This window comes from Pogona vitticeps, chromosome 1 (genome assembly GCF_051106095.1).
Source record: "Pogona vitticeps strain Pit_001003342236 chromosome 1, PviZW2.1, whole genome shotgun sequence".
Lineage (NCBI taxonomy): Eukaryota > Metazoa > Chordata > Lepidosauria > Squamata > Agamidae > Pogona > Pogona vitticeps.
The window spans coordinates 18,712,376-19,000,733 of NC_135783.1; the positions used below are offsets into that span (position 1 = coordinate 18,712,376).

Below are 288,358 nucleotides of genomic sequence, written 5' to 3' on the forward strand. Positions count from 1 at the left end.
TCTAGGAGTGTCCTCTCCAGAGCATGAAGCCTGGGTAAAGTAATATGGAGGATAGGCTGTTACCCAAGCAACAGATCCCCCCCTCTCTATGTTGCTGAAATGGTCCAATGGAAAGGCAACAGCCAATACAACTGGTTCCAGCAACATCGCAGGAGTTGGCAGAATGACACGAACTGCCTTCGGGGCTCCAGCTCCGGATTTTTGCCTCTAGGTTAACTCCTGAAGCCTTTAGTGATTTACACATTACCAAAAAGGAGGATAAAAGGTGGTGCTGATCTGCATACAATTTAAGAAATGTTCTTGACCCAAGCCATGTACCAGAGAAAAATCTAACCTCTAGGAATACTCCCGTACAATCGTTCCCATTCTTGGGTCCCCAGATGTTCTTGGACTGGAATCCCCATAAGCCTTCGCCACTAGCTGTGCTGGCCAAGGTTCCTGGCTGTACCGTATTCCAAGAATATCTGGGGACTGAAGGTTGGGAAGCACAGCTCTAGTAAGAGTGGGAGTGAAATCGGAAAGACTGGAGCCAACAGAAATGTGTAATTTACAAGCAAATTGCCCAAAGAGTAGCCACAAAGCAATAAAAATTAGGTGGTAATACAGGTATTCCTGCATAAATAAGCTGATTTTCCTATGAAGTCAGATAAAAAAAAACTTTGTCCCAGTTCAAGCTATGCAGGACTATTAGATAAATCCTATACCCTATGATTCTGATCACACAGGCTACAATCCATGTAAGACTGTCTTTTTTTGATGCAAAATAATAGGCTTTATACATGGTGAGCTTATAGTCATCAAACATACACTAATCCAGCTTTCCCCAATGCGGCACATGGTGTACTACAACTCTTATCACCCCCTCACCCAGCCATTGGCTTTGTGACTCAGAGGACAAAACCTGTAATCCAGTATCTCAATGGACACCACATTGGTCAAGACCGTGTCATTAATTTTCGACAAAGCACTTGCCTGAGGGATGCGCTCTGCTTGGCCCAATCAGGCCTGTGGATGATGGTCTTTCGGCAAACAGCCAGGAGTAAGAATTTCTTGGATCAGGGAGATGGACAATCCTGATCCAAAAAATAAGAAGGTGAATAAATAAAAACCAAGAAATCATGAAACAGAAAATTCAGAATTTTTGAATACTTCAGGAACGTGGTGGCGCTGCGGCCTAAACCACAGAAGCCTGTGCTGCAGGGTCAGAAGACCAAGCAGTCGTAAGATCGAATCCATGCGACGGAGTGAGCTACCATCGCTTGTCCCAGCTCCCGCCAACCTAGCGGTTCGAAAGCATGCAAATACAAGTAGATAAATAGGGACCACCTTGGTGGGAAGGTAATAGTGTTCCGTGTCTAAGTCGCACTGGCCATGTGACCACGGAAGATTGTCTTCGGACAAAACGCTGGCTCTATGGCTTGGAAACGGGGATGAGCACCGCCCCCAAGAGTCGAACACGACTGGACAAAAATTGTCAAGGGGAACCTTTACCTTTACCTCAGTCACATGAGCGCTTACAAAATCTGCAAAGGAAAGTTCATTAACTGTAAAATAAACCCAGTCTCCTCAGTATAATTAACATTCATGTTATTCCACCATTGTTATTCCATGTCAGAGGTTCTCACGTTCCTTACAGCACAAGCTTCAATGAAATATCTGCATATCAAAGGCGCTCTTACCCTGATGTTAAACACCCACTGACTTTCTTACTAACCTACCATGATCTCTGTGTTTTGATCTGTGTGTTATGATGCCATGTGTAAATATTTGCCATGTTATATCTCTTTCTCTTATGTCTGAGGAAATGGACTTGTCCAGGGACGCTCACGTTAAAATACAACAGTCATTCAGGTGCCACCATATTTTTGGTTTTTTTTTAATGTGCTCTTTTAATGTGCTCTTTTATTTTTTATTTCTATTTTTTTTTACTGATCATGAGAAATGGAAAGCACAAATTCTTACAACCAATTGCTTGAAGCAAATTCCATTAGAAAGGAAAGGCAGGATAAAAAAAATAACTTATCGGCTGAAAGATGTTCGAAATCGGTTTGGATGCAACACAACATCAGTTTTTAGAGGTGCCACATTCAAAATCAAAATAGTCCTGCTAATATCTAACCTAAATTAGGAGAGGAACAACGAAAACGAGGACAACCAACCTTAGGGTTTGCTGTTTGGTCGTTTTGATTGCCAAAAGGATTCCTAAGCCCACCAGTTACTGTCCTGCATATATCTTCCAGGAGCGCTATCCTTATTGAAGATGAGGGACATCTGTTTCAAAATACAGCCCCAGACATGCAAAACCCAGGATGTTATGCAAAGCAGGGGAAGCCCCAGATATTGCAACAGCTTTGACCTCTCCACCTGGCCCTGAAGAACAGCATTTCTTCACTATTTTCCATAGCTCTCTTTGCATTGTCCCTGAGAGGATCCCCATGTAGGGAAGAGGAAGAGGAAGAGGAAGAGGAAGAGTGGCTGACCTGGTCAAGCAGAATGTGATGACATTCTGACAGGTGAGGGAGTGATGGAAAAAAAGGATGCAGGTAATAGGCACCAAGGCAAGAGCAGGTCACCAGGGAGCTCTTATCAACATAGGTCTTAAGACACAGGACAGGGAGTTAGAGAAGGTCACAGATTTTTAGCAGTCTCTCTTTGCAACACTGTTCAGTTCCTATCAGGCCACTCATGCATCACCAAAAGGAAAGACAAAAGAGGACTCTGGTTATCATTAAACTGGATTTGCTAAATTTTGTGTACAGATTTTTAAAAAATCTAATTATCTTTATAATGTAAATAGTTCAGGGCCCAAACCAGAGACTGAGGAGGGGACCCTTGTGATACCATACGCATGAGAACTGGACAGGCAGAGAGCGAGAGGAAAGCTAACAAGGATCCTTGGCCAGATAATTGCAGAATTAGGCACAAGGATAATAGAGATAAATAGTCTCAGAATCTGGGTAAAACAGAGTTCACCAAATAATATGGCAACACAGAGCCTGTACTGGGGTTGGGGGAGAACTATTTTCTGGCATCAGGCAATTGGGAGAACAGCCCTAGCAGCTGCAATTGTTCCTTTCTTGCTAGTCCTCAAACTCAGGATGGTCGTACCCCCAGAAATCCTGGCCAGCACAAATAGTGGTGAAGGCTTCTAGGAACCCAAAACTGGCAACCACAACCCAACACTGTTGTTGGGAGGCGTAGAAGGCTTGTTGTTGTTTAGTTGTTAAGTCGTGTCCGACTCTTCATGACCCCATGGACCAGAGCACACCAGGCCCTCCTGTCTTCCACTGCCTCCCAGAGTTGGGTCAAATTCATGTTGGTCGCTTCAATGATACTGTCCAATCATCTCATCTCTGTCGTCCCCTTCTCCTCTTGCCCTCATACCTTCCCAACAGCAGGGTCTTGGGTTGGCCTCCTGGCAGATGGCATTGTGGGTCACCTTCTTGGATCTGTTTCTAGATAAGAGAGACATACTCTGCTTCAGAAAGGAGCCATGTTATTTCCCTACCTGTTTGGCTGCCCTGATGACAGCTTGTCCCATGTTCCAGATGTGGCTTGTAAAAGACTCTGCATCCAACTGGACTTGCTGAATAACACACCTCTTAAGGTCCCCCATGTTGGGGAAATTAACAAGTCGCACCAAAAAAGAGAACAAAGCGTGAACAACCATCCACAGAGGCCATGTCATCGAAATGATGGCCACCTCATTCCAGTGTCCTGACCACTGTGGGTGCCATGGAGATAGCCTGAGCTAAGTTTAAACATGGACATTATGATGTCGTAGAAGATGTCACAAGCAGGACCAGGTTGAGAGTCTTGGCCAGCTGGGAAACAGTTAATTGTCAGACCAAGCCTAAACACTGGCAAGATGTTATGACAGGTTAAGGGAGTTATTCACTTGGAGCTATAGCAACACTGGGTAAGATGGCTTAGAGGACCAACAATATGGGGCCTGAACACACTGGCATATAGATTGGTACATGGATCACAGGTAGTACAGTTGAATGTGAACCAAATGGCATTGTCCACACATGTTTTTACCTGGATCAATCCATCCTGCCTCTTTAAGAGGTTTGTGCACCTTTCTGGCACATCACTAGGGCATGTGTTCTTTTTGGAACAATTCAGCGTGGTCCTAGTTAGTTCACTGTGTAGCCTGTATGGATGGTTAGCTCATACCCAAATGGAGCTGTGGGTTATGTTCTCTGAAATGACAACTCTGTGATGTAATAGGAGATTATTTGGTTGAAACGAACAGCTCTTGTGCAAGATAAAGCTGGGATGGTTTGCATGCTCTGTTAAAATGGAGGCTGGGACAACTCTCCCCTCTCTTTTCATCTTCCTTTTTATTGTAACGTTTCCCTAACTGATGCAGCAAAATTCTCATACTATGCTAGGTTGATGCATTGCTCATTACTTACTTTAACTGACCAAGCAAAAACAAAAGGAAAGCCGCTGAAGCTGGCTGAATGAGAGCTTGAAGAAAAGGCAGGAAAGGCAGCTATATGATTTCCATGGGCTCTACCCCTACAAAGCAGTTCAGCCCCAAAACAGCCACTGATGAGAAGAAAGGCGGGGTTCTTGCCATTCCTTCTCCCTTCTTTCGCGTCATCTGCAAACTTGGCCACCTCACTATTTAGCCCTATCCCAGGACAGATCCCAGGAGCACGCTGCTCTTCACCTCTCTCCATCAAGAAAACTGCCCCTTGACACCTACTCTCTGTTTCCTGGTCCTCAACTAATTCTCAGTCCATCAGACGACCTGCCCTCTTATCCCTTGACTGTGGAGTTTTCTCAGCAGGGGCTGTGTCAAACGCCTTCTGAAAATCCAAATAGACAATATTCACTGGTTCACCCGCATCCACATAATTCTAAAAGGTTTGTGAGGCAAGTCTTACCCTTACAGAAGCCATACTGATTTTCCCTCAGCAAAGCAGTACCTTATAAGATGCTAATTTCTTCCCTTTTCTAATACTTTTAGTTAATCCAGTTCTAAGGAGGCTTCTACCATCTGCATGGCTGAGCTGGTTTTATGTCTCAAGATTCCTGGTTTTTAAAATCCTTCTTTCTTGAGAATTAGACCTCTGTTAAATAGGAACAGTCAGGGACCACCTTAACAACAAGTTGCCTTGCCTTTTTGTAGATTAAGTCAAGCGCACACCTGCATTTTTATTGTATAAAATTCAGCTCTGAAAGTGGGTAAACATGAATTATGCCAGCTTATCCCTGCCAGTGGCAACTGTCCACTGAAGGAGGGGATGAAGGGGGAAGACTTGGCATGTTAGGAGGGTGCTTAGCTCTCAGCTGTGTTTGAAGTAACTCCATTACATTGTGAAAACAAACACTTCTCTCTGTGTACACTTGGTTTGGTGTCTTGTTTTTAGTTTTCCCTCCCTTTGTGCTCCCTCAGATGGCCTGTTTTTTTCAATCTCTTTAAATGAAGTGCCTAAGCAAGGACACAGGGGTCTATATTAGTTCCATTAATTAGCTAAAACAAACAGGCATTTATTGCCTCAATCCTATTGATACTAAAGATCTGTTTAAATGTCCCAGACTATTAACAATTCTATTGGAATGTAGGATTGCCACCTCCTTTTTCCAGCAGGGTTCGATGCATGTTGCTGAGGAAAACCTCAGGTTCGAATGACTGATGAAAAAAATGATTTCAGTAGGCGCTCTCCTGCCCTGGTAGGACACACCTAGTTTACTTGGTTGATGGCAGCCATCTCAAGCAGCAACAACTACAGTAGGTGGCCAGAAGCAGCTAATTAAATTTCCCACAGCCCTCTGCTGCAACCTTAGGCCACCAACATTCAAAGAAATGGCTGCTTTGAGTTGCCCTACTCAAGGGAAGACTTTACCAATGGTCCACATGGGTAATTTTAGATTTAGGGTTGAATGGTTTTACAGAGGGGCTGTTTCAAGATATTTTATTATTTGATGATTTAATTACATTTCTCTACAGGCCAATAGTTGATGGTAATGGTGGTACTGCTATCAGTGCTATATGTCTTCACTCTTAATACATGGCAATGTTACTTAATTCAGGTTACTAGGTCTCAGGGAGCCAGATGAAGTCTTGGGAAATTGGCATGCGTCAGTAGTACTTCAGTGAGGGTGAGCAGAGATGGTGGAGGAGAAACTATGATTTCAATCTGTGTTAAGTGGTTTTAAAGCCCGGGAGCCCATCACCACTTTTTCTCAGCTGGCATGTGTGCTCCCCAGCTCAACACAAAGGCAGTTGCATGTGTTTGTTGTACTTATTTTTTTGGCATGCCCCACTCGAAAAAACAACAAGAAGAAGAGCAAGGGGACCAAGGAGAGCACAGATGGGTGCATGCCAGAACCACAATGTGTGAGGTTGGCTATTGCACACTCTAGCACCACACAGGAAAGAACCTGTTGGTTGAAGGTAAGTCTTCTACACTGCAGATGGTGACAGCAGCCACGAAATTAAAAGACGCCTGCTCCTTCGGAGGAAAACGATGACAAACCTAGACAGCATCTTAAAAAGCAGAGACATCACCTTGCTGACAAAGGTCCGTATAGTCAAAGTAATGGTTTTTCCAGCAGCAATGTATGGAAGTGAGAGCTGGATAGGTTTGATCTCCTTGCTGTCCAGGGGACTCTCAAGAGCCTCCTCCAGCACCACAATTCAAAAGCATCAATTCTTCAGTGGTCAGCCTTCTTTATGGTCCAGCTCTCAGTTCCACTATACACAGTAGAAATTTTCAGACTGTGTGAAGTTGAAACTGCAGATACCGATGCTGCATATACTGGGGTTCTAATGTATAGGAAATTACCTTCTAGTTAGCAATAGTTAGGGGTGTGGATCTCAAAGCATCTTATACTTAAAAAGAATAGGGGAAATTTTCTTTTCTCCTCTGTTTTCCCCATTCTCAACAAAATGTAAGATCCCTTCTGGAATAGAATAAAGCAGCATACCAGCATCATAGTAACCACTGATAGCCTTATCTTTCATAAAATTGCCTAATCCTCTTTTAACTCCAAATTGGTGATCACCATTGCAACTTAAGGAAGCAAATCTAATTGTTTAATTATACACTGATGTCTCTGAGATCTTTGTTCGAGTGTCATACACTTGACCTTCACATTTTTTTGTGAGCATGGCAGAACAGTCAGATAAATGGAAGGTAAGATGTTGCAAGAAGGTAAGATGTTGCATTAAGTCTGTTTGACCTAGAACTCTGAAAAGTCCCATAAAAGGAAACTGAGCTCAATTAGAAAAGGAAAAAAAAGTCTGCTTCTGTCAAATGAATTTAAACAGCTACTAAAGAAAATTCTGGGAGGAAACTGATGTTACATAATTGTGACATTAATGATTTTTAACTCTCATCCTGATGATATGGAAGAAGCCCATTAAGTCCTCTAAGACAGTGGTCCCCAACCTTGGGGCTCCAGATGTTCTTGGACTTCAACTCCCAGAAATCCTGGCCAGCAGAGGTGGTGGTGAAGGTTTCTGGGAGTTGTAGTCCAAGAACATCTGGAGGCCCAAGGTTGGGGACCACTGCTCTAAGAGAAAGAGGTTGGGTGCAACATACAAAAGTGTTTAGAAAGATCATAGCAATGAACTTCTCATCCCAGCAAGTACAGAGAAATTTTCAGTTTTCCAAGTGAACAGTCTAAAGACCTTCATCAATAAAAGAGGCTTGGATGAAAGAAGGAAAGAGGATTCCTGAAGACAAGCTGACTTTTTCTACAAGGACCATTTGTATTATTAAATGATTTGTGTGTGCTTTGTGCCATCAAGCTGGAACCAACTTATAAAGAGCCTAATAGGGCTTTCAAGGTAAGTGAGATCCTTAATGAGTGGTTTTATCAGTTCTACTCCTCCAGACAGTTTCCATGCCAAGTAGGGATTTGAACCCTGATCTCCAGAGTCCTAGGCTGTCACTCGATCCACTACACCACACCAGGAATACATTAAATGGTGGTACAACTTAAGTTCATAGTTATAGAATGCTAATGCAATGAATTGTGAAAACATATAAGCAGACAGACCTCAATTAAATTCGTATTTAGCACACCAGACATTCAGTATGTATTGTTTGCCTTCTTTCTCAAAATAAGAGAGAAGATGCCTGGGTATCAACACTTGACTTAAAGGACAAACTTGAAGTCCAAGGAAAACTTTTTCAGAGACAAATGAACTGGGTACAGATAGAAACTCTCAAGAGCTTTAATCTACACTTCGTATTAATGAAGACTTAATTTTATTTATTTGTTTTATAAGAGTTCTATCCCGCCCATCTAGACCAAAGGTCTATTCTGGGTGGCAAATGGCTATGTCTTTATGAAGATTATCAAGCAACTGTTAACTTTGGACCTTTCAAAACTTACAGGACATTTTTATGTCAGAACAAGTGGGAAAATATCCTTCTCCTCAGCAAGATGTTTTAAAGAAATATTTTATTGCAACAAACTCCTTTTGCATTTTTACATTTTTGAACATTTGAATTTTTTAATTCTTGAATTTTGAAATTAACCTAAGCAGAGAAAAATATAAGCTGCAATAGACCCCACACCGACACAAACTACCAAAGATTGTTTGACAGATCATATAGTGCTCTGAGGACTTTGTCCAGGTGTCATACACTTGACCTGACACTGATTTTGCCTGTCCTGCATCTGTGACCATTCAGCAAAATATTAAAATGACCGCAAGCTAGTCTTATGAAAAAAGTAGGGGGTTAGGAAAATCATTGACAGCATCTGCTTTCTCCACCCGTGAACAATTTTAAAAACTTGGGTCATGTCCCCTTCAGTTATCTTTGTGGTAGTGACCCGTTTTGTTATGTTTTTTTCCTAAATGCCATAACTTTTCCTCATAAGGCATCTGATTATTTTCATTGACCTTTTCTCCAGCTTTTGCACAGGCATCATCCTTTTTGAGGTTTGGCAACCAGAACTTTAACACAGTATTCCAAACCTCAGTCGCTCATAATTAAAACAGGAGGATACATTCTCTCCTCTATTTGACAATGAGCTATACTTCTCTGCACAGTCTACAGGCACTCTGATTCCAAATACATAGTCGATTGACAGTGGATACAACGAATACCCTGTTTTCCTGAAAATAAGACCTAACCTGAAAATAAGCCCTAGTATGGTTTTTCAGGATGCTCGTAATATAGGCCCTACCCCAAAAATAAGCCCCGGTTAAGTGAAACCCCGCCTTCCACCATTGTGCATCAACCAGAAGACGATGACATGACTGTAATATAAGACATCCCCTGAAAATAAGCCCTAATGCATTTTTGGAGCAAAAATTAATATAAGACCCTGTCTTATTTTCGGGGAAACACGGTATGTATGAATACATTGTCAGCTTGATGGCTTCATTTTTGCTTCCTCTCCTAAAATAGAATTTCCCCTTTTTTCATGACTTCTACACATTGAGTTGATGTTTTCATTGACCTGCTTGTCCCAAGGTCTCTTTTCCTGGTAAGTCATAAAATCTATGACTGCCTGGATGTAAATACGCAGTTTGGATGTGATTTTTTCAGTGCAATTCATACCACTTTACACTTGCTGACATTGAACCACATTTGCCATTTTTTTGCTGGATGACTCCTACCATATGACGTAACTCACTGAGTCCTAGAAAACACCTGGATTTCAGAACACCACTGCACAGATTCAATAAAGAGCACATCTTGGATTTTGTTTCTGAACGTTATGCATTTTTATTAAGATGTAACCAGTCGGCCATTTTATAATATTACTATAGAGATGTGTTGACTAATCAGACATCCGATATGAGAAATGCAGCTTATCACACAATTGAACAAAACAATATTCCATCTAATTTAGTTATTGGCTTTTACCATTCTTAAATCTCCATAACTATGGAAATCTTAGTCTTGATCTCAGTCTTAGTCTTGATGACAATATCTAACCAGGAAGCTAAAGATGCTCTTTTTCTCTCAAACAATCTTGTCTACAAAGAACTCCTCATACAATCTGACATCCAAGATTCTACTCAACTAGGTAACTTGTAAGTAACTACATTAGACAGACTCCGTTGCTTTGATTTGGAATTCTGTTTATGTGATGCTTGGTGCTGCCTTCATCCTGCCACTACAATAACATTTATATATTTTATCTGCTGGCTGCTGCTTTAAGAAGCAATTTCTCAACAAAAAATAACTTTCTCAAGTAAAGGACAACATAGACAGTAGGCTAGTTCTTGTGGTCTAAGATCTTAGTAGAATGTTTCACAAGATTTTATTAAGTTTTGAGGATTCTGGCCATTGGGGAAGAATGACTCGAGCCCCTTCTTATCCATTCATTCATTTATTTTTCTCTAGAGCTTCCTGAACAGGAGGAAGAGCACGAGGGCAGAAAGGGTTAGAAGAGGAATCACCAAAGTGCACCCCTTCAATTTTGTTGAAATGCACGAGCTCTGTCTTGCAAAGCCGATGGTGCTGGAAGCTATCAAACCACAACATGATAGGGGAACAAGGCTGATCTTGAGGAGGGCAACAAGGATGGCCAGGGGACTAGAAACCAAGCCGTATAAGGAAAGACTATAAGAACTGGGCATGTTTAGCCTTAAGAAAAGACTGGAAGGAGAAATGACAGCACTCTTCAAATACCTGAAAGCCTCTCACACAGAGGATGGTCAGGATCTGTTCTTGTTCATTTCAGAGTGCAGGACATATTATGATGGGCTCAAGCTACAGAAAGCCAAATTTCAGGTGAATATCAGGAAAAACATCCTGTTAGAGCAGTATGACAATGGAACCAATTACCCCTGCAATGCCTGAGGCATTCAAGAGGAAGTTAGACAACCATGTGTCAGATATACTTTGATTTGGATTCCTGCATTCAGCAGGGGGTTGGACTCTATGGCCTTAATAGATCTATTTCAACTCTATTCTTTTATGAGTCTATGAACATCTGGAGGAACAGACTACCCACATCTTAGAATTGCCTCATGAAGCTGAAGAGTGTTGAGGAAAGGACTGGTTTGTGTTGGTAACATGCCCAAAATTTGGAGAAAGCCTTCTGCCTGGTTTGGTTTCAGGGTCCCCCATCAGGAAGAATCATCCCACCTCCCTTAACTGTAACCAATAACCCACCAATTGGAGAACAACATGTGGAGCGTTACACAATTTTCTTCTTTTGTTTACCATTGTGAACAGTTTATTATGGTACACACAGAAACTCTAACAAATATGAATGTTTAGTAAGTCTCAGTAACCAATCGTATTGGGAGCTTTTATTGTACAAACGTGAACCCCATTTACATAAAAAGCATTTTTATACATTTAAGAAAGAGTCACTCCACTAGCTATCTGATGATGACCCAGAATACTACGAAGGGGGAAGTTGCAGGAAGGATTAAGCTAAAATAGTCAAGAATTTTCTTGTTAAAATACAATAAAGTACACATTTATGCATACAATCTCCAAAGAAAGATAGTCCTTGAGCTGCACAGAGAGCAACAGGCCACATACATGACTGTAAAAATCCACTTCAAAAGGTCAATCAAAGGTTTTAAGAGGATTTCCATCTCAGTAGGGAGAATATCATATGGATCACATAGGTCAGTGTGACTGCATAGGCAAAAACCTAGGAGAGAAGCAAAGAGGGGTTAGCAAGCAGATTTGGCAATTGTACTTCAACTACCATTGCACTGCCATTTCCTCTCCATAGGATCATTCTCCTGTTTAAACCTGGCTTCTGGTTGTTTGTGAACTTCTGTCCAGAAGAGCATTGGGATGAATTATTCTCTTTCAAACTTTCAATTTACCTTCAGTTGAGCCCTCAGCCCCCCAAAAATAGCATTTGCTCCTATGCTGTCCCATGCTTTCCTCTCTGCTCCACAAAAGGTAGCTCCGCTTCTTGGGCCACAAGTTCATCTGTAGCTCAGTTCCTCTTCCATGTTGCATGGACACCAGTGATACAGTAGGAGTAGGTTAATTTCACTTGGCCTCAAGAATGCCAAGTTTGTTCACTGGTACTGCTAACACAAAGCATGAGCAAACTTTTTGGCCTTAGAGTATGCTCTTCCTTGTATTTAAGTACTGTAGCATTCCCTGTAACTTGGAAGATTTATCAGTTTAGGACTTACCTATGAAAGTTGTTTCATGATGTTTTCAGCATACATACAAAGGCTAAAATTGTTCCAGTTTTTCCACTGGATAGCTCAGTGGTTTGGGCATCTGACTGCAGAACCAGAGGTTGGGACTTTGATTCCCCACTATGCCTCTTTAACAGGAGCTGGACTTGATAATCCATAGGGTTCCTTTCAGCTCCATTCATTCATTCATTCATTCATGCATTCATTCATTCATTCATTCATTCATTCATTCATTCAGTGCAACAAGAGAACCAAGCATGCTCAGTTGCCCTACTCAATGAATGGCACCTTATCTAACCTCCAGCTGGACACTGCCAGCTTTGTTTTCTACCTGTCCTTATTCTTGCTGACTACCTGCAGAGAACCTACACAGCCAGAACATCTGGGACCCTCTGGGATTCTAAGAGTTGTGGGAGTTGTAGTTCTGGGCAGATGCTTCTTTAAGGTGGCACCTGTATTATTATTATTATTATTATTATTATTATTATTATTATTATTATTATTATTATTATTATTATTATTATTATTATTATTATTATTATTATTATTATTGTCGTTGCCGTTGCCGTTGCCGTTGCTGTTGCTGTTGCTGTTGTTGCTGCTGTTGCTGTTGCTGTTGCTGCTGCTGCTGTTGTTGTTGTTGTTGTTGTGTTTATGTTTATGGTTATGGTTATGGTTATGTTTGTTTATGTTTATGTAAGAATTTCCTTAACATATAATAATCTGTCACCTGATTAATCAAGGAAATTTTGATGCCAACGTGTTTGTTAAAAAATCAAAAATCAAAACTCACCAGTAGGCAGTGTGTTTATAAAAGGTTATAGCTGATATATTAAGTTTAACATTAAAATAATTACCTCTATGCTAAAGGAAGAACACATCAAACCCTTTAAAAATAAAATTACATTAAAATGTCAAACATTACTTTCCAAATATTATTCTTTACATGTGTCAATTGCCATGTCCTCCTGTGAATGAAGAAGTAGCAATTGTAATGTTAACATGTTAAACCTAATACATTGGCCAGAGCCCTGATGTTTATTTACACATGTGTAAGTTAATTTGTGTAACTCACTATGGTTAATTCCTTCTAACTAATGAGACCATGATCATATAACTAGATTTGTGCCTGTTGCAGCATTAGGCACTTTCCTGATTGTACAGGTGGCTCCTTGATGCTTAGCAGTAATTCACCACAGTGAGTTACACATTTTAGCTTATGCACATATTAATCACCGGCAGGATTCTGGCCATTACTTCTAGGCTCTGATTAAGGTCAACTACAATTTATCAGCATCTGCAAGCTTTTACATTCTCAAGAGCTCTTCAGCAATTGAAAAGGCTTTTAAAACCCATCTAAAATCATGAAGGATTATGGAAAAATTGCAGACTTGCAGGTTTTGTGAGTGTTTCAGCCTCCTCCATTCCTGCCTTTAAGAGGATGCTAAAAACTAGGCTTTTCCAAGAAGCCTTAAGGCAGTGATCCCCAACCTTTTAAGCTCCTTTTTAGGCTGGGGAAGGCAGGGCACCCCCCTGCGTGCGTACACATGCGCAAAGGGCAGTGCAGCGCTCGCACGGGTGCATGTGCTTGTGTGCATGTGCACAGGTCAGTGTAGCGCTCGTGTGGGCACGCAGGTGCTTGCGCGCAGGTGCAAACCGGCTCTCCGGGCGGGTCAGGCCGCAGACCAGGGTTTGGGGACCTCTGCCTTAAGGAATATCCTTGGCTAATGGTTTTTGGATTTTACCACCATCTAGCTATTGGTTTACTCAATCTCATTTATAGTTGCAATGCCTTTTGTCCAATTGTTTAAATTTTTTACTTTGTCTCTTGTTGATGATTTAATGTCTTGTTTGTTATACTATATGTCATTGATTGCCCTGCAATGTAAACTTCCCAGAGTATTTTTTTTGCACTAATTGGCTGGTACAGAAGTTTTTAGATAGATAGATAGATAGATAGATAGATAGATAGATAGATGATAGATAGATAGATAGATAGATAGATAGATAGATAGATAGATAGATAGATAGATAGATAGATAGATAGATAGATAGATAGATAGATAGATAGATAGATAGATAGATAGATAGATAGATAGATAGATAGATAGATAGATGAGAGACAGACAGACAGACAGACAGACAGACAGACAGACAGACAGACAGACAGACCCTAATAAAGGCCTATGGATTTGTTTAATTCTTATGAATCAAAACAATATCTTTCTTATTAGGATGTGGGTTTTTTTGGGGGTGGGGAAACTGCATGGTTGAATATTATAGCACTACATGATACACATGCTGTATACTCACCACTGCTGAGATATCTATTTGGTAGTATTTAAAAAACGGTGTATTTTTCATATAATAGGTAGTATAGGCCTGCAGAACTGCTGCACTCAAGTAGAAGAGAGAAGCAATGACCTGGTAGAAAGCATCCTGGAAAAGAGACAGTGACAAACGGTCAGACGATGATTGCTAGAGGAGGCACGTGTTCTACGTCTGGTACACACAATCCCATCTTTATGAACATCGTACATCAATGAGAAGCCTCTTTTGCATTATTTTCCAGCAAATGTCAGCTTTACGCAATACTCTCTGGTGTAAACATCAAGAAGCGTACAAGTTTAAAAGAATACATTCGAATTTGAGGTCATTTTGTAGACTCATCATTGAGCACACCATTGAAATTTTCTCTTGTTCCAGCACATTGATGACACTCCTGCCTTCACAATCATTACGGGTTAGAGATGGGCACCAACTGCCAGTTCGCCAGTTCATGTCGGTCTCTTTTTCATCCAAACAGGCATTTGACACTTCCCAGCCCCGCCTTCTCCAGCAGACGATTGTACCGTATCATCCTATACTTTGAACAAGGCAGGGATTTTCACTGTCTTTAAACTCTCCACTTACCAGTGCAACCCACGAGGCATTCCCACCGTGCGCTCCGCACATATATAGGAGCATAAGGAATGTTGAAATGACAAAGCAGAACACTGAGACGAACATCACCCAGCCTTGAGACATCGGATCATGGACTCTGGTAGATGCCACTAGGATCCAGACGAGGCCTCCAAAAATCTATAAGAAGGCATGAAAGGAAGCTATTACTTGGAAAGCATCAACAAGACTAAAGCAATGGGACACAGAACTCCTTTAAAAGGGAAGGAAGTTTTAAATAACAATGATTAAGAATCCATTCTCCCTCAGTCATACGTTCTCCTGCAAGGTTCCCTCTGCTGATTAATTTACCATAAATAATCACTGTCATTCCCAAATGCCTAGAATATAGGAATGTCCTCTCTCTTTTTTAAAAAAGTAGAGGGTTTGGAGGTGTGGAGGGTCTGTCATGCCGGAAATTGCTTCTTTTTAAGAGGATGAGAAAGCACGATATCAAAGGTTGAAAACCACTGTCATTATAGGACTTAATCAGATCTAGTCTGGAAGACTACAGTTCGTATTTGGTTTTTTTAGTTTTATTTTCTGCATTTTTATGTATTTATATTTAAATATATATGCCATCCTTTGTTAGTAAACTTTCAGGATGGTACACAAAATTAATTCAAACAGCTATTAAAACAATAGCACAAAATCCATAGTAAAAGTAAAGAAAGAAACGAACAGACAAAACTCTTCATTAATCTAGGTGTTAAAACCAGCAAAGAGTTGGGCAAATAGATATGTTTTTCTGTGATGCTGCCAAAATACCATCTACCCTGGCATGTCATATTGGAGAAAGGGAGGAACTCCAGAGGCAGGAAAGCACAATGGAAGAGGTATACAGTATTTCATTTCCCTTCTACAGCAATATATTCAGTTCCTATTCCCCTTTTTTGCACAGCATCCCTGTGAAGTGGTTCAGGCGAAGAAAAAGCCACTGGCCTAAGATCATCCAACTGTTTCATGGCTGACTGGGGATTTAAACCTTGGTCTATGTGAGATGCACATATCTAACATGGGGCAGGGGAAAACATCTGGTCCTCTAGATCAGTGGTCCTCAACCTTGGGCCTCCAGATGTTCTTGGACTTCAACTCTCAGAAATCCTGGCCAGAAGAGGTGGTGGTGTAGGCTTCTGGCAGTTGTAGTCCAAGAACATCTGGAGGCCCAAGGTTGGGGACCACTGCTCTAGATACAATGATCTTAAGAATCTTAGAACTGCCACACTGGAAGGGACCCTATGGATCATTGGTTTGAAACACCCTTCAGCCCTAACCAGCACAATGGTAAAGACTGCTGAGATGTATACTATCTGAAGGGCACAGTTGTTCCTACTCTAAAGCAAGACCATTCCATCAACAAGGCAGTACAGTACAGAAGGATCTTTCCCTTGTTCTCACATATACTGAAAATACTCAGAATGGCTCCTCGGCAGTACTGAAAGCATGGGAACGCTTCTTCAGATAGGTGGGCTACCAAACAGTTAGTATTTTGAAAAGTAAGCATCAACCTCCAGAACTGGTTTTAAGAACAAACAGGTAATCAGGGCAGCTCTTTCAGAAATAGTGTGATGCAGTTCTCACTTGCCTACCTCAATTAATGGTCTTGTACTTGCAGGCACTTAAGTTCATTATTATCTTCAAGGGCAGCCTCACACTGCAGTAATCCAGTTTCAAGAGATTTCAAGAGTTTGAACCACTACATTAGAATGTGCACAATGGCTAAGTATAGTAAAACACACTAGAGTAGGAATCAGTGGGGATTTAGTGAATCAGCTCCTCTGTAAATTCTACTGATTCAAATTAGCTTACTGTAACTGCAACCTCCTGAGCTGAAGTAAGTCACAATGACGGGAGGCCCATTGAAATCGATGGAACATATGGAATCACTAAATCCCAAATTACAGTGGACCCTCAACTTACAGACGGCTCGACTTACAGACTTTTCGAGTTACAGACTCCTCTGGCTGCAAAATGTAGATTCGACTTGCAGCCGGAGAATCGACTTACAGACCAGAAAAAAACCAAAATGGAACAAAAATAGAATAAAAACCGCTGGTTATGGGATTAATCGGTTTTCAATGCATTGTAGGTCAATGGAGATTCAACCTATAGACTTTTCAACTTGCAGCCACCATTCCAATACGGATTAATTCCTTAAGTAGAGGGTCCACTGTACTCAATGGGCCTGCTCTAGTTCAATTTACTACACTAAGCAACAGGATTTGGGCCATTAACACATTTTTCTGCTAGGCATTAAAACAGCATGTCAACTTTAAACTTATATTTGTGTAACAACTTCATTTAGTTGTTGATTTAGAGGCATTTTATAATGTTTTTGGTTTTGGAAGTTGGATTACAAATTTTCCATCGAAGGAAAGATAAGAAGGTGCTTTTAAAATATTATTAAAAAACAAACCTCAAATCTTTTTTTAAAAATAATGTAACTTGACATGGGGCAAATGCACTTTTATAAAGTAAAACAGTGTGGGATAAGAGGAAGTTCATATCCAAAGCCAATGAAGATAGCTGTGAAATTGAGCTTAAACCTAGACTAACATAATTTTATTTCTATTTATTTATTCAACAACTTATCCCCTATCCTTCTAATGTGTTTTCATGAACCACATTGCATGCAATAATAAAAAATACCATGATCTACAATAATACAACTGTATTTTAGGCGAGTCTGCAATGTCACAACACCACCCATACAGAAACATTTTCCTCCTGTAGCTGATAGCTGATGGAACAGTGAGGGGTGGGTGGGGAATATAGCAAGAGATTCTTAATGGAATTCATTTTACCATACTGGTTTATAATAATCACACGTTGCCACATCATCCAAACTTGAGAAGATGTAAATATTCACTTTGACTTCCTTGGAACAAGCTAACTTCAAACTATAGGTTTTGAAACTAGCCTCTTTAAACAAACCATCTTTAGCATCTAGAGAATTTTAGAGATAGATTCCAACATGAAACAACTGAACCAAAAAAAATCCATCAAGAAGTTCAGTTCTATTTCTTGCAGCTTGAACACAGACAAAAGCTTTCATTACGCTATAGCTGGTTTCCTTTTACTGTGACTAGAGCAGAAGCTGTGAAAGCAGCTGTAGTTATTTGGCAAGGTGCAATCTGCACGGCCAGACTGGCACATGTTTGGCACCTCATTAATATCCATGGCTGCTTTTACAACTTCTTTTCTGCGCCCAGACTGTCCAACAAGATTGGCTTAAATGTATCAGTCAGCTCACCAATGCATGAATGACTGCTTACTATAGTCCATTAAAGCCTAGACCATAATAAATGGGTTAGTGCTTGAAGCACGACATGGCTCTGTTACAACAGTCTCAAACACCTACACAATGGTCTTTAAATGGCTACAGAAGCACACAGACACACCACATATTTTTCTGGTGTAATTTCATATGTAATTCTGTTCTCGATTCTTCATGAAGAAAGATCTCTCAACCCATTTAATCCATGAAGTATCTAAGATATGTTCAGGTCCTTATTTTTTAAAATTAAAAAAGCAATAAAATGCTAAGTTACACATTTATTCAGCAGACTGACATGTAAAAACCACACTGGGTTGTAAACATATTGATTTTCGGCTTAGCAGAATCAGATTTCTGGGAAACAATGTTTGCCAACTTCCTGTTCTCTCGTTGCACATACATCTGCCATGGGATAAAGTGTGCATGCACATTTTCCAGGGTGGAAAGGACCACGTGACAAGAATGAAGCCAATATCAAACCATTCTTTGATCTGCAGCAGTCATTTCACACAGGAGGATCAGCTGACAATGTGCATCTAGAATTGCCAGTTTAAATGCTACATCGGCCATAAACTTGCCTTTAGGCAAGAGATTATGTCAAACTCCGTCCCTCCCCTGCCTGCAAGGTAAGAATGCTGAACTATTTTCCAGGGATGTTGTAAGAATCAGTCAGGATTCCTTACAGAATGCACTGAACATTGAAAAGCTCTGTGTGCATGTGTGCACATCCATGCATCCATGTGTACATATACTGTATATGCTAGTGAGGGTTGCCAGCTGAGCATCATTCCATTCTCAAATATTTCAAGGGAGGCTCAAAGCCTGAGTCTTGGAGGCAAGCATCTGTGATGTGAACAGACATGGGGCAGGCAAATGGCTTCTGGGTTGGCAGATTCTAGAAATGGACACAAGATGGCCCATTCCTGGACGTGCTCTGAACAGCATGATGGGACCCCCTCACATATATAGCCTTCCTCTCTCTTCCTCTGGTCTCCTGTCCTCAGACCTGCCTTTTTAATGTGCCATTGTTGCGCAGGCACCACACTCCTACAGCACTTTCTCACCAAGCTAGTAAGGTCTGGGGACAGCTGGGAAACAAGTGGAGCTGGCTGGGTAGCTCAGTGGTTGAGGGATCTGGCTGCAGAGCCAGAGGCTGGGAGTTCAATTCCCCACTGTGCCTCGTGCAAGTACAGCCAGCCTGGGTGGCCTTGGGCAAGCTGCACAGTCCCAAGGCAGCCCTCGGAGGAAGGGAATGGTAAACCACTTCTAAGTATTCTCTACCTGAAAAACCCTGGAAAGTGTCGCCAGAATTGACTTGATGACACCTGATTATTATTATAAATGTCCCAACGTCAAACCACTTCCCACCAAAAACATTAAAAAACCTTCTCCTGCTGCTTACCCTGAGTTTGGGCTCCTTGCTTGAAGATGCATATCAATTTGTCTCCCCCCTCTGAATGGGAAGCACTTCCATTGACCTAAAATACGGCAAGGTCAAGGATGCTGTATACACGCAAGCACACTCATGTTCATGCATGCACACATGTGTTTTAATGGAATGCCGGGTTTTCTTATTCAGCAAACGCTTGCACCTTTTGAAACCTATTCTGCATGCTTACAACATGTCAAACCTGTATAAAAGTCATGCTCAAGAGCAGACATTCCACTGTGGAAGTTGGTACTTATAGCCCCCCTTCAAGCATTCAGTCTGAAAGCAGGTAGAGTTCAAAGGGTGGTGGCAACATTGGGGGCCCTTCCCTTCCCATACGTCCACTCCATTTGGGATTTCTGCAGATGTTCTTGTGTTCCTATGAGTGTGAGGGTCTTCATAAGCAATGTAAGTGCAGTCGTGTACGTACACTTATGACACTTTTGAGGATCAGCAGTCCTTCCTTACCAGGCCTGCCCATCCTGAAAATGGCAGAAGTGTGTTCTTCAGTGCCTATGCAGCTCTTCATGCTGAATGTGAAAAAATCTGCGGCTACTTTCAGGTATGGTGTTGATGTGGGAAACAAGGCGTACATGCAAACCTTTATCCTTCCTAATTTTTTTTTAACCTAACATGCTTTAAGGCTGAATGCCTGAAGAGCCTTGTGGTGCAGTGGTTAAATTGCCATACTGCAGTGAAGACAGGGTTCACAACCTGAGTTCAATCCCAATGGGTTCAGGTAGCTGGCTCGGGGTTGACCCAGTCTTCCATTCTTTTGAGGTTGGTAAATTGAGTACCTGGGTCAGGGGGAGGGCAATGTGTAGCCTGCATAATTAAATTGTAAACTACTCAGAGAGTGCTCTAAGCATTATGGGGTGGTATTTAAGCAGAACACTTTGCTTTGCTTTGAACAGACCTGTAGTTTTTGTGAGATCAGTGGTGGTTCCACTGAAGAAACAAGTTTGAATCTAGATCATCCACAATGTACAATCAGAAACCACCACCCCATTAGCAGAGCCAGTACCTGCCATTTCAGTTGTTCACAGCTGCCATTGTTGCAACCCAGCCCACAGTGTGGTGTATACTTACCACTTCCTCTCGTTCTCTCCCCCACCCCATAAATAGCACTGAATAGGTTTGCTACTATCCGTGGTTTCAGGCATCCACGGGGCTGCAGCTTGGAACCTATCTGACGCAGATAGAAAGGATCCTGCTGTACCACTCTAACCACTCTTCCATGCAGCCTCTTTCCATTTTGACTACGGGCTGCTGCTTGCTAGTTGATATGTGCTTGTATCTCTGAGTTAACATGGAATTCTCGAGTCTTTGCAATTCCCTCGCATACAAGGCTTAGTTCAGTCCTCTTACAGTCCCTTCACTGGCAGGTGAAAATCTTCCTTTTTACACTGGCTTTTAATCTGTGAATGTCTTGAATTTTTCAGTAGGGCAGGAAACATTTTTATCATTTTTTAAATCTGTTTCAATTTTTTCAAATGAGTTGTATTTTAAATATTAAGTTCAATTGTATTTTAATTTTAATATCTTCATTTATTGTGATTTTAAATGCATGTATTTTTATTAGATGTTCTTGCCACCTTGAGTCCCTTCATTGGAAGAAAGGCAGGACATAAATAAAGTAAACAAACTGCAATAAATAAATGAGAGAGCTGGACCATAAAGAAGTGAGAGCTGGACCATAAAGAAAGCTGACTGCTGAAGAATGGATGCTTTTGAATTGTGGTGCTGGAGGAGACTTTTGAGATTCCCCTGGACTGCAAGGAGAACAAAACTATCCCTCTGAAGGAAATCAACCCTGAGTGCTCCCTGGAAGGACAGATCCTGATGCTGAGGCTCCAATACTTTGGCCATCTCATGAGAAGAGAAGACTCCTTGGAAAAAGCCATGATGTTGGGAAAGTGTGAAGGCAGGAGGAGAAGAGGACGACAGAGGATGAGATGGTTGGACAGTGTCATTGAAGTGACCAACATGAATTTGACCCAACTCTGGGAGGCAGTGGAAGACAGGAGGGCCTGGCGTGCTCTGGTCCATGGGGTCACGAAGAGTCGGACACGACTAAACGACTAAACAACGACAACATACTTCAACACTGAGTAAGATGGTTTTCATGACCAACAATATAGGGCCTGACCACACTGGCATATAGATTAGTACAGTACATGGATCACAGGTAGTACAATTGGGTGTGAACCAAATGGCATTATCCACACATGTTTCTGCCTGTATCAATCCATCCTGCCTCTTTAAGAGCTTTGTGCACCTTTCTGGCACATCACTAGGGCATGTGTTCTTTTTGGTACAATTCAGCAGTGTCCTAGTTAGCTCACTGTGTAGCCTGGTATGGATGGTTAGCTCATACCCAAATAGAGCTGTGGGTTGTCGTATCTGAAATGACAACTCTGTGATGTGATAGGAGGATTATTATTTGGTTGAAACTGACAGCCCTTGTGCAAGATAAAGCTGGGATGATTTGCATGCTCTATTAAAATGGAGGCTGGGACAACTCTCCCCTCTCTTTTCATCTTCCTTTTCATTGTAATGTTTCCCTAACTGATGCAGCAAAATTCTGGTATTATGCTAGGTTGATGCATTGCTCATTACGACAGAGGACGAGATGGTTGGACAGTGTCATCAAAGCTACCAGTATGAATTTGACCCAACTCCGGGAGGCAGTGGAAGACATGAGGGCCTGGCGTGCTCTGGTCCATTGGGGTCATGAAGAGTCGGACATGACTTAATGACTAAAGAACAACAAATAAATAAATAGTGAACATGATCTTGTATAGACAGTGTTGTCACTTTTATCTCTCACTTGCCCTCCAGGGAACTTGGAGCAGATTTATATCTGGACGATGTCTGTGCCAGTTCCTCCTTATAAACACACATACTCACACAGTGAGAGTATTTGGGTCTCCATGGGAATACAAACACTACGTAGTGTTGAACCATGTTCTTAGTTGGCACACAGCTTACCTCTCCCTTATATGGCACTATTAAAATATTTGTTCTCCAGTATTTGTTCTCAGTGACATTCCTTTGAAACATAGGTTTGCTGCAACATTTTCCTGCCTTCGCTATTGGGCTGCAACTAATTAAAAGTACTTTGTCGTTGTTGTTTTAATTGTGGATTCATTGTCAATGAAAGATCTACATTTCTCAAGAGCACTCAGGCCCACATTTTCTGTCACAAAGATGGGGGAAACTATATATTTAGACAACATTATTGCTATCAAGTCCAATGTATAGCAAACTCAATAATGTTTGCAAGGTATGTGTTACATTTAAACAGTGGTTTTACCGTTACCACCACCACTCTATATGTTTCCATGGCCTAGCGAGAATTTGAAGCCATTTCTCCAGAGTACTAATCTATCCACTACACCACACTAAAAATAGTTCTTAGAATACCCAGACCAGCATGCCGGTGGCCACAGTGGTCTAACAGCATAGCAATGTGCTTTTGTGTCCTTTTTAGACACAATCTCCTTATTAGACCAAATATTTTTGCCCAGTCCTACATGGCTACAGTCTTTAATTAATCTTGAATCCTGCACTGATTCTAAAGCAGAGCGGGGTTAGGGCAAGGACATAGGAAGAATGAACTATAACACTGATGTGTTAGATGCAAAATTCTTAAGTAATCTGGTAGCACTTACTGTGGAAACATTACAATGCCAAACATATCCAGCAGTTTTTGCTTTTCGGACAGGTAATGATGCAGGGGAGGAGGGAGGAGCAGTAAAAATAGTACTCTAGCTACCATTTGGTGTTTAGACAAGGCCTTTATTGTGCAATTGCCCTGCCTAACCCATGAATAGTTACCAGAGCCCCTGAACACATTCATCTCATCTGATTCTGGAAATTAGCAGGGTTGGGCCTGGTTAGGAATTTCCAGTCAGAGGTGATAGGACTGAGCGAAATGAACCAAAGGTCTGACCCAGCAAGAGACAGTTTTCTATGTTCCTATTTGCCAGGTTCCCTGGCTGCCACTCCCCATAACTTAATAAATATCTAACAGAAGTTAATAAGTATTTAACTGAAGTTAATAAATATCTAAATATCTAAGTTATTCTAGCGACCCAGTATGGTGGAACATGAAGTACAGAGTAATGGATAAAGTGTGGGACTAAGACTCAAAAGACAGGGGTTTGAATTCTCTGTTTGGCCCTGAAAACTCACAGAACAGGGGTGGACATTGGTAAAAGCCACTTCTCAAATATCTCGATTACCTTGAAAATCCTGTTATGCGTCACTGTAAAGTTGGATATGACTTGATGGCACATAACAGGTTATTCTAGATGCTTTAAAAATTTGAAGGCTTCTCCTGAAACCCAGTTACTCAGACCCAGAGTGTTCAGAGAGTCCTCCAATCTCTAATGGCTCAATTTACAACTTTCCTCTTTGAAAACTATTCCAGCATTGGCTAATGACCCTTTCTGACATCAGCGATACTACTACCATGACCAGCACTAAAGACTGGCTCCTTGGGAACACCAAGCACAACAGGAAGGCAGTAGAGGAGGAAGGAAGATGACAGAGGATAACATAAGCCAGCACCCACCAAGCAAGAAGAAGGGCTGAGGTGTAAGGGAGAAATGAGAAGGCAGAGGAGGCCAAACAGGCTCAACCAGCAAGCAAACAAGAGAGGGGACATGGAAGGGAGAAGACAGCTGAGATTCCTTTTATAAGGCACAAAGATTTTCTCGAGGAACCCAAAGCCTTATTTTAATCATGAGCCTAAGGGGGAAAATAGGTTCAAATTATAACGGCTCGTTTTACACTCATCATCAGGAAACCAATCCGATTGTAAGTATAAGCATCTGCTGTATCTAAATTTGCTATTCATCCTTTCATCAGTGGTAATAAGCAAACAATCACGACACACGGAATTCATCAGTGCTATTGAAAGAGCCACAATGCATCACATGCCTAGCATGTGCCCCAAATAGGAGCACAGCCTTAACGCTGCAAATTAAAAAAAAGATATGTGCTATGTGTTCCGTTTTGTATCACAAAACTGCCACTGTATTGACAGCAGCCGTTCTGATCCAGCATTGGGGCCACCATTTGCGATTTTTTAATATTAAAGATGCCCCCCTCCATTCCAAGGTACCCAAAAGCTTCTCCAGGAAGGAGTGTGGGAAGTTTTAAATTAAATTAAAATAAAGATTAATGTTGCTGGGTGATGGCATAATCACCATTTACAGTCACTGGAGTTGCACCAACTGGATTTCAGCCAGTATTTAACTCATTATTGTGGTTATGTGCCTTCAAGTTGGAACTGACTTATAGCAATCCTAATAGGGCTTTCAAGGTAAGTGAGATAGTTAAGGAGCAGTTCTATGAGTCCCCCTACTCACAGTGAGTTTCCACGGCTGAGTAAGGATTCAAACCCAGGCCTTCTGAGTCCTAGTCCATCACTCTATCCTGTACACCACAATGGGCTTCGTCTATCTTATTCAGAAAGCTATTCTATAAGATCAGTTTTAAAAGTCAATAAAATCAGGGCTAAGATTACACACACATATACATACATACACATATATACTATACACTATATCCTTATATACATCCTTGCTGCACGGAGGGAGGTGGAATCGTGTGTGCCCGCACGTGTGCCTGGCTTAGAGGGAAGCCTGGTGCCAGCTGAAGTAGAGATTTATAGCATAATTCATATTTACTCAAAAGTTTTACTGAGATGAATTGTAGTTCCTCCCAGGTATGTAGACTGCAGTACGAGCTAACGTTTTCCTAGTTAACTTGAGTCTTGGAGGAGGGTTACTCATAATCTTCACCTGATCTGCATTGCAGAGATACTACAAAAATAAATACAACTGTATTTCAATACAGCTGTAATTTAACTCAGCCCTTGACCATGAAAGAAGCCAATTCTTAACACAGAAGTATTATGTTAACACCTAGGATAGATAATTCTTGTGTATTCAACCATATTAGTAGTGATGAACTGTATAAGCTTCTCTTTTCCACCCCTACCTCCATGTCTCCTCTTCTGTAACACCTGTCTGGCAAGTACACAATAGTTCTCTTCAGGACAGCAGCCTGAAACTTGTGGAATCTGATCGGTGGGAAATGGGGAAGAATTTTATTTTGAATCATTTTTGAAGAATTTCCTAAAGTTCTCCCCTTTCTTCATATTCAGGACAGAAAGAATTGGAAGTTTTTAAAGAACTGAATGCAGAAGAAAGCAAAACTGAGGGGTCAGTTACACAAGGGAGGGGGAATTATTTTTGAATCAGGATTAGCATGTTTCAAATGGAAAAATTCCAACTACACGACACACAGAGAAGCATGGATATTTTTTATCAGAAAGTTTCTAGAATTGTAGGTGGTTCCAGCTTGACACTGCCACGAGACAGCAGGATGAGGATGGAGCTCTCTCTCCTGGGCTGAATTCCGACCTGTTTGGGACCCCCCAGGAAGTTAAACCACCCCAAAGAGGTGGTGGATTGGGGGAGAAGCCGATCACGGGGATAGGTAGCGATTACCACCATCTTGATCCAGGAAACTCCCCAACAACCAGTGGGCGGAAACTAGCAGCTGAATAGCTTGCTTGCAAGTCATCATCAGCTGCCAAAAAGAGAAGTGATAACCAGCTAATTATCACTATCATTACCACTGGGTGAGACATAATTTATAAATACACTGCTTAATGACAATCCATGGACGAGAAAACCCTATAACATAAATAAGCGTCTCTTACCACACCACTTATAGAGCTTGGATAATCTGGAGAGAGGGCAAGAGACGCAAAGAGACACAAAGAAAATTAATAGGACACTAATTAGACATTTAATTATACTTCAAGGAAGGAAGTTCGGTGTTACTTATTGGGCATTAGAAACTTAAGAAATCCTCCTCTTAAATTTGGGAGTTAAATTTGTTTATGTTATGGCTATCTAAGCATTGCCAAAAAGCCCAGAACAATGACATTGGACACTCTATGGCAGGGAATCTGTTTTGACGCTTCTTCTTTTTCTGAGAACTGACTGAAACATTGACAATTAACCCTGGAACGGCTAACAAAGACAACTCATATTGGAATATATATTTGGCTAATGTAGACCTATATGGACCAATAAAACATTTGGATGTATCCTGGACCGCTTCCAGGACTGGATTGTAAAAGACATCACACCATGAATATAAACATTGAATGAACTGGACTGTTACGTCACATCTGAGCCTGGATTCAAACTTAACCCTAAAGATGATCAACCTATTAAAGTGGACTTATTGAAGCAATTATTGATGGTTCTGGACTGATTATCTTAAGCAACTGGACATCTTCCACTTGGAATACAATTAATTGACATTCTGGGACATAATGCTACAACAAGGAAACTTTTGGGAGGAAACAAAATCTACCCTTCAAGCAATCCTAGAAATCCCACAACGAAGAGGCGAAATTATTGAATGAACAGTTAAGGAAGGACTATATTCAACAGGAGACAGGGAATAATGAGCTAGGAAATGTGAGGGTGGCAGATGAAGTATACCAACCAAAGGAGGAGCTGGAGGAAATCAGAGGAGAGAATTTAGAAGAGCTAATTCTAACCCTGGAGATGACCAAAGTTTTAGGTATGCTAAGGGAAGATAAGGGAAGAGAAACAGCAGATTTAAATAAAAAATAGCCTGAAAGAGTTAGTTCAGGTGCATAAAATGAGTCAGATGATACAAGGTACAGCAAGATTTTTAGAGAGATAGGAATAAGAATTGAGAAAAGACAAACAAGAGAAGGAGTTACATAGAAGTTGTAAAGGGAAAATATTAAGGTGGTCCTCTATGTTGACACCTAACTTCTGGAATTGTAAGGAAACATATCTTACATATTAGAAAAGGGGAATCAAACTGAAATAGTAAAGGTAAAAGTTCCCCTCGACATTTAGTCCGGTCCTGTGCAACTCTAGGGGGTGGTGCTCATCCCTGTTTCCAAGCCATAGAGCCAGCGTTTGTCCTTACAGTTTCCATGGTCACGTGGCCAGTGCAACTAGACATGGAATGCCGTTACCTTACCACTGTGGTGGTACCTATTTACTCGCATTTTTACATGCTTCCAAACTGCTAGGTTGGCAGGAGCTAGGACAAGCAACGGGAGCTCACTCTGTCGCATGGATTCGATCTTACAGCTGCTGGTCTTCTGACTCTGCAGCACAGAGGCTTCTGTGGTTTAACACGCAGCACCACCACATCCCTCTAAACTGAAATAAGGGATCACTAATCAGGGTAAAGGCATTAACACAGTGGTTCTTATGGTGAAGTGAAGATAGATAATAGTCTGCTAGAGAAGATAGATAATAGCCGCCTAGAGTGGTCAGGATGACCAGGTAGGCGGGGTATAAATGAATGAATGAATGAATGAATGAATGAATGAATGAATGAATGAATGAATGAATGAATAGTCCTTAATTAACATACATTAGATATGATATTGATATAGATATGACAGAAATCAGGGGACAGAAATGGCTAAACAATTATATAAAGAAAAATATATAAAGAAAATTATTGATATAGAATACAAAGTTGATTGGTCAAATTGCCTCAAAATTATATAGATTTGAAACCAGAATTGCTCTTATTAGGTATTTTACTAGAAGATTTAGAGAACATTGTATACTATGAGAGCAATATTATGATAGCAGCCAATATTGTACACTAAAATGCACATATGATTGTTTCAATGCTTTAAAAATGTATAGATTCTGAAGGGACAACTAAGAAGATACCAAGATGCAAAAACAAATAATTATAAGCAATGCAACCCATGAAACATGATGTTTAACAAGTACGAATCAAATGTAGATAAATTGAAAATTAATAAAATGTTATTTTAAAAAAAGAAAGCTTTTAGAATTGTTGTATTTGAGGCTTTGTCCTGTGCCTGGCCAGTACAGACTGTATAGCCCTCTTGCCTGATTTACAGCATAGTTTAAAAACAGTTTAAACATTTTCCAAGAAGACACACACGCGGATCCAAAATCACATGACTACCATGTGGCTTTAAGCCAATTTCAAAAACTCTGATACCTCTTCAGATTCATTTTCATAATGAAATCATGCCCTGAGTTTGTACCATCTCTTAGTTGCAGCTACATCACTATGAGGAAACCTATTATAGTTTGGAAACTAAAGAATTCTGTGAGCTCCGACATCAGAACTAGGAAACATGACTTTTCTCGACCATGAATCCCAGAATCCCCCAGTTAGTGGGGGATAGGGTAGCCCACTTTGGATAGGGTAGCCCAAAAAAGTGATATTTCTCAGCTCTGTCTTATACTTTGAGTGAAGTTAGCAATGTTGAGTTTGTCAGAGAACGCCAATGAGTTTGTTACAAAAAATATTGCTTTGTAATGTCCCACTACAGTGGGGTCTCTACTTAAGAACTTAATCCGTATTGGAAGATGGTTCTCAAGTTGAAAAGTTCTTATGTTGAATCTGCATTTCCCATAGGAATGCATTGAAAACCACTTAATCCGTATCTGCTCTTTTCCGTCCATAGAAACTACAGTGGAACCTCTACTTAAGAACTTAATCCGTTTTGGAATGGTGTTCTTAAGTTGAAACGTTCTTAAGTTGAAGCAAAATTTCCCATAGGAATGGACTGAAAACCAATTAATCCGTTCTGGCTGTTTTTTTGTTATGTAGAGGTGCGTTCGTACATTGAAGCATTAGTTCCCATAGGAACTAATGCAAAGCTGGTTAATACATACTCTACCACTAGGGGGAGAATTTTTTTTAACCTAAGATGACCTAAGGTTAAAAAAAGAGCAGGAAAGGTTTTTTTCCTGTTCTTATCTTGGATTTCTGTTCTCAAGTAGGAGCAAAATTTAGCAAATGGAGCTGTTCTTAAGTTGGATTGTTCTTAAGTAGGGACGTTCTTAAGTAGAGACCCCACTGTAACTCCAGAACTGTTTCTATTGAATATTATATCATACAATACAGATAAGACAAAGAAATACTTAGTTATATACATAGTCACTGCAACCTGAATTCTTTATGCCAAGAATTGGAAGAAATCGGTGATACCGAAACAAGAGGAACTTATTGAAAAGATACAGGAAGCAGCAGAAATGGATATCAGAAGTGCTGAAGAACTGTCCAGTACAAAAGGCAACTTAATGATGGGATTTATTATATAAATGACTCGAATCACCAGATAGTACTTGAATAATATAGATTAAAACTAGGATGTAAATGTAAATTATAACCTGGAGGACAATCATATAGTAGAAAAGTGGAAAGTCAAGTTGATATGGCAATATGAATAGATTGGATGGCAGTACATTTTGTCTTCTCCCCCCTACTTTCCCCCCTCATATCCCCCCTTTACCTTTTGTATCCCCTACCTTATCCTAAATTGTTAATTTTAAAAAGAGAGAGAGCACCAGTGAGAATAAAAAGGAAGTCAACCATTTTGCATGAGACCCAACCCCAGATCTCATTTAGGTACCAGATTTTTTTTTTAATGGAGAACTCAGGAATCCTTGGGTCAAAATGTAAGCAGCTTGCTTATTTGTATGAAAACTGGAAAAGTCAGCTCATTAGTACTCCAGGGAGGTCAGACACAGCAGCCCCGGGCAACACAGGTTTTAAGTTTCTTCCCGGTGAAGACATTTGTTTTAAAGCAACACGACAGCAACACTTCATTTGTACTGTTAACATGTAACTTCATGAGCTCCCAACATTAGCAGAAATTGGAAAAATTCAGAGTACTTGGGAAAAGCTCACAGCCCCTTGCCCAAAACTATTCCTACTAGGTACCATTGCCAAGCCTTGAGGTTCCGAATTCAATGATTGAGGAGTGTTGGTATGGATTTGCTTGTCAGCAGGTAACAAAGCTATGTGGAACATCATCCTCTATTTTTCCCTTCCCATGTTCTTAATACTGTTGTGCTCATCCCACTTCTCCAAGTGGCAAGTAGTACCAGGGGTGCAACACTTACCTAGGCTTGATTTCTTTTGTAAGGAAGCCATTGGAAAGTTGGTTGTTGTAGGCAGTGGTTCTTAACCTTTGTTACTCGGATGCTTTTGAACTGCAACTCCCAGAAACCCCAGTCAGGATAGCTGGTGGTGAAGGCTTCTGGGAGTTGCAGTCCAAAACTCCTGAGTAACCCAAGGTTAAGAACCAGTGGTTGTGGGGTTTTCAGGCTCTTTGGCTGTGTTCTGAAGGTTGTTCTTCCTAACGTTTCGCCATTCTCTGTGGCCAGCATCTTCAGAGGACAGCACTCTGTGCTCTGGTGTAGTTTGCTTGGGAGTGGATTATTTATGGCTGTGAGATCAGCTTTTGTCCTTTTCAGGAGATGGTGTGTCCTCTGAAGATGCTGGCCACAGAGACTGGCGAAACATTAGGAAGAACAACCTTCAGAACACGGCCAAAGAGCCCGAAAAACCAACAACAACCATTAGATCCCGGCTGTGAAAGCCTTCGAGAATACATTGGAAAGTTGTTGATATTTTGTAATATTTGCATTTCTCTACAAATATACAGATCTAAGCCCAGATGGTAGGCATGGCTTAAGTGCTCCAGCAACTAGCCAAGGTCTGATGTGTCTTCGTCAAACCTCTAAGGAGAATCAGCCTCCTGAGATACTTACTGACCTCAAATTGATCTCCTCCACACAGAGACATACTATAAAAACCTTGTTTGGAAAGAATCACCTTGCCTAATTCATGGAGCTTTAAGGAGCCACACATTATTGTTACAGTTTGGAACAGTAGACTACAACGCCCATAATCTCCAGAGCACCACTGTTTGACATGTGAGGAAGCACCTTTTAACTAAACCTGCAGTTTGGCTTAACACAGTGACATCTGGATTGCTGCCCTTGCGTGAGATGTCAGATCAGCTTTTGCAAGACTCTTGGCACACTAGGCCTAAAGGTAGGGTCTCCCCTGTGACAATGAACGTTTCTTCTGCCTGTATTAGCTGGCTGCTACTTGCAAGGAAACCATCTTCTGCAAGGAAAACAGAGGGCTGTTAGGTGTTATTTTAAGAATTTCTGTTCCTCCCTACCTCAGCAATACAGCTGCAGATGACTTCTGTGGGAAGATTGTGTCAGTTTTAGAGTATTGGAAAATCATGCAGAAAAAATCACTCCTGTCTCAAAACGATGGCCATATTTTATGACCAAGAAGATAAAATTGTGACAAGATGGAGGGGGATATGTTTTTAAAAGACTTTTAAGATGCAAGGTGTAGGATGGACATGTCTTCCGGAGGGTTGTTTTGCATCTGAAACAGTTCACAAAACCTTTGTAGATTTTCATGGACTAATCATGAGCCAAACTGAGTCTGTAAACTCAGAGACTAGAGTCCTAAGGATAGCAAAAAAAAAAAAAAAAAAAGCTACCACCCTCAATTACTCTCTGCTGCCTGCGTTGTCACCACCACTGGCAACCACTTTCTAGCTGCTGTCCACCTCCACAAGATGGACTGTATGAATAAAGCTTTAGTCCCAAGCATGTCTGGGGTCAAGGCATGATTCACAAAGGCCATTTATGTAGGCAGGCAGGTAGTTAGGAAGTAAGGAATAACGATGAAGAAAAAGAGTACAGTGGGGTCTCTACTTAAGAACTTAATCCGTATTGGAAGGTGGTTCTCAAGTGGAAAAGTTCTTATGTAGAATCTGCATTTCCCATAGGAATGCATTGAAAACCATTTAATCCGTATCTGCTCTTTTCCGTCCATAGAAACTAATGGGAAGCTGCTATTCCGCCTTCTACCACTAGAGGGGGATTTTTTTCTTTTTTTTCCCTTAGGTCAGGGAACAGTGTTAAAAGCACTTCTGACGAAGCTAATTTTGAAGCAATGGACTGAAAACCAATTAATCCGTTCTGGCTGTTTTTTTTTTTTTATGTAGAGGTGCGTTCGTACATTGAAGCATTAGTTCCCATAGGAACTAATGCAAAGCTGGTTAATACGTACTCTACCACTAGGGGGAGAACTTTTTTTAACCTAAGATGACCTAAGGTTAAAAAAAGAGGAAAGGTTTTTTTTTTCCTGTTCTTATCTTGGATTTCTGTTCTCAAGTAGAAGCAAAATTTAGCAAATGGAGCTGTTCTTAAGTTGGATTGTTCTTAAGTAGGGACGTTCTTAAGTAGAGACCCCACTGTATCACTGATGCTCTCTCTTTCCTCTGACTTGGAAAGTACTGATTGGAGGCAGTGCATGGCATTGCTTCTTTTTCCACCTATGGTGCCTGGAAACTTGTGCCGGCACTGCCCCTGGGGTAGCCCATCGCATTGCCACACAAGTCTTCTAGTCGGGAGTTTCTTCCTAATATACAGTCAACGTCTCCTTTCTTGGAATTTGAATCAACTCCACCTTTTGGAACTGCAGAAAAGGAGCTTTCTCCATCTTTCATATGATGGGCCTTCAAATATTCGAAGATAGCTAGCATAGCACCTCTGTTGGCTTTTCCTTGCGGAAATCACGGAATTAGCAGAGTGTAAGGTGGCTCAGGCAGTCCAGTAATAAAACACACGCAGTCCGGCAGCATTTCATGCAGCATAGTGTATTTACAGCAGTTCACAGCAACATGGCAGGCATATGTGATCTTCAACCAGGTGAAGATAATATTGATTGTACAAGTCTACATATATACATTTGTACAGCCAATCAGGTTACAGATTACCTCATACCAATACATCATACCAATACCTTGCTGAGTCACCCTGACTCATTCTCAACACACCTGACAGTTATGGTTGCTCATTACAGCACTTTATTCTGGTCAGGCCTATAATTTATCCTTGACAACCTCTCACTTTCCAAACTTTTTATCACCTTGACCACCCTACTCTACACATTCTCTAGTCTCCTGATATCCTTCTTCAACGGAGGGGGGGCCCTGAATGGGACACAGTCCTCCAGCTGACGCCTGACCAAAGCAGAACAAAGCAAGTTCTCTTATTTCCATTGATTTGGATGCTGTATTTCTGTACTGTTGACATTTTTCTATTACACCCTCTTTGCCTACATTCTGCTGCAAATCATTGGGATGGAGTTTTTAATCTTCCCTCCGTTCAAATGATACTGAGTAGTATCACTGGAACTGGGGTGAGGTCAAGGTCCCCTCGCCAGCCCTGAAACTAGTGATTTTTGTGAGTGGGCTTTTGCTACCCAATGGGTTGAACGTGGGTCACGTGAGAATGGGAGATAAGGGGAGAGGCTGGAGGAATGGGGAACACCAGGGGCTGTGTGTGCAATGGCAGCATTGTTTCTACACCAAGATGGATTGTTGTTGTGCTTCCTTATGCCTCAGGAGAAGCAGGACAGAGAAGCAGCGCATGTACTTTGGGTGGGTGGGTTCACAGCCTCCCAGCAGCATATTTTGTCCCTCTAAATTTCAGTGTCTTGGGTCAAAGTCCTAGTTGCCCTGCCCTACTCTTCTCCCCCCACCACCACCTCAGCAACACATCCATAGAAGTCTCCTGTGTGGGGCAGGCATCCAGCTCACCTCCATTACAACCACATTGTGCTGGATCTAGGCAGCTCTGTGTTGAAGGCCTTAAATCATAACAAATGTCTCAAATGTCTTGAGGATGTTACATATATGCTGTATCACGGATGGTGTCTGTTATGTGTTTTAGCCGGAGTTTGTGCCTCATGTCAAAATGCAACTACAGTCAGCCCTTCTTCTTCAGCAAGATTTAAGACATAAACTGGTCTGGACTGCTTTGCTCCAGCCACCGATTGCCTTGCGAAAGCTCTAGGCGATACGGTGTGACCAGAACAAATGCTGCTCAGTGCAAGGCTGGCTTTCTGAGAAACAGGGAAAACATTTCAAAATATCAGTGGCAGGGGGCATTTGCAAGAATATATTTAAACATATTCAAGAATATATTCAAACATACTCTGTTTGCTATTCCGGAATCTCCTGTGACCCCTCTGTGGCCTCATGGCCTTGTGTGGACACATGAAAACGAGGATGCAGTCCCTGCACCTCAAATAGTTGTACAAAAGGGGTTAATTACAAGTTACACCGCTGAAATTCCCTCTTCCACACAAGTTTTAAAGGAAGAGCAGTCCTGTCTTCTTTTCACAGAGCCAGCTAATGCCATGGCGTACAATCCCTACGCTCGCCTGCTGCCTTCAGGAACAGGAGTTGACACCATTTCATAACCAGATCTGCAGCCTTTCTGCATCTGGAGGCTTTCCCTCCAGATAACTATTTTTTGTTATATTGCCATCTTGAAAAATATGTCTATTGTTTATTGTTGGCTGCCTAGTGTTATTGTTTAGTATATTGGTTTTTTTTTTTTTTGTTCTATGTACATTTTACTGTGTTTTATATGTCTGGAAGCCACCTAGAGTGGTCATTTTGAACAGACAGGCGGGGTATAAATAAAATAAATAAATAAATCTTGACCGCCACCTTGGATAAGAAAAGAATTTGGTCAGGCTGTGTTGGGAGAAAGTCCTTGAGCTTACTCCACCCTTGCTCTCCAGGCCATTTTGTCACCCACCTCCCCCTCATCTAGACTCTTACGCTTCTCAAGCCATTTTTTTTTTCCTCAGTGGCAGTTGTCCTTATCCTCTTCTATAGTTCCACTCTCGGATCTGTGTGAGTGACATTACAAATGTTAAAAAGAGCCCTGCTGGATTCTTTTGATACTTTTGTCTCCCATGTGGCCATCACTATTCTGGTAGCGAATTCCACCGTTTTGTTGTTTATTGTGTGTAAAGCTTTATTACAGTCACTGACCAGCAGATTTATCCAAATATGACTATAACGCAAAAATGCAATGCGAAGTAGCATAAGGTAGCAATATAATATCATATGTATACAACCTGTTACAATGTAACTAAATTAGATGGAGCCTCCTTAGTTTAACTGGACTGAGGAGTTCAGTAAATAAATTCAGTAAACTCTGTACCTCCTCCAGTCTCATCATCTTAAATACTGTAGCATATAGAATATAGGGTGGCCAGTACACATTATTACTAAAGTATTACTAAACTTCTCTGTGTACAACAATGTCCATTTTTCTGTCTTGAAGCTCCCACTATTCATCTTCACTAGACTAAATTCCAGTTTAGTGAGGCAGGGGGGAAATTATTTCAATCCACTTCTTTCCCTTCATGCATAGTTTTTCAAACCTCTATTATGTCTCCTCTTCCTTGCTTACTTCTCCCCAAAGAGGCCCGAACATAACTTCTGTTTGTCTGCATGTTATATTACCTTTCCTCAGAGGAACTTAAGACGGCATATTTCACTCTCTATCTTCTTTATCTTTACAACAAGTGTGTTAGGTCAGGACAAGAGGGTGTCAGGAGCTGGAGATTATCCAATAGGCTTCATGGCCAAGCCAGAATTTGAACTCAAAGCTCCTGAGTCACTCTAAACCCTATAGAAACCAGCCCTCCTAAGGCTCCAATGTGGACTTCTAGAGATGGCCAAGCTTTCTTTGCCATGATAGCATCCTTTTTTGTGATTTTCTACATTTCCTGCAGTTGTCTTTTTTTTTTAAAAAAAGTTTCTCCTAAGGCTTATGGTACTGGAAGTAACACCTTTAAGCTAACTCCTGCTCACTACTAAAATGACCCACCTCCAAAATCTATCTGAAACTGATTTCAGAAGAAAGGGTCTCAAAATCAGAGGCGTTGTTTCCTTTAAATGCAGGCACGGCCAATCCCTGTTATTTTGCAGCTCGAAGCAGAGAAGCAAATGGTGTCACTTTTGCTCAGGTTATATGGCACAATATTTACAGTGCTGTTATTTATTTATTTTTTTGCTCACAAGACGGACAATCCCAGAAGGATCTCTCCTTGTGCTCAGCAGTGAAAATACAGCAACACCAGAAGATATAATAATATCTGTCGGCTGCCCCCGACATCCAAAATGTGCAGCCAACAGAGCCAGCTCCACCCTGTATATGGAAGATCTCTACAAAGCAAGACCAAAAACCTTTTTATCCATACGGTTAAGACGGACAAGAGCCCTCCCTCATACCATCCCAAGCTCCAGTCCTACATATGTTCATTACAAAGAAGATACAAACACCCGAGGCTTTGCCAGGGGAACAATAGACAAACTCAGGTGAATAGATTTTAATAAGGGCACAGGACAACAATCCTGGAAACTCTATACAGGTAGATAATCTAGGGGCAAATCTCCATGCCTGCCACCCTATGACGTCTCTCCAACAGTTCTCCATAGAGCCTGTACGGTTTTCCTCTCCTTCCCCCAACGTCTTTTTAACAAGCTGCAGAGGGGCGCCGTGCGGTCATCTTCAGTCTTAGGTGAGCAGCCTGGTTTAACTGGTTCCCCCAGCATCAGCAGGCAACCAAGACTGAATGGGCCATTAATCCTTCTTCCTTGTCCCCTCCCTCTAGCTCTGGAGCTGCCGGTTTCTCCCCTTTCTTTGGTCTTGCCACCACCCAGAGCTCAAGCTTTGCCCTTATCAAATACTCTGCTATTGTCTCTCTTGGGTGGAAAGTTGATTTTAAGCTGTCAAACTCTACACCCGTTCACTAATCTTTCCTTTGGTGGGCACCACCTCTACCAGCTTTAGTTCTTGCTATCTCCAGGACGGGCCCCTCCACATATTATCAGTTTGTTTAATAGATGGGGCGGGGCAGAAACCTGGGGCTGTGGCAAGAGGTACATAGCTTGGTCATCCCTTTGCTTTCACTGCTCTCAAGCTGGTCTCTGAAAAAGGTGTTCATTTGATTTCTTCAGGTCCCTTTTCTGTCCGTTTGGCTGACTGCTACAATAGTGTTTTTTTTTGGGGGGGGGAAATACAGACTAGACTTGGCTATGAGGACATGCAGGGAATTGTGGTCCAAAGAAATAACTTTCCCAAGTTCTGATGCCCCCATATTAATTTGTGACAAAACCACTTACCTCTGACTTTGCATTCAATTCCCTGTATGGTAAGAAAGTGGAGCCATGTCTGCCACTATGTTCTTTCCCCCCCACTTAAAGCCAATTTCATCATATTCCATTTCTTAAGCAGCAATGAAGTGAATATTTTTTTAAACCCATTTTAAACACACACACACAGATACACATTTTAATCTGCACAAGATATGTGGCTATTTTTGTGTCAAATTGCCGTAACATAGATTTTTATATATATATATGCACTTTTTCCTACTACAGTATATTATCGTAATTGGCTGGATAGCTCAATGAGTTAGGTAATTGGCTGCAGAGCCAGAGGTTGGGAGTTTGATTCCCCACTTATGACTCCAGGAAGAAAAACCAGCCTGTGTGGCCTTGGGCAAGCTGCATAGTCACAGAAGAAAGGAATTCTGGGTACTCTCTACCTGACAAACCCTGGAAAAGGTCACCAAGTCAAAGTTGACTTAAAAGCATGTAGCAGTTATCATTAGGTAATTCTGTCTACTGATCCAGTTTCCATATTAATTTAAAACTAGGCCAGTTCATATTAAAATGAGAACCAAAGGAAGGTCAACCCTTTCCCTAGCTAATGGGTTCTTTTATCTTGGGTACCAAGTGGCTGAGAAAAGGAGATTTACCTGGTTTTGTACAATTGTTCAACATTCTCTAATCACTTCATTAATTTCTATTGGACTTGTTAGGGTCTCACCCTTTACAGTCCATGTACGGTTGAGGCAGATGCCTAGGATGGGGTGTGTGTGGAATTAAGTTGCCATTGTTCACAAACCAGGCCAGACTCAATTAAAATTGGAATGGTTATTAAATCTACCTGAAGACAAGCAGAAAGGAACCCATCCCATCTAGGACCATCATGTGTTGGAACATACCTACTGCTGTGTCTCACTTGGCTTTCCACTTTTCCCTAGTTCAGTTGCCATAAAAATACTGGTAAATAGGACTTAGGACTCTGCCCAAGACTTGATGGCCAATCAACCTTTCCCTTTGGCCCACTCACTGTCTTGGCTTATAATGCTGAATGAGGTGGCTGTGTGTCCCCTTTTTCAGAAGACAATCCTTTATTTGATGGACTATCCAGGTCAAGTACAGTTTAAAGACACCTCACACACAGAATTAAAAAAATTATAAACGAAATGAAAAAGACTTGAATCTAACTATTGGAAATTAAATTAGCATCCCAGCAGCAGACTGAACAAGCATTCAAGTCATCTGGTCACATCCTTCCCTAAACTGGTGAGATTTTTGGATTTCCAGAGCAGCCATTCTCGATAGAAGCCATATGCCCCCTGGCACCTTTGAAGGGACCCACAGACTAGAAACAGTTCTTCATCCACATCTTTATAAGGTTCATTATGGAACTCATATAATCCTGATTCAGCCTATATTTCTTTCATATTGTGTTTATGGCTGTGCCCCCACCCCAAAAAGGTTGAAAATGGCTGCACTAGAGTCATTATTTCTAAATCGAACTACATTTTCATAGCAACAGCCCACCTGCATCTGGTGAACGTTGTTACCATCAAAATATAGTCATTTAAACTTGCTCACAGGTGTTTCAAATTCACAAAGGTATATTTTATGTAAAGCTGTGTCCTTGTTATTTGGATGATGTATTTCCATTTTCCCCATGTGCCCATTCTTTAAGTCAGTGGTCCCCAACCTTGGGCCTCCAGATGTTCTTGGACTACAACTCCCAGAGGCCTTCACCACCACCTCTGCTGATCAGGATTTCTGGGAGCTGAAGTCCAAGAACATCTGGAGGCCCAAGGTTGGGGACCACTGCTCTAAGTGATCCACCCACTGCCACAATCCACTGTGGGTCAGGGTAGAGGGGAGCTTGGCTCATCAGGTCCCATTCCATTTTTAAATGGTGATCAACACTGTAATACAGAGATAATCCCATGGTTGTGTTTGCCAGGTCTGTAGCCTCCCCTTCCCTCAGATTTCAGAGCCAAAACCTGGGACCAGAGAGGCTGGTCTTGTGATATCACACAGGAGAGGCCTTCTGCTAATCACAAAGGTAGTTCCTCTGTGATGTCACAGAGGCAGAGCAGGCGGGCAAGGATTGGGCAGGGAGGAAGCTCAACAGACATGCCAATTGCTGGGCACTGGCCCCCATGCACCCTGGCACCAAGAGGAAATGGGCAGAGATGGGCAAGTTGTCTTTGAAGGCACCTCACACACAGAATCAAACTTTCTCCTCCTGTGGTCATACCCTGAGATTTGTGTCTCCAACTGGACATCAGGAGACACATAAGAATTCTTTGAGGCTTCAGCCAACCTGACAACCCCACCCACAGTACAGCATAGATGAACGAACGAACGAGCGCATGGGTGCGCGCACACACGCACACACACACGCACACACGCACACACATGCACACACTTTGCTCTTTTAAAAGGCTGCATTGCATACACCCTTTTCCCTCTCAGGAAAGGCTAGTTTGTTTGGTTATCGTGCTCATAGTATCCCATAATATCCTATAAAGAAATCCCAGTCTCCTTTTCACTTTGTTTTCTTTTCTCCTTGTACGATGAACTTGTGCCATAAAACAATTTGGTTTGTTTTTACCATCGGAACTATGGCATGATCTTTACGTTCAGTTCCTATCCCCTTCAGCATAGCAGAAGCCATCAAATCTGAAGATTTTTGGACTACAACTCCCAGTTTCCATATCATGTGGAAGCATTCTGGGAGTTTTAGTCGTGGAAAGTGCATTTTCCAAGTTCCGACCCTGTGTGGACCACCAGCCAGTCCTCCCCGGTTTCTTCTGATGAATCAAAAGGCTGTCATTCTTCCCACTGACCTCTTTCTTCCCTAATGCTATCAGAGGAAAGCAAGGAGAGTATTAGATGGCATTCTCCTGCATTTTTTTTAGGGTGGCTTTCAACGGAGGACACGCCTTTGTTTGAAGGGCTGTCACAGGGCAGCCACTCTTTCGAAAGTGTGCTCCATTTGGAGGGCGGTTCAGTCCACCCCTGATTCAAAGACGAAGAACTATAATGCAGAAGGGGATACGCAGCCTTGAAGCTGCCTATTTAGCAGTACCTGGACAGGGTGGATAACACAATCAGTGATTTTTCTGAAATAAAAATGATTTAAATCATGATTTAAATTTTAAAAATTGATTATTTTTTTACTTATATCAACCCTCCAAAAAAATCCTATTTTTAAAATTTAAATTGTGATTTAAACCTATTCCGCCCCATATTTGGACAACAGACTCAACAGGCATGTAGGCTACAATCTCGTCCATTCTGATTAAAGGTACAGTGATTCTGTTTCAGTGACAACTATTGTGTCTAATTCTGCATCTGCAGCTACAAATTAGCACATGCGGTTTTATGCAAATCAGTGACCTCCTTTTTTGGCAATGCATGCTGTGTGTGTTCACTGGAAAGAAAGCAGATTTAAAGCTTTTCCATCCTCAAAGCAGTCTGGCTGGGGATGTTGAGCACTGTAATCCAGCAGATCTGGAGGATACAAGGTAGGAAAAGCTTATCTAAAAATCACCTAATTGCACTGCTTAAGTGGCTACTTACGCTGGCAAGCATGGAAACTCTTTTTGTTAGGTAAAAGATTCCCCATCACATTTAGTCCAGTCATGTCTGACTCTAGGGTGCAGTGCTCGCCCTGTCTCTAAGCCATAGTGCCAGCGTTTGTCCAAAGACAGTTTCCGTGGTCACATGGCCAGCGTGACTAGACATGGAACGCCGTTACCTTCCCACCGTGGTGGTACCTATTTATCTACTTGGATTTACATGCTTTTGAACTCCTAGGTTGGCAGGAGTTGGGACAAGCGACAGGAGCTCACTCCATTGCATGGATTCGATCTTACGACAGCTGGTCTTCTGGCCTTGCAGCACAGAGGCTTCTGTGGTTTAACCCACAGCACCACCACGTCTCCCTTTTTTGTTAGACCAGACCACAATGGGTCATACAGGTTTTTGTTTTAAACAGCAAACCATAATCTAAAGCCATTTCTAACGGCTGAATAAAACATTTCAAGCTGAAGATTGGAGTGGGGTGTTTTTTCTCCTGTTTTTTAATAAATGAAAAGAAACCATTTATCAACAATGGCTTTAACAACTGTGTAATGCAAATAAAAAATTTGTGGCGTTCACTTAACATGATATGGCTTGCTCTATTTGGAAAAGTCATGACTCAGTTTCCACGTATTAACCAATGCTTAAGATTAATGGGCCACTGTAATAAGCTGTCCCAACACTTCACAATGCAAGAAGCAGTACTAGCAAAAGTCTTGGAATTTCCCCAAAGTTTATCCTGTTGTAACAATGACCAGGCAGGTCCATGTTGGCTGCTAAAGACTCCCTGAATGAAAGGAACAGGCAAATACATTTGGAGTGGTGGGGATATTTGAGTTTCCAGGATAAATTCTACATTACATATAAAATCATCACTAGAAAAGGAATTTCCTTAACTGTTGAAACATCGGGTTATCTCAACGTAGAAGCTCTTCATACCACCCAAAGTTTGCAAATTAGTTTGCTTTATTTTGTGATTTGTTTTTTGGGAAGTAAACATGGACCCATTCAGCCAGTTCAATTTTTCAGACCTGTAGGTTTCCTGGAATCATGCCTCTGGAACACCGACATGATTTGAGCTAGAACAACAGGTTACTTATAATGCATAGTTTGGCCCTAGGTAGCAACGTTTAGACCACAAATTCAGCAGGTACACAAGTTACCTGTTCACAGTCTTTTCTGATGGAGTGAGATGCATTCCAATTCTTTTGACATTATAAAAATCACATCTCATTTTGCATCCGCATATATAAATTGACACATACAGTTTTATGCAAATCGGTGTTCTCTTTTGACCACCTTTTCATTGACCTATGTTCTCTTTTTGGTGACATACAAGGGCGGTCATTCTGTTGTGCAATCTAGCTTTAGCTCTCAACTGGGGCATCAGCATGAGAGCAAAAGGTCATTCCATGGCCCCAGTTCAAACCACTGGTATCCCTATAGCTGCTGCAGAGAAAAAAGGAGATATATATATATATTGTTGATCGTTGCTGGATATCAAATTATATATTGCATTATAGGTAACCTGTCATTCTAGCTCAGATCTTGTCAGGGTTCCAGGAAACGTACAGATGTGATTCCAGGAAAACGTACAGGTCTGAAAAACCAAACTGGCTGACATGCAGCTCTCTGAGCTTCTTGAAAGAAGTGGATAAAAGGTAATAAATAATTTCCTAGCATGGAAATGATATGATCGGGTGAAAGCATCATCCACTAAGTTAGATCAGGCCGACTACTGGGGAATCCAGACTAACCTTTCAAGCGCGGAGTCTCTAAAAAGAATTGCCGATCCGACTGACCACATACAATCTCTTAGGTTTTTAGCAGCTTCTCTCGCTGCACATTTCTCAGTTTTCACCAGAGACATCGCTATACATTAAAGGAGTCATGAACCTGCCGGCACGTTGTATCACAGAGCAACGAGCCCTGCTTATCCAGGGTGCAGCATGCTCAGCCGAGCTTGAAGGTTTTATTCTAGTTTTATATAGGCCACCAGTTCAGCCAGGTAATTAGCTGCTCCAATGCTGTGCACACCTCCATGAGGTGCACCTGCTCCGTGCATAGATTAACAGCAGCAAAGGAGAACCTTGAGGGTCAACTCACTTAACATGCTTTGAGAATTAAAACTGACTAAGCAAGAGCATCAAAAGCAGAGCTTAATACACCCCAAATCCCCACCACAGTACAACAGGGGAGGGGACGCACTTTTCTTAGGTTTCTAAGACGGCTTGCAACCCACCCTCATGGGCTGATTTTTTTTTTTCTCCAAAGAGAAATCTCTGCAGGAGTCAGAAATTTGGATGGTTACTTTTAGGGCTATAACACCCAAACCAGCTTAGCCTGTGGTGAGTTATGAGGAGTCGTTGTACAAAAAGCATATTTTGTAAATTGTGGTGGGATTTTAGTGAAGGAGTCGGAGCGGCAGCAGGGAGATTGGAAGAGAATGTAGGAAATCTAGACCGGCTGCTAAGAGAGGGTGTTGCCGGGCAGAAGGTTCTAAGTGCTCCCAGTTAAAAGGCACTAAAAGCCAGCAGTTCCATTTGAATTTTCTATGGTATGGAAAAAGTGGCTGGGGAAACATAGGGAAGACTTAGAAACTAAAGATGAAATAGTCTGGACACCCAATAAAATTCCATGAATGCAGCTGGGCAACTGCACAATTCATTTATTATAATCCCACCTCATGCTGAAATATATCTGCTAGTCTTACAGGTTCATCAAGACTGCTCTTTGCCTATTTAGTTGGACTAACACAAACTAACACAGTTCCATTTTTGAAAACTGCACAACAAAATGCACTTCTGAAGAAATCCATAGTCCTGTTTAAAAAAAACACCCCAAAACCTGAGGCTTTGAATCCTAAGGCATGCTAACCAAGGAATCTGCCTTATTGGATTCAACATGACCTTCTTCTGAATAGACAAGCAGAAGCTTCTGCTGGAGCATCCCTCAACAACGGATGTCTTTTTTAAAAAGAGGGAAAGGTGTACTTACAAATTCAGGGATGACAAGGACATCAGGGAAGGAAGCCAGGACCCTGATGCCACTGGGCAAGGTAGCACCGGTGGTTGCTGAAGACATCTTGCTAGTTCCACTCCAAAGAGACCACGCACAAAAAGTCCTCCAGCTACAGAGACTCGTCCTTCTTCTTGGGCAAGGGAGTTCTTAACTGTTCAGCTATGTGAATCTTGCCCGCCCTCCAGGGAACTCCTGAACTGAGGTGTGGCCAACCAGCTGGAGGTACCGGCCTCTTGTGTTTATATGCCCTGAGAGAAGCAAAGGGACTGCTGCGGGTGGGGTGGGGGGGCTTCATGCCATTGCCTCACATTTTTGCTGTTACGGTTTTAACATTCTTGCCCACACCTTGTGACTGTATCTGGCGAACAGGTAGTGCAAATGTAATTTAAAGCCTGGGTGTAACTGTGCTAGACAGTGTATTGCAAGGGAAAAAAAACTGCCACAAAAATATTGCAACAAAGACAACAAAGAGTTATATACACTTGATATATAGACAATCAGGTCTATCAATCCACAAAAGATTATGCTATGCTTAGTTTTGTCAGTCTTGATAGGACTTTTTGTTTTCTTAAAATCCTGCACTCTTGCTGACTCACTGAAGATGTAAGGACTGATTAATTCAGAAGAGTTCTGCTCATTATTTAATATTGTGTATGTCAGTGAGGGCTTTATTTTGTATGGGTCATCTTTCAGATTTGTAGAGTTTAATCCCATAAACAACCTTTAGGGAAAAAAACTTGAGTTTATATAGCCTCTAAGCACTATGCCAGGTGTATCATTACACCATAGCTCCTGATTAGACTCAGAGAGTTCTGGGATCTAATATTATTCCTAAATATTATTCAAACAACTCATTAATAATGAGTTGTGATTTTAAGCATACAGTAGTTTTTAGCTGTTGTATGACACCTTGAATCCTTTCATTGGGAGAAAGGCAAGATATAAATAAAGTAAATAAATAAATAAAATTATCATTTAGTTATGAAGTTTACTGAGAGACCTCATGACAATACAACAGCAATTCTAGAAACATTTATTTTAGGAGAAACTTTATTGGAAACATACCTTTGAGTAAAGACACACAGGATTGCCCTTCTTAGTTACAGTCCATCACTGTAGTTCTCACACCATCCCATGACAACAAATCATGTGTATCTTTCATTGCAGCTGGAAGACGTGTGAGACAAAAATTGGTGGGAGAGCAGCAAGCAGGTGGCAGAAATGGGTGGCCCTCCTGGCAGATGGCATAATGGGTCACCTTCTTGGATCTGTTTCTTGATAAGAGAGACATATTCTGCTTCAGAAAGGAGCCAAGTTATTTCCTCATCTGTTTGGCTGCCTTGATGACACTTATCCCATGCTCCAGATGTGCCTTGCAAATATGCGATGCCATGCATCCAACTGGCCTTGCTGAATAACACACCTCTGAAGCTCCCCCGTGTTGGTGAAATTTACAAGCCCCACCAAAAGAGAGAACAAAGCATGAACAACAATCCACAGAGGCCATGTCATCGAAATGATGGCCACCTCATTCCAGTGTCCTGACCACTATGGCTGCCATGGAGATAGCCTGAGCTAAGTTTAAACATGGACATTATGATGTCATAGATGATGTCACAAGCAGGACCAGGTTGAGAGTCTTGGCCAGCTGGGAAACAGTTAATTGTCAGACTAAAGCTAAACACTGGCAGGATGTTATGACAGGTAAGGGAGTTATTCATTTGGAGCTACATACTTCAACACTGGATATGATGGCTTTCTGGGCCAACAATATAGGGCCTGACCACACTGGCATATAGATTGGTACATGGAACACAGGTAGTACAGTTTGTTGTGAACCAAATGGCATTGTCCACATGTGTTTCTACTGGTATCACTCCATCCTGCCTCTTTAAGAGCTTTGCGCACCTTTCTGACACATCACTAGGGCATGTATTCTTTTTGGTACAATTCAGCGTGGTCCTAGTTAGCTCACTGTGTAGCCTGTATGGATGGTTAGCTCATACCCAAATGGAGCTGTGGGTTATGTTATCTGAAATGACAACTCTGTGATGTAATAGGAGGATTATTATTTGGTTGAAACGAACAGCCCTTGTGCAAGATAAAGCTGGGATGGTTTGCATGCTCTGTTAAAATGGAGAATGGAACAACTCTCCCCTCTCTTTGCATTTTCCTCTTAATTGTAATGTTTCCCTAACTGATGCAGCAAAATTCTGGTACTATGCTAGGTCGATGCATTGCTCATTACTTGCTTTAATCGACCAAACAACAACAAAAGGAAAGCCAATGAAGCTGGCTGAATGAGAGCTACAAGAAAAGGGAGGAAAGGGGGCTATGTGGCTTCCATGGGCTCTACCCCTACAAAGCAGTTCAGCCCCAAAAGAGCCACTGATGAGAAGAAAGGCAGGAAAGGTGGGGTTCTCTCCCTTCCTCCTCCCTCACCTTCACCCTAATCTTTTCCCCTTATTATAACACCACCACAAGAGCTTGCCCCACCACTGCTGCCTCCTTACTTGTCAATAAACTGGTTAAACTGTTGTTGTTGTTGTTTACTTCTTCAGTCATGTCCGACTCGTCGTGACCATATGGACCACAGCACGCCAGGCTCTCCTGTCTTCCACTGCCTCCTGGAGTTGGGTCAAATTCATGTTCGTAGCTTCAATGACACTGTCCAACCATCTTGTCCTCTGTCCTCCCCTTTTCCTCTTGCCTTCATACTTTCCCAACATTAGGGGCTTTTCCAATCTTCTCTTCTCATCAGATGGCCAAAGTATTGGAGCCTCAGCTTCAGGACCTGTCCTTCCAGTGAGCACTCAGGGTTGATTTCCTTCAGAATGGATAGATTTATTCTCCTTGCAGTCCAGGGGACTCTCAAGTGTCTCCTCCAGCACCACAATTCAAAGGCATCAATTCTTCAGCAGTCAGCCTTCTTTATGGTCCAGATCTCCCTTCCATACATCACTACTGGAAAAACCATAGCTTTGACTATGTGGACCTTTGTCAGCAAGGTGATGTTTCTGCTTTTTAAGATGCTGTCTAGGTTTGTCATCACTTTCCTCCCAAGAAGCAAGCGTCTTTTAATTTTGTGGCTGCTGTCCCTATCTGCAGTGATCATGGAACCCAAGAAGGTCAAATTTGTCACTTCCCCTTCTGTTTGCCAGGAGGTGTTGGGACCAGTGGCCATGATATTCAGACCATTTTTTGCGCTCTCCTCTTTCACCCTCATTAAGAGGTTCTTTATGTCCTCCTCATTTTCTGCCATCAGAGTGGTATCATCTGCATATCGGAGGTTGTTGATATTTCTTCCGGCAATCTTAATTCTGGCTTGGGATTCATCTAGTCCAGCCTTTCAGATGATGTATTCTGCATATAATAAGCAGGGGGACAATATACAGCCTTGTCATACTCCTTTCCCAATTTTGAACCAATCAGTTGTTCCATATCCAGTCCTAACTGTTGCTTCCTGTCCCACATATACATTTCTCAGGAGACAGATAAGGTGATCAGGCACTCCCATTTCTTTGAGAACTTACCATAGTTTGCTGTGGTCCACACAGTCAAAGGCTTTTGCACAGTCAATGAAGCAGAAGCAGATGTTTTTCTGGAACTCTCTGTCTTTCTCCATAATCCAGCACAGGTTAGCAATTTGGTCTCTAGTTCCTCTGCCCCTTCGAAATCCAACTTGTACTTCTGGGAGTTCTCGGTCCACATACTGCTGAAGCCTACCTTGGAGCAATTTGGCCATAACCTTGCTAGCGTGTGAAATGAGTGCAATTGTACAGTAGTTGGAGCATTCCTTGGCACTGCCCTTCTTTGGGATTGGGATGTAGACTGATCTTTTCCAATCCTCTGGCCACTGCTGAGTTTTGCATTGATGATGATTAAGAAAAACAGCACACTGGTCCTTTAATGTTGGGCTATGGCACCAGGGTGGGTGAGATGACCTTTGTCCTGGTTTGTTCCTTTTTGCACACCACACACAGAATGATTAAAGTGATAGGAAACACCCCACCAACACTTCCTTGGCTTTCTCTAGCAAGCACATATTTGCTAGCACCACTCTGGCAGCCATTGATGATGATTAAATCCTCTGCAAGCTAGCAAAATTTTAATGCAACTTGCTAGGCATGTTGGACACCTTATTACTGCCTATTCCACCCCATGGTTGGTGTGCAATAAGTTCCAGCAAAAATAGTGCACATCTTTATTACATTTGCTGCATCCTGCTAGTTCGGTACACAGCCTGTGTAGATTCAATAAGATTTTGAATTCAAATAATGTAAGATTTTCTTCATTTCAAATCAAGGGGGTAATGTCAGCATATATACATTTTTTGGGGGTAAAAGGTAAAAAAAGTTCCCTTACCCCTGTACTAGCCACTGCTAATATAGACATTGTGATGTCTTTGTGACATCACAAGCTAGATAAGCTCAAAAGTCCTGGCAGAGTGGGAAACTGTTAACAAACCAGACTCTTTCTCTTTCTGACCACTGGTAAGATGGGAATCTGAGTAGCAGATAACAAAGGCAGAGACCTACAGTTGCTTTTATCACAAAGTAAGAGTGCAGGATTTGTCTCATCATAAAGTTTTCAAGGTAAGAAATATTTAGAGGTGGTTTACCATTGCCGCCTTCTCACAATACTAACAAAAGTACAGACAGGTATTACTGCTATTGACTGTGAAAAACCATCCTCCAAACTCACTGGAAAAGACAATTATAGAATCATCAAGTTGGAAGGGGCCTGTGAGGCCATCAAGTCCAACCCCCTGCTCAATGCAGGAATACAAATCAAAGGATATTGGCCAGGCGATTGTCTAAATTTCTCTTGAACGCCTTCAATGTTGGAGCACTACCTCTTGAGATAATTGATTCAATTGCTCTAAGAGTTAGGAAAGTTTTCCTGATATGCAGCTGAAATCTGGCTTCCTATAATTTGAGCCCATTCTTGCATGACCTGCACTCTGGGCTGATCGAGAATCAATCCTGACCCTCCTCTGTATGAAAGCCTTTCAAGTCTTTGAAAAGTGCATTCATATATTCCTTCAGTTCTCTTTTCACAAAGTTAAACTTGTCCAATTCTTTCAGTCTTTCCCCACAGAGCTTGGTTTCCAGCCCCCTAATCACCCTTGTTGCTCTCTTCTGAACTTGTTCCAATCCTTCTTGTAATGCAGAACTGGACACAGTACTCAAGATGAGGCCTAACCAGTGCCAAATAGAGGGGATCTAGTACCTTGCAGAATTTGGATGTCAACAGGAAAGGTTAGAAGAAAACATTATCAAACAATGGGGATTCTTCTCTATAATGTTTGCATAAACAAATTAAAGGCTTCAAGTTCTATGAAGTATACAAAAGCCAATCTGGTTAGCATCATATTTGATGTTGATGTCAGGTACCCAGGATTTTGAATCTAAACACTGTCATGGAATTCATTTGAGAAAATCCACCCTTCATTCCACAAACACACTCCAGAATATTTCTATAATTTCAGCAACATTCTTTTATAACCACATCAGTTGTCATTCTTCTCATCTTTCATTTCCTAATTCTATTCCTCCTCCTTCTTTCTCTGCCTTTGGAAGGCCTTTAAGGGCGAGAACGGGCAGCAATGGGACAGATCAGAAAGTAGATGGGGCTTGTAATGATAATTATTATGTGCATTCAGGTTAACTCTGATTGATTGATTGATTGGTTGGTTGGTTGGTTGGTTGGTTGGTTGGTTGGTTGGTTGGTTGGTTGGTTGGTTGGTTGGTTGGTTGGTTGGTTGGTTGGGTTTGGTTTGGGTTGGGTTGGGTTGGGTTGGGTTTGGGTTGGGTTGGGTTGGGTTGGGTTGGGTTGGGTTGGGTTGGGTTGGTTGGTTGGTTCGTTGGTTCGTTCATTGGTTCGTTCGTTCATTAGATTTATATCCCGCACCATCTGGCACCCAGGCCACTCAGGGTGGCTAACAACAACAAAACAAACAACACAGTATTAAAACACAATAAGAATAATACAAAGGTTCAACAAATACAATAACTAGTAGGATAAATTAAAACAGATGTCTATAAGGTGGTAGAAAGGATGATGAAAGGATGGCAAAAAAGGATGATAAAGGGGAAGCAGAAATATCAGCAATTTAATGTTCAGGGAAAGCCTGATGGAAGAGCCAAGTTTTCAGTGCTCATTTCAACCCTTCCAATAGGGTGCCAGGCGTATTTCTAAGGGCAGATTGTTCCACAGGCAGGGGAAGACCGGCAAGAAGGCCCAGTTTCTTGTTCTTTCCCTCCGAGCCTCCTTTGGGGTCAAGGCCCTTAAGGCCTTATGATGAACCTTTCCAGAGTTTCTCAAGTAGAGAGTACTCAGAAGTGATTTACCAGTCCCTTCTTTTTGGGGCATCCTGGGAGTGTGCAGCTTGCCCAAGGCTACATGGGCTGGCTCTTTTCCTAGGAGATACACTGGAGGATCATTCTCCCAACCTCTGGGTCCATGACCAGGTATGCAACATACTGAGCTATTCAGCAAGCGTCCTTCCACATTTAGATTGCAACTCCCATCAGCCTTGGCAGAGTAGGCAGCGCCAAGAGATGATGAGAGCTGCACTCCAAAAACATCCAGAGTGTTGTAATTTGCCCACCTAGATCTAACGAATTGCCCTAGCAAAGAGTATAGACATGGAAATGAGCCTAGCAACTAGTCTTTAACTGCATGGAATTCAGTCTTTAACTGCATGGGATTCCTATTTAATGTAGAAGGTGAGGTATTATATATCCAGAGCTCACGTTATGACATAAGCCAAGCCTTGCAAGTCAAATGCTATCCTGTAAACCAGTGGTCCTCAACCTTGGGCCTCCAGATGCTCTCGGACGTCAACTCCCAGAAATCCTAGCCAGCAGAGGTGGTGGCGAAGGCTTCTTGGAGTTGTAGTCCAAGAACATCTGGAGGCCCAAGGTTGAGGACCACTGCTGTAAACCACTGGTTTGAGCCACTACAAGTCCTAGAAATCCTGGCCAGCACAGCTAGTGGTGAAGACTTTTGAGAGTTTTAGTCCAAAAATATCTGGGGAATCAAGGTTGCGAGCCACTTCTCTGAACCCAGATAAAAAGAGCAGAAATCATCCAGTTAAACTCTGAATTGTGTCATATAAAAGCTTTTGGACCATAGTATAAAACTGGTAAAAGAATCCACTGTGCGTTTTGTTTATTGACTGTCCCATTCACAAACAAAACACTATGCCTTCCCCTGAGTCCATCACAATGAAATAGGGATACTGAAATAAAACAGTATCCTGGACATGTTGCTGTACTTAAGAGTCACTCAAATTCTCCACTCCATATTCTGAGTATTACATCCAGAAGGGGCAAGATTCATGCCATCAGTAACACTGGAGAAGGAAAGCAATCAGCATGTGTGCTCAACAGCCCCACCCAAGATGAACAAGAAGGATACCAAACAAACTCAGATAGAGAACAATGTTGGGTGGAAGCATGCTGGGTGTATGGGAGCACTTAAGCCCATCATATTATTTGAACAAAGGCAAGAACTGGAACACCGGTGTCATAACTTAAAGGTTTTATTGATGCACAAGTTTGAGCAGCAGCAGCACAAGAAAAAAAATTATGTGGGCTGGCAGACAGCCTTCCGTCAGCTCCAGCAACAGTGCAGGTCCTAGGAAAACATGAACAAGGCCCTGCAAACCTTAGCAGGGTTGGTAGGAACCACTACAACTGTTGGGTGCATTTTGCAATCCACCCAGTCAACAACAGCAACAGCAGCAGCAGCAGCAATAACAACAACAACAAATGCTTTTCCCCGGGACTGGTTTGCCATACAATCTGGTTATCTGAATTTTATCCAGATTTTGGGCATATTTACCCATATGTAAATCACTAGAAAGAGAGAGACCAACTCTTCCTCCTCCTTGTGAAGCGAAACAGACAAGAATTGTCAGATGTTCTCAATCCTGTTCTCACAGTAGCAGGGACACTGAATTGCTTCTTTGTTTTGTTCAAACTTAACAGTCTGAAGCACAGGATGGGTTGTTTGTGTCTTTTTAAAAAAACACGAATAGCCAGTTCTGTGCTTGCACTGGGTATGTGCACTTTGCTTCTCTGGTGGAAAGGATTCTGTTTTTTGCACAAAGTATGGGAACTTTGAAGGCTGACTGCCGAAGAATTGCTGCTTTTGAATTGTGGTGCTGGAGGAGACTCTTGAGAGTCCTTTGGACTGCAAGGAGATCACATGTATCCACTCTGAAGCAAATCAACCCTGAGTGCTCACTGGAAGGACAGATCCTAAAGCTGAGGCTCCAATACTTTGGCCATCTCATGAGAAGAGAAGACTCCCTGGAAAAGCCCCTAATGTTGGGAAAGTGTGAGGGCAAGAGGAGAAGGGGATGACAGAGGAGGAGATGGTTGGACAGTGTTATCGAAGCTACCAACATGAATTTGACCCAACTCCGGGAGGCAGTGGAAGACAGGAGGGCCTGGCGTGCTCTGGTCCATGGGGTCATGAAGAATCGGTCATGATTTAACGACTAAACAACAACAAGAAATGGGAACTTTAAGGGAAGCAACATAGGGGCAAAGAGTCGTGTATACCATTCAACTTCTTCATTGGGTTCCCTCATCAAATCAATACAACTAAAGCTGAGGAAATCATGCCTCTTCCTACAATCAACTAGTCCAGAAGTGGCTGTTTCTACTCCCCCATCCTTGCCTGCCCAGCCTCCCCTCCCGTTGACACCTAGTGTTAGTGCATGCAAGATTGCTGTTATCCCAACAATGACATCAAAAGGGGCCATTCTTGTGTAAGGCTGTAAATCTTCAGTTACCTTATCCTTACACATAAGGGATTGCTCTACCCTCTGAGAGGGTAGTGTGTTTTCCTGAAATCTCAGTAAGGAAAAAAAAAGAACAGTTTTCTCTAAATAATGCAAACAATGCTTCAATGCAAATAAAGCCAGCTGTGCACAATGATGAAAGGCAGGATATTAATTAATGGATTTATTAATGCATAAATAAGAATGAATCCTCATTCCTAGATGACCTTTTTTTTACCTACTAAAAGCACAGATTTACTGCTCAGTTCGACCAGTAAAGAGAAAACACTCTTGATGTTTTAGTAATAATATGGAAATAAACTATAAAGCACTGACTGGATCATTTTTAAAAAATATGTATTCTATAAAGCATGTTCCCATAAATAACAAGTAGTCTGTTTTTCAAATAAGAACCCAGTGAAAAAGATGTGCCATTTATCTTTGAGGCAAAATCTGTTACTTTTGTTTCTGTGCCTTCAAGAATCTCAATGAGACATTTTAATAGACTGTACAGACCGCCATTTCTAACAAATCTAATTTTCCAGCAACCAGTGAAATAAACATGAGCAATCTCTTTGAAAAATAGATTTGTTTATTGAGATGGTCCAGTAAAGATGGTCCAAGAGTCTAGCCTGAGCTTAATTTTAATAATTTGGCATATCACCCCATCAGTCTGGATCCAGAAGGACTTGGGTTAGACTGTAGCGCCACCATATCTGGAGAACAGGAGCATTAATTACAGTGCATTTCCAGCACGTTGGTACAAAGGCACTTTCAACAGTACACAGATTTATTTTACAAACATATTAAGCAAGATTATTATGAGCATAGTGGATCTTTAGGCATACTGAAGCAATGGCAGAATGTATCTCCTTAGTTAGAAGAAGGTCATTTGATAGTAAAAATCCAAATACATTTTAGCACAAATATTATAAAATGTATTTGGGCTTTTATTACCAAATGACCTTCTTCTAACTAAGGAGATAGATTCTGCCATTGCTTCAGCATACTGTACCTAAAGATCCACTATGCTCATAATAATCTTGCTTAACATGTTTGTAAAATAAATCTGTGTACCGTTGAAAGTGCCTTTGTGTGCCAGCTTTGCATTAGGTTCCTCTCTTCCCTTGTTGGCTAATAAGCATAAATTTTAACCAATTACCTGAATTTTCATATACAAGATGCCCTCTTGCTTTATGGGAACAAGATCTACCACCATATTGTGAGGGTTCACCAGTTATCTCCTCCCCCACTCCAAATAAACCAGGAGACATTTTTTAACCAAAAGACTCGTCTGGATTTATTAAACTTGGTAACGGCACAGAAACATTCCCCAAATTTGGGTTGAACTTCTCCGGTAGGAGCAACGGCTCCGACAGGGGTAACCAGGCTTCTGTTTCAAACAGGTTAGTTGACTTCGGTGCCCAGGGATCAGACAGAACTCTTTCAGATTCTTCGGGCACGACATCTTCTGGGTCAGGGATTAATAGAGGGGTGGTCTCCTCATCCCCGCTCCATCCCCATAATGGGGATCCTTCTCCCAGGTGGGTGTCCCAGGGCCCAGGAAGCACCCCGTCTTTCTCAACTCCTCCATGTGCCATGCTGTCTTGGCTTCTCGCTCCCTCTCAGCAGCCTCCTTTTCCTCTCTTAACTTGCGCCGCCACTCTTGAGTCTCTGACTCACCCCAATAAGACGAGCGCTGGGGTAGTCCTTTCTTTCCACGACTCTCAGCCTCCTGCTTAGGCACTCTTACTTGCTCCCACTTCCCAGTCCATGGGTCCTGCATCCACAGCAATGCCCAGCCACCCGGGATACTGTCCCGGTCCCCTTTTATTTCCCCATTCCCACCTCCGCTATGACCCGCCTCCCCTCTTCCTTTCCCGCCAAATCCTGTGGGGCTTGGGTAGCTACAGATAACCCTTTCATCCCCTTCTCCAAGTCCGAGGTGTTGACGGCTTGATGTATCAGCTTGGGAGGGAAGGATAAAACAGCAATATACTGTAGATTGTTGTTTCCAATAGTCTACAAAATTAAAATGTGAATTAGATATAATGTATTGTAAAGAGGAAAGGATGTCAAGGGACTAATTTTACTGCATTTATTACATGCATTTATTATCATTTGTCGATACTGTATTGATTGTTTTATATTATTGTTTTGTCATTATATTGTTTTATCTTGATTTTTTGTATATTGTACTATGTAAACTGCCCGAGTGTCCTGGGTTGCCAAGTGGGTGGCATAGATATTAAATAAACAAACAAACAAACAAACAAACAAATGATTGGAATGTTGTTGTTGTTTAGTCATTAAGTCGTGTCCGACTCTTTCTGACCCCATGGACCAGAGCATGCCAGGCCCTCCTGTCTTCCACTGCCTCCCGGAGTTGGGTCAAATTCATGTTGGTAGCTCAGTGACACTATCCAACCATCTCGTCCTCTGTCATCCCCTTCTCCTCTTGCCTTCACTCTTTCCCAACATCAGGGTCTTTTCCAGGGAGTCTTCTCTTCTCATGAGATGGCCAAAGTATTGGAGCCTCAGCTTCAGAATCTGTCCTTCTGGTGAGCACTCCGGGTTGATTTCCTTTAAATTGGATAGGTTTGTTCTCTTTGCAGTCCAGGGGACTCTCAAGAGTCTCCTCCAGCACCACAATTCAAAAGCATCCATTCTTTGGCGGTCAGCCTTCTTTATGGTCCAGCTCTCACTTCCATACATCACTACAGGAAAAACCATAGCTTTAACTATGCGGACCTTTGTCGGCAATGTGATGTCTCTGCTTTTTAAGCAGGAAATCAACCCTGTCTAGGTTTGTCATCGCTTTCCTCCCAAGAAGCAGGCATGTTTTAATTTCTTGGCTGCTGTCACCATCTGCAGTGATCATGGAGCCCAAGAAAGTAAAATCTGTCACTGCCTCCAGATCTTCCCCTTCTATTTGCCAGGAGGTGATGGGACCAATTGCCTCTTTTCTAGCAGATGTGTCTGAGTAAAGGATATCATTCAAATGTGTCTGTAGGGTCAAAACATGGGCTTTGTTCTAATTTATAGTTTAGATGTTCTTCATCCAGTGTAAACTGCTATGTTAGCCTTTTCAGGATACAGATTTATTTGGGGTACTATTGTTTTATTTTGGCTCCTGGATTCTTTTTCCTCCCAGTTCTTTTGTAAACTCTTAAGTAGGCCCTGTGCACTGGTCTTGATTTGATTTAGAGACCAATTCCAGGCTTTGGAATGTATTCCAATTTGGTGCAGAGCAATTCATGCCACATACAATTTGGATCTGTGCCCGGATTGATTAGTCAGCTACCCAGTGGAAACAGATTAAGCTACAACTCTTCTGCTTTTCCACTGACGCACATGAGATTTGGAAACCTGAGAGACCCCAAGGATAGAGTTTGTCAAATTTTAGGCAGCTAGCTTCAGAGGTTTCCATACTAGGCACTTGTAAGATTTGCTTTTTTTCCCAAATAAAAAAAGGCAGAAGTGATTTGGGCCCAAACCCATTCTATTTTTTATTGCAGAAACAAAAAGATTTATAAATTCAATTTGCTCCACTTTAGAACTGAATTTGTATGTTTGGCTTCAATCCAGACCTCATATAAATGGGTCCAAATCAAGATCCCATTTAGTGATTCAGGAGATGTCCAAGTCCAGTGCATAACACTACTCTTGAGCAACACTGTTAGATTAAAGCAAAAATTTTGTCCTAGACCTACTTCCTGCATCCTCAGATTGGTTCAGCAGAGCTTGTTATAAGCCATTCTGCTTCATAGTGGCTCTTATTAGACCTTCAGTCAGGAGTGAAATAATATCCTATCCAGAGCCCGCAAAAACCATTTTTAAAAAGTGCAATAATCAAAATCTCCAGCTAGAATGGCGGCATGCTGGCTGCAGGGCAGGGCAGGGCGGGGCGTGTGTGTGTGTGTGTGTGTGTGTGTGTGTGTGTGTGTGTGTGTGTGTTGGCAGCTGTAGTGCATAAAATTTTTAACTTTGTCCTATGCCACTCCCAACCATCATTTGAGCCTCTAAGACAGTGTTGGAGTTTTTGCAACCTTGCCTGTAGAAGATGGGCCTGGGAGGGACCTTTCTGGGCAGGAGTGACAGTCAGTCTATCCAGCACTAACCGATTGTTTCGTCATGCTTCTGAGTTCAAAGAGAGCCCCGCCTCTCTGCTGAGAGATCCTTTCCCTCTAATTAGCCCGTTGAAGTCTGTTGTTAGTTTCTTATTTATCTGTTTACAACTGTAAGTAATGAAACACTTTTATTCTTTCTCCTGCAAATGTCTCAGAGTGAGCTATTGAGTCCTTAAATGCCTGTTAATAAGAAAGGGTGGATTCTGGGGAACATGTAACTAGTCTCCTCTATGGATCTCTGTATTTCTACTGCATAGCCAAAAAATGGAATTTTACCAGAAATTCAAAACTCTGCAACACTAAGATCCCACTTCCAAATGAGCTTGACTCGCAGCCCACCTACCAGTCTAATTTTGTCTAATTTGTTCTTTTTGCCGTCCAGTCCAGTCCAGAAATCCAGTTATTTTGCCCAAATGTCTTTGTGGCTGCCACCTTGGCTCTAGCAATGGAGAAAAGAGGGAAATGTCCCTCCATGCTCTTATTGCATCTGGTGCTGCTGCATCAACAGGCCATGCTTTTGAGCTTTGAAAAACACATAGTTAACCCTTTTAAAACTACATTTCCTGATATTGGATTTGCTGCTTTAGCAGCGCTGCTCACTCTGGAGGAATGGAAAGCTGCTTGATAGGAGAGAAGGTTAATAAGATGTAAGAGGAAGGATTGGGGTCTTGGAAGTTGTGATGGGTAGGATTAAAGACTCAAGAATGGTTCAATTCCTACTCTGACCCAGGAAATAAAGGGAATCAACAATATTAGTATTCTGAGCTAAGTAGGGCACTGGGGCTATTCAGTGAAAACTTTAGCACAGGAGTTGGCAAATGTAGCCTTCCTGATGTTCTTAGGCTCCAACTCACACCAGACTTAGCCGGCATAAACAATGGTGACTGATGATGGGTGTAGAAATCTAAAGGCATTTGTTGGGTCATCATCACTGCAGCTCCTGCTTAATCTGTCCATCCTCATCCTCAAAGGGAATGAAGCCAAAGGAGGAAACCAATGGCTTGACAGTATCCCATGGAATTTAAGTCAACACTTATGTAAGTCCTATTGATTCAATGGGTTTGCTCTCAGTTGGACTAATAATTTTATTTAGTTATAAGATAGCAGTCCGCAGACTGGGGGTTGGACAACCCCGCACTAGAGCAGAATAAAATATACTGTTTTGCTCTGAAAAGTCTAATTATGGATCATGCACATCAGGATGAAGAATCCTAAACTTAAATAATCTTGGCTTCTATATATGCAGCTGTTTTGGCAACCATTTATTTAACTATGGAGGAAAAAACAGGAAGTAAGCTCAGGGAAGAATAAAGCAAGCCCAAAAGAGAGCCTTAGAAAAGACAAGAGGAAGGGAAACATACCTGTCCGTAAAAACACACACACAACTCAGACCACTTGGAATTTCCATTTGTGCTTTATTCCAGTAGTTCCCAAACTTGGGTAACCCAGGTGTTCTTAGGCTGCAAATTCCAGAAACCCCAGCCAGCGCAGCTGGTAGTGAAGGCTTCTGGGAACTGTAGTCCAAGGACACCTGGGTTACTCATGGTTGGGAACCACTGCTTTATTCCAAAGAGGGAGAAATGTTAGATCTTTCTTCCTATCGTTCTTGTCACTGCATTCCCTCTGTGGCTGTTTTTTACACCCAATTTTATTATTATTATTATTCTTTTTTTAAAAAAAAAAAACACCATTTTAAAAAGAGCAGGTCAAATGGTCTGTAGCAATGATTACAGCGTTTTGCATTTTTAGCACATTAAGCCTGTGTTAATAGAAATTTTCCCCCTGGCTGGGGACAATTGCAAAGACAAATTTAAATTTGCAGGCTGTACACCTCTAATCAAGGATGAAGAGGAGAGCGTAGAGATGTACCCTCCCTCCTCTTTCTTTAGATTAAGTGTACAATGTGCTTCGTTGAAGCTTAAAATGGTGTTCCTTCTTCAAGCTCATTTCTTTACTCTTCAGTCATTATGACTCAGGTCTTGCCTTCCTCCGTTAAAGTTACACTGATTTTAATGTTCAGTAAACAACTTCCCATTTCCTTGTTGCTTTGGTCCGTATCGCTTTCATCTCTCTCATAGCTTAAGTATTTTTACTTGTTCTACTGGGTCAACCACATTCTCTAGGATAGCAGGGGAAAGGTTCTGTCTCTGGCCACATCCCAAATGGTGCACCTGCCAAGGGGAGACCTATCCTGTTCCTGATATGATCATACTTAAACTGTTATAGACCGAAATGCTGTTAAGGCTCAGCTATAAGAAGCAGTTCAGAAATCACCACCCTTGGCATATCCAAACAGATTGTCCTTTTCTTTTTCCTCAGTCTTGGATCCTGCCTCTCAACCAACCTGTTAACTAACTAGGAAACAAAATGAGTTTCTCTCCTTCCTAAACTGCAGATTAGCCATGAGAAAGCAAGCTGTTGTTGTAGAGGAATAGAGCTACCCTTCTACCCTGTGTTCTTTTTCTAACTGAATCACAGCTGGTGACTCAGGTTCTGAGTTTTAGTGTTCAGTTTACAGAAGCTATCAAGAGTACTTAGAATTTTAGCCCCCAAATAATTTCAGCACCTTGGATAACTCCTGTAAAGAGCAGAGTAAAATCTGGAGCGGATTCACCTCTGAAACTGGAGTCACCAACCACCTCTGATTGAAATCACAGAGCTCATCCAAACAGAATACTTGTACCTCCCCCTTTTGGGTCAGCTGGTACTGCTTGGTACTGAAAAGATATGGGTCGTACCAGGGATTCTGTCCACACTTATTCATAAAACTCCACCTCTATTCTCTTTAAGATATCAAAACCTTTTGAACAAAGGGTTTAAAAATATTTCAGAAAGGTTGAGGACATACTTTTAAGTACTCTTCTGTATTGGTGCTTTTCTTTTAAAAGTAGATTAGGTCTAATATCAAAAACTATTGATCTGAGCGCTTTGCACTGCTAACCCCCTTTCGAAATCAGCCACGTTCACAGCAAATTTTCAAAACTGTTCAGGAAATCCTCTGAAAGCTAACTTATTTGAATTGTTGTTGCAGCTGTTATAATAGATCAGTAGTATATCAAAAGCTTCCAACCCAAGCAGCTCTTAGTGCCTGAACTTGTCTCAGGTGGAACAAGCAAAGGAAGGGAAATAAGCAAATAGAAAACACCTACAGGAAGTGGAAAGCCAGAGGTTACTATTACTGTTGGTCACTGCTGGTACCAGTTTAAGCCTCACATCATTTGGATGATGAGAAACATTTTGATATGATCAGGGCACAATCAAGAATTGATGTGGAAAATGAATGCTCAGTCTGGGTTAGCCGTTACAGACCACTGTTAGTAGCCTCACTGGAGGAAAGGCAGGTATAATATCACTGGTACAACACAGCTCTTCCCATTTTATTCTTGGAAGCAGTGCTGCTATTATACCTTGAGGGGGCAGAGATACCACAGCTCAGTTGTGCAGGGAAGCACAGGGCAGTCTGCATGGCTCACACAACAACTGGCCATGCTAACTTGTGGATTCTGGAATTTGTCATCCAAAGCATCGTTTTTTAAAAAAATGTTTGACCCTTTGAAGCATTTGTATACTCAATGTATACTCAATGTATACCACATATATTGTCAATGCAATTGCATAATTCTGTAAATAGTCTGTAACATTTGATTTTTTTTTCATATGATTTTGCTGTTGTTCTAAAAGTCTCCGGCCCCTTTGTTCCTCCCCAAGAGATGGATAAATTTAATGTTTTGGACTACAGTTCTTGGAATATCCGTGACTTTATCCATTTTTGATCCCTATCGTTACAACATTTCTGGCGATGAACCTGCTAGACATCTGTGCTCCAGGTAGGTTCTATGGTGAGAACTCGTTCTCGAGGGTGATTTAATAAAAGCCATGGCTTCACATTTCTGAAGAGAATGGCTTGTCTTTTTCAAAGGAACTGCATCCAAATGAAATAGAGCCAGGAAGAGGTGATTTAGTTTGGATTTGAGCAGAATACTACCGACACCTGGTGGTTTGATCTGTCAATTGCACAACTGTCAAGCATACTGTACAAGAGCAGATTCGTTGAACAGGCAGAAGGGCGAAAGTGAACACACTCAGGTTGTAAGCTGCAGGAGAAGAAAATTAGGCTGCAGGAACTAGACCTTCTCAGAGTGGAGCTGGCCAAAGACATTTTGCCACTATGTTTGAGGCAAAGAGCATGGTTTGCTCACCATTCTATGGACAAAAGTGAACTAGACTGGAAATTGAATCTTCCTCCAGTGCAGTCGTGGGACAGGAAGAGCAGTGGGCCAACATAGAGAGTGTGAGGAAACCCATATGTCACATGACTTTCTCAACCCTGTCAAATGATAGGGCTGCCCTTTCTGAGAGATCAGGCTGCAGTGTAGCCAAGGCAAAATGTGGTGGACTCTTCCTATCTCTGTAGAAGAGATAAAACACAGAGCTGAACATTAATTACCAGGCCGATGCTGTAAAACAAACTGGCTAAAGGAGCAGTTCATATGCCTGGTTCAAGAGCTGGCAATGATCTCAGTCCCCTTTTATGAATATTCACCTTGCTTGAGGAAGGCTTGGACTTTCCTACTTGAAGACAGATTTAAAAGAGGCAGGAGGTATTCTTCTCCAGTGGTCAGTAGGAAAAGAAAGTGACAGTCTACGTTACATTTATTTGGTTGATGAAGTAACTTCATCCAGACTGGGTAACTGGTAGGATCAGGACCCTGCTTGCGTAGGTCACATGCATACACCAATGTTGCTATGCTTGATGGCATTCGAAGCAACCAATTCAGCTGCTTTAGCAGCCTGTTTTTCTGACATGTACGCAAAGTATGAGCCATCGTTTTTGAGTGAACATGCAATCAAGCAAATGTATCCTCAGATATTTTCCCTTTCACTTATTTATATGTTTAAACACATCCATATTATTCTAAAGCGAAACAGAAGTTAGAACACCCTCCTGCAATCAACAAGTTCTCAACCTTTCACATGTTCTCTCCACTTTTGCCCTTAGCCAGAGCTTGATCCTAAAGCGTGTAGCCACTGAAGTAGCTGTCTACCTCCACCATCTTGAAAAGCTTCACTTTTCCATTTTGTGGATCACACTGGGGTTAAAAGCACAAGCTCAGATCAGACCAGTGTGTGTATAATTGACTAGGGAGTTACACCAAAATTTCCTAGAGAGACTTAGATACTTGCTGGGAGTTGCTCAGCCATGTAATTTAGTACTTGACATTATCTCACAGTTTCCTCATCATACAGCAAATGCAATGTGGTTGCAGCCGTTCAGCGTTGAGGGCCCAGATTAACCCAATAACTGCTTTGCTGACAGCTCTGCTCCCATGTGACGTTGCAAAGCGATCACAATGGAAGATTTAGAAGCAGTGTATTTCTTTCTGTGCAGCGGCTGAAACTAAATGATGATGTTCCTCAATAGCTGTGGCATTTTGTGTGTGTTCTTAATGACTTTGTCTGTCTGTCTGTCTGTCTGTCTGTCTGTCTGTCTGTCTGTCTGTCTGTCTGTCTGTCTGTCTGTCTGTCTGTATGTCTGTATGTATGTATGTCTGTATGTACGTACGTACGTACGTACGTACGTATGTATGTATGTATGTATGTATGTATGTATGTATGTATGTATGTATGTATGTATGTATGTATGTATGTATGTATGTATGTATGTATGTATGTATGTATGTACAGTGGAACCTCTACTTAAGAACTTAATCCGTTTTGGAATGGTGTTCTTAATCTGAAACGTTCTTAAATTGAAGCAAAATTTCCCATAGGAATGGACTGAAAACCAATTAATCCGTTCTGGCTGTTTTTTTGTTATGTAGAGGTGCATTCGTACATTGAAGCATTAGTTCCCATAGGAACTAATGCAAAGCTGGTTAATATGTACTCTACCACTAGGGGGAGAATTTTTTTTTTAACCTAAGATGGCCTAAGGTTAAAAAAAGAGCAGGAAAGGTTTTTTCTTCCTGTTCTTATCTTGGATTTCTGTTCTCAAGTAGAAGCAAAATTTAGCAAATGGAGCTGTTCTTAAGTTGGATTGTTCTTAAGTAGGGACGTTCTTAAGTAGAGACCCCACTGTATGTATGTATACTATATACATGTATGTGTACATACTATATATATAGTAGGCCCAGGAAGGTTCAGGTGGAAACAATGGTACTAGGATGCATCCTCAAGCTTTTTAGCACTTGCTGTGCTCCCATTCAAAAGGCGTAAGATGGCAAAGAAGAAATAAATGAAGAGGTGGATGTAAAAAAAAAATTAATATCAGGTACTCCAAATCTTCAGACTGTAAATTGAACCTTTCTCCAGTGCAGCAGTGGGACAGGAAGAGCAGTGAGCCAACGCAGCGAGTGTGAGGAAAGCCACGTCACATGACTTTCTCAGCCCTGTCAAAGGATAGGGCTGGCCCCTTCAAAGTATTAAGTAAAAAGAAGTTCCTAGTGCACACCAAGTATTTATTACTGAGAAGGAGAAAGAAAGATCCCCAAACTTTATTTGTCTCCTACTTCAGTTGGAAAACACATATCATTCTCAGTATCGCAAATGCATTTTACTGGCATTCTGAATCAAAGGGCTGCATGATGTAAAGATAGAACGCTGAAAACTATGGCTTTTCCATTGCAATGTCTTGCCAAGCTTGTTCCCTGAGGGCACTTACATTTATTTATAAACAGAAGCAACCACCTTTGCCCATTGTCCATCTGAAGTACAAACTTGGCAGAGTTTCAAATAAAAAAAAGATGTTTCAGTGCCTTCATGTTGACCTCTGCAATCTTGCCTATCAAAGACTGACCAAGCTGGTCCCCATTTTTAATACGTTTCTTCAGGTACTGAATAGTTTAAAATTTAAAGATGTTAATTGGAGATAAGTGACTAGGAATCATTATTCCTAAATATTGTAGAGAATATGAGTTAACAATTACCTCCAAGGGATTCTTTGATATGATTATCCATATTTGTTTGTGAAACTTCTGATTTCTTGTATTTTACCGTATTTTCCATATGTAAGATGGCCCCATATATAAGACACCCGCACTTTTCTAACCCAAAATTAAGAAATAAATATTTTAAACATAAAACAGAACACAGTTTTTATTTAGTAATTAGGTATGATTTACTACCAGTACTGTCATGTTATGCATCACACGTCACTTTGAGCATATCACTTTATTCAGCCTCTGGGCTCAGAACAATCGGACATTACCAGTCCCTGTTGCATCTGAGCACTGCCTACATGCTCCACCTCCAAGGTGGTGTGTTCCAATTGGTCTGTTCAGCATCAGCTGATATCAGTTACATAAGGCTCGTGATTGGAGGCAGCTAAGCCTCGTGACTGAAGGAAGCCTGTTTGCAGAGGCAAGGTATGGGCAGTTTTGCAATCATGCAGTTCTCTCCTCAGCTTACTTCCATGTCTAAGACGACCCTCAATTTTTAGTCTAAAGATTTTAGACAAAAGTATTGTCTTATACAAGGAAAAATACAGTTATGTCCAACCCTGAAAGTTTACCAAAGTCATTATGAATACCTAAAATGTCATGATGCTATATTAATAAGATTGGAGGCTCACACAGCTTTATTTCATCTTGAAAAATGTAACAGAGACCCAAGACCATTTATTGTCACTCCATCCAATGCGGTATGGTTTGTAAGAACACTCGTCAAAAGTTCTATGGTGAATGTGAACAGAAACGGAGATGAAGGGCATCACTGTTTATTTCCACTATAGATGTCATTAAGAAGACTGTCTACATCATTTATTCTGAATACTGCTTGGTGTCTGACATGCTATGAATATAAGGTTTTCATAAAGGCATCCGTCAACTCAATGTCTTTGCAGACCTTGCATAAAAAAGGCCATTCAAATCTGTCAAACACCTTGGCCATACCAAAGGACACTATAGTCTGAGAACTGGAGGGAAAGGGTTCCTGCAATGATAAACAAAATCAAAATGTTAAATAGAGCAGAAACCAGTCTGTATTGGATGAACAATTGAACCCAGTCTATAGGTTGTAACACTTGTGAATCGGATTTAACAGCAATTTTTACAAACTCGTTAAGAAGAAATCTCCTCAGTTTAACTATCACTGTTTAACTCTATTGTTAAGGGGATGCCCTTTCCAGATCATGGGAACTGGAAAGGATTGATTTAATTCCCAAACTGGACAAAAAGATGTTGGTTTGTATTATCCCATTACTGTTAAGCAAGAGGTGAAAGAAGTTTGATCTGAGAATTTCCAGAGTAATTTCCATCTTCTGCTGTATCTGGATGGGACCTAGTCCACTGTTCTGATTATATATTGCAGAGGCTGTAATACAGAAGATGTAATAATGAGGCATGTGTCTATGTCATAAAGGGAAGACCTTATGCAATACTGGGGCCTCATTTGTCCTGGTGTGATGGTATAATCTCTCTCGCCAACATGGGAGTGCCTGACCACCTTATCTATCTCCTGAGAAATCTATATGTGGGACAGGAAGCAACAGTTACAACTGGATATGGAACAAATGATTGGTTCAAAATTGGGAAAGGAGTACGACAAGGCTGTATATTGTCCCCTTGCTTATTTAACTTATATGCAGAATACATCATGTGGAAGGCTGGACTGGATGAATCCCAACCGGAATTAAGATTGCCGGAAGAAATATCAACAACCTCTGATATGCAGATGATTCCACTCTGATGGCGGAAAGTGAGGAGGAATTAACAAACATCGTGATGAGGGTGAAAGAGGAGAGCACAAGAAATGATCTGAAGCTCAACATCAAAAAAACTAAGATCATGGCCACTGGTCCCATCACCTCCTGGCAAACAGAAGGGGAAGATATGGAGGCAGTGACAGATTTTACTTTCTTGGACTCCATGATCACTGCGGATGCAGACAGCAGCCACAAAATTAAAAGAAACATGCTTCTTGGGAGGAAAGCGATGACAAACCTAGACAGCATCTTAAAAAGCAGAAACATCACCTTGCTGACAAAGGTCTGCATAGTCAAAGCTATGGTTTTTCTTGTAGTGATGTACGGAAGACGGAAGTGAGAGATGGACTGTAAAGAAGGCTGACCGCCAAAGAATTGATGCTTTTGAACTGTGGTACTGGAGGAGACTCTTGAGAGTCCCTGCAAGGAGAATAAACCTATCTGTTCTGAAGGAAATCAACCCTGAGTGCTCACTGGAAGGACAGATCCTGAAACTGAGGCTCCAATACTTTGGCCATCTCATGAGAAGAGAGGACTCCCTGGAAAAGCCCCTGATGTTGGGAAAGTGTGAAGGCAAGAGGAGAAGGGGGCAACAGAGGACGAGATGGTTGGACAGTGTCACCGAGCTACCAACATGAATTTGACCGAACTCTGGGAGGCAGTGGAAGACAGGAGGTCCTGGTGTGCTCTGGTCTATCCGGTCACGAAGAGTCAGACATGACTTAAGAAGTAAACAACAACAATAAAGGTTTAACAGGTTTATTCACAAGTAAGGAGGCAGCAGTGGAGGAGCAAGTTCTGGTGGTGGTGCTAGCATAACGGGAAAAGACTGGGATGAAGGTAAGGGAGAAGGAATGGTGAGAACCCCACCTTTCCTGCCTTTCTTCTCATCAGTGGCTCTTTTGGGGCTGAACTGCTTTGTGGGGGTAGAGCCCATGGAAGCCACATACCCCCCCCCCTTTCCTGCCTTTTGTTGTTGTTTGGACAGTTAAAGTCATCATACTCATAGGCATCCTTCAGTCTCAGTTAAAGTAAGTAATGAGCAATGCATCAACCTAGCATAGTACGAGAATTTTGCTGCATCGGTTAGGGAAACATTACAATTAAAAGGAAAATGCAAAGAGAGGGGAAGAGTTGTTCCATCCTCCATTTTAACAGAGCATGCAAACCATCCCAGCTTTATCTTGCACAAGGGCTGTTCATTTCAACCAAATAATAATCCTCCTATTACATCACAGAGTTGTCATTTCAGAGAACATAACCCACAGCTCCATTTGGGTATGAGCTAACCATCCATGCAGGCTACACAGTGAGCTAACTAGGACCACGCTGAATTGTACCAAAAAGAATACATGCCCTAGTGATGTGCCAGAAAGGTGCACAAACCTCTTAAAGAGGCAGGAATGCTTGATACCGGTAGAAACACGGGTGGAAAATGCCATTTGGTTCACACCAAACTGTACTACCTGTGATCCATATACCAATCTATATGCCAGTGTGATCAGGCCCCATATTGTTTGTCCTCATTTATTCAGTATTGAAGTATGTAGCTCCAAATGAATAACTCCCTTACCTGTCATACATCTTGTCAGTGTTTAGGCTTGGTCTGACAATTAACTGTTTCCCAGCTGGCTAAGACTCTCAACTTGGTCCTGCTTGTGACATCATCTACGACATCATAATGTCCATGTTTAAACTTAGCTCAGACTACCTCCATGGCAGCCACAGTGGTCAGGACACTGGAATTAGGTCGCAATCATTTCGATGACATGGCCTCTGTGGATTGTTGTTCATGCTTTGTTCTCTTTTTTGGTGGGGCTTGTTAATTTCCCCAACATGGGGGAGCTTAAGAGGTGTATTATTCAGCAAGTCCAGTTGGATGCAGAGTCTTTTGCAAGCCACATCTGGAACATGGAATAAGCTGTTATCAGGGCAGCCAAACAGATGGGGAAATAACTTGGCTCCTTTCTGAAGCAGAGTATGTCTCTCTTATCAAGAAACAGATCCAAGAAGGTGACCCACAATGCCATCTGCTAGGAGGGCCACTCATTTCTGCCATCTCCTTGCTGCTCTCCCTTCCACCAGTGACTACATTTTTGTCTCACATGCCTTCCAGCTGCAATGAATGATACACATTATTTGTCGTCATGGGATGATGCGAAAACTACAGTAATGGACTATAACTAGGATGGCAATCTTGTGTGTCTTTACTCAAAGATATGTCCCCAATAGAGTTTCTCCTAAATATGTTTTTAGAATTGCTCTTGGATCATCATGACGTCTCTCAGTAAACTTGATAACTGAGGATTTTATTTATTTATTTACTTTATTTATATCTTGCCTTTCTCCCAATGAAAGGATTCAAGGTGTCATACAACAGCTGAAAACTACATATGCTTAAAATCACAACACATTATTAATATTAAAATATGGTTAAACCTAAATAATATTTAGGAACAGTATTTAAACCCAGAACTCTCTGAGCATAATCAAGAGCTATGGTGTGATGATACACCTGGCATAGTGCTTAGAGGCTATATAAAATGAAGTTTTTTTCTTCTAAAAGTTTTTTATGGGATTAAACTCTAATCTGAAAGAAGACCCATACAAAATAATTAAACTCCACATTGACATATACAGTATTAAATCATGAGCAAAACTCTTTTGAATTAATCAGTCCTAACACCCCATTTGAGGGCCATCCCCTATAAAATGTTTGATTTCAAACTCTTCAGTGAGTCAGCAAGAGTGCAGGATTTTAACCAGAAAAACACAAACCAGTCCTAAACTAAAACAAAGCGTAGCATAATCTTTTGTGGATTGATAGACCTGATTGTCTATAAATCAAGTGTATGTAACTCTTTGCTGTCTTTATTGCAATATTTTTGTGGCAGTTTTATTTTATTTATTCTATTTATTTATTTATTTATTTATTCAATTTATATGCCTCCCACACTACCCAGAGGTCTCTTGCAATACACTGTCTAGCACAGTTACACCCAGGCTTTAAATTACATTTGCACTACCTGTTCGCCAGATACAGTCACAAGGTGTGGGCAAGAATGTTAAAACCGTAACAACAAAAATGTGAGGCAATGGCATGAAGCCCCCCCACCCCACCCGCAGCAGTCCCTTTGCTTCTCTCAGGGCATATAAACACAAGAGGCCGGTACCTCCAGTTGGTTGGCCACACCTCAGTTCAGGAGTTCCCTGGAGGGCGGGCAAGATTCACATAGCTGAACAGTTAAGAACTCCCTTGCCCAAGAAGAAGGACGAGTCTCTGTAGCTGGAGGACTTTTTGTGCGTGGTCTCTTTGGAGTGGAACTAGCAAGATGTCTTCAGCAACCACCGGGGCTACCTTGCCCAGTGGCATCAGGGTCCTGGCTTCCTTCCCTGATGTCCTTGTCATCCCTGAATTTGTAAGTACACCTTTCCCTCTTTTTAAAAAAGACACCCGTTGTTGAGGGATGCTCCAGCAGAAGCTTCTGCTTGTCTATTCAGAAGAAGGTCATGTTGAATCCAGTAAGGCAGATTCCTTGGTTAGCATGCCTTAGGATTCAAAGCTTCAGGTTTTGGGTTGTTGTTTTTTTTTAAACAGGACTATGGATTTCTTCAGAAGTGCATTTTGTTGTGCAGTTTTCAAAAATGGAACTGTGCTAGTCCAACTAAATAGGCAAAGAGCAGTCTTGATGTACCTGTAAGACTGTCACCACTCTGACTCCTTCGCTAAAATCCCACCACATTTTACAAAATATGCTTTTTGTACAACTCCTCATTACCCACCACAGGCTAAGCTGGTTTGGGTGTCATAGCCCTAAAAGTAACCATCCAAAGTTCTGCCTCCTGCAGAGATTTCTCTTTGGGGGGGAAAAAAACAGCCCACGAGGATGGGTTGCAAGCCGTCTTAGAAACAAAGGAAAAGTGTGTCCCCTCCCGTCATATTGTGGTTAGGATTTGGGGTGTATTAAGCTCTGCTTTTGATGCTCTTGCTTAGTCAGTTTTAATTCTCAGAGCACGTTAAGTGAGTTGACCCTCAAGGTTCTCCTTTGCTGCTGTTAATCTATGCACGGAGCAGGTGCACCTCATGGAGGTGTGCACAGCATTCAAGCAGCTAATTACCTGGCTGAACTGGTGGCCTATATAGAACTAGAATAAAACCTTCAAGCTTTGCTGAGCAGGAGGGCCTGGCCTGCTCTGGTCCATTGGGTCACAAAGAGTTGGACACGACTAAACAACTAAACAACAACACTTCAAACCAAACCAGTAAACCTATGGCACATGTTTGCAATAACAATACAAATGATGAAATACACATAATTTTCAAAGGCCTTCTTTTGGAACACGATCAATTTATATGTAGAATATTATTTTAAATTCAACATTTATTAAGTGATTCAAGTATCATGGCCATAGAGCCAGAGGTTGAGAGTTCAGTTCCCCACTGTGCCTCCCTAACAATAGGGTTCCTTCCAGGTCTGCAGTTCTAAGATGATGATGATGATGATGATTAATGTATGACTCAGCACAGAACAGGAATTTCATATGTGTCCGTTGCAGAGAAAGTCGTCTGTCACTGTGTCATTTCAGACTCTAATCTATCAGATGGACTCTACACTTACTAAGCTGTGTGGGTGTACATGGAAAAACATGTGTTGACCACAAACCCACTCCCCATCACAAAAGGGGAGAACACGTACAGATTTCTTATGTGGAAACCCCCTTTGGAGAAAAGTTTGCAAACCAGTTTCCATGATTTGCTACTCTCGCAGATGTAAATGGAAACAGAAAACTCAGTAGTGCTCATTACTGAAAGAATATCATAAAAGTGTTTGGGATGAGAGCAGGATGAGTTCAAAAGAGGGCCATGGCAATGGAAAGTAGAGTGTGAGGTGGGCCATGTGAGTGATCCAAACATTACAATAACATCAGAAAATGCTAGTGCAGATTGACACCAGCTTTCAAGTGTCACAGGGCAATTGCAGGAATTGTGATGTGATTAGAGAAAGGTGCATTCTAAGGGTGTACAGTACAACTAGAGCTTATAATTTCCAAGCAAAGTTGAAGCAAGCTGTCCATTTCCCTAAGTATACTATGCTTCTCTACAAAGAACACAGGAGTATAAATTAGACGCAGTATTGAGAACACGTGTTTATCAACTTAGCATGTATTCCCCCTCAAAAAAACATACTAGGAACCCTTTTTTTACACAGTACTTTAAAGATCTGAAGTTCTTTGGTGTTAAAAATTTGTTACATCAACATCTTCATTTATTCTTTCTTTGAATGGGAACACAGCAAATGCAAAGTCCTGAAGATCCACACCATGTCATTCTTTTTTCTTAGATCAAAGTAAATTTGGGTAACTTTGAGGCATGGATGTCAAAAGAAAATGTGCCTCGTTCACAAGCTCTGTACTTGGAGAGAGAGAGAGAGAGAGACCCAAAGTCTTCACTTGGGTAAGTAGAGAACCTGGCTATAGTCTTCAGTAGAGATGGGCACAAATTGGAAAAACAAGGAATAGGGGTGGTTCGTGGCTATCCACAAACCATAAACCACAAACCACCCTGAATCAAGGAAACATGAATAACTTTGTGGTTCATTTTTCTGATTCATGCCTGGCAGCCTGGGGGAGAGGGGAACCTAACAGCTCTACCCCCTCTTAACACCTGCCTGCCCCATTCTTACTTCCCCCATTGCCTCCCTACCTGGTCCTCCCACCTCCTCCACCCCCTCCTCCTTTTCCTCCTCCTCTGCCACCTTCATCGGAGACATCTGATAGGTGGGCACATCCTCAGAGGCAACCGGATTGGCTCCCGGCAGGGAAGCCGAGCTACTGTTTCTGAAGATGGCAGCAGAAGAGGAGGAAGAGGAGGAGGTGGCCAGACCAGGTAGGGAGGCAACAGGAAAGGGGCATCCATTTTGCTAGAGCAAAAGAAAGCACCAAGCAGAAAAAAAGTTTGGAACTTTTATTCGTTTTAGCAAAACAGCTTGCTCAAACCGAACCATGAACTGAACCACAAACCAGCCCAGTTCTTTTTTTCCCCCAGTTCATAGTTTGATTCATGCCCATCTCTAATCTCCAGCTCTGATTAATAAATTAACATGGGCAATCAGAAATACACAAAACTACTCAGACAACTAATAACGTTTACTCACTATCATACCTTTTTATTCAACACAGCAACAACCATTCTTCAGTCTGTCAACCTCAAGTTTCCATGTTTGCTTGTGGAGTGACACTTTTAAATGACATTCACATGCTGTTGTTCATTAATTTAAATCTCTCTAGACTGAATGATGGATTGGCTGTGTTTTTGTTGTTGATTCATTCTATATAGAATAAAATTTACATTTTTCAAAAAAAATATTTTATCTTGACAGTTGAGAAGACATATATAAGCCAGGAGGGGGGGGAATCAGGAAAGTCTGTCATATTCTCCGGGCAAAAGACAATTAACTATAACAGAGATATAAAATGAAGAAATATTTTTTTAAAAAAACATACAAGTTTACCAATAAGTTACTTTGTATTTCCCCATCAAAACAAATATCATATATAAGAAGAAGAGACAGAAAAACTTCCCATTTATCACCATTATTGAATTGTAAGAGTCTGCTCATGCACAATTTTGGGCCTGATAATATCATCATCAGAGGATGAATACCTCTCAAATTTCATAAGATTATATTTTTTTGGTCAGTGCATTCTTTGTGGAGACCATAGACATATTCTGTACAAAGAAGTTTTCTTATTTATTCTTCTGCTATACCACATCCATTAGCACAGACTTCTTTCAGATCAATAAGTCCGAAGTAAAGTTTATGAAGTGAAAAAATCAACTTATGATGACATGATGACATCGAAGGTAATATGTGATTCTCTCCTGATGAGCATTTGCACAAACAGCTGATGACTGTTGTCCAAATTCAGGATTGTCAAGCTGAACAGGCTTAATCCAAAATATGAGATAAGAGTTTTCAAGCTGTGTTGGCAACCCTAAGATTCTGGAACCTTCTAGGAGACCTCGGTCCCCATCAAACAATCTCTCTTGTGATGTGTAATTACAAGATGGTGTAACATATGCTCATATACTCAGTGTTCACATATGACCTACAAGGCTGGCCAATAGCTCTTTCTCAACCAAACGTGTTTTCTCCTGTGTTCCAGAATTTTCTACTACAACATGCTAAGGTCTCCTAGCAGGCACACAGCAGTTCCTCAGCAGAGGAGTTGGTGTAGAAAAGATTCCCTAAAGATAAAAGGTCCAGGAAACTATTTGTTAAATAAAGGAGTGTACTATTTACACAGTTTTACAATGTACTATACTGGAAACATAATTCGGGTTAATTGTGATAACTAGATCATCATGGACCATTATAATGACTCAAATAATTTTCACAGAGAGGTTGGCAGCACAGGGAATGAAAAATGTTTTTCTTTAACAAAACCTACCATCTCTTTCACCTAACATGAGAGGGTACTAAGTGCTGCATGACCCGATCTTACATAAATGTTAACAATCTGTTTTGGAACACAAATTCCAAATAGTCTTGGAGTTATCTTTGGCCTCACGTTGTTTTCTTTCCAAGCAGTTTTCAGTGGTAGTAGTTGCTGAAGGCATGCAAAATATACAGCAGCGCGGTGATGAATGCAAATATCTGAAAAGGGGAACAGAAAGATAAAAGGGTGATCCGTACTCTTTATTTTCTATATGGCATCAAGATCACACCTTTCTATACCTTTTTCTCCCTTTTTTCCCACCATGCCTTTCACTCGCCTTCCGGACCAAAGTCCAAACTATTAGGGATCTAAGACTTAAGGCGTAAAAGGCTCTGAAATTTTAATACCTTTTTACAGAACATTGTTGCTATATGGCATCAAGTACAGTGGGGTCTCTACTTAAGAACTTAATCTGTATTGGAAGGTGGTTCTCAAGTTGAAAAGTTCTTATGTTGAATCTGCATTTCCCATAGGAATGCATTGAAAAACATTTAATCCGTATCTGCTCTTTTCCGTCCATAGAAACTACAATGGAACCTCTACTTAAGAACTTAATCCGTTTTGGAATGGTGTTCTTAAGTTGAAACGTTCTTAAGTTGAAGCAAAATTTCCCATAGGAATGGACTGAAAACCAATTAATCCGTTCTGGCTGTTTTTTTTGTTATGTAGAGGTGCGTTCGTACATTGAAGCATTAGTTCCCATTGGAACTAATGCAAAGCTGGTTAATACATACTCTACCACTAGGGGGAGAATTTTTTTTAACCTAAGATGGCCTAAGGTTAAAAAAAGAGCAGGAAAGGGTTTTTTTTTCCTGTTCTTATCTTGGATTTCTGTTCTCAAGTAGAAGCAAAATTTAGCAAATGGAGCTGTTCTTAAGTTGGATTGTTCTTAAGTAGGGAGGTTCTTAAGTAGAGACCCCACTGTATTTTCCAATGCATGGAAACCCTAGCAGGGTTTTCAAGGTATATGTGAAGTTCAAGAAGTGGTTTACCATTGCCAACCCAGTGAGTTTCCATGGCAAAATACACATTTGGACCTAGATATTCTGAGTCCTGGCCCGACACTCTGTTCACTAAATCCCTGCCTCCCTTCTAGGAGGCAGCCATGTTCATTTGCAATTCAGCCTGTTGCTGTAAACTGAGAAGCAAGAGTTTTCGCATCACCTTTACCTATAAGCTGTACCATAAACTGACTGCGCATTTGAAATTTTATGTTGCTTATGGATCAGAAATGCCTTTCTGTGCCCATCAAAGGAACCCAATCTGTCGGTGGACCACGGTGCAAGTACTGTACATCTTGGACCAGTTCATCAATTGAGCTAACCAGTGGGAAATGAGTGTGATCTATTCTAATATGGTGAACTACCAACATTAAAGTACAAATGAAGTATCCTTTGACTCTTGTGTTGTGGAAACATTTCCCTGAATTCCTGTTGTGGGGGGTACCATTCCCAAGGTTGCTAAACCACATGGGTGTTCTTTCGTTTCGTTGTTTAGTCGTGTCCGACTCTTCGTGACCCCATGGACCAGAGCATGCTAGGCCCTCCTATCTTCCACTGCCTCCCGGAGTTCTGTCAATTTCATGTTGGTTGCTTCACAGACACTGTCCATCCATCTCATCCTCGGTCCTCCCCTTCTCCTCTTGCCGTCGCACTTTCCTTACATCAAGGTTTTTTCCAAGGAGTCTTCTCTTCTCATGAGACATGGGTGTTCTAGTGAGGGAAAACTCCTATCATCCTGTGGCTGCTTCTGAGGGGAGGAGCTGCCACCATTCCTCCTCTTTCTCATTATCATAAAGAGCTTGCTATAGAGGCCTTCCCTTAGGCCAATCAGAGGGCTTGATTAATTGCCTTTCTCCAGACCAACCCTAATAACATGATGTAACCATTGTCCTATCTGAACTCTGTCTACTATCTGTAATGCTGTCACTACCTGTGACCTTGTAATGTTAATAAAAGGACAGTCTCCTGGGGGCAGGGCAGACGAGAGAGACCGAGAGAGGCCAAAGGCAGAACATCACAGAAGGAGAAGACTTCTCATTCTGTAACCTTGAGTCGCCCACCAGGAGTACTGCTGGCAGACATCCATCAGTGTGTGTGGCTGACTTCTTTAATCTATTGCTAAGAGACTCTTTGCTATCCATTATCTGGTGATCACCCCAAAGCCCATCAGCCTGCTCATTGCCTGAACCCAACACCTGTGAGCATCATCAAGACACAGTTAAGCTCATTTAAACCAAGTAACCCTTTGGGTTTACTTCATCAACTGTCTCATCATTCTGCTTTCTGCATGGAACTATACAAGGAAAACTTTGGAATATAGAAGGGTGGTTGTATTTTCACCTACTAATTTAATATAACTAAACTAAGCCTATCATTCTCTCCCCTTTCCTGCTCTAGAGTAAACATGGGAGTGCTACATAGGAGATTTTCCACTTCCTTAGCCAGAACACTTTGGGTTCAATGTACTTTAACCATCATTTGCTAATCTACCTCAGACAGAAATATCCCTTGGGCAACTCTGCGCACCAGCTTTGTCCATCCGTGGCTTCCCTGGGACGGCTGACTGTGAGCTTTGAGTCACATCACATGTGAAAAAAGCCCAACTCAAATGGAGCAGGGTTAGCTCTGGCAAGCTGCATGGTGAAGCGGCTTCTGAGCTTCATGGCGCAATGGTTAAACTGTAGTAATGCAGCCGAAACTCTGCTTGTGACCCGGATTCCATCCCAGGTAGTCAGCTTGAGGTTGACTTAGCTTCCATCCTTCCAAATTCAGTAAAATTAGTACCCAGCTTGAGGGGGAGGGGATGTGTGGCCTGCATAATTAAATTATAAACCACCCCACAAGTGCTTTAAGCGCTATGGGGTGGTATATAAGCAGCACACTTTGTTTCTCCAGTGGGGCCGTGAGGGGATTTGGCAAAGTCAAAAACTGATGTCTGAATGATGCAGCAAGAATGTTTGGATCAAGTAGGGAGAAGACATTATTTGGACTCTGGTCGAATGGGGCCAGCAAGTTCCAAACCAAAATTGAAGTCTCTTTAGGATACACCGACATCTTACCGTAGCTGCAGTATTGAGTTGATAGTAGCGAGGACTATGTTCTTCTGGCACTTCGGCTTCAGAACGGATTGTTGCGTTAGCCTGTAAGACGGCAGCACTCATATAGAGAATAGAAGTGGCCCCATGATAAAGGCTGTCCTGAAAAAAACACAGCAACAGAGATTTGTCTTGATTCGGGCATTTAAAAGCACAGTGGAATTCTGTCAGACTGTCTCCCCTGACTTCTTAAAGCGGCCGCACCACAAGAGGTCAAAAGAATGTCAGCTGGGAATAAGGCCTTCCAGGTGGTGGCTCCATCCCTTTGGAACTCTCTACCACTAGATATACCCCAGGCCTCATCATAGGTTGATAAAAAGCCACAAAAGCAGAACTTTATCAAGAGGCCTTCAAAAAGATATTGCCTCTGATATAGAAATTGTAAAGGTCTGTCACCATTTGGCTTTCTTGTCTTTGTGCTACTCTGTTGAATTTCTCACTCTTTACAATCTTTTTTTATATATATTATATATTACGTCGTCACCTGGGGGTGATTGTTGCTGTTGGGGGTGATAGTCTTGAGGTAGGCTTAATTTTTTTTTAATGTTCACCTCCCAAAGTAGTGAGTTCTCACTGTTAGGAGGTATAAAAATCAAATCAAATCAAATCAAAATATTAAATATATTAAATCAATATATTAAATATATATATTAAATATATTAAATATATATTAATATATATATTAAATATGGTGGTACCATAAACGTTGTGGCGTCCTAAAGACTAACATAATATATTCATTGAGAAGATGAAGATTAGAAATAATACATTTGGGCCCCCTTATCCGCAGTATCAGTATCCACTGATTCACTTATCCATGGTCTGAATATATTAAAAATACTAAAAGAAAAATCCTCAAAATATATATTTTTAATGACGAAGTTATCAGAACTGTCCACAAGAGAGACTCAGAAACCATGCTATGTATAACATTTATTCTTAAAATATCATTCACTATAATCTGTGTTTTTCAGCATCTTTGACGGGGCTTAGAACCGAGCCCTCACAAATAAAGGGCTCGGTTCTAAGTACTGTATATTTATTGTCATAAAGAGCAGCACGGAAACTCCAGTCTGCTAAAGCTTTGCCCTTGGCAGATCTACACAACGCAATGAGTCTTTTCCCCCCTCTTACCAGAATTTTCCAGGATTCATACTTTCTGTGGAAGCCAAACAGGTAGGCCATCAGGAGTAGGAGGGAGATGACAAAAGATGAGACCGAAACATACATAACCCATCCTTGCAGCAAAGGGAAATACACGGTAGTAGCCGCTACAAGGATCCAGACCCAGCAGCCGAAGATCTGTAAAGCAGAGAATTTTTTAAAAAAAACAATTATAATAAGCATCATCAGGTTGTTCATACCATAACAGCTTGGTTCTGTTGTGCCAAATTGTAAAGGCTTCCAGATATGGCCTGCTCCAGTTCTATTGTGGTGTTGTTCAGACGGTGAGTGGCTAAATATGTATTAAATCAGGAGGACCTGCAACAAAACGATGCAGCATGAAGTATTGTTCAGAGTTGGCACAACCGACTTGCAGAGTAGCATCAGTCATTATAGACATTACAGATTAGAAGGAGGCATTTCTCTCATCTCAGTGTGTGTGTGTGTGTGTGTGTGTGTGTGTGTGCGTGCGTGCGTGTGTGCGTGCGTGCGTGCGTGCGTGCGTGTGTGCAAATCAGATCACTTTGTTTTGCAATTGATCTTTGAGACTGAGGTTTGGAATTCCTTTAAATCATTTCACAAACACAAATCACATCTCTCCTGGACTAACATGTTTTCCGGCCTAATCATGGGCTAGCTATACATTAGTTTCTGTGCTCTGTTGTCTTTCTGTGGCCATTGGCCATTCTCAGTATCCACTGGGCTGTTTGGGAGATTCTCCCTCTTAAAGACTATTTCTGCAAATGTCAGGACTCCCCTGAGCCTCTGATCCCTCCCCTGTGTATAAGGGTTGATGTACTGCATATTGGTTTTGGCTTCCTAAAACCACTTACAAGCTGAAATCTTGTTGCTTACAGTAGCAAGTCACACTAGAGTAGGCCTATTGAATCAATGAAGATTTGGTGAGTCAAGTCCTCTATAAGCTCCATTAATTCAAATGGGCCTGCTGTAGTTGCAACTTAGCATATTTTTCCATCTATAAGACTATACTTTTGTCTAAAATCTTTAGACTAAAAATTGAGGGTTGTCTTATACACAGAAGCTGAAGAGAGAATAAAAACAAGTGGAGGGGAAAGCAGAGATCAAAGCGATCCCGCAGCGCTTTGATCCCTTTCCCCCTACACTTGCTAAGCCCCACTTAGATTTCTTAATTTTGGATTAGAAAAGTGGGGGTGTCTTATACATGGGTGCATCTTATACAGAGAAAAATGCAGTACTTCATCGTAGTTAGTCACAAAACTAGGCCAATTTGAATCTTACTGAGGAGCTGATTCAGCAAATCTCCATTGAGTCTATGGGCCTATGGTAGTGTGACTTACTATGCTAAACAACAGGATATCAGCCATAGTTTGGATGTCCAAAAGACAGAGAAGAAATGGAACCCAAAACAAAATATAACAGACAGAGTGCGATTGTTCACAATTCTATACTCCAGCATGTCAATGTTCATTTAACATACTCCCTTTTCTATCTGTTAGCAGACACTCGATATAGTGTTACTAGTGAGCAAGCCTGAGCAGGTTCTTGATGAGGAGAGTTTAAGTGTTTTTCCTAAATATTTATGTACTGTATTGCCACAAATCTCTCCAAAGCTTGCTGAGACTTCCCTCTTGTGGATGTGTGGCACCACTGCATTTCCAAAAGAACAGGACCTCTGTATGTAACAGACAGATAACAGTGGATGGACAACTGAAGTTGTACAATTCCCAGAAGCCTTAGCCAGCATAGCCAATAATGAGGGCTGATAGAAGTTGCAGTCCAGCAGTATCTGGACGGCTATCTTTGCTTGTCCGGTAAATAAAATTCTCACCCAACCTAGCCAGACTTGTACCAGTTTGCATCTACAAAGGGAAATCCATGATGTTTGGTTCGTTGTTGTTGGTATCCAGTGTGTGTGAGAGACACGTTGTGTTGCATCTCTGTGTTGTGTGTCTCTTACTTCCTTATATTTGCAGTTTCTTAGTTGTTCACATTTTCCTTCAAATGGAAGCAACTGAATTTTGCTGAGGTGGTATGTTGCCAATCTCTATAAATGGTCAGAATGTTTTCAGTGGAATTCTGTTACTTTTCCCAGGATGTCAAAGTAAAATTGGAGACCAGCAAGTTGCCAGTATGGCAGATAATAGCCTTTATTCTGACCTACTGGATCCCTGCACTTGCAGGAATAGTAAATCACTTGGGTACCATTTTACTGGCTGAGCAAAATGCTATGAACATGAAGTGCTGGTGAACTAAGTTGGTCAGGTACCAATTTGCTTTATCTACATTTCAGGACTATTGGGGGTATTTTTGTTTTTGTTTTCTTATCAGTTGTTTACCTCCACATTCAAGAGTTAGATATGAAAGAGGTTCTTCTGCAAGACCACGTTATTTTACCTTGACCTTGCCTTCAGACTTGGTTGGGGAGTTGGTTGATTGCCCTGGAGTGACCTTTAGGAAACTGCTGTTCAAACTTCATTTTTAAAGCACAATGAACATGTTCATGATCGCCTTAATTATTTCAAAGCAATGTGTGCTGCTTATATATCACTTAAAGGACTTTCGGGGTGGTTTAGAATTTAATTATGCAGGCTACACATTGCCCCTCATTGTAAAAGCTCAGTACTCAATTTACAGTGGTGCCTCGCATTACGATGTTAATTCATTCCAGCGAAATCGCTGTAGAACGAAAACATCGTAAAGCGAAATTAAAAAGCCCATAGAAACGCATTAAAACCCGATTAATGCGTTCATATGGGCTTGAAACTCACTGTCCAGCCAAGATCCTCCATAGCACGGCCGTTTTCGCTGCTAATAAAGCAAGGAATCCATCCCAGAAAAGAGCGGGGAGCCATTTTTTTTTAACTCATCAACCATTTTGAAACTGCCAATCAGCTGGCCAAAAATCGTCATTTTGCGAGAATCGGTTCCCGAAGCAGGGAACCGATCATCGCAAAGTGAAATTCCCCCATAGGAAACATCGTTTTGCGATCGCTTTTGCGGTCACTAAAACTTCGTCGTAATGCGATTTCGTCATGCGAGGCACCACTGTATTGACCCTGAGTCAGCTACCTGAGTTCATCACAATCAAACTCAGGCCCTGAGCAGAGTCTTGACTACAGTACTGTAATTTAAGCACAAAGCTCTTGACACTCTATTTTAAACACTTGATACATTCAAGATTTCAAACCTTGACCACCACAGGCATCCATGACATGGAGGGAAATGTGGCCCTCCAGTTGCAGTTGACCTACATCTCCCATGTATCCAAGCCACTACAGCCAATGGTGAGGGATTTAGAAAGTTTGCAATCCCTTAATATCGCCACAGGATGTGGTGGCGCTGCGGGTTAAACCGCAGAAGCCTCTGTGCTGCAAGGTCAGAAGACCAAGCAGTCGTAAGATTGAATCCATGCAACGGAGTGAGCTCTCATCACTTGTCCTAGCTCCTGCCAACCTGGCAGTTCAAAAGTATGTAAATGCAAGTAGATAAATAGGTACCACCACCACGGCGGAAAGGTAACAGCGTTCCGTGTCTAGTCATGCTGGCCACGTGACCACGGAAACTATCTATGGACAAATGCTGGCTCTACGGCTTGGAAACGAGGATGAGCACCATGCCCTAAAGTTGGACACGGCTGGACTAAATGTCAAGGGGAACCTTTATCTTACCTAATATCTTAAAGTGCACATATTCCCTACCCATGGAATATCAGTGATGGTCATACCACAGCAATAAAATATTAATCATTCTTCTAGCCCAATGAATGGAGCAGCAGAACATGTATATGTTGTGGTTCATGTGCGATGAATACAGAACATGCAAACATATCAGCAGTTATTCCTCTGAAGACATGGTGTACCTCTACCAATGGACAGGGAATGGCATTTTTTAGTATAAGAAAAATAGTCCAGCTCAATTGCCAATAATCAATTTGTTTTTCATATATTTACCTTGAAGGTATATATCCTTCAGCCATTAACAAGCAAATGTCAACACAATTAAATCTCCCTGCCAACCACTCTTGCAATTTCCTGTCTGGGCCTTTCATTACATCTGTAGACTCTAACCGATTTGATTGCATCTTAACATTATTCCTGTTTATCTTGACTTTTATCTTGACACTGGAATGCATAAATGAGCACTCTCAATGTTCCGTGCTAATTTAACTGTAACAGGCATATGTTGGACAAAGAAGCGAAGCAAGATCGGAATGTTACTGTCGCGTCTCAGTCATTCTTCAAGTTCAGGTCACCTTTTGCTTTACCACTTTTTAAGCAAGCTCAAAATATTACAGAGCACAGTTTGCTGTCCTCTGAAGATGCCAGCCACAGAGACTGGCGAAACATTAGGAAGAACAACTTTCAGAACACGGCCAAGAAGCCCAAAAAACCCACAACAACCATTAGATCCCGGCCTTGAAAGCCTTCGCGAATACACTCAAAATATTAGATTTTTATCCATCAGTCTCAACAAGCAAGAAAAAAGGGTGAGTATTTAAAGGCGGGGGAAGCCTCTAATGTCAAAAGCTGTGTGTGCAAAATTCCATCACTATGTGCTTTGATCCAAAGATTCTTTACTGAAGCCTTGCAAATACTTTGCGCATGCACACACACATACACAAAATTACTGAAATCCAAGCCAATTCATTGCAAGCAGGACAGAGCATAAGAATGGTAGTTATCCATGCTAAAAGGGGGAAAGCGTAAAAGGAATTCTGGTGCCTCTAAGCAAATTAGCTCCCCAGCACTCCACATCCCTCTACTCTGAACACTAAGAAAACTTGTGAGATTTCACCCTCCTTTGAAACATTTAGACTTCAGCCTGAATGAATGAAATAAAAGTCCATTTTTAATTTTAGGGATGTACTGACACTAATTAAGCTGGGCAAAATCCTACACCTGGCTCTTACCACTATGATTAATATCAGTTAGAATCCCTGTATCTCTTATCATAAGCATGCTTTGAAGAAACAGATTCTCATCTTTATTGTTCCTTTATCTTAATTGCAGTGGTAGCTTGTTCTGTGAAAATCAACATGGCAATGAACAGGTTTGCTTAAATGATAAAATGTGGATAAAATCCCCCCCCCCAAAAAAAATTAGCTGAATACCTCTGCTTTAGGTCTCTGGCTGCAGAGCCAGAGGTTAGGAGTTCTATTCCCTACCAAGGCCTCTTGTGAGTAGAGCCAGCCTGGGTGGCCTTGGGCAAGCTGCACAGTCCCAGGACTCCCCCCATAAGACGGGAATATCAAACCACTTCTGAGTACTCTCTACCTCGAAAATCTTTAAAAGAGTTGTCATAAATCAAAATTGACCTGGTAGTACATAATCATCACTGCAATCACTTGTTCTACTTCCTCACAGGTGCAAGCACCCCTAAAATGTGTGCATGACAGAGGCTGTTTAGAGGCTGTTGGGTTTGCTTTGTCCTAAATCTGTAGTCTGTGCACATATACTGGATCTAGTTCCTGCCGAATGTAATGGGAATTCTTTATTGGTAAACTTGCACTGGATTTTGGCTTTAAAAAGATGACTGACATGATTGAACAGTAGGACCACGGTATCCACTGGGAATTGGTTCCATGCCACCACTTCTAACAGATACGGAAAACCATGGATGAAAGCAAACTCTCTCTATATCATTGTTTCTGGTTCCCTAGTGGCCAGTTCTGGTAATTACAACATGGAAATGTACGTATTTTTTAAAAATCATTTAATGTTTTTCATATTTTCATACCATAGATAAATGAAACTGTAGATACTGACCCGCAGGTATGAAGGTCCTACTGTATAAGCTTGTCTGTTTGCCCTACCTTGATTTTCTTGCTGTTTCTCTGTCATTTCCCTATGTCAGCATTTACAATGAAAGCCACTTGGAACAGCGACTTCTCCCCTTGTATTTCTAAAGCACCATGCGTAATAATACTGATGATAAGACATTAGTTCACCCTCTGCATTATCTGTGCAACGCTGGTTTCTTATGTTTGTATTTTGATATATGTCTTTTCCCACATTGTTCCATTTCACAAACTATGGCAGCTATGCTTAAATGTGTTCAGGATGGGATGGATGTTGCTGGAACAGATTAGGTGGCATACAAGTCGAATGGATGGATGGATGGATGGATGGATGGATGGATGGATGGATGGATGGATGGATGGATGGATGGATGGATGGATGGATGGATGGATGGATGGATGGATGGATGGATGGATGGATGGATGACTCCTGTGGTCTGCAGCCTTCGATCTGCTACCAAAAATCTACTTTAGAGCACAGGGGGGGGGGGGGACGTACTGGCCAAATACATGAGATAGGAGAGGAAAGGGTATCTGCTTGCATGAGCAAGGATCCAGTCACACAAAATCAGATATAACCCAGTAATCCCATCCACATCTGTAAGAATAGCTTATCATAATATATCATCATGACATTTCCCATGATATTATTTCTAATCCCAATGGCCATTGCTTCCTTGTGTCTTCATCTAACAAGATGGAAGGGTGAGCAAAGATACTCAGAAAGCTACTGTTTTCCTTTTGCAGTGCTAAAAAGATATATATTAGCTCTCCATGTTGGAAATGGACTGAAGAGACTTGTATCTGCCACGGAAAGTACTGCAGCACTGCATCCCAAGGCCAGCCTGGGCATCTGACAGAGTAGGGCAACTTCCTCTCAAGTGGCGGATGCAGCCCTGGCAGCTCCACAGCCATCCTTTCCACGTCACTGTAGCTTTTATACTCTTTTGGAGGACAAAGTGACATGGCTTGCTTGTGGAGGACCTTGTCCTGCCACCAGCATTCCTGTAAGATTCAGTTTACTTCATGCACATCCAGTTCGTCTCCATACATGAAATGGAAGGAATGGCTGCCGTCTTGCTTTTTGCCTCAAGAAGCAAAATATCTTTTGTCGGTCCTCTCTAACACCAAGTTCTTCCTCATAATTAGCATTGCCTGAATGAGTCTTAAATGTCCCAAATACAAAGAACAGCATGAGCGTAGGCCTACCCACAACAGGCAACTCACGTGTAATTGTGCCATTAACCAGAGCTGACAAAATTGTGAATCCAGCCTATACCCGTTGCATAGAACAATAGTTCCCAATCTTGGGTCCCCAGATGTTCCTGAGCTAAAACTCCCGGAAGCCTTCACCACTAGTTGTGCTGGGAGTTGTAGTCCGAGAACATCTGGGCACGCAAGGTTGGGACTCAAGGTTGGGAACCACCGACATAGAACAAGGCACATTTTTCCTGACAAGGCGGGCTTGGATACACCTAGCTTCTGTTTTTTATACTATGTGAATTTTTAAATTCTATTTACAGAGTACACAGTAATGGCACATTTTCCTCATTCTTTGTTACCAAGGTAACACATGCCCTCACCCACTTCTGCTCTGTCTTCTGTGCTGCTTTTTTTCTTCCCCTTCAAGGTCTCTCCACTCAAAATCTATTGAACTGGACTCTGAGGAATACAGTACAAACATTTCGGCTGTTTGACGAACTGAAACTTACAAATCACTGGTGTTTAAAACAACAGCTGCCATCGTCTCAACAGCAATCAGGCTTTTATTCTGCACAAGGCAGTCTTCATGTAGCAACAACATTTCAGAAACAGTAAATTAAGGAGATTTTCCTCACAAACTGAAGAAAATACTAGTTTGAGTTAAGGTGGTGTTTTTTTCCTTTTTGTGCTCTAAAAGGACTCTCTCTCTGCCATCAAGTTAAGGCTGCGGGCCTGTTCTTTAAAAAGGGAGAACCCTGTAAACCTTCTGTTTTATTATTTTTGGCCATGGCTAATGGGCATTGGAATCCTAACAATAACCAGAAAACTACACATACCCCATAGAGTGGATTGGAGGAATTCTCCGTGTATATGTTTTCAGCAGGTCACTTATTCAAAGCACTAACTGGCTAGTTCCCTGTGAAAATACCTCCTTGCTTATTTGTTTTATTTCAAAATGGTTTACTTCACAAACTACTTCATGGCACACACATACCTGGGTATAGGGGGATAAGCTTTAACGGCAGTCCACCTTGTAATACCACTGTGGTGGGAAGGAAGCTGCTCCTTCCTCCTGTACGACCCAGTGAAGATCTCTATTTCAGCATTTTTGAAGTGTTGGACTGTGACTTACAAAATCCAGTTCTAGTCCCCACTAATCAGTGATGAGTGATAGTGGAGGCTGGAAGGGTTCAAGCCCTTAGACTTTCAGTTAGCTGGGACAAAGATGTCACTTGCCTGTGCAAATCGCTTTCCTGTTTCCTCTGAGCTTAGCTGCCATCTTCACAGCAGCAAGATAAGAAATTGGCTGTCTCAGGATCAGTATACTGGTACAGGCTTTCTCTGTTATAATGCAAAGAATTGAGGGTAGTTTGGCAATTAAGAGCCATTAGTTTTGCAAAAGATCCACTCCGCTATCTTCATATGGACTAGTCCAGCTGTCTGCATCTTGGGGCTCTCCTTTGGGCCGGTGGCTATAATGAGCCCCTGTACAATACTTCCACATTACCACTCACTGGGGGACCTTCGGATATTGTGATGCCTAGCTAAAATTCAGGAAAAAGGAAATTAGCAGCATCAAAACAAGAAAAAAAATCTGTGGTTATAATTAGGGCATATTTCATATCATTTATGAAAATATTTCATTTTGAGCAGAGTTTCCGTATTATTGTTCAATCATCAATCCGAATGGAGATTGCAGCCAAGAAATTAGAAGATTAAGACCTGGAAGAGTGGCTGTGAATGAATAAGAATTAATCTTCCAGTGTAAGGACAAAATCAAGGCCAAAATCTTTCACACTTGAGTCCAGTTGTCATGAACCAACTTCCAGATAGCTTCACCTGGATGACTGAGAATCTCCACAGATATCTTTCACCCTGAGGTATTTCCAATTAGTACAGTGGGAATCATGCTAGGGATTTATGCTGATATGATTTGTGTAAATCATCACATTGAGTTGCAGCTAATTAATAAGTTGCTGCTCACATGCTTAGGTGTGCTAATTGTGCCACTTGGTGTACATCGAGAAATGGGAATGGGCAACTTATTAAGTATTTATTTACAATATTTTAGCCGCACCATTGCCAGTGGCACTTTGCTGTCACAGAGGCACTTTGCTGTCACAGTTTACTCAGTTACACTTACACCAGCATAAATCCTCAGGTGTGAATGCTGGACAATGAAGAAAGCTCACAGGGGGGTTGAGGAGAAACAATTCATCCAAAATGTGACACTGGAGAAGAGCAGTACGGACACCACGAACCACCGGAAAGGAAGCTAGACTGAATCAGGTGAAGATATCTTATTTCAAATCTATCACGAGGAGACAAGGCTCAATGGCAATTAGGCAGGGGAAAGGGGAAAGTAATAGGAAAAGAAGACTTGGAGGGCGATAGATTGACTTAAAGAGAGCCACAGCCTTGAGTTTGCAAGACTTTTTGTAGGACTTTTTAGGGGGTCACCAATTCATCAGTCAGAAGCAAATAACAACACCACAAATCTTCCAGATTATTAATTCCAAAGTAACAATATGGCCACACAATTTTCTCTGGACTTTAGTTCCTGGATAACTATTTAGAAGCTGCTGTAAAAACATTGGCACATATTTTGCAGAGGTGTGTCCAGAACGTCCTCCAACTTAAATACTAAGAACTGAAGGGGGGGGGGGAAACGGACCAAAACTGACACTGAACTTTTCATATCCACCGACAGGTGCTTTATAAGTTCTGCTTACTCAGCCCGATACTCTCATTGAGGGCTGATGAGCAAAGATCGTTCTCAAGGGAGGGAGTGGTCCACCCTCCTTGTTGAGAAGCAATCAGACAGGTTCTCAGGGCCAGGGAGGGGTAATGCTATGTTTATCTTTAGAAAACACAAAATTTAAAATCAGACTCTCGGTGCCTCAGATGTACGTAACAGAGTTATGTACTATTTCAAAAGGATTTTCTTAAGAATGTAGTTGTGTTTTCTTAGATTTTATTCCTAAAAGGCAAGTTCCTTAAGAATAATCACAGACTGCAGTCTCTAGGAAAACAAGGAGAAATGAAGAGTATAAGGGAGAGAAGAACATTTCTGAGAAACTGGGGAGTTTGGAGACTTTGGGGCAGGCTGCACGGAGTCTTCTAAGCGGGATCGCTTGGTGGCTCCTACAGTGCTTAGGCAAAACACCTAGGGTGGCTGCCCTTACTCTACCAGTTCTGAGAAGATCAAAGCCCTTCTATTAGCATCTATTACTCCTTGTGATCCATGCCTCTGAGAAGCCTTCAAACAAAGCAAGAAAGCCCTCTCAACATCTTGCATCCAGAAGCACAAAGCTTCTGACCATTTTTAGCCATCACAAGCAACCATCTTGAGATGTCTGATTTTGCTATAGTAATACGTACAGTAGTTACATCCTTCTTGGATTTACCTCCGTGCACCCTGTGTGGGACTGCTTTCAAACACTGTTTGGAAGCTTCAACAGGTACAAAAGGCTGCAGCCAGGCTGTTGACCAGTGTTGGTCAGGAGGAGCATATAATTCTCCTGCTATAGCAGCTTCACTGGCTGCCAGTCTGTTTCCAAGCCCTATTCTGGGTTTATGACCTGTAAACCCAGGGTCCAGGCCAGCTTGGGTCCAGGCTGTCTGAGGATTGCACTGTGAATCTGTATTCCCTCTAAGAACTCTGAGGTGTGCTCCCACGTCTGCATGCAGTTCAGATAACCACTACCTGGCTGCAGCTGGCTATGAGAAAGGGGAAGAAACAGTGTCTACACATGCCTAAATAACTAAATCAAGGCACAGAAACAAAAGAAATGTTCTGGGGTGAGGAGAGAGCGTGCAAACCATCTCCCTACCTAGAACATCCTGTTTTCCTTCACAAGTCTTGCTTCCTTCTCCCCTTGCTCCATTCTAGCTTCAGCTATTTCCCACATCATTCTGAGTGAACTGCCTTCTCTTCCCTTCAAGCTCTGAACGCAACATTTAGGCAGGAAGGCAGACACTCATAGAATATCATAGTCATAATCCTACGTTTGACTTCTGATGTGAAATAGTTTCGTTGGGTGTGATTAAGGCCTGGTCAGAGAACAAAGTCTCCTTTCCACTCTTTTGCAGTATTTTTCATGCCTGTTTGCAGCTATTATTCCTTTGATTTGCCTCCGCGCCATCTCTTTATCTGAAAGTGTATGACCCACCACACTCTCAAATGAACATTCCAAAACAGTGAGGTCATAAGGTGTGCTAGTCAGATTACAGGAGCACAAGGTTTCCATTCTACAAAGCAGCGGCTGCGTCTTGCTGTTATTATTACTCTTTGGTCACTTCCGCCAATTAGCTATTACTATTTATTTATTTATTTATTTATTTATTTATTGGACTTATATACTGCCCCATAGCGCTACAAGCACTCTCCGGGCAGTTTACAATTTTAATTATACAGGCTACACATTGCCCCCCCAGCAAGCTGGGTACTCATTTTACCGACCTCGGAAGGATGGAAGGCTGAGTCAACCTTGAGCCGGCTACCTGGGATTTGAACCCCAGGTCGTGAGCACAGTTTTAGCTGCAGTACAGCGTTTTAACCACTGTGCCACGAGGCTCTGTGGCGCTACTACTGCTGCAACTTTGGCTAAATATGACCACCAATAATATCCAGAAGCTATTTGCTTTCATCAAAGGCAAAGTCTGAAGAATTAAAATCCACCCCCCCCATATAGTTCACAGGCATTGCAGAGTGAGCAAAACAATGGGATGAGAGGGTACAACTCCCCCCCCCAAAAAAAAACCCTCTAATAATCTTGTAGTGTTTGGCAGCTATGGCTTTTGGGAAGTCCTGGTCCTCTAGTCCCTCTTAATCCTCTCTAGTCTTTCACCTGTAAAACACCTCTAATTAAATCCTTCATGATTTAATTCCCAAGGCCAGCCATGAATCTTAACTGGTGATTGTATTATTGTGTTAGGGCTTAACTGCTGATAACTCTCCCAAACAGAAAGTCCAACATGTCATTATATGTTCTAGCAAATCAGCCTCTAGGAGATAAAAAATTAAGAATGGAGGAATGGTTCCCCAACTCCTGGATGAACCAGATTGAGGGCTCTAATGCAATGTTAGCGGCTGCTCAGTTTTCTTAGCCGGGCCACACTGCCTGAATAATCCAATCTGACCAGCTGTGCTTCCATCAACAGGAGCCAATGGTTAAGTGTGGTTCTGAGAGTTCAGAATCTGAATTTTGAACAAGATAACTGTGGGTGTGTAGATGCCCCGTGGTCTGATCCAGGCTTGAATAAGAGCAAGCAGATAGGCACCCAACCCATAATGTGCCCTTTTAGGGACACTCCACCCAGTCCTTGCCTGGGTCCATGATGAAACATCTGCATTTTTTAAAAACCTCCATTAAAAACTCAAATTCCCATGAATAGGGAAAAAATGAACATGATCTGGGAAGTGCTACACAACACTATTAATTTCAGAGATGTCATAACTGAAGGAGTTTACTTCTCTTCACAGAAACCCTTCTAGCAACAGTGTGAATGTCAGCAGGTGGTGGAATGATTTATGCAACCACAAAGAAATTGGGGGGCGAGAGGGGAGAGATTGACCCCAACACACTAAATCTGATCCAGCCAACCAAAGCCTATGTGAGAAGACTTTTTGTCATCATGTTTGAGGTTACGGAAGTTTTGGCAGAATGGTAGGATAGAAACAAACAAATCAATCAATCAATCAAATATTACAATTATGTATAATATATTTGTATACCTAATGTAAAATATATGTATAATATATTTGTATACCTAATAGACTGCCCAGATTCAGTTCCCAGCTTCCCCAATTAAAAGTGGCAAGTGATGATGCAGAGAGTGTAGTAGATACAAGGCTGGATTAGAAGTCGGGAGACTTGGACTCCAATTCTCATCCAATTGTGGAGACTCAGTGGGGAGATGGCCATGGTAAACGACTCTTTGAGCACCTTACACACCCTGTTAGGGTTGCCACAAGTCAGACACAACTTGAAGGCAGACAATAGCAACCTGAAGCAGTCTCCAGCATGCTTCCTGACAGCAAGGGCCCAAAGCCTCTAGCCCTACTCTTAGAACTTCTCACCAAACAGGGAGTATGCAACAACACACTGCCAAAACCAGAATCCACAGAAATTTCTTCCTACTAGAGAAACAAAAAAGGGATACAGACTAAGCTCTGGAAAATCTGTATCAGCATCCCCTCCCCTCCTGTGTATCTGCTAGATGTGTTGAGCTACAACTCCCAATATGGCCAGTTTTAGCCTAATATATCTAGAAGCTGCCCGGCAGGCACAGGGAGGTTGATCTATACAGTCAGTGATCCAAATTGACTCACAGGCTTGGCTTTCCTTCCTCAATGCGCTGAGACTGACCTTCCAGGGATGGTGCTTTCCAGAGAGTTACAGTTTTATTTCCTTTGGCTTCCTTTCTAGATGCCCATTTAAAATAAAGCAATTCTTATGTTGTGGCACCTTAAAAGTAGTGGGTCTTCTTTGGCGCAGGTTTTTGAGGGCTACAGGATACTACTTCAGATATACAGTATAGCATACTGTCTCTAGGGGTGAAATCTATTAGTTTACCTGCTGAGACTGAACTCTATGCATCTCAAGAAGTAAGCTGCATGAACACTTATGTCAGATAAAATTTGCTAGTCTTTAAAGTGCCCCTTTAAATAACAAAGACTCTTTGTCATTTTTCTTGCAATAACCTGAAAAGGCTGCTCCTCTGGAAATTTCTGCCCCTGAAGCAAATTTGCCATTAGAATTTATCTGATAGAAATGTAACTTTGATAGTTTCCTAAACATGAACTGACATTCTCACCTTCCACAGTAATTCAAAAACGCAACTTATTAAAAGTACTGTGACAAAGATGGATGGCATCAGCCATTAGACAAGCACTCCAATGGGAGTTAATACATGCAGCTTCTGAGCCAGTTAGATACATATGTGGAAGCTTAGTTAAGTGAGTAGCTTTTCTCATCTAGAACCATGGCTTTTATTTATTATCTATAGCATATTCTCTCTCTCTCTCTCTCTCTCTCTCTCTCTCTCTCTGTGTGTGTGTATACAGACACTTAATAAGTGTCAAGCAAGTTGCAAATATCACTAGCTGTTATTCCTCAGCAAATATGTATAGTAGGGAAGCAAACATTTATGGAGTCTCTTTTTAAAAGTTCAGTAGGTACATTAGTTATCTATAATAATTTCAAAACAGTATTTGGACTTACCAGCTCTGGCAAAATAAAGGCATATGGAATTGTTCTGAAAATTTCCAGTCCAGAAGGAATATATTCAGGTGCTGGGGTGATGGCAGATGGTCCTGTAGTTTTGTTATCCATTTCTATGCAAATCTGAAAAGCTAGACTTACAACTCCGCTACACTTATCTATCTCTGCAGCACAACTGTTGGCATGCGAAGCTTAAAATACTATCCACTGACACACCCATATGGGACGTCAAGGGTGAAACTAGTTCCAACTTGGCAGGTAGCTGCAGTCATCACAGAATAATCATCAACTCTGCTCAGACTAATAAAGCCCAACACAGAGGGTTCAGAGATCAAATATTCTATGGAGAGAAGAAAAGGAGGGGACATGGGTGGATGCCCATTTCACTTGCAAGGCTCTGTGCTTTCAGAATCCAAAGCTGCTTAACAGGGTCATTTTACTGGAAAAGATGTCTTCATCTCATTGGGTTTCAAGCCATCTGATTACAAAGAGAAACTTTTAAACATTAGCTGTGATTTATTCTGTAAGACTGCAAATTTTAGAAAATGCATTTTTTAAAAAAGAACAATTTCATCCCTGTTTTATATTTAAACTTAAATTTGGAATGTCTCTGTTGCATGGTCCAGGTTAAGAAAAGCAGGCTGCTCAGCTGCTCCAGCCAGCAGAAAAATAACAGCTGATCGGAACGATCCACGACGTCTTCCCCAGGTTTGCAAAGGCACAGTGAGGAAGATTTTACTACTGGTTCAAAACTCATGTGCCAACCCTTCCGTGGAACAAATATGGAAACTCATGCCTGAAATGGGGACCAAAGTATCAAGACAAAGGGCAGGAGAGGAAGGGGGAAAAGAGCTGTCACTCTTAACACGTTCTCCAGCCCTTATCCCTGCTTTTTTAAAAAAAAGACAAATACAAGTGGTTTACTTGGAAGTTAAGAACAGATATGATTGCAGCAGTTGGTTGTAGACCTAATTAGTCATCTGATTTTCAGGAAAATACCCAACGTTCATTTCATCTTGACATTATCATTCTGTGTGCTACAAAATAATGTCAACGATTAACAGATTTATACTGCACTGGACCACACATCCATTCGCTGAAAGAATTAGGTGGGTGCAGTAGAGTACATTAGATGTTTAGAGGAAAACATGCGTAGTACATTACGTTCCTTGCAGATGGTGGGGTAAACCAACCTAGTTAAGTGTTCTCTTTAGGATGACATAATAGATCTAGCTGTCTCTATTCCTTCTGCTGCACGTAGGGAAAACACCAAGCAGGAGACCCCTCTGAAATGCATCGGAATGGAAGGACTGTAAAACTTTCGGCCTTCTATGTTTTGAACTTTTGCTCTCATCAACCTAATCCAACATAGCCAATAGCAAAGGATTATGGGAGCTGGAGTAATAAAACCTTTGAAAGGCCAGAGATTCCCTGTTCCCTCCCCAATATAAGCAGGGCTCTCTTCAGACAGACCAATGTCCATATAGTTGAGTGTCCTGTTCTGAACACTGGCCAGCAATATGCCTTTGGCAGACCTACAAATAGCACTATAAAAGGCACCAACTATCCTTTCAGGTCAAGCCATTAGAATTCAGATGGAGCACCAAAGCTTGCAGTGCTGCAAAGATTATATAGAAAGAAGTACTGCAATCCTTACCACTGATGTTTTCCCTGTCTTTCTCTACTTTGCTAATCATAATGTTGTGATGATATGTACACTACTGAAGATACCATTCTTTTCAGAGAATGCAGTATAAACTTTTTAAACAACCTAAAATGGGTCCACATGTGTTTTTCTTTCAGTGTATTTACCTTTCTCTGGAAGTTACTATAAACCAAAATAGTATATCCTCTTTTAATATGTGAGAGGATGTGTGGTAGTTTTGTGTGGCTTCTATACAAACACACCCATGAAGGAAAAAGATCTTGTGTGAAAGATGCATCATTGAGATGTAAATATACAGCTGAGAGGACTGAATTCTTAGTTAATTTCTACATCTTGCTGTAGGGAGGAGAAAAAGTATGGGCAATTAATTACTTAATGCTGTGAGATTGAGACAGATATACTGTATAAACAAACACATACACCTACTTTATGGGCTTGAAGCAAACCTTACATGAATATAACAGCAGTACATTTTCTAAATGTTTCATGGGCAATATTGATGTGGTTCTCTGAAGGCCTCTATTGTCCTGTTGTTAATTGACTGGGAAGAAGTCCAACAAAAAGACCTGTTTCTGGTTGGTCTTGCTCAACCGGTTTCATCTCCACTCAAGTGCCACACTAGATTCCTGCTTTGGGCCAACTGAGTAAACATCTTAAAAATAATGGCACTACAAATGTCTATATACAGTACTATGTTTTATATACCCTATCTATATACAGTACCACTTGGGAGGTTTAAGCCTTGGTCACTTTGGTGAGATTTAGGCCAGGACCCTATGAGGATTTGGAGAAGGCAGCAATCCTAAGGCAGTCCATATTGCAAATAACAATCTTACACTCTAGTTTTGAAATGGTGCACCAGTATTCTAATTGTAATGCCAGACATTGAAAAGGGATTAGTGACATCCCTTATTCAGAATATACATCTGCAGCAACACAGTGTTTTTTCTTTCTACTTCAGCAGCCCGGAAATTATCAAATGGCAGCATTATGGTGATAACAAATTATTCCCAACCAATCCCCAGAGCTGAGGCATAATACAGATCCAATAAGTTACAATATACAAAAAGTTTAGGGCAGAAGCAGACCTTAATATAACCTATGAGCCAGTAATTTCAGATGTCCTGTTAAAACAAATGTTGGCATTTGCCAGTACTTCTTAACATTCATTACACACTCACGCATACCAGCAAACTCCAAAAAACACCACATATCTTCTAGCTAATTCAAATGTATTCATTTCAACCAAGTTAATAAATGCTGCTGTTTACTAAGGTATGTTTGTAAACATTTCTACCATTAGAGGCATTCTAGAGAAAATTGGACAACCATCTGTCAGATTTGCTTTGATTTGCATTCCTACATTGAACGGGGGTTGGACCTTCCAACTCAATTATTCTATGACTCCATGATTCTATGATTTCAAATAAAGTCTCATCACAAAATCAACTGCAACATTTATGGAGATGAAATATGGTAATTCACTAATCAAGGTAAGAATTTCTAACGTTTTCTGCTTGTCTTATATAATATTAAAGACAATAAATGTCAACATTCACCAGCTGATACTTGCTATAATGTAAACAGCTGTTCTAGAAGTCCAAGAGAATTCACAGAAACTCAATAAAAACACAACACAAAAGTTCCATAAAAGTTAAGAAACATTTTATATACTTTGTTAAAAAATAAATATTCTAGAAAGCATGATACCTGAATTCAAAAAGTGTAGTGTACCAATATAGTGTCTTTATAAAACTCACTTACAAATTATAAGTACTATAAGAACAGGATTTTTTTGGCAACCTTATCAAGTTTCATTGACCCATGTTGGCATGGCAATCAGCAGAGGCGTAAGGTCCATTCATAGTGAAGGACTGCTCTTTCTTGCCTGTACTAAAAAGTCATATGCTATTTCTGTGATATCAAATGCTCTGTGAAGGCTTTCTGATGAGAGCAGAGAAGACAGAGCACCATCTCTTTCGCGGTTTTTCTTCAGGAAGTCAGCAATCATTCGCCAGCGGGTGCCTTCAGATTCCTCTTCCGCCCATTTATACTCTGGGAGGAACACAGATTGGAGAAGAGGGAAGACAGAATCATGATACACCAGGACAAACGCAGACTTCAGAAACTCCCGGTCTCTCTAACAAGGAGGAACAGAAGGAAGAAAATACTTGTTACTCGCTGATGGCATCCTGGAGTTCTATTTATTTACTTTGTGCAGGAATCCACATGAGTTAACAACGCACCCTGGAAATCAAACCATACGTCTCACCTTGTTTCTTTCTGTCACATGACAAACACTGGGTAGGAGAGCTGCCGTATTTTTAATGCTCTCCCACATGTGTTTTCTGTTTCCTGTAGAACTACACGATAAGAAGATGGCACTAAACCTCTCTGACTGATGTGCTAGTTTACAATATGCAAAAACACTCTTTCCTCCCTTGCAGGGCAGCATACAAAAATATGGACTTTTCCTTAAAGTCCAAGATGGAACAGCACAAAATTCTACCACTTCAATTTACAATCTCACTACCATGTTTCCCCCCCAAAATAAGAAAGGGTCTTATATTTATTTTTGCTCCAAAATACATTAGGGTTTATTTTCAGGGTATGTTTAATTTTTTTTCTATGTACAACAAACTACAGTTATTCAAATACAGTATAGTAATGTCATCTTCTGGTTGCTGCACAAGGATGGAGGGCAGGGTTTAACTTAACTGGGGCTTATTTTTGGGGTAGGGCTTATATTACGAGCATCCTGAAAAATCCTACTAGATTTTATTTTCAGGTTACATCTTATTTTGGGGAAACAGGGTAACATGTACAGTATCCGCTCATTTTACTTACCAAAATGAATATTCAGGGATAATCCACCAATGGATGGCCCATTGCAGAGATTAATCTGTGGAATCCAGACCACAGCAAACAAAACTGGCCAGTAAAGACAAAAGACATTGGGTAAAATCCTGTTTATGCAGCTACACTGAAGAAACCAGATCTGGAAGCTGGAAATAATCAATGCAAACGAATCAAAAGCTCCCTACCCCCTTCTCCACTTTCAGGTTCTGAGACTCCCTAGGGCTCCCTTTTGACCTGGGAAACCACTGGGAGCCTTAGAATAGGGAGGGGACTGCCAGTGGTCCTAATTTCAATTTCTGAATATTAAAAGTTCCCCCCTCCATCCCATGACTCCCAAAGGCTTCCCCAGGACTAAAGGGAGCCCTTCAGAGGGTTGAGTGGGGAAGACAGGAAGCTTTTGATTCATTGAAATTGATTATGTCCAGCACCCAGATCCCGTTTATGTCAGCATAACTACATGAACAGGTTTTTGCCCATTAAGATATTTCCCTCTTCCCAGGCATTTAACGGGCTGTGACTGGCTCATTTTTAAATATCAGCATTATGCCAAGGGATTATCAGTATTATTTGTTGATCTCAGAGGATGGAGGTGTAGTTTTATATGATATGCAGTTTTCCATTATATTTCTACTGGTTCTGTTTCAATCTGTTTAAATTATTGTCAGATGCCTTGATTCTTTTTTTTTCTCACACACCCTAAGTCTTTAGGAATAAGTGGTAAAGAAATTTAATAATAACCACAGTAATATTTCTTATTGTTCTTGTTGTCCCAGGTGAAGTACCTAATACTGGAAGGAATGGTGACAGAAATAACTTAAGCACATCCTTTTCACCTCCACCAAAGCCAGCCAGTCTGCTGGGTCAGACATAAGAAATGCTTCATTGTGACCCTTCAGCCACTGGGACAGACAACGTTAGAAGGTATTGCTTTCATCTGTACATGAAGCCTCACCCTGTTTGTGACAACTCAAAAGTGAAGAAGGTCAGCTCTAAAACCTGCCCCTGAAGACTGAGTCATGATGCTCTAGTCTTGAAGGGCGGGGGAAGGGGAGCAATTTAAGGCCAGCTTAATGCTTGTTGCTTTGGCATGGGATTCCACTCCCCAAAAAACCATGAAGGATTATCCTTCTCAGCAGTATGTACAAAAGAGGAAGGGCAGGGTGATGTGGTCATGAAGACACTCATTTTAGCACCACAGAATAATTAAATATATTGCATTTATTACAAATAAAAATGAGATGACAATTACCTCTATAAACTGGCTGGGATTGTTGTTATTCATATTCTTAATTATAGAGCAAGGCAAGTCATCAGCTGAACATGCGAGTCACATCCGCTTCTGTTGCCCTGCCTGGGCAACAGAACGCAGGTGGGGTAAAAAAGGGAACCACAAGCTGCCTTTCCCAACCTAGTCCCCTCCTTACAAATGTCCTCCATCGTGAAGTAGTGATGGAGGAACTCTTGATGCAGTCCTGCAACACTGCAGATATGATCAAGTCATAATGTGTGATTATGTGAAAAATATAATTGTGATCTGGGGGGAAAATGTTCTCTCTTGTTCATACCTTTTCAGATCTCTTTAGTGTACTCTCCTTCTCTGCCCAGGCACTCTATAAAAAAATATAAAGATCCAAGGCTTTGCATTAGTTTACATTTTCAAACAATTTGTAGACAGATGGAAGGAGAAGAAACAATTCATATTGCCATCAGCAGAGCTGGAAGTGACCATGGGGGGTTCCAAAGGTTGACCTCATGGAAGATGGCACACCCATATTCAGAGACACTCTCCCCAGAAAAATCCAAAGATGGGGAATTTTCAACATGGATCCTGTTTTACTGAACTCTTCTGAAAAAGATGAGAAGTCAGGTATGTGTGTGCACGTGCTGCACGAGAATGCATGCATGTGTACTTCTCCAGTATATGGAAAACTTACACCTATGTTTTAAATTGGTTAAACCTACTGATCTTTTCAGGAATCCAGAACCTTTCTGAAAAGAATTCTCACTGTGGGAGGAAAGGAAGGAGAGATCTATGATAATTCTGATTCCACTACCTTGTAGTCCCTAGGAAAAAAAAAACTCTGGATGTTCACGCTAAGGACCTTGAACCCAATGAGGTCACTACGTTTGTCAAATATATCCCCTTACACCATTTTTTTGCCCACTCCACCCTGCCTCTCTCTAAACAAAAATCAAACTTTATAAGAGCTTTTCTTTCAACATACTACACCCGGTCACTGCATCCCAGATCCTCCCAAGTCACGTCTTTCCAAAAACTTTGAGCATTTCATTCTATTTCTGTTTGCCTTGCTTACAGCATAATATCATCAGAGCAACTGCTTAAAACAGCTGTGTGCAGACGGGTATACAAAGGCATTCAGCCCTCTTGAGCTGGAAGGAAACAGACTTTCATCTGAGCTGTCCTTTAAGATTAGTGACACAATACATTTCACCCACCCTGAGCGCATCCATAAGATCAGGCTGTTCCAGGAGTTTGGGAAATGTTGCCAAAATTGGATTGCCGATCAAATCTGCAACGTGGACCAAAAATGTATTTATAGATGTATTAGCAGAGTATTATGCAAGACAGACACAATTTGTAGAGGAATTTCATGGCTTGCCTTGGCCTTTCAAGATTCTGAACATCAACAGAAGACAGTCTACAACACAGCAAAAAGGGGGAAAACAAGAACACATTTGCTTTTTGTGGTAGGATTGGCTGCAAAAAAATAATATCTGTGAGAAAAAAGGAAAATTCCAGCACAATCCTCCAATCAAAAAGACAATCAAATTATATAGTAGTCATAGTAGCAGCAGCAGCAGCAACTAGTTCTCTAATATTTAGAACACTTCATTTAGACTGTAAGATCTATCAGCAATGGTGCAGTACTGGATGTATGGACAGAAATAAAAATAAAATCTAAGAATAAATTTAAACAACAAATAATAAATAGATAAATAATAAAATACTAGATGCTTTGAACAGTAAATAAGTAAGTAAATAAGCATTTTGCCTCTGGAAGCCTATAGGGAGAACCTGAAGATTACAGCCACCCGCTCTTCAATACCTCAGGAGCTGGCAGAAAAGTTAAGCCTGAGGTATGTTAAGAAAGGCATGTACTAATTCTTCGTCAACTGTACCCCCTTCATGAGGTATACAAAAATCTTGAACTCCAACACATATAAATGAGTCCAAAAAAGGAAATTCAGATTGGTTCTTATATTGGAAATAAGGAATAGTATGAACTCAGTACTAGGTACTCAAAAGTGGGTGACCCCTGTTCTTGTCACTTATGAGTTTAAAACTTCTGGCAAGAGTCACCAGAAGTAAATGGTCTGGTAAAGGAAACTAGTACTGGTTTTCATTTTGGAGGGTGTGCCTACTATAATAAAAATGGAGTTAAATTTTGTGAATATGTGCACAGCGCTGTATTGTCATTTTGGTAAGTATTTGCAAGAATCTATTATTTAGAGATTAAATAAAACATCAAGTGCAATGAACTATATAACATTTATTATTAAGCAAAAGAGTGCAAATATTGTGAGATTCTTTAACCAAGCTTAACAGGTATTTCCACAGCCTGATTTCTATACAAAGCTTCCAACTACAGAAAATTTACAATTGAGAACTGCAGCCAGTTAGGAATTATACACTTCAAACACTGCAACTGAACTATAAGATAAGGACCTCATGTTTGTTCATTCATGAATTTAGTGGATGCTTCCAGTCTTTTTAAAGCAGTATTTTGTAGCAGTCTTCATTAAAGCAGAGGTGGGCAAAATATAGCCCACACATCATTTATAGAACCCCCAAGAGTATTTATACATCCCCCCAAGTCCCCACAGAGCACCCTCATGGCAATTTGTTTTCCTAAATGGTTACAAAAACATATTTTAGTGCTCCCAGACACCTCTCAAAAAAGAAAACAAACCTCACCCCCCCCAAAAAAATCAAAACTACAAGTGGATGTCCCAGATACACCTAATTTTTTTTAGCATTTTTCACATTTCTAAGCTTACCATTGGTTTTAAATTGGTTTAAAAAGAAATAAATATCAGAAATCAAAAGCCCTTAATAATTCATCATTATTACACATGTGAAGTGAAACAAGGATACCACTACAGAAAAAGCAGTATTGTTTGAGCGAATACACTTCCTACAATTGCATTTTATAAGAAACAAGCACAGAAAATGGTAAGGAAATTCTCAAGAGGATCTTTATTTATAACACAGCACATCCATAATGCAATGAAGGGCTCTACATGCAATGTAATTTTCTGAACTCGGAAAAAACTACTCTTTTTTGTACTACAGCTCCCAGAATCCTCCAGCCAACATGGCTACCACCCAACCCACATTGTCTCTGTGTTCTAAGAGTTATCAAAAATTTCTTCCAAGCTCTATAGCAGTGGTCCCCAACCTTGGGCCTCCAGATGTTCTTGTACTACAACTCCCAGAAGTCTTCACTACCACCTCTGCTGGCCAGGATTTCTGGGAGTTGAAGTCCAAGAACATCTGGAGGCCCAAGGTTGAGGGCCACTGCTCTATAGGATAGTTTGAGCTCACTAACCACTTTGCTTACCCAATAAGCACATTCATCACTTCTGCCGCTTGCCTTTCACAATATTAGCTGTCCTAATATTGTTTAGATATAATCTACATAAATGGGAAATGTTGTATATTGATATACCAGCCTTCCAAGAATGGGTAGAAAATGGACAGTTGCAAAAATTGCACAGATAAACCAGTGGACAAAGTGATGGACTACAATCAAGAGACTGGGTTTTGAATTTCCACTCAGCCCTGGAAACTCATGAAGGAATAGCTTTGGCAAAACCACTCCTTCACATCACATACCTTGAAATTCTATTAGGGTCAGCTTAAGTCAGATGTGGCTTAATGACTCATAAGACAGCAAGATGCCCATTCTTTTGGAGAGTTGGAAGACTTTTTTCTAATTTACTCATATGCTCTATTACTGAGTGTGGCATTTTGGTATTCTAGATATATTTTCTATGTGCACAGGCACATAGTACAGGAGGGACATGCTCCTTTTTCACCATGAAAAGCACCATGCTTACCTGCATTTTGCATGTTTAGCCTGTCCCTGAGGAGCACATCACCAAGAATCTGACGATAAAAGAGTAGGAGGTGTATATAGCACATGCTGCCAATTAATACTTCTGGTAATAGACTGGTTAAGAAAAAAGCAGAAGAAAGCATGTTGATGCTTAAAGCTACTCCTCAAATACTTCAGCACATCCAATTCAGAATGAAAATGTAGTAAAATGGACATTATTTTACTCACACTATACAGCCCCCTTGGCTATTGACAAGTTCTGGCATCAAATAGGATGTGGAAAAGACAGCTAAACAAAAATTTGATTAAGGCTAACTAACCAGAAGAGGTGTATATCGGTTTTCAGGTCTCTTAGTAAAAGAGGTTATGAATACCATACCTTTACCTTCCAGGCTTTTGGGGGGGGGTATGTTTCCAATAAGGTACCACTGAACAAAAATTATTGATTTTCATACTGTATCAGCTTAGAGGAGGAATTTTTCATTTTCTCCAAAAGCAAAGTTTCCTTTGAGAAGTTCTTGCATTATCTTCTAGAAAGGTTTAAGTCTTCTGATTTATCGGTTGGAGATACCTATTTTCACGGAATCATTTCATTCATACTACTTTTCATACTCCTCATATTTTGGCATTATGCTAAGCTTTTAGCTAAGCTAAAAGTTATTGTGCGGGTTCCCTCCATCTTCTCTTTTGCTACTCTGTTCTGTCCCTATGCACATTTTGGTTTTGATGGTTGACTAGCAACAGCATTTAGTAATAACAATGTTATCTGATAGCTATCATGTACCTAGTGTAACATGTAGTGGTACAAAAGCTTCTACTACACATTACAGAATTTTACTCCAGGTTTACACTAGGTAATGTCTAATATTATGTGGAAATACTTCACCATTCATTTTTAAACCAATGATAATTTTGAAAGCAAAACATGCATCTATATGGGGAGAAATTGCATATCAATGTAATATATATTACAATGCAAACAACATGAGAAATCAGGTGCAAAGCTTGTTCACTTACTTCAGTATATCTTTGGATTGTGTGCTTAAGGACCTCAGTTTCACTAGAAGTTGTGGCTGCTTCCTTAACGTTATCATATGCTGGAAAACACTACTGCCAGCTTTAGTAAAACAAATAAGATATAAAATTATTTGTGTCAATCCTAGAGTCAACAATAAGTATCTCTGAAAGTTTTTGCATGTACTCACTTTCTCACCCTATACAGCTAATGTAAATTTCACTTAGATCTCAGACACTCTCTACTTTTTATTTTTCACATTCCTGGTTCTGTTGTTGTTTAGGTGTTAAGTCATGTCCGACTCTTCATGACCCCATCGACCACAGCACGCCAGGCCCTACTGCCTTCCACTGCCTCCCAAAGTTTGGTCAAATTCATGTTGGTAGCTTCGGTGACACTGTCCAGCCATCTCGTCCTCCGTCGTCCCCGCCTCCTCTTTCCTGGTTCTGCCCTACTTGAATTACATGGCCTATTTTGGTTCCCCTTATAGCTGAAACACATTGCCATGTGACAGATGGCAGTCTAACTTTCCCTTAAATGCCTCCAGTGTTAGAGCAGAAAAAAGCAACCAAAATTATCAAAGGGCTGAATCAACTGTCCTCTGAAAGAAGTATTCAGTATTTTATCATGGGCGAATAAGGGAAGACACATCAGGGGTATGAGAGAGGTCTCTAACATTATGGACAGAATGAAGAACACAGATAGGGAGACATTCACTTCCCTCTCCTAATGCTAGAACCGAGGGTCTTCTGCTAAAGATGGATGGTAGAAGATTCAAGGATAGATAAAAGGAAGTATTTACAGAAAACAGAGTTAACTGTGGAACTCTCTGTCACAAGATATAGTGATGGCAAGCAAAATGGAGAGCTTTAAAAGGAGATTTTTAAAAAACTGTGGAGCATATGACTAGCAATAGGGGATGAGCACCGCACCCTAGAGTCGGACACAACTGGACTAATGGTGAAGGGAAACCTTTACCTATATATATATATTTAAAATGGATGAGTTGGAATTAGCATCCTGCCCCTAGTAACTGGGGAGGCCACCTCTTCCCTCTTTAAAAGTCCTTGTACTATCAGCATCAGGGTTGCAATGACCTGTAAGAGTGCTTTCCAATCTTTCTTAATTCTTATCACATAACTGATAATTCTTATCAGTCATATTACAGTGGTGTTACTTCCCGTAATCGCCCCTGGGAAATATACCAGTTGTTGGGGAATATAAATTCATGTCAAGCTTTTGAGGTTCCCATAGGTATCTAACTGGCTACTGTAGGAACAGAATGCTGATTACTTAGATCTTTGGTCTGATTAGTATCGCTGCTCTCATCTTCTCTTGCAGGAATTTTTACACATTACACTTTATCTAGAGTAAAACGTGGGTTTTGTTCAGTATGACTTTTACATTTTACTTAATTTATTTTGCTAATCTTTCCCTATCTCCCCTATTTCTTGCTCTCAGAATGAAAATTGACAGATTTGGAGGTCACATTTCTGTTTTAAATTTGAATTGGGCTCACCAATTATTGAGAACTTTCTAAATTAATGAAATAACAGGGAATTGCTACCGTATAGTATAGGCTCTGTCTACTAATTACCCTGTATTGCAAGATAAGGAATGTTCTAAATCTAAACAATACCTCGTCTTGAAATGGATGGATCTAATTCAACTCCTTTTTCATATGGAGTCCCACCATTCAAAAACAGCTCATATGTTCTGCAAAATATACAAAACAGAGAGGCATGTAAGCTTCTTTATGACATAATGACCAAAAACTTACTGGGAACAACTACTGCATAAGAGTAGTTGTACAGAAGTTTTTTCCTTCTAGCCTGCCATCCATCATGTGCTTGGGCATGCAACCTCTGTCCCAACCAGAGGAAATGAGGGCATGCAGAGGACACCAAGTCAAACAGATAGGCCTGCTTGTACCATCCTCCTAATTATGCTTCATCAGTTCAATAGGATTCTGGTCAGAGAAAAGATGAAAATGAAAATGGTGCTTTTTCTCAAATTACGAAATGTTAAAAATTCTGCAATCCACCAGTTACAGCATTGTATCTCTTCTGAATCAGCACAGCATTTAAATCAAGGAAAGAAAGTCTACTGTAAATTATTCTTAATGTCAGTAGTTTGACAACCTTCTGCAAAAAGAATTCATCAAAATAAAATACATCTCTCTTAAATATTACATTGATCTATATATTTTTTTGGTCAAATGGACCAAATCCACGTGACGGAGTAAACTCCCGTCGCTTGTCCCAGCTCCTGCCAACCTAGCAATTTGAAAGCATGTTAAAATGCGAGTAGATAAATAGGCACCACCTCGGTGGGAAGGTGACAGTGTTCCATGTCTAGTCGCACTGGCCATGTGACCATGGAAACTGTCTCCGGAAAAAGGCTGGCTCTGCAGCTTGGAAACAGGGTTGAGCACCGCGCCCTAGAGTTGGACACAACTAGACTAAATGTCAAGGGGAACCTTTAACTATATATTTTAATGGATACTTTATGATTTGGAATTAGCATCCTGCCCCTAGTAACTGGGGAGGCCAACTCTTCCCTCTTTAAAAGCCCTTGTACTATCAGCATCAGGGTTGCAATGACCTGTAAGAGTGTTTCCCAATCTTTCTTAATTCTTATCACCTTCTGATAAACATAAAAATCTTATGCTCCCGTCAAAAGTGTTTCTCCAATAATTTTATATGAAATCTGAAATACTGTAACTAAAAATAAGTCAAAGTAACTGTAAGGGGGTTTGGTTTACTTATTTTTACATTGATAAACAAACATGCAGATGCTGCTTCAGTTATTGTGAGCACTGAAGCTGTCTGCTCACCACAAGCTTTTGAATTCTGATATAGTGCAAAATACAGGCAGTTTTCAGTGCCAAACCTGTTGCAATGTTTTGTTTTTACAGCTACAAGCAGAAGGAAAAGAACGGCTTCACAACAGTAAGTTGAACAAAATAAGATGTTGACACACAGCAGCTGCTCACTTGTTTGGGGATAAACAGGGAGATATTTTAACCAAAAATTATCCAGGTGACTTGTTGAAAGGCATAATTCACAGATAGAAGAAACATGAGTCCTAATAACCTTGTACTAAGAAATCAATGGTAAAATAGCTTTTTCCTCCCTTTTCCAAATAAAAAAATATATTGTTGTTGTTTCATTGTTAAGTCGTGTCTGACTCTTCGTGACCCCATGGACCATATAATATAAAAATTATATTACTGAATTTCAAAAAATCAACTACACATACCTCTCCCAAATTCCTAGTAACATACCTTCATAAGATAATCTTATATACCTTGAAAACCCTATTAGAATCACCATAAATCAGAAGGGACAAAAAACAGGCCTCCCATCTCAACCTGATTCCCCAAAGGTATGTTTTCAAGGTTCTTTGGACATATATTAAAAAAGAGATCACAACACACAAAAACATGTACTGAAGTACATTTGTGAGCTTCTAAGTGGTTTTGGTTTTGTTGCGGCTGAAACAGCTCACTCCCTAAGAGCTCCTTTCGAAATTGTCATATATTTTTAAAGCACCTCGCCCTGTGACTGCTATATTAGCCATTTCCCAAATTGTTACTTTTTTTCAAGGCTGACTGACTAGTTGATTGACCTGGGCGTGTTTTCTTCCCTGACAACATGTTATGCTGTTTTTGTGTTACCTCCATCCTCTGCTCATTTTATTCCAATTTTTTTAACTATTCCCTTTATTGAGCTTTTGATATGAAATGCCTTGTATGCCTCTGTCCGAGGCAGACATGCGAGATATGAATATTGTCCCAAGGTATATGATACAGCTAAACCTTTGTTTTCAGATATGGCCATCTCCATCAGATTTATTACTGCATTTAGGAAAACAAAGAGAAATGGTAAGGTTGAGCAATAGCAATACCGATGGACATGCAGGTGAATAACCAGCCCAATACAAGCCCAGAAGATACAGAACCAATAGGGGCAGGTTAGCTGACTTCAGGCTTATTGGGCTGCCAAAATGTTACATGCTTTTTTTTTTTTTACTTTTCTCTTCTTACATCCCTCATTCTTTTTATTTCAAACTCTTCAGTCCCTTGTCTAACAGTGTTTTGCCAAGCACTTTGGTTTTGAGTGGCAGCTTCCCAATTGGTATGGGAAATGGTATATATCTATAGGATTGCTAAATTCATTCAACAATCCATGGAAAGACAGAACTCATTGCCTGCTTCAAAAGCTCTTCAAGTTAATTTCACAAATTGATACTTGTTTGAGAATGCTTATTTTATTATTTTATGCTTTTCTGATTGTTTCTATGTACTTGTATTAGGTTCCAAATACTATTTCTTAAGAGTGGTTTAATTTTTCTTTATGCGTACACCCTGACTGGCTATGAAGCAATAAAGTAATTGATGTGGTCAATATTAAAATCTTTCAGTGTTGTCTTCAGTGTGCTTTTGAGATGCTTCTTTTCTCCTTCAACTGTAACAAAGGTATCAGAAGGTCTGGTTCAAATCAAATCAAGACTGGTGGGAGACCTTGAGCTTGTCAGTCTGACCTACTATATATATATATATGTTGTGGAAAAAAAGCTGGACATCATGAACACTGACCTGAGATTGCTGGAGGAAGGATGGGATAAAATTATAAATAACAGCCAGTATTAACTCTCGCTGAACAAGGGCAGGCAGCTTGGGGACCACCCATTTTCCTCATTATTTGAATAGGCAACAATTTATCATCTTGTTTTACCTGTTACTTTTACCAAAGAAAACAAAATGTTCATCAATCCAACACAATTTCCTGTCAGGCAAAGATGACTGGATTTTGTCCTGCATGGAAATTCCTGTAATGTTACACTGGCAGTCTAAACGTGATGATAAATGTAAGTGAAATGTTTTGCCAGTACTCTTTGTACCTGTCTCTTCCTGCCAAATTCCAACACTGATTTAAGAGAATGTAAACCTGGTACGGGTGTTCACTTCTTTATGGGCCAGTCATCATGCAGTAGAATATGATCACATGGTTGCAAAAAAAAAAAGCAAAGAAAAAAAGCAATTTCACAAGCATACCTTTTGCTTTGAAACTGTATTGACTCAGAACAGATAATCTGGCAAAATTTGTACCAAAGTAAAAACAAAACAACAGCAAAACACTGTAGTTCATTCCAAAGTAGCCTGTTCAACAAAATGTAATACTGTCAGAAACAGTTAGTAAGCTGTATACAGTTTCAGTATTAACTCCAGTTTTTGTGATACATTTAGCAGAAACCTCAAAATAAATAGTTCCTATGGCAATGTCACAACCCAGCGCAAGTATTTGTGGCATGATGAGTAAAGCACCTCTCTTGGGCAGAGTCCCTGGAATGCAAAAACTGTAAGAATGCTTGGGTGGAAAAGGTCTGTCACTAAATACTATCAATCAGTTTTGATCCTGCCCTGCCTGTTGTACAAGTTTTTTTAAGTTAAAATCAAATATACTATTATATTAAGTAAGCTTGACTGAACTCCGGGAGGAGGACAGGAAGGAATGTTTACTAATTTGTACGTAAGCAGGCCTTACAGTCAAGCAAAGAGAATGGGCAAAAAAGGTACAAGCTTTTTAAAGAAAAAGGCCATTAAAAAAAGCAGAAAGTACATTGCTAACAGAGAGGCAGATGCAACCTACACACATATATGTGGTGAGTTAATTAAGGTAATGAGTGAGGTAAAGATCCTGAGATGCTTTTTCCCTCCTAAACCTTTGCTGAACTTCTGTAAATCTCCTGAACAGGTGCACCAACAGTCCAAAAAGTATTGACATCCTCCTTCCCTCGTCCCTTCTGAAGCCAGCAACATTTAGGGAAGATAAGGGCCACACTCTTTGTAAAGCTGTGTGATGAAATATGTATGTAACAGTTCCTCATGGTGTTATGTTTCTTAAACAAGTGACCAACTTTTAAATATGGTTTGAAAATAAGTCCACACACATAATTTTGCAACGCAATGCCTCATTACTGATTCTTCAAGCCAATCCACACTTCTGAACAGCAGAGGACTGTACTATTTATAAACCAGTATGTCTCTTTTTATCATGCCGAATGAAAAGTTAGGGACTCTGGGTTCAAACTCTTAGCCATGCAACCCACTGGATGACTCTGACCCAGTCTCACAGCTTGATTTACCTTTCAGGGTTGTTGTGTGGGCAGAGTAGGGAGAAAGAGAGCCATGCATGCTGCCTTGGAGATTAGGAATAATACTAAGGTAACCAATAATAATATTAATGACATGGAAATAATAAATTTTATTTATTTTATTTATTTATTAGATTTTTACCCCACCCCTCTAGACCATGTCTACTCGGGGCGGCATTACATAGATAAAAAAGATAAAGACTGGTCTTGTCATGATGACTGCCTGTGATGGGGAGACATATGCCTCGAAATATTTTAGCCTGGAAGCTGCAGATAATTTTCTGTAGCCATTTATCAGCAATTATCTCCCTCTTCACAATGCACAGTGATCTCCAAGAAATTCAACTGGCCCTTGAACAATGTAGAAACCAGCTCATGAATGGAATAAAAAATACTAGATGTGAAGTGTGTCAGTGTTGCTGAATACTCAGCTTGAATTTCTGGCTTAATCAGTGTAGGATTTTTTTCATTTATTGCACCTGGCTTGTAGCAGGAAACACCAACCACACCAATTGATTGGCTCTGTTTTAACCTTTTCCCCACACCCTTTCACGGAGGAAACTTACTTGGAAGAAGCTGGAAGTCCATTGGTATCGAAAAGCTTTAGGAATACCCAGCCACAGCTTAATTCTCCTCTCTCACCTGTTGACTGGAGAATAAAGTGAATGAAATGGATTACCCTAGGCTGCTCAACAAGAAACAACAGAAAACAACAAGAACTGAATTGGGCCCACATCCTACCCCATCTCTGTGGAAGATCTGAAACCTGTGACATCTGGCTAGTACCTTTTTATCTAGCTCTGAGTTAAAAAAAAATGGGACCAGTCTATTGATCACTGCTATCGCCAAAACAATCGCCCATATAACGTATTTCCTCTGGCAACTTGCAAGGACCAGTCATTTATCTAGACAACAGAGCAACAACTTCAAAGTCCTAGCATTAACGATCACAGATTTTTTTTTAAAAGTCTATAAGCACTTTGATATTTCATGAGTCACTAAAAAAAGCACAAAAAATCTTGACAATTATCATTCTCTTTTGTACATCAACACAGATTTATAATATTTAAAACTCTCTGCGTATCTTAATCATAAGCATGTATACTTAATTATCAGGCTGCCAAATTACTTCACAGGAGAATTGCAAGGAAACATTTTAAACAGGTGTCTGTTCTAATGGAAAGTTGACATTCTATTAATGCTGAAACCTACCCACACTTCATTCCTGTGGGTTGTGATGCTGAATTTTTTCTATAAAGAGCATCAACCCAGAAAGGCTGTCTTAAATATAGTTTCATGCATTAAGTCATCCCTCTGAACTTACATTGCGAATGTAAGTGATCCCAAGTTCAAATAATATGCCAATGTCTGGAGATGATGAATTAGATCTAATAAAACAATCACCATCAAGCAAGCATGGCAAGATTCCAGTGACCTATAAAACAGGGAAACAGCAACAACAAACTGAACTAGAATCTCTTTAAGGAGTTGTAGGGAACACAAGTATTCTTCCTTTTGCAATTTTAAAAAAATCTGAAACTGCTAATTTCAATCATAGCCATCATGTCTTTCCATATCATCCGGTGGTATGTCAATGTGTTAACTCTCGAAAGACTCAGCCAAATTACACAATTTGGATGGTGTTATGTTTTATATTGACCTCAAAGGCAGGGCTCAGACTTGCCTCCTCACAAAGAAGGCCTCTTTTTGTTCATGGAAGAATCTGAGAGGCAATAGAGATTCCCCACTGGAGAAAAGGGGAGAGCTTTCATCAGTTCTCCCTTCCTGAATGCCCAACCCCAGGTGCAATTACCACACTGTTCAGAGGGTCCCCAGCTTTCCCGAACAAATTCAGGGGAGGAATGAGAGAGTTGGAATACGCAAAAATAGTTCCCTCTGCCCCTATTTCTTTCAGCAGACAGACATTTTGAAGCAAATTTCTGCTCATGGCAACCATGGATCCAACCCCATGAGTAGTCACTAGTGAATATCTGTCTGCCACTGGCTTTAATGTTTTTAATGCACTTTATCCTAGAGCAGTGCTTCCCAACCTTGGGACCGCAGATGTTCTTGAACTACAGCTCACAGAAATCTCGGCCAGCACAGCTAGTGGTGAAGGCTTCTGGGAGCTGCAATCCAAGAACATCTGGGAACCCAAGGTTGGGAACCCATTATCTTGAGCATTCCCTCCATCAATGTGTTGATCCAGGAGAAAACAAAGCTCAATTATTGCATAAGCAAAAGATTCAGCACATCACTGGGCGCTTCAATTCATTCAAATTCTACATAGAAACCCACTCAAATTAAACACAGAACTACAGGTGTAAGGAAGAACACATAGCTGCCCCCCAAATTTTATTTTAGGCATTCTCTCCCTGACTAATGTATAGTAAAGGAAATGGACAAGGTTGCACAATCACATGACATATTTCCATGCCCTTGTTCTACATCCATGTTGCTAAAAGGGAGGGGGCACTTATAGGCTGGAATCCTGTAGCGTAAACCCATGCACCGCTGTTTTTCTCTGGTAAACAAAACATTCCCCTCCCCGCAAGAATCACAGCAGTGGTGCTTTGTTTACCAGGGAGGAATTGATGGAAAGTTACACATGGGCTTACACACCAAACAGGATTTCAGCCACTGTGTTGGAACCTGACATCATGGGCTTGTTTAAACTTATGTTACAAGGAAGAGTATCCAGCACCCTAGTAAAAACTGAGATAAGATACAATTAAAACAGTAGACAGAAATTTTGCACTCGAAGTATTTGCCTTTAAGGAACCTCTTAGAAAGGAATACATAACTATCCACCTCTATACAGCTCTCATCAGTTGGATTTATTGCAGTGCTGATTCAGAAGAAACACTGCCACCTGCTGAAGAATTCATAATGCTTCATCCCATTTATATATTGCTTCCTATTACATTGGTGTCTCGCTAAGATGATGATAATCCGTTCCACTGAAATCGCTGTTTAGCAAAATCATTGTCTAGCGAAAGCATTTCCCCATTGGAATGCATTGAAACCTGTTTAATGCATTCCAATGGGGAAGAATAATCATTGTCTAGCGATGATCAGCCATAGGATCGGCTTTGCAAACCTCCAATCAGCTATTTAAATCGCTGTCTTGCGAAGCTTAGGTCCCAAAAACACCTGTTTTGCGAGCATGGAGGGGGCTGTCAAAATCGTCGTCTAGCAAAAATCGGTTTGCGAAGCAGGGACCAAACATTGTCCAGCGACATTCCCCCATGGGAATCACTGTTTTGCGAATCACTATAGCGATCACAAAAAGTCAATGTCTAGCGAAAAAACTGTCATGCGAGGTAACTGTCTAGCGAGGCGCCACTGTAACGCGTCTCAAATCATTAAAGCCTAATTTCTTTTAAATTGGCTCCATAGCTTGGCATGTTAGGCATCTGGCTGTAGAACCAGAGGCTGAGAGTTCAATTCCCCACTGTGCATCCCAGAAGAGCCACTCTGTGTGGCCTTTGGTAAGCTGCACAATCCCAGAATGCCCTCAGGAGAAGGAAATGGTACACCATTTCTGTGTATTCTCTGCCTAGAAATACTGAAAAGGGTCATCATAAATCAGAATTGACTTGACAACACAAAATGATTAGTAATATTAATTTATTTCAGTAACTGTTTAATGTGTCAAAGGAAGGCATGGATTCAACTGGAGCCACAATACTGAGGAGAGGGATTAACTCCCAGGTAGTTTTCTTCTTTTCTCATTTTGCTTTAAGCTATTTATATGCTGCCTTACCAGAGCACGTCCAGAAGGAAGTAGTAGTAAATCACTTCCAAATATTATGTATCAAGAAAACTCTAGTAATCTTCGCTATAATGCGGAACTGATTTGATAGCACATGATGATTGTTATTACATTTGTAGAGAGAATACAAATGCCCCCTCCCCTGCAAGCTATTTAGCTGGGCCTTCCAGCAGGGCAAATAAGGGATTTGGTTCACTAGTGTGGGGGAACAAGATGCTGGAGCCAATGGAACGTTGGTATGACTGAGCAATTCTTTAATGTATTAAATCTACCTTCAATCTTGTCTGTATACTTACCCGTGGTGAAAAGGTCCATGTTTTTGGATTTTTAGGTTGCCATGTAGCTCTAACAGTATGAATATTACTCAAGATCTAAAGTGAGAAAAGAAAACATGGGGAAGACTAAGAACCGAATGCACTTAATTTCATTCAGTGTAAAGAAAAAAGAAGTTGAATCGAAAAGGAGTCCAACTATTACATTCCAAAATCAGCTTTCACTTTCTTTAGCTCACATAACTCCGAAGTCTGTTTTATGAATCATTAAATATATATTCAGCTGAAGGGAGATGTAACAGCTGATTTGCCTTTTGCCCTCGAACAAGAAGGAAAACTCAATACTGATTCATTTGACTGACATTAAATATTTCAATCCCATATTCTGAAGAAAGCATTCAGAGCTAAGCATTGTGAAATCCATAATTCAGATAAAAAACAAAGAATGAGACAGCTAAAGTTTAGAATGGTTATGTAGCAAATACAAAGTAACTAACGCCTAAAAAGGTCTGAAATGACTAAGAAAAAGTTATATATAAAGAGATTTTCTTTAATATGAGCTCACCAGTAATGCTTGTGGGTAACATACATGAAGTAATTTGAAAAGGAGAACATTTCAGAAAATTCAGTGGATATTTTAATTTATTTTCTTGACATTATTTGACCACTGGTTTTAATTATAATCTCCTCCTAGCCCCTGTGCAAGACTGAGGCTTAGAAATCGACATAAATGCACAAAATAAATAAAGGCATCAAAACTGTGGTTTTAGATAAGAAAAGGTTTCTGTTTCTGAAATAACTCGTAGCACCTCCTACAGGTCTAATGTCCCTTATATGATTGATTGATTGATTGATTGATTGATTGATTGATTGATTGATTGATTGATTGATTGATTGATTGATTGATTGATTGATTGATTGATTGATTGAACTGCAAATTCTATCATCCCAAATTAGAACAGTGAAAATGCGACTGCAGTCTAATCTACCTGGACAGCACCATCTTGGGAGAAGATTGTTCTACAGAACAAAAAGCAAAGCAAAATGTGCTGCTTATATAACACCCCATAGTGCTTAAAGCACTCTCTGGATGGTTAACAAGTTTGATTATGCAGGCTACACATTGCCCCCATCCCCAACGAGCTGAGTACTCAATTTACCAATCTTGGAAGAGAAAAAGGCTAAGTCAACCTTGAGCCGGGGACCTGGCATTGAACCCAGGTCATGGGCAGAATTTTGGCTGCAATTTAACCACTGTGCCACGAGGCTCTCTCAACAAATAATGTAAACATTATTACCAAATTCTTTTAAAAAGTGTGCGGCCTCTCAGAACATATAATACTTATCAGCTTAATACTTGAATTGAGAAATAGTGTTGCAAAAATCATGACAGCCATGCATTTCAGTGTGTGTGCCAAAGGTAGGCAAACAAAAGCTCACAGGTTACATGTATCTGGAAGTTGAGTCATGGCAACTGGACTTCTTTCTTATTAGGTTGAAACATTTTGCTACTCATCCAAGCAGCTTTTTCAGTCTGAGGAGAGTTGGTAGGAGATCCCTGATATATCCTGCAGTTGTTTTCACTTCCCCCTGGTCTGAATAGGCTCTTAGAAGGACAAAGGAGGTGAGGGATAATCCCACTTCTGCAGTCCTTCTCCACCCATTGTCGTGGGTCCTTGATGGTCATTAATAGTGATCTTTCTTGTGTGTGTCCCTAGTCCTTCTGGGGTGGGATGAAAGGGCAGCATGATAAAAAGGAGACAGATTGTATCTAAGGCCCCCAACCCCTGTTGAGTGAGGGATTTTCTATATGCACATGTATGGCCTCCCTGACTCCTCTCTTAAACCACCTCTCTTCCTGGTCCAAAATGAATTTATTTATTTATTTATTTATTTATTTATTTATTTATTTATTTATTTATTCATTCATTCATTCATTCATTCATTCATTCATTCATTCATTCATTCATACCCTGCCTATCTGGTCTACTCAACCACTCTAGGTGGCTTGCTCATGGAATACAAATAAAATAAATAAATGTTATCCCACGGAGACAATTGATCTGTTGAACTTACTTTGTTACCATCAAAAAGGCAGAGTCGAACATGTCTACTGAGGACCTGTATGCTCAGCCCAGGAAAAGGAATCCCTTTACAGTTCCACAGAGTCAAAACAAGTGATATCCGTGTTGGCCTTGACTGAATCTAACAAGAAAAAATGACAGAACAAGACATTAATGCTGAAATCCTATCTCACATACCTAGAAGTATGTCTCACCAAATTTAATGGATTTGTTTATTAGGATGTATGCATCAGGCGGTACTATTAGTCTAACTTTTACTTGTAAAGTTATGAATTTATGGAAGTTCTACTCATGTAATAATGGGATTATATTTCATGGTTAAGGATGATGAAGCAAATAAAGGATGATAAAGCAAAATAGCTGTATGGCTCCTCTTTTTCTCTCTTGGATTTTGAGTTAACAAACTTTCATTTGGCAAAAGCTTTTGTGGACTGTAGTCCTCAGCTGCTTCCTTCATAATATAATGTCTAGTCAGAATCCATCAATCTATCAATTTGTTCACCTCCTGTTACCCTACAGATATTAATGTTCATACAGTTTTACAAAAAGCAACACTTACAGTGCCTTTTTCAGGGTTCCACACAAGATCTCGAAACGAAAGATTAGAAGGTGTCAATTCCGGCTGTAAGTAGTAAGATGCCCGAAACTGCACTCCTGGAAGAAAAATGTGCACTTTTTAGGCTAGTGATCTTCCTTGTCCCTTTATCCCTGTTTGTTGCATTCAACCGTGTTTAAAAGTAATGCATCTCAAATTCATAAACATAACTTAATTACAGATTGGGACTCCAGTTTTAATCCATTATATTCTATGTGTCTATTTTGGAGAGGGCCCAAGACAAAAGCCATAGGGTGCTTGGTTTGTTGGTCTGTTTTGCAAATTGCACAGCAGCAGGCCTAGTTTGACATCAAGTATACAGCTAGGAAGATTTCCCAACTAGGATTTCAATGACACTGAAATCTATATAAGTGTTTTTATCACATTCATACTTTACACTATAAATGTAGATTTAAAAAATTCAGCATGAATGAAAGCTACCATGCAGCATTTTAAAAAGAAAGTCAGGCAAAAATATTTTTTAAAATATGAAGACAAAGCATTGTAGCACCTTGTAGACTAACTGCTATATTTTAATGAGAGCTTTCACAGACAAATCCACTTCCTCAGACAAGAAAGTGGAATGAAGAAGTAGACTTGCCCACGAAAGTTCAGATTAAAATACAGCAGTTAGTCTTCAAGATGTACAACATTTTTGCCTGCTCCCACCAAGGTCTACCCGGATCACCCATGCGAGTCACGAGGTGAGGCTGAGGAGCCTGACGCCGAGAGAGGCCCGTAAGGAGAAGACACGAAACCGGGCCTTCTCAGCGGTGGCTCCTCGCCTCTGGAATAACCTCCCTTTGGAGATTTGTGCAGCCCCTACGCTGGGTACTTTTAAAACCCAATTAAAAACTTGGCTCTACATCCAGGCCTTCCCTCCAGCTAATTCCTGACTTTTCTTTAACTCTTTTTCTATTTTATTTATTATAACTGTTATTGAATGATTATGTATGTTTTGTGTTTTTATTGTCTTATCTTGTATTGGAAGCCGCCTAGAGTGGGCCGTTGGTCCAGATAGGCGGGATATAAATCAAATAAATAAATAAATAATTTTTTATTTTTATTTTCTTCATATGCTAGCACAGACTAACAGAGCTGCCACTTCTAAAACTGCAATTTTAAAAGAAAGGAAAAGTTAAAAGGTTCAAAAGCCACAAATACATTAGCTGGGATTACACTCTACAACGAGATCTCCCATCACCTCCTAGTGAGCATCCACAGTGCTTTACAGACGCCTGCCTCACAGGCTAAGGACTCAAGATTTAACACAATAGTTTTAGCAAACTCCTACCTTCTTCCAAGAGCTGTGCAAGTGCTGAAGGTCGGAATCCAGCAGGAACTGTTCCCATGCTTGTAAGAGCATCCAAAGTATTATTCTATTCATTTAGAAAAAAGATTTCAGTTCTTGATATCTCTACTGTTTATTAATTCTGACATTAGTCTTCAGTTCTTAGATCAAAGAAATCACAGGACCAAGTATCTTGAAGAGCTACTGGTCAACAAACAGAAATACCCTGTAGGTATAATTCTATGCACATTTACTTGACAATAAACCCCCTAAGTTTTGGTAAGGTAGTTGTGTCTTACTGAACATCCATAGTATTGCATTGTGTGTCCCCTTTTCAAATGTTTAGTGGTCAGAGTGAAAGACTTAGGAGGTCCAGGTTGTACTTCTCATTTGGCAGTGGTTCCCAGTCTTGGGTCCCCAGATGTTCTTGGACAAAAACTCCTAGAAGCCTTCAGTAGCTGTGCTGGCCAAGATTTCTGGGAGTTGTAGCTCAAGAACATCTGGGGTCCAAGGTTCAGAACAACTACATTAGGCCATTAAAGTCACTGGTTGATTCTGAACCAATTACAGTGGTGCCTCGCATGACGTTAATTCGTTCCAGCAAAATCACTGTTGAACGAAAACATCGTAATGTGATATTAAAAAACCCATAGAAACACATTAAAACCCAATTAATGCGTACCTATGGGCTTCAAACTCACCGTCCAGCGAAGATCCTCCATAGCGCGGCCATTTTTGCTGCCTGTGCAGTGAGGAATCCGTCCCAGAAAACAGCGGGCGGCCATGTTTTTTACCCGGCAGCCATTTTGAAAGCGCCGATCAGCTGTGCGAAAAACCATCGCTTTGCAATGATTGGTTACCGAAGCAGGGAACTGATCATCGCAAAGCAAAATTCCCCCATAGGGAACATTGTTTTGCGATCACAAAAGCGATCGCAAAATCTTCAACGTCAAGCGATTTCGTCGTCAAACGGAGTGCTCGTAAAGCGAGGCATCACTGTACTTTTTCTCGGGCTAATCTATCTCAATGCATTGCTCTGAGCATAAAATAGGGGAAATAGTCAGGTCCTTCACCTTGAGATCACTGGAAGAAAACTAGTAGATAATGCAGCTTGGACATAAATAACTATGTGATTCATAGTAACACTCTTTGGGAGATGTGATACAAAATTAAACATATCTAGAGTGGCTGTTCTGTTTTGCAAGTAAAACCAAATAGTTGATCAAAAGAAGCATATTATCAACAATTAATAATTTTAATTTTATTTACTATTTTTCTGTCATGAAACAGACTTACCTCAGTGATGGCTTTTTTAACAGCACTCCAGTGAGAATCAGTCCTGCAAATTATATAAAAATATTGAAAAAGCAAAGCCATAAATTACATTTCTTCTAATATACAGTACAGATAAGCAATTTGGCCCTCGCTATATGTGTCAGATGATGGATTGTTCTGAATAAAGATCCATAGGGGAAACATCAAGCAAGTAAAAAGTAATTTTACTTTACATAGTTATTTTGCATGGTATGGAAACCTTATAGTGCCTTACAGCAGGACTACCTTATAGTGTAATTCACCACATCTACTACTGTAAAGCATAATTCCCAGTACATTTAACAGAGCTGACTCACATATAACATCTACTACATTGATCTATATAACTTTAGTTGCACAACTCAAAAAAGAGTTCAGCGTTCCGAGAGAGGCAGGGAGCACAGTTTACAGTAGTATAACAGCATTTTCTTTTCTCACAATTCATACAATATATTGTTCTGAGAAACACACATCCTTTCAAACCACCTTGGCACTGTGATAGTCTGATTTTTCCATTATATATGATTTTGCTCTACTTTTGATTCATTTTTTCTTATGCCAGATGAAGTTACTCAAGTTACTCATGGTGAAAGCTGGCTGCACACTGTACAAGGCTACTTGTGTACTTAATAAGCACATAAGAAGCTGATAACGTATTTGCACTTCATCATCATCATCCTAGAACTGCAAAGATAGAAGGGCCACCTATGGGTCATTAAGTCCAGCCCCTGCCAAGCTAATGAGTCTTCACCTTTTCATAATTTTGGCCCCTCCTTCTGTTTCATCTGCCACTTCTATGTCTTCCTCTGTCTCGTCTTTGCTTGTTTCTTGACTCTCTCCCTCTTTGGTACATATCTGTGAAGTTGATACAGTACAATGTGCAATTACACAACCTTGCTTTTTAAAGGGGAAGAGAAATTCTTTGATGCAGTGTGATAGCTAAGCATGAGTAGCACATTTCCATTTCAAATAATTTCTCCACTGTGAACATACATTAGGTAGAACCTGGGATTATAAGACATAAGACATAAGAAATTTATTTGTCATTGCGCTCACAAGTGGGTGCAACGAAATGAGGTGCTCTTCCCCAAGGTAAAACTGGACAACACTACCAAAAAAAAGTTAAAATATACACAACTTTCACCATCCAAATATAGATACCCCGTTTTTTCTCAGCAATTATCCTTTCCTGAATGGACGAGAACTTTCCATGTGGAAAAAGGACTGCAATCCAGCACAGATTCCAACTCCCTGGCCAGGGTCCCGTCCCTTCTTCAGAGTGGACAGCTGCTTGAGGAGGTGGGGACGGGCCAGCTGGGCTCCTGCCCGGAGTGCTGCCGAGGAGCACACAAAGTCCGATGAGTGGCCAGGTCAGCTGGGGGATGGAAGAGTGCGGCACCTGTGCTGTTGTGCTGACAGATGGATGAAACGCCCATCTCTAGTTGGGGGGGGGGCAAAGAGGAAGGAAGGACTTATAAAATACAACTCCCCTCCAGCAAAATAGTCCTGTGAACACCGTTTTGTTCACAGCAACTCTAGATGCAAGACTTTCTATGCAAACCACACTCTTTAAGATCCAGGCCCCTATAAGAAAGAAATCATATTAATTGCTGGCTTTCCTTGCTGTCTTTTATTAGAAGTCATGTGTATAATAAAATCTGAATAATCAGAGTCACTCAAGCTGCCAGATAGAACAAAAATTGGTCATCCTGAGGTACTACAAAACCCAGCACGTGGTTCATCGCGCAGCTGCCACCATGTGACGAACACGGGTTCGAAAACACACGTGTACGCTTGGACAGAGAGCAATCAGGAGCTTGCACATGCTAAAATGGGCTGAAGAGTCCAATTCAGCCAGCTATGCTACAACACTCCTTCTCGCAGGTCTGCCCACATAAGAACACCCTGGTACTCTCAGATATTATTGTGAAAAGGTCAAGTGGGCTTTGTAGTCCTTAGACTTCACTTGCACCACTGACAGGACTCTAAGTAAGCTAGGCCGAGGCAGCACTCTCAGATGACCCTATGGCAAGTGTACTGTTCAGGAAACCAAATGAGTTTTATAATCTTTATTTTATTAAAGAAAAAGCATGTTACTAGATATTCAAAGCCAAATTAAACCAAAACAAATAAACTAGCATTGTGCTGTTTAGTTACAAGGATGTAGTGAGGCAAAGAAAACATGAAAAATAGAAAAGTATTCAAAAACCCAAAAAGCCATTAAGATGAATAAAAAACAATTCCAGTCCAGGAAATCATTAGTAAACAAAATAATCCAAGTTGGTTATAAAGTTGGTTATAACAAGGCTATAGTCCTCAGTGATACTATAGAATAAAAATCCCTAAACAAAAGTAAAAATCCATTATATGTCCCATAGTCCTTAGAAAAGTAAAATCCAGTAAATATACCATAGTCCTTACTAAATTACAAGAGCATAGTCCATATGGAGTATTCCAAGAAAAGAAGTCCATAAAGAATATTCCATAGGTAACAGTCCATAGAGAATAGTCCATGCACAGTCCTTAGGTAAAACCCGTAAGTCTACAAGTAATCCAGCAAAGCATAGAAACCAGTCCATGTAGGTAGGCCACCACACTCTCTCTCAAGACATCAGGGTAAGTCCCATATGGCTGAAATGTAGGTCACGAATCACTGAAAGGTCGGTCTTGGAAAGACAAAGTCCATAGGTAAAAAGTTCCTTTTTCAAGAGTAACTGGCAAGGGCCTAATGCACCTTCCCACGATGTCATCCAATCAGAGTTCGTTACTAGGCAAACAGTCCTGTTACATCACATGAATTCTTTCTCATCCACAGCAGATGTTGTTTGGGTTACGGTGGTTTATCAAAGAGTCACAACAATTCCCATCTAATCGCACCGAGTCCTTTTTCTCAGGCTATCCGAATAACATTCTCTCTGCTCGCCTAGAAAACAACTTGTCTGCATAGCACAGATATTATATACAAAGAAACAAAATGGAACCTCTCTGGCTCACTTCATAATTACAAAACCCATATGCCTTTAAAAGATTTTAACTTAAAAACCCATCTCATCACAGTTGTTACCTCAGTATTTTGCATACAAGGCCACACTGCCCACAGCTTGGCATGTTTCCAAGACTTCTCTACATCCCAGCCTTCTCCTCCTCACCCCCAATATTCACATTTACAGTTCTTTAAGTACAGTATTTTTTTTTCAGATCAGTCTTACACAACGTAAGACTGAGCAACCATACCTAACTAAGATCATGTCCACTGGTCCCATCACCTCCTGGCAAATAGAAGGGGAAGATATGGAGTCAGCGACAGATTTTACTTTCTTGGGCTCCATGATCACTGCAGATGGTGACAGCAGGCACGAAATTAAAAGACACCTGCTTCTTGGGAGGAAAGTGATGACAAACCTAGACAGCATCTTAAAAAGCAAAAACATCACCTCGCCAACAAAGGTACATGTGACGTGGCAGGCCACTCTGATGTCACTGCCAACTCAGGCCTCTCAGGGTGCCCACCACACCACTACACACTTGCTGCCACCAATTATAATTACTATTCAAGAAGGACAACTGTTTCCTTCAAAACAAAACTGGTTTATTGGTATAACAAAATAAAATATGAAAATCACAAGTAGCTAATCACGATGTCAATCACTGTTTCTTATTTAATTAATCACAGACTTCCCTCACTGAACACTTAGGCACGCAGGCCTCTAAACAAGCTCTTTCTCTCTCACACTCCAGATCTGATCTCATCTGATCTTTTTCCCTCTCTTCACACCCCTTTACTTCCAGCTCCTCCCTCTTCAGCCCCACCCTCCGTCACCCCATTGGCTGATGATTCACTGCCCAGCTGTGACGGACAGGTGAGGTCAGGGCTGCCTGTTACAGCACACATAGTCAAAGCTATGGTTTTTCCAGCAGCAATGTATGGAAGCTGACCGCCAAAGAATTGATGCTTTTGAATTATGGGGCTGGAGGAGACTCTCAAGAGTCCCCTGAACTACAAAGAGAACAAACCTATCAATTCTAAAGGAAATCAACCCTGAGTGCTCACTGGAAGGAAAGATCCTGAAGCCATCTAATAAGAAGAGAAGACTCCCTGGAAAAGACCCTGATGTTGGGAAAGTGTGAAGGCAAGAGGAATAGGGGACAACAGAGATGGATGGACAGTGTCATTGAAGCTACCAACATGAATTCGACCAAATTCCAGGATACAGTGGAAGACAGGAGGGCCTGGCGTGCTCTGGTCCATGGGGTCACAAAGAGTCAGACATGACTTAACAAATAAACAACAACAAATATCTTTAAAAGCTCATAAAAAGACTTCCATTCACTTCAATGATCAAGGTGGGGAACACACAATGTAAGACTGAGGAGCCATACCTAAAATATCGATACTTTTTCCAGAAGAAAGTTTCTCCTCCCAGATGACTCATCATGCAGCAACTGGTTAGCAAAGCAAACAGAACAAATCCCCTGCTTTGCTAATATAAAACCATTACATTTCTTTTTACTTCTGCTCTGTTTACCTAGGAACCTGTATGCTTTGCTCAAAACAGATTGGAGTACCGGTTAGGCTTCTGATTTTCAGAAATGGGAGTCTGTCATTGCATTGCAGTCCAACAAAATTTGGAGGGTCATACTTTTCTCCACCTTATAGCTCTTATCCGTGATTAATTTATTAGGTCAGCAGTTTCCATCTTGAGAATGGGTTTGAATCCCAATATAGGTACAATGTGTGGCTTAATTTTGGAACTTTTAAAAATCTCTTGTCCCCCTACATCTTGTTTTTTGTTTTTGTTTTTCTTTTCTTTTTTTTAATGAGCCAGGCAGTCTAAAGAAGAGTTCTGGAGAACTTGAAAGACTTTCATGACATCATAACATTTTGTTTGGTCAAAAAAATCAAAACTAACAAAAGAGATAAGATCCAAATATAGATTTTGGAGAATTTTCTTATGGACCAGCACACATGTCTGGGCTTTTTATCTTTGGTTCACTGCCTGGAGGGAGCAGCTCTAAATTTTTAGGGCAGCCTCTTCAAATCTGCCTCTTACATATGCTTTGGGACAGAACTCCTTAGTTCCTAACTGCTTATTAACTAGATATTATGCACTGATTTCATTTTGGGGGACATGGGAAGAGTCTCCTCAAAGAATATGTAGTAGGTATCCTTCAGTCTCAAAAGACTATGGTAACGTGCTCTGTATGGAGGACTTGGAACAGCGTCTAGTGTGGCTGAGGAGGCCAATTCGAGAGTGACAATCTCTTTCACACTGAAGACAAATCCAATCTGTCCCCAGTCCAGCTCCCTGGTTTTGCTGCTTTTGTGACTTCCTCTTTACCTCGGCCTGCTGGACAAGGGTTTCTTCAAATTGGGAGAAGCCATGATGTAATGCCTGCCTCCAGGCTGAACGCTCAGATGTCAGAGTTTCCCATCTGTTGAGGTCTGTTCCTAAGGCCTTCAGATCCCACTTGCAGATATCCTTGTATCGCAGCTGTGGTCTCCCTCTGGGGCAATTTCCCTGCATTAATTCTCCATACAGGAGATCCTCTGGAATCCGACCATCAGCCATTCTCACGACGTGTCCAAGCCAACGTAAACGTCGCTGTTTCAGTAAGGTATGCATGCTGAAAATTCCAGCTCCTTCTAGGACTACTCTATTTGGAACTTTGTCCTGCCAGGTGTTACCAAAAATCCGTTGGAGGCAACGCATATGAAAGGTGTTCAGCTCCTCTCCTGCTGGGCATAAAGTGTCCAGGACTCACTGCAGTACAGGAGTGTGCTCAGGACACAGACTCTATAGACCTGGATCTTGGTATGTGTCGTCAACTTCTTATTGAGCCATACTCTCTTTGAGAGTCTAGAGAACATGGTAGCTGCTTTGCCAATGCGTTTATCCAGCTCGACATCTAGAGAGAGGGTGTCAGAGATGGTTGAGCCAAGGTACACAAAGTCATGAACATGCATTTCAGTTGGACTTTGGTCTTTGCTCTCAATCTAGAGAGATTAAAGAGCTTTCCGTCTGATCTAGTCCGGAGATAGACACCTTCTGTTGCAGTTCCTGCAACACCCTGTTAGCTGATCCTTCCACTCCAGAAGCACTACTGTATTTCTTCCAATCCAAATGATTTTGGGGGGGCTCACATTTGGTCAGAACAAAATTAAGAACAGATACAAATAAAAATTAAAACTGATGCAGATAAAAAATAAAAACAATACAGATAAAAATAAATAAGTAGATACAAGTAAAAACACACAGCCATTGGAGATGTTGGCTGTGGCAGATGACAGCTGCAACAGTAAATGTACCCAGGTTAAAAAAGGCTAGTTGAGGAGAATGACACAAAATGTCTCTTTGCATGTTGACACACATTCTCTAGCAAACTAGCAGTTCTGGATGTGCTGTCCCTCTTTGGGAGTCAGCTGGTGAGATCAGAAGGGAAAATTTACATATAAGGAAGCTGATTTTTCCATTGCTAGCTTTGGCTTTGACAATGGGACACGAAAACAGTCCTGCATTTTCTATTTTTCAAGCATTTTTCAAAAGCTGAAACTGAAAAACTAAAAAGAAGCACACAAACCGTGAGATAGGTTTTAGGCACAAGGCCTTTCTCCCCTTTGGAATTTTCAGCCAGCCACCAACCATCCATTTTTTTCTCCAGTATGAGAAGAACTTCATCTTTCTTCAACAAAAAGAGAGAGAAAAAACCTATATTAATATTCAAGAAAGTTTTAAAGAGCTTTATAAAATCTGACATGTGCAGTGCATTTCGCTAGTTGTGTTACGTTATGTGCCCTCAAGCTGGAACCAACTTGTAGCAACCCGAAGGAGATTTTCAATGTAAGTGAGATATTTAAGGAGTTGGTCCATTCCTCCAGGCTACTGGGCCCCCCCCATTCGCAAACAGATTGCAAGTTTTTGCCTCCCCCTCCTGTGCACACACTCTGCCAAGTCTGCACCGAGGTAGCAAGCTCTGTAAAGATAGGAAAACAGAGGGAGAGGAGGGCAGATGGGCAAGCAAGGATGGACCCAGGCCAAGCTTAGTGGAGTATGTGAAACAGCCTTCTCCCCTTGGACAGCCAGCTCAGAGTAGAGTGACCACAGCCACGACTACTCTGCTTCCCTTTTCCTTTTCTTTTCCTTGCAGGGTTTTAATTTTTTTTGTCTGTTTATTTTTCCCATGATTTCTCAGGCAAACATTACCCACATTCTATGGAACTTTGGGCTTTCACAGAACCTCACCTGAGAAATTCTGCTCTGCACCTACACACTCCTCAGCACTGAGGCTTGTAAACTCAAATGGACAAGAAATTCTCAGCAGCACAGTTCAATTGAGTGAAGGCTTCCCCGAAGACAGTTAAGACAGACCTTTTATTTAATTGAAAAAGCACCCTCCGTGGCCAAAACCAGGACAATTTGTTTTTTAATATTAAAAAGTGGGGTTGTCAGAGGTGTTCTAAAACATGCCAAAACTTCCCCCTGCAGGGCACAAGAGCATCATTTAACAACAACAAAATAGATAACTTTTAATCAGGGGTTTTAGGGAGAATTTAAAGGCAGAATGCTGGGCATCTGAGCTCATGGGGGACTTTGCCCACCCCCTACTATAAAGCTATATGATGGAAAATAAACATCTACAATTGCAGGCAACAACCATTTTGCCTCCATCATTTTCATTGCCTATAGTACTGCACTGGCATCATGTGCCAGGATATTACTTCTGTGCAATGGCACAGATAGAATCTCTGGAACAGCACCCGCAACAAGGGTGGTATAGCACAATCAAGGAAAACTTTATTCTACATTGCCAGAAGCCAACAGAGTAGGATTGGAAATGACTGACATCTACACTAGCTGTATCAATACAAGTGGATGCTGCTTAGAGAAGTGTGCTCACAGAATTAAATGTTACATTTTACTTGCTTTAAATGACAGATCTCCTTCTTGCTGTGCAGCAAAATCACCAAGAGTGATAAAATTCATAACTGAATCATCGCCCAGGTGATCTTCATCACTGTCATCATCTTCGTCTTCGTCTTCCTCTTCTTCATCTTCATCGTCTTGTGTACTTTCATCTTCCTCCTCCTCCTCTTCTTCCTCCTCCTCTTCTTCCTCTTTGATCTCCTCCTTTTCCTTCTGTGTCTTTGGGTTGTTTTTCCTTTTCTCATCCCTAGATAAGGAAAACAAAAACAAAAATAGAACCATAGTCATTTGAAAATTGTTTATTTTAATTATCTTTTGATGTAGCTAATATCATAGGCATCTTTCCCTTGGTTGTTAGGAGTATGCATGAGAAAGAACTCAGTGCTGTTGATATTTTCCATCTTCCTACTCTGAATGCATTTAGATTTCTAAACTATCCTCTGGATTGCATCCAGGGCAGGGAACAGATAATACTGTAAAAGAAGAAAGAAAAATACCATATTCACCTGTACACTTTATGAGATTATTTAAATTCCCTCTGAAAGGCAGACTTGCTCAGATCTGAGTAAACCTGATACAGGCTGATTTTATTAATAAATTCAGCAACCATTGTAGGCTGCAGATCTAAAGGTATTTACGTCTGAGCAAGTCTCAAGGAACTCAATGGGACTTCTAAGTAGGCATGTACAGGATTGTATTGTTAATCAACTTACATATTGGAGCCCTTGATCCTTTTGTCCTGGCTGATGGTGACAGCAAGTTTCTCCAGCTGCTGTGAAAGATTTAACAACTGTTTTTCTTCTTCTTCTTTTCTCTGATTATAATTTCCCACAGGTGCAGGCTCATCTGACTGTGAAATGACAACAGCACAGGTTGCAGGTAAACCCGTGTGCACGTTAAGATTTGAACTCTATTTGATCTGTGAAGGTATATTTAAAAGATTTCCCACCTTTTTAAAAATCATCTGTTGGTGTACTACTACATAAGTACAAGACATATTCATCATTACTTTAATATGCTGCTTGAAATGTACAGCATTCAAAAAAGGCACAAAGATTTTTCAATACAACTTCCAGGCATGAATGACATGTCAAGGGAAGTATGAAGGGAATGGTAAACCACTTCTGAGTACTCTCTACCTAGAAAAGCCTGAAAGAGGTTTTCTAGGTAGAAAATTATGCTAACTACAAGAAGGCAATCGCATGGCCCTTTATGTAAGGAGAAAACTGTATTTTGTCACTGGAATACGATTACCAGTATTGGATAAATAGTTGCCCTCCAAAATTGCACAGATCATGCACTCAATTTTTAAGGTGACATAAAACCAGCAAGCTACACATTGGCCTAGAAAGGGCATATTCTATGTTAGGTTCTCCCTGGCAAAAGGTTTCTCTGAGCTTTCTACTCAGGTTATTTTGTAGAAACAAAAAGCATACCATCTAAAACACTTACTTTCTTCAGGTTCTGAAGAACACCAACATTTTCATCCACAGCCTTCTTCAATTCCAAACATCTACAACAAAAAGGAATGTTGCTTTATAGACATTGTATACAAAGCCACTATTACAGATCTAAAGTCCAACATTTTGTAGATCCTATTTTACTTCATGTAATAGACCAGCCATGCATTTTGTCCCTTGTTTTTGCAGATAATAAACACCACTGTAGTACTACAATCTAGTGATAGGCCCAGGGAAGAGCAGTATTTAATTTTATTTATTTATTTATTTATTTATTTATTTATTTATTTATTTATTTATTTATTCATTTATTCATTTATTCATTTATTCATTTATTCATTCATTCATTCATTCATTCATTCATTCATTCATTCTATTCTATTCTATTCTATTCTATTCTATTCTATTCTATTCTATTCTATTCTATTCTATTCTATTCTATTCTATTTATACCCCACCTATCTGTTCAAAATGACCACTCTAGGTGGCTTCCAGACATATAGAGCAGTGGTTCTTAACCTTTGTTTTGAACTTCAACTCCCAGAAACCCCAGTCAGGACAGCTGGCGGTGAAGGCTTCTGGGAGTTGCAGTCCAAAACTCCTGAGTAACTCAAGGTTAAGAACCAGTGATATAGAGCATATAGTAGAGCATTTCAGCGTTTGTGTGTGTGCAAATGTTCCCTTTTCATGCAGAGAGAGTGAATGCTAAGATGGGAAGCCTCTTAAAGTGATCTCCAGTGTTTCACTGGCAGAAAAACAGTCTCCCTCTTAGAGGATATTCACAAAGTTCTAGAGTAGAGCTGACAGTAGGGAGATGCCTGCATGCAATGGATGATTAAATATCTTCTGTAATTTTTGCTAAGACAAAGAGATCTAGACTATGTGATCTGACCTAACGAGATTATTTCATTCTTAGACAAGCTCACAAACTTGCATTCCTAAACACCATATTATATATGTATGAACTGTTAAGAGTTCCTAAGTATTAAGACATATCAAAGCATACCTGATCACTGGTAAACAAACATGAGTATGCAGTCTTCCTTTTCAAATCTAATAAGATGAGCTCTAATTTGTTTTTCAAACAATACCAAAGAATCACAGAATTGTAGAGTTGGAGGAGACCACAACAGTCACTGGGTTCAACATCCTGCCAAAGCAGGAAATTCCACAACTGAAGGATTCCTGACAGGTGGCCATCTCACCTCTGTTTAAAAACTTCTGACAAAGGAGTATCTCTGTTCCAACATCAAATTGCCTTTCAAGATGTTCTTCCCAATGTTTAGGCAAAATATCTTCTTTTAATCTGAATTCAATTATTACCCTCTGGAGCTACAGAAAACAAAGCTTCTCCATTTTCCACATGCTAGCCCTTCAGATATTCAAAGACATATTTTAAAAAAAACATGCAATTAAATCCAATTTACCCATACTTGAGATAAATCCCTGGAAAAAAATATCACTTTTTGTGTGATGAGAAAAATATATTATGTGGTGCTCCCAGGAGAAAGATATTATATCTGAATTTACTGGGTTTCTTTCTTGTTTAAAAAATTTTAGGCCAACATAAAACATACCTATTAAAATTAATAGCTTTTTTGATGTGTTGATCTAGTTTGGATTAACATTTGAGATTTGATTTGATTTAACCAAACGCAGTTACATTTATTGATGCCTTTAAATAAACATGACTTTATCAGACACCTCAAATATAAGATACATACATAGTGGAAAGTCCCATTAATTGCAATGAAACTTTCTTCCAGTTAATTATGCTTATATATATATAGGCATCCTTCAGTCTCAAGAGACTATGGTAACATGCTCTAAAATGAGGAGTGTCCTCTCCAGAGCATGAAGCCTGGGTAAAGTAATATGGAGGATAAGCTGTTATATAGGAAAGCCAATTAGATTTGCATAAGCCTGGGAGGCAGGAAAGTTTAAAGGGTCTGATCATGCTTAGATCTATAGCTTAAAATATTCTTAACTTCCCCTATTCACATTGAAAAGAACTAATAAATACTAACAAATGTTATTTTTAAAAATGTTACACTGTTTCCCCAAAATCAGCGTATACTGTACATGTTACCTTGTTTCCCCGAAAATAAGACCTAACCTGAAAATAAGCCTTAGCATGATTTTTCAGGATGCTTGTAATATAAGTCCTACCCCCAAAATAAGCCCCAGTTAAGTGAAACCCCATCCTCCACCATTGTGCACCATTGTGCAGTAACCAGAAGATATGACTGTGTTTGAATAAATGTAGATTGTTGTATATGAAAAAAATAATACATTGCCTTAAAACAAGCCCTAATGCTTATTAATATAAAAATTAATTATAAGACCCTGTCTTATTTTCGGGGAAACACGGTATTTTTTTCCAGTGTTGGCTTAGAATATATTAGACATGCATTACAAAAGATTTACATTACCTTTGACGAATGCTCTTCTTTTTTTCAGAATCTGTCCCCGTCTCTTTGCTTTCCTGAAGCAAAACATTCACCTTAAAGATTGAAACATAAAAGTTCATTTATCAAAGAAAAACAGATGAACAGTCTCATATAGAGTGGTCAAAATGACTAGATAGGCGGGGTATAAATACAATAGAGTGGACCCTTGACTTACAGATGGCTTGACTTACAGACTTTTTGAGTTACAGACTTCTCTGGCCGCAAAATTTAGGTTTGACTTGCAGACTGAGATTTGACTTACAGACCAGAAAAAAAAACAAAATGGAACAAAAACGGCCTCTTACGGGATTAATCAGTTTTCAATGCACTGTAGGTCAATGGAGACTTAACTTACAGACTTTTTGACTTGAGAACCGCCTTCCAATACGGATTAAGTTCTCAAGTCAAGACCCCACTGTAAATAAAAAATAAATAAAAATAAATAAAAAATATAAATATACAAACCTATAAAAGCAGATGACCATGTATATAATTGAAAGAGTAAGACTTCCCTGTGTGTCCTGGACATCACTTTTGTTAATTTCCCCTCTCCTGATACCAGCAGTCACAACACAGACAATGCAATCCTATACACACACCTATTTAGAAGCACTAAGTTCTATGGAAGTTGCATCCAAGAATACACACATAAGATTGCCATCTAACACAACAACCTCATACACACTTACCTAGTAATAATTCCCTGGGAATTCTCAGCAACCCCATCAAGTATTCTGCCCTGACAACCACCAACTCATGCAATTAATTATGGTAACCACTTCAGTCACAGTGTGTGCTAATGTGTGAGGCGCACACGGAACAGAAAGTCTGTTTACAACAAATGCAACATAAACTCCTCACTATTCATAAGTTGTTACAACTTTTTTAAACTGACACCTATTTTAACACTGCTGTGAAAACAGTTTGAGGAGCCGTTCGCCCTAATAAAAGCAGTATATACACTACGTACGAACCCAGAGGTCCCACTGAATTCAGTGCGGCTTATTGGCAAACACACACACACACACACACAAAATCTGGGTGTATGACAGCCTGTAGCCCAAATCTTTGAAATGTATACAAGACATGAAGAACACAAAGATAAGGGATGAAATAATCACAAGAAGAAGCTGCATGGGATGACGCGCGCTACCGGCCAGTAATGCTCATGCCCCAATAATAAGTGCATCACCCTTAAGGCACCACAGGTCTCTCCGCTGCTCCCACCGGTCTCTCTAACACGGTCACTCCCAAACCTCGACCGACGGCGCTTGGAACCAGCTTCCCACAACGCCCTCCCTTCCTTCCTTCCTTCCCTTCTCTACCTGCCGGCGCTCTCGACGCAAAAAAAAATAATTAATAATAAAATAAAGTCAGCACTTATAAGCGGAAAAGTCACCTGCTCCCGCAGCTCTCGGCCCCGGCGGAAGGCACTTTGCAGCGGACCCGTCCGGCTTCGACGCCCGCTCATTTCTCGGGCTACTCTGAGGTTATTCCCCGGGCCGGAAAGAAAAGGCCGCCGCCGCCGCCGGTCGCTAAGGAGACGAAACGCTGAGGCGCGAGATGATGACGTCATCTACAGGCGCCGCGAGAAAGCGTTGAAGGCTGTTCCCGACAATGGTGTGCAGGGGAGGGCGGGATTCGTTGATTGATGTGCCCCAGACCAGAATGTAAAAGAACTGGGAGATCAGACCTTTTTTCACGACCCGTTAGAATAAAAGTAATCAAACCTCTACTGCTGATGTTACAAATATATTCATTGTTTATAAGGGGTTGTTTTTTTTAATTCTGGGGAAATGCAGAAAGTTGTATTGTTCTGTGTTTAGAGGTGCAAAACTACGAAGCCACAGGCCTAGATCTGTATCATACTTGCATAGTTATTCTTTTTGTTAGGTGCTAAGTAACTTCTGACTCATGAATACTCTGATAATTTCAAGGATTTGTGAGATGGGCCATGAATAATGTACTCCTAATGGGTTTCAATGAGCAGGGATTTGAGCCCAGATCTCCTGAGTTGTGACATTCTTAGTACACCACAGTAGCTCTGTGCTGAAGAGTGCATCCACTGAAACCAGTGGAGCTGCTTAAATCAGAGTTCTTTCTCAAAATTCTGTGGAAATGTATAGGACTGATTTTTAAATCCAAAATTATTCCAGTCTACTCCCAAGTATTATTCCAGCAATGTACGGAAGTGAGAACTGGACCATAATGAAGGCTGACCTCCAAAGAATTGATGCTTTTGAATTGTGGTGCTGGAAGAGACTCTTGAGAGTCCCCTGGACTGCAAAGAGAACAAACCTATCCATTTTGAAATAAATCAACCCTGAGTGCTCACTGGAAGGGCAGATCCTAAAGCTGAGGTGCCAATACTTTGGCCATTTCATGAGAAGACTCTCTGGAAAAGACCCTGATGTTGGGAAAGTGTGAAGAGGAGAAGGGGACGACAGAGGATTAGATGGTTGGACAGTGCCATCGAAGCTACCAACATGGATTTGACCCAGTTCCGGGAGGCAGTGGAAGACAGGAGGGCCTGGCATGCTCTGGTCCATGGGGTCACGAAGAGTCGGACACAACTAAATGACTAAACAACAACAACACTCCCAAGTATGACTAAGTAAGTCTGAATCCAACCATTTTATGTATGTGGGCATAGAGAAAAGTCCTAGCAGTGAACTGTGCAGTACTAGTGGTGCAGCAGCATGCACAAACAGCCACTATCAAAGTTCTTCATATTTCTTTTGGACTGTTCACACAAGTTTGGAGAAAAGGTGTACCAAATTACCAACACAATCTCTCTTAATACTGCATTCTCTGGGACAATATCCACTTGTGTATGTTATGGGCCCTCAAGTCAACCTATGGAAACACCTGTGAGGTTTTTGAGGTATGTGAGATGTTCAATGAATGGTTCACCATTGCCACCTCCCAGTAAGTTTCCATAGCCAGTAGATTTGAATCCAGGTTTTCATAGTTTTAGTCCAACACTGTTATCCACCACACAACACTGGAGTTCTTAGGAAGCCTCCTTTCCACATTCCACCACCACCATTTCTGTAAGAAGAAAAATTGCCTCCCAATGAGGTTCATGGCGGAATAGCTATCTGAAGCCAGATCTTCCAATGCCATGCCATTGCACAAGTCTGTCTGAGGATGCATAAATAATCTGAATGTACATAATGATGGCATCTTCCCTTGGATCAAAGCTACACAGATGTTGGGCAAGTTGGTAATGACCCACATACAAACACATCAGAGCAAGCCAGGGTATGTTAATCTCCTCCCCACGTGCCTTTGTCTTAATTTTAATATGGTTTAATCTACTTTTTATAAAAGATTTCTTGCTTACATTTGTTGAATTATTTCTAACTGTTTTGTGTTTCTCTGTGTATTTCAATGATGTTGTGAACTGCCGCAGTAAGGGGCCTGTGTCTGAAAAGCAATGTACTGTACAGTATACGGTAGGTGTATCTCTAGTAGATACAATTGGTTTATCACCCAGTGTATCTCGGCCCATATACATAAAATGTTATCATCCCCAATCAGTCTTGTTTAGTTACTGGAGCAGACTGTAAAACACTTTGTATCACATTAAAACATTTCATCCTAGAGCAGCAACTTAATTTAACCCTTATGTTTACAAGGGGTGAAATTAAATAAAATGGGGCTGCATAGCCATTCATACAGCTAAGCAGAAAATCCATCAAAATAATTTAGCATAAATAATGTCTTAAAATGTTTATTTTATTTATTCATACACAGAATTTCATTGGCAACACTCAAGTTACTATATTTCCTTCAGAGTCACACAATGAAATAGCCAGTTCTTTCAAACATAGCACATGAAATTAACAAAACCAAACAAAGTAACAATTTAAATATTTGATCAGACTTCTTTATATAATGTTTCTGCTGATACCAGTTTTAGTGAATAAGATCACAGAAGCTAATACCATGTGTATTTTTTTCAGAACAACTTTGTGTGCAAGAATACAATTTTGTATATTTGTATTTAAAGTAACTTTAAATGTATTAATGTAACTTTAAATGCAGGTGGAATTGATTTTCAGGTGTCTTGTGGTTTCTACTTGGTTTTGCCTATTAACAGAAAAAGAAAGAAAATATACATTGTTTATTCCTTCCACATGTTTTCCATTCTTAAAGCAAAAGTTAATTATCTTTATTTAATTACACTCGTGCCTTTCCTCCAGTGAGCCTGATGCAGCATACATGGCTCTCCCTCTTCCCCCTGTCAGGCAGGCCAGGTTAAGAGAGTGACTGGTCCAAGACCATCCAGTATGTTTCATGACCGAGTGAAGGATTAAGCCTGGATTTCCCAAATTTAACATTTCTGTCCTCGTACTACATTAGTTCTCTAAGGAAATCGAGGAAGGAGCCTCCCCAAAAGAATGTGAGGACTGAGAGCACATTCAGACATTCCCTGGACCACACCATCACCTTATCAGCTGATCCTTCCACTCTGGAAGCACCACTGGATTGCTTCTGACATAAGCAAAAAAGAAGGAAATCAACGTAAAAGGTTCAATGGGGAAAAATGTTTGAATGGACACTATTCTGACACATAACCACAAGCAACAGCAAGGAGGAGATCGGGATGGATCCACCATTAAACACTGAAGCTTATGTCTGTCTGCATTCCAGAAGGGGCTTCGCTGCAACTTCCAGTTCAACAGATGAGACAATCCAGCTCCAGTACTTCAATATCTACATTTAGAACTGAGTCCTGTGATTTTGAAAAGTATACTACTTCAGTCTGAAAGTGCCCAGCTGTATAAGCCTACTCAAAAACAATTTTCATCAAATGCAATACGATTTAATCCAAGGTAATTATATACAGCAACCCTTTCAAAGTTGGGGCCTCCCAAATATTTTCAATTACAAGTCCCAGCACCTCTGACAACTGGCCTTGCTACTAGGGACTAATGGGAGCTGATATCCAAAACATCTGGAGGGCATCAGGTTCGAGGAAGCATCTTATAGGACTGCAAATGAAGATTACAAACTACAAAGCAGTCCTGGTGATTTAAAAAAACACACACTGCAATTGCTTCAGTAGAGGAAAACAATGATGAGCTTCCTAGCACCAATGGTGCCCATATTAGTGACAAAACACATAGAAATTAAGTGTCAAGCTTTTCATGGCACAGAAATAAACGGGGAAAAAGATATTGCAGTTTAATTTCTGCACATTGAGCATACAAATATTGCTACTGTACCCAAATGAGCAACTTCACACCTGTGTATCATGTCTGATTTCCATATGAACAAGTGCCCCAAAACAGCCTGGCCAAGCCTTTTGCTTTGAACTGAAACCTCATCACCAGGAAACTAAAAATGAAACTTTTCTTCAAAAAGAGATTATTGGTATGCCCTCTTAATAGCATGTCAACATGTGACAGGAGGGAAAACATCAGATACAGAAACTGGTTGAATACTTAATGCTTATTTTTCTCCTCCTCATTCCAAAACCTTTAGGTCTTTAACAACAACCAAACGGGCATGAATTCAGCAGGCAAACTGTCCTTCCCAACATGAGTTTCCTATTATAAGAGAAGCATCACCTGTTGAACAACTAATACCATGCTTCTGATATTGAAGATCTGTGACTCCTGCAAGGTAAAAAATATTGATTAGCAAACACTGTGTTGGCAACAATTTTGTACTGAAAGATAATAAGCTGATAGTGCTACAAAAAGACAAGGCAAATACAAAGGATCAAGAACCTAGTTGCTCAGGAGCAGAGAACCCTCGCTACCACACATTGTCTCTATAAATGATCAGATGCATAAACATTTTCAGGACAAGGCCTTTTATTTCATATCTCAGACTGCTGTTAAAGATTATACATATTATATTACTGCATAACATTTCACTTCACAAAAAGCTTTTGGAAGACTTGAGTTGAAGCTTCTGAAGACTAAGTTGTGGTTAAACTGCAGTACTGCAGTGAGGACTCTGCTCATGACCTGTGTTTGATCCTGGGCTTTTGAGGAGGAATAATGTGTAGCATACACAGTTCACTTGTAAACCACCCAGAATGTGTTCTAAGCACTATCAGGCAGTAGATAAGCGGCGCCCTTCCTTTGAAACAAAAATCTTTTGGAGCATTCATTAAGAACATCAGAACTATGCTGGAGAAAAACAAAATACTGTAAAGTTCAGCATTCTGTTTGTTCAGTGATGCAGAAGGAGGGAAACTAGTAACAATTATAACTTAACTTAGTAACAATTATAAGAACATAAACAAGGGAGTCTTCAAAAAATATGAAAAGAACAATTATTTCTCTCTATATTTAAGTTTAAACTTCCTTGATTTGAATTTTGTGCGCGCGACTGCACGCACATGCATTACAGCAACTGCCAAACTAGACAGACTTAGTTTTTCAGCCTTCTTGAGGAAAGTTCTGTACGCATTTTATTTTTATTAGATTGCTGTTGTACAGCCCAGCTGCAAAAGCAAACTCAGAAGAGGGCATGGCCCCGCCCGGCCACCGTCCTCCTGCTCTCGCTCACCCCCTTCAAGACAGGTCCAGCTTCTTCTGCGTGGCGGCCAGCTGGTCCTGAAGCCGCCGCTTCCGCCAGTCGAGGTACCGCCTCCGCACTCGGTTCGCCTGCCAGCCCACCAGAACTCCCGACGCGAAGGCGAGCAGCACCGCCAGCTGCACGGACCGCTCCGACAAGGGCTCAGCAGTGAGCGCCATGGCTGTTACGGCGGCTCGCGGCGGCCAAAAGACTTCGCCTCGAGAGCGGACGGAAAGAGAGAGGGAAGAGCGTGGTCGGTCACTTCTACGTCGTGTGGTGCAGCGCCCTCTAGCGGCCGATGGCGACTAAGCTTCAAGCAAAACGAGGGCAGGACTGCCATCCCAATTCACCAATATTTCATGGTCTCTCTCAGGGGACAAAGCCTAGGCCCAAACTACAAGACCCATGCCAAATTAACATTTTCAGAAGCAATCTTGCCTTTTTTTATTAGCTTGCATACTCTAGACCCGATGTTGGAATATGTATGTTTATGTGCATTTTTGGGGGGCAGAAATTTGTAGCTTTCATCAGATTCTCCAAGAAGTGACTCAAATGAACATATGAAACACCTTTCTGTGCATTGTCTGGCAGTCCCACGCACCGCTAGAGCCTCCACCCCATGGGATATCACAGAGATCTCTACGATGCTGCCAAGATCAGAACTCTAAAAGCCCACGAACAATCAGATGATAGCAGGTGGTTTCTTTATCTCTTTCTAGATTGATACTTTAATTGCTACTTTGGGGCTTCCTTCTGCCTCCTTTCCTGCAGATTACTTTCTGCTTTGTTTTCCCCTTAGAACGGCGTTTTCCAACCTTTTATGAGTCGCAACTCCTTTTTATAAGAGCCAGAGTAACTTGCGACACACCTCCCACTGTATTTGCACAAAGCATTTTAATGGGATAAAGAAAACATATTAAAAATAGATTTTTCAGAATATAATTCTACCCTAACATAATAATATTAATGGGGGGGGGGTGGTTTGCTGTAAATCTGCCTCTACCAGATAAATTTTGAGAAGGGAATAAAATGTCAGTACACATTGAGTTTAATTTACTTTTTTGATGTGCAAACAACCCTTCATGTCTCCTCTTCCCAAAAAGAGCCTCCTCACTGAAGAGCCCCTCATCCCAGTTCTCTTGCCTTACCTTTTTGTCCTTCTTGCCTTCCTCCGACATGACTCGGGCAGGGCCTGGAGGCATCTCCTTGCCCAGGTCCCCCTTCCCTTCATGAAGCCACCATCTCCACACCTAGAAGAACAGGAGACACTTAGGTGGAGCAAAAGGTGCCGCAAAAACTTTTCAATCCTGCCACCATCTTAGGCATCCATGTTTTCCCAATGTGCTCCATGCCCTCGCCTGTTTCAAGCCTCTTTGCGCCAGGCTAACGCTTGGGTATGAAGGGCTGACATCAAATCTTCAAAGATGGATGGAGAGGAGCCAAGAGAAATGAGCAAAATCAGTGCTTTCAGAGGGAGGAGAAGTGATGTGCGTTCATGAAAGGACCAGGAACTTGGTGAAGGGAACCGAGTTACCCAAGAGACTTTGACCTCCTCAGTGAATAGAGCCAGTAGCAAAGCAATAGAGAGGATGCAGGACTAGTGCTTGAAACAGGATCCTCTGACTGCAGGCAAGCCATTGTTCTTTTCCCTCTGACCCAAATTTATTATAAATCTCATTGAGTTTGATCCATTGCCTACAGATTGTGTGGAGAAAGGGATAGAAGGCAGGAACCCTGGGAAAGAAGCCACTGGGGCCGGCAGGGCTCATACGGATTGAGAATAAGGCTTTCTGTGTTGGACAAAGTGGGCTCTGGCCTGCTGAGATGCAAACGTGCCTTGTATTTGATGAACTGAACTGCAGCCCATGAAAGATTATGCCAAGCAAAACACAACAGTCTTTAAGGTGCCGGCCACAGAGACTGGCAAAACGTTAGGAAGAAAAACCTCCAGAACATGGCCAAACAGCCCGGAAAACCCACAAGAACCAATATCACCAGATACTTCATTGTTTTGTTGAGACAGGCCAAGAGAATTCACTGAGAACCAAAAATGACATTACAATACAGTACTTGTGTAGCCATTAATGAGCCCCAGCCCAATTAATGCTCAGTTAATGTTAATAAGAATACAATTGTGTCTTCAGTAAATCTAATCACGGTTGGTGGTAGGTTTCTTTTTTAAAATACAGTTGAATTAATGTACCTTTTCTATACAAGCTCCTCTTGTGGGTGCCTTGGAGGCAAATAAATGCTTCCTCAGCACTCCTGGGCCTCTGCTTGGAGAAACAATATTTAGTTTACGGTAATGGCAAACTTCCTTTTCCTCCACGCCAAGTCCCGCCAAGGGCAGATGAAAAGGACAGGGATCTGCAGTTCACTAATAGGCAGAGCCCATAAAGCCTGCCAACTTTTCCACACTTCTCTAGAACAGTGGCTGTAAGAGCAACCAGCTGTGCTATAGTGCAGTCAGTGGGTTTGTCAGAAAACCCCACCCGGGCCAAAACAAACAGCAGTACTGAGGTAAAACATATGGCTTCAATAAAATGGAAATTAACATTAAAAAAAGAGTTCTTGGCAATCATCTGGGCTTTCCTGGCATATAGCATTCCTGATTTTCCTGGCCTTTACAATCATATTATCAGTTCTTGTAATACATGAACCATTGGTCCATCCAGCACAGTTTGTCCCTGAAAGAAGCAAGGGATAGAGGAAGGGAACAGGGCCAACAGTCTGAGAAACCAGCTTCATCAGATTTTGCCTCTCTCTTTTCTGTCATCTGGCAGCCATTTCATCAGGTTGCCATAGAGAGAGAGAAAGGACACCCACGGCTACTCCATTGGCTGATCGGCCAGAAAATGTTGGCTCCTTTCTTCTGTGAACTGTTTGCTTTCCAGCTGCCCATGTTAAAAGGCCAAGGATGTCTGCTTGCATTAAAGCTACCTTCTATCTGGCCATGAGAAGAAGCATGCAGCACTAGAAGCTGGTACTTGAATTCTCCTCTTTTCCTCTCCCCTCCTCATCCCTTGTACCTTTTGTGCCACCGCGTTTCAGACTGCTGGCCTGGCAGCGAGGTTTGTTAATATGCAAACTGCTCCAGGAGCTTTTTCCTGCTGCAAAGCAGAGTATTAAAAAACCCTCTAATAAAAGACTACAGGAACTGCCAACAGTTCTCCAGGATTCCAGACAGATGTTCTTCCTGAAAAATCAAAAGATTGATGGAACTCCAGGTTGCAAATAAACCCACAGGAAGTTTTTTTACTATGGATCATCTGCAAGGCAGACTCCTGTCACATGCACTGTTTTAATGTGAAGAAAACAAGTCACTGGTTTGCACACAAACCCCGTAAGAACAATACTATCTGACTAGCACCAGGCTAGCTGGAAAGCCTCCCAGCGCTGGCCATCCAGCCATGTTGTTCTAGCCTAGGGGATGGGTGGGTGTCAGCTTCCGTGGCTCCATTTCCACCCCATGTGGAGCCGGCAAGGACTCCGCTGCTCTTCCTCTTCTGCGGGACTTGCTTATCTGTCTGGCAACTAGATGGCAGTGGCCAGGGACTGCCTTAGCAGCAGCAACAGCAGAGGTCTCCCTGGGTGTCAAAAACGCCCCTGCTGTCACCATTGCCAGTACACACTCAGCCACCGCTGTCCAGCTGCCTGCTGGACAAGAAGCCCTGCCAAGAAGGAAAGGCACTCTCAACTGGCTGAAGCCCTGGTGTGCTTTGAAATGGTGCCCAAGGTGCACTGAGTTAAACCCCTTAGAGCTGACATCATATGAAATGAACAAAGTCTCTTCGAATTCAAACAAGTTTGAACCTGGCACGTCGTTCCGGCCCCTGGAACCATGAGCAAACAAAGCCCAAATTCTAAGAGAGAGACCTAAGGCCCTTCCCTAATTCAAGGGTTGGAAACTTTTACTTTTTAACTCCCGGAATCCCCCATGGTGACGCTGACTTTCACATTTTGGAGGTTGCTGTCTCAAAGGTAGTTTTTCCAGGGTCTGCTCTAATTAATAAGCTTAAACCTCTTCTGCAGTACAGTGGTGCCTCGCTTAACGAGCGTACCGTTTAACGACGAATCCGCATAGTGACGCATTTTTTGCGATCGCTAATGCGATCACATTGCGATGTTTAGATAGGCTAAACACCGCATTGCGATGTTTAGAAAACAGCTGATTGGCGGTTCCAAAATGGTTCCAAATGTGTACACAAAAACCCACCCACACAGACCGGTAGCTACACAGAAGGTAGGCATAATCAAAACACTGGTAGACCGTGCAAATTGGAACTGTGAAGCTCAATTTCTCAGCACCTAACTCAAACATCTGAATTGGGCCCTACAGGCAAATGGCTACTCCAAAAAGGAAATCACAAGAGCCATCAAACCAAGAAAACAACACCGAACTGAAGAGGAAAAACAGCCACCGGCAAATTAAGTATTTCTGCCGTACATCAAAGGGATCACAAACTGCATGGGGAAACTTTTGAAAAAACACAACCTACAAACAGTATTCAGGCCCACCACAAAAATACAACAAATGTTATGGTCAGCAAAGGACAAAAAGAACCGCCTCAACCACTGCAGGAGTATACTGGATACCTTGCAGTTGTGGCCAGGTATGTATTGGAACCACAAAACACAACATCCCCACCAGAATGAAAGAACATGAGAGACACTGCAGATTAAAACAACCAGAAAAATCAGCAGTAGCTGAACATGCCCTAAAACAAGCTGGACATGAAATTCTATTTCAAAATACTGAAGTACTGGACAACACCAGCAATCATTATGTTAGACTGCACAGGGAAGCCATTGAAATCCACAAACACCAGCAGAGCTTCAACAAAAAAGAAGAAAGTGTAAAATTCAATAAAGCCTGGCTCCCAGCACTGAAAAATACAGCCTGCAAAAGGTCAGCAAACTCTACCCAGCCACAAGGACCAGTGATCACTGCACACAAAAATCCAGCTAACAACACCCAGCAATCACAGTGATAGATCATTTCTCCCCCTTAGCACAATGATAGACCCACAACAAAAAACACACTGATCACCATAATCACCCAATCTCCTGAAAAGGACAAAAGCTGATCCCACAACTATAAATACTCAACTATCCAACAAACTGCAACAGAGCACAGACAGAGTTCTGACTCCTGACCTCTGAAGATGCCAGCCACAGAGACTGGTGAAATGTTAGGAAGAAAAACCTTAAGAGCACAGCCAAACAACCCTGAAAACCCACAACAACCATCGGATCTTGGCCATGAAAGCCTTCAAGAATACATTGTGTTTTTAAAGATCCTACCCTTTAAGGCTTTGCCTTCTGCAGATTCTTTCTGTTCACCTGTTGTTGGGACATTTTCTAGTGCTGTCTTCTCTTGATTTAACCATCACGATATGTAAAGCTCACAGCAGTGTTTAATGATGTAACTAGCTAGCATAGATATATATACGCAGATATGTGGCTTCAGTGTCTATTCAACAGTAACAAATGGGATAACCAGAAATGCTAATTTTAACAGGGACAAATATAACGTTTTGTATTTTGTCAGGCTGGGTCACTTACAAGATGGGTGACACATGGCTTGGCCTTAACACGTTAAAAGCATCTAGAATTTTTTGTAGACCACAAGCCCAACATGAGACAACAGTTTAATGCAACAGCAAAAAAATATTAAAATTTTTAAAAAGCTTATTTGTAACTCTAAGTTGCATGAACAAAAATATTAGTTTCCACTGTTTAGATCAAGTGAAGTGAGAACTCTACTGCTTTGATCAGACCTCACCTTGAATACTGTGTCCAGCTCTGGGTACTACTGCTGAAGAAACAAGCTGGAACATGTCCAGAAGGCAACCAAGATGGTAAAGGATCTGGAAATCAATCCCCATGAGGAGCATTTGAGGGAGTTGAGTATATTTAGCCTGGAGAAGAGAAGAGTGCAAGAAGACAGCTGTCTTTTGAAGATCTGTCGGATGGAAGATTGAGCATGCTTGTGTTATGCTGCTCTAGTAGGTAGGACCTAGAGGAATAAATCCAGATTACAAAAATGAAGACTCTAATTCAGTGGTTCTTAACCTTGGGTTACTCAGGGGTTTTTGGACTGCAACTCCCAAAAGCCTTCACCACCATCTGTGCTGGCTGGGGTTTCTGGGAGTTGCAGTTCAAAAACACCTGAGTAACCCAAGGTTAAGAACCACTGCTGTAATCGAACATTAGGCAGAACTTCCTGATCGTAATAAGAGCTATTTGGCCGGGAATGAATTACATTGGAAGATGCTGAACTCTCCCTCAACGGGAAAACAAAACTAGGTGGTCATATGTCAGGGATGCTTTAGCTGTTGACTCCTACACTAAGGATTTGAACTAGATGATGCTTAGGGTCCCTTCTCCAAGATTCCAGGACTCTGTACTTTGGGGACTACAATTCCCATGTTCTCCCAACTCCCAGGATTCTGCAGCAAGCTCTGCTCTTCAGTGCGTGTTGGATTACAGCTTCCATTGCCTTGGCCGCCAGTCATGCTGTCTGATGGAACTTCAGGCCCAAGATCCTTCAGAGGAATACCAGGTTCCTTGAGTTTTGCTCTGCTCTGACTGGCAGCATCTTCCCCGGGGGCAAATGACTTCTCCATCCCTCCCTGCCTGAGCCTTTTAAATGGAATTCTCCAGGATGGGCATTTGGGACCTCTGCACACATGGTAGAGATACAATCACTGATCTCAATTACCGAGGCTACACAGTTACGAGGAGACAGAAGTTGCTGCATGACAGGCAGAAAATCAACAGGTAAAGTTCTCTTCCTTTGAACAAAGAGGTCGTCCTTTGGATCACCCGCCAGCCTCCCTTAGAAACAGCTGCCCTGTTCTACACCTGCAAAATCACAAAACAGCGGCCGCCTCCTATTCAGATGCCTATTGAGTCTGAACCCTCTAATTTAGGGCAGGGGGGTGGGGGGCAACCATCTGCCCCCAAGACCCCTCTGGGCTACATTCCTCTCCACAAAAAGGCCACTGGAAATGGCAGAAAGCCTACTACCAGTTTTGTAAAACTGTGTGTGTGAAGTGGTGTGAAGTTCGCTTTCAACCTATTTAAAAGGTGAATTGCGGCTCCCGGAGGCTTTCAGGGGCTCCTTCCGCAGTTCACTTGCAGGGGGGGAGTTTATCCTAAAACAAACCCCCAAAATGCTGAGTGAACGTATCTTTACGAGGCCAACTTAAAAAACCATTTCTTTAAAAAATCATAGCGACTTTCGCCTGGGGGGGAGAGAGAGACTCCCATCCCTTTCCCCTCCCCTCCCCTCCTTCCTGGACCGGCTCCGCCCGAGGAAGAAAACACCCCCCCCCCAGAGGCTGGAACCTCGCCGGGGCAAATGCTTGTGACCCAGGGAAGGGACGGGACGGGGGGGGCCCTGGGCATGAACGTGGGAGGTCACGTTTAACTTCCCAAGCGGGACTTAACTCTCGAGTAACGTGCCTCGGATCTGGGAAAGGGCGGCCACAGATCGATGGCGAGCCGCGCCGCTTCCTGCCCCGGTTTCCAAATTCGGTGCACAGCAAAGCGCCCTGAATTCAATGGGATTTCGTTTGCGGGGAATTCTGGCTGCCCGCAAATTGAATTATTTCTTTTTTTTTTAAAAAAATGATTTTACAATGTATGTATGTATTTATTTATTTGCAAGGCTGCGCGCCGGATCTGCGGGCCCCCCCCGACCGCCCCCCTCCCCACTCCACGCCCCCGGACCCGCGCCCCACCGCCCGCGGGTGCGCGCCGCTTACGCCCCCCCTCCGCGTCACGTGCGGCGGCCCCGGGGGTGGGGTGGGGTGGGGTGGAGGGGGAGCTTGCCTTGAAAACGCCTCGGCGGAGCCGCGCGGCGATGGAGGAGTTTCGCGGCTCAGCGGCGAGTTCGCCATCGCCGGCCGAGCCCCATCCCGCCGCCGAGCCCTCGAAGAGCGGCGCCTTAGCCACACCCGGCCCAGTCGCCCCCGCCGCCGCCGCCGCCGCTACCATGGGCGACTCGGCTCCGGAGGTGAGCCGGGATCCTGGCTGGCGCGGGTGGGAGGAGGGTTGGGGTGGGGGCGTCGCTTCCACGTCGCCTCCCAAAACAGGCCGAGCCCCAAAACAACTCCTGCTCCTTTCTCTCTGCGCTCTGCTTTCCTTGACAGGCGGCTAAGGCTCCCGGCGTACTTTTTCCAGAGTTTGGAAAAGTTTCCTCGGGGGGGGGGCGAAAGAGAGTAAGTAGCTTTCCGGGACTCCGTGCTCTTCTCATCTCTCCCAGCTCCATCCCATAATGGTCGTTTTAGAAGGAGCGTTTCGGACCTCTGCTCCCGAACCATCTTTGGCAGCTCTTTCCCTGTGGCCGCGATTCTTGTAAACGGGGAAAAGGCCCCGAGGAATCGCGCCCTCGCGCTCGGCATCCCCGGCGGCTGCAAGAGCCGATCGCCTGCCTCGATCTTGGGAAAGGGGAAGGCAGCCCCCTCGCCCCGCTAGATCCCCGTTTGGTTAACCGTGTGCGTGATCTGAGGCAGAGAGAGAGAGAGAACAGGGGAGCCTCCATGAGCTCGATGCTGTCCCCCGACTTCCCCCCACCCACCCTCGCTGTAGTTGTAGAAAAGGGTCGTAGCCCTGTGGGTCTGTGCAAGGCATTCTCGGTGAAAACAAAGTAAAACGTTTTTAAAAAGACCAAAAACATGGTGGCACCTTAGTGACGAACTTTTAAATATATACATATATTTTAATGTGCAAGCATTATTGGTGAAAAGGGGGGGGGGGGGAGACCAAAACGTGGTGACACCTTAAAGACAAAGTCCATGAAAGCTCACATCAAAAAAAAAAATACAAAAGTTAGTCTTTAAGGTGCCACCTCGTTTTGGTCTCTCTTTAAACACTTTTTATTTTGTCTTCGCCTCTAATTCCTTCTCCTAGTCTATGCTCAGGAGCCCTCCGAAATGAAGGAATCGGAGACGTGTTCTGCATTTTGGCTGCCGTTCCTAGGTTGGGCTGCTTTCATGGCCGTCTGTGTGCAGCTTTTTGAGAAGATTTCCAAGAGTTTGGGAGGATTCTGCACAGCAAAGCATTGTTCCCCCCCCCTAATGGCTTTCCTTGTCCTGCCAAAAGGCAGGTTCTCCTGTATAGACAAACTCATCCTCCCAATAGCGTGGGGCAACAGAGAGAACACCTGCGATACAGTGGAGCTCATGGGAGGGGGGTTGTTCCTCTTGTAGAAAAAAGCTACTTTTAAAAAAAACTGCAGCTTCCAGAATCTCCAGCTAGCCTGCAAGTAGAGTCAAAGACTCTGGGCGTTGCAGTTCCCAAAAATGAATTTTCTAAGACTGGAGAAAGTTGGCTGCCTGTGACAAACTGAGAGCACCTGTTCTAGATGTCTCTGCGCCACTGCAGGCATCCTTGCACTCAGCTTAAACCCTTGTTGCTGGTAGCCCAGAGGACAGTTGATGCGCTTTGCATCTCCTACAAGTCCAGTACTCGTGGCCATGATGGCTGAGAATAATGAGAGGTGAGGGGCTCAAGATTTGGGAAGGGCTGGTGGACAGTTTAATTTTATCGCTTGGCTTGGTGGGGAGATGGAGAATATTCCACACTCCAGCCCTGGTGGAAAGAAGAAGCTGTTTGAAGGATGGCGTAAAACTAGGATTAACTTTTTGGTTGTATACTTTCAAGTGAGTTCTTTTTGTGGTTTGAATTTGTCTTGTGATGGAGGAGGTAACTTTGTTTCCTGCAGATCTTTGCAAAGATATTTGCAATTGCTACTTCTCCTAGGACAAGTTATTCGCCCGTTCCTCCTCCTGGTGGTTCTCTGGGACGGTGCAGCTTGCCCAAGGCCCTGCAGGGCTATTAACCCCAAATACTTTGAGTGATTTCAACTGGCTCCAACCCATTAAGCTGCACCAGCTCAAGGAGCATGTACTGTATAGTATATTAAGGTGCTTTTCTTTGAGAGATCAAAGCAGTGGTATAGTAGAACAGGAGGCTGAAGTGTCAGCATCTCTGCTATCTCTGTGTGGCAGAGATGCCCAACTCCCCATCATCGGCCTCCATTCCCCACCTTTCTAGTTTCAACTATGGGTAGGAGTGGATTTTGTCCTGCAACAGTCTATCTCATTATGAGCTACAATTGAAAACACGCTGTCCTTAAGTAAAATGGGCAACGATGGAGAGAGCTGGCATCTAAAAAGTTAGAATAATGCAGGACCCGATTGATTCTGCCCTGTAGCTCTTGAGTTACAACTGGACCTGTTGAATAGCCCTTTGTTGCAACGAAGCAAAGGGCCGCATCAGAGCTGGCATGATGGGAATATCTGGGCTCCTTGTTGTGCGCCCAGAGTGCTGTCGTGGGCTACCTTGTCAAGTAGATAAAGGTCTTCACGAGGAAGGCTGTAAATCTGGGTGCTGCAATTCAGGGTGTTGGTGAGACTGGTGAGACTGATCCAGTTAAGAAGCCAGGGCTGTGGAACCCATTTGGAACTAAGGTATATAATGCTTTGCGGGGAGGGGACACTTGTTTGTGGCAGGCAAGGCTAAGCCCTCTCTCTCACCCACCCACCCACCCCCAAAGCAACACCAGGATCATATGTGGAGGGAGGGAACAAGGGCTGTGCAGCTGGACTACGTGGCACTCTCAGATTTGTTTTTCCTTTTTTAATATTTGTATTCTCCTTGTTCTTAGCTTTACGCGTCGTCTTTTAATCATGTAAACTTCCTCTTTATACTCATTGTTTTCAGCTTTAAATATTGTCTTTCAGTGTTGTAAATCATCTTTTGGTCCTTTTCAAGGAGAAAGGTGGTGTAAAATTTTATGAATGAATGAATGAATGAATGAATGAATGAATGAATGAATGAATGAATGAATAAATGAATGAATGAATGAATGAATGAATGGGGACTTCAACCACCTGTCACTGTGACCTCCCCTTCTTCCTTTTGTGTATTGCTCAACTCAGTGGAGATGCCTGCTTCAGGCTCATGAGGTAGAGCTGCCGTGAAGGGCTCATTCGGCCAGAATGAGATGCTTCATGGACCAGAAATTACCTGTTCACCGGAGGTTCTTCACCACATGCTTATTTAAAAGGCATGGAGTCTCAAAAGGCCTGCAGGGAGATATTGAAGTAGATCACTGTGCCAGTCTATATTATATGGTCCTACACTGCTCTGTTAATTATATTGGAATCCTATCTGTGGATTGCTTTAATTATCTTCAAAGTGTTAATTGAAAAAGAGCTAAATTAGACCTCCACCTACTGCCTTTCGACTTGGATTCTGAAAGGAATGGTCTAGACTGAACAGCTGTCGTCAGCTTAACTTTTGTGCTAGAAACAGGTTCTTTTATAAGATTACTACTGGAGTTGTTGTTTTTTTAGTTAATCATTGTATTTTAATAGGTAAACCAAGCAGTTAAAATAATCCCTGATCTTGCTGTGTGACATCGTGCTTGCTGGTGTATAAATGGATGTTCTGTCACTAAATGATTTTGCTCTGTGTGTGGCCTCTGAACCTGGGACCCACGTGCATGTCTGGCTTCCAGTCTGCAAGCTGCAGCTTTAAGCTCTGCATGTTTTCTCCTGTAGGTTTCCGAAGAGATTATACTCTTACTTCTACCTGCTGATGCTGGATGGGGAGGAGGAGAGCTGTAGACAGGCATACCTAGAAGAGGGAAACTGATCTAGCTAAACCTGCGACCACAACCTATGCATGTTGACCAGTGAACCATAGTTGCCCATAATGTGTGCGCAGGATTGCTAGTATCTTCCCAATAGCTGTGGTCCTTTTTAAGGACGCGCATGATTTGGAACCAAAGGAGGGTGTTCATCCATACAGTCCTCCTCATCCACTGAGACCAGCTTTTGCGGGGTAGAACCCTTTGTGTTGCTCCAGCGATTAAGATGAAATCACTTAGAGGGCAGAAGAAACTGGAACTTTTCTGTGACAGTCCAAAACTGTGGAACTCCCTTCCTCCTGGCTTTGCAAGCTCAGTGGGGAAATGTGCTAATTAATCAGAACTGCAACTGGCCACAGCCCCTGGGTCCTCTTCTAGGTTGTACTTGGGCTCCAGGCCATGAAGGATTTGTTGTCCACACAGTACAATGGTCCAAACGTCTCCAGGCTGATAGTATTACTCTTTCTTTTTGCTAGGAACGTCTTCTCTTGGCGGCAGCGTACGTCTACGATGCCCAGTACAATAGGAACATCCCTTTTGAGACCTCGCCACGGGCGGTCAGGTAAACGGTGTCATTTTTAGTCCTGTTGAACATTCTGGGGCCTGGTACACAGAGTGCAGAGAAATTACTTCGGGAGACTATGTCTCTCATGCTCACTAGAGGATTCCGAAAGTTACACGAGATGGAAAAAGTAACTTTTCTCTGCTTTGTCTTTTCCTGGAGAGCGGCATTATTAAACATAAGCAGGATCTGCTCACTCCTTATGCATAGCACTCATGATTCATGTGATTAAAGCTGCCATTCCCAGTAGGATGGGCCAGCATAAGTTACGTTGAGTGGAATGAAGTTTGAGGAAGTTGCTGCGGATAATCTAAACCCATGTCTCTTGGGACTTCCATTAAAATATAGCTAATACTGGCTTGTGGTGGTTTTAAAACAAGACTGTTAAGCCAGATGGAGTGTTTGTTTTCCAAAATACTGTACACTGGAATAGCCATTGATGATGAGCAGTATTTTTCCCACCATCCACAAGATGGAAGGCTAGTCTTGGTTAAATGAGTAATAAAGTGTGTGGGGGGGGGGGTTGATGCCTTAAAAGTATTGTGATTGTCTAAAATGCAATGGTTTGGTACGTATGTGATGGAAGAGATTGAGTGAGGAGTACAGGATGTTGGTAAGACTAGTTAGGTGAGAGTAAGCTGAGAGAGAAACTAGATGAGGAGGGGGGCATATGTTTCCAAAGGTGTCTGGTAGTGAGAAATCATGGAGAAGTAGTTTTAGAGTCAGGGGGGAAACCATTCTGAGTGAGAGTTTTGAGAGAGTGTGATCATACAGAGAATGAAGACTTGTGTTGAATAAACTTAAAGCCTAGGGATAGAACAAAATCTTTTGGACACCATTATTTTAATAAAACCTTATGATTTCTATTCAAGATGAGTTGTTCTGGCTTCAGTACTATGTGGGTGGTGTTCGAAGGGCCTGCGTGAAGGGGCAAACGCACCCGTAGGGGCATCTAAAGGCTGGTGGCAGGGAAAGAGGGAGAGAGGAAATAAGGGAAGATTGTTAAAAGTAAACGTTTATTTCTATGGCCATTTAAAGAGACCATTACTAAGTAGTCAAGTGACAAAGCAAAGGGAGTTTTGACATCAGTATCAGAGAGAGGGGTGTGACAGTGGTGTGGTGTATTTATTTGGTGTTTGGTTAGGGCCCAGTGTTTAGCATTACAACAGAGATCCGTTCTTTCTTTTTTCTCGAACATCTTTCCCTAACAACATCAGCCCATTCCACTTGATCCTCACAGGCCATGTTCTTATGGCTTACCACACCAAGAGAGAAGCCAGGAGGACCTCTACAGGAAACCTTCTCGATTGGGGCTCCATCCTTATGGAATGGGCTCCCAGCGGAGCTGCGCCTGACCCCTTCCCTCTCAGCTTTTTACAGGGTGTTCAAAAGAAGCTGTCCACCGAAGCCTTTGAAGGCATCCTCTCTTGATGCTAAACTTCTTGCTATACCAGTGCCTCCAATACGGTGGCTTTGGTATAACAAGATTAGTCTGATTTTATGAGTTGAAGTATGGATCTTTTTCATTTTATTCACCTGATGATTTGTTTATATTTTATGTGTTGCTTTTTATATTGTTTTATATTCTTCTTCTTCTTCTTCTTCTTCTTCTTCTTCTTCTTCTTCTTCTTCTTCTTCTTCCTCTTCCTCTTCCTCTTCCTCTTCCTCTTCCTCTTCCTCTTCCTCTTGAGGTAAACCACCCAGAGGAGTATGGCTAGCAATAGTCAGAGGGCATACAAGCTTATGAAATTAATTAATAAAATTAATTTTGGTCCACCATCTGTGCCCCAAGCCTAAGCAGCCAACTCACCCCATCTCTCAGCACTTGTCAACAGCTGCTGGCCCACAGCTGCTGTTTGCTATGTGTTGTTGCTGGTTTTTTAGCTCCCCTTGTCATTTTTCTTTTCCTGCCCTCTCCCTGCTTCAGTTTGGGAAGAGGACTTCCCACTAAAGGCTTTCTGGAAATGGCTGCTGAGGAGGCTCAAGAAGAACCTGCTTCAGTATTGACTCAGGAGGAAAATCCCTGTCTGCCTTCAGAGTCAGTTTCTAGGCTACATCTTCACAACTTCTAAACATATTTGAATGGCTTCTGATGTACTTACCAAACGTTCTCTGTGCTACTTCCACTACAGTTTTGCCAGCTAAATTCATTTTCTGCTGTCGTTCACAGTCCTGTTTATGGCTTTTCTTTCCAGGCTTTATTATCTCTACAACCACTGGACTATGCAAGCAGCCACCTATTTCTTTATATTTGTAGACCTTGCACTTGCCCTGTTTGAAGAGCCTGCTGTGTACCCACTTCCATTTTTGGTAAGTATAAAGGAAAAAATACGTGCTCTAATAGCCACTTTATTCCTAAGCGGGAGTCTGGATAAAAGGTGGGTAAGCCGAAATGATAACAACCCATTTTCTCCCTATGGCTTTAATTTTTATGCCACTTTTTCATGACTGTCTCCAAGAAACGTGAACAAGAAGTTGAACTTTTAATTAAAAATAAGTAAGCAATGTGTTCATTTGTTTGACTTCTCTTAAACCCATCTTCTGTCACCACTGTTCAGGACCCAATACCCTGAACATTCAGGACCAGTTGCTGTTACTGCTGATATTTCGGAAAATCCAGCAAGTTGCATAATGCCAGCCACAAAATCAAGTTTCTAGCTCTTATAGATAAAAAGAAGCTTTCAAAAATACGTACCCCTGAGCCCAACTCTAGTTATACACAAGGAGCGACCCTCCAGTGAGGATATACAAAGCTTCATCCCTGTGGTTCACTTTGGAGCCAGATAAGCAGTGCAGTCCAAAATCTTCTGCTTATATGGAAACTTCCTCTAGGTGTAGAGTAAGTGGTTCCCAACCTTGTGTCCCCAGATGTTCTTGGACTGCAACTCCCAGAAATCCTGACCAGCACACCTAACGGTGAAGGCTTCTGGGAATTTTAGTCCCAAGAACATCTGGAGACCTAAGGTTGAGGCAACCACCGGTGTAGACAATCCTGACTGAATCAAGCAGCTGTGCTCCCCACTCCCACGGTTCTGACCTGGAAGAGATGGATTTTCCATGTCATGCTGCAGGAAGTGATGGGTTATCTCAAGGGGCTTGAGAATCAAATACTTTCTCCAAGTCCACATTGTCTGTTCTTGGCTGTTCTTTGAAAAATGTAAACAGGAAGCATCCAGGCCTATATGATGATGAATGATTCCTCCTTCATAGCTGCAGCTACAAGGTAGCAATAGTCACCAAAGTGGGGGGGGAGGCAAGGGTAGGTGTCCTTTTGTCTAAGGCAGAGGTGGCTGATGTCGCCATGATGAAGGGCCGCTTTTCCAGTTTGGAGAAGTGGTCCATCATGTTGGCACTATATCTGCCCAAAGGTCACACGCTCGGAGAGTATGGCTTAGAGCAATGATTCCCAACCTTAGGTCCCCAAATGTTTTTTGACTACATAAATCCCGGCCAGCACAGCCAGTGGGGGAAACTTCGGGGGCTTTAGTGTAAGAACATCTAGGGACTAAAGGTTGGAAACCACTGACTTAGAAAAAAGAGATAGAGATAAGTAGCATTTCTTCTGTAATTGCTCTTACGTAGAGTGAAATTACAGTGGTGCCCCACATAGCGAGGTTAATCCGTTTCGGATTAACCATCGTTATGAGGAAACATCGCTAAACGGAAAGTAAAAACCCATTGGAACGCATTAAACTTTGTTTAATGCATTCCAGTGGGGCCCAAACTCACCGTTCAGCGAAGTTCCTCCATAGCGCCACCATTTTCGCACCCTCGGTAAGTGAGGGCAGGGCGCGAAAGCGATGCGCGCGGCCATTTAGGGCATGCGGCGGCCATTTTGGAACCGCCGAACAGCTGTTAAAAAAAACATCGCAATGCAAAAATCGGTAAGCGAAACGCTTACCGATCCTCACAATGCGATGTTTAGCCTATCTAAACATCGCAATGCGATCGCTTTTGCGATCGCAAATCTGACGTCGCTATGCGAATTCGTCGTTAAACGCTCGTTAAGCGAGGCACCACTGTACTTCCAACTTATGACAGCTCTACTAGGTTTTCAAAGTACATGGGTTGTTAAAGGAGAGATTTAACCAGTGCCACTCCTCAGTGAGTTTCTATTGCCAAGCATGGATTTGAACTCAGGTCTCCTAAATCTTAATTCTATGCTCTATCCACTATCCCACACTGTCTCTTGTGTTTTTAAAAATTGTTTTTTCTACTCTGATGTTAAGCAATTTCATTAAAATAAACTATTTTTGTTGAAAGAAAAATTAAGATTCTTGACTTAAAGTGCACTGCAGACTGCATTTAATGAGTCACAGAATAAATTAAATTAATTACAGAATAATTTTGGATCAGCTTTGAGCATCACACACTTTAAACTTCCTTTCTGTGTGACAAACAGCAGCAGGAACTATCTATGGGGCTGCAAGAAGGAGGCTAAAGAGTTTCCTGTGCAAACCAAATAATGTTGGGCCTTAAAATGATCATTAATACATCATTTTCTTTGATGAAAGGAGCACCTCTCACTATGTAATCATGCCCAATCACTAAGATCTACTGGGGGGGGGGCTTCCCCTGTGTCCCATCATGGAGAACAATTCCATGGAAACATGGAAAAGTGGTTTTTCTGCCATAACATCCCAACTGTGGAATGCCATTCCTTTGACTGGTGCTGACTTTCACATAATGTGTTGGCACCACATCAGCATATATTTATTAGCGCCTTTGGGGAGGGGGGGATGAAGGATCATACCCTGCTCAGGTTTAGGGCAATGGTTTTAATGTTTTAATTTTGTATTTTAAATTGCATGGTTTTAAATTGCCTCAATTATCCTACGTTTTAAAATCCTTTTATATAGCTCTGTATGTCTAAGATAATGTGATAAAGGGAAGGCGAGAGAGAGAGAGAATCCTCTTGAAATATATAATTATGGGTTAAGAAAGAGAAATGCGAGAGAAGAAGAGAGTGATTAAAAAGCCTCATCCTTAAAATAACAGCCTTGGGATCGCCCTCATTGAAGCAAACATTTACTGATTTGCTACTGAGTATTAAAAAAAATTCAGGGGTGACATGAAGAGGCATTGGGAGTTATGGACCAGGACCTGGGGGTCCACATGTGACTTGTGGAATGGTATGCATTGCTTTAGTTCTGATGCTTATTCATTTTCCTCTCCCTTTCCTCAGGTTACTTCGCTAGCTGAAATCATATGCCTCTTGGTCTTCTTTGGGAGACTTTTCCATTTTGCCCAGGTTACTCCTCGCATAGTGTTCTGGAAGGATACCAAGAACATCTGCCTCATTATAACAATATTGGTCAGTTGTAGTAGCTTGTAGTCTCCTGTTGAAGGAAAGAGCTGGATCCATCTGAAGGGTATGTCTCATTGAAGTTGATGGCACTTAAGGTACCTTGTTTCCCTGAAAATAAGACCTAAGCTGAAAATAAGCCCTAGTAGGATTTTTCAGGATGCTCATCATATAAGCCCTACCCCCAAAATAAGCCCTAGTTAAGTGAAACCCTGCCCTCCATCTTTGTGCAGCAACCGGAAGACGATGACATGACTGTATTTGAAAACAAATGTAGATTGTTGGAAATGAAAAAAAAACATCCCCTGAAAATAAGCCCTAATGCATTTTTGGAGCAAAAATTAATACAGTGGTGCCTCGCTTGATGACGATAATCCGTTCCGTTCAAATCGCTATTACACAAAATCATTGTCAAGCGAAAAAACAAACAAACCATTGAAATGCATTGAAAACCGGTTCAATGCGTTCCAGGGGGGGAAATACCTGCTCGTTTTGCGAAGATCCTCCATAGGGCGGCCATTTTGCGATGCCTGTATAGCGAAGACTCGGTTCTGAAAACAGCGGGGAGCCATTTTGTGACCCGGCAATCAGCTGTTTTCAATCATCGTCCAGCGAAAAAACGGTTCCCGAAGCAGGTAACCAATCGTCGTAAAATGAAAAAAAAAACATTGAATCATTGTTTTGCAATCGCTGTAGAGATCGCAAAAAAGGCATAGTTAAGCGATTTCAGCGTCAAGCGGAGTAATTATCAAGCGGGGCACCAGTGTATAAGAGCCTGTATTATTTTCAGGGAAACATGGTAGTCATGACTGACTTAATGCCTAGTGATTTCAATGGGAATATTCTAAATCGCACCATGGCTGGATCCAGCTGAACATTCTTTGCTTGTCGTGATGTAGGCTGTAGCAGAGATGAGTGGTCTCTTCAAGGAGACCATTTTCCTTTGCTCCTGCTATATTCAGTCCTTCCTGCACTGTAGTGGGCTGCAAGTTGATCACTTTCTGTCTGAGAAATCAGTGCTTTCTGTGAAACCTATAGGGTCAATCTTGCATTGAGCTCAAAGCAGTAGAGAGAATGAACTTCCCATGCCTTGTGTTATGTTTAGTTTGTTTTTATATATATCACTTTCTCCCCATGTAAGGAATTCAAGTTGGTTATGATGGTTTCAGTATGTTGTGTATGTTGTGTGTGGTATTCATGGTTTATATTAAATAGTCGATAGAGTCACAACATACATAATTTGACAGTGTTGGGATGTGTAGAAATAGTCATAGAAAACCACTCCATGGTTTTCTAATGCTGGATTTTGTGGTAACGTACCAAAGAACTTGCAGTTCTTGTCTTGCTTTAAGAGAGACAAAGAAGCCTGTGAATGTATCCAGGCATTTGGACCTGGATATATTAAGACAGTGGTTCCCAGCCTTGGGTCCCCAGATGCTCTTGGACTGCAACTCCCAGAAATCCTGGCCAGCACAGATAGTGGTGAAGGGTTCTGGGAGTTTTAGTCCAAGATCATCTGGGGAATCCAGGTGCCTTAAGACTCAGCATTCAGTGGACCTTTTTCTCTCCGAGTCTCTCCAAGAAAGCCATCACAAATGCTTGGTGTAAAAGAAGAGTGCACTGTGTATAGCTCGCCAGATGTTGTTGGTCTACAGTGGTCATCATCTCTTTCCACTGGTTATGCTGACTAGAGCTGGTAGGCGTTATGGTCCGGGAACAACCATAGGGTGACACATTCACAATGATATATGAGACCCATAGACATGATTTGTTGAATGTTAGAATCCTAGATCAGTCGAACTAACATCACAATCTTGAACGTCAAATCCTTGAAATAATATCAGCTGTGGGTCCGATGACAATTTTTAGAGTTTATATTTTAATTGCATTTTAATTGTTTTGACTTTTTATTGTATTTTAAATGTTGTAAGCCGCCCAGAGACCTTTGGGTAGTGTGGGCGGCAGATAAAATAATTAAAATAAATAAATAAATAAATAAATAAATAAATAAATAAATAAATAAATAAATAAATAAATAAATAAACATTGCTTTGTTTTCTGATCCCCAGAAACAAGAGCTCATGAAGTTGTTTTTTTAACTTTAATAATGGTGATGTGCCAATCAAGTCAATTGTGACCCCTTTTTCAGGGTTTTCCACGTAGACAACAGTCAGAATTTGTTTGCCATTCTCTTCTTCTGGGGGGGCGTTCTGGAACGGTGCAGCTTTTCCAAGGCCACATAGGTTAGCTCTTCTCCTAAGAGACAAAGTGGGGAATTGAACTCTCAGGCTCTGGCTCCACAGCAGGATACCTAAACCATTGAATTGTCCAGCCAACTGCCTTTTGAATTTAAGTTCCTTGGTATTCAGTGGATTTCTCTTCCCTTTCTTGATCCCAGGCCACTTTGGTTGACCTAATTATCCATGGAGCTCTTACAGTTTCAAGCATTCCTGGAATCCGGTGGTCAAGACCGTTGCGACCCATCTTTTTAATCAACTTTGCGGAAAGTCGCCAGGTAAGAAGCAATTCCTCTGTGTGTTCCCATGACTTACAGTTTCTTTGCATAACCCTTCTGCATCTCTTCTGCTTGGGACATGGAATGAAGATTTGCAACTTCTTCTAAGCAGAAACACTAGAAATTGACACCCAGGGAAGTCAAAGTATTACGAAGTATATACACTGCTTCCACTTTTCTGTTGCCTCATCTTGCCCCCAGCATTGCTTCGTCCATGGTGTTCACCAGTGGATTTCCTTGAAAAAGTGCAAAAAAATGCTTTATTTCCATAGCATTGTTCTGCTGTTCTTGTTTGGTGCAAAACTGGAATGCTTGCCCCAGTGTCTGTGGCAGAGAGCTCTTGAGATGAGAGAGAGAGAGAGAGAGGAAGTCTGTGGCCTGCTAGGTGATGTTCAGCTCCTCCTCCCATCATGCCTGATGCTTAGCCATGCTGTTATAGGGTGATGGGAATCATAGTCCCACAATCACTAGAGGGTTACAGCTTCATCCCATCCTTGCTTTATGTGTAAGCCATATCCAGAAAACTTTCCTTGCTGCAGGAGAACTGCCCTTTCAGTGTGGACTCCAGGGAACCGATCCACTTGGCACATCTTTGCACTGGTTAAATGTGTGAGTGTGGGGTTTTTTTGTAGAGGGCTGGGAAACTGAAGAAACTCAGGATGCAACAAGCCAGGACAATAGAAGCCTAAAGCAGCCTCCATGTGCCTGAATAGCTCCTTGCAAGGATAGGTATAATAGTTCCAGGTGTTCTATCATAAGGGTACGCCACAGGTGGCCCTCTGCCAGATTTTCTTTATCCCACTGCCAATCACACACAACAAACTCTTCCTAATATGGAAAATCTTACAAGCTCCAGGAGCAGCGATTCTTCTCTAAAGTTGAGTACCTGCCTTTTGTTGAGAAGCCTCATTTAAAGTATATGTTTTTTTTTTTAAAAAAAACACCTTTCTGGTCACTCATAGAATCATGAAGTTGGAAAGGGCCTATAAGGCCATAGAGTCCAACCCTCTGCTCCATGCAGGAATACAAGTTAAAGGATATCTGCCAGGTGGTTGTCTAAGTTTCTCTTGAATGTCTCCAGTATTGGAGCACTCACCACCTCCCAAGGTAATTGATGCCATTTTTGTATTGCTTAACAGTTAAGATGGTTTTCCTGATACTCAACGTACATCTGGCTTCCTATAACTTGAGGCCATTGTTGCATGTCCTGCACTCTGGGATGATTGAGAACAGCCCCTGTCTTTCCTCTGGGTAACAGCCTTTCTGTTTGAAAAGTGCTATCATCTTTCCCGTTGGTCTTCTTTTCTCAAGGCTGAACATGCCTAATTCTTTCAGTTTTTCCTCATTGGGCTTGGTTTTCACTCCTGATTCAAAACAAAACAAAATGCAAATTTTTTTGGAAGCGGTGTGGCCCCAGAGCAGGTTTACCAGAGGCACAGATGCTTCATGGACTTGCCAGACTTCCCCTGCCCCACACCTTGCTCTGCTAATTTTCAATATTCTTAGAAAACAACACATTTCAGGATTGCTAGGAGGACGCTGTTGATGGCTGTGTGACTTTGTGCAGTGGGGCCATTGGAACACAAGGGAATGAAATAAATTATTTAAACATGGTGTCAAGCCTTTGGGGTGGAGGAACAAGTGGATTCAACTATGGCTGAGGTAGAGTTCAGAAAGTTACTTTTTGGAGTTTTAGACTACGGTTCCCAGAATTCCAGTCTGCTGGTTGATGGGCATGCAGAGGTGGAAACCATAGTGCATTTGGTAGGACAGGGATAACAGTGATGAAACCTGGTGCTCATGACTTCTGACCTGAATGACGGCCTGCTTGCTGCTTCTTGGCAGATTCGGCGCGCTTTCCGCAGCATCCGGAACACTCTGCCTGAGATCAGCTATGTCTTCCTGCTGTTCATGTTCAGCGTCCTGATGTTTTCTCTCATGGCCCTCAAGCTTTTTGGGGACAGGTAAGAGAGAGCCACCCACCCAGCTTTCTGAGTAGAGGGATGGGCTCAGAGCTCAGAAAATTCATTTTTAGAAGTAAAATGTCTGTCCTCATTACTTGCAGTAGTGCATTTTTAAAGAAATTCATTGCCATTACACATTTCCTTTGTTTTTTTGGGGGGAAAGCACCTTAGAATTGGTAAAAGAATTATGAAAAAATGAAATGTTTTGCTCAGAATGCCTCTTAAATAAAAGTAATTATCTGTGTCTCCTAATGGACTTGGCGTCTTAGCAGAGTTGACATGCCATCTGGGGAATCTCTAGGAGAAGACCAAGAACCAGAAGCCCATTCTGGAACAGGACCCTGTTTGTCTTTCTTTCTTCCACCACTCTTTAGCTGAACAGTATTTTGGGCAGCTGGAGTTACCATCTGTATCTTAATTTTCCACATTTTAAAAAATATATATTTTTAGGAATTTGAAGACTGTGGAAGGTGTGCCCTATTTCACCAATTACCTTGAAATTGTGTTTGATATGTATGTGCTGGTGACGACAGCAAACAGTCCTGATGTCATGTAAGTATTTGCCGATGGATGGATGGATGGATGGATGGATGGATGGATGGATGGATGGATGGATGGATGGATGGATGGATGGATGGATGGATGGATGGATGGATGGATGGATGGATGGATGGATGGATGGATGGATGGATGGATGGATGGATGGATGGATGGATGGATGGATGGATGGATGGATGGATGGATGGATGCTCGGATGCTCGCTCGCTCTATACCAGCCAACTTAATGAAAGCCACTACTCTGGGCGGTTTATATAATAAACATATAAGAATATTAACCCCACTGACTCCTACCCCATAACAAATAAGGTCAAATAGAACCCAATCAAAAACCAACAAACCATATGGTGACATATAATATAAAATTAGTTACAGGTCATGAATTGACATCAAGGAATCATGTTATTAAAAGCCTCTCTATACAGTTCTGCCTTCACCAGTTTCCTGGTGAAGTTAAGAATGAGGGGGCCTGATGTACCACCAATAGAAGTCCATTCCACAAGAAGGGGGCTGCCACTGAGAAGGCCGGCTGCCTATTAGACGTTCTTCTCACCTCTCTCATTGTGGTCACCCTCAATAGTGAGGCCTGGAGGGACCAAATGAAGTGAGTAGCTTTTCTTTGAGAGAAATACTTCGACAGGTCCCAAACTGTTAAGGGCTTTGTATGCCAGAACCAGTACCTTGAATCTGGAATGGAAGCTAACAGGGAGTCAGTGCAGGCAAACCAGGAGTTGGTTTGGAGCTGGTGTTGCTATGTTGTGATGAGACACCGTCGCTGATGGTGTAAAGGCCCCAAACTCATCACAGCAATGGCAGAATAATTTAATCTGTTACATTTTATGAAATGTGATGTACTGAATAACAGATCCTGTTCTTCTCTTTTAGGATGCCAGCATATGACTTTAGTTGGTGGTATTGCTTGTTTTTCATAGTCTATGTTATAATCAACACGTACATCTTCATGTCGGTCTTCTTGGCTGTTGTCTACAACAACTACAGAAAACACTTAAAAGTAAGTTCTGCGTAGAGGAAGCGCACACTGTTTGATCCAGTCTGCTCAAAAGGAAGAATCTTCAAAGATTGCTTTCTTCCTATTCCCATGTCAGCCTGGGGGTCTTTTGGATCCGAATGGGTAGAGTCCAATGTTGTAGGGAAAGAGATCAAAAACAGCAAAAGGAAAAGAAAGAACAGAGAGAAAAGGGAACAGGTTGGCCCCGGGCATACTTTAGGCCCCCTTTATCATTGGCATCATCTAACAACAATCTGCTCTTGTCAGAATGGCCTCTTCACATTCTAGCTATCAGGCAATGAACTCCCCCACAGAAAGAAGGTTGCCCCACCTTGTATTTGCTGCGTTGGAAGTCAAAACTGACCAGGACAATATCAGAAGCTTCACCTGTACACAGAAAATTCAGTCTTTGTTTGAAGTGCATATGGTATATGGGCAAAGGAAGGGGCAAATCACTGTGAGACAGTGTTAATTGAACTAATCTGCAATTAAGGGAGACCAGCAGTGCCTTGTTAGGCGCTTCAGAGGTCAGTGGCTCTGGTTTGTGGGGGGCAGTGAATCCACTCTGGGGTTCAGTATATATTTTAAAAGAGTTGTTCAGGATGCTGAATTTATTTTGCAGATAGGGTTTAGAACATGGGATACCTCCTGTAAAGTTTGGGCTGAAACTCAGAGCAAATTCATAGAAAGCCCCTCCCCTGCAAACATTGCCAGAAATTTATCAAGGAGGCAAATCTATTTTGCATATAATATGACAACAAGCAACCTCCATAATTAAATGCGGCAGGTGTGGAGTGCTGCTGTTGAAACAGGAAGCACTGTTTATTTGATCCTCTTCCCATGGCAGTCACTTTCTGTCCTGTGGCCATTGAACGTGCTTAGTTTGGAGTAAACTATTTGGGGGACAGATTACCCTAGATTATTCTCCTAAATGTTTTATTTTACTTCTTCAAATCTCAAGTTTTCCCACCAAGACTGTTTCCTGCCTCTGGCGCATAGGTACCCTTTTGGGAGACATAAGGTGCAGAATTTATAGCATGAACTTTGAAAGGAAAGGGAGTGATCCTGAACAGCATTTGTCCCTGCACTTCAGAGTTGGAAGTTGAGCCATGCCTGAAACCTGTGTTATTGGTCCCCAGGCCCAAACTTTTGAAAGTGATAACCTGTGTTTTCCAGAACGAAATCCGCAAACTCGCTTACATGAAACGTCGCAAGATGATTGAAGCCTTCAACCTCTTGAATGTCAAAGAGGGAGCAGCGTTTGTGGTCAAAGAAGGCCAGTGGAAGCATCTTGTAAAGCTGGTGGCACCTGGAATCAGCGCTTCCCATCGGGAGCTCCTCTTAAGGATCTCTGATGAAGAACAGAAAGGCTGGGTGGGTGAGTAGCAGCTCAGGGGTCCACCATGATCCCAGTCTTTGCAAATTCCACAACAGATTGTCCTGATTCAAACTTCCCTCACAAGGCTGCAGAACTGAACATGGTTATTCTTCAGATTTCATATTTCATACTATGAGATCCGTGGGTAAGTTCTGAGAGAACAAGGAAACGTGAAGGAGACGACACATGATATAATAGTCCCTGCTACTTAGAAAGACCTAATGCTTTAGCCCTTCATGTTCCACTACACCACTCCTTGGTGGCACACGTTACGTTGTTATGTGACGTCAAGTCAGAACTGATTTACAGTGACCTTAATAGCAATTTCAAGGTAAATGAGATATTTTACCAGCTCCACACCTACAGTGAGCTTCTGTGACTGAGCAAGGATTTGAATCCAGACCTCCAGAGTCCTTATCCCTCACCTTATCCACTATACCATTGTTATTATTAATATTCTAAATCTTTTATCTAGTGAACCACTCCAAAATGTTAGTCTCAACCTGCAGTCTACAGTGGCCCCGTTGATCAGATGAGCATTTATTTATTTATGTCATTTGGTGAGATTCCACCAGAACACACAGTTAATGTGCAAATGTTCTCTTTCTTTCAATGCCCTGTGTTTGTGCATACACAGATACACATGTACACACTTCCCATGTGTGGCTATACCACCTCCTCAAAACTGCTTGTATTCTTGCTTTAGGCTTTAAGTAACAACTGGCTTCAAGGCTAAGTATTCACCTAAGAATCTTCTAAAATTATTCTCCCCCCCCCCTTTTTGTGTATTACAGACAAGAAATCTTTTGTACGCCTAGCTGATCTGTTAAATATACAGGTCATCACAATAAAACTTCACAGCCACCCTCTGGACATCTGGTTTCCTCATGTATACAACTCTGCTCCCAGCCTGTTCATACGCAATATGGTCCGGCACAAGTAAGTCTGTATTACTTGTAGAGGTTGGAAATGTTCCCCCCCGCCCTTTGGACCATACATAGTTGCCATTTGAATGGAGGGATTCTGAGAGATAGTCAGAGAAGTTAAGTCTCCCAGGTCCTGGTTTCTTGTCCTTCCAATAAACTGCTCCTGTAAGCCCTGACAAGGTACTGTATCTTCATCTACCTATGTGGTTGTCTTAGGAGGCATCCAGCCAAGCTTTTCCTATCTGGACTTTGAAGATTAGAATCATTTGATTTGATTTGATTTGATTTATATACTGCCCATCTGACAGCCATGGCCACTCTGGGCGGTTTACAACCTTGAAAAAAGAACATTCAATTCTTTTTTAAAACAACAACTCTGGTTTATGAATATGGAATATTGTGCTTCTATAGCCACTATTCAATATGCCAGAAAATGGCCCCATATTGCTGCACAATATAATGCCCTCACTGCCAGCAGAAAAAAAAAGATGCCAAACTTTACAAAGCAAAGGGCAGCCTGAATGTTGATAACACCAATGGCAGCCGTCAAGATGGTCTACAGGATACCCACTTGTGCTCAATACTATTTACAAAGTGATGCTTCTGTTTGGATTAAATCATCACACTGAGACTATGGATTGTTTGGGGGCCAGTGTCCACACTAGCTCCTTATAAGGCCACTGAGTCCAAACCCCCCGCTCACTGCAAGAATCCAAGTCAAAGCAGACCAGACAGATAGTTGTTCAGTTTTCTCTTGAATGCCTCCAGTACTGGAGCACTTGCTACCTCCCGTGGTAATTGGTTCCATTGTTGTGCTGCTCTAACAATTAAGAGGTTTTTCTTGATATTTAGCCTAAATCTGGCTTCCTGTAGCTTGAACCCATTATTATGTGTCCTACACTCTGAGATGGTTGAGAATTGATCCTGCCTGTCCTGTGTATGGTATGGTTACCTTTCAGGTATTTGAAAAGCGCTGTCATATTTCCCTTTAGTCTTCTTTTCTTAAGGCTAAACATGACGAGTTTTTTTCAGCCTTTCCTTATAGGGCTTGGTTTCCAGTCCCCTGATCCTTGTTGCCCTCCTCTGAACTTGCTCCAGTTTGTTGGCATCCTTCATAAAGTGTAGTGTCTTACTAAGCAGAATTAGACTGCTTAGTAACGGATGGCCAAATAAAGTTTTTATATATTCTCTTTCAGGGGATTTGTTTGGCTGTATGACGTAATCATATTAATCAATGCGGTCTTCATTGCCCTGGATGAGAGGAGCCCCTACATTTCCTATGCGGAGTGGGTGTTCCTTTGCCTGTACATAGCAGAGATCCTCCTGAAATTGTACACCTATGAACCCAGGACCTTCTTTGCAAGAAATCAGTTCTGGAACTGGTAGGCATAGCCTTCATTTTTGTCCTTTTCCACATTGACAAGGCGGTGTCTCTGTTTAGGAGAAGGAAGGCAAGGGGTTTCATCCTGTCATTAGAGAATATTCAGCAGGTTCCCCCTCTCAAAATCTCAGTCATAGAGAAAAATATAAAGAATTGGGAGGGGGGGAAGCATATGGATATTTCACATTAATTGAGCATACTGAGATATGCAGATGTGCTTCTTAGTTTCAGATGTTTGCTTCTAAGCTTAGGGTCCCTAATGTGACACTCACCAACTCCCTCCTTAGACTTGCTGCCCCTCCTGGTTAAATTTTAATGAGTTTTTTTTTCACTTAGACTCAAATGGCACAGCTGTGTGCTACAGTGAAGAGTACTCAGCCATCCCTCCCCTCTCACTTTACCTTCTGGGAAGCAGGTATGAGGGTAAATACGTGGCAGTGTCTGAAGCTCAGGCCTTACCACTGCTTGTACAATGGTGCCTCGACTTACCAACTTAATCCATCCCAGAAGATGTTCGTAAGTCGAAATGTCTGTAAGTCGAATCAGCATTTCCCATTGAAATGCACTAAAACCCAATTAATCTGTTCCGGCTGTTTTTTGTTTGTATGTAGAGGCGCCGGTTGTAAGTTGAAGCATTAGCTCCCATAGGAACTAATGCAAAACCAATTAATTCTTCTTCTACCAGTAGAGGGAGAATTTTTTTTTACCTAAGATGACTTAGGTTTAAAAAAGAGCAGGAAAGGAGGGAGGGAGGGAGGGAACAATGGGGAAAATAGGAAAGAAAGAAGGTCATCACTGGGGCACACAGACCCCTCAGACAAAGGTTTGTACTTTTAAGCACAAAAAGAGAGAAGACAGAGAGAGAGAAGACAATGGGGGGAGAGAGTTTGGAGTCTAAAACACCTTTTAAACCCACACATGCTAAACCCACACATTTTACACCAACACATTTTAAACCAAACACCTTTTAAATCAAACCAAGCACCGTTTGAACCAAACACCTTTTAAACCAAACCAAACACCTTTTAAACAAAACACATTTTAAACCAAGCACCTGGGGAGCAGAGAGAGAGAGAGAGAGAGAGAGAGAGAGAGAGAGAGAAGACAATGTGGCGGGCGGGGAGACTTGAATCTAAACTCCATTTTAGAGCACAACAACCAGCACTGTACAGTAAATACAGTATACCCACCCAGAACAGGCAATCTCTCTGTTTTAAAAAAGAAAGTCAAAAATTAAAAAAATAAAAATTAAAAAACCAAAAAAATACAGTACATACAGTACACTACCCGGCAGTACAGTATTAGGCAGTCTGAAGTCTCCGTATCCACACTCTCTAACCACCGGGGCAAGTGAGGTAGCAGACAAGCAGCTTCTTTGCTGGCCAACAGTTAACTGAAAGTTCAAATTTCCCGCTTTCCCCACTGTCGCGTCCACCCAGTGTCCTTTGTTTATTTTCCCTAAACACAAGTCCACCCTCTGGATGCATTTCCTCACTTCACACTGCCACCAGGTATTATTCCCTCAGTACCAAAGAGATAGATCTTGGACACGTGCTGCCAATACAACAGATTTATTGATCTTATAGTTGTTATGCAAATCACATTCGAAAATCACATGTTTAGGATTATTCATTAAATATTATTTGCTTTCACGTTGGTTTGTAAGTGTATTTCTTCACTGTTACAATATTCTTTGACTATCTATGTATTCTCTATACTTTTGAACTCTTTCCCTATTCTCTCTAGCATTCCAGCTTTCCAATCTCTGTTTTAACTTTCTCAGTTCAATCTCCTAACTCTCTCTCTTCAATTCCATATCTCCAACTTCTTCTCTCCAACTCCACTCTCTAACTGCCTAACCAACTCTCTAACTGTTCTTTTGGTTCCGCCCCTCCTATCCTCTCATAGGCTCCTGCCCTTGAGCTCACCATGATGGACAGGTGTGACATGGGGGTTCCGCCACACCCGCCTTCCCCACAGTTTTTTTTTCTGTTCGTAATTTGAAGCTCCATTCGCAAGCAAAGCAAAATTTTGCGACCGGAGCTGTTCGTAAGTCGAAATGTTTGTGGGTAGGGGCATTCGTAAGTCAAGGTGCCACTGTACTTCCATTTCTTGACCAGACTAACTTCTTTGTTAATCTTTTCAGCTTGCCTCTTCTGAGGACAAAACTGGTCTCAAAAGAGTAGTTTTGTTTTTGGACCTTAGACTCACTTCTCGAGGGCAAGTTTATTTTTCTTTAAACCTGAGCAGTTTGCCTCTGAGGAAAGGAGTGTTTTATGACCAGCAATGTCCATCTTGGAAGTTAGGTTGTGGAAGGAGTCAACCCTCACACTATGACATCCATGTTGTGAGACTGACCTATCATACCACCTTACAGTAGGCAGGTGACTTAAAGTGTAGTCATGCTCCTTTCATTAAATCTTTAATCATTTTTCCTAGGTTTGATACTTTGATCATTATTGCAGCTTTGGTGGCAACTGTACTCAACACTGCACTTAAATCAGGTAAGGTGGTGTGTGTGTATGTGTGTGTACACATTCCATTGTCCTCTGATGCCACCATGAAGGTGCAAGAATGAACATTTGCTTCTGCTTTCTGTTAATCACCACGTGTGGTTTTTGCCAACCCGTATTAATCATCATGTCCTATTAAATTAATTCTAACTCATGGGTTTTCTAGGTAGAGCGCTCAGAAGTGGTTTACCATTCCAATTTTGATAATCTTAACTATGATTTATTGAATATGCCAGGTTGATAAACAATGATTTGAAGTTGGCTTGTTTCTTTTTTTTGTTTGGTTGTGGGTTGGGGTTTTTTTCCCCTAAATTCAGATTATTCACCACTTGGAGTCTGTGCATTCTTCCTTATGGTTGTGCAGCAGAAAGAAGGAAGAGCATAGGAGCCGAAATGGCTGCTGTGTCTCATCCGTGTGATAGTATTAAGCATTATGTCTATCCTGGGTAAAAGACAAAAGGTTGTCTTCATAGTTTCAATTGATAATGATTGGATAATTTGGCCCGTTAGAGTGGTTTTCAAACTTGTTGTGCTAAAGTGAGCCATTCAGACAAACCCCGAGCAAACTAATCCTGTAGCTCTTAAGCCACTTGTATTTAGCTATAGCCTCAAAGTTCAGACAGAGAAGACAAATTGTAGTGGAGGGTATAGCTGCTGAGGATTTGGTATGAGATGTTTCCTCTACTTGGGCAACAAACAGTCCCTCGTCTACTGTCCCTTTATGAGTGGAATAAAGCAGAGGTGGTCCATCTGTGTCCTACAGACCATAATGCTTCCTGTGGGAGTGGCAGAGTGGAAGGAAATCAAGTCAAGCCTAGAGATACCATCCTACAAAAAGTTTTAGATATCTCACTGATTTGGAGATCTAGCAGTGGAGCGGTAAATTGGGAATTTGATTCTCCACTGTGTCTCCTTGGCAAGGACTAGACTCAAAGATCCATACGGTCCCTTCTAGCTCTGCAGTTCTTTTTTTCACTTTTTTAAAAGACAAAACAAACCAAAAAAAAACATATACAACAACAAAAATACAAAAACTCCAAATAATAGCACTTATTACAGACTAAATTCTAACGTGCACCCCATTCCCACGGGACCCCATTTAACAATATTTTTATTACGAACTACCTTTCCCAAACTGTATAGAGTATTCTTTAAAGGCCTTCCCCCTTCCTTTGACTAACACAAATTCCACACATTTACCCCAAATATCATAAAAATCGTCAGAACTTATTTCCCCTCTTTTTATTTTGAGTTCAATAGTCAATTTATTGTTTAATGCAATGTTCCATGCTTCATTATACCAATCTTCTAATTTAATATTTTTATCTTTCCAAAACCTAGCTATTAATATTCTAGCACTTGTCATAAAATTGGTGATAAATCTTCGAGTAATAATCCAAATATATATTATAAAAAATTGACAATAGAGCAATTTTAGCATTAAAATCAATATCTTCACCAAATATATCACACATTTCCTTAAAAATCAATTCCCAAAATTTCTTAACCAGTTTGCATTTCCACCACATATGAAAGTAGGTACCAATTTTCTCATCACATTTCCAACATGCTTTGGGGTATGCTGGATTTATTCTATTTAGTTTTACCATCTTAAAGATTTTGAAATTTTTTTCCTTTATTCTTGTCGACATTAATCTTAAAACTCTCATCCTCCACATTTTTATCCAATCCTCTATTTTAATTTATATCTTTAAATCATTTTCCCAAATTAATTTCAAACCTTCTGTTCCCCATTCTTTTCCCTCTTGTTCCAAAATTATATATTTTACTTACTATTCCCTTCAACGTTGTATATTGCATATCTTCATCTTACTGTGTTGAAGTACGTAGCTCCAAATGAATAACTCCCTTACCTGTCATAACATCTTGCCAGTGTTTAGGCTTGGTCTGACAATTAACTGTTTCTCAGTTGGCCAAGACTCTCAACCTGGTGGTCCTGCTTGTGACATCATCTATGACATCATAATGTCCATGTTTAAACTTAGCTCAAGCTATCTTTCAAATTAGTTTGAAATTACCGTAACTCTGCAGTTTTTAAGATTCAATTAAGTGCTACAAAAAACCACCAAAAAGTTTGGGATTAAAGAATACAGCTCTTGAAATCTTGATAGACTATCTCTATGTCCCCTAGACGCAGCGGTCCCCAACCTTGGGCCTCCAGATGTTCTTGGACTACAACTCCCAGAAGCCTTCACCATCACCTCTGCTGGCCAGGATTTCTGGGAGCTGAAGTCTAAGAACATCTGGAGGTCCAAGGTTGGGGACCACTGGCTTAGAGGCCCATTTGTGGTCTTGAACTTTCCTTCATTTTCAGCACTTCCCTTCACGTGTGCCTGTATTACCATTTGGGTGGTTGTGTTTGAGAAACAACAGACTGATATTTGGAATACCCCAGCATACATTTAAAGAAGCAGTGATCTTGATCAAAGTGTTGTTTTTTGTTGTTTTTTTGTGGAAATACCCATTGTTAATGAGGCTGAAGCACTGGGAACATGGGAAGTGGTTAGCTAGATATGGGCAGAAACTATTCCAAATGACTAACGCATCCCAGGGTGGTTGTTTTTTCCTCCTTAGTGACTGTATACAACAGCCAACAAATACTGGACATTGTGTTTATCCTGCGTGTTCTTAGGCTCATAAGAATTATCGACAGTATACAAAGGTAAAAGCACTTTTGCTGTTTTTTGATGGTGCTACAACAGCTGTACGGGCACACCGATTGAGATGAGTTAGGTTTAGTATGAATTGTATAAGTGACCCCATGGTGTCATGAAAAGCCAGGACATATTAACAGTAGGAACGATGGCAACATCTGCCAGCACAGACTTGAGTTCTGTGTTCTACCATCCTCATGATATTGGGGGTGCTGTGGGGAGCACAGGTATAGACTTTTCCAGACATAATGTACATTGTTGAGCTATTTTTATTCCAGTGCAAAATAATATGGGATGACTCTTTCTTGAATGGGTCATCATGACCCATTCATAACTTTATGAAAGACCCAACCCGATAGGGTTGAAAGCTGGTCTGTCAATTGGGTTCTATTTTCCTGTTTTCATTTTGGGTGTTCCCTTGGGAGGATAGCTGTGCATGTGAAGGAATAAAGGGAGGGGATCAGATGGTGATAATGTAATGGGCAAGAAACAAGAGCAATGTGGTATTACATCTTGAAGACACACCCATTCCTGGACCTTTGGAAAGCTTTGCCTACTTCCACATTTCCCATCTACCCACCAAAAAAAAGGTTATAACCCTTGGAAGATGTTTTTTAACTGAAAAAACTCCTTTGGTGCCCATTAGTTTTCTTTTTTAACAAATTAAACATTGGCAGGGATGGCAGTGGAGCCTAAAAATACAGTATAGCAGTTGGGGATTTTTCAGCAATAAAGTATGCAAAGCGTGCTGTTTATCTATCGCCCCATAGTGCTTAAAGCACTCGCTGGGTGGTTTACAAGTTAATTATGCAGACTACGCATTGCCGCTTCCCTGAGTTGGGTACTCATTTTACCGACCTTGGAAAGATGGAAGCCTGAGTGAACCTTGAGCCAGCTACCTGAGACTGAACCCAGATTGTGAGCAGAGTTTTGGCTGCAGGACTGCAGTTTAACCACTGCACCACGAGGTTTAATTTAAAAAATAGAGGTTGGTGGAGGGACACACATTGATCATCTCTCTTCTATGGTGAGTGGAAGTGCCCAGTCTTGTTTTTGAACAGCTTGCTAGGTATTTCCTTCTGAAGCCCACCTATCTCTCCCATGGCGTTCTTATGCACTGTTTCCTCCTAGGTTTCGCGTCATCATGAACACTCTAGTAAACATCATACCGACAATGCTAACCTTTGGTGGGTTGGCTCTGGTGAGCAATGTTTTACATTTTAGTCATTCCTCTCCGTTTCTTCCCTACATTTTTGTTGATTGGGAAGGGACCTCAGAACACAAGGCGTGCATTCAAAAGGCCCGCAGCTGAAGCCTTGGCATCATTTATACAAAATGGGGAGGGGGGGCAAGAAGTGACGGCGAACACCCTTATTCAAGAGCCTGTAGAACCTGCTAGCAAGTTTAGAGTTGACAAAATATTTTTGTTTTGTTCTGCCTGTTGGGGGGACCCTCGTGGCCAGACGAGCAATGAATGTTTCCAGAAAGAAAAGAAGTGCAGGAGGATCCCCATATCTGTGGGATCTGATTCACTTATTAAAAGAAAAATCCTAGTAATACATATTTCTAAATATGAAGTTACCAGAACTGGCCACTAAAGGGAGCCAGAGACTATGCAGTGTAAGGCATTCACCATTGAAATAGTGTTCCTTGTTATCCACATTTTTCAGCATCTACGGGGGGCTTGGAACTGATCCGCCACAGCTATGGTAGTCCTGCTGTATAATGTGAGTATCACTCTCTGACACCTAGCTTCCTCCTGTTTAGGTGGTGTATTACATGTTTTCCATTGTTGGGATGGAGATCTTTAAAGGGAAGGTCCGGTTCTTTACTGGAAACGCCACTGCAAAGGAGGCCCTGTACTGCGGGAATCCTGCTTTGAAAGATACTGCTTTTGCCCGAGCCAGATATTGCAAGAATAACTTCAATGACATTGCCTCATCTTTCATTGTCCTTATGGAATTAACGGTGGTCAACCAGTGGCATGATATCCTTTGTGAGCCAAGCAGTGTGTAAAAAGAAAAAAAAATGAAAATGTTGCTTTGTGAAGGAACCAAATTAATGTCAAGGCTTGGACTGCCTCTTTTGATGAAACTGCACACTCGCATATTCTGTATCCCAAGAACATAAAATATACTTTTATATACTGATTGTTTTTTGTTTTTAAATATGGTCTTTAAATGCTGTAAACTGTCTTGGGTCCTTTTTTTAAAGGAGAAAGGTGGGGTAAAAATAAAAATAAGTAAAAGTTGCTTCCTTCCAGGGCAAAAGGTCTGATGACCAAAACAAATGGTAGTTGAAGAAGTTCACTGATCAGCAACAGTTTCTAAGTTTCAGTTTTAGGACTGTCCACCACACATACCTAATGTAGTTTTTCTCAGGACACCCTGTGGGATGAGGGATCTTTGTACATACTAGAAATCTCTGTATCGTCTCCAAACCACCGGTGCTAAACATCATTGGGAAAATAACATTATAATCAAATGGGTGTTGAAACGTTAAGTCTGATCAACACTGATTTACAGTATCGGTATCCGGTGGAAATATAAGGCTGGTGTACATTGCACAGATTCTGCATGGATTTCTTCTGTGTTGACTTTGTGTTTACACCATGGCCATCTTTGAACAGGTGGGAATTTGCTATCTAAATGAGATGTTTCTTTCTCTTGGCCGGAAAGAACAAAGATCAGCTTGGCTGGAAACAGTGTCAGCCTATATGTATGCCGAGCCCTCCTTCCCTTGAAAATAATTCATTCTTACCTGGATAGCATCAAAGGAGGGCGGAGCGGTTTCATCGCAAGCTTTATCTGTCTTCTATACCATACATATGACTCATTCTTTGTGTGTGTTGTATAAAGTAGGGAATATATGCACTCTCTAGATCAGGGGTTCCCACCCTTGGGTAACCCAGATGTTCTTGAACTAAAAGTCTCCAAAGCCTTCACCACTAGTTGTGCTGGCCAGGCTTTCTGGGAGTTGCAGTTCCAATAACATCTGGAAACCCAAGGTTGGGAACCACTGCTCTAGCTAGATATAGTTATTGTTACATCTGGTCAAATCACATCTGACTTGCGGTGGCCCTAATATGGTTTGCAAAGTATATAAGATATTAAAGAGTGGGTTTACCAGTGCCAATGCTCAGAGAGTTTTCATGGCTGAGCAGGGATTTGAATCCAGGTCTCTTCAATTTTAGGCTGGCATTCATACCTACTACATAGCACTATAGATAGCTAGAGAGATCTATAACAATATATCCGCATCAGTGATTTCCCAGCCTTGGGTAGTCCAGATGTTCTTGGATTCCAGCGTCCAGAAACCCCGACCAGCACAGCTGGTGGTGAAGGCTTCTGGGAATTGCAGTCCAAGAACACTGGGATTAAACAAGACTGGCAATCGCTGGCCTAGATCTTTTGATATATGCACATACAAATCGGGAGCTGTGATAGCTGAGTTAGAAGGGGCTAATGAGAAGCATTGTTGCACATTCCCATCAGGCCTTTTAGATCCAACATAATCAGGGAATATCCCATCCTGTGACTATCTAGTTTGTTAGGTGATTTATTTCAATGGATAGGCATAAGCAAGGTTTTGGAATGAGCGAGACCTTAATGAATAGGTTTAGCGGTTCAATGTGCAAAACACAATTGCATCTTTTGTAGTCCTTAACATTCTGACTCCTTGCCAGTGGATTTGCCCATGTGACTCACCAGGCAGCAAAGCTGTACTTCATCACCTTTCACATTGTCGTCGTTATCATGATTGTTAAGTAAGTCTAATACGGTGCCATTGCTGTTCCCTGACTGGTGCAGGGTGGGACTCCTGTCTTTTGTTTTTTGATGCTCCCAAACAGTTTATGTTTCCACTTGCAGGGAAGGTAACAATTTCCATCTCTTGAAATAATCATCTGTAGGGGATTATAGTCATCTAGAATTTGATAGATTGCTTGCAGAGCTTGGAAAAAAGAGGTTACTTACCTGTAACTTTGGTTCTTCGAGTGGTACTCTGTGAATTCACACTAATGGGTTAATCTGCGCTTGCGCAGAAGGCCTCGGAACATTCTAGAGCTTAAAGTAACACTTTTGGCTCCGCCCCCCCAGGACCTCATGGTCCGCCCGCCCTAACAGCCATTCAGTTCCCCAAATTCCGCTGCTGCTCTAAAGGCGAGACAGTCGTGACGGAAAGTGGGGAGGACGGGCGGGCCGTGTGAATTCACAGAGTACCACTCGAAGAACCAAAGTTACAGGTAAGTAACCTCTTTTTCTTCTTCGTGGACTCTGTGAAATCACACTAATGGGTGACTAGCAAGCTTACCTCTGGAAGGAGGAGGGAAACGTCACGGTAGCACAGCCGACAGGACAGCCCGGCCAAACCTCGCATCTTCCTTGGCTCGCAGGTCGAGTCTATAGTGGGATGCAAACGTGGAAGGCGTGGACCACGTGGCGGCTTTACAAACGTCCTGTAGTGGGACTCCACGGAGGAAGGCTGTGGAGGCCGCAACAGCCCTGGTAGAATGGGCGCGAACAGAGGCCGGTAGAGGCTTCTTAGCCAGTTCATAGGCCAGACGGATGACTTGAACTATCCATCTGGATACAGTTTGCGGAGACACTTCCCGACCCCTATGGGGTTGCTGGTAAGAGACAAACAGGCGCTTGGAGAGACGGAACGAAGAAGTCCTTTGAACGTAGAAGGCTAACGCCCGACGAACGTCGAGTAGATGGAGAGATTTCTCAACCGGAGAAGAAGGTTGGGGAAAAAAGGTTGGCAGGACTATAGGCTGCTTGACATGAAAATCCGTGGTGACTTTGGGCAGAAAGGACACGTCAGGGTACAAAACCACCTTGTCTCGGAAGAATTGCAAGAAAGGTGGGTCGGTCCGCAGGGCAGCCAACTCAGAGGCCCTTCTGGCTGACGTAATAGCTACCAAGAAGACCACTTTAAGGGTAAGGAGGCGTTCCGAAACCGTGGCAAGCGGCTCAAATGGTGGTTTTGAGAGACAGTTCAAGACAGTATGGAGGGACCACTGAGGAATAGGATTAATTGTAGGTGGACGAAGGCGTACAACCCCTCGAAGAAAACGTTTGATCTTTGTGTGTCGGAATAACAGAGCACCGTCCGTCTCTGGTGGTTGATGGGCTATGATGGCGGAAAGGTACACCTTCAGGGTGGAATGAGACAGGTTCATCTGGAAAAGGTAAGCCAGAAACTGTAAGACAGCATGGAGCGTAGTGGGCGACGCGGGCAGTTGATGAGAAGCGGTGAACTTCAGGAAGGCCTTCCACTTGGTCCCGTACAGGGTGTCAGTGGACGGTTTACGACAATGAGAGAGGACGTGAGCTACCGTGGGACTATCCTCCAGGCGGTGAGGTGGAGTGACTGCACGTCCGGGTGGTAAGTTGTCCCTTCGTTCTGGGTCAGCAGATGCGGGAGGTAAGGTAGCCTGACGTACTCCGTCGCCCTCGAGATGAGCCTCGCGAACCATGGTTGGCGCGGCCAAAACGGAGCAATCAGAATGGCATTCGCATTGTCGTCGCAAACTTTCACCAGTGTTCTCAGTAGGAGAGGAAATGGTGGAAACATGTAGAGAAAGTGGTTGCTCCACGCCACCATCAGAGCATCGCCGTGCGAATTCGGGCCGTGACCGCCCCTGGAGAAGAAGATGGGGCATTTGGTGTTGAGGTGAGTGGCGAAGGCATCCACCACGGGAGTTCCCCATCGCTCGCAGAGTGTTAGGAACACCGCATGGTCCAGTACCCATTCGTGCATGGTAACAGCAGTCCTGCTGAGCCGATCCGCAAGTATGTTGTCGTGAGTAGAAATGTATACAGCAGATGGGAAGACATGATGTTGGAGACACCACTCCCATAGCTGGACGGCAAGATACAGGAGGGAGAAAGAGTGGGTACCGCCCTGCTTGTTGACATACGCGACAGCCGTCGTGTTGTCCGAAACAACCTGAAGGGCTGTGCCCCTGATGATGGGCAGAAACGCCCGGCAGGCCTTGAAGATGGCGAGAAGTTCCCGATTGTTGATGTGGAGAGCAAGCTCCTTTGGAGACCATCGGTCGTGGACTTGCAGGCCGCAACAATGGGCACCCCAGCCGATGTCGCTGGCATCCGTCGTGATGCGAGTCTGTAGGGCAATGGGAGCAAAAGGGCGTCCCATAAACAGATTGGCCGGGTTGAGCCACCACTTCAGCTGCTCCGACAACTCCTTGGACACCAAGAGTCTCTTTTTGGGGAAGTCCCAGAGGGGATTGAAGAGTGACAGGAGCCACACTTGCAGCGAACGAAGCTTCAGTCTCGCATGAGGGATGACCGAAGTGGTGGAGGCCATAAGGCCCAGTAGCCTCTGAGCAGTGTGAGCGGTGACATGATGGAGAGGGCGGAATTTCTCGATGAGAACAGCCATCTTCCGCGCCCTTTCTAAAGGTAGAAATGCTCGGCCGGTGCGAGCATCGAGAGTGGCGCCTATGTAGGAGGCAACAGGCGAGGGAACAAGGACAGACTTCTTGTAGTTTACCTGCAGTCCGAGAGTCTCGAGGAGGTGGAGCACGGTAAGGGTGTGCCGCTCCGCCTGAAGCCTGGAGTGTGCAACCAGTAGCCAGTCGTCGATGTATGGAAAGACGGCTATGCCCCTTGTTCTCAGGAAAGCCGCCACCGGGGCCATACACTTCGTAAAGACTCTGGGCGCGGTGGAAAGTCCAAAAGGCAGAGCGGAGAATTCGTAACATCTTGACCCCCGCGAAAAACGCAGGAAGCGACGATGGTCGTGCCTGATATTTATGTGGAAATAGGCGTCGCTGAGGTCTATGACGACGAACCAGTCGCCCTGTCGCAAGAGGGGCAGAATCCTCTCCAAGGTCACCATCCGGAAACGGCGATAGGCAATGAATTTGTTGAGACGCCTGAGGTCCAAGATAGGACGGAAAGAGTCGTCCCGCTTTGTCACCAGAAAATATCTGGAGAAAAAACCAGGATTGGCAGGATTTGGAAACACCCTGGTTATTGCATGCTTTCGTAACAGGGTGGTTACTTCTTGCTTTAGAGGGTCGGATGGGGGGGTAAAAACTAGACGGGGGGGAGGCGTCTCCAAAAATTCTATCGCGTAACCGCGAGCGATGATAGAAAGAACCCACTTGTCTGAAGTGATGGTAAGCCAACTGGAGAGGAAAGGAGACAAGCGGGTGGCGTAGGAAGGAGAGGAAATGGCTGTAGAGCAGTCAAAGGCCCTGTTTATTCTTGCGGTCGACCTTTTTAAAGGTGGCACGTGTCTTGTGTCGTTGGTCATGTCTAGTGGTGTAGCCGGAAGAAGGAGAATACCTCTGCTTGTAGGGATAGGATTTCCCTGGCTGCATAGCCGGGGAGAAAGATGGACGCTTCCATGGGTAGCGTTGTTTGTAGAACGGTTGAGCAGCATAGGATCTGGCAGCCTTTTTAGCTTCATGGAGACCCTTCAGGATCTCATCCGTCTTGGGATCAAAAAGGCCCGAGCCGTCAAAGGGAAGGTCAAGGATACGGGCCTTGGAGTCTTCAGGAATGGCTGCAGACTTAAGCCACGCCTGCCGCCTCATGGCAATACCCGTCATTAGATTACGGGATGCAGCATCCAAGATATGACGAACCGTGACCCGTTCCTGACGAATGAGTTGTGATGCCTCCTGATGAAGAGAGAGACCTCTCGGTTGCAGCTCATCAGGTGCAGCTTGTAAGGATGGTAAAGCCAAGTCCCATAAATGTTGGTGGTAAGCCGCCATAGCGGCGACATAGTTAGCAGCTCTCACGATTAGAGATGAGAAGGCATATGAACGCCGACCAAATATGTCCATTTTCCTCCCATCCTTGTTATTGGGAGATGCGGCTGATGCAGGCCGAAACTTAGACTGGGCGACGTCCACAATAAGGGAATTGGGAGCGGGATGTTTCACAAGGAAGTCCAGTTCAGATCCCTGAATCCGGTATAGGTTCTCAACCCGTCTGGACATTTGAGGGGTAGAACAAGGTTTGTCCCAAGGTTGCTTTAGGGTTCGCAATAGCGAAGGGATGAATGCTAGGCGCATGGGTAAGTTCTGATCCTCATCGATATCGCCGTATACCTTATCGGGGACCGTTTCCGGCGGACGTTCGACAGGGAGTTCCAAAGCGGAGGCTATTCTATGTATTAGTTGAGAATAGCTAGGAAAATCGGCCGCAGGAGAAACCGGGTTCTTATCAATGATGGCAGAGTCCGGAGTGTTATCATTAGGAGCCGAAGTATCCGAAAATGAGCATTCGGAGGAGGAGTCCTCGGGATGATCAGAAGGGAGGGACGGGGGGAGTGAGAGTTCCGGCATGGGAAAAACGGGGGCCGGTATCGACTTGTCTCTTCGTTTAGAGCGCTTCTTGCCCCTCGGTCCGGTATCGGTACCGTGTCCGGTACCGTGTCCTGTACCGTGCCCGGTATCGGGATCGGTATCGGTATCGAGGAGATCCAATTGAAAAGAGTCCGAGTCAGAGGAAACGTGGCGCCGTTTCTTCTTGCGCGGTTTCGGCGGTACCGAGTCGCGATGCCGCTTCGGTTTAGGTGGTGCCGCGTCGGTACCGAGTGGCGCGGTACCGACTCCGGTATCGGTGGTGGTGCGACGTGGTATACCGGTCGGTATGGTCCGTTGCTCTGTCTTCCGTAGGGAGGAAGGTCCTTCCGGTACCGATCTAGACCCTTTCGCTCCGATATCGTAAAGGGACGGTACCGAGTGGGCGTGTCGTCGTCTGCCCCTGTCGGTATCGCGGGCCGACGGTACCGACGGTACCGAAGAAGCGGAGGAGACCGACGAGGAGGATGAGGAGTCTGATGAAGAACTCCGCGTAGCGAGGCTGTAAAGAAGCCGCGGGTCATAGAGCTTTTGCATCTGCTTCCGCCATTTTCTCAAATAGCTCTTGGAAAGTTTGAGCGGAGCGGTTTTGTCCTCCATAGCCTCCTGCCGCTTAGGCTTCTTGGGGCGAGAATGTCGAGCCCCATGGGGGGAGACCTTCGGTCCCGAGGGGCTCGGAGACCGGGAATCTCCAGAGGCTGTTTCCAAATGCTTCGTCTTGGCTCTCTTCTTCCTAGGGGATGGGAAGAAGGGTATATCCGGCGTATCGGTCGGCGGTGGCAAGGATGGTGGAGAAGAAGCTGCCAACGACGCCTGGGAGTGAATCTGAATAGGAGATTGCGGAGTAAGAGCAGGCAGGGAGGGCGACGGTTGGAGCTGAGGAGTGGCCGCAGGAGACGGCGGGGGAGGAATAGCGGCCGTGGCCTGACTCTTAGGAGGCTTGGATTTTTTAGAAACTTTCTGGGCAGACGTAGCAGGCTTGCCATTAGCCCTAGTTTTAGGGCCAGGTGCAGGAGCTGAATCTGCAGGCGCAGAGGACGCCGCCATAGCAGGTGCGGTGAGGGATTTTTCCCAGAGCGCTGCCCGAAGACGTTGCTCTCTAAGTCTCAGGCCTTGCCGGGTAAAACGTTCACAATGGCGACAAGTCTGGGGGATATGGGACTCCCCAAGACAAAATAAACAATAACGATGGCCGTCTGTAGAAGGGATCTTTTTAGAACAGGCGGCACAGCTTTTAAAAGTGACTTTAGGTGAAGAGGGTGCCTTGGAGGCCATAAAAGAGAAAAAGGCGGGGAAAAACAGTCCAAGAAATAAGGGGGGGAAAAAGGGGTAGGGGAGCGAGGGAAGCCCTCAGACACAGTCCAAAAACTCCCCTGATAATAAAACGAAGTAAGTACTTCCCTTGAAGCAAGAAAAGCGGAGCCAAATCTCAGGAATCTTCCAAATCTTTCCAATATTTCACGGAGCTCTAGCTAGGAGACCTAACTGCAGCAGCGGAAAAAATGGAACTGAATGGCTGTTAGGGCGGGCGGACCATGAGGTCCTGGGGGGGCGGAGCCAAAAGTGTTACTTTAAGCTCTAGAATGTTCCGAGGCCTTCTGCGCAAGCGCAGATTAACCCATTAGTGTGATTTCACAGAGTCCACGAAGAAGAAACAGTTTTTACAGCCTTCCAATCTCCCAGCCACCACAGTTATTGGGTATGCTGGCTAAGGGATTCCAAGAGTTGATATCTCCCTAACAAACAAACAAAAACGATATCCCCAAGAATTATAGCTTGCATGATAGTTCTGTTGTTGTTAAAAGCATTAGTCAGACAAATAAACTGATATGGGCCAAAATCCTGTTGCACTGCTCCATCTGCTCTGCCATCATTGGTTAAATAACATCAGTGATTAAAGACTTACTTTTTTTATTTTGGAGTGTGCATGGCTCACATGCAATGAGACAAAGTTGCATGTACCTTGAATGTGAAAAGTATTTAATCATTGGGAGTCTGCTGCTGCTGATGGCATCATTCCTGTTGTAGAGGCAGAACCTATCCAGCAGGACTTCACCCGTACTGTAAAGTACCATATATTCTTATTTATGCTGAAATCATAGCTCAATCTATTTGAAAGAATGCCCTGTTAATTTTTAATACACCAACCACAGGGATTAAGGTGTAGTATAAATGTGCAGTTCCTTTTGTTCTAGATCCGGATGAGCAATGTGCCACTTTCTAGATGGACCACATGTTGCAACATTCCTGATCTTTTGCTATATTAATTAGGACTGATGGCGGCATCAGATGAAGATCACTCCGAGGACCACACTGTGTCCAGCCTGTTCGTAGATCAAGAAGTTGTCCAAGTCTTCATAGGGACAGTTTAATATATTATAAGGGTAGTTGTGTGTGCCAGAAATTCTTTATGATGTATAACTGCATACTTTCATACCAGTTGCTATTTAAATAGATAAGAAAAGGAGAAAGTGTGTGAAATGAGCAATGTCATGTGCAAACTCTGGTGGTGTGCTTTATTTTTTTAGCATCTTTATAGCATTCATTCTGGAAGCTTTCTTTGTGGAGTATTCTCTCGAGAAGAGTGAAGTAGAGACCGCCATTGAGAAAAAAATTCAAGAACTTGGTGTAGGGATCCAAGAGTAAGTAAGCCTGTTTGCTCTTTTTTTTCATCCCATGTATGGACACAAAGCTGCAAACTCCCAGATATGGCCCACCAAATTATGCAAGGTCGGGACAATGAGATTCATATCTTTTGATGTTCCTATTTGCAACCCAGGAAGAGAAGCAAACTCTTAATTTGACCCACACAAATTGTACGGGAAGCTGGGAGCTGAACTTGGCCCTCTGTACTAACATGCGGATAGGTTTGTGTGCATTTTTAAAAAGCAAATTTATCACAGGGTACTGGGTACAGATGCTGTCTCGCACATGTTAACTTCCTAACACTTGATGAAGTGGCCTGGTATGGCCCAGGAGAACCAAGCAAGAAATATGAGTGAAATCTCAGCATCAGCTAGCCAAAGAAACATCCTAGTTTCCCTTTAAGCAAGTGATGGAGAAATTACAGTCGTGCCTCGCAAGACTAACACCTCGCGGAACAAAAAACCTGCACGACGAATGGTTTTTGCGATCGCTATGGTGCCTCGCAAGATCGCTTCTTCTATGGCTGTGCTTTGCAAGACAATTCTTTTTTCAAGACCGATGCCTCGCAAGCTGAAAAAAAATTCATTCGTCTTGCGAGGTTCCCATAGGGATGCAGATTCGAATCACAAGACACTCAAGTTGGACTTAAATCACACTGGTAACTCAACTCACAACTCAGAACCCACCCACCCTCTCCCTTTTTTTTTTCTGGGGAAAACTTGTTTTTAATAGGGGCTCGGGCCTCTAGACTTGGTACCAAAGACTGGAACCCGGACCCAAAGACTTGCGAACATCCCTTTTGAAATGTGAATTTATTGCAGGAGGGTAAGAGGTTTTTGAATGGAGAAAGTGACCAACCAAGAGGTACAAAGGTTAATAAGGCCAAGAAATCATAAAACATATAAAGTGCAAGAAGCTGGAATACTTCAGTCATGTTACAAGAAATAGATTGTTACAGCTGATCATTCAAGGTGAAGTAAATGTGAGAAAATAAAGAACAGCATATTGTTTGTTTTGCTTTTTGAGAGACTGTTTTGGATGTAGGCCAGCATCATTGTTTAGAGCTGCAACTGCCAGAATCAAGATAATCACAATAGTGTTTAGCTTCCATTAGGAAAGTGAAGAAAAGTTATGGTCTTGTGTATTTTAAATGCCTTTTGTTGTTTTTCTTTTTAAGGGATGAACTGCTAGATGGTACACTGTTAGACAACATGGAAACTAGTGAAAATGATATTGGAGGTGGAGATGGAATAACAGGGAAGAAACCTAAAGGACTGATGTTTAAAATTGCTTCCAAAAGTGAGTGTACAGTCAAGAAACTGTAGACATAGATATGTTATATGTTGCTGAATTTGTGGAAGACCACTTGATTCAGACGGGTGTACTTTCTTCAAATGGAGATAAACCACTATTCTACAGCCTTGGTAAATCCGAAAAGCTTGAGAAATTTACTTTTTTTGAACGATAACTCCCATAACCCTCCAGTCAAAAGGGCCAGTTTCTTGCACTTGTGGTCCAAAAAGTAGTTTTTCCATGTAAAATCACTATGTTCTGCAAGGGACAGGATTGTGTGTAGGAGAGAGCATAAGAGGTACCTGTTTTATTTGGTAAAGCTTGTTTCACAATCCAGAGTAGTGCTTTTGCAACATTATCACACAAAGTGTGTTGCACAGAACACTAGTCCGTCTCTTTAACAGTGCCTGAGGTAATGAATGAGGTGCTGATGACTGTCCTTCTCATTCCATGTACAAAAGCTGATGCGCCGTTTGAATCTTGCCTCAGCACTGGCAGCAGACCTGCATTTTCTGCCTCCTTGAACACAGCAAGCTCATTTATAGGGCACAGGACAGGTTACCCAACACATAATACTAGCTCTTCTAATATGAGGCTACAGCCCACAACCTCTCAACTTTGGTTCGCTTACAAGAAGCAGCCATGACACTTTGCCCAATGCTTGGGCAGGCCCTCAAAAAAGGAAAAGCTAAATGCCGATGTGATCACCAGGTGCTCTTCCTACATCATCTGTACAAGTAGCCACATATAGCGAACATTTTCTCAGGGATTATGGAATTCTATTATTTTCTTCCTCTTATTTTTTTTCATTACCAGAAATGGTTTAAATCCCGTTCTTCAACTTAAGTGAGGCCAAAGCCAGAACTTGGATACGTCAGTAGAAAAAAAAAAAGATGTAGTATACTTTTTAATTCTAAACCAATCAGCAGCTAGTCAGAGCAGAGATAGGAGGGCATTTTAGCTGTTCTGGGCAACAAGAGGATAAAACAAAAAAATAAAGGAAAATCAATAATCCCACAGTGATGTATCTTGAGACATCTCTTACTCATTGACTGCTTTACTGACAGATCCACTGACAAATGTGCCTTGCTAGTGCACATTTCTCTGTGGAGAAATGCCATTTTGTGCTTCTCCTTCTTCTTTTGATTTTGGTTCCAGGATACCGGACTGTTGACGCTTTACTTCAACGCATGTTTGAAGCGGAAATACCTCCTGAGGAAGAAGGGCCTTCACTGGATGAGATCTGGAATCTCTCCCCGAATGACAGCTACCCAAAAAACCCAACCTTAGACAGTGCTGCTTAATACAAAGAATGAAAGGAAACAACAGGAAACGCCTCAGAGATGGTAGCTTTCCCTTTTTCAGACTTCTGTGGTTCACTAAACGGCCACCTTTGGAGCTGCCACTGGGATCCTCTACCACTTGCAACTAAGAGGTCTTTGGTGTTCTGCTTGCCGATCCTTCCCTCCAGCGACCCAAACATTCCACAGTCATCAGTATTTTTTTAAAGAAAACATCCACCATGTATATGTGAAAAGTCTTATTTTTATAAATGGAAAACCATATCATATGTGCCTAAAATACTTGACTTTATCAATAGCCAGTTACACATCTAGCATGCTACCTAAATGCATAGTATTAAAACTTGCAGACAAAAAAAATCTTGTATTTAAAATTGTAATCCAGATTCTTGTGTACAGTGAAGCTTTCTTGGCTGTGTTATTAAGCAAGATGGGAATGGGAGTACAGTAATAAATATATGAAGACCAATTCATCTTTCATGAATGCTAATCAAGGTGTGTGTGTGTGGGGGGGGGACTCATTTGTCTCCTGAACTGGTTTTACAAATCTTGCATTTTGGCACAAACTGATATTAAACTAGTGAGAGTATTTCAAAGACTTTATTATCTAGACTAGAGATGGGGATGACTTGCCATTTTGGCGATTCGTCCTACTTTGTGATCTGTCAAAGTTGATGAATCACAAAGCATGACGCTCCCCACATGAACCGACGAAGTGTGAATTTATTCGTTGATTTGTGGGGGGGGGGGTCTAAAAAAACCTGACTCCCCCTGCCCCTACTGTAATCACTGCTGCGGTCTCCAGCTGGCCTCCGCCACTATGGCCTGCAGTAAGAGACACTGGCTGCCCTTTGCAAAGATGGCAGATGCGGCTTCATTTAGGATTGGGAAGCTGCAGCCTCCAGCTTTGCAAAGGGCAGCCTGGATTCCCTTAAGGCAGGCTAAGAGAATCCAGGCTGCCATTTGCAAAGATGGCAGCTGCAGCTTCCCTAACCTAAATGAAGCCTCAGCCGCCATCTTTGCAAAGGGCAGCCAATGTCCCTTACTGTAGGCCATAGTGGCGGAGGCCACTGCAGCAGGCGGCGATGGATGGTGGCAGGGCTAAGGTAGGGAGAGGAAGGGGGCGGATGATAGGGTGTGGGTGGTTGCCTATCAGCCCTCTGATCAGCGGGCTCAAAGGCAGAATGGGAAAGCCATAGGAAGAGAGGGAAAGCTAGTATTCCCTCTCTTTGTATGGGGGAACAAATAAAAATGGGGAAATATTCATCCTTTCGTTGGTTGGGGTCTCTGGAACTGACAAATATGAAGGGATGAATATTTAACAAATCAGAATTTTCTAACGAATATTGCGATTCATTTTTTAAATTCATTTTAACGTGTTACTGTAGTCCACTGGTTCTTAACCTTGGGTTACTCAGGAGTTTTGGACTGCAACTCCCAGAAGCCTTCACTACCAACTGTGCTGGCTGGGGCTTCTGGGAGTTGCAGTTCAAAAACATCCGAGTAACAAAGGTTAAGAACCACTGCTGTAGTCTACCTGAGGGTCATTTGGCTAAAAGGTAAGGTGGAAATCTTCCAAATGTACACATTAAAATCTATAAGAGTCCTGCAAATATCACAGATGTTTAAAGCTGCGAAACCCATGAACGCCAGTTGAACAGATCACATCCGCCAATGTTTCAGAGGTGGAAGAATCATCTCTCAGTATCAGAAAACAACAACACTATCTTGCATTAAATATTGAAGAACGATCTAGTGTACACGATTTGCATTTGCTGACAATGGCTTCACCAGTTTAAGAGCAAAGTCAACATTCTGATTTGATTAATGCCATGTTGGAGGGAGATTTACTTATTTTATTTCTGGCTTCTTGGCCTATGTTTGATCCTAAATGAATTTGTTTCAGCATTTTCTAAATGTACTTTGGGGCTCTTCCCCCCCCCCCCATAAAGTTCAGAAATGTAACATTAGGAGGAGACAAAGACCACGGATATCTTAAATTCTAATGCGCATAAGTGGATCTGTTCAAGCATCCATATAAAAATGCAATGTTGTTCCACAAGGATGGGATAGAATCAAAACATGCTTATTGTAATGTGTGAAAAAGGAAGTTTTCTACTGTAAGGCACTGTTAATTTCCCCCACTATGTACTAAAAACAAGGCTTTGTTCTTGCTCCCAGAAACCTGAAAAATAGCCCCAATGGTTCAATACTAGCAGTATTCAAGTATCCTGTGGCCCCCAAATATAGAGGTAGTGATTTAAGAGAGACCAGGAAATTGGGGACAGTGAAGGCTGTGAAATAAGGCACCATTAACTTAAATCCTCTTGTCAAATCTGATCTTACATTTTCATTCCATGCCCCACTGTTTTCAGTGGGATTATTTAATCCTAGTAATCTGTGCACAAAATTTAAGCTTTCGTTTATGACTTTCTAACTAGATTGGAGGCCTCTAATCATCATTTTAGTAATCTAATCTAATCAGTAGTTCTCAGCCTTTACCTTTCAGATGTGTTGGCCATCTGTTGGCTCCCACATGTGGGAGATGGAAATCCAAAATGACTGGGAGCAGCAAAGGCTCAGAACCGCTGGGCTAGGAAAAGATCTCCCTCTAAAGACTTTTGTTTTGGTTTAGTTCAGACAAGCTATCTCCAAGTTAGCATCCTCCAAATGAACCAAAGTATACTTCTTCCAGTATCTAGCAACAGGGTCAGTTAGAAGGCATGTGGATAAGGAAGACTTGTCTCTAGCCTGGATTTCTGCCTCTCTTAAAAGACCACCAGTGCAAATGCTGACAGAGCAGATGATCAGAAAGAAGAGAGAGTGCCAGTGAAGATCAAAACCCTTCAAAAGATGCTCAGCTATGGCTCCTATAGGCGAGGCCCTTCTCATCATGGGGCCAACAACCTCCCTCAAAGATGCTCATATTCTCCAAGATGGGAAGGAAACAGAGCTTCAGATCAGCACTTCCCCCAAACACCAGGTAATCCATACATTATTGGGGTAGGGTCAGGTGTATGGCAGCACCTTCACTTTACAAGACTAATTCTGCCATGCACATGACCCCAGTGAGGTATGGAATACCAGACTACGCAAACCCCTGCCCCCTGCTCTATTTCATATATTCTGTAATTTCTTTTCAAACTTCATTTTTATAGTGCCTTTCAACTCTAGTACAGCCCAGTTGTTTTATTTTTTAAAAAACAAAACAAAACATTAAGGCATCAATTAAAGCAACAACCAAAAAAAGCCATATCAACCTGTACAGCAGTCATTAGATAGTATCTTAAGTTTCTAAAACCTACGGAAGAAACTTTGTCTCCAGAATTGCTTGCATCCGTTTCCTTTTCGAAAGCTGTCTCGGAATCCAATATCTACTTTCGTGAACGCTTATTTTCAACGAGCAGCACGGCCAGCCTGTTCCGAAGAGCGGTTATTTTGTTGGCGTACGTGCTCACAAAGACGTCTCTCAGTCTGCTTCGTAAATCTCCCAAAGCAGGCAAGTGGTTACAATCTTGTATGTTCAGTAAGGTGAAGAAGAAGTCAGTCCAAACTTCTGCATTAGGGATCCTGAAAGAATAACCACAGAAGAAATAAAGATTCTGCCTCAGCAGTGACCGTCTTTAATGGATCCAAGGGCTATTTTGAGCCCCGAGAGGGGATAGTTTGCTGAAATTCAGCAACATGGTGACGAAAATGCAACATCTGAATGAGGCACATAAGATCACTCTTGATCTATCTACCCTAACATATTCAACTCTGGCTAGAGATGGGCATGAATCGGGTACTGGTTCCGTACGAAGCAGTCGGTGTGGTACCACATGGACCCTCCCCCACCCCACCCAGGCTAACCCACTCACCATCCGATGGTTATCAGCTGCCCCGTACGGGAAGGAGCTCAGGTTGCCCTTCCCTGCCTCCTCTGGCAAGAAGGCGGGACAGAGATTCTCCCTGTGCAGCTGATGTGTGGTTGGCTGCTGGTGGAGGCGGGGAAGGGCAGCCTGCCCGGACTGGATCTCCACCAGAGAAGGAAGGCCCCGGTGGTTCACAACAGATAGTGAGTGGGCCAGCCGGCCTGGGGGTTGGGGAAAGGTTCGGGAAGCACCTAAAGTGCCACACTGACAGCTTCGTATGAAGCAGCATGACTCAATTTGTGCCCATCTCTAGCTGACCGGCAGCACCACAGCACTGGAGACAACAGCATTATTTTCAAGCTCTGACTGGAGATATCATGGTTGAATCAAACAGTTTTATCTCTCAACATTGTTTCTCCTGGCATGGGATTTTCAGGTTTCGTTATTTTTTACAGCTACTAGAATTCATCAGGAATTCTATGAGAACTCTGGTTGCTTCAGCCAAGAAATCCAGGTTCTTAGAGGAGTTTCAGGACACACCTGCTCCTTGCCAACATTCTCTCTACAGCAACGGCTACTAAGCTAGCTTCCACAGAGCCCAGGAACATGTGGAGCTGCAAAGCATGAGGGGACTGAAGATGCACCCCCTACAGAGGTTAATTCACAGAGAGTACCATCTAGTTATTCCTACATTTTGGTGGACTCTCTAGTTTGGTATGGAGAACCTCCTTAACATGCTGCTCTGCAACATTTTGTTCTTTGCTGCAGGCTATATTAATGCCCCAGATCATCAGCACTTATAATTCTGGGCCAGGAAACCTTGGGAGTTCCTTTGAATCAGGGACTCTTCAAGTAAGAACAGTTGATAGCAAGCAAACAAACAAACAAAAAGCTGCCCAGGAAGGTAGCTTGTCGACCACCACCAAGCTGCCGCAGCTGAAGACTACTCAATATTCTAGGCAGCACGTTTGGCCCACATGGCTCAACTGTGATGGTCAGTAAACTTTGGCAATAGCCAATGTGAACCCTAGAGCATCACCCCGGAATCCTCTGCATGCGCAAGACTTTTAGGGCAGATGCAACCTATTGATCAGCAAGACATTCTCCCAAGGACAGGCAATTTGAAAAGGAACATCACTGGCACCTACCTTCTGAAGACAGCATCCGGTTTCCAGATACCTTGTTCATTTCTCACTTTCATGTAAGTGCCAAACAGCATGCAGTATACTGTTGCAGCAATTCCAAAATAATCTGTCTAAAGAACAGAAATTGGGATGTTTTAAAAACAAAAATTCATAGTATGTGGGGGCGAGAGGTTAAACGTAAAGGTTCCCCTTGACATTTAGTCCAGTCGTGTCCGACTCTAGGGCGTGGTGCTCATCCCTGTCTCCAAGCCGTAGAGCCAGCGTTTGTCCGTAGACCGTTTCCGTGGTCACGTGGCCAGCGCGACTAGACACGGAACGCCGTTACCTTCCCACCGTGGTGGTACCTATTTATCTACACGCATTTACTGTACATGCTTTGAAATGGCTAGGTTGGCAGGAGCTGGGACAAGCAATGGACGTTCACTCTGCCACGTGGATTCAATCTTACAACTGTTGGTCTTCCGACCTTGCAGCACAGAGGCTTCTGCGGTTTAACCTGCAGCACCACCACATCCCGAGAGATTAGGTACTCTTTAAAGCGCGGTGCACACCTTTAAAAAGGCCTACCCTTCCACCCAGACAAATACAAGTATTTTGTCCCATCCCTTTCTATCCACAGAAACTGAGCGTAGCTACAGGCCAGGATCAACATATGGGCTTCTTTGTCAAGCTGGGATTTGAACACAGGGGTCCCCAATTTTAGCTCCAACGCTCTGGACTCACTTCACCACCCCTGGCCCATGCCACCTTGAACTTGCACTCATGAGAAGCTAAACTTGAAAGATAAGGCCTGCCTTTTCAAAAGGGATGAACAGCAAGCAGGTCCAGATTTTAAAAATATAGATTGAGAACCAACACCATTTGTTTCATTATTGTTTCTAGAGCCTGCCAGAAATTATTTACACTCCATAGTTCTCAGTGATTCTCAAAATTGTCTCCATTATCACAGACCATCACTTCAAATGGTGCAAAAGGCTGCACCCAGATCATTTGCCAGGAGCTGGTTACCACAACTGTGGGACCCCACCCCAACCTGTTATAATAGCTTCACTGGTTCCCAGCTTGTTTCCAGGCCTCATTCAAAGTATTGGCCATGGGCTTTAAAGTCCTTTACAGCTTAGGTCCAGGCTATCTACAAGACCATCTCTGCCTCGATCAGCACCACATGTATTAAGATCCTCAAGCATGTCTGGTGTGGTCCCAAAGAGATGTCTTCTTCTTCTGTGGCTGCTCCCACCTTACAGAAGACCCTTGCTCAGGAGGTGTGGTTGGCTCATTCTCTCCTCTCCTTCCACATCAGCAGGTGAAAACATACCTCTTTAGAGAGGCCTTAAGGGAGCCAGGAGTCAATTGAGACGAGGTCTTCTTACATTTAAGGTTTTTAAATAATGTCCAAAATCATATGTGTACAACTACACACACAACTTGAGGTTGCACCCACGGCCACTGCACTAGTGCCAAGGCACAAGGATGATCCCTGAATCACTTCCACTGCCACTTTGCACAGTCAGTCATGGAGGGGATGCAGAACTGATTGCTCAATGGCAGAACGCAATGCCTTGTTGCCAGATCTCACACCCAGCACATTTCCATCAGTGTAACTTTATGTTACACCTGCATAAGGAGGATGTTACCCAATATTTTAAATATGTACATCATATAGTTTTAAATCTTAATCAATTTATTTTAACTAATTGTTGATTTTAAATTTTTTTTCTTAAGTCTACATTAGGGGAGGAAGGTGGGATAAAAGTCAAATAAATTGGGGCACGTTAGGATTCTTGATAGTCCATCAAATAAATGCCTGCTTTCAACAAATCATTGTACACGCATAACCTCATATTTTAACAGTTTTTATTTACTGCTGACTTGTTTATCAAACTTCATCAAGTGTCTTAATTAAGAAAACCATAGGTCCTAAACTGAACTCTTAAAAAAGGTCCCTTGAACTGGCAAAATCCCTAAAATAATCATTACAGTGGTGCCCCGCATAGCGAGGTTAATCCGTTCCGGATTAACCCTCGCTATGAGGAAACATCGCTAAACAGGACGCAAAATGCCATTGGAACGCATTAAACTTAGTTTAATGCGTTCCAATGGTTTCTATACTCACCGTTAAGCGAAGTTTCCTCATAGTGCCACCATTTTCGCACCCTCGGTAAGCGAGGGCAGGGCGTGAAAATGGTTGCGGTGGCCATTTTGGGTCGTCCGGCGGCCATTTTGGAGCCACCGAACAGCTGATTTCCCAGCGTCGCAATGCGAGTTTTGGCCATAGAGGCCATCGGTAAGCGATCACATTAGTGATCTCAAAAAAGAGATCGCTATGCGATTTCGTCGTTATAAGGTGCGCTCGTTAAGCGAGGCACCACTGTATGTGCCATCAAGGCTTACTGCATTTCTGTACAGTGGAGAAGCAAGCTCCTGACTCTGCAGCCAGGTACTCTGACGAGGTATGATTAGAGACTGCACTAGGGTTGAATTATAAAGCTCATACATCCTAAGCTATGACCTGGTTAGTCATTTTAGTAATCAGTCCGTTTCAAAAGGATCTTGATCTCGATCGTTAACTGCAGGCCCTGGTATGTTCTTAGCTTGTGTAGAACATCTAAGCAAAGGTCAAAACGCATCAGGTTTCACAAATCAGTTTTGGAAAATCTCAGTTTTGTCTAATGACTAGGCATGGAACTTTCCCTGGAAGTACCTGATAATTCCATGGCTTCTGTGTCATCATTTCAATGCATTGAAATCCAGATGTTTTGCACTCCCCAGTGAATACAGTTCCCTCAGGAAAAAGGCTCATGTCTATGCTTTGGCCAAAGTCAATGAGCGCCAAGCCATGAGACGTGCCGTCAATGTCACAGGTATCATTGTCCAGAAACCTTTGTGTTACAGAGAAGTTGAACGATTGTTAACATAGAACAGTGCAAAAGAAAAAGAAAAGAAAAGAAAAAACAAATTCCAAAAGAAACAAGCCTACACCTCAGAAGTGAAAAATACTTACCTTTCGCCAAAAACGAAGTTATCGGGTTTAATGTCCCCATGAATTATCCCACACTTGTGCAGCTCTTCTATCATGTGCAGAATTTTTATGGTGAAGTAGAGGGCGAGAGCTTGGGGCATCACCTTTTCTGTCAACTTTTTGTATATGTTTATGGTGTTCTAAAATGGGAAAAAGTATGTGTATACAAGTAGACAGACCAAGGAACGCAGATGCAATCATACCTACATTTCCCAAGAGGTACATAAGCCCCTTTGACTACAACATGGCTTTCAAGTAAACATGCATACAGTTAAATTACAAAACTAGATTTTGGTGGGAGCATCTCCTGTGTAAGCCCAACTAAAATGAATAGAAGCTGCTCCTGAAATAGGTATTCATTCATTCATTCATTCATTCATTCATTCATTCATTCATTCATTCATTCATTCATTCATTCTCTCTCTCACTCTCACTCACTCACTCACTCACTCACTCACACACACACACACACACACACACACACACACACACACACACACAAAAGAGGGAGAAATGATTGGTCCTCCAGATGACTTGGCTTACAATGTGCTCTATGCGGTGCCGCCTATGGAAAATGTCAGGAAATGTGGGTCCAAAACATAGCAGCCAGATTGCTAATGCAGGCTGGTTACAGGGATCACAAAGTTACAGCAGTTCCACTGGCTGACCATCCATTTCTGGACACAATTCGAAGTTCTAGTTTTAATCTATAAAGCCCTAAATGGCTTAGGTCCAAGCTACCTCAAGGACCACATCTCCCGTTAAGAGCCTGCTTGGGAGTTAAGATCATCAGGAGAGGATTTTCTTTTGTTCTCCTCACCTTCACCAGGTACGTTTGGTGGGAATACAGGAGACGACCTTCTCCACTTCTTTCAAACTTTGGAACTCACCCCCCAGGAGGCCAGCCTGGTCCCATCTTTGCAAAGTTTCTCTTAAGTGACTGGCTGCCTGAATGGGGTTTTTTAATGGATCGTTGTGCCTTACAGCTTTGGATGTGTTTTTAGTGTTGCTTTTGCTTACTAAGAGTGGTATTTGCTTGATCCTTTTTGGTATATATATACTTATCATTTTTACCTTTAAATAATGTCTTTTAATAATGTAAGCGGCGGTTTCAAAATGGCCACCGGGTAAAAAAATTGGTCACCCGCTGTTTTCTGGGAAGGATTCCTCGCTGCACGGGCAGCGAAAATGGCCGCGCTATGGAGGATCTTCGCTGGACGGTGATTTTCAAGCCCATAGGAACGCATTAATCGGGTTTTAATGCATTCCTATGGGCTTTTTAAAATCGCTTTACGATGTTTTCATTCTACAGCGTTTTCTCCGGAACGAATTAACATTGTAATGCGAGGCACTACTGTACAACAGACTTGGTATACCTCTTTAAAAAGAGAACAGCTTGGAAATGACATGCTAAAATTAACGTATTAACATTAAATGTGTTACTTTCTTCCAACCAAAATAAAGCTTTTTCAATGCTCCGAAAATAGCATCTGAAAAGTAACGTTAGGAAGAGTTTTATGAATTAAAACTGTTTGGGCATTCCTTCTCTAGAGTGCACATGTATCTTCCGTTTTCAAAAGGAAAGAGGCCTCTGGCACCTTTCAAAAATTAAAATCTATAATAGGCAGTTCAACCTTGGCCCTATAAATGGATTTGGACCCTAACAGTCAGAAGCCTTTGCTAGAATTGTCACAAGTCTACAGAGTTTCTCAGGGCTTTTGCTGTAAGGTTATCTGGAGTGTAGTTTATTGCAAAAACTACACTGTTGAGTCTCAAGTGGCCAGAAAGAACAGCATTCAAAATATAACAGTTTTGGAGTCAGAAGTCAGCCTACTGCACTATAGCTTTTGCATTGGGGGGGGCATTTCTTCACCAGTAGAGATTTTGTTGGGGGTGGGTGGGTTTTATATTAATTATCTCATTTTGTGTTTGTTTTACGTAAACAGGCAATCTTGCAACTAGCGGTGGCAGAATTAGCTTAATTGCACCTTCAGCAATAAGCCAGGGTTCCAATCTAAAGAGGTTTTTAAAGGAGGGGCCAGGGAAATAATCCCAGCTTCGCCTCACACAGAGGCCACTGAGTTGTGGTTTCCCTCCAAATAGCATTATAAATGTATGTTTGGGAGGTCAACAGCACTTTATCTTTTCAGCTGACTTTGTACTGAGAATCGGATGCAAGAGGGACCAGTTACCACAAACTCAGTAGCTCCCTTTGTATGAGGCAGGAAGATCTCTGAGACCAGCTTTGTTTAAACCTACGTTTTCTTAAAGTGTCATAGTAGAAAAGTATAATTAAGATTATCCTGTTTGTTCTTCATAGAGCAGTTCTGCTTGAAAGCCTTAGACTCTTCACTGCTACAAAGCCCTGAGAAGTGCCATAGGATCTTAACAATTCTAGCTTCCAGGTACAAGACCGAGGTTAGTACAGAGTATAAATTTACTCTGGGATGGGAGATAGAAGCCTCTTTCCTTCAGAGGGTGTAAATGAAATGCCCCTTCTAAGAGGGACATTAACTTCCAAAAGTTAAACGCATCATTTTTCAATGTACATGGCAACAACGTCCAGCATTTAAATTTAACTCATTTTTAAACTAACGTTCCAAGTTCTGAAAAACACAATACTTACCAGTAGAGTCCCATAACTGTAGAGCTCCCCAACTAAAATGCTTCCATTGTGGAAGAAGTGAGCAGAATAGAAGTGGATGAAAAGATGGCGTAAGCTTGGCTTCAGCCTTTCCGTCAGCTGAGCGGCTATATAGAATTCCCAGGGGTTCCCAGGCTTCTGAAGCTACAAAACAAAAAGATGCGTTCTGCAGATAAATGCACAGAAGCAGCTATGTTAATCACTCTCAAGAAAATTATAAGTGAAAACCAGGAGGGTAAACTCATTTGTCCGTGTCTCTTTTCCAAATCTGCTCCTCTTGAGATGTGCCGGATAACAACCCCCAGACATTCATCACCTCGGCTGGAAACAATGGGAAATGTAGCTCAACACATCTGGAGGGGACCAAGTTGGAGAAAGCTAGTCTAACCAGATGTTTAGAGCATTCCTCTAGGCCAGTTCGCCACTGTATTTTATTCTAACAAGCATAAATAAGGAGATAACAGGACCATATATTGGTGGACTCTGAACAGCATGCCATTAATAGGCCCCCTGCCTCTGACTTCATGCCAAGGGAGAACCGGGATGTAGAGGCTCTACCGTACAGCTGGCCAAAGTGTGGCCCATCCAGATGTTGCTGGACTTTACCTCCCAGCAACTCTGTGATCATAACCAGTGATGGAGCTGGCCCAACAACAGAGTTGAACTACTATACTTCAGTTTGCCCTTCTCCTATCTGACCGTTCATCCCCATAGATTCTGTGAATGGTCTGACCTGCTGTTCAGGGGAAGAAAGATGGAAACTCGCTTGTGCTCATTTGAGGGTTGGGAGTGGGGGGGTCAATCCAGGCATCAAGGCATAAGGAAGCTTTACATGTTTGGGACCACTACTTTCACAGCCTCTGATCCTGTTGGATCTGGGAGTTTAAAAGTCCAAAAACATTTCAAGGGCCCACCGTTTACAATAAAAGTTGTACCTTGCTGAATCTAGGTCTGGCATTTATCTGAAATCTGGGAGTGGGGGTGGGGGGGAACACAGATAAGCAGGTTATGTAGAACAGCAGAAAGAGAATCGCAATTCACAGAATTTTAATGATCACGGGATAGCAGTATCTCCCTTAATATGATTCCAGGACCTTACTGTTTGTGGACTGTAGATTGTATCATGCAACATTTTGAGCCATTACAATTCCTAGTCTTAAACCTAGAACGTCTGATAGCCTGAGGACATGGAAACAGAAGACAACCTACTTAAGCAGCTGTTGAATGGATGTAGCCAAACTGCTCAGCCACAGCGTAATGGAAAGTGCCAGGAGAATTGATCTCCCTGTATTGACTTTCACCAAAACTCGTACCTTTCAGCTGAGCTCCTGAACATTGGTGGACCTCTAGAGCAGATCAGGGAAGCACACGGTGGTACTGGGCAGAAGAATCTTGTTACGTGAACAGAGGACCACCCAAGTAACCTTGGAGGTAGCCTGAGAATTAAGACGCAGGACTCTTTACCTTCAGGATCACTTTCCGGTTGTTTCTTGTGTTGTCCATGTCAAGGACAGAGGCTTGATACACATGTGCAAAAGCTCCTTCTCCAAGTAAGAAGTCAATATGGAAGGACATGGATCCTGAATAAGTGGTGGAGAGAAGCAAGAGGAGAATCATGTAGGACAGGACGTGGGATACATCAAAACCCACCAATTTGAATACCGTAGGGCTGTGATAGCTTTCAAACCCATTTACAATCTCTTTCCCTCACGGAATGCTCTAGAACAACGTTCAAAAAAGTATGAGTAGAGATGGGTACACACCGCTGGTTCGGTGGTTTGTGCCAGTTCGTTCTCCATTGCGTCCCAGCCCACCCTCCTCTAGTGGGCAACCACTCAGAGACAGCACCCCACTTTGCTGCCCCGCCTCCTCTGAGCGTTGCTTGTGAGTGGGAGCCTGCTGGAGGGGGCAGAGAAGCCCCCAATACCTGTTCATCCAAAGGACCAACCAGTACAAACCACCGAACCATTTCTTCATGCCCATCTCTAAAAATGAGGTAACAAATGATACAGCGGGGAAGGGAAAACTCTGGCCCGTTAATGGTACATATCAGGCCCAAGAAGCATCCGTATCCAGCCTGTACAAGGATGACCACCCTCTCTCGATGTTCCAGCCTTGGGAGTTGAAAAGACCTCGCTGAACTCACCTTGCTTTCCAGGTGGGAAAACAAGTTGGGGGAGTCACTGTTCATCTCATATGGTAAAAGAGGCTTATCAAAGAGGATAAAACGAAATGTCGAACGAGTAAGTTCCTTACCTAAGTTAAGTTCAGCCTTTGGTTTGAGAACCGGAACATTTGATCCCCATTCAAAAGTATTGGAATAGGCGCTTATTGGTTTGGGCAGCGCAGACAGAAGCTGGCGGATTAAGCTGTCGTCCCAGGGATCCTCAATGACTGCACAAGAGAATGACCGCTGATTAAGCCATTGGCAAGAATCAAGGAAAGGCAAAACACTATCCTTGACAAGTATTGTTATCATTGGAAAAGCCAATGAAGAGAAATCTGAAGAGAAGAACCTGGGGAAATGCAACTGGAGGGCCGAGTCTCTCAGCTGAGCCCAGGATTGAGTCTGAACTCTGAGCTTCAGGGACACAAACACAAAAGTCCATCTTCTCAAGCAGTGCAGCACAAAGGCTACAAGCACGCAGAGACAGATCTGCCACTGGAACTTACCACTGATTCATTTGAAACATTAAACCTTTCTCTGTATAACAGACACGCATAAACATGGATGGTATAAAAATGTCAGAGAAGCATAAGATGATTTTAAAAATAAAGCAAATTAAAGGCAATTAAGCAAAAAAAAAACACCTTAGGAAAGTGTCAAGATTTTGTTCTTTTGGTGAACAGGGAGTTAAATTTTAATATTGTAATGGAAGTGCAGAGTCACTAATGTAGAGTAAAAGCCAATGTAATGACTAACAGCATACAAGTCTTAACAAGCTGATGTAATGCTTGATTGTTAAGCAAGACCAGCTGTAAAAGGTGAAATGTGATTGGTTGTTATGGGTATAAATGTAACAGAGACAGAACAGACCTTTGCTATTCAGCAGTAAGTCTGGTGGTCATTTGCTTCTATGTCAATATTGCTCTGAATGTTATGCCAAATGTATATAGCTTGGAAATACTGTATGTTTAACCATATTCAATATACTATATTATAATCACTAAGATCTCTCTCATGTCGTATTCTACCCACCTCTAAGTCTCTTAGATTTAAGTGGGAGGAATGGAAGCAGTCTGATAAGAGGCTATGTATAACTAGTGTCCTTAGTTCCAAGGTTTGTCTTTTAAACAGAGTGCTCTTGCAAAGCTTCACATTGAATTTTCTTGAGGCCAGAGCCTCATTAAGCCTCTGGAATTTTGGCCCCATGACAACAGGGTTATGGGCCCAATGAGATGTCGTGCCCAGTTGACATGGTAAGCCCAAGGAGATGCTGAGACTTTTGTTGCCCCAAGGAGAAGGCATTTTTGAGGCTGCAAGTTTATGGAGGAGAAGCCCAATAGCTGGAGGAGCTGAATCAGATTTTCAAAGTGATGGACAGCAGATTCAAGAAGGAGGCTTCACCATGCAGCAGGCCAGTAACTTTCGTTTATTACATTTAAATGGTCATACTTACATGTCATGGGCCTTTAAGATGGAAATTTAAGAGAGAGTGTATGGCAGATTGTTTGTAATCCTCCATCCCAACTAGATGAAGAAGACGTGGCTAAAGATGAGAGAGCGTTGTCTACAATAATATTATGCCTGGATGATTCGCAACTAAATTATGTGAGAGGAAAATCTTCAAGTAAAAAGGTCTGGGAAGCGTTAAAAGCCGTCTATGTGAGACAAACAGCTGGATCCAAGATGTTAATCACACGTAAGCTGTATAGAAAGAGGCTACTCCCTGAACAAAGCATAACTAATTATATCCAGGAGTTTTCTCAGTTATTTCTTCAGCTGCAGGAGCGTGGGATAGATTTCCTGGAGGTCCATAAGTGCTACTTTATATTGAGCAGTTTGGACGAGAGACACTCGTAATAAGCATAGAAAGTATGCCAGAAGCATATTAAATCGCATATATGGGCACCGTAAATAGTTTCTGAGATTTCCTTAGGCAAACTGTGCTGACCACAAATGCTTTATTTATATATATAAATGTCCCTCTACCTTGGTCAGTACGTGCTGGAATTGCACTGAATGGTGTTGAGGCAAAGCGAGCGGCATGCAGAAAATCACCCGAGTCATTTGGACTGGGAGCCAGGGTTTTATTGCAGTGACCTGCCCATACAGTGTAGTCACCTGTCAGGGCTTCAGTGGGCTGGCTTTCCTCCTGCGGAAGAGAAAACACAGCATATGCTGCACACACACAGACTTCTACACAAAGCAGAAGACTACATTTCATCAAATAATCTAGACAGGCAAGGGGAATAATAATAATAATAATAATAATAATAATAATAATAATAATAATAATAATAATAATAATAATAATAATAATAATAATAATAATAATAATAATAATAATAATAATAATAATAATAATAATATAAAAAAATATGGAATCCTATTATGTTTGGCGATAGGAGGGTAATCATAAGACAAGAGCCTGGAAAAGTTACTTTTTCCACCAAATATCTCAACACTAACCGTGCTGGTGGGGGTTTTCTGGGATTGTGCATTTTGACATTTTATTTTTCTCACAAAATTCGCATGACAAATATTCCTATGATCGTGCTTCACAAGATGAATGTTTTCCGTTCTTTGTTCCTGCCTCATGTTTGCTGATTTTTAAATGTTTTTTATGATGTTTAAAAAGTTAACGTATTTTAATTGAATTTTTTAAAATCATCATAATAAACCCTTTGTAAACCAAAATTGACTTTGTTCTGACTTTTTTTGCCCATAGGAAAGCATTAATTAGATTTCAATGCTTTCCTAAGGCAAAACGCGTTTCGCAAGATGAATTTTTCGCAACACAACATTAACCGCAGAACAAATTAAATTCATCTTGCAAGGCACCATTGTATACCCCTTTATCATGTGAATCTCTGCAACACTCAGCTATGGTTTAGTTAACCAATTTACAGACACAACAAATTATGTGTATGCAGACCAGGCACTATATACAAATGTGAAGTTCAATATCTGATCTGATTGAAACTCATTACAAGAATATTGTGTTTTTATGCCCTTCACATGTATCTCTATTATAAAGGCCATACACTTACTGCTGATTTGACAGCACAGCCTACTGTGAGACGTTCACCAAAGACTTTGGTCTCCGTTGACTTTGGATGTGGCTGATGGACCCTTGAAAACAGAAAGGACTTCACAAATCTTCGGGAACAGCAATTCACACAGAGATCAAATGGTTCACACTAGCAATCGTTTTCAGATTTGCAGGCTCATAACATAATATAACAAAAAAAAGAGACTATGGATCAATTCAAACAATCTAGTCTGTTTTAGAAATTACTGGGAACAAAGAACAAATTTTAAGCACGTGATTTCCCCTTCCCTAGTCTATCTCCTCTTCCAGACTTGCAAGGAGAAAAATATTGATTGCATTTGCATCCCACAGCAAGCCATGGAGTAGTAAATCTTCCAAACCAGATCACACCGTTTCTGAACTCTGGTTTGTTTAAACCACAGCTTTATCATAACTGAACTGAACCGGCAACTGTAGATTTTCCCTGCTTGTTTCTTCAGCTGCCCAACCTAAAACAGAATTAGTTTGGTCATCTGCCATACCATTTGCAGCATAAGCAACAAACTACAATGAACAGAAAGAATGGCTTACTAGCCATACATGAATATTTTGTTCTCCTTTTATTTTAAAATGAACCACAGCACTATAACAAAACAGCTCATGATGTATAAAAGAAAGCAAAATAAGGAATGAAAATCTATGAAAAAACATACAGAAAGCCATCTTTCTTATATTCGTTGTTACTTTCTAAAATCTCCCAGATCTTCCTTCTCACATTTTCTATCAAAGGCCACTTCAGGTGACATCATGACATTAATTCCTATACACCACATACACGCAAACAATTTCAACTTACTCTGCGTTCTCGTCTTCAAAGATTGTAAAAGCAGGTGGTGCAGCAGGAGCGACAGGTTTAATGGCAGCGGCCTCACTTGGACCTTAGAGTGATTTTTAAAATAAAGGATGGTGGGGAAGAAAATAAACAGATTTGGCTTTACTATATATGAAGAGAGACAAAAAGCTTCAAGAAGAGAGTTGAGCACAGGTGATCTCAAATTTCTCACAACTGGATCTTCCGACACAACAGCTGTGCTGGCTGAGATCAGACAGCAAAAGAGCCACAAAAGGAACAGTCAAAAAGCGAAGTCATGCTAGATCCAAACTCAGCCCAGACTCAGCAGCCACAAAGCCAGCATAAAGTTAGGCTGGGATCAGGTTAGTCGTAAGTAAATTTCAATACCCTTTGACTTGGAGGGGTCTGGATGCAGCACAGCCTCAAACGGCTTAGTGACAGTTCAGTCAGCCCTCAGCCATGTTGACCAGTTAAACACAGTTCCCTACATCCACCGAACACTTCCCATAGTTCTATCTGAAGACTCTAAATCAGCGGTTGCCAATCTTAGGCCACAGGCATTCTTAGACTGCAACTCCCAGAAGCCTTCACCACTAGCTGTACTGGCCAGGAATTCTGGGAGTTGCAGTCCAAGAAATGTCTGGGGACCCAAGATTGGCAACCACTGCTCTAGATAATCTGCAAACTTTAGATCATCTCAGGGACCCTGGACTGAAATCCAGCCACTATTCCCAAGTATGGTGGGCCCACTTGAATTGATGGGAGTTGTTACCAACCTGTTAACCCATCATTCAGCAATTGGTTCAGCAATTAGCTCTCATATTAATCATGATTCTGCTTAATATGGCATCTAGCAAAAAGTTCCGGAGGAAATTATTTCGTGAAACTTCAGTTGGCTTTAACAACTTATGTTGTTGTTGTTGTTTAGTCAATGTGTCCAACTCTTTGTGACCCCATGGACCAGAGCATGCCCGGCCCTCCTGTCTTCCACTGCCTCCCGGAGTTGGGTCAAATTAACAAATTTGTTCTTCTTCTGTTGTTGTTTTAAATCCAAATTTCACAGTAGTATAACAAATTATACTACTGTGAAATTTGGATTGAAAACAACAACAACAGAAGAACATTAATTAAAGCAAGAATCAGACTTGCTCTAAGGACTAATCAACACATAGACATACCAGTGATGTCTCGCTTAGCGATTGCTTCGTTTAACAATGAAATCGCTTAGCAATTACTTTTTTGGAGCAATCTTGCGCTCCGCATAGCGATGTTTGGGACCATGCTTCGCATAGCAATGACAGTTTGGGTCCCCCTGTTTCGCTTAACGATGGTTTTGACAGCCTCATGTTGGCTGTTTTTTAAATGTTTAAAAATGTTTTTAAATGTTTAGAATGCTTGAAATCATAAGTGCACTTAATAAGTCCTTTGTTAAACTAATTTGACTTTGTTCCTACTTTTTAAATTTGTTGTAATTTCTCTCCCCCCCATTGAGATGCACTGAATAGGTTTCAATGCATTTCAGTTGGGGAACCGTGTTTTGCTTAGCGATGTTTCCTATGGCGATTTTCGCTTAAGGACGGCAATCCGTTCCCATTGGAACAGATTATCCGGTTTTCAATGCATTTCTATGGGAAACCGTGTTTCGCTTAGCGATGAAATCGCTTAACAGCGATTTTTTTGGAACCAATTATCATTGTTAAGCGAGGCACTACTGTACTCTAAATCTATCAACTGATGCCTGGTCCATGTGACACATGTCTACGTTTTCAACTCCTGGCACAAGGAATCTAACATTACAGCATCAAAGGACTTGAGCAGTTTACCATTTGCAGCTAGAAATATTTACCTTTATTTCTACAGAAGGCCTCAAACTCATCCTCTTCTTCATCATCTCCTTCTGAAAGCATAGTTGTTGCTACACCTGAAGAAGAAGGTGCAAGGAACACATCCATGATGAAACCTAATTAGGCCCCAAACAAGAAAAAAAATTAAAAAGAAAAATGAATTTAAGGTTTTAGTTTAAAAAGGCAACAAGAAACATTTAAATAAGAACACAGCCCCAAGTTCAGTTGCAACATGATTGTTGCTTAAGTTTTGCACCAGGTATGGGGCAATGATGCACACTAGTCAAGGCTATGATTGCCAGAATGCCCCAGCTTGGTCTTTCATACCCTTTCCAGCTTTGTACCTCTGCAAGACTGCAGATACAAACATAGTATGTTTTACTTGTGAAACTGATCCAGTATTTCATTTCCGCCCCCCCCCATATGTCTGACAAAGTGGACTTGCCCACAAAAGCTCACATTAAAATATAATAGTCTCTAAGGTGCCACATGTTCTCCTCTTTGCTTTGTTTCGTTCCTTTGGGTTTTGACTGATAAATACAAGATTTTGAGCTTTGTGACTGAGTAATCTAGCATCAAGGAAACAGCTATAAATCCTGTCAAACATTGGCTGCCTTCCTCATAATCTCAGAACAAAATATAGAGGAAATATACATTCAAAACTGTCACGTGCATTCCCTGTAAAATCTATTAAGCCCAAATGCCTGCATCCAGACCCAGTTGATCTTTCTACCTGCAGAGCCAACAACAGTGATTGCTGAGCGCTGGCTGAAGAGAGCAGAAACCTCATTTATTACTTGAGGCAAGAGCTTCTAACAAAGGAACTGCTGTAAACAAACTAGTTGATTTTTTGATGGAGAAATTTGCCCATTTGAATCTACTCCATCATCGTTACCTAAACTGCTAACCTTTCACATACGTGTCTATTGTGAAGCAGCTTCCTAAGCGAAAGCTGATTCATACGACACATACATACTGTAGTTCTATAAAGCAGGAATAAAACGGGTCTCCAGTGGAATCCGGTTTTGTTTTTATGAGGACCCACATACTTACCCAGAGCCTCTTTTGTGTGCACAGTAGGAGATGGTTTAGATGGAGTTGCCTGCATCAGGGCTGATGTGTTTGGAGTCGCATGACGATTATCACAGAAAATAGAAGCATTTCTACTGCCCGATGCTAAAATTATAAGAAAGGCAACAGCAGAACTGAATAGCAGAATACATTATTTAAATCTGGGAGTATGTAAGTATCACAGGAATGGTACAATAACAATAGGACAATAGCAATAAGCTTTTTCTTCAACTTTGGATTTGTATTTTACTTTCTTAAAAGCTACTAATTGAAAAGATTGCCTTAACTAAGGTTTTATTGTATTTATCCTTGCATTTCAGTTTCAACAGACTGGGCAAAATGTAGGAAAAAGTGAAGCAGTGAGAGCCATACACACTTGGCAATGCTTCAAACAATTAGATTTTTATATGTAGAACTCAACTGCTGGCATGCTCATTGGTGCTCCTTTCACACATTCCCCTTCCTGCGCAGACCTTGCCATGCGGATGGTGGAGATGTCAGGGACAGTTCTCTTCAACTCCACGTGAAAGTGGCTCCTTTAGCCCAGCATCAACTATTGGTGGGCATAATGGCTGGCAAGAGATTTCTCAGCTCCTAGCTAAACACTTTCTCTACCAAACTACACCAGCGACCACAACTGGCAACGTGATCACAAATTTGCCTCGTGATTTTATATTTCTTGTTAGACAGTTGCCACTTCATTGAGGCTGAATCGCTCTAGATATGAAAGTGGGGCATTATCTGGAAGACAACAAAGTTTATGCCAAGTTCTTTGAGGATACAGCTTGGTAGCCAGATGAGCGATACAGAAGCTGAAGCCAAATCAATCAATCGAGAATGGATGGTCTCCAAATGTCTGAGAGTCACATACACTGACCCTTGAACCTTGAAAAGCAACATTCGCTCCTGCACTAAGTAAAACAACAACGTGCCACTAAGTCAATTCTCACTTATAGCAACCCATTTTCAGGGTTTTCCAGGTAGAGAGTACAGTACAAAGAAGTGGTTTACCCTTCCCTTCTTCTAGGGAAGTGATGGCGAACCTTTTTGAGCCCGAGTGCCCAAACTGTAATACAAAACCAACACCAACTTATTTATTTCAAAGTGCCAACACTGCAATCAGACCTGAATACTGAGGTTTTAGTTTAGAAAAAAACTGCCCTTGCACTGCAAGGGTTAAACGCTTGTGTGTTTTCCCCTACAGAAGATATTAATAGAGAAATACTTACCGGTCCTCCAATCCCGTCAGGCTAGACCGGTAATGGCAGCCACTGCACCCTTCCACTGGACCACTGCACCAGCAGAGGGGAATGCCGAAATCCAGGATCGGAGGACTGGAAAGTATTTCTCGATGGCAACTTATGGCTCACGTGCCCACAGAGAGGGTTCTGCGTGATAGCTTTGGCACACGTGACATAGGTTCGCCATCGCTTTTCTAGGGGAAGCCTGGGACTATGCATCTTGCCCAAGGTTACACAGGCTGGCTCGTCTCCCGGGAGGCATAGGGAGGAATCAAACTCCCAGCCTCTTGTTCTGCAGCCCGATACCTAAATCACTGAGCTACCCAGCCAACTGCTCCTGCGTCAAACCTACCCCCCAATACTTTTCTCTTTGAAAGTCTTTTTTCCACAACTAAAAAGCTCTGTCACACTCTCTAGTGGCCTATAAGTAAAAACAAACAAATTACAGAAACATTGGGAAGTGTGGGGCAGAAGGGGCTCTGATGGGAAATGATGGCAAAATCTCCTTCTTCTAAAAATTCCGTAAGAGTCTTTGAACACCTTTTAAAACATTTATTATTATTATTATTATTATTTGGAGTGTTGGCTGGGAGTGATGGGTCCTTCATGTGGTTCATGGACCATACTCTGCCCATCTTTGGAATAGAATAGTCATCTGCTACGGTACAAGAGCTCACAGAATATTTTAAAGAAAGAGAAGACAACGACTATATCATTACCATCTCTCATTTCAGTGGAATGTTGAAGTTTCTGATGAGAAGCGTCCAGGTGCCTGTACAGAACCAGTCATGGAGACAATACATAAGTTTTGCAAGAGCAAATTGTTCAAATTCTTACAAGGTTAGAATCTAATTTTTAAAAAATGCTAACTTGTGCTCAACCCAAAGTTTTTACCTTCTCTTAGCATTTAGTGTAATGTGGGTTTGGGCAGAGGAAATAGAGGAAGTGTATTTTAAAGCTAGGTTGTTTCTGTTCTAAAACACTTGGGATGTGCTTACATCTACATGAAAAGAAGTACAGTGGTGCCTCGCATAGCAACGATAATCGGTGCAGCAAAAATCGCTGCAAAGCGATTTCATTGCTATGCGATATTAAAAAGCCCATAGGAAAGCATTGAAACCCCTTCAACGCGTTCCTATGGGCTTCAGACTCACCTTTAAGCAAAAATCCTCCATACGGCGGCCATTTTCGCTGCCCGGTAAGCGAGGAATCTGTCCCAGAAAACAGCGGGCGGCCATTTTTTTTACCCAGTGGCCATTTTGGAACTGCCAATCAGCTGTTAAAAATCATCACTTTGCGATGATCGGTAAGCGAAACAGGGTACCTACCGATCATCGCAAAGCAATTTTTCCCCATTTAAAACATCACAATGCGATCGCAAAAAGTTAATCACTGTGCGATTTCGTCATTATACGGGGATGCCCGTTAAGCGAGGCACCACTGTACAATGGCTATTTGTTCCATATCAATAAATTATTTCATTCACTCATTACATTTCTTTTATGCAAGCTGTACTCCTCACCACTTCCCAAAAACCAGATAAGGCCAGTTAGACAGGGTTTGGGAGTGACTGGCCCACGTTCCCCCAGTCTCTTTCGCTGAATGAGGACTTGCACATGCTTCTTCTAAATCCCCATCTAACAATTCAAAAATATAGTCATGCGGAGACTTAAACCATGGCTTCAACTTAAAATTCCACTTTGTTTCAAAAGTATTAATAACAATGTCCTGGAGTAAATGAAATAGGAAAGTGTAGTAAGTGGAAAATTTCCTAATCTGTTTGCGCATAATGGGAGGAACAAAGTAGTTACATACTCCAGAAAAAAAGGCTTATGCATTTCACAGTTTAAATGAGGACATTCTGTCATACAAGGTGTACTAGGAGTCATGCTCTTGCCCAATTACAGGTAGTTCATCCTTGAAATGTATGGATGAATGTGATTTGCAGAAAACTTTATCAGGAATCTAGTTATACAATGTGGCTAAAGAAAAAGGATGGGTATGTGTGGCTATGAGAACTCTGGAGAGCATCCTGCCTTGCATTACAAGTTTCTAAACATGTATGCATGTGTTAGAAACATCACACATACATGCTTTAAGTGTAATAATAAGGTGAGGTGTCCAGGTATCACTTACTGTTCCATATGATGGTAACCATGTGGGACAATCACTTGTTTCTGGGGCGGCTGGACAAGGTCTTCAGAGCTGACGTGAAGTCTACGCAGACTCTTCTCACAATCCGCAAGATCGCATTTCGCTTTGGAGAGAGACACTGCATTTAGTGCAGATGACGTAGAAGCTAATACCGATTGTTGCCAGAGACTCTCATTAGGTTGCCCAGCTGAAATACCTCTTACAGATACGTCACCAAAAACTGATTCCTGCTGATGATTTTCATCAGTTTGCGGAGCCGAAGCACCTCCTACGAGCATCTCACTGAAAACAGATCGAGGCTGGTGAGTTTCGTCAGCTTGCAAACCTGAAGCACCTCCCGGCAATCTCTCTCCAAAAACAGGTCGCTGTTGCCAACTTTCGATTGGCTGCAAAGCAGAAGCACCTCCTCTCGAGAGCTCACTGAAAATAGGTTGCTGGTGGTGATTTCCGTCGGTCTGAAGAGCAGAAGCACCCCTTGTTGCCTGCTGAGGCTCCCTCCCCGAATTCAGCAAATTTTGCGGGCATCCGGCTGAAAACGGTGGTGCCCATTCGGGCCAACACTGAGCAGTTCTGATTCCACATGGAGCACCCTTATCAAGTGAAGAAAGAATGACAAGGTTGGGATTTGCTGGTTTTTTGTTTTTGTTTTTCAGTTAGAAACTTGCATTATGTAACTTCTGAAAACACTTTCAGCCTCAGTAGAGATAAGCACTGTTCTAACAGGGATGGGCAACCTATGACCCCCCCCCCCCCGCAAATGAGTCAAAATGTTGCTCCACAACACCACTGCATGTACATAACACCAGAGACTTGTTTTTTTTTAAAAAAAAACACTTTCGAAAAATTACCATGTACCTTCTAAAGGGCATTTTACTGTGTTCTGAGGGGCCTCCCAGCGCCCCGGGAGTCCCTACACACAGCAAAAAGGTTTGATTTGTTGTTGTTTTTTTAATTGGTAACCAGAGGATGCAACAGGGATTTACAGATTAAACAACTACTTTTGTAAGAAAAAAATGGGTGGATGGGGTAGATCCTAGGAATCATCCTCTAAGGCAGTGGTCTCCAACCTTGGACCTCCAGATTTCTTGGGCTACAACTCCCAGAAGCCTTCACCACCACCTCTGCTGGCCAGGATTTCTGGGAGATGAAGTCCAAGAACATCTGGAGGCCCAAGGTTGAGGACCACTGCTCTAAGGTCCAGGGGTGGGCATGTGTGGGCCTTGGACCTCTGAAAAGGGACCAGCATAGAATTACAGGTTTCAAAATACTTCACACATATGCTTTGGTTTAAGAACAAAAAAAGTAACTCCACTATACAGTATGTAGAAAAACCTTTATGGATATTTTCAATGCTCGGGTGTTTTAGCTGGAATTCTTTTTGTGTTCATGTAAGGTTTACATAACTTGCCATGACTAACTGCCAATGCACATCGCATTTGCACTGCTGGGCATATGACTGAGTCACGCCCCAGGACCTTACACAAACTTATGTGACTACCAAGAGGATTCTGCCCACTGTGTTTAAACTTTTAAGTTATTGGTGGCGCAGTGGTTAAAACGCTGTATTGCAGCTAAAACTGTGCTCACGACCTGGGGTTCAAATCTCAGGTAGCCGGCTCAAGGTTGACTCAGCCTTCCATCCTTCCGAGGTCGGTAAAATGAGTACAGTGGGGTCTCTACTTAAGAACGTCTCTACTTAAGAACAATCCAGCTTAAGAACAGCTCCATTTGCTAAATTTTGCTTCTACTTGAGAACAGAAATCCAAGATAAGAACAGGAAAAAACAACCTTTCCTGCTCTTTTTTTAACCTTAGGTCATCTTAGGTTAAAAAAATTTCTCCCCCTAGTGGTAGAGTACGTATTAACCAGCTTTGCATTAGTTCCTATGGGAACTAATGCTTCAATGCACGAACGCACCTCTACATAACAAAAAAACAGCCAGAACAGATTAATTGATTTTCAGTCCATTCCTATGGGAAATTTTGCTTCAACTTAAGAACGTTTCAACTTAAGAACACCATTCCAAAATGGATTAAGTTCTTAAGTAGAGGTTCCACTGTAGTTTCTATGGACGGAAAAGAGCAGATACAGATTAAATGGTTTTCAATGCATTCCTATGGGAAATGCAGATTCAACATAAGAACTTTTCAAGTTGAGAACCACCTTCCAATACGGATTAAGTTCTTAAGTAGAGACCCCACTGTACCCAGCTTGCTTGGGAGGGCAATGTGTAGCCTGTATAATTAAAATTGTAAACCGCCCGGAGAGTGCTTGTAGCGCTATGGGGCGGTATATAAGTCCCCAAAAAAAAAAAAAAAAAAAAAAAGAGGCCAGGATCCTATTGGGTAGTTCTACCTGGGCTATTCATTTATTCATTTATTTAAAATATGTTTGCCCCGCCTTTCTCCTTGAAAAGGACCCAAGGCAGCTTACAACACTGAAAGACAATATTTAAACAATGAATACAGTATATGATAGCGGTTAACATCATTAAAATACAATCTTTAAAGCCAAGAACAATGAGTATAAAGAGGTATCTTGCATTAGAAGGCAATATTAAAGCTAAGAAGTGTAAGTATACAAATATATTTTTTTAAAATGCTACTCTGAGAAATGGGAAACACAAAAACGGAAAACACAAATAGTACTGTGTCAAAGCAGTAATGGATAACAATCCATCTAAAAATCACACACAGGTAGCTAGTTATGGCGGGAAGATTTGCTAGATGCTTGCTTGCGGAAGGACACCAATGTGAAGAATGTCATCATTATCCCCAGATTGCCATTGATTAAAAAATTCTTATTACAATTTGGGGATGCACACATTCAGACAAAGCCATGGGCAGCCTGAAATTTTTAAAAGCAGTTCTTTAATCAGAATCTTATGTCCAGTTCTGCTGGCAGGGCCACACAACAGGATATTGGTGTTTGAAAGAAGGGAGTTGGGGAATGACTTGCTATAGAGAATGTTAGGGCAAATAAGAGTGAGGAATTTTAAGGAATACAGAGTGGCAGATGGGATCCTGGGGGATATTGAATGACCACATTTGGGAAAGTGAGGTAGTAGGAATCCTTCAATCTCAAGAGACTATGGTAATGTGCTCTGAATAGAGGTCTTAGAACAGCACCTAGTGTGGCTGAGAAGGCCAATTCAAGAGTGACAATCCCTTCCACACTGAAGACAAATACAATCTGTCCCTTGTCCAGCTCCCTGGTTTTGCTTGTTTTGGGACTGCCTCTTTGCCTCGGTCTGCTGGACAAAGGTCTCTTCAAAATGGGAGAGGCCATGCTGCACCGCCTGCCTCCAGGCTGAAAGCTCTGATGTCAAGGTTTCCCATCTGTTGAGGTCCATTCCAAAGGCCTTCAGATTCCGCTTGCAGATCTCCTTGTATCCCAGCTGTGGTCTCCCTCTGGGGCACTTTCCCTGCACTAATTCTCCATACAGGAGATCTTTTGGAATCTGACCATCAGCCATTCTCACGGCATGCCCAAGCCAACGTAGATATCACTGTTTCAGTGAAAAAGGGAGGGGGAAATAAGCAGCTGCATTCATCCCTTCAGTCTATGATAAACGTTTTTCCACTGTTCCTCAAACAAACATTTTACAGTTTTGTCTGTCCTCAATAACTGTGAAACTCATGCTTAAAGGGCTGGAACACCTACCCCAGGGAAGCTGGTTCTCCATATGTTCTGGATGTCAATTCTCATGATTCCTCTGTATTGGCCATGTTTATGGAAAATGATAATAATTATGGCCCAAAACATCTGGAGAGCAGCAGGCTGGGAAGGACTGACTTACCTTAATCCATTAACCTGTGAAGTGATGTTAGTACCAGGTGACTGGGACAAAAAAAATTCAAAAAGTGGCAGATACAGTGGTGCCTCGCTTTACGATTGCCCTGCATTACAACGAAACCGCATTACGATGATCTTTTTGCGATTGCAATTGCGATCACAAAACAATGGTCTAAATGGTTTTTTTTCGCATTGCGATGATTGGTTCCCTGCTTCGGGAACCGATTCTTCACAAAATGACGATTTTAAAACAGCTGATCAGCGGTTTCAAAATGGCCACTGGGTAAACAAAATGGCTCCCCGCTGTTTTCTGGGACGATTCCTCGCAAGACAGGCAGCGAAAACGGCTACCCTATGGAGGATCTTTGCTGGACGGTGAGTTTTGACCCCATTGGAACGCACTGAAGGGGTTTCAATGTTTTTTTTCCCCACTTTACGATGTTTTCGCTTAACAGCGATTTTCCTGGAACGGATTATCACCATTAAGCGAGGCACCACTGTATAATCATATCTCAGTTCCAGAGCACATTTTACACCTGATGATAGTTCCTGATTCCTTTCCCAATATCTCCATTTAAAAGGATGGGAAGACCTTAGAGAACTGCTGGTTGTCAGGAAAAAAAGCAACACTATAGTATCCCAATACAGGGTAAAGTAGCAACAATAAAACCATCAGACTTCAGTTTGGGAGAATTTTACATATCTGCAGTTGGATATTTCGAAAAGCCAGTGAAAATGTCTTTCTGTGCTCTTGCAGTTACAACATTACTTATGGGTGGACATAATTAAAGGATTCTGCTTGCTTAGATTGAATGGGTTCCATAAAACACCACGGAGAAGGCGGTCTTTCAAGAAAAAGCAATAATATGACATCAACAACTTGAGTGTGAGTATTGCTACCAGTCTTCCCAGCAACCCTCTAAAGGTATTGAACTAAAATCTCCAACACATCAGGAGGGTGCTAGAGGCAAAGTTGATTTGTACAACACAAATAAATAAACAAATCTCACATCAGTACATATTATATGAAAACATACCATTGTGGTGCTTGGAATGGACTGATGAGTAGAAAAAGGCAGCACTGTTTTCTGAGATGATGATGATGTCTGGGAAAGCTGGTCCAGCTTTTGCTGCAGTTTCTGTAGCTCAATTAGATCATTTTGTTTCTTTTTCATAAACTCTTTGTCTTCATCCTCTGAATGCAAGAAGAGCCATATTATAGAAACCAAAGTGTAGTGGTTGTTGGTGATATTTCTTCTCCTCTCGTTAAATGTTTTAATTTTTTGTAAATAGCAGTAAAATTACTCTGAAAACACCAGGAAGAATGGCACAACTATAGAAAACTACACCCAACACAGACTCTACATTGTTTGTTGCCCTAGTCTCCGTTTTTATAAAGCTATTAAGATTTTAGCTTACTTTTTAAAGCAGAGACCAAATGGTAGTGGGTTGGAGCCAATCTAAACCAGATCCTACGAAAGTCAACATACAGTGGTGCCTCGCTTAACGATTACCTTGTTAAATGATGAATCTGCTTGACGATTAGGTTTTTGCGATCACTTTTGTGATTGCAAAACAATGTTCTAATGGGAAAAAACAGCTTTATGACGATCGGTTCTTTGCTTCGGGAACCGATTTTTCACTTTACGACGATCAAAACAGCTGATCGTCGGGTTTCCAAAATGGCCGCCCGCTATGCAAAATGGCTCCCTGCTGTTTTTAGGATGGATTTTTCGCTATACAGGGAGCAGAAAATGGCCGCCCTATGGAGCATCTTCGCTGGACGAGCAGGTATTTCGCCCATTGAAGGGTTTTTAATGCATTTCAATGGGCTTTTTTATTTCGCTTGATAACGATTTCGCTCTACAGCGATTTCGCTGGAACGGATTAACGTCGTCAAGCGAGGCACCACTGTAGTAAATTACAGCTAGAGACCCACTGATTTCAATTAATTTAATCTGTACCCAAGTCCGTATGTGTTTATTGAATGTTGTATCTCCCTTAATACACTATAATTTCATCCTCATCCTCAGGAACAGGGCTAAGTCAAAGTTTAAACTGTAAACTTACCCCATTCCTTGTGCCTTTTCAGACGTTCGGCCTTTTTCAAATATATTTTGGCTCTCACTTCTTCAAAGCACAATTCGGAGCCTTCACAATAAAGAAGATTCTTGGCATACATGGGCTTCTGTTCAAGGACAGAACTGGAGGAAGGGGTGGGTACAATTTCTGATTTGGAAATGCTGGTTACATATACAGGTTGTTGCCTGCAAAGAAAAACATGGTGAATGCCAGCAACCAGACAATTAATAAAACAGCAATAATAAGATGCCTCTAGACAATGACACTGTTTCAAATACGGCCGCAGTGTTTGACTTCAGAGCAACGTTTGAGTTTAGGACCAAGGTTCAAGTCTGTGCTCAGACGCAAAGTTCTCAGGATTACTCTATCCAGTCTCAACACCAATCAGCCTAGCCAACAGCCGTACTGTGAAGATGAAATGAGAGATGTAGACTCCATATTTTCGTACTGTGAGGTACGTTTTCCCATGGGAATGCATTGAAATTTAATTAATGCAGTCCTATGGGAATTTTTTTAAAGTCACTTACCAGGTAGGGAGTGGGGGAAGCACCATCGGAGGACTGGTGGGGGGTCCTCTGCAACCGCAGTTGTCGCTTTCAGAGGTCCCCCGGCAGTCCTCCGATGATGCTGGGCAAGCCTCTGAAGGCTTCTCCAGCACTATTTTTGAATTTCCCACCCTTTTCCCCTGCCTTTCTCCTTTCTGAGGCTTGCCCGGCACCATTGGAAGAGTGCCGGGGGAACCTCTGAAAGCAGCGACCCCGGTTGCAGGGGACCTCCGCCAGTCCTCTAATGGTGCTTCCCCAGCTTCCTACCTGGTGACTTTTTTAAAAAATTTCCCCATAGGAACGCATTACATTTCAATGCATTCCTATGGGAAAACTCACCTCGTAAGATGAAAATTTCGCAAGACGGCAGGTCTCGCGGAACGAATTATTTTCATCTTGCAAGGCACCGCTGTACAGGAAAATATCTATGGGCAAAGACTCTTTACGCATGAATAGTCACTGGTTATTAACAAACACTAACAAGATAATTTATCATAGGTTTTTTTTTAAAAAAAAAAACCAGCAACTTACGTATTTTGTGGTCCCTTACAAGTTGTGGACTGTGGTTCAAAATCAGCTGGATTCTAAAAGAAGAAAAGACAGCAAGTTCTCACCAAAAACTCTGCTGGCACAAGGATAATGTCTACAAGATGCAGGGAGGAGGAAAATAGGCACTGGGTTTGCACATCACAGTATGTGTATGGTGTGAATGGCTCCTACTGCAAGCATGAGGGGCTCAACACAGACCCCCACAACCACTTCACATGCTGCTACCTTTCCACATCATGACTTATACCTAACTCTTCAATTAAAGGTGATGCAAGAATAAACTGGACTCTTCCACATTTGAACCTTTTCCGTGAGATTGTTCTAATGTCTCATAGCAACTGCTTCTAAATACCTGGTTTTGGCAGACAAACGGAAGGTCAGCTTTAGCCACGATTTGATTGGACAGCTGAGGATTAAGCGGCTGCAGGACACCAACTATAGAAAAAGATAGAGAGAAATAAAAACGGGTCCTGGTGATTCAGATAACCAGTGACTGATAAAAACAGAACATTGAAAGTTTCCTCTAGAAAAATAAGGAAATAAATTAATTCATTAAAGACTATCTGTACATTCAGATTACCCTAAATCTTCACTGCAGGATGAATCAAAAGACCAACACAACTTCAAGGAAGCAGAAATATAGATTGAAATTTTATCTCACTCATTGATTACGTGCTGAAGGGGGGAAAACGAGGCTAGAAGATAAAGGGGGTGGGGAAGTAAAGAAACAAGCTTTTGTCGAACAAAAATGTCACCCGCATCTACTACAGTAATGCCAGCACACCACTGTGGCTTTCAGAAAGAATGCCAATTTTGCAAAACCAAATTAACTTTCAATAGCTTGCATGTGAAAGGCAAGTTAGCAAAGTGGAAGAAACATTTCCTGCTCCTCTCCCCACAGACCCCTCACAATCACATGTCCCTACTAAAAGCCACCACAGAATGTTGGGGACCTTCCCTGAATGATGAGGGATGCAGCGGAGTATTTTTTAAAAAAAAAATTAGCATAACCAAAGTAAAACCCACAACTCAGCAGGACAAACAAAGCAACAGGCTCAAAACTCCAAGTGAACGGCCCGTTTTTAATTGGACACTGAAATTAAACCAGACAGTCCCAGTTGGGCCCTCCAAGCAGTTGCTGGATTGTTCAAATTATTTTAAATACTGTACAGTGGTGCCTCGCTTAGCAATGTTAATCCGTGCAGCAAAAATTACTGCTAACCGAAAACATCGCTAAGCGATCTTAAAAAGCCCATAGAAACGCATTAAAAACTGTTTAACGCGTTCCTATGGGCTTAAAACTCACCTTAAAGCGAAGATCCTCCATACGGCGGCCATTTTCGCTGCCTCTTAAGCGAGGAATCCGTCCCTAAACACAGCGGGCGGCCATTTTTTTACCCGGTGGCCATTTTGGAACCGCCAATCAGCTGTTAAAAAATCATCGCTTTGCGATGATCGGTAAGCGATTTTTCCCCATAGGGAACATTGCAAAGCGATCGCAAAAGCAATCGCAAAAACTTCATCAGTATGCGGTTTCGTCGCTAAACGGAGCGCCCGTTAAGCGAGGTACCACTGTAGTTTAAAGAACTATCTTAACATTTAGATATAGAAAGAATAGAAAACTTTAAAGAGTGCTGCTTCTTTTTGATAAAGGACAGGACAGAGATAAATTTATGAACAAAACACTACTTGTTTCCGTTCCATTTCACAGGCATTCACCCCAGCGCACCCTAAGATCTTCTCCAGATCAACTAAGCCACCCAGAGATCTTTGGGTAGAGTGGGTGGCGTATATGTTAAATAAATAAATAAAATCTCTTGCACAAATAGCCAAAGAAATTAGAACAGCTCTAGACAGAAACCCCCATCCCACTCCACCTCTCCCTTACTTACACCATAACGTCTGCGTAGACATGATTAAAGCAGCTGCTCACTACTAAGAATCAAAAACCAGGACTCTAGACCTTGTAAACATCTAGGTTTCCCATGCCGTAAATACAGATAGCTGGCTGGACAGCTCAGTGAGTTTGGTACACAGGTTGGGAGTTCAATTCCCCACTGTGCAGCACAGAAGAGTCAGCCTGTGTCGCCTTGGGCAAACAGTGCAGTATCAGGGTATCCCAGAAAAAGGGAATGGTAAACCATTTCTAGTTACTCTTTATCTAGAAAACCCTGGAAAGGATCGTCGTCTGCCAGAATTGACTAAATGGCACAGAATTATTTTTATCAGAGATGGGCACTTACTGCACTGCAGCATGATTCAGGTCAGCAGGTTGTTGTGCGGCAATCCAGATTCTAACCCCACCTCCTCCTGCAGGCACCCACTCAGAGGAGGAGGAGGAGGAGGCAGGGCAGGGCAGACCACAGTGCTGCTTCTGATTGGGCACCCACAGAAGGCGGCAGGATGTGGAATCCGTAACACCTGCCGCTCGATCTCTCATTATTATTAAATATACAGTGGTGCCCCGCATAGCGAGGTTAATCCGTTCCGGATTAACCGTCGCTATGGGGAAACATCGCTATTCGGAACGGAAAAACCCATTCCAATGGGGCCCAAAACTCACCGTTCTGCGATGTTTCCCCATCCAGCCGCCATTTTCGCGCCCTCGGTAAGCGAGGGCAGGGCGTGAAAATGCTGCACGTGGCCATTTTGGGCGTCCGGCGGCCATTTTGGAACCGCCGATCAGCTGTTTTAAAAAATCGCTATGCGATCGTCGCAAAGTGATTTTCGGCCATAGAAAGCATTGGTATGCAATCGCATTAGCGATCCCAAAAACCGGATCGCTATGCGAATTCATCGTTTAACGGTGCGCTCGTTATGCAAGGCACCACTGTACTCAGAAAATTCAGTGCACTGCTGAATATGTGAGAAATTTTGGGCAGAGAAAAAGGAAATTAAATTCAGACAAAGCTTATAAATGTATTAAGGTAGGGCCATTTATCTGAAATTCATTTTCCAAAATTTCTGGAGAAATATCCAAAGTCTAGTTTTTAAGAACACTCATATATTTATTGAAAATAATGAGACCCACCTTGATTTGATATTTGACTCTGAGATAGGCAACTCTGCAACTGTCTGATTTGGAAAGAGAAAAGAAAATAATTAAAATAAGAACTCTAAAGATAAAAAAGCCACATGCTTCTATATTTCAGATGTTTTATTTTCAAACTTTAATAGACATTAAAAGAAATCCTGGTCAGCAGAGGTGGTCGTGAAGGCTTCTGGGAGGTGTGGTCAAAGAACATCTGGAGGTCCAAGGTTGGGAACCACTGCCTTAGCACACACACACCCAATTTTTTCAAAACATTTGGTTCCTAAAATCACTTACACTCTCGAGGAAGGGGAGAAATGCTGCCATGTTTTGACAATAACAGAACACACATACACCCCATTTGCATTTTACTTTTATTTTGTAAAAGGGGAAAGATTTATACGATCCGAAGAGAAACCAGAGTATTCTACTTTTATTTTGGCTACTAGAGGGTTCAAGCAGAAATTTTCTGCAAAAACCCAATTTTTGGATATTAGGAAGTCTACACTTCCCCATTCCTGGGTCATTGTAGAAGATTAGCTGCCAATCACAGGCCATACGTAGGCATACCTGTATTGTTGTTGTAGTTTCTCAGTGGGCTGAGCTCCATTGCGAATACCTTTCTGAATAACGGTGATTGCATGAGAAATGTCTCCCTGCATGCCAAGATGCTGGGCCCAAGCAAGGTACACAATGGATGACTTGTTACCAATTCCTTGAGTGTACATATAGTCAAAAAACTGACTTGGGTTGTCAAGGATGCTAGCCTACAGAACACAGAGACGAAAATACATGAACGTTAGTTAGAAAAATGGGATCAGCTCAACAGCAATAATTTTCTGTAATAAACAGGGGCAGGAAAGAAACAAGTAAATAAACTGGAAAAGATGCAGAAATGAGAAAACCCAAAATCATCCAACAGTTTGACTTAGCAGAAGTTTTTTTTTTCCCATATGCCTTCTGTAGATATGTAGTAGGATATGCTGACACAGATCAGTGGGTAAGACTGTCTGGGTCCAAAAGCTAAGGTCCAGGAGTTCCAATAACCCTGTGCTTCCGGGAGAGAAGCCAGCTGAGATCACTTAGAGAATGTGGCTGATAGGGTTGGGTAAGTTGCAAGATCTCGAAGCAGAGGGACCGATACACTACTTGAGTACTTTTTACCTAGAAAACTCTGGGAATATTACTGTGAAGTCAGAATGATGTGCCAAAACAGCCACGTGCTCAAGGACAGAAGCTAGTATCCTCTCCACCATAGCCTGAGTGTTAGGCTCCAGCCACAGAGCTTCAACAATCTCTGGTTTGGCACTGCACACGGTAGAGACTGTTCCAATGTTCTCAATGAAGCTTATACCTATACAAGAACGTACTAGATAACTCCTGGCACAAATTCTAGAAAACCCCATTGCATGCACAAAAGAGCATGGTCTGTAAAATTCTTTAGCCAGGTTTTTGTTGCTCCTGATAATCAATGACAAAGGATGAAATAAATATTTGGCACTGCTTTTCTTGATACAAAGCAAAGTGTGCTGCTTATATACCGCCCCATAGCGCTTCAAGCACTCTCTGGATGGTTTACAATTTAATTATGCAGGCTACACATTGCCCCCCCCCCCCAGCGAGCTGAGTACTCATTTTACCGACCTCGGAAGGATAGAAGGCTGAGTCAACCTTGAGCCGGCTACCTGGGATTTGAACCCCATGTCGTGAGCACAGTTTTGGCTGCAGTACCACTGCGCCACGACAGAAGCTAGAAGAAACATCTAAGGCAGTAGTTCCCAACCTTGGGCAATCCAGGTGTTCTTGGACTCCCAGATGCCTTCACTATCAGCAATTCCCAGAAGCCTTTACAGTACTATCAGCCGTGCTGGTTGGGGTTTCTGGGAGTTGAGGTCCAAGGACACCTGAGGTACCCAAGGTTGGGAACGGAGGACTTTGAATGAACAAGATGAGAAGAATGTGAAACCAGATGAAGACTCCAAGTCAACAGTGAAAAATCTTATGCATTCCCTCCATAATATGGAATTCTTCAATTTCACATCAAAAACGACATGATCAACAGGAAGAATCTTTTGAATACAAACTATTTATATCTTACTGCTATCACATCCAGCATTTTAAAGGCTGCTTGCATCTGTCTGTTAACTGGCATAAAACATTGCTAATTTATTATTTGATACAGGCTAAACCTCTCATAAACATCACTTGGGCTGCTTGTACATACAAATTTTATGCAGCAGTCGATGAATCTTGCGTCCTGCTGGTACCTCTTCTCATTCAAAAATGTCTTCATAAGCTGCTCCAGTAAATGTGATGTGTAATTTTCTCTTCCCTCTGCTTCTGAAATTCCTTCTACCCACTGAAGATACCTAAAAAAACACGACAGTGAATCAGCTTCTTGTCTTTCAGGAAACTGAGAATCTGGACTTAAGAAGTACAGTCAAAGAAAGGACCAACCTGTACCAAGGATCAAGTGGGTCATCACCACTATAGTTCTGTATATGAGCTTCAAACAGCCTGTGGAGCAAGTCAAATAAAGTCATATCAATATTTGAATTGACACCATACAACCACTTACTACTGTTAGAACAGAGCCACTGAAGAACCCTGACAAATACAGGTGACAGAAAACAAAAGTTCAATGATATGATATTGTTTTTCAAATATACAAATGGTAGATTTTCCAGGATTCTTGCTCAAATGTAGAGCCTGCACACAAGCCAAGTTCTCTCTTCTTCAAACTCACCATTGCCCACATGGAGAAAGCAACAAGGAAGGGAGTGAAGCTGGTCAGTCACTTCAAAGCTGAATTAGAGAATGACTGATCAGGGCAATGTTGTAACAGCTATGTTCACACATTAACATTAACCCAGGATTTAGTGTTTACATGCAGAGACACCTGAGAATCTCAGAGGTTTCATGCTCCCTGAATTCTCTCCTCCAGCCAGGAACAGCAGCAGCCAATAGCACTTTGCCCAGTTGGTGGATTGTCAAACTACTCTACAATATGTATTCGCAAAGGCTTTCACAGCCGAGATCTAATGGTTATTGTGGGTTTTTCAGGCTCTTTGGCTGTGTTCTGAAGGTTGTTCTTCCTAATGTTTCGCCATTCTCTGTGGCCAGCATCTTCAGAGGACAGCACTCTGTGCTCTGGTGTAGTTGGCTTGAGAGTGCAGTATTTATGGCTGTGAAGTAGGCCTTTGTCTTTTTCTGTAGATGGGTGATTAGTGTGTCTTGTTGTGGGTGTCTTGTTGTGCTAAGGAGAAGAGATTATCTGTCACTGTGGTTGATGGGTGTCATTAGCTGGTCTTTTGTGTGTAGTGATCCCCTGTCCTTGTGGCTGGGTAGAGTGCATTGACCTTTTACATGCTGTATTTTTGAGAACTGGGAGCCAAGTTTTGTTGAGCTTCACACTTTCCTCTTTTGTTGAAGTTCTGCTGGTGCTTCTGGATTTCAATGGCTTCCCTGTGCAGTCTGACGTAATGATTGCTGGTGTTGTCCAGTATTTCAGTATTTTGAAATAGAATTTCATGCCCAGTTTGTTTTAGGGATGTTCAGCTACTGCAGAAAATAGAAACAAACTGAAGAAGAAAAAGAGCTACCCACAAATAAAGTACTTCTGCCATACATCAAAGGGGTCACGGACCGCATGGGGAAACCTTTGAAAAAACACAACCTACAAACAGTATTCAAGCCCACTACAAAAATACAACAAATGTTATGGTCAGCAAAGGACAAAAGGGACCCCACCACCACTGCAGGAGTATGCCAGATACCTTGAAAGTTGTGGCCAGGTATATATTGGAACCACAAAATGCAGCATACACACCAGAATCAAAGAACATGAGAGACACTGCAGACTAAAACCACCAGAAAAATCTGCAGTAGCAGAACTTCAACAAAAAAAGAGGAATGTGTCAGCTAATGACACCCATCAACCACAGTGACAGATAATCTCCTCTCCTTAGCACAAGACACTAATCATCCATCTACAGAAAAAGACAAAAGCCTATCTCACAGTCATAAATACTGCACTCTCAAGCCAACTACACTAGAGCACAGAGTACTGTCCTCTGAAGATGCCGGCCACAGAGACTGGTGAAATGTCAGGAAGAACAGCCTTCAGAACATGGCCAAAGAGCCCGAAAAACCCACAACAACCATTGCTCTACAATATGTTTGTGGGCTGTAAACAAAATTCAGAGTTGGACAATACCTTGTATGGACCACTGAATACCATTTTTAGATTTCTTTATTTACTTGATTTGTATACCATTCCATTAATGCAAACATTACTCGTGGCAATTTACAAGTGAAAACTTAAAAATCTCACAGACCCCTATTTATCTAACAATAAATACAACAATGTGGCAATTTTTTAAAATATAACAAACAAATAAATAAAAGAACAAGGGGAAAAAATAACATATTAATACTAACAGTGAGTAACAGGTCACTTTTCAGCGATTGTCTTGTTACAGTCAATGCGTTTAGGATCGCAGCAATGAGCCCCTGCCCCCCAGGGAAGGAAAACGCAGGAGTTTTCATTGCTTTAATCTCTCCCCATGGCCAGAGATTAAAGCAATGAAAACTCTTGTTCTCTATGCTTGCTTAGAGGAGCTCTCTTTGCCAGTACTGTACTGTAAATGGAAACAAATAAAGAAGGGTCCTGCTAACGCATTCATCTCCTTGCATATAGTAGTAGAATTTGTTTGCTCTCTTTCATTTACTTACAAGAAGAGCTCCTCTAAGAATGCACAGAGAGGGGGACTCCTTGTGGCTTCGGTCTCTGCGCATGTAAAGAGGGCATTCCACCCCACCCCCGGGGATTTTCAAGCAGAATTCACAAATAACTCCGGCCCGGATCCTCTCCCTTTAAACGCGGGGCAGACAAGATCCCAGAGTTGCCATGGATCCACTGGGGGCGAGATCAGCGCCGCCCTCGACTCACCTTGCGCGCGCCGAGAGATCCATCGCTGCCTCGCCGAGAGGCGCTCCCGAAGCGGCGGCGTCCGCCATAACTGGCGGATACGTGTACAGAAGATTTCAAATCGCCCCGCGCAGCCGCAGAGCCATCCCAGTCTTCTCGGGATTGGCCAGTGCCTCGGGAAGAGAAGCCAATCGGAGCGGAGGATTTCCTAGCCCCTTCCGTCTGTTGAAAGCGAAGAATTCAGCGGTCGAATTGTGGAGTAGGCTATCGCATAGAGATAAGAGATGAAAGAGGCGCCACACGCCTCTGTTTCTTGCGGTCCCTCTCCGAAGGCCACGGAATGAGAGGCGGCACCCTTGAAATGGAGTGGAAACAGCCATTTATCTTTCTACCACCAGCCTTCATCCCTTCTGTGGCTATTTCTGTGTATCGGGCGGGATGGAGACGTGTTACTTGCAGCAAAAAAATAAAAAAAAATAAAAAGCTCTGTGGCAACTTAAATACTACCCAGTTTTGTTGGACATTAATTCATCCTCGAGGTGTAGTTGCAGAAGATTTAGCCCTGTTAGTCTGTGCAAGCATAGCAGGCAAAATGCAAAGAAGCATTAAAATATAATATGTAGTTAGTCTTTTAATGTAAGCTTTCGTAGACACGTCCGCAAACGTTTACATTAAAATGTAATTGTCTTTTAAGGTGACAGATAATCTCTTCTTTTTTAGTCTTGTTTTGTTTCTTTGGCTTTTGCCTGATATTCTCCAGGTAGAAGATGGAGAGAAACCACCGACTGTGCATCCAAACCCGGATGAATTTTAAATCACGATTTAAATTTTTAAAAAATCAGAATTTTTGACAACGTAATTTTTTAAAAAAATTAAATTTAAATTGTGATTTTAAATCAATTTGATTTTCAAAATTATTGATTGTTACACACCCTGATCGAAGGAGCTGTAAACTGATACTTTTAACATCTCTTCTGAGCCTGTTTATACACCTTGTGTGATGAATTTTAGCATCGCCAAGAATCCTGGAGAACTCAAAAGCTCACGCTGCTTTTGTGCTATTTTTGTAACAGTTCAGTGATCCGCATTTTGCTTTTATAGTACAGTACTTTGGGACAGGGCTGGCTACTGTTTGTTGGTTTCAAACTGGCATTAATTCTTGTGCCGCCCACGTTACCCTTGGGAATCCAGATTATGCTACTAATAATAATAATCTTAGTACTGAAGAGCTGAAAGGGATCCTGTGGATCATCAAGTTGAGCCCTTGACAAGGAGGCACATTGGATCCATAGTTTCTTTTTTGTTTTTCTTTTGGCATAAGTTGGATGTCTTGGCATAACTGTAAACAAGGATATTATGTGGCATCCACACCAGTCTAGAAAATAATTGCAAATGAAGGTTTCTTTCTGTTCCAGCACTTCTTTTCCCATTTATTTTATCTAGAACAATCCCTTCTAACTATCTACTTACTGTTTCTCCTTGTGTAGTAAAATGCTTTCTGTGTTTTATCTCTTTTATGATTTCTTGGCTGTTATTCATTGACCTTAATACCATTTTTCTTTGTTGATTGCCCTCTCCTTTATGGTGCTTCTGTCCACAACTCAATTCAAAATCTAGCCTGTTTTTAATACAGTACTTCAGTGGTCCGACTGAAGGTATTGCACACCCTGTCCTGTCGACTCTAGAAAAGCTTCACATCCTGTAATAAATCACATCAAATAAATCTGGTTTCGTACAGTAGCCTGAATAACCATGCTGCAGCGCAAAATAGAATGTGTACCTTACAATGCACATTCTCAACCCTGACTTTTTGTTGCATATTAGGGTATTCGCCTTTGTGACGGTAGCGATGATGTCATCTGCCCGTCACTGCTGTAGCTAGAGTTTATCTGCCTATAGCAGGATGGGAGGTGGGACTTCAGAGCGTGGAGCTATGGTATTTAAGGGGGGAGTGAATGAGGTGTGAGTCAGATAGGGTTTAGATAGAGCTTAGATAGGGTCTAAGATAGGGCTTGGATAGGGTCTGGTAGGGACTTAGGGAGTTAGGGCTTGTATATGTTATAAAGTACTGTGTTAGTGAAGGTCTGAGAGAGAGTGTGTATGAGGGGATACTTTATTATTTCTGATTGCCTTTTTATTTTAGTTGATAAAGTGATTTACCATTCCTTCTGTTGTTATCAATAAAATACAAGTTTTTATTTTTAAAATCATACATTTGTCTGAAGAGATTTATTAAGGAGTGGTTGGTGGCAGCGTGATTATAGTGTGTGTGAGAGAGTGACGTGACACCTCCTCTGTGACGTGTGAGGAGGCTGTCACAGCCTTCAAGAAACTGAGCCCGTGCAAAACAGAATTAAATAAGAAGATAGATTAACTTTCTTGCCCCATGATCATCTTGTAGTCTTGGCCCTATTTACAGAGAAATCCCCTTACAAGGAAGAGAACTACATTGCCCATTTCATTGTTATTAATTTTCCCTCTTTCTGTAGGATGTTTAACAGAGCCTCATGGCACAGTGGTTAAACTGCAATACTGCAGTGAAGACTCGGAGTTCGATCATGACAGGCTCAGGTGGCCAGCTTGAGGACGTTGACTCATCCTTCCATCTTTTGGGGGGTTAGTAAATTGAGTAGCGCTGGGAGGGAGCAATGTATAGTGTGCATAATTAAATTGTAAACTCCCCAGAGAGAGCTTTAAACACTATGGAGCGTTATATAAGCAGCACACTTTGCTTTTTTACTTTGCTTTCATACAATCTCTGTGAAAGAAACTCTTAGTCCTTTCCATTCCTTCTTTATAGAGTTGTATAAAAACTACTGGAACATTGTAAACTGCAGCTCCATCTTCAGGAACTTTTTTTTGTTGTTTAGTTGTTAAGGTGTGTCTGATTCTTCGTGACCCCATGGACCAGAGCACGCCAGGCCCTCCTGTCTTCCACTACCTCCCGGAGTTAGGTCAAATTCATGTTGGTAGCTTCGATGATACTGTCCAACCATCTCGTCCTCTGTCATCCCCTTCTCCTCTTGCCCTCACACTTTCCCAACACCAGGGTCTTTTCCAGGGAGTCTTCTCTTCTCATAAGATGGCCAAAGTATTGGAGCCTCAGCTTCAGGAGTGTTCCCTGCACTCCCTCTTCCAAGTGATTAATAAAAATGCTGAAGAGCACCAGACCTAGGACTCAGCCTTGGGGTACCCCACTTGTTACTTCCTCCCAATTGGAGAGGGAGCCATTAATCATCACCCTCTGATTATGATTCTCTAGCCAATTGTATATCCACCTGAGACTTGATCTATCCAGCCCACATCTAGTTAGCTTACTAATCAGGATATCATGGAGCACTTTGTCAAAATCTTTGCTAAAGTCATATACTATGTCTATAGCACTGCCTCTGTTTATCAGAGAGGATACCCGCTGAAAAAATGAGATCAGATTTTTGTTATTGTTTAGTTGTTAAGTAATGTCCAACTCTTCGTGACCCCATGGACCAGAGCACCTCAGGCCCTCCTGTCTTCCACTGCCTCCTGGAGTTGGGTCAAATTCATGTTGGTCGCTTCGATGACACTGTCCAACCATCTCCTCCTCTGTCATCCCCTTCTCCTCTTGCCTTCACACTTTCCCAACATCAGGGCCTTTTCCAGGGAGTCTTCTCTTCTCACGAGATGGCCAGATCTTGACAAATCCGTGTTCGCTTATACTTATTATTTTGACACAACCTACTTGGCTAGCTCTAGTTCTCTGTTGTTTTCTTTTTGTCTGTGCAGGTGATCTAGTGTTAAAACAATGCATCAATGCAGTGATAAGGTGACCAATCTTTAAGTTGATAGTGTTTTTTTAAATAAAACAAATTCTTCAGGGGCCCTGTCCATTCTGTATCATTTTTAAAACAAAACAATCACACAGGGAAAAGACAAGATGAATCATTCTGGCTTTTAAAAAGTAGAAGCTCCCAGCAGCAGGGAGGAAAAACTGAAAACCAGAAGCAAAAAGGTCAGGACTGATTTGGCATTGGCTTTTGCATCATGATAATTGAAAGTGCTTCAAATTCTCCCTTGCTAATTGCAGAGCAAATCCCAAAGTATTTGCCAATGAAGTCACAGCCTTACATGGTTGCCCCAGAGTTGTCACATGGTAGCAAATTTCCAGGGATATTGGCAAGTCTGTCGGTCCAAGTCCGAGTCTTTGGTACCAAGTCCCAAGTCTGGAGTCCCTATTAAAAACAAGCTCTTTTCCCCCCAGAAAAAAAGGAGAGGATAGGTGGATTATTCTGAGTTGCAAACTGAAAAAGAAGAACTGAGTTGAATCTAGGTCAAATCACTGGTGCAACTTAAGTCCAACACCAAGTCCCACGAGTTGAGTTCCCATCCCTGCAAATTACCTCTTAAAAGTACTTTCTACATTCTTCATTTGTTGATCACTAACATCCCCTGCTGTTCCACCAAGCTATCTTCCATTTTAGCCAATGGACTCCCTACTCCAATGGTCCCCAACCTTGGGCCTCCAGATGTTCTTGGACTTCAGCTCTCAGAAACCCTGGCCAGCAGAGATGGTGCTGAAGGCTTCTGGGAGTTGTAGTCCAAGAACATCTGGAGGCCCAAGGTTGAGGACCACTGCGGCCTACTCCACCTCAGCTTCTGACACAAAGCTTTTGTTAGGTTTTAAAGTTAGGACTGGCCCTATCACTAGATAGCTGACCCAAGCAACTGATGCTGAATGCCTTGAAAGGATGAGTTAACTGTTCTTTCTATGGTTTTACTACTGTTTATAAGAAGACATACTTGTGCTCTTGCTACCGAAATAACTTGAATGTCTTTAAATATACCTTGTCAAGGGTAGCAGTGGTGTGGAAGGGACTGCCATGCCTCAAAGGGCAAGATTGCTTAGACCAATCCTATTTAAAGTGTTTTGTTGTTGATATTAGCGGTGGTGGGTTTTGTCTTGTTTTTGTTATTTGAACTGGCTGATGTGTTTTAATTTTCAGTCTTTCCACAAGAGGGTGGCAAACAATAAGTTTTTCATGATTTCCTCCTACCATTTCACTCCTTTGTTTGAGTAAGTTAAAAGACCTCTCCTATCTGGATTGGAGTCCGATATCTTTTACTGTTTGTTGCCAAGAATTGTATCTGGCTTTTGTTTTTGTAATCTTTCTTAAAAAGCTATCAGCCGCGCAAACGTCTGGAAAAGTAGCCCTGTCAGATTCATTCAAGCCAAAAAAAAAAAAAAAGGCGGGAAGGGAAAAGATCTTGTATGCACTTGATTGTGCAAAACTATACTGTACAAGTATACACAGAAGTTCCATTGAATTCAATAGTATTTCACTCCGAGCTTAATATGTTTAGCCACAGGCAGCTTCTGACAGTCATGGAGTTTGTGCCTGTTGATTTGCTTGCAGTTGCAGTGAAAAAAAGGAAAAACAAAACAAAAGAACCCCAGATGGGCACTTCCTTGATACTATTACTCCTTAAAACAACATGTGTGCCTTGTTTACAAAGTAAAACCATACTTTGTGGGGCTGAAAGAGAACTTTGTGGATACCTTGGACTGCTCCGAGATCAAATCAAGCCTGAACTATCTTTGGAGGTGAAAATGTTGAAACTGAGGCTGTCCTATTTGGTGCACATCATGAGAAGAAGACAGGATTCTCTGCAAAGGACAATAATGCTGGGAAAGGTGGAAGGCAGCAGGAAAGGAGGAAGACCAATTACAAGATGGACCAACTTCCCTAAAGGAACCCACAGGCTTGAAATTGCTAGAGTAGAGCAATTTAACAGCACATAACAACAACAACAACAACAACAACAACAACAACAACAACAACAACAACAACAATGTTGCAGCAAGAATGTGGGGAGGAGGGAGTGGCATTGGCTTGCAGACTTTCACAAATGCATTGTTGTAGATGATGTTGTGTGTGAAAGTATTGTCTGTTGAATTCAATCTGGAAGCTAAAAGGAAGTCTTTGAGTATGTATTCAGAAATTAATTCCTGCTGTGTTAATTAGGGCTTGCTCTTACTCTTAAGAATGTTCATAGGATTATAGCCTCAAAATTATTCGCTCAGTCAAAAGTCGTTGTTAACTAGGAACACAGTGACAGGAATAAATTTGATTTTACATTCTGGCAATCGAGGAATCCTCTGGCCTGGGCTGAGAAGTTGTTCTGATACACACACACATCCCTACAAGAGCAGAGAGAGAGAGAGGGAGAGAGAGAGAGGGAGATGTCTACCCTCAAAGAAGGAGACCCAGACTTGACAACTTCATTTGTGAGCCCACGGAGTCTCCAACCAGTGTGTAACTCTGATCATGGAGACCACGAAAAGGAGACAATTCCAGGAGTGTTCCAGGGAATGTTGGAAGAACCCAGCGGATATGCAGGCTGTCAAGCTCCCCTGACCTCCCTTTCCACAATTTTGGCATCTTTCATTTACCTTCTGTTATCAGTGGGCAGGAAAAGGAAGAATATGGCCAACAGTGGCCCTATTGAGAGGAAAAAGCCACATGTTTCTTCTGTTCTTCAGAGAATGGGAAAAGACCATTCTTCTGCCCCAATTATATTCTATTATTTCCTCATAGCATTACTTTATCCATTCTGTCTCTTTGTCCTGTATATTCTGTCCCCCACCCCCAACAATTTTGTTGAGGCTTGTTTGTATTGTTTAAAATTAATTTCAAACCGCGAATTGAGCATCAGGCTTAGTAGATATTTTAAAAAACTAAATAAATATCATTGCTTCACCTTAAATATTCCCCTTTTATTTGGAGTCACTTAAAAAATGAAAACACGAAGCCTGTGGGATTCCCAGGAGCCACCAACTGCATCTGGTGCTCTTCTCAAAATTTTATGGCAAATTAATATCCGATTACTCTCTAATGCAATCAGGTGTGCCTATTTTGTAGTCTACGCTTCTATTCATATGGAAGTTCTTTAGACTTGATCTGAAACATCTGGATGCCCAGTAGGCTGTGCCAAGCTTGATTTGTGAAGCTGATCGGCTAGAGGAAACCTTAGCTGACACAAACATAGACAGATTAAGCCTTTCTTTGCTGAATAGCTATCTTTTTTTTAACATAGTTTACTTAGTTCTCCATTCAATCCAACAGAAAGAAGCCTATGGTATATCAGAATTAGAAAGGACCTAAGAGGTTTAACCCTGAGTGCTCACTTAGAAGGACAGACCCTGAAGCTGAGGCTCCAATACTTTGGGCATCTCATGAGAAGAGAAGACTCCCTGGGAAAGACCCTGATGTTGGCAAAGTGTGAGGGCAAGAGAAGAAGGGGACGACAGAGGACAAGATGGCCGACAGTGTCACTGAAGCTACGAATATGAATTTGACCGAACTCTGGGAGGCAGTGGAAGACAGGAGGGCCTGGCGTATTCTGGTCCATGGGGTCACGAAGAGTCGGACACGACTAAACAACAGCAAAGAGGTCTTGCAGTCCAATGCCTGCTTATGCAGGACGCTTACTGCTCTTTCTGATATTTGGTCCCCCAGGCTGTGCTTAGAATCCCCTAACAAAGGAAAGCCCATCTTAAAAGACAATCTGGTCCAATGGCCAGTGTCCTGATGAGCTTCTGCTGAGCACAAAGTGCAGTACCAGAGATCTAAAATGTTCACGCAAGCATTCTGAAGAGACTGGGTTTTCCTTTGGAGTTCATCACATTTCCAATGACACTGTGTGCACAAGTCGTGCAATCCCACATCACAAAACTGGCAAGATGCAGCAAACTCTCAGTGGAATATTGGCCACTGTCACAGCTCCACTCTGTCAGCCTTTTCTTTCAAATGTTTTGTATTAGTCAATTTTTTTCTTGTAATTCAAAACCAGTCATTTGGGTCATCTTTGGGGCAACCCTCCCCCTCACCCACAATGATTTCATAATATAAATTCTTCATTACTTTTTCTTCAAGCTAAACTTAGGGAGGTTCACCCATGTATTCCTCATAGGATATGTTCTCCAGGACTCTCACCATTTCCCTCTTCTGGACGTGTTCCAGTTTGTTGATAACCTTATTAAACTGTGACACCCGGAACTTTCAAATCTTTATGTCTGTATTGTATTGGTTCATGATTTTTATAAACCATGCAGAGGACTTTAGCAACTTCACAAAAGCAACTTCCTTCTCTCTTCAAAGTGATTTTAAAATTGTGGGTACTCTAAAATTCCCGAAAGAAAGCATTTTGAAAATAGTCTATGAAATGTATACATGTGCTCTGTAAAGTTTCTAGTTGTATTTATTGTTAAGGTTATATGAGACAGTTTGAAAATTTAGCTCTAATTACTAGGTGTCAGAGGCCTCCTGTTGACATTCTGCCAAATGCTAGTAAAACGGTTGTTCGCAGAGTGGTAGCTATGAGTTGAAATATTCTGTTGGCTCTTAGTGGGTTGTAGTTTCAGGCTAATGAGCTGGCAGATATTGAGGAGGAGGAGGAGGTCATTGGTGAGAGGATCCTGACCAAATGTCCCTCCAGATGGTGGTTGAAGAGCACATTGTTTCAGGATTTTTCTTATGCAATTTATTCAACGGTGGTCAATGGATCTTCCCATTCTTTACTTACAAACATGGTAGGATTGTTATGGTCAAAGTAGTGTATGTTATCAGTACATCCAGGCTATACCCTTTTTCAGTTGTACCTGATATGTCCCCTGACCCATCGTGCCTTTCCGGCCTACAACTCTTTTCATGCCCATTTATCCACACACTTTCCCTTCTGCTCTCATACCGCCTCCTAATTTCTAGCAACGCCACAACAGCACAGAATTCCTCAATATTTGTGTTTGGTATTTTGTTTATTTTTCATTGAAACATGTTTTGTGCAATGGCATCTTCTTCCTGGATGAGTGCACACTAGGCTTGGGAGTTGGGTTTTTTTGGATTAGAAATCCAATAATTCTCCGTTCTCGGTGTTCTACCTGGCAGACCCACACCCACAGACACTTAAATGTGGAGAAAAGGCATAACTGGGAAGGCTTCAAGGCCTAGCATAGGTCCAACTCCATCCCAATTTCCTGTACAGAAAGCAAATTGCCCCAGTGCTAGCTGTGGGTTTAGGTGTGGGTCTGTCACCAGAAATTCTTTCCTAAGGATATATATAGTACAGTAGTTAATATATCAGTTGAAGAGCAATCAAGAGCCATTAGATTTACACAAGACCCACTCTTCATTTTTTGATATGGACCTATCCAGGTGCTTGCATTTCTGGACTCACCTAGATGGGACTGACTCTGAGAACTGTCATGATGAGCACCTGAACGTCCAAACTTTGCATTACATAAGAGGGATGTATCCATGAGCCTTTGCAACAGTAAAACCTAGGAAATAAAACCTAAGCCCCCTTTTCTAAACAACCTAATTAATGGTCAGTTTGCTCAGTGGGCAAGGTATGCTGACTATTGGGGAGGGTGAAAATCTAGTAGAAGTGGCAATAATATATCCTGAAACTCTGCACTGCTACATTTTGTTGCAGGTTTTACTTAACAAAATAATGGTAATGTCTGTACTTTGGAGTTGGTCCTTAATTAGCTGAAAGAGCACTACCCACAAGAAGGAGGGAGGTATTACCAGACGAAGAGGAAAACTGCTATTTGTAACCATACGAAAATTGTGTGGGAGGCATCCTGAAGCTTCTATCCAGAACAGAGCATGATCAGAGGGCAAAGAATGTGTACAGGGTAGAAGACTAGAAAACTGAGAAAGAGGAACTGAAATGTCTTGTTCTGGGAGATAAGATTTTGGCTAGAACCTTGAACAGGAGCACTTCATGCTGCAACATTTTGTTGCAGGCCCTCCTGATGCAGTTCTGCTACTGAGTTTAAAGCAAGTTTGGCCTTGTACCCTTCATATGTAGGAGGCTGCCTGGGAACCATCTGGAAGCTGCTAAGAGTGGGGGGTCTAAGCTTAATAAATAAATTCCTGGCAGCCATACCTCTTTGTCTGGGACTGATCATGCAGAAAAGCTCTGAAATAAAAGGTAGATGACCTCTGAAGTTTGCTTTATGTCTTCCATTTTCCTGTGTGAGCATTAATCTTTGTGCCGGAGAAGACATGTATTTAGTAATATACGATGGGTGGCCTCAATGTATTTTTCACCACAGGTGCACAGATCAGGCAGACCGAAACATCTTGGTGGGAAGGTGGAGACCTAGAAAAGGGTCTTCTGCTATGATCCCAAAGAAACTTTGAGCCATTCTGAACTGAATGGGTTGCAAATAAGATAATGCAAATGTTTGAAGAACATTTTCAGGATACTTAAAATATGGTTTTGTATTGTTTTTGTTTTTGTTTTTTAAAAAAAGCCTATAAAGTACAGCAATAAGGCCCTTTGTTTAGTTGATGAATGATCTATTGGCTGCTGACTAGGGTGAAATTTCAGTTTACTACTCATGGGTGGCATTCTTCTCTGCAGACTGATAAATCTGGTTGTTGGGTCTACTCTGGTTAAACACTGAGCTATTTGAGAAACACTGAGATATTTGAGAACAAACCAGCAACGGTCTCCTCCCTCCCCCCCCTCGCCCAACACACAGGTGTCTTTCTGTTAAATGACATTAAATTGCCGTCACTGTCAAATTTCCACCCCTTGCTTCTGTTTGAAGGATGATGAGCTGTTATGCTCATGACAAATGATGCTAAAGGCATCCCCAGAAGTGTCCTTTCAAGATAACACATCTCAGAAAAACCTCCGCCTACACAGCCAAGGAAGATTTCCTGGCGTGTAGGTGTTCTCTTTCTCTCACGAGGTTCCAATTCCTCTCCCACACAGGCGGGCCATGTCTTCTCTTTCACGCCGTGTCTCACCCAGACACACGCAACCCGTATTCCTCTGGCTGGTAGGTGAGACCAGAACACACTCCACTTGGGTTCTGCAGTCCTAAAGCAACAGGAGGTTGGAGCTAAGCAAGCCGGGCCCTGCCTCGGGCAGTACATTTTTTAAAAAAACACAGTGAATTGTTTGTTACAGATCTATTGTTTTATTTTCACAGAAAGGAGTATGGGTGGGATTTTCTGTGTCCCCCCCCCCCAATGTCAAAACCACTTGGGCTTGGCAACTAACAGGCAGCATTCCTGCAGCTGGTTGACTGCAGGTGCATAGTTTTATGGTAAAGGGGGCCATGGTGCTGACTGGTGAGTCTTAGGCTAGTACTGTATACACAGAGAAAAGTCAGCTGCCTGCAGATGCTGCCTTTCTGGCTAAGGTGTTTTTGCTGAGTCTTCTTTGGGATAGAGGAATGTAGCTTCTCAGTTGTAGGCCCTACAACACGGTGGGGCGGAGGACAAAGGGATGTCTGACCCAGGACTCACCTCAGCCATGCATTCTATGAATACTGTTTTTTATGTGCCATACTTTGAATTAAAATATTTTTACCTCTTTTCCAAAACAATGATGGGACCTCACAATGAGAAATGGCTCAGGCCTCATCTGAGCTTTCAGTGGCCTTCAGCCCTGCAGGTTGTATTCTTCCTTTCAGGAGTCCCAGGCCCAGGATGCTGTTAACTGTGAGTAAACTGAGTCTTTTCCCCTTCATGGATTGTTGCCTCATCATGGTGAAGGGGCTTGAGTATGTAATTAAGGGAAGCTATGGCTATGCCGTGCAGGGACACCCAAGATGGACAGGTCATAGTGGAGAGTTCTGACTAAACGTGATCCACCTGGAGCAGGAACTGGCAAGCCACTCCAGTATCTTTGCCAAAAAAAACCCATGGACAGAAACAAAAGGCTAAAAGATATGATGCTGGAAGGCATCCAATATGCTTCTGAGGAGGAGTGGAGGACAAGTACAAGTAGCTCCAGAGCTAATGAAGTGGTTGGGACAAAGCCGAAAGGACGCTCAGCTGCGGACGTGTCTGGAAGTGGAAGGAAAGTCAGATGCTGCAAAAAAAAAGACTGCATAGGAACCTGGAATGTAAGATCCATGAACCTTGGTAAGCTGGATGTGGTCAAACAGGAGATTGCAAGAATAAACATTGACATTCTGGGCGTTGGTGAACTAAAATGGACAGGAATTGCCAAATTCAATTCAGACTATTACCATATCTACTATTGTGGACAAGAATCCCATAGAAGAAATGGAGTAGCCCTCACAGTCAACAAAAGAGTGGGAAACACTGTACTGGGATATAATCTTAAAAATGAGAGAATTATTTCAATATGAATCCAAGGCAGACCTTTCAACATCACAGTCATCCAAGTTTATGCAACAACCACTGATGATGAAGAGGCTGAAATTGACCAATTCTATGAAGACTTACAACACCTTCTAGAACTAACACCAAATAAAGATCTTCTCATTATAGGGGACTGGAATGCTAAAGCAGGGAGTCAAGAGATAAAAGGAACAACAGGTAAGTTTGGCCTTGGAGTTCAAAATGAAGCAGGGCAAAACCTAATAGAGTTTTGTCAAGAGAAAAAGCTGGTCATCACAAACACTCTTTTCCAACAACACCAGAGGCGACTCTACACATGGACATCACCAGATGGGCAATACCGAAATCAGATTGATTATATTCTCTGCAGCCAAAGATGGAGAAGCTCTATACAGTCAGCAAAAACAAGACTTGGAGCTGATTGTGGCTCTGATCATCAGCTTCTTCTAGCAAAACTCAAGCTTAAACTGAAGAAAGTAGGAAAAACCAGTGGGCTAGTCAGGTATAATCTAAACCAAATTGCTTATGAATACACAGTGGAAGTGAAGAACAGATTTAAGGAACTCCATTTGGTGGACAGTGTGCCTGAAGAACTTTGGATAGAGGCTCGTAACATTGTACAGGAAGGCAGCAACAAAAACCATCCGAAAGAAAAGGAAATGCAAGAAAGCAAAGTGGCTGTCCAACGAGGCCTTATCAGTAGCAGAGAAGAGAAGGGAAACAAAATGCAAAGGAGATAGGGAAAGTTACAATAAACTGAATATAGACTTCCAAAGAATAGCAAAGAGAGACAATAGGGCCTTCTAAAATGAACAGTGGAAAGAAATAGAGGAAAATAATAGAACGGGGAAAACCAGAGATCGGTTCAAGAAAATTAGAGATATTAAAGGAACATTTTGTGCAAAGTTGGACATGATAAAGGAGAAAAATGGTAGGGACCTAGCAGAAGCAGAAGACATCAAGAAGAAGTGGCAAGAATACACAGAGGAATTATACCAGAAAGATTTGGATGTCCCGGACAACCCAGATAGTGTGGTTGCTGACCTTGAGCCAGATATGCTGGAGAGTGAAGTCAAGTGGGCCTTAGAAAGCCTGGCTAAAACAGGCCAGCGGAGGTGATGGCATTCCAGTTGAACTATTTAAAATCTTAAAAGATGACGCTGTTAAGGTGCTACACTCAATATGCCGGCAAGTTTGGAAAACTCAGCAGTGGCCAGAGGACTGGAAAAGATCAGTCTACATCCCAGTCCCAAAGAAGGACAGTGCCAAAGAATGCTCCAACTACCGTACAGTTGCACTCATTTCACATGCTAGCAAGGTTATGCTAAAAATCCTACAAGGTAGGCTTCAGTAGTATGTGGACCGAGAACTCCCAGAAGAACAAGCTGGATTTCAAAGGGGCAGAGGAACTAGAGACCAAATTGCTAACATGCGCTGGATTATGGAGAAAGCCAGAGAGTTCCAGAAAAACATCTACTTCTGCTTCATTGACTATGCAAAAGCCTTTGACTGTGTGGACCACAGCAAACTATGGCAAGTCCTTAAAGAAATGGGAGTGCCTGACCACCATATCCATCTCCTGAGAAACCTATATGCGGGACAGGAAGCAACAGTTAGAACTGGATATGGAACAACTGATTGGTTCAAAATTGGGAAAGGAGTACGACAAGGCTGTATATTGTCCCCCTGCTTATTCAATTTATATGCAGAATACATCATGTGGAAGGCTGGATTGGATCAACCCAAAACGGAATTAAGATTGCCAGAAGAAATACTGTATCAACAACCTCCGATATGCAGATGATACCACTCTGATGGCAGAAAGTGAGGAGGAATTAAGGAACCTCGTAATGAGGGTGAAAGAGGAGAGTGCAAAAAAACGGTCTGAAGCTCAACATCAAAAAAACTAAGATCATGGCCACTGGTCCCATCACCTCCTGGCAAATAGAAGGGGAAGATATGGAGGCAGTGACAGATTTTACTTTCTTGGGCTCCCATGGTCACTGCAGATGGTGACAGCAGCCACGAAATTAAAAGACTCCTGCTTCTTGAGAGGAAAGCGATGACAAACCTAGACAGCATCTTAAAAAGCAGAGACATCACCTTGCCGACAAAGGTCCACATAAACAGAGCTAAGGCTTTTCCAGTAGCAATGTATGGAAGGGAGAGTTGGACCATAAAAAAGGCTGACCGCCAAAGAATTGATGCTTTTGAACTGTGGTGCTGGAGGAGGCTCTTGAGAGTCCCCTGGACTGCAAGGAGAACAAACCTATCCATTCTGAAGGAAATCAACCCTGAGTGCTCACTGGAAGGACAGATCCTGAAACGGAGGCTCCAATACTTTGGCCATCTCATGAAGACTCCCTGGAAAAAACCCTGATGTTAGGAAAGTGTGAAGACAAGAGGAGAAGGGGACAACAGAGGATGAGACTGCTTGACAGTGTCATCAAAGCTACCAGCATGAATTTGACCCAACTCCGGGAGGCAGTGGAAAACAGGAGGGCCTGGCGTGCTCTGGTCCATGAGGTCACGAAGAGTCGGACACGACTAAACGACTAAATAACAACAAACTGAGTCCTTTATCTCAGGGGTACATCTTGTGTGTTGGTCTGGTGAGAAGTTATTTTGTTGGATATCAGCACTGAAAATGGACTGGACTACTCAGAGAAAAAGCATCTTACTCCAAAAACTTAGTAAGACTAGAGAGACCGTGGCTTGAACTGATTGATTTTACTTAATGCACCACCCAAATCTAATCCCCACCTTGACTGATGTCATGATTGCCATGTTACTCAGTCCTTCTGGTCCATGCTGTTTACAAGCATATGTGCTTTGAGAAAAAGGCAATGAATGGCTAATTTAATCAGTAGTAGGAACACTTTGCCTTTCTTATTGTTGTCATGTGCCATCAAGTCTCCTCTGACTTTTAGCAACCCTACGAATGAGCAATCTACAAAATGATCTGCTTAGCTCTTGCAATTTCAAGTCTGTGGTTCCTTTAGGGAGTCAGCCCATCTCATATTCCGTCTTCCTCTTTTCCTACTGCCTTCCATCTTTCCCAGCATTATTGTCTTTTGCAGAAAACCCTGCCTTCTCATGATGTGCCCAAAGTAGGAAAGCCTCAGTTTCAACATATGCAATTTGTTTTAAATCTAATAAGGTGTATCCTGATAACACCGTAGAACAAGCTGGCTCTCCAAACTCCATTTTGTAACTTCAGAAACTACTACTCTCATGACTATACAGTGGTGCCTCGCTTAACGATGTTAATTGGTTAAAAAAACATCGCTGTGGGAAAACATCTCTAAGCGAAACATGTTTTCCCATAGAGATGCATTGAAAACCAGTTAATCCATTCCAATGGGAACGGATTGCCGTCCTTAAGCGAAAATCCCCATAGGAAACATCGCTAAGCGAAACAATGTAACATGTGGTCAGTACGAATCTTGAACTTTTTGGCTTCTCTCCAGCCTCCTCCCGTCTTCCCATGTTTCATAATACCCAGGTTAATGTAGAGATGTGTTCATTTTTTTCTTTCTCTCTCTTTCTCTTCATATCTTGGTGGCCCAGTACAGTACTTGCAACCCTCAGTGTCCTCTATGCCTGGTGAATTCTAGGAAGTGTCATTCAAAAAGGTAAGCCGTTCAAAGCTCTTTTTCCAGTATAATACAATTATGTATTTATTTACTCTAGTTAAACAGCCAAGACTTTCCGGTGGTGAAAGCTGCCTTGAGATAATGCAACAGCAAACTGCCAACAGTATTAAATACTTGCCTGCATTGATAACATGTTGTCAATCCATTCAGTAGCAATAGAAATCATAACTGCAGACAGAAGCGTTGGCAGAGGTATGAAACAATCATGCAAATTAACTCAGCCAGCCAGAGAATCAAAGCAACAGGAGGAAAAAATCCACCCACTTCAAGCACACTTGCCGTTCTTCCTCAAAATGCAACTTCTGCAGCGGCACAAGGTCCTTCAGCAGAAAAAAAAACCTATTATTTTATTCATGACAGAGAACACAATTCTGAGATTTTCATGGCAAACTTTCAGACTGCCAAGTGTCAAGGCAATTACTGTATGTCTTTCAAATAAAATGTAAGTAGTTTATTTTCAGAGAACTGGGGTTGGTGTCTTGCAACACATACAGAGAGACATACATACACACACACCAATAGCTCAGTGGTTTAGCTGTCCAGCTATGAAGCTACAGGTTGGGAGTTCGATTCCCCACTGTGGTTCGTTGACAAGGTCTGGACTTGATTATCTATAGGGGTCCCTTCCAGTGCTGCAGTTTGAAGAAGAAGGAGATGATGATGATTTCCTTCCAGGGCCACTGGCAAATCCTGTTTTGCAATTTCACAGCATCTTCAAGGTGATACCCTGGAAAAGCCACAACTAACCTCTGAGAAAATTGGTTGGGGGTTTTTGTTTGTGTGTTTGTTTGTTTGGGTGTTATTTCAGCCAGATGGGCTGCTGGTCTGATCCAACAGCAATCTTCTCATGCAGACGTGTCTTTTTAAACACAGCTCTTCAACATCTACTTCTTGCTCTATTTTAGCCTTCCCCAGCCTGCAAGCTCCAAAGCTTTTGGCTTACAATTCCCGTCATGTCATCAAAGTGGTCAATGATTGGGGATCATGAGAGCTGAGATACAAGTCATCTGAAGAGCCCTAAGTTGGAGAAGGCTACTCTGAGCAATGCTTTCTTGCTTTTCTTCTCTACCTCAGAAGTTAAATCACCTTTACCAACCTTCTTCAGCTGGTTGCTATTGAACTATAATGTCATCCATCATGTTCCAGTCTAAATGGCTATGTTGCTGGGGAAATGGGACTCAGTCAGGATATCAAACTGAGGAAGGCTAGATTACCTGGTCTAGTTAATTTCATCACTCGACTGGCTCCTGTGAAACTAGGAAAATGAGCTACAATTTGAAATTAGCCAAGTCGATTGAATGAGCCGATTTTTGACACAGGCAGCCCAACTCAACTTCACTATACTGTATCTGTACAATTAGCAATCTGCCAGCACTGAGATCCAGCTAATGCTACTAAGGAAAGAAAAGGAAGCCACACCCATGGTTTATAGAAAACATAGTCCATCCAGTCTATATGCTATAGTCTTTGTGACCCATTGCAGTCCAGTAAACTAAACCTCTCTCACTATTTCTTCTTGGTTTAATTTCCTCTTAGAATTCTATCCCTTCAATGTGAGATAGAATATAGATCAGGAAAGCAACTTGTCAAGAGTTTCTTTCTTTCTTTCTTTCTTTCTTTCTTTCTTTCTTTCTTTCTTTCTTTCTTTCTTTCTTTCTTTCTTTCTTTCTTTCTTTCTTTCTTTCTTTCTTTCTTTCTTTCTTTCTTTCTTTCTTTCTTTCTTTGTGCTCTAGCCATGCTGGCTGGAGGATTTAGGGAAGACACAGACCCCAAGGCTGGTGGTGGGATTAAACCTCTCTTCCAAGAAATTATTTCAATTACATCAGATCTACCCCTTATTGCAGTTCTTCAAGCACAGTTTGAGAAGGAAAGGGCCTGGATATCCTCAAACAAATAGCATGTCTTGGTTTAAGTGGGGGTGAAAATACAGTTTCCCTAGAAAGAAAAAATGAAGCTTTAAAGTAAAATACCTGGATAGCAATCCACAGCTAATCAATAACCACTCTGTTTTGAGCTCTTCACATCATTCATCCCTGGGTTTTTAGAAAGGTCCCCTTGCGTGTTTTTTTTTTTAATGAATAAACTATGCACTATTTTTGTCACATAGCAGGAGCAAAAAGGAATACTGATGTAATTGACATGTCTTGTCCAGGTGCGATAAATGTAGGCCCGATTGCATGGTAACATTTGTTATTGTCTCTGTGCTATCAACTGTTTTCAGGGCCAGGGCAAAACTAATATGATTTTCAAGGCATGATTCTGGTCACATGAGAGAAATGTTCTCTAGTTATCCCCCAGTTCTCTGTGTGTAGGCATCCTTCAGCCTCGAGAGACTACAGTAACGTGCTCTGAATAGAGGTCTTGGAACAGCGTCTAGTGTGGCTGAGAAGGCCAATTCGAGAGTGACCATCCCTTCCACACTGAAGACAAATACAATATGTCCCCTGTCCAGCTCCCTAAGGTCGCTGATTTCGGGACTGCCTCTTTGCCTCGGCCTGCTGGACAAGTGTCTCTTCAAATTGGGAGAGGCTGTGATGCACCGCCTGCCTCCAGGCTGAAGATGTCATATCCCCCAGTTAGTTCATTGCTTTTTTTTTCCTGGTCACACAACACAGTCAAGACCGAGACACTTTCCTGGCCTGCAGTGTAACTGCAGAACATCTCCCCATCACTAGGAGGGTTGTGTTATTTTGTACCTTTGTTGTACTGGTGCATTCTTTACCGGAATTGCCTGTGTGCATGACCTGTCACACTTATTTTCAGATTCAAAGCCAGGAAGGTGACTGCCATTACTGTGGTATGCATGTTAATTTTTCCCCCATGTCCGATACATCAATACATTGGTAAAAGTATGTCATGGGGGGGCGCCCGCCACCATTACATTATTGGTGAGAAATATTTTTTTTTATTTCTATGGGAAGATACACTGAACTGTTGGTATGCCAAACTCACTGGGGGAGGTGATCGCCAGTCCTGCCACACGGCTATTCCATGCCCATTGTGTGCAATGCATGTCTGCAGGAGCAGCCAGTGCAACAGAGGACACTTTCCTAAACTCCTTCCTGATCAAGGTTCCCTCTAATTTCAGCCCCACTGGGCAGGGCTCCACCTACCTGTTCCTGAGTCTTTACCTCAAAGGTCCCATTAGGGTTGCTGTAAGTCAATTCCCACTTGACCACACAAAGTACACATTTGAGAGCATAGGTGCCATTTGTGCAAACTGGAAAATCTCCTCCAGTTTCACAGAGAAAGAGGGCCACTGAGACCATGTTAGAGGCAAGAGGTTAAAATCCACATCCTCCTCTGTGTCCCCTTCTTCAGTTATTAAAAAAAAAAAACCAACATCGGAGTTTGGAAAGTTGTTAGGTTTGGAAGGAGTTGGTTTTTGGTTTGGGCTACAGTTCTTAAACTCCCCAGCTAGCAAGACCACAGTTGCAAACGTGTTTAAAAAAAAAAAACACAAACACCTGTATGGCTAAAAGTCATGCAACTTGGGATTCCTGGGAGTTGCAGTCCAAAAGAAATCAACTCTTCCAAGCTGTGAGAATGACACAGCGGCACACGAAGTGACAAATGTCACATCCCGTTGGCTCTGCTGCTTACTTTTTTTAAAAAAAAACACTGTACTTTGCAGGTGCTGCTGTTTTTTGCTTCATGTTCAAAATAGCAGTTTCTCAGACAGAGCTTTGGTGTTGAGCTGTTACTGCACCTTAAAGGTCAAACTGCAAAAACAGGATCAGCCTAAGCTTGCGTTTGGCATATGTGGCTTGAAGTGATCCTTATCTTCAGTGATAAGCTTAAGAGACCTTTTGGGGATGAGAGCACAAGGGGTTAAAGAAGGGGAAGACACTCACTCTTCTCTGTGTTATTATTAGCTCAGAATCAAATCTCTGTAAGGATGTTCTCAAGATGGATCTCTCTCTCTCTCTCTCTCTCTCTCCTGGTAGCTGTAAGCTTTCAAACATGTGGTTATGTCTCAATCTAGGACAGCACAGAGATGGCACCTGGTAGACAACTAAAGAGAAGGCCTGGGGATAAAGTCATGAGGTGGTAGTGGAATTAAATTCCCCCCCACTCGTGAATGATAAAAATCTAATATGCAGAGCTCAAAGGACAGAGGAATTCAGTCAAGGGGGAAAAACCAAGCAGATTTTGTGGTTTCCAAAGATCTAGAGATAGTTTAGTACCTGTTGCAGAATTTCTCCAGAAAACAACTTACACAGCAGAATATACCGAGCTGAGAAGCAAGTTCCTGATTTATATAAAAAGCAGATGAAATGGTCATATTCTTCTCTGGCTGTCTGATTTTACATTGGAATGGAATGCCATTCCCCTGGTGTGTGAGTAGGTAGGGATGGGTATGTTAAAATATATATCAATTCAGACATCCACAGTCAGATACAGATGTTTGTCTTGTTGAGTGAGGCAGGTGGAAGTGGTAATATAAGACTTTTAGAAGACACTTGGTTGAAGAAGGCCAATTCTGTCTGTCTTGCTATAAAAACAGAGAAAAAGAGAGAGGAAGAACGCAGCCTGATCACAAAATGATAATGGCATTGTCGGGATGCACTGTAAAATTGTTGTGATGGAGATGCATCTGGAAGTGCTCTCTCTCACTCGCTCTCCTGTATTTCCCCGAAAATAAGACAGAGTCTTATATTAATTTCTGCTCCAAAAATGCATTAGGGCTTATTTTCAGGGGATTTTTTTTTCATGTACAACCATCTACATTCATTCAAATACAGACATATCTTCTTCTTCTGGTTGCTGCACAGTGGTGGAGGGTGGGCTTTCACTTAACTGGGGCTTATATTACGAGCATCCTGAAAAATCCTACTAGGGCTTATTTTCAGGTTAGGTTTTATTTTAGGGGAAACAGGGTAATCCCAAATATTTTTAGGCAGGTGTTAAATGTTGTTGTTGTTCAGTTAAATTGCAGGCCACTAGTTTGCTTTGCGATAGTGCAATCCTGTGGTTAATGATATGTGACAAAGGGAACTCTGACATTCTCCCATCAGCCATGATACCACTTTTGGACTTTTAGGAAGTGTTCGGCAAGCAGAAAAAAAATAAAATGTCTGCGTATGCTTGAAGGGAATGCCTGAGTGTGTACAGTAGGGTTTTGGATCCCATCCATGCTTCCATTACAAAGTGTGAAAACCATCTGCCAGGTGATTTTTCTGGCTTTGCCCTGAAAACACTTCCCCCTGCCCTGCCCCCCCCCCAATCTCTTGCTACGCTCTGTCCCCAGATTTGCTCACTTTTGAGTTAATATCAAAAGCAGAGATCCAGGGAGTGTGTCACCAGTCTTTAGAGATTAGATTGATCACATGACTTCGACTTTCTGTTTCCAGTTGCCACAGAACATTAAAAGCGACTAACACTTAAAGCTTTCCTTAATATTAGTTTCCATATTTCTCCAGAGTTGCCATGGAGATGTTATGTGATCATGACTGTAAGGGAAAGTGATCTAAGAGGGAACCATTTCCCTATCTAGCTGTTATTCATGCTAATTAAATACCAGAAATCAACTTGCACTGTAACTGGCATGGAGGCAGCTTGGAGGGGCGGGTGATCCTTCTCCTTTTCTTTTGCTCTTCGACTTTAGTGTTTGCTTTTTTAGATGTCAGGACTCAGTCCTTGACAAACAGCTATGCTCTCGTTTCATATGGCTCGGATTAAGGCAGGGATGATTAAGAGTGGCCTTTTGAAAAACGTTGTTTCCAGGACTCTTTGTGGCCATGGTGTTTTGGGGGATTCTGGGAGATGTAGTCCACAACCAGAACCTTCCCAAACTCTTATCAACTATGCTCCTAGGAACACCAAGGCTCTGTGCAGACTTATCAAAGGTTTCTCAGCTGGGGAGCTGTGCACGCCACTGGGTCCCGTAGGCGCAATTTCCCACATCCATTTACTAGCTGGGAATGCATGTAGCCCTGGTTGGAGACTGGTTTTGTGCCATTGGCCCTCTGTAAATTAGAAGGTGATCGATCATTCAGGAGCCCCTCCATTCCCTATATATCTGTATCAAGCAACTTCTTGACACTTACCATAGTTGCTAACAGGACAATGTGTACGCAGTACTAGTGACTATGCATAGGCAAAGCTGGTTTATAAACAGTATTCCACGTTCCCAATCTTCTTCTGAAATATGCAGTTACAGGGAGAAATAGCCAACTCATTGATTGTGTGTACCTTGTCCAGACTGGAATGGAATGTTCACGCATGTGCATGCGTGCATGCATGTGTGTACATGGAGAATGTATGACCAAGGCAGAAAAAAACACCTTGAAATTTTGAGGTGAGCTCCCTCATTCTGGTACATGAGCTGACCACATGTCTGAGTGTTTTTTGCATATGAGATATATATACAGTATATACACACACACTCTGTTTCCCCGAAAATAAGACCTAACCTGAAAATAAGCCGTAGTAGGGTTTTTCGGGATACTCGCAATATAAGCCCTACCCCAAAAATAAGCCCCAGTTAAGTGAAAGCCCTCCCTCTGCCATTGTGCAGCAACCAGAATAAGATGACATGACTGTATTTGAATAAACATAGATTGTTGTACATGGGAAAAAAAACATCCCCTGAAAATAAGCCCTTCTGCTTTTTTTTGAGCAAAAATTAATATAAGACCCTGTCTTATTTTTGGGGAAACAGGGTAGTAAAAATATTCAGAAATTCCTCAAGAGAAACATGGAAAAATGGAAAACTGTCTTAATGGCCTATGGTGAAGAAATTGGCAAAATTAGCATCAAAAGAGGAATATTTCAAGGGGATTCTTTGTCACCACTGCTGTTTAACATCTCACTAATCCCCATGCAAAGTGTTCCATGGAGATAGAATCACTGCTAAACACATTGAGAATATTTAGTGAAGATATTCAAATGAAATTTGGAATTGACCAATGTGCAGCTCTTTCTGTACAAGGTAGTGTGATCGAAAAACTAGATGGAATAGAGTTTTAAAATTGTGATATTATAAAATCACTATCAGGTGATGTAAATTATAAATACCTTGGAATACTAGAAGCACATAATATCCTGAACACAAAAATTAAAGAACCAGCAGAAAAAGAATACAACAAAAGACTGTGGAAAATATTAAAATCAAAATTAAATGGTAGAAATACAATCAAAGCCATAAACACATGGGCAATAATTAGATATCCAGCTGGAATTATATATTGAACCCAAAGTGAATTAGAAGAATTGGATCGAAAAACACGGAAACTAATGAACATGCATCATGCACTACATCCAAAAAATGATGTAGCCAGATTATAATTACCACAAAAAATTAGAGGCTGTGGATTACTGCAAATACAGCAGGTAGTAGGATTGGGGTGAGAAGCTTAAATGATTATATTAGGTTGTACAAGCAGAGAAAAATTACTTAGGGTGGTGAAAATGGAAAATATCTTGAAAAAAAACCAGAAACAAAGGCTCAGTATAAGAAACAACAATTTGAAAATAAACATCTAGAATAATAATATGGACAATACCTGAGAAATATTGATGGAAAGCATGATCATAATTCAACATGGACATAGCTAAAACTGGGGACCATTAAGAAAGAAATCAAAGACTTGGTTTTTGCTGCACAAGAACAAGCACTACAAACCAATGTGATGAAAAGGAATTAATGCTAACAACAAATGTTGACTCTGCCAAGAAAAAGATGAAACTGTGTCACACTTCATCTATGAATGTCCAAAGACTGCACAAACAGATTGCAAAATTAGACATGATAGAGTGGCAAAATTAGTGCAGTGGTCATTATGCAAAAAATATAACTTGCCAGCCTCCAAAAACCCATGGGAATGTAATGTAGAGGAAGTGTCAGATAATGACAAAGTCAAGATCTTGTGGGATTTCCAGATCCAAACTGATAGACATCTTGAATATAACACACCAGACATAGTAGTAATAGAACAAAGAAATGTCTGGATTGTTGACATTGCAATTCCAGAAGATGCCAGAGTTGAAAATAGAGAATTGGAAAAACTAACAAAATACAGAGACCTGGCAATTGAAACATCTTACTTGTGGATGAAACACACTTCAGCGGTCCCCATAGTCATTGGGGCTTTGGGAACAATATCAAGAAATTACACACAGTATTATAAACAGTTGCAGATCTCAGAAATAACACCATCACAGCTACCAAAAAATGCCAATATTAGGAACAGCATACATACTGTGCCAATATTTAACAGATGTTTAGGTTTTTGGCTAAAGCATGTATCTGTTATATCAGGGGTCCCCAACCCCCGGTCCGCGGTCTGGTGCCAGTCTGTGACCTTGGCTGAACTGGGCCATGGAAACAGATCTCTGCCCCCCCACGCACTCCCCCCACACGCCCACCTGCACAGCCCCTTCACGCATGCTCACAAGTGTGTGCATGCCCCTGCAAGTGCCCCCACCCCTTCATGCATGTGCGCAGGTGTGTGCGTGTGCTGTGTGAGTGCTCCCACCCCTTTGCACATGCACGTGACTGCCCACCCACCTGTGCGAGTGAGTGCTGCCCCTTTGCGCATGCACGTGGACCGCATCCCCGCAACCGGTCCACAGTGTGAAAAAGGTTGGGGATCACTGTGTTATATAATACCAGTCAATGTTTTTATAACTTTTATTGACTGTGCCTGGTATTTTTTAATCATCATCATAATCTCTGAATTTAGATTAGATTAGGCATCCTTCAGTCTCAAGAGACTATGGTAACGTGCTCTGTATGGAGGTCCTGGAACAGCGTCTTATATGGCTGAGAAGGCCAATTCAAGAGTGACAATCCCTCCCACACTGAAGACAAATACAATCTGTCCCCTGTCTACAGAGCTGGAATCATTGAATCCAGCCCCTGTCTAGGAGGCACAGTGGGGAACTGAACTCCCAACCTCTAAACTACTGAGCTATCCAGCAAGAGGGAGGGTTATCAGGCTGTCAATCACTCTCTTAGTCATGATGGCAGTATAGTCTCTCCACAGGGAATATGCCATTATATTATAGTTCCTGGTAACCATGAGTGACACTGGCAGGAGGTAGGACTACATGACCTTTGTGAACCCTTCCTACTTTACAGTGCTCAGATCTGGCTTGTGGGGCAGAACTCTCTCTGGTTCTATAAAACTGTACACACACACACATACACACACACACACACACACACACACACACACACACACACACACACACTTTACAGAAACATTTTTCTCTGTGTATTATTTGGAGTCAAGTGTGTTATTTGGAGGCAAATAAGAACAAAGTCCAAAATATATTTATTCACTGAAGTAGGAGTCTCAGAGTGAGTTATTGAGACGTTAAGCGCCAATTAATGAGAAAGGGGTGGACTCTGGGGAAGTTGTAGATATTCTTCTCTGTGAGTCACTGTACTTCTACTGTGTAGCAGAAAGGAAATCAACCCTGAGTGCTCACTGGAAGGACAGATCCTGAAGCTGAGCCACCGGTACTTGGGCCATCTGATGAGAAGAGAAGACTCCTTGGAAAAGACCTTGATGTTAGGAAAGTGTGACGGCAAGAGGAGAAGGGGACGACCGAGGATGAGATGGCTGGACAGTGTCTGCGAAGCAACCAACATGAATTTGACACAACTCCGGGAGGCAGTGGAAGATAGGAGGGCCTGGTGTGCTCTGGTCCATGGGGTCACGAAGAGTCGGACACGACTAAACGATGACGACGAGCAGAAAGAACTGTACCAGAAATTCAAAATCTGCAACAGAGGCACAATAAGGGGCATCAAAGTGAGCAGATATTCACCTCAGCATTTTCTAAGTGCTTGATCATACAGCATCCTATAGTCTTTTACCTAAGCTATATTAAGTACCCAACCATTAAGTATTATTTTGTGAAGGATGTGTTTTTTCCATTTTAAAGCTTTTTTTTTTAGAAATTGAATGTAGTTCAGCTTGTCACATACAGCCTGCTTTGCTCTCTAGTCTAGAAAAAAAACCTGTTGAATGGAACACTCTTCCATTTATAGCCTATTCTACCCTGTTTTTTCAGTCTTTTACATTTAAATTAAGACAGGGTTTTAGGTGATTTTATGTATCCGTTAAATAACATGTCTGATTGGTTTTTATTTTCTTTTGCCTAAATGCTTGTTTGAATGATCATTATTGATTCTGAGGAATTTTATGCTGATGTACAAAATATTAAGGTTGTTAAATGTTGTGTTACATATTTGTACATGATTGATTTTACTGGAATGCACTTTGGTGTACAGCGTAATATAAATAAATAAATGTTGTTGTTTTTAATAAATCTCCTTACACCTACACTCATCAATATAATTATGGAACGTATCTTTACAATGAGAGCAGTATAATACTGCTTGAACTGTCATAGATCCCTGCTAAAGAATTCTGGAGGGTTGTGCTTTTTGTGTGTGAGATATCTGGAATTCTTTCCTGCTGTTCAGGGAAGTGCTCACAAACACGCTAGCACAGAAGTTTATGTATTTCATAAACTACAAGTCCAAGAATTCTGTATGGTGAAATGATGGTGATTAACTTACAGTAGTATCAGACTTGTATAATTGTTCAGTCACTTCATTTGTAAGCCACATTTTGTATAGACCAATGGCATCTAAACTTGATGTTCCATGTGTTCTTGGACTACAACTCCCAGAAGACTACAACTCTCTAGCACAGACACTAATCAGGGCTTTCAGGAGTTGTTCAAAAACACATGGAGCCCAAATTTGGGGACTAGTGAGTGGCTTAGTCCCCTGCTCATTTACTCAGACTTGAGACCCACTGTGTTCAGTTAAGCTTACTCCCAAGTAAAAAGTGAATTGAGAGTTGGAGTCTAAGATTTTATCTGGAGAAGCCATTTGGTGAAATTGAAAAGGGATGTAAAGTAGTTCTCTTATCTGCATTTGTTATCTTTATACATGGAAAGGAAGTGGCAGTAAGCCTTGAATTTAGGTGCCAGCAGAAAACCATGTGAACCCCCTTGTATTTCAGTGTGTGTGAAAATTATTCCCACATGGGTCTGACTTTGAGTAGTCTATTGTCTTTAACGCAATCCATGGGTAGTCCTGAGATACCTTCCTTTACAAATGGAACAAAATCATGTTTCAGAATGTCAAACTTTCAGCTCTGAGAAGAAAGAAAAAGCTTCTCAAAGAATCGGCTGCTTCTGAAGTTTCCTTTGACATAATCACTTGGGCAAACCCATGTCCAAAGGAACACTTCTAATTGGCCATTATTCTTGTCCTTTGCTTTGAAATCTGATCATACATGTCAAGACATACTCATTTATAACTCCACAACAGCTTTGGTGGCCAGTGTTATGTCAGTTTCATCAGATGGATTTGAGAAAAACACAACACAGATCTTTGACACTGAGTCTGTTGAAAGTTTGAGGAAAACAACAGTGGTTGAGTAGGACTCCCAGTGGGCTTAACTCATCTACCTTCCATCACTATAATTGACATGGTGAATCCTAGAATGTCAGTTAGCTGTGACACATTCTCCACCCCTCAAAAAATGTCTTGGTGAGTCATGCTAATGTGACAACCAACCAGAAAGAGACTAAGGCGCCATCGGAACACTATATGGTAATGGACGTTCCAGCTGCCATCTTTGATGACAACCATATTTTCACTTATGTGGATTTTAAAAAGAAAAGTACAACTTGTAAAGAGGAACAGAGAGAGTCTTCTATCATATCTGAATTGTTAGAATCCTACAATAGTCATCATAAAAATAATAATTAAAACTATTGCTAATGCTTAATGTTAATTCTTCAGGGCCAGCCTTACTATTAGAGTGAGGCAGCTGGCTTCTCACCCTGCTTATTTAACTTATATGCAGAATACATCATGCGGAAGGCTGGACTGGAGGAATCCCAAGCTGGAATTAAGATTGCAGGAAGAAATATCAACAACCTCCGATATGCAGATGATACCACTCTGATGGCGGAAAGTGAGGAGGAACTAAAGAACCTTGTAATGAGGGTGAAAGACGAGAGTGCAAAAAACGGTCTGAAACTCAACATAAAAAAAAACTAAGATCATGGCCACTGGTCCCATCACCTGGGAAATAGAAGGGGAAGATATGGAGGCAGTGACAGATTTTACTTTCTTGGGCTCCATGATCACTGCAGATGGAGACAGCAGCCCCGAAATTAAAAGACGCCTGCTTCTTGGGAGGAAAGCAATGACAAACCTTGACAGCATCTTAAAAAGCAGAGACATCACCTTGCCAACAAAAGTCCGAATAGTCAAAGCTATGGTTTTTCCTGTAGTGTTGTATGGAAGTGAGAGCTGGACCATAAAGAAAGCTGACCGCCGAAGAATTGATGCCTTTGAATTGTGGTGCTGGAGGAGACTCTTGAGAGTTCCCTGGACTGCAAAGAGAACAAACCTATCAATTCTAAAGGAAATCAACCCCGAGTGCTCATTGGAAGGACAGATCCTGAAGCTGAGGCTCCAGTACTTTGGCCATCTCATCAGAAGAGAAGACTCCTTGGAAAAGACTTTGATGTTGGGAAAGTGTGAAGGCAAGAGGAGAAGGGGACGACCGAGGATGAGATGGTTGGACAGTGTCATCGAAGCAACCAACATGAATTTGCCACAACTCCGGGAGGCGGTGGAAGATAGGAGGGCCTGGCGTGCTCTGGTCCATGGGGTCATGAAGAGTTGGACACGACTAAACGACTGAACACACACACAGCTGGCTTAGACAGAAATGCTGTCTAAAGGTGTCAAGGAGAGGAGTTAATGTGTTGAAGGACAGGACTGTGTGTGCCACGTAATTTGCCCAATTAGTGTGTTTGTGGAGGGGCAGGAAAGGGGGCATTTCTGCTCCCTCTGAATCCTAAATGGACTTATTGTTTTAATGTACAGTGATACACTGTGTTGTATTGGTAAGAGCTACATGTGCAAATTATGCTAACACACCACTATGCAGCTTGGCCTCCTCTTTATGAAATTCATGAGGGCCTTCTTGATTGACCCTGTGCCCTCTGTGTTTGCTTTTATTTTGCTGCCTATCTTCTGATTTTCCTGTTGATGTTTTACTTCTGTGTACAGCCTTAATGTTCTTTCTTTAAATTATGAAGGGGATAGTCTTTAGGAGATATATAAATATTGTACTTACATATACAGATGTATGATTGAGCATTCAGTTGTGCATTCTCAGAATCACTCTCTATATGGCTAATGTAGTAGAGTTTGAGAATATTTGTACTATTGTTCATTAACACATTTTAATATTTGTCAGTTTTCAAGATGCCACAAGATTGTTTGGTTTGGTTTGGTTTGCTAAAACTAACTAGCTTGCCTAAGCTACTGGAAAGAAGGCCAGCCCTTCCATTGGGTGTGCTGAGGCAGTTGCCTCAAGGAGATGAGTGTTGTGGCAACAAATGTGCAAAGCTCCTTCCTTCTGTCACCATGGCTACTGTCATCTCAAGAGAGTTAGTGCTCCGCCGAGGGCAGATCTGCAGAACCCGCTCTTTTTTTAAGTTCTGTATGCTGCCAGAGTTGGACAAAGAAGAGGCAATCATAATAGAAGTGGAATTGACAGCACCAGTGGCTATCTTCTTCTCTATCTTTTTAATATTTATTTTATTTTATTTTATTTTATTTTTTGGATGGCTAGCTCTGAGACAGTCCTCAGAGCCAAGAGGCCATAGGAGGGATGATATGTATTCTAGGAAAAGGGCCAGCCTATGTTGTTGCCACTTATGTTGCTGTCATTATCACCATCTTAAGGTGAAGCATTCAAGGAAAGGTGAAGGCGGCACTACAACTGGCTCCTGTTGCTAATGTCTTCATCTTCATTGCCTCTTCCTCCTCCTCCTCCTCCTCCAGCCACATATCCTCCTTGATTGTATGTGGAAGGGGAAGGAACATATGATCCATGTACAGAAGTGGTGGTAGCCTCATATGATACAAACCACTCATCTCTTCCCACCCTAGGCGACCTTGAGCTGCCTCATCAGATAATTAATTCATTTATTAGTATTTTGCTTCTTTTCTCTTCAGTGCTCTAACATGGACATCACCAGAGACAAAAATAGAGAAAGATGCATCTTGGAGAAAGGATTTCTGAAGGGAAAGAAAAGGCACTGGATTTTTTTAATGTTGGCAAAACTAAAATGAAAAAAGGTGAATGAGAAAAGAATTTAGAAGCACCTGAGAGACTAATCTAAGTGGATTTTGATCCATGAAAATTCATACTGGCAGCAAATTTGATAGTCTTAAAGGTAGCACAGTATTTTGTCCATCCTTCCTTCCCTTCCATTTTGCCAAAATGCTGAAACAGACTAACAAGCCTAAACCACCCCCCCCCCTTTATCCATAGTCCTGGCCCTACCATTAGGTAGGGTGTAGTGGCTCCCTCAAACATTTTGGGTGTCATGAAAGGGCAATGAGTTAATAGTTATTCACCAGCATCCTAAGCTAATTGCGGTCCGATTCCATGCTTGATTGCACAACTGAGATGTGCTTTCTCAACTTATTAGTTAGCCACAATTAGCCACATTGAGTTACACTAATGTTGCATTAATACCAATAGGTTTTCAGCCATTTACTTTGTTGTTCTATTTTTACTGGCAGAAACAAAAAGAAATAGGTGTGTGTGAAGTGAAGATGGAGGTGACAGTAAAAGAACCGGGGTGAGCCTCCCCCCACACACCTGAGGCAGGAGGAGGCGATAATGTAATACAGTAAACACCATGACCAGAGAGATGGAAGGTCTAAATACAGGGAGAGGAGGAGCAGGAGAGAGGGAGAAGGAGGAGGCAGGAAAGAGAGAAAAGCGGGGAGAGGTTTTCCTCATGATGACAGAGGGGGAGGAAAGAGGAGAAGCTGGGGATCAGAAGAGTGGGTTAGTCCAGAACGTGAGAAGAAGAAAGAAGGAGAGGGACCTTATGTGTTCAATGTACTAGAAAGAGAAGAAGGGGAGAGAGAGAGAGAGAGAGAGAGAGAGAGAGACCTAGCTAGCTGGCAGACTTGTGCAAGGGTGAGGATATCATGTATAGAAGAAGTACAGCTGGGAGAGCTTGACCCCTTAGAATGGACTGTTTATGTGTATCCACGGAGACGAGGTCTTTGGAAGATGGTGCTCCATCCGGAACCGATGTCTCAAGAAGGAGATTGGGCCCTTCACCCTTGCTGTGGGACCATCTGCATGGTGAGGAGCAGTCCAATGAGGAAAGCGACTGACAAAGAGAAGTTCGAACCGTCCCCTCATTAAGAGATTAAGAGATAATGGTTGTTCTGGGTTTTTCAGGCTCTTTGGCCATGTTCTGAAGGTTGTTCTTCCTGACATTTCGCCAATCTCTGCAGCCGGCATCATCAGAGGTTGCTGTCCTCTGAAGATGCCGGCCACAGAGACTGGCGAAACGTCAGGAAGAACAACCTTCAGAACACGGCCAAAGAGCCCAAAAAACCCAGAACAACCATTAGATCCCGTCCGTGAAAGCCTTCGTGAATAGATTAAGAGTTAAATTATGGACTTTCGTTATTCCGGACTGAGTTTCTATTAGAAGCCAGTCTGGTTGGACCTACTGAAGTTATTGTTGATTCTCCTCCTGCATTTGTTAATAAAGGTTTGATTGAAAGATCTGCAACTCTCATGGTTAATCCTGCCAAAAAAGAGGAACTGCACAGCTTTGCTGCTGAACCCAATCACAGTGTGTGGTTTTTTGGTTTAGTTTTTTGTTTTGTTTTGTTCTGTTTTCTTGCTTCATGTGCCTAAAAGCATGATTAATTTGGGGTAATTTACACCATGACTGAGGTAACAGGGACATTTCTTTTTGCTAGCCCTGTTCTAGACAGAGAAAGAAAGCATGACCAGAACCTACTGTGTTCACATAAGGGTTACATAACTTTCCGTGGTTAATTGCAGCTGACTGACAAAAGTGCAGTGTCTATGTTACTTGCACAGTCAGCTGAGGTGGACCCTGCTACCTCAACAATTCTCCGCAATTAGCCACAGCACAACATGCGACCATTATGTGAACGCCAGTCAGATTCCAGCCATTATCTTAAAAGAGAATACTGATGTTCTTGTCAGTTTTTGCATAGCCAATTGTATATGCTTTCCAGTTTTATAGACAATGGACAGAATCCTAGTAGTTAGACCTGCTGGTGCATTCATGTAAATCCTGAAGTGAGTTGCTGCCAACCCCAGTGTGGTGTGTAGTGGATAGAGTGACGTACTACCATCCTGGAAAACAGGGTTCAAATCCCTGCTCAGCCATGGAAACTCACTGGGGGAGAGGAACTGGTAAAAACCATTCTTTTAATATCTCACTTACCTTAAAAACCTTAGGATCACTATAAGTCAGCCCCAACTTGATGACACAGAACACACATACACAAGAAGTCAGTGAAGGCCTTTGCTGCTTGCTGCACAACAAGTCACACAACTTGGTATGAAACAGGAAATGTGTATATTGGTTTGTGAACTTTAGCAATTAGCTGTCAAGATTTGCACTGATTTTGATCAATATTATATTGAAATAACCACTTAGTATAGTAAATCACACTAGAATAGCCATACTTAATCAACGGGAATTTTGGTGCGTCAACTCCTTCTTAAATTCCATTGATTCAAATGGGCCTATTCTAACTGCAACTTACTTTAGCTTACTAAATTGCAGTTAAGGGTAGGCCCATTTGAATCAATGGAACATACAGCATAGTCGCCGGGTAGGTGGGGCTCGTCAGCCATGGAAGGCAGCTCATCTAGGAGAAGGAAAACTCTGATTTCAAACCTCCACTGCCTTGTGGCTATATCCATTCATGGAAAAGGCTTCAGGAGTTAACCTCGAGGCAAAATCCGGAGCTGCAGTTCCTAAGGCAGTTTGTGTCGTTCTGCCAACTCCTGCGACGTTGCTGGAACCAGTTGTATTGGCTCTTGCCTTTCCATTGGACCATTTCAGCAAGTGGAGAGGGGGGATTTGCTGCTTGGGTAACAGCCTATCCTCCACATTACCTTACCCGGGCTTCATGTTCAGAGCATGTTACCATAGTCTCTCTAGACTGAAGGATGCCTATGCCTTTGCACTGATTACATCATAGGAGCATAAAAACGTAATACGATTCAGGCAAATAAATCTCCATCTTTTAGAGTCTTTTGCATGGTGTTATTTAACAACATGCAAATGGAGGGAAAAGTCAGTCCACGTAGATGGCTCTCCTTTGTCTTTCCAGTGCTCCAAAATCATTTGCTGTTCTGCGAACAAAGCATGAGTGATTCATCTCCTGTCAAACGAGGCTTTTCTGTCACCCACTAATGTGGTGCTAAGACCTGGCACTTCTGTCATCATCTGGCAAGAGATTGTGCCAAAGAAATCACAGCTCAGTATCCAACGTGCTTCTCTTTGGGCAAGTGATCCATGCTGTGTGCTCACTATTGCCATCAGGTAGGCAGTGATGTGAAGAATGAAGCTGGTTTAACAGTGGAAGCTAAGGCCTTCCTTGCCTGCTTGCACCTTGAAAGGTGGGTTACGTCTGTGTGTGTGGGTGTGTTTTGTAATGAGTAAGTACAGAGCAAATGTTTGACTCTGTAAAAGAACCAAGAAAAGTAAAAGATGGATTGCAGCTTATATACTTCAAGCAGACAAGAATGCAGCATCTGTCCATGTTGATCTATGGCCTAACTTGAAATATGCACTTTTTTCGGGTAGCAAGTTATAGTACCCTGATATCTTTGCATCCCTGAAGGCCTTGAATAGTAGTATCTTTTCGGACTACAATTCTCCAAATCGACCACAACCTATGGGTAAAAATTCTGCCAGTTGCATTCCAAGTGCTTACATAGCTGAGCATGGATAACAAGCATTTGAAGGTTTTTCATCTGCATTCTCAGGATGCAATCCTTATCACAACCTTGTCAAGTCGGTCAGTATTGTTATACCACATATTGCAGAGGTCTGACAAGGCCCAGAAAGAATATCTTGTTGAAGGTCACACGGTTCTAGGAAGTTCATATCAGAACTGAGATTTTTCTTTTTAAACGTCCTGATTCATCATTTAGTTTTTTAGCTACTATACAACATCAGGTTTCTGGAACCAAACTTCCATCTTTTCCACTTTGATTCACTCAAGAAGCCTCGGTTTACACCCAACAGTTTATTTCAGGTCATGGAAGTCTGTGAAGCAGTGAAAAATGCTATCCAGGCTGGGTCAGGATACGTCTCTTGATGTTCCAACTTATTCAGCTGGAAATCCTCTAGGAATATCATTTCAAGGTCCATACTGTCATTAAACCAAAAAAATTCCTGTTTTATGTGTGTGTTTGCCCTTGTGTTGGTAAAGCCTGGTTTTAGACATGTGACTCTTGAGGTGTCACTTCAAAATAAACACTTGACATCATATCTGAGTTAGTTTCCAGTGAAGATGAGGGCACTGCATTCAAATGGATTTGTTCCAAGAGAAGTATTGATGTTGAGTCACCGTGGGAGAATGTGGTCACAAAATGAGATATTTTAGGCAGAAGAGCAGTGGTTAGATTTACTGCAAATAAACTGCAGATGTGAGGTGGAGGGCAAGAGAGGATGGTGACCTTGTAACTTCTTAAAATTATACAGGAGTGAAAATCTGTACAACCACCAAAACCACTGTAGATAAAAGGCCCTGTTCTCACCAAGGTGGGAAACATATGACTACATTTGTGATACTTCTTGTGATACTAACCTTGTGATACTCCATACTACCCATGGCTGGATCAGTTCATATGACAGCTGGAATGCATCTTCCAGCAAAAGGACCCTTAATATCAAATGTGAAGGATCAAACCTTCTTTTGGACATGGAGGAAGCAAAAATGGTAATGGTGATAACCTTTAAGGGCCCGTAAAGACTAGGTCATTGAAATGCCATAAACAGGGCCAGTCCTACCATTTGGTAGAGAGAGGCGGCTGCCTCAAATGCTTGGTTTTTGGTACAATGACAAGGCAGCAGTCCCTTAGCTATTTAATTTTCTGTCATTGTGTCTCACTGCTGGAGAGTGAATGGCTCTGCCTTGGTGTCAAAACAACATGAATGTCTCTGAGGAACATATACTTGACCGCTTGGTTGGGGAGGCCTTATGCTTCTCTGTCTCAGGCAGCAAAATGTCTTGGGTTAATCCCAAGCATAAACATACCTTGTACACGCAGTTGATGCCTCAGATGCCAAGGCCCCACGAGAATCAAAGGCACCGTGTAAATAAAGCTAAGAAAGTGTACTCAACTCCAAAGAAAATCAAGATGAGATCATTTTATATTTTCTATTCCTTAGGTAGACACTTGCAAGAAGTGTTTATTGAGGATTTTAAGCCTGCGAATAGTCTTAAATTCTTTATTGCATATACTGTACACTTCTCCCTTGAATTGCATGGATTTGAACAGCATAGTTTGGGTTATACATGTTGTTGGCAGTGCAGAGGCCTCCCGTCTGAGGGTGGCAGTCCAGCTGGCCCTTTCTCCTGTCATGGCGGTAGCCAAAGAGGGTGCTGGGACATTCCAAGAGACTGACACAGGCCAGGGAGAGGGTGGGTGGGTGTGTCTGTGTTGGTGTGGATGTGAATCAACTGTTTATGCTTTGTAGTTATGTTGGGGGGTGGCATAAGAGCTATACATGGTTTTCGAACTACACAGGGGCCTGGTGCCCCTAACCCCAGAATTGTTGAAGGCAGAAGTGTATACCCTGTGCGTTTCGCACACACTGATCAGAACAATGTACCAGCTCCTCTAATGTTCACCTTTAAACTCCTCTAACACGACTGGACTGTTTTTTCTCTTTCAAACCCTGCCATGAGATAGACTGGAGCCATTTTCTTTAGCAGGGTTATACTGTACATGTACTAAGCCAAAAGTGAGGAAATACACATTGTAGGGCTGAACCTAGCCCTCCTAGGGCCTTTCTATACAGTGTCCATTTAAAAATAAAATAGTCTTTTCACAATGACCAGCACATTATGGTGTAGATAATCAGACTAAGAGCATTGCCTCTTTGTAACATGCAAAAAGAACTTAAGGCACAGCAAACAAACACTATCATGCACCAAATATTGCTGACAGCACATAGCCCAAATTTTGAAGGGGAAAAAGTGCAAATTGGTCTAATTTCCATGAACGCTCTTGTTTAGTTATCTCTTATTATTTGCCAGGAAACAGCTATTCTGCATTGTTACATCAAGTGGACCATAAATCCTTTCTTTCTTTCTTTCTTTCTTTCTTTCTTTCTTTCTTTCTTTCTTTCTTTCTTTCTTTCTTTCTTTCTTTCTTTCTTTCTTTCTTTCTTTCTTTCTTTCCCTTGGCAGCGGAGTTAAAATGCAAATTTTAAAATTTCAACTTGTAAAGGACAACCTGTTCTCTGCTCACAAAACATTTACCCCATAACATTTTGGCTCACATGAACCACCCACACAGAAACCAAAACAAGCTATAAGGAGAAAATAGAACACTTGACTGTTGTCCCATGTAAATGTTAAAAGAAAAACAGGAGAAAAAAAGCTTCTTCACACTGTACCATGACATGTCTCTGTAAGTGTGAGATCCCACAACATTTGACCAGTGGTCTAATCACTATAGCCCACATGTCTGAGTAAGTACGTTGTGATCCATGAAATCTCACGCTGAAATCAGCTGGTTTCTTAGGTACCACAGTTTTTTTGTTTTTGTTTTTGTTTCTGCTATAGAAGATGCAAAGAGCTGGTTTGATAGCTCAGTGCTTTAGGTATCTGGCCACAGAGCCAGAGTTAGGAGTTCAGTTCTCCACTGTGCCTCTTAGGGGAAGAGCCAGCCTGTGTAGCCTTGGGCAAGCTGCACAGTGCCCCTGATGCCCCTAGAAGAAGGAAATTGTAAACCCTAAATATTCTCTGCTTAGAAAATCCTGGAAATTTTGGTTGCCATAAGTGAAAACCAACTTGACCGAACACCACCACCACCACCACCACCACCATTATTATTATTATTATTATTATTATTATTATTATTATTATTATTATTATTATTATTATTATTATTATTATTATTATTATTATTATTATTATTATTATTATTATTATTATTATTATTATTGTTGTTGTTGTTGTTGTTGTTGTTGTTGTTGTTGTTGTTGTTGTTGCTGTTGCTGTTGCTGTTGCTGTTGCTGTTGCTGTTGAATAATAATAATAATAATAATAATAGTAATAGTAATAGTAATAGTAATAGTAATAGTAATAATAATAATAATAATAATAATAATAATAATAATAATAATAATAATAATAATAATAATAGATGGTGCAACATTTGAGAAAGCAAAATGAGTTTAGCAGATAACAATGTATTGTAGATATTCTAAATCTCAAGCTTCTCTCACACTCTGAAGATAAAAGGTGTGTGAGTAATTTGGGAAGGATTACTGAAGTCAAGGAGATAAAAATAAGTTCCTGTAACAGAGATTGGGAAAAAAAACCAAATATGATTTTTTAAAAATATATAAAAGTTAAAGCTCTCTTGCATAGCTACACAAATTTTGTCACTTTTAAAAGCAACTTGCCCCAAGTTAAGAAATCACCACAGAAATTATTATTTGGCACACTGAATCACACAATTCAGTATACAACAGATAATATTTACAATGATTTCTTTGCCTAAGGGAATTCACCTCCTAAAGTTACCCCATTTGGGTTTTGTCAACATAATTAAGCAAGAAAATCTGAGCCAAAGACTGGTATATATGATAAAATTGCACGCACGCACGCACGCACGCACACACACACACACACACACACACACACACACACACAAACTGGCAGATGTTTTCTGAGGTTTCAGGCAGGATACTTTCCCATACCTGGAGATGCTATGAATTAAAGACTGATTTTAGTGCCCTGTCAATGAACCACAAGCTAGAAATATCACCTGGTAGACATTTTTCACACTTTACCATGGAAGTATGGGTGTGATTCAGAACTCTGCACAACACCCTGTAAAATACATGCACAGAGATTTTACCTGTTTGCCCAATACTTCATTTCAGGGACTCTGAGACCTTCATCCAGCACACAGTTAAATTACGAAGAGCACCATATCTCAAGGTGAACCAATAGCCATCAACTTTACTTTAACATGGGAATTACACAAATTCATGGACCATCGTGTTGTCCATTGTTTACTACTCATAATGGCTATACAGTATATTCACTACAGTATCAGAGGCAACGTGCTTCTGTTTTACAGGTACCCACTGTGATGTACTGGATAAAGAGCTGGACTAGGAGTCTGGAGACAAAGCTTTGACTTTCTACTTGGTGATGGAAACTCACTGGGAGTATGGAACTGATAAGACTACTCTTTAAATGACTCACTTACAGAGATGGGCACAAACCTCAGTTTGGAGGTTCGTGCCTGTTTGTATGCACAACACCACAGACGTAGCATGTTTCCTTCCCCCCTCAGCTGGATACCTCACTTACCAACCAGCATGCATCCCTCTCCTCTTCCTCCTTTTCAGCTGTTCAGCTAGTCTCTTATCAGTGGTCCCCAACCTTGGGCCTCCAGATGTTCTTGGACTTCCCAGAAGCCTTCACCACCACCTCTGCTGGCCAGGATTTCTGGGAGTTGAAGTCCAAGAATATCTGGAGGCCCAAGGTTGGAGACCACTGTCTTAGATGATCAGGCAAGGAGGCAGGATAGGCAACCCCATGCTCCTGATGTGGACCAGTTGAACAGCCAAAGAGGAGGAGAGGAGCTCTCTCCAACTGGTGTGTGGGTCATTAGCCAGGGAGGCAGGGGAGAGGGACAGGTGGCACCTGTGATGCCGTGTGTATGAACTAGCACAAGCCTCCAAACTGAGGTTCGTGTCCCTCTCTAAGGTCTATTAAGGTCACTATAAGTCAATTTCAACTTGAAAGCACATAACTAACTCTGCTTCTGTATATTTATTTCTAGGGACCATGGGTGACATCAGGTGGGTTTTGGACAACATGACACAATTATCTGGGGAAACAATCACATCCATACTATATTTAGACAATATATTGTTAGTTACATGGATATCTCAACTCGAGATGGTGTGCATAGCTCTCTTTCTTTGTCCTTAATGTTTACAACTGATGTCCCCCAGATAGTTTAATGGCACAGTGGGGACTTGATCCTAGGTTTTCCTAGTCCAAGTCAAACACTCAAGCCAGTATGCTGTCACTCTATGCACAATATCTCATGCACAGGTATCTATATTCAAATTCTAGATCACAAATAATTATTTTACAAGTATCCAGAGACATTTGATGATGATTGGATCCTAAGTGGCCAGTCAGATTTCTGGCAGGAGGAAAAGCAAACCTTACATGCAGTTGATTGATGCAACTCTCCAACATGCAAATTAAACCTAGTTGCTAGAATGGATTCCAAACAAGCCTGGTCTTGCATTGATAATTCCCTGACCACCATGTGGATCATGACTGCCTTGTGGATTGTGGTATGCACAATCAACATGGGAACCAGCACAACAGTGTGCATGTGACAATATTGTTCATGCGAAACCCATCAGGAACATTGCAACGAAGAACAGAATGTAGCTAACACAGAGGCTTATGCAGAAGCCTCTAGATCTTGTCTGATATTTGATGGGAAATTGGGATTTGATTTCAGGGTTTTGCTTTGCATTTGTTTTTGTTTGTTTTTGCAAAAGATGTTTCGTGGTCTTGCAAACTCCTGTTCTTCTCACAACATCCCAGAGCAATAGGAAGCTGCCTTAATGTCAAACCACAGAGTCAGGCAGCTGAGAGCACAAAATGACAAATATCCAAAGCTGAGGTTTTGTCTTTTGCTTCATCACATCAGTCACACATCTAATACTCTAAGGACTCCAATGCAAATTCTCATAAGGTTCAAAGTGACCTTTGTCATTATATAGCAGGGGTTTTTTCGTTTAAATTTTTAAAAAAATATTTTAAAAATGAAACGTTATCTTAAATTTTAAAAATGAGGTGGCTGCTTCATCAAACTTTCTCCAAGACCGCAAAAGGAATTATTATGAACAACAAAAGGAATTATTATAAAGTTGAGGATTAGCACAGAAACGTTGGAGCTTCTACAAGCCTCCTATTTTCTGAGGTAGGAGCTCAGCATTTTCTCTCCATCTTTGCAAGCATCACTAGGGGAAATCTGTTACCTGCACACAATCCAGTGATGTCATTGTCATCTCCATCTTGGGACTGGTTTAAATGGTGAACACATGGGAATTTATCATCAAGACCTATATGGTTTTTCATTGTAGATTTGTCCCTTGATAATAAGAACAGTTAGCAGGGCACACCTCTCACTTTGGAAAGGAATCGCATCCACACTTATTTAAGAAAACAAGAAAGCTACTGTTTATTAGAAAAATACACTGAGACAGGAAAGGCAGGGCCACGGCCACCCCATCAACTTGCAAAAGCAAAGTCACATGTCCAGGGATGTTGGCAAGTCTTTGCGTATGAGTCCCATGTCTGAATCCAAATCTCTGAAACCAAGTCCCGAGTCCTGAGCCCCAAGTACATGTCCCTATAAGAAACAAACCTTTTTTTCCCTCAGAAAAAAGGAGGAGGTGTGGGGCTTCTAAGTTGTAAGTCGAATCCGAGTCATTGGAAAAAAATAATTGAGTCGGATCTGAGTCAAGTCCCCGGTGCCGGACATCGAGTCCCACAACTTGGGTCCCCATTCCTGCAAATGTCTTATCTGTTCTCTTCCAGACAACGTTGAGGGGGAAAGTGAGAAGGAAGGGATCCTAAACTATTAGTCTAAACTGGAGGAAGGTCATAGCAGGTAACGGACAGTCTAGGAAACTCAAGGAAGTCCTTATCGCTCTATTTACTCTTCCTCATGCAAAGACATACATCCTCTTCAGCATGAGCTGAGTTTCACCCAATCACCTCTAACACCTCAACAAAGGTTGCATCTTTTCCCCTACAAGTTTCATCTTGTCTTGTAACGACAGGTGTTGCGTCTTGCTCAACAGCTCGGTCAATGAGACTGCTGTCATCTCTTCAGCTGCACAGTACTCCAGCTCTATGAGCCCCTTGCTTTAATTATTCCTCACAAAGTGGTGCTTCCTGCTTGAATTCACTCTTCTCTCTGTGTGAGTTACGTACACCACTGAGTGTCTTCAAAATTTTTCACAAGTTCCGATTCAGTTATGTACAAGTCTAGTAGTAGCTAGTGTGGCCACCATATCTACTTATGTGATTTGGAGACAGATACATACGCTATATCTATGAAAAATACGGCCAGTGTCTCTTGCTTTGTCTTGCACAGAAGATGGGTGCTTCTGCATTCAGATCAGGTTTCTACTGGTTAACGTGTGATAGGTGAGGTCACCAGCCAAGTTGGCATCTGCATATCTCAAAAATCTGGGATTTTCTTATTGCTGACACTCTTACATACAGTTGTGCAATACATTTTATATGACTTCCAATTTTTTGCTGCTTTCTTGGCTGGTGATCTAGTCTTCCTGCTCAAGTATCCCACTCCTGCTACAGCATCTGGTCTTGTAATGGAACATAAATAATAGAAGCTTCCCTGTTGCTTCTCTATGCTTTCCACTCTCTGACCATGGCTGGTTGTTGTTGTTGTTTTAATGGCTAGAAGTATTAGCTTCTAAGATGGCATCTGCTATGCCAAGGCTTTAAAGACATTCTTCAGTCTTTTACTTTTAGTTCAGTAAGAAAGATCCATCTTCTTCCCATTTAGTCTGAATATCAAGGCAGCCGCAAAGGATATCTACTAGACTCAGGTGAAGGAGGAGTGAAAATTGGTTAAAGAAACCTCAATCATTTCAGATATGCAGATGACACCATCTTACTGGCAGAAAGCAGAAATAACTTGAAATGACTGTTAGTAAAAGTGAAAAAAGAAAGCAGCAAAGCAATTCAAGGTTAAAAATACACAAATCATGACTACAGAAGAACTACATAACTTTAGCATTGGCAATGAAGGAATTGAAATAGTTAGAGATTTTGTATACCAAGGTTCAGGCCAAGTGGAGACTGCAACTGAGAAATCAAAAGAAAATGGAGACTGGGAGGGGCAGCAATGAAGGAACTAGAAAAGATTGCCAAATGTAAAGTTGTGCTGTTGGAGATCATCCACAGTCTTATATTTCTAATCATTGTGTATGGGTGTGAAAGCTAGACCGTAATGGAAGCTGATGGGGGGGGGAATCGATTCATTTGAAATGTGGTGCTGGAGGAGAGCTTTGCGGCTACTCTGGACTTCCAGAAAGATGAAGAGGTGGGTCCTAAATCAAATCAAGCCTGAACTATCTCTGGAAGCAAAAATGTTGAAACTGGGGCTGTCCTACTCTGGGCACATCATGATGAGGCAGGATTCTTTGGAAAAGACAATGATGCTGGGAAAGGTTGAAGGCAGTGGGGAAAAAGGAAGACCAGATACAAGATGACTTACTTTCTAAAAGAAGCCACAGGCTGGAATTTACAAGATCTGAGCACAACTGTTGAGGACAGGACACTTTTGGAGATCACACTTCAAAGGATTGTCATGAGTCGGAGGTGACTTGATGGCACATAACAATAACATCAAAGGCAGTTCCCTTCTATTTTTATTTATTTTTATACCAATTCTTTCCAGTTATTGAGGCTTTCATAGGTCAAACTTAAGTCATATGCATAAGACGGAATAAAGATTCATCTGTTCTTTCTGAACCTACTTTGTCTACTTGGCCTTGCTCAAAGCTATATTTTACTGGCATTGGGATCAGCTTTCAATCCCTACTCTTGCAGCTATCTTTCTGCAAATTGAATAGCAAATTCTCCTTTTCCAGTCTTTTATTAAGTGGTTGGTACATATAGACGTTTTCTTCATGTATTTCACCATGCAGGAAATATCAACAACCTCAGATATGCAGATGATACCACTCTGATGGCAGAAAGTGAGGTGGAATTAAAGAACATCTTAATGAAGGTGAAAGTGAGGTGGAATTAAATAACTTATTAATGAAGCTGAAATAGTCTGAAGCTCAACATCAAAAAAACTAAAGTCATGACCACTGGTCCCATCAACTCCTGGCAAATAGAAGGGGAAGATATGGAGCCGGTGGCAGATTTTACTTTCTTAGGCTCCATGATCACTGCAGATGGTGACAGCAGCCACGAAATTAAAAGACGCCTGCTTCTTGGGAGAAAAGCGATGACAAACCTAGACAGCATCTTAAAAAGCAGAGACATCACCTTGCTCACAAAGGTCACCATAGTCAAAGCTCTGGTTTTACCAGTAGCGATGGTGCTGGACCACAAAGAAGGCTGACCACCGAAGAATTGATGCCTTTGAATTGTGGTGCTAGAGGAGAATCTTGAGATTTCCCTGGACTGCAACAAGATCAAACCTATCCATTCTAAAGGAAATCAACCCTCAGTGCTCACTGGAAGGACAGATCCTGAAGCTGAGGCTTCAATACTTTGGCCATCTCATGAGAAGAGAATACTCCCTGGAAAAGATCCTGATACTGGGAAAGTGTGAAGGCAAGTGCAGAAGGGGGCGACAGAGGACAGTGTCATTGAAGCAACCAACATGAGTTTGACCCAACTCCGGGAGGCAGTGGAAGACAGGAGGGCCTGGCATGCTCTGGTCCATGGGGTCACAAAGAATCGGACACGACTTAATGACTAAACAACAACAACATGCAGGAAAGCTGTCTTAAAATCTAGATGAGCCACACGCATCGTTCTGTCAACTGCAACAATTAGAAGGATTTTGTGTCTGACTACATACTTATAACTATATTGCAAAGATATTGCAAAGATATTGCAAAGATATAACTATATTGCAAAGAGCATGGACAGAGTTCCTACTCCAGTACTCTATTAATGCCAGCCATAGAGACTGGCGAAACGTTAGGAAGAACAAACTTCAGAACATGGCCAAGAAGCCCGAAAAACCCACAACAACCATATGGCACGCTTTGGTAATCAATCTTATATCTCTAGATCTTGCCTTCAACGTCATACTTTTATTTAAGATTGCCTTGTAACTCATATGCTTAATTCATATGTAACTCATATGTTTAATTCCAGGTATAACTCGAGCAGTTTTCCAGTTTTCCTCCTATAGAGAGCACACAGTTCATTCCTAGCTACTTATTTCCACTTGATAGTTTCTTCTTTGGGTGAGTCATCAATTTACTCCAATAATGTATTTTCAGGGATTTCATCTTCCCATGCAAGTTAGGACAGTCATGGTGATGGTATTCCTTTGGTTGAGCATCTTGGTGCTTCCCTCATATTCCCTTCTGCTTCTGCAGTTTCTTTCAGAGCTGGGAAATTTCAAAAACAAACCTGGATCAGCCCCTCTCAACAAATGAGAAGCTGATAGGTGGTGATGGTGGTGGTGGTGGTGGTGGTTGTTTGTAAAATTAATGGCTGTTAATTATCTCTGTTAATTATCTATTCAGGATCAACACCCCCTCCCCCAAATATTTTGCCTTTCAAGAAAGATAGCTTGCAGCAATATACTGTTCCTGGGAAAATCAGTTTCTCTCTCAGCTTTGGTGAGGATAATAGCTTAGGGACATGGTAGCACTGGGGGTTAAACCGTAAAGCCTCTGGGCTGCAAGGTCATAAAACAAGCGGTTCAAATCCACACGACAGAGTGAGCTCCCGTCACTTGTCCCAGCTCCTGCCAACCTAGCAGTTTGAAAGCATGTAAATACAAATAGATAAATATGTACCACCACGGTGGGAAGGTAACAGCATTCCGTGTCTAGTCATGCCGGCCACGTGACCACAGAAACTGTCTATGGACAAACGTTGGCTCTATGGCTTGGAAATGGGGATGAGCACCACCCCTTAGAGTCGGACACAACTGGACATTTGTCAAGAGGATCCTTTACTTTTACCTATAGCTAAGATCAGAGGCAAGAAGGAAACCCAAAGGGATGTCAGCTGATGTCATAGTCCATGCTACTCAGAAGGTCCTGGGACATTGACCCTGTGATCACTGATTTCACTACACCACAGAATACTGCACAGAGACAATTCAAACCAGAGCTGCTCATGTACAGGAGTGGATTGCACAGCTTGTGAAGCACTTGTCTCAATCTTCAACAAGTCAGTTAGGCTTAATATGGGGTTGGGACACACACGGCCCCTTTCATCCCTGTGACCCCCATCTCTACTACCACCCATTCATTTAAAATAATTCCCACTAGAGGGTGCAAGGGGTCTTGTTCCATTTTAAAAAACATTTTTTCTAAGAAAAACTGGATGAGGGTCACTGGAGAAAATATGGCCTCAAAAGTCTAGGGATGGGCATGTGCATCTTCCAGACTTCTGGAGGTCAGCATGTTTCCCAAGACAGAGAGACAGGTAAATTCTGAGATTTATTTTCTGACTTTTTGGATTAAAGGATTAGGGACGTTGTCTCTGCATCCTGCCTCTGCTATGGTACCCTTGTTGGTGCACACAGCATATATTTATGTGGTATTCAGTATGGGCTAGGTTTGTGTTATTGTTGTGTTGGTTTTGCTCCCTGATTTAAAAATTCACATCCTTGCCAAATTTATCGTGTTTGCAATACATGCTTTAAAAGACAGAACTCAGAGAAACTTAGAACTCAGAGAGCTGTACATCCGCATTCTGTCCCTGAGAAGCTGTGCAAGAAAATGGGTCTGCAGACATTGAGATGAAACTCCAGGAGTTGATGTGATGAGTTTAGGTTTCACCTGGAGGAGCACCTGGGCATGGTGGGAGGCGAGGAAAGTCAAAAAGAGTGCTTTTTCCATTTTTAAAATATATATAGAATGCATCAGAGTTGTCCCCATCTGGGGTGAAGCACACTGGCTAATTGTGTGACTATGCAGATACTTCCAGATAGTCTGGTACATGATCTTCAGTTTGTCCAGGACATCTTCTGCTATTTCAATACCTAAATTCCTGCTTACCTAATCTGGTACATGACGTCCAGCCTGCTCACTCTCATTCTTCCTCTCTTTAACCTATAGAACCACATCTGAACTCACTGACAACTCGTCAGGCGTAAGGAACTGTATTGTTATGGAATTGAGGGGTCTGGAGTTTTACTGTCTCTTAGTCCTGGGATCAGAGTTTGGCCATAAAAAGGTTAAAGGATGGCTAGAGATTACATTGCTCGTAATGGCTCTGGAAAGCATCTCCTTTGTTAAACAATTTGCAAATAAATAGCCCACAATGACTTGAAAATGACCACAGTCATTCTGAAGAAGGGAGATCTTTCTTTTTTTTTCCCCACTTTCCTTCTGGTGGGATGATGTAAACAAGCTGTGTGTAAAGGAATAAACTGCCCCTGGAGTTTGGCAGAAGGCAAAAGGACAACAGACAAAGGAGCTGAGCTGGCCAGGGAACAGTCTTAGATCAATGGCTACTACCACTGATCAGCGGCTACTAGCCACCTAGAGTGGTCGTTGGACTAGATAGGCGGGGTACAAATACAATAAATAAAAATAAATAAATGCCAACCCACGAGATCTATGCTACAGGAGCACAGGGTTGTTGTTGTTTTTCATGCTTCTACACATACTGTATGGTCAACTTTAATATCTGTGAAGAAATGTACATATTAAAATGCCTGTAAACCTCTAGTGCCCCTTCCTGGATTGCTGCCTTGTCATGGCGAAGGGGCTTGAGTAATTCAGAGAAACTATGGGCTATGCCATGCAGGGCCACGAAGAGTCGGGCATAACTTAACAACTAAACAACAGCAACAAACCTCTAGCGACCTTATTCCAAAGAAATCTATAGTCATGTCAGAACTGCACTTCTTAAGCCTCGTTGCTTGAGTGGGCTAGGTGGATTTTAATTCTTCCATAAAAATCCGTTTCAGATTTTTGATCACCCAGTTTCACTTTAGACCTTCAGCTGACTTTCTGACTGATTCCCTGCAAAACCTTTCTACAAATCAGACCAGCTGCTTTCGAAACTTTTGCTGGCCAGGTCAGAGAGGCAAATACAGGGATCATTTGCAGAGCCTATATGACATGAAACCTATTCAAAATCTGTGTTTTATTCTTCCTACCTAGCTTGTTTTGTTTTCTCATCACCAGGGGAAAGGATGTCCACATTCAGTGGAGCACTCTGTATCAATGAAGGCATGTTACTTCAATCCAATTACTCTTCTGGGATAGTAACACTTTTAATTGCTCTTAAGGGGAGCTCTACTTGCAGCCAGAAGGTAGATCTATCAAGGCTGAGGTCGTCTGTTCTACAGGGATCATCTTGTCATCACTGAGTAGGAGGGTTGTTGGTTAATGATCCCATCTACTGTCTCTCAGGTTTGAGTATGACAGGAAAGTGGGTGTCAACAAGCCTTAGCCAAGAATGTCACTAATTCTCAAGGGACTGCAGTTGGTTCTCTGTTTAAACTTTCTTGACAGTGCCTTAAGCACTCCGCAGTACTAATGAATAGTTAGGCTTCCTATCACCTATCAAGGTCAACTGGAGACATTTTGATGTCTCACGTGGAAAAAAGCAAAGGGCCCCCACCAGTTCCCAATCAAAGTGCATAAAAATGGATTCAACCTGGTTACTTCAAGCAGAAAAAATCTACAATTTCTGACAGAAAACAACAACAACAACAACAATAACAACAACAACTCCTTAAGTAATCATTTTGGGGTGCATTTTAATGAAGTCCAGAATCAGTTGATTGAGGTTTTCCCCTGTCATTTTGCATCCAAACCTAGGAAATGGTGTGGCTTTTGGTTCTGAACCAGGTACTACCTAATAAATAAATAAATGAATGAATGAATGAATGAATGGAGAGACAATGATGTACTCACAAAAGGGCTTAAATTTCAATTTTTTCCTGCATCTTTTTCTAATGGGTCCAGGCATTGCAAGGAATTTTGATTACTGACCTTTGAAACTTGACATGCAATGAAAAGGTTAAGGTATCTGGCTGTGGAGCCAGAGGTTGTTAGTTTGAATCCCCACTGTGCATCCTTGACAGGGGCTGGACTCGTTGATCTATCGGGTCCCTTCCAGCTCTGCAGATCTCAGATTTTTATTATTTAAATCTGGAGGGAATTCCAGATGAATGGCCTTTATGTTGTCCACTATTGGGTGAAAATAAACTGGGATACTTATCTAAGTTTAACCCCTATGAAATATTGGCTCATCCTGAATGGGTGGAGATAAGAAAAAGCAGGGCTGTGAATAAGATATGCATTTGAATCAGAAAGAGTGGGAGAGCTGAAAAGGTCGGAGTTGCTGTTGCCATTTGTACTGCTGAGGTCCTTGCCAACTTGATTTAGGTATGATTCCTATATGTTTGTGCTGAAAGGGTGAATCTTCATGATGAATTCATGAATTGCATACAGTTGAATTGATACTTTATTTTACTGTTTTGAAGATTCCATATGTGGAGCTGATTGTTCTACGTACTGGACACTCAACCCAGTTAAGGAAAATATATTGGATTTCTCTCTGAATCTGAATTCAAAAGGGACATTTGAACTTTGCAACTCTACAAGCAACTGGTGCTGTTGTCTAGGACATGGTGCACAAATTTTAGCATTTTGTTGCTGTTATTATGGTTCAGATTGTCTGTTATATGTGTGAATAAAAAATGATTTTGTGAAATTGTGTTTACAAGGTGCATCAACAGATATTTAAGTAAGCAAGTAGTCTCACAGAACTTAAAAGTGTTACGTTTTATTTTTGTAAACCAGTTTGTGTTTTAGTCGTTGTCGTTTAGTCGTTTAGTCGTGCCTGACTCTTCGTGACCCCATGGACCAGAGCACGCCAGGCTCTCCTATATTCCACCGCCTCCCGGAGTTGTGTCAAATTCATTCTGGTAGCTTCGATGATACTGTCTAGCCATCTCATCCTCTGTCGTCCCCTTTTCCTCTTGCCTTCACACTTTCCTAATATCAAGGTCAAGGTTTGTGTTTTAGATAGACTATGTCTCTATTCAAGCTACTGCCTAATTTTATATTGAATTCTATTAACTGTGTTGTGATAGTTCTGATATGAATAATAAAAAGTCAGTGAATGCCACATTTCAGCTATCTTTCACACAATAGTATCTTCTTTGACTTACCCTGAATCTGCCACCAGTTTATTAGGATGGTCATGAGTACTAACACTATGAGAGAGGCACAAAGACTTGTCCTTATATGTGTTGACAATATTGAGGGGAAGGGGGAAGGGCAAAAGAAAAGAAAAGAAGGGAGAAGACCAAAATGTTATTGTACCTTAAAGACTAACTCAATGGTCTAGGTCAGTGGTTCTTAACCTTTGTTACTCAGATGCTTTTGAACTGCAACTCCCAGAAACCCCAGTCAGCACAGATGGTAGTGAAGGCTTCTGGGAGTTGCAATCCAAAACTCCTGAGTAACCCAAGGTTAAGAACCAGTGGTCTAGGTATCTGGCTGCAGAGCTAGAGGCTGGGGGTTTGATTCCCCACTGTGCCTCTTGAGAGTACAGCCAGAATGTGTGGCCTTGGGCAAGCTATGTAGTCCCAGGGTGCCCCCAGAAGAAGGGAATAGCGAACGAATTCTGAACACTGTCTACCTGGAAAACCCTGAAAAAGGTCACCATAAGTCAGGACTTGACAGCACATGATTATTAGTAAAGACGGACACGTTTGTTTCAGTGTGAGTGTTCAGATAAGTGGATTTTGATCCAAGAAAGCTCATACTGCAGCAAATCTGTTAGTCTTTAAGATGCTGTGATATTTTAGGTTCCCCCCCCCTTTCCCCCTTAATTCTGCAAACAGACTAAGACAGACTGACAGAACTACTTCTCTGGAAACATCTCTTTATCCAGTTTTTCCATGGCATGGATCGTATGCAACTTATCATGTCCTCCTTTGCTTGCCTTTTCTCTAAACTCAAGGGTCCTAACATGATAAACTTTTACCAAAAGGGAATTGCTGCAGTTCCGTGATCCTCTTCGTGGTCCCTTTCCCATTTTCCCCTCAACTCTCAGTGCAGTAGAAAATAAATATCCTTGCCTGAAGAGGATACAGTCACCCCAACACTACCTCTGAAAAACGGGTTTTGTAGCATCTGAAGACCTACAGTGGGGTCTTGACTTGAGAACTTAATCCGTATTGGAAGGCAGTTCTCAAGTCAAAAAGTCTGTAAGTCAAGTCTCCATTGACCTACAGTGCATTGAAAACCGATTAATCCCGTAACAGGCCGTTTTTGTTCCATTTTGGGTTTTTTCTGGTCTGTAAATCAAATCTCAGTCTGCAAGTCAAACCTAAATTTTGCGGCCAGAGAAGTCTGTAACTCAACAAGTCTGTAAGTCAAGCCGTCTGTAAGTCAAGGATCCACTGTATATAGAAACTCTGTCTGTGACTATGGGACCCTCTTTCCCGTTTACCTCAGTGGAGAATAAACTGGGATACAGGGAGAGGAGAACAGTTACAAATGGGATGGGCACCCTTACGTGGATGCTGATGACATCCCAGAAGGGATGCAGGGCCTCAGGTTAAATCTTTAGGAACTGCTGTGTTTCCCTGGGTTCCCAAGTAGGGAGACAAACATCAAGATGAGTAGCACTGGAGAAGGAGAAAAATTGATTTTATTGCGTGTGGTGACTTTAAAACCAGGGTGGTGAAAGGACAGCCCTGGGGCCACAAACATGTTCCTGAAAATGTTTTATCAGCAACACCCCCTTCCTTGGTGCCTCTTTTTTTTCCCCTTGGGGGAAAAGTGAACTGCCTAACCAGTGCTGAATAGAGCCACCTCACACTACTAGCTCATATTCAGCTTGTGATCTACGACAATTCCAAAATCCTTCTTGCTTGCAGTATTGCTGAGACAGGTATTCCCCCATCTTGAAACTGTGTGTTTGGTTTCTTTTTCCTAGGTTGCAGTACTTTGCACTTATCCCTGTTGAATTTCATTCTGTTGTTTTCAGCCCAGTGTACAAACCTATCAAGATCATTTTGAATTTTGTTTTTGCCTTGGGGTTACCCCACTTGTTACCTCCTCGCAGTTGGAGAAGGACCCATTAATCATCACCCTCTGAGTACGATTCTCCAGCCAATTGTGTACCCACCTGACACTTGATCTATCCAACCCACACCTAGTTAGCTTGCTAATCAGGATATTATGGGACACTTTCCCAAAAGCTTTGTTAAAGTCAAGATATATGATAATTCCCTCTGTCTATCAGGGAGTTTATCTGATCAAAAAACGAGATCAAATTAGTTTGGCAGGATTTGTTCCATGTTGGCTTCCAGTTCCATGTTGGCTTCCAGTTATTACTACATTGTTTCCTAGGTGCCTGCATAGTGACCGTATTATGATTTGTTCCAGAATTTTTCCTGGGATTGGTGTCAGGTTGACTGGCTTGTAGTTCCCAGGTTCTTCTTTTTTGCCCTTTTTGAAAACAGGGGCAACATTAGCCCTCCTCCAATAATCTGGCACCTCACCTGTTTCCCCTGATTTCAAGAAAATAATGGACAGCATTTTTAAGAATTCTTCAGCCTGCTCCTTCAGTACTCTTGGATGTAGTTCATCCAGCCCTGGAGATCTGAACTCGTTCAAGGTGGTAAGGTATTCCTTGACCATTCATTTATCAATCTCCAGCTGCAATCCTGTCCCCTTCACTTGCACTTCACATTTGTCTGGAGGTTCATAGTCTATGTGAAAAGACTGAGCTAAAATAGGAATTGAGCACCCCTGCCTTTTCTTTGTTATCTGTTATCATTTTTCCATTTCTATTGAGTATGTGCCACTGTTTCTTTTGTTGAAGGAAGCTTGCTAGCTCTCCCCCTTCACTTTCAGAGAGAGAAGTCTGCTGTATCTGGATAGGTTCTCCACATGAGTCCAGAACTTAAGGTTTTTCTCCTCCTCTTCTTCATCTTTTGTAGAGATTCCACTCATATCACTCCCCCCCCCACTTTCTAGCATGTGCGATTGCTTATATTGGTCCATAGGAGCAATGGCATGTATATTCTATGGAGACATTGATGGTGGAGTGTCTTCAGTTTTCATATATGCATGGAATACAGTATAATAACTACACAAGCACTGTAGTTTTACAAGTTGTTATATTAATTCGATGCTATGTCACTATATAAAAATGTGACATAGCAGTATACTGGAAAAATATAATTTAAAAATTGTTTAGAAGAGAGATAAGGTGCTTACTAGTGGGAGGTGTCCCCGTCACCATGGCCTGGGTATGCCAGTGCAACAGAGAAATATCTTGTCTCTCTTACAAACAATTTAAAAAGTTATACCTTTTGATATAGTGTCATGCCAGATAAACACAATAGTTTTACAAGCTGTTTTATTAATTCAGTGCGATGTCACTTGCTAAAAAACACAAACAAACAGACAACCCATCATCAATATCACTCTAGAACACTCCTGCCATTACTTCTTTGGACCAATATAGGCAATTGCACATGCCAGAATCACAACAGCAACAACAACAACAACACACATGTGCGCGCACACAAGTCCCTCCAGCTGAACAAAAAACTATGAATGCTCATGAAGAAAGAATGGGTTTACTTGTGATTTGCTGTATGTCCTATAGTCGATGGAGAAAGCATTGGATTTATCCCTGCCAACTTCAGCACAAACCACGGGGGGAAATTGTGGTGTAGTCACACCCTAAGATGCCGACTCCTTTTACAAAAAGATGAACAGGTCTACCACAAAGGCACAAGAGCTGATTAAGCAAGTGTTCCCCATAAATAGTTACTACTTATTTCTCTTGGCACTGGACAGAGTTATGTTTGCAATCTAGCATCAAAGGATCTCACATCAGTGATTTACTTTAATGTGTCCCACATTTGGCTTTCCTGGCCATTCCCCCCCCCCTTTTGTGATGGTTGAGTTAATTTTGTGAGGTTAAATTATTGTTTCTCTGTGAGTTCCCCAGCTAAACGTTGAAAATGAGGTGGGTATCTTGCGAAATGTTTGCATTGGTTTACATCCCATATGACTCCCTCCTGGGTCAGAAATAATCTTACATGGCATTAATCAGATTTGCCAAGCAATTGAAGCCGTAATTCCTCTCTCAGAACAGATTTAACTGGATTTTAAAACTCCTGCCATGCAGGAAGTGTCATCTGGTTAAGCCAATGCATCCCATGTGGGGAAGAGAGAGGAAAAAATGGAACGTGTACTGTGAAAGTGCTAAATTAAAAATAGCAACATTGAAAAATGAGTGAGTTTCTTCAGTTGTCGGGGTGGGCTTTAAGTAAATTATTAATTGCAGAAATGATAGAGAGTATATCTAGAAGATGGATGCTCACCCCATGCTGTGTTGCATGGGGCAAATTGTGTAAAGCAGATAAAGAGGGGGAAAGGATATGTTTAGAAGGTCAAAGTAGGTATGATATAGGCTGAAATCCTGTTGAGTAACTAGGCATGCATAACTCAATGTCAGCAAGCGGTAGTGCTCACTGGCCCAAAGCAAAAGTGATATCCATGAAGGATTTCCACAGCTGCATTGCACAATTGGTCGAAACAGGAACCTCATGAAAAATTGTGCAATCAAATTCACAAGTCCGGCACATTTATGCACATGTAATGTTATGTTGTGCCTAGAAGTCAAACAGGATGCCAGCCATTGAATGTGTTATTACATCATTAAGTTTTTCTCTCTCTTTTTCTGCTAACCAACAGCCATAGTTTGAAGAGGCAAAACTGATCTTGGTGTAGGCAGGTAGAGACATTAGTCCCAGGATGCAAAAACTGTAGTGGGCACTTTATTCCAAAATAAAAAGCCCAAAGCATTTCAACTTACCCTTTTCAGCCTTCTTCAAGGGTGTGAATGTTGAAAAACTTTTTGTTTGCTAGGTCTGAATCCAGTTCCTTTTTAACTCTTCCTTTGCCTACAGCTTTGGTGGATGCACCAGTTCCTTTTTGTTATTAGACTCAATATTGGGACAGATGTGCACAAGAAGCACATCTCTTCCTTCCCTATACTGTGACTTTGATATAAAAAATTCCACCATCAAAGAATATGACCAAGAGAAATGGAAATTATTGTTCCTCTCTCAAGGGTTCTTCCAGAAGAAGGGAAAGTTCTACCTTTTTCTGATTCCATCATGAAAGATCATAGGGCTTACAGTACTGAGATTCCAGTCCAAACCTCCATTACAATGCCATTTCCCTTAAAAATGCAATTTCTCTTAAAACAACATCTCCTCAGAAATTCCTTGGAATTCTTTAAATTCCCTTCCTCGATTAAGCTTTCCCCCCTATTTTCCTTTTCCCCAGCTAACTGAAAATTTAATTGAAAGCTTCCTTGTGGAAGACTGTGACTAGGGAAATGAATTTCCACCGGGAATTGCCCCATAAAATGAAGTGATCTAAAAACAAACTGTGCCTCAAAGGGGGATAAAAAGGTTATGTTTTGTGGTCACTTTGCTAACACAGACAAGTTCTGTGAATGTTGGGGGGGGATACTGATAAAATCAGAACAGAATTAGGGCAAACTGTGGAGAATAAAGGCAAAATAAATGCTCTGTTTGGAACAGTTCTAAAAATGGACAAGAATAGAAAGATCTTTGATACTCCTTCCTGCCAGGGGAAACCAATGTCCACCGTATGCGGGTGGAGTCAGTCTTGGGCCTGAAGGCATTTTTCACTAACAGACTGCCACTGCCGTTCACCACATGGGGCAGCACCACACAGACCTTATCAGCTGCTGAGGCAGGTGCTGACCCTGACAATAGTCCAGCTCAAATCTTTCCAGACTGGTTTATCTCCCCAGGGACCAACTGCAGAGATTACATTTAAATTCATCCCCATCATATTTGTAACAACTAGTGTAGCACTTTTTAATTAAAACTTTCTTTCAAGGGCTGTGTACAATAACATCAAGAAAAGAAAGTTGTGATAATCAACAAAACAATAGAACTAGAAGCAGAGCTTTAAAAAAAGCTACTACAACAACAACTGATACAAGTTTTTTTACATACCACATTTTTCCATGTATAAGACGCCTCCATGTAGAAGACTCCCCCCCCCTTTTCTAATCGAAAATTAAGAAATCTAAGTGGGGCTTAGCAAGTGTAGGGGGAAAGGGATCAAAGCCCTGCAGGATCATTTTGATCCCTGCTTTCCCCTCCACTTGTTTTTATTCTCTCCTCAGCTTACTTCTGTGTATAAGACGACCCTTTTAGTCTAAATACAGTGGTGCCTTGCATAACGACGATAATCGGTGCAGCAAAAATCACTGCAAAGCGATTTCGTCACTATGCGATTTTAAAAAGCCCATAGGAATGCATTGAAACCCCTTCAATGTGTTCCTATGGGCTTCAGACTCACCTTTAAACGAAAATCCTCCATACGGCAGCCATTTTCGCTGCCTGGTAAGTGAGGAATCCGTCCCAGAAAACAGCGGGCGGCCATTTTTTTTAACCCAGTGGCCATTTTGGAACCGCCAATCAGCTGTTAAAAAATCATCGCTTTGTGATGATTGGTAAGCGAAACAGGGTACCGATCATTGCAAAGCAATTTTTCCCTATTTAAAACATCGCAATGTGATCGCAAAAGCGATTGCAAAATCTTCATCGCTATGTGATTCCATCGTTAAACGGGGCGCCCGTTAAGCAAGGCACCACTGTATAGTCATACACAGAAAAATATGGTATTTAATAGATACTTAGGTTTTTGGTTAAAGCTTGTATCTATGTATTCACGAAGGCTTTCATGGCCAGGATCTAATAGTTGTTGTGGGTTTTTCGGGCTCTTTGGCCATGTTCTGAAAGTTGTTCTTCCTAACGTTTCGCCAAAGCTTGTATCTGTTACATAATACCAGTCCATGTTTTTATAATGTTGACTGTGCCTCATATTTCTCAACAGGAACAACAAAAACAACCTTAGAAGTGCAGAGCTGGAAGAGACCCTATGGATCATCAAGTCCAGCCCCTGCCAAAGAGGCAGACTGGAGAACTGAACTCTCAACTATTGCCTTCAAGACCTAAACCACTGAACTATACAGCAATTCTAATCAATGAAACAATAAATGGAAGAGACAAACAGAGAAGCAGAGATTCACAGTGGAGATTAAATCCCATTAGAGAGCTTAGAGGTTTAGGAACATGAAATAGTGTTTGCTAGGCATCTGAAAGATGGATCTGCAGGTGCTATGAGACCATCTCAGCAGGGTGAGATATTGGATATTTCAATCTAAAATGGAAGGGTGTCTTTTCTGAAGTTCTTAAGTACAAGCAATTTGATGCAGAACAAGAGATCTAAAGCTTCAGGTTGTGGAAGTGATTCTAGAACTCTATCAATGGATGACTGTCTGACTGGCTCTATCCCTATTGTACTTCTGGAGGGTGGCCCAAAGTGTATTGTTTTTTTTTATGGCCTTTGTTTTCTACAACAGATTGTTAACATTGATTATAATCTGGGTTTAGAGGGAAAAATAGCTCAATTTTATTTTATAACTCCGAGACCCTTGGTGGGCAACCAAGGCTTTCAAAAAGTATGCTTGGGGGTTGTGCTTAGGAAAAGTCAAGAGGGCGATAAAGGGACACATGAAGAACTGCTGGATAGCTCAGAGTTTAGGCCTCTGGCTGTGGAGCCAGGGTTGGGAGTTCGATTCCCCACTTTGTCTCCTTGACTGGGGCTGAACTCAGTGACCTCTTGGGTCCTTTCCTGCTCTGCAGTTCTAAGAAGAAGAGGAGGAGGAGGAGGAGGAGGAGAAAGAGGAAGAAGAAATAGTATTCTGTTTGACTGGTTGTTTTAGTAGACTAACAGCTATTCTGAATGTAACTGCTGTTTTTATGGCAGCCCTACATACAATGCATTGCGGTAGTCTAACCGCATTGCTAAAGGCCTAATAAACATTCAAGGAAGTTATAGGATCTCCCCACCCACCCGAAGCATGTATGAAAGCCAATGCACTATAAAATGTTACATGTAACAACAATTTTCTGGCTTAGTTCCCATTGATTTATTGCCTCTGTGAGATCACTGGATGAGATCATAGAAAAGATAAAGGATTGCATATCATCTATTCACTGATGGTGCATAACTATACAGCTTTGCTTTGCTTGTGAGCCACACCATATACTCCTGATGTCAGACCTGGGAAAGAATAGGTTACAAGCAATATTGCCTGTAACATGCTGCTTTTGGAGTAAAGAGAATGAAACAACATTCCTTTTGCAAACAACATAATGATTAACAATATCCTTAATTTTGACCTAAAAAGCAACAATGGCTTGCTACGTTTTTCCTCAATACTTTTTGGTAAAATTATTTTCTGGGGCCTTTTTGAAGGTATTTTCCCCAAACCCCATCCTTTAACATTGTCTGACCTTTTAAAAAAACTTTTTACAGATTTTTCTTTTCAGGGACTGAAAGATTTAAAAAAAAAGGAATTAGCAATTCAACTAGGAACTCAACAACCTGAGAAAAACAAAAATGGAATAGTAATGGTAATGATTTTTGCGGGAGAGAGGCTATGTAACAAGTTAAACAAGCAAACAGCTTTTTAGAAAGTAATTATCTGAGTGCTAGTAGATCTTTCTATGTTGTCTTGTTGTGACAAAGAATTTGAGGTGATTTAATCAGGGTCAACAAAATGGAGGTACAGTACAGCTAACCGGCTTTATGCCCATTAAAGAACAGGGGCAGTAGCATCAGTTCATTTCGCCAACCACACACAAGGCTGGCCCCAGACATTTTACTGTTCAAAGCAGAGCAGCAAATGGCAACACCCACCCATCAAAATAAAGGTACATTCCACCCAGAATCAGCCAAAGTATTCAGGGTTTCCATTCAAAATGAATTACAGCACCCAGAATTCTAGAATGGGCCAAACACATGTTTCAACAGCTCTACCTACTATGAAGGTGATGTCCTTTTGTATTTGATTCAGATTTGCCAGCTACAATCCATGCGGCTTCACAACCTCATAGGTATTATTTTATTGTTCACCATGCACAGTGTAGCTATTGATTGACTCTTTTCCCATCAATTTCCAAGCAGATTAGCTCCTGTGGCATTTTGTTTCAAACCAGCATTGTCCCAACTGTCATATTCCTCTGTACTGATTACAATATCCAACGAGATTTTGCATTCCGAGTTAGCACTGTTCCTTTATTCCATTTTTCATTTGGGAAAAAGATTTATGCATGCTTAAGTTTACACACTGTGAAGAACCCTATTAGTTTCAGCAAGGCTTACTCGCAGCAAGAGATATTAACTGAATGCATAAATCATTGCTGAAGAGTGCCTTTTGTAGCTCATTTTCATAAAGAGATGTGTGCACACGCACACACATATCCTTTTTCTGAACAGCAAATGCAAAGAATTGAAACTTGGTATTAACAGCTAGTAAAACTTCCTTTCAGAACTAAACCACTGTGGTTAGATATTACATGGCAGTACCTTGTATTTTTCTACTATGCTGTTAACATTCCTAGCACTGATGTGGAGCAGTATAATTTAGTGCTTTTAATTGGGAAAACATTACCAATTCAGGCCACATTTCAGAAATATAGCATTAACCAAAATGTTCAACATCTGTGTTTTTATAGGAGTGTTTACCTATGTTAGGGTTGGTGGTGGGAGACCAGAAAAGGGATAATAAGTCAAGACTTTCGTCAGGTTTCATGCGCCAGTCAACATTTGCACAGTAGTCCACAGTGAGGTGTTGAAAAGCATGTTGTTAACCAGTGATAAGAATTTCACATTTGTTGTTTTGTTAAACAATGGCCACCTTTCTTTACAGTTGGTTTTATCACCAGAGCTATTCATTTGAAATTCAGCAAAAATGAATAAAAAACTGTGTATCCTGACACAAGCATCTTATAATGGGATTAACAGCTCTGACCTTTAAATGCTTTTAACAGCGGTGGTATAGACACAAGTTTGTGCCACTCCAGCAAAAACCACACCTTGATATTGCAGCCTAGCACTGTTTGAGTCTAACAACAACAACAAAAGCAGCTACCCTTTAAAATGTTTGGATTAGAAGCTATATTTTCAAAGATTTGGATTAGAAGCTATCTTTTCACAGATTTGGATTTGAGCTTTAAATTTGTTTACTTTTTTGGACTATTTTTTTGGCATGGTGAGATGGCAAACCAGGGGCATAGGGAGGGTTTTACCCTTTTATAGCCAACTCAGATCAAGTCTGCAGTAATGTTTACTATGAAATAAAAAAATAAAAGGAGGCCCGGCTCTACCTATTCAGCTTAGCATGAGCTTTTCAACAGGCTCCAGTTAGCAGAACTTTGAGTTTAAGTGAAAAACCAGGGGTTAAACCCAATTTTAGTCCCAGTTAGTCCCACGGAAATGAATGAAACTTAATAGCTTAATACTAATAGAAGTTCCATCTATTTCACTGGTTCTGTGCTGGACTACGATTTAGCCCAGTACAAATCCTACATACAGTACTGCCATGATTTATGGTTTGAAAGTATAACGATTGTAAATATATTTCGTATTTTATGGGGTTTTTTCCCCTCCTTTTTTTAAATAAGAAGACATGATAGAAAGCTTATCTGCAATTTGCCCAATCTTTTATCTGACATTAATTGCTTTCCATCTCTGTTATGATTTCATCAACAGTAACAATGCTGAACTTTTATCCATAGGATCAGTCGCCAGGAAAAAAAAAATGCTGACAGCTCTGTTTACTAGAACCTGCCTGTGATGCGATCCCTGGAGGCACCAGAATAAAAGCAGCAAATGGAGCAGAGCTTGTGTAGCTGATACCTTGGGGGCTGTTGAAATAAATGGCCAGATCCCTTGGGAATCAGCAAAGACAAAGCACCAGGGCAGTATAGGCATCTCTGTGTGAATTTTCTCAGTGTACCTAGAGCCCATTGCAGTCACGTGAGCTTTGTTCCCCAGTCCTTTTCTCTTTTCAGTCGTCAATATTAGCACCACAAGTGACTTCATGGGAACCACAAGGGGAAGGGGTGAGTCACCGGCCTCTTTTAAGCCACATAAGCACTCTCTCATGGTATGGCTTTTAAAGGCAACACAAAGGACTGGATCTATATAGGTTCATCCAAGCCAGCTGCTAAATTCCCTTTTGGGAGATGGTAACCAAGCTCCATTCCCACAGAAATCAACCAGCACTTGCAATGAGCTTGGGAATTCAGTGTCTGAGAAAAAAATATACATCCAACCCATGAAAAAAAAAAAACAGCTATGTCTAAGCAAGCAAATACAGAGTTGTTGTCATGATACCTTGATTCTTTTCTAAACTTTACAAATGACAAAACAATCCCTCCCTTGAATCAGCATTGAAAATACACTGTACAGGAAGCAATAGTTGTATATTTTACCTCTTTCCATACACATATCAGTTTAAATGTATTTATTTTGAAAAACAAAATCCCCAAATTGATTCTCTGCAGTCTGTAAAAAGATTAGTGTTAGTGGCTGAAATCCTCCTATGTAGCCCTGGGTGTTTAATGTGGATGACAGTACAGTAGTAACAAAAGCAAGTTTCCTCTGGTTAGAGATTTCCTGTGGCAATTTCAGGGTCCACATCACTTTGGTGCAATGTGGTATACGTTGGTTGCCTGCACACGAAACATGCCATGATCAACACCATCCCGAGGGAGATTCATCTGGTGCCGACACTGATGACGTTTCGGCGCCAGGTCAAAACCTTCCTGTTCCAGAAGGTTTTTAACTGAAATAATATCAACGGTGGATCCTGATGGCCATTTTTAGAGCATTGTATTTTTAATTATATTTTAATTGTTTCTATCTTTTTATTGAATTCAGATTGTTGTAAGCTGCCCAGAGGCCTTTGGGTAGTGTGGGCGGCATGTAAATTTAGATAGATAGATAGATAGATAGATAGATAGATAGATAGATAGATAGATAGATAGATAGATAGATAGATAGATAGATAGATAGATAGATAGATAGATAGATAGATAGATAGATAGATAGATAGATAGATAGATAGATAGATAGATAGATAGATAGATAGATAGATAGATAGATAGATAGATAAGGCTGTACAAGGGTGGGTAGAGGGATCTCTTTCTTAGAGAAGAGCTTTTGAAAGAGGTGGCTTTCGCATCGCAGTGGAAAGACAAACCCTTGTAAACTGCAATCTCATTCAGAACAGCCTGTGCTCCTTGAGTCAAGCCACATGGAACCTGTTTGCCCCCACTTCCTCTCAACATTTTTAAAACATTCTTTTCTAGATTGGGCAACTGGCTGTTTCTTGTGAGTGGTAGAAACTGTTATGGAAAAACATTGAAAAGAGAACTTCACTTCTAGTGCTATTTCCTGCATCACAGAGCGTGCATTAAAGCTATAGCCTTCATGCACATTTTCCTGGGTAGAAGCCCCACTGAGTGTAAGGGGGACTAACTTCTGAACAGAGATGCACTGTAAGGCACTAATCTGTGGAACAGGGATCTCATCACCAAATACATACTTTTAGTGGGGTAATGATTCCCACTCCAATTTTGGTGCTAAAATACTGGATGTGAAAAGTCTGCCTAGATATAACCTAGAAAACAGAATGGGGTGGAAGCCGTGATTGTTGGAAGTAAAAGGACACAGTCCAGGTTGCAGGGAAGATGCCTGTGTTGAAATGGATAGAGGCAGATATATAGATCTCTTCAGATTTTCTAGATTATCTTTCACTTGCTATGACCAATGCTGGCCTTCCTTCCAATCCTGCTCTTAGAATTATTGACCTCACTTCCTCCAAAGACTCTTGGCTGGTTTTGTTGCAATGGACTTAATACTGGTGTGTTTTCAGTTGCATCTGACTTGTAGCCACTCTAATTGGGTTTTCAAGACATGTGAGATCTCTAAGGAGTGGTTTTACCTTTGCCTTCCTGTCCAGTGGATATTCCATGGCCAAATGGGGATTCAAACTAATGTCTCAGTCTTAGTCTGACACTCTGTCCCCAACCTTGGGTCTCCAGATGTTCTTGGATTTCAACTCCCAGAAATCCTGGCCAACAGTTAAGAAGTTTTTCCTGATATTCAGCCTAAATCTAGATTCCTGTAGCTTGAGCCCATTGCTACGTGGCCTGCACTCTGGGATGATCAAGCCTGCCCCTCCTCTATATAACTACCCTTTCAAGTATTTGAAACTATTTTATACCTGAGAAGTAGTGAAAAATATTGGTCCCTGAATCTCTATTTATTTATATATTTATTTATTTATTTATTTATAATATTTTTACCTCGCCTTTCTCCTTGAAAAGGACCCAAGGCAGCTTACAAATTATGAGAGGCAGCATTTAAAGTTGAAAACAATGAGTATACAAGAGTGGTTAATATCATTAAAAGATACCATTGCATCACTATGAATTTTGTAGAATAAATAATAACCTGCTTGTTTTAAGAGACGCAGTGTGATCGCTTTCAAGGGTATTCTTCCAGGTGACTTAATGTTTCAGAGGGCTGAATCCACCACAGTATGCATATGCTCTGCTAACAGTGAGAGGTGCTGGACAAGCTTCAAAGCAACCAAACCATTCATCATGAGTTGGATTGTCAGAAACAAATCCTGACTAATATCCTGTGACAACTCCCAGTTACTGAGTGTTCGGGGATTCCATAGAGGAAGAAGGACTAAAGGGGATTTTGGCCTGCTCATCATTCGGTGCTCTCCTCTTCCCAGGCTTGAATCATTTTGATACATCTAGTCACCCCCTCCCCTAAAACATCTATCCTTTTAAACAAAGAAACATTTTTTTAGATCATAAGACTGTCAAAGTATGTTGAGAGAACAAATGAGTGCTGATGCCTTTGCAAAATTAATCAATGGACGTTGTGGGAGGTATACTAAGACTGAAACAGAAAGAGCCACAAGGAACAGAACCATGATATATATCCACTCCTGTTGCAAGAAGCACCTATGCTACTAGTTGAGTCTATCAGGATTATACAAAACACATTATTTTCATATTTCTTTTAACTAACTGAAGCTTTTGAACTTCATCTGTGTCACTGTTTTCTCTCCCTCTTTCCTGTTGTGCTGAATAATTTGTCATCTTTCACTCTGTCTGTGCCTTCCCTTTGGTGACTGAGTCATTCCTCTAATCTACATTCTTACCTCTTTTACTTAGTTCCACCTATATTTAAAGCCTTGGCATGGTAACCTCTGGCTGATTTCTTCCTATATTAACAGCCTCACAAGCCAATGATGAACAGGCTTATCTGGCAGTGGTAAGGAGCATTATTTCTTTACAAATATTTACTATCAGTTAATTAATACAGTATGGCATACAAGGTTTCAAAGGTGAATGGAAAAGGGAAAAAGATAATGTAATCAATGGAAGACAGCACTCACCAATCTGAGATAAATCTAGATTTTACCTATACGTGGGACAGGAAGCAACAGTTAGAACTGCATATGGAACAACTGATTCAAAATTGGGAAAGGAATACGAGAAGGCTGTATATTGTCCCCCAGCTTATTTAACTTATATGCAGAATACATCATGTGAAAGGCTGGACTGGAGGAATCCCAAGTAAGAATTAATACTGCCGGAAGAAATATCAGCAACCTCAGATGTTTGTTTGTTTGTTTGTTTGTTTATACCCCACCTATCTGGTCAATATGACCGCTCTAGGCAGCTAGATATGCAGATGATACCACTCTGATGGCAGAAAGTGAGGAGGAATTAAAGAACTTCATAATGAGAGTGAAAGTGGAGAGCGCAAAAAACGGTCTGAAACTCAACATCAAAAAAACTAAGATCATGGCCACTTGTCCCAGAATGGATAATTCTGGAATTTGGAGTGAAAAAGAATTGCACCACCCTACCACCCTGAACATGTGATTTCAAAGGCCAAGCAAGGTTCAATCCTGGTTAGTACTCAGATGGGAGACCACAAGGTAAACCCAAGGATTTTTAGGTGGAACTAAGAAAGAATCCTTGAAGAATCCCTGGAAAAGACCCTGATGTGTGAAGGCAGGAGGAGAAGAGGACAACAGAGGATGAGATGGTTGGACAGTGTCACCGAAGCTACCAACATGAATTTGACCCGACTCCAGGAGGCAGTGGAAGACAGGAGGGTCTGGAATGCTGTTGTCCATGAAGAGTCGGACACAACTTAACGACTAAACAACAACAACAAGAAAGAATTGTGCCTGAGGCCCTGGAAAACCTCTGCCACTCAGAGTAACCAATACTGGTCTGAATGAGCCCATAGTCTGGCTTAGCAGAAGGCAACTTCCTATGCTTCTAGTACGTTTACATAGCAGCTACAAGCCAGCTGGCAATGACTATGTGTCAGAAATGGGGCCAAAGACAGCAGACATGCTGCCTGCTGGAGTGCAGACAACTACTTCATGATGCTGAATGCTGACACTGACTCCATCTGCATTAGTACAGCAGCATAGTTAACAGCATAGATGGTAAAAACTCATCTAGTGGCAGCTGGTGACTCCAGTTTCAGGGGTTCTGTAAATTCCTTCTATAGTTTATATGTGAATGATTAAAGTGCTGAACCAATGTTTGGGATAGGCTTCAGCCCATTGGGTAGTTTCTCTAAAGTACTGTACAGACTAAAAGCTGGAGTGAATTCATGGCACTCCAGAAGGGGGAATCACCAGCCTCCAAAGGACTCATATATGCAGGAGCAGTCATGTATACGGAGGTTTCTAATACTAAACTTGTACTGGCATTAACAAAGGGTAACTCTGATTTCACACATTCATTATCTGGACATATCTTTTATCTTTATAGAGAGCAGTTCTCTATTTTAAGGACTATCAATTCGAAGCCTGGTATAAAGATAAAAAACCATAAGAAGGGTGATCTGAGGGTCTTAACATTTCTGATCAACAATTAGGACCTGCACAACAGACTGTATATGCACACACATCACCCGGTCACAGTCTTCCCCAATACGGGAGGATGTATTTATAACGTTCATAATGTATTCATTTTCTAAATGTGAGATCATAGCAGTTATATCATCCCGAAGGGAAAGACGCAATATATTTATTTTTAATTGTATTTGGAATAAAACCTTTATTCTGCTTAAGATACAGAAAGAAGACCAAAGCTAGACTTTTCCAGATCACAGTAATTTTCTGTTCTATCGTGTGTAATTAGTATGTGCCGGATATGAAAGCTGGACAGTGAAGAAAGCCAACAAGAAAAAGATTGATTCCATTGAATTATGCTGCTGGAGGAATTCTTTGCGGATACTGTGGATCGCCCAAATGGCAAACAAGTGGTTCCTAGATCAAATCATGCCTGAAGTCTGGGGGGGGTGGAAATGATGAAACTGAGGCTGTCGTACTTTAGGCACATCATGAGAAGACAAGACTCGATGGGAAAGACAATAATGCTGGGGGAAAATGAAGATAACAGGAAGATCAAGTATCAGATGGATGTTCTCATTAAAGGAAGCCACAGCCCTGTGTTTGCAAGAGCAGGGCAGTTAATGACAGTACCTTTACCGAATGTGACAGCAAAGTTGCAGAATAAATTTAGTTTGATTATTCACTGATTATTCCTTGCAAAGTATACAGTATCTGTAATCTGGGGAGAAGTATGGTGTGCTTAGAGATGGAAAACATTTGATTCTTGGACTGCAAGTCTTAGAATTCCACACAGCCACCCAAACACACACAAGATTTCCTGTCTCCAATCTACCTTACAAAAATTGAGAGGAATCCTATGAAACCTTTAAAGCTAGGGAGGGTGAGTCTTGTGACACTTTTAAAGCTAACAGATTTATTTTAGCATGAATGTTAATCTATTACAGTCCACTGCCTCAAGTATTAAAACATGTGTGAGAGTGCTCATGTTAAAATAAACCCACTTGTTGTAAAGGTGCCACGAGACTTTTTAACAATTTTGTTGAACTAACATCGGCATTTCTTTGAAAACTGGATTGCCTTACAGGATTTGTGTAAGATACTGAAACTGAAGCATTTTAGACTTGTTTAAATGCTATGCGTTATTGTCAAGCCTAGACAGCTGCCTGACTAATAACAAGCAAGAACTAGGTAATCTACATACGTATTAAAAATTTCCACAAGAGTAGCTGTGTTAATAGTCTGTTGCTGTAAAAGCAATGACAAGAATCTTGTAATTTAAAGATCAACAAACTTTAGGGGACTGCATCCCACTGCGGGCATGCAGCACTTAAAATAGTACTCCACCAAAGCCGTGAGTCTTTTCTTAAATGTACAGTACAAAGATTAACAAATTTCCATGAAAGTAATCTGTAAACACTAACTGTATTTAGAAAATGTCTTTATTTGTAATTATAGGAATTGATCTGTTTTACTCTGTTATAATCAATTTTTATTTATTATAGTCGAGCTATTTGTTTTCTTTTATGGTGCGATATGTGGACTGTACAAAATGTGGAGGAAACTGAAGTGACCTGAACACTTAGGACAGGGCAGGGGTTCCTTCCCCACGAATGTTGGGAGTGACGCAACTCCCATCTCTGCCGGAGACTCACCTCTCTGTCAGAACACCAGCTTTCTCTTAATGCAGTAAAGTATAAATGTTGTGGCCATGTTGTTGTTGTTTTAACCATTTCCTTGGCTAAGCCAGTTTGATAGGTTCCCACCGCCTGAGCACCTTGCAAAAACCCGTTTTGTGGCAAGTGAGATGAAACAAATATACACGTGTATGCCTCTCCGGCCACTTTCACCGTTCTTAAAAACTTGTTTTCTGAATCCCAGCGAAGCGTTCCGCATCTTATATAAGTTTGACAAAACCTCCTTATCGCTTCTGGCTGCTGCTGCTTCTTTTTTAGCAGGTCACATCTTTCTGTTTTCAATTACTGTACATGAGACGGAATCTGTCACCCGCAGGCTTCGTACCCAACAGCCACGAAAGGTACGTGTGGGGCGTGCGCGCCCTGCGTTACGAGGCCCGCGCCCGAGGGGCCCTCGAGACGAAGGCGCAAAGTGCGCGCGATCCCCACGGACCGTCCTCCATTATACGATGCCTGAAGTGAGGCGATCCTAAGGCCGGCCGAGGAACGACGACTCCGCTGTCCCCCGTTTTCCCGCCAGTTTGTGGGACGCTTTGTCACCCCCTTAAAACCGTGGCTTGTCAATTCACACTCACACTCCCCCCCCCGCAGGTTAGTTTTCTCCCCCCTCCTCTCATAAAAAAAAAAGGCGCCATTAGGCTTCTCTCTCCGACGGAGCTCCACCCCGTAGGTGAGTGGCGACCGAAACGAGGCAGAAGTCAGCGACAGGACTCTTCCCGTCAGGCGCCTGTTTTTCAGGCTGACAACAAGTGGCGGGGAGTGCCGTCGGCTTCTGGGTTCCCACCCCCCACCCCGCGGTCCAAGGGCCACCAGCAATCTGGGCGTCCCTGAGGCCGGCTTTGGAGCCCTGCTGGCCCCGTGGCTGGCCTTGTTCCCTCAGGCGCCCTTTTGCTGGCAACCTCGCCGCTCCCGCGCCTCTGGAGGAAGCCGGCTTGAAGGGCGGGAAGGAGGGCAGGGGCCATCCTGAAGAAGGCTGAGCGCCGGGAGAGGAAGGAAGGGAGCAAAGGTAAGTCAAATGAGGGAAAGTGAGGGCCTTAAGTGGTAATCTCCTTTTGAGAACGGGTCGCCGGTTCGGTAGTGGGATGCGGCGGATCTTTGAAGGAGGGGCAGGGGAATGGCCGGATGCACCATTTTGCCCAAGGAGGAGGCTCAAAAATGGGGTGGTTTCGGTCACCCTGAAAGGGAGTTGTTGTGACTGTTGTGCGCCAAGTTGGAACCGAGTTATAGCGCCCCCAACAGGATGTTCAAGGTACAGTAAGTGATATATTTAAGGAGTCGCATTGCCAGTTCCAATCGCCCCCCCGTCCCCGTGAGACATCGTGGCTTGTTAGAGATTTGAACCCAGAACCGTAGACCATCACTCTGTACTACACCGCACTGGGTATCTCTGAAAAAAAGGTTAGGTAGGCACAAGTAAAGGGGAGAAAGCAGAAGGGATTGGGGTAGAGGCAAACTATCGCAACACTTTAAAAGCTAACAGATTTACTTCAGTGGGAGCTTTTGTGGATCAAAATCTACTTCTTCATACAAATACAGAGTGCAAATGCATGGCTTCTAAAATTGATTCGGTGCTGGTGAGATTTGTGTTCCGGTGAGGAGACAGATAATAGACAAAATAACAATGGTACTTTAACAAAAGAATGGGACTATCAAGTGGTTAATTAGCAGATGCTGATACATAGGCATCCTTCAGTCTCGAGAGATCATGGTAACGTGCTCTGTATCGAGGAGTGTCCTCTCCAGAGCATGAAGCCTGAGTAAAGTAATACAGTATAGAGGATCCCCCCTCTCCACGTTGCTGAAATGGTCCAATGGAAAGGCAAGAGCCAATACAACTGGTTCCAGCAACGTCGCAGGAGTTGGCAGAA

General features: G+C 41.9%; 7 protein-coding genes and 2 long non-coding RNA genes across 14 annotated transcripts in view; 2 read left to right on the forward strand and 7 right to left on the reverse strand.

Moving 5' to 3' along the window:
- Positions 1–11,232: 11,232 nt before the first annotated feature.
- MAL (mal, T cell differentiation protein (MAL blood group)) lies at positions 11,233–44,385 on the reverse strand. The gene is made up of 4 exons (XM_072988619.2): positions 44,204–44,385; positions 15,023–15,190; positions 14,423–14,548; positions 11,233–11,598 (listed from the first exon to the last, which is right to left on the reverse strand). Exons 1-4 carry the CDS (start codon positions 44,288–44,290, stop codon positions 11,524–11,526), a joined length of 456 nt encoding a protein of 151 aa, XP_072844720.2. The 5' UTR covers positions 44,291–44,385; the 3' UTR covers positions 11,233–11,523.
- Positions 44,386–72,001: 27,616 nt separating this feature from the next.
- Positions 72,002–93,062, reverse strand: MALL (mal, T cell differentiation protein like). The gene is made up of 4 exons (XM_020794737.3): positions 91,825–93,062; positions 77,587–77,754; positions 76,417–76,554; positions 72,002–73,513 (listed from the first exon to the last, which is right to left on the reverse strand). Exons 1-4 carry the CDS (start codon positions 91,933–91,935, stop codon positions 73,451–73,453), a joined length of 480 nt encoding a protein of 159 aa, XP_020650396.1. The 5' UTR covers positions 91,936–93,062; the 3' UTR covers positions 72,002–73,450.
- A 2,071-nt stretch (positions 93,063–95,133) lies between these two features.
- Positions 95,134–131,324, reverse strand: NPHP1 (nephrocystin 1). 3 transcript variants are annotated; one of them, XM_020794792.3, is made up of 20 exons: positions 131,167–131,324; positions 129,750–129,820; positions 127,310–127,370; positions 126,571–126,707; positions 125,858–126,104; positions 124,515–124,616; positions 118,687–118,790; positions 117,918–117,960; positions 116,625–116,709; positions 115,295–115,389; positions 114,728–114,856; positions 112,676–112,750; positions 109,929–110,039; positions 109,171–109,253; positions 104,085–104,161; positions 102,448–102,547; positions 101,432–101,544; positions 98,807–98,880; positions 97,915–97,959; positions 95,134–95,545 (listed from the first exon to the last, which is right to left on the reverse strand). In XM_020794792.3, the coding sequence occupies exons 1-20, from the start codon at positions 131,236–131,238 to the stop codon at positions 95,498–95,500; spliced, it is 1,872 nt and encodes a 623-aa protein (XP_020650451.3). In that variant the 5' UTR covers positions 131,239–131,324; the 3' UTR covers positions 95,134–95,497. The 3 variants fall into 3 exon arrangements, with proteins under 3 accessions (XP_020650451.3, XP_020650450.3, XP_072844773.2); XM_020794791.3 differs by having other exon boundaries at positions 95,134–95,630; XM_072988672.2 differs by lacking the exon at positions 95,134–95,545 and adding an exon at positions 96,999–97,700.
- A 2,163-nt stretch (positions 131,325–133,487) lies between these two features.
- Positions 133,488–136,556, reverse strand: MTLN (mitoregulin). 2 transcript variants are annotated; one of them, XR_012083160.2, is made up of 3 exons: positions 136,299–136,554; positions 135,347–135,394; positions 133,488–133,862 (listed from the first exon to the last, which is right to left on the reverse strand). XR_012083160.2 is itself a non-coding variant. In XM_072988702.2 (2 exons), exon 1 carries the CDS (start codon positions 136,484–136,486, stop codon positions 136,304–136,306), a length of 183 nt encoding a protein of 60 aa, XP_072844803.1. In that variant the 5' UTR covers positions 136,487–136,556; the 3' UTR covers positions 135,346–135,394; positions 136,299–136,303. The 2 variants fall into 2 exon arrangements, 1 of the variants encoding a protein (XP_072844803.1); XM_072988702.2 differs by lacking the exon at positions 133,488–133,862 and having other exon boundaries at positions 135,346–135,394; positions 136,299–136,556.
- Positions 136,557–136,652: 96 nt separating this feature from the next.
- LOC144585742 (uncharacterized) lies at positions 136,653–142,228 on the reverse strand. The gene is made up of 3 exons (XR_013540243.1): positions 142,093–142,228; positions 137,456–137,557; positions 136,653–136,701 (listed from the first exon to the last, which is right to left on the reverse strand). It is a non-coding gene; the product is annotated as an uncharacterized LOC144585742 (long non-coding RNA).
- Positions 142,229–144,129: 1,901 nt separating this feature from the next.
- On the forward strand, positions 144,130–182,818 carry LOC110087023 (two pore channel protein 1). Of its 2 annotated transcripts, none has more exons than XM_072988683.2 (19): positions 144,130–144,330; positions 148,449–148,534; positions 150,730–150,844; positions 153,720–153,848; positions 156,238–156,354; positions 158,200–158,318; positions 158,769–158,870; positions 159,762–159,888; positions 161,062–161,263; positions 162,058–162,202; positions 163,386–163,571; positions 166,010–166,074; positions 168,679–168,766; positions 169,890–169,959; positions 170,526–170,745; positions 172,434–172,524; positions 179,634–179,747; positions 180,929–181,050; positions 182,203–182,818. In XM_072988683.2, exons 1-19 carry the CDS (start codon positions 144,178–144,180, stop codon positions 182,346–182,348), a joined length of 2,397 nt encoding a protein of 798 aa, XP_072844784.2. In that variant the 5' UTR covers positions 144,130–144,177; the 3' UTR covers positions 182,349–182,818. The 2 variants fall into 2 exon arrangements, with proteins under 2 accessions (XP_072844784.2, XP_078239005.1); XM_078382879.1 differs by lacking the exon at positions 144,130–144,330 and adding an exon at positions 144,435–144,535.
- Positions 164,053–164,838, reverse strand: LOC144585743 (uncharacterized). Its single transcript, XR_013540244.1, has 2 exons — positions 164,572–164,838; positions 164,053–164,534 (listed from the first exon to the last, which is right to left on the reverse strand). It is a non-coding gene; the product is annotated as an uncharacterized LOC144585743 (long non-coding RNA).
- Positions 182,819–185,519: 2,701 nt separating the features above from the next.
- Positions 185,520–220,464, reverse strand: BUB1 (BUB1 mitotic checkpoint serine/threonine kinase). Of its 2 annotated transcripts, XM_020808374.3 has the most exons (23): positions 220,319–220,464; positions 217,825–217,884; positions 217,592–217,736; positions 215,938–216,134; positions 215,368–215,411; positions 212,689–212,771; positions 212,319–212,371; positions 211,231–211,427; positions 210,198–210,355; positions 205,348–205,955; positions 203,931–203,983; positions 201,953–202,075; positions 200,902–201,015; positions 199,059–199,140; positions 198,222–198,303; positions 197,161–197,323; positions 195,264–195,401; positions 194,472–194,587; positions 192,990–193,151; positions 190,346–190,503; positions 190,046–190,223; positions 187,348–187,454; positions 185,520–185,915 (listed from the first exon to the last, which is right to left on the reverse strand). In XM_020808374.3, exons 1-23 carry the CDS (start codon positions 220,384–220,386, stop codon positions 185,720–185,722), a joined length of 3,285 nt encoding a protein of 1,094 aa, XP_020664033.3. In that variant the 5' UTR covers positions 220,387–220,464; the 3' UTR covers positions 185,520–185,719. The 2 variants fall into 2 exon arrangements, with proteins under 2 accessions (XP_020664033.3, XP_078239003.1); XM_078382877.1 differs by lacking the exon at positions 195,264–195,401.
- A 66,854-nt stretch (positions 220,465–287,318) lies between these two features.
- Positions 287,319–288,358, forward strand: part of BCL2L11 (BCL2 like 11) — a 56,856-nt gene continuing 55,816 nt past the window's right edge. The window contains exon 1 of the mRNA XM_072988760.2: positions 287,319–287,496. The gene's annotated coding sequence lies outside the window, so the exon portion shown is untranslated. The remainder of the gene's footprint in view (positions 287,497–288,358) is intronic.

Bases quoted from the DNA above. Each gene is read 5' to 3' on its own strand.
- MAL (XM_072988619.2), bottom strand. From the start codon at position 44,290: ATGTCTTCAGCAACCACCGGTGCTACCTTGCCCAGTGGCATCAGGGTC. The intron at 14,549-15,022 runs GTAAGTGGAGAG...TCTCTTTTCCAG, and splicing joins ATGCCTCGTGGGTTGCACTG to GATGCTTTCTACCAGGTCAT. The intron at 11,599-14,422 runs GTGAGTATACAG...CTTCTCTCCTAG, and splicing joins AAATAGATATCTCAGCAGTG to GTTTTTGCCTATGCAGTCAC.
- LOC110087023 (XM_072988683.2), top strand. From the start codon at position 144,178: ATGGAGGAGTTTCGCGGCTCAGCGGCGAGTTCGCCATCGCCGGCCGAG. The intron at 148,535-150,729 runs GTAAACGGTGTC...TTTTCTTTCCAG, and splicing joins ACCTCGCCACGGGCGGTCAG to GCTTTATTATCTCTACAACC. The intron at 153,849-156,237 runs GTCAGTTGTAGT...TCTTGATCCCAG, and splicing joins GCCTCATTATAACAATATTG to GCCACTTTGGTTGACCTAAT.
- MTLN (XM_072988702.2), bottom strand. From the start codon at position 136,486: ATGGCGCTCACTGCTGAGCCCTTGTCGGAGCGGTCCGTGCAGCTGGCG.
- NPHP1 (XM_020794791.3), bottom strand. From the start codon at position 131,238: ATGAGCGGGCGTCGAAGCCGGACGGGTCCGCTGCAAAGTGCCTTCCGC. The intron at 118,791-124,514 runs GTTTGTGTGCTT...TCAACTTCACAG, and splicing joins TGCCTAAAACCTATCTCACG to ATATGTACCAAAGAGGGAGA. The intron at 115,390-116,624 runs GTAGGAGTTTGC...TTTTTCTTCCAG, and splicing joins TGCACAGCTCTTGGAAGAAG to GAGTGCAGTTTCGGGCATCT.
- MALL (XM_020794737.3), bottom strand. From the start codon at position 91,935: ATGGATAACAAAACTACAGGACCATCTGCCATCACCCCAGCACCTGAA. The intron at 77,755-91,824 runs GTAAGTCCAAAT...TCTGCTTTACAG, and splicing joins CCTTTATTTTGCCAGAGCTG to ATCTTCGGCTGCTGGGTCTG. The intron at 76,555-77,586 runs GTAAGAGGGGGG...TGTTTTTTTCAG, and splicing joins ATGAATCCTGGAAAATTCTG to GACAGCCTTTATCATGGGGC.
- BUB1 (XM_020808374.3), bottom strand. From the start codon at position 220,386: ATGGCGGACGCCGCCGCTTCGGGAGCGCCTCTCGGCGAGGCAGCGATG. The intron at 215,412-215,937 runs GTATGCCTACGT...TTTCCAAATCAG, and splicing joins AAACTACAACAACAATACAG to ACAGTTGCAGAGTTGCCTAT. The intron at 190,224-190,345 runs GTAAGTATTTTT...TGTAACACAAAG, and splicing joins AACTTCGTTTTTGGCGAAAG to GTTTCTGGACAATGATACCT.